At 42.9% G+C, this 286,419-nt stretch overlaps 7 protein-coding genes across 8 annotated transcripts; 4 read left to right on the top strand and 3 right to left on the bottom strand.

Annotated features, from left to right (window-relative positions):
• Window positions 1-76,337: 76,337 nt before the first annotated feature.
• C20H17orf67 (chromosome 20 C17orf67 homolog) lies at window positions 76,338-79,917 on the bottom strand. The gene is made up of 3 exons (XM_009983104.1): window positions 79,863-79,917; window positions 79,079-79,179; window positions 76,338-76,454 (listed from the first exon to the last, which is right to left on the bottom strand). Exons 1-3 carry the CDS (start codon window positions 79,915-79,917, stop codon window positions 76,338-76,340), a joined length of 273 nt encoding a protein of 90 aa, XP_009981406.1.
• A 2,578-nt stretch (window positions 79,918-82,495) lies between these two features.
• DGKE (diacylglycerol kinase epsilon) lies at window positions 82,496-92,215 on the top strand. Its single transcript, XM_086624086.1, has 11 exons — window positions 82,496-82,953; window positions 84,650-84,809; window positions 85,328-85,447; window positions 86,367-86,510; window positions 88,714-88,871; window positions 89,182-89,233; window positions 89,383-89,496; window positions 89,996-90,067; window positions 90,584-90,711; window positions 91,593-91,704; window positions 92,020-92,215. The coding sequence occupies exons 1-11, from the start codon at window positions 82,496-82,498 to the stop codon at window positions 92,209-92,211; spliced, it is 1,710 nt and encodes a 569-aa protein (XP_086480212.1). The 3' UTR covers window positions 92,212-92,215.
• A 9,337-nt stretch (window positions 92,216-101,552) lies between these two features.
• Window positions 101,553-107,551, top strand: LOC104369979 (meteorin-like protein). Its single transcript, XM_086624147.1, has 4 exons — window positions 101,553-101,659; window positions 102,635-103,044; window positions 104,675-104,734; window positions 107,235-107,551. Exons 1-4 carry the CDS (start codon window positions 101,553-101,555, stop codon window positions 107,549-107,551), a joined length of 894 nt encoding a protein of 297 aa, XP_086480273.1.
• A 9,678-nt stretch (window positions 107,552-117,229) lies between these two features.
• On the bottom strand, window positions 117,230-125,048 carry TRIM25 (tripartite motif containing 25). The gene is made up of 9 exons (XM_086623977.1): window positions 124,434-125,048; window positions 123,179-123,274; window positions 121,448-121,681; window positions 120,790-120,940; window positions 120,092-120,175; window positions 119,628-119,693; window positions 118,916-118,942; window positions 118,457-118,552; window positions 117,230-117,944 (listed from the first exon to the last, which is right to left on the bottom strand). The coding sequence occupies exons 1-9, from the start codon at window positions 125,046-125,048 to the stop codon at window positions 117,418-117,420; spliced, it is 1,896 nt and encodes a 631-aa protein (XP_086480103.1). The 3' UTR covers window positions 117,230-117,417.
• A 5,410-nt stretch (window positions 125,049-130,458) lies between these two features.
• Window positions 130,459-136,533, bottom strand: COIL (coilin). Its single transcript, XM_086623978.1, has 7 exons — window positions 136,283-136,533; window positions 134,469-135,672; window positions 134,050-134,136; window positions 132,936-132,983; window positions 132,306-132,381; window positions 131,487-131,575; window positions 130,459-130,966 (listed from the first exon to the last, which is right to left on the bottom strand). The coding sequence occupies exons 1-7, from the start codon at window positions 136,531-136,533 to the stop codon at window positions 130,877-130,879; spliced, it is 1,845 nt and encodes a 614-aa protein (XP_086480104.1). The 3' UTR covers window positions 130,459-130,876.
• Window positions 136,534-136,689: 156 nt separating this feature from the next.
• Window positions 136,690-148,186, top strand: SCPEP1 (serine carboxypeptidase 1). The gene is made up of 13 exons (XM_086624108.1): window positions 136,690-136,741; window positions 138,163-138,308; window positions 138,960-139,049; window positions 139,962-140,117; window positions 140,613-140,687; window positions 140,855-140,927; window positions 141,934-141,971; window positions 142,155-142,283; window positions 143,754-143,838; window positions 144,660-144,773; window positions 145,450-145,587; window positions 147,117-147,280; window positions 147,403-148,186. Exons 1-13 carry the CDS (start codon window positions 136,690-136,692, stop codon window positions 147,466-147,468), a joined length of 1,326 nt encoding a protein of 441 aa, XP_086480234.1. The 3' UTR covers window positions 147,469-148,186.
• Window positions 148,187-156,626: 8,440 nt separating this feature from the next.
• RAB11FIP4 (RAB11 family interacting protein 4) lies at window positions 156,627-275,675 on the top strand. 2 transcript variants are annotated; one of them, XM_086624012.1, is made up of 15 exons: window positions 156,627-156,770; window positions 198,589-198,676; window positions 207,604-207,692; window positions 262,233-262,456; window positions 266,036-266,227; window positions 267,753-267,887; window positions 269,389-269,424; window positions 270,334-270,433; window positions 270,839-270,942; window positions 271,501-271,641; window positions 272,165-272,246; window positions 272,513-272,650; window positions 273,159-273,317; window positions 273,650-273,793; window positions 275,559-275,675. In XM_086624012.1, exons 1-15 carry the CDS (start codon window positions 156,627-156,629, stop codon window positions 275,673-275,675), a joined length of 1,893 nt encoding a protein of 630 aa, XP_086480138.1. The 2 variants fall into 2 exon arrangements, with proteins under 2 accessions (XP_086480138.1, XP_086480139.1); XM_086624013.1 differs by lacking the exons at window positions 156,627-156,770; window positions 198,589-198,676; window positions 207,604-207,692; window positions 266,036-266,227 and having other exon boundaries at window positions 262,402-262,456.
• Window positions 275,676-286,419: the final 10,744 nt, after the last annotated feature.

Below are 286,419 nucleotides of genomic sequence, written 5' to 3'. Positions count from 1 at the left end.
GCACCGTTTTAATATACTATTAAAAGGTCAGTATTATACGTGAAATAATCAGCGTCTACTGTATTTTTAAGACTATTACCCTGATCGTTGCTAATGTATCTTTTTTTTTTTTTTTTTTTTTTTTTTTTTTTTAGTATTTATATTCCGGAGAGAAGTTGCTTCGCTTTGGCGAAGTAGGTTTTTTGTTGTTTTGTTGTTTGTTTTTGTTTGTGTTTTTTTTTTTTAATAAAAGGATTAAAAAATACAAACCAAACTTTTTGATAAGAAAACGTTTTAAAGCTATTTTCCATTATTCGGAAAGCGTGTGTGTGAGTTCTTTTCTTTTTCCTTACGGACTTTAGATTTAAAATAAAAATGAATAAACGCCTAGAGCACAATGTTATTGTAAATAGAGAGAACGGTTTGAATGACTTAATCCTATGTAAATGAAGAGTATCTCCTATTTATTCTTTATATCCTTGTAGTAAAAGTGCAGTGCAGAATTAAAGTCAACCACTAAAACATGAGCCGTTTGGATTCTGTTTGGTTTTTGGTTTGGCCACCTTCGGGGAGGCTTTCTTCTCTCTCCTCCTCGTTCTCCACGCTCAGCGGGACGTTTCGTGGTGGCAGGGGGAGGTGGGAACCTGCTCACGGCTCTTTTGGAAGGGAATCTTTGGCACCTACGCGCCAGGAGTGCGCGGGGGGGTCCCCGCCGAGCCGCTCACCCGCTGCCGCGCAGGCACGGCGCGCTCGCTGGCAGCTGGTGCGGGATTTTTTTTAACCGCTTGACATTTCATTTACAACGGGACACGTGTCTTTCACACCTACCATTGTGGTGGGACACTGCTGAAACTTGACCCTTGGGCTTCGGGGCTTTTCAGCGCAGACACGTTATTAGCCTGATCCTATGACAGCCTCGCACACCCTCCCCGCCCGGCCGCAGGCGCCCCTCGCAGCCCGGTTAACTCTTTGGGCTCCCGCCAGCCCCGGCTGAGCTCCGGGCCCCGCCGGCCTCCCTTCCCCGGGCGGGGCAGGGAGCGCCGGGCTCCCCCGCGCCCGCACGCCGCGCAGCAGCCCGGCTCGCCCCGGGAGGTGCCCGGCGTCCTGCCCCCGCCGGCTCCCCGGGCCGCCTTCCGCGGGGCCCGCGGCGCCGCTCCGCCCGCTCCCCCCTGCCGCCGGCTCCAGAGCCTGCGGGGCTCCGCTCCAGCCCCCGCGCTCCGCTGTCAGCTCCGGGGACCGGGCGCCAGCGGTGGGGAACGTCCCCGGGCCGCGCCGTGCTCCGCGGGGCGCGTAACTGTCCCGCGGCTCCGTAAGGACCCGTCGCAATTAACGAAGTATTTGACTTTTCCGCGCTCGGAAAACCCGACGGTTAGCATCTCATAGATAGCGACTGCAAAACCCAAAACTCTCCACGTGTTCCTCACAGACTCCCTGACAGTGCAGAAAGCCTTTTCCTTATTTATCTTGGAATCAAAAAACTTTTTTTTTTTTTTCGAACTCTGAGGGAATCTATGCTAATTATTTTAAAGCCATGCGTCTTCCATTGACACAACCCAGCCCTGCCGTCTCTAACGTTTAGTTCGCGTATCTCCGAATGCATATTCATTCCCTCTCTCACTCTTTCGGGGCGTTTTACCACCCGTCTCTTTGCTTCTAATTTCAGTAGTTTGGAAAAAAAAAAAATCAGATCTTGGGACATTTAGGGTATTCATTAACCTAGTGAAGAGGAACAGAGGCATTATTACTCACATAGAAGGCACCCTGCCCCCATGTCTATCTAAGGGTTCATTGTAAAAGGATTAAAAGTTAAAGACCTTCATCTTATGATTCTTTCATTTAATCTTCGTGGCGCCTGAAAGACATGCTGGATGGATGATCACATTTAAAATATTCCTAATGTCGGCTACCTTAGGACTCCAGGCAGGGCAAACAAACGTAATTTATTTCTAGAAGAAAGGGGATATTGAGATGTTTAAGTTTATGAACCACCATTACCATGTATATTTGTTAGGTTCTGACAAATACCCAAATAACATTAAAATCAGCCATTCATCACATATGAATTTATGCAAAACCTTCTATGCCTGGGGCCAATATTTTTTTAGACAGAGTTTCACTTGCAAAAAAAAAAAAAAGTTTATTTAAAAAAAAAAAAAAGCCAAAAGCAAGAGTTTTTCATGACTGGTAAACACGAGAATTATGTGAACAGAAACTATTTCTTGCTGGGATGGCAGCCAGGGACTCGGGAATGTCAACAAAAGTTCTCCGAAGGTTGAAAATGTCACTGGATTACAATACAAGGTCCTTTGCCCCATTAGCAAACTTTACTAAAGTAATATTCCCACTACTTAGCGAGAGGGCTCATCCAGTGATTTATCTGTCTGTGATCCGAGCAATGGGGCAAACAGAGGCTTCATCTGGAAACCACCTTGGACTGTTTGCTTAAAGATGTTAAATTTTTATGTGTGCAGAGATGTGTGTGTATTTGTGGGTGTTATGGGAGTGTAAAATAAGTGTGTTGTTAATACAGCCTAAATATTTGTCACCATATCTGCCTTGCTTTTAATCTGACGGTCATCGTAATCAGTAAGACATATGTACATACATGGTTTCTCAACTAATAACGCCGTTACTAATAAATTTACAAGAATATTTGGGGTTTTAAAAAAATCAATTTTCACCATCCACAAGGCCTGTGATTCTTTTTTTTTTTTTTTAATAAATAACTAAATTTTGTCAGCTGGTAAGCAAAAATAAACTAGTAGTTTTCACTGTTGTTTCTGGTCAGGTTCACTTTCTGGTCCTCCTGCCCTAGTGTTGAAATGTTTGGCTTGTAGTGGAAGTGTTTCAAGCCAAACAAATAAAATATCTTTCTGATGAATGTTTCTGTGCAAATCTTTTTAATATTAGATTTTGTAATATGTTTTTAAAGCAAAATTGAATTATGGCTCTTTTAAATTGAAATCAATTCATAACACAGCCAATTTTTGTTTGCTGATCTTTGTAGTGGCATCATAAGACCTCACAGAGACCACTGCAGGGAAGAAATAAGAAGGGAAAGGTTGAAAGCTTGCTTTTAGTTGCTCTTTGGTTTCTTCTTTTGCAATTTGAGTGTCTTAAAGCATAATACTGGGAATTTAAATTCATTTCTACCTCCACCATAGACTGCGTAACCCCAGCTGAGTCCTTTAACCTGTGTGCTACAGTTCCTCACGAGCGGTACAGGACTTTCTCTTCTTTGTCAGGATAGTTAGTCTTTATCCAGAATAATTTGTTCTCTCACACCATGTGTTTATTGAAAATCTAGTAAAGTTAAGGCCCAATGTTCAAGGGGGTTCCTTGATGGAATTGGCTTTAGCATCCAAGCCATTATTTTTGCCAGTGCAGAATGGTATCTTATGTAGTATTCGCAAATGCTTTATAATTCTTTTTATCAGGAAAAAGCATGCGGCTTTTAATGAAAGCTGTGATGTTGTAGGCTGATTTAAAAGTGTAAGAGTAACACAATTGATAAAAGGATAAAAAAAGTAGACCGGAGTAAGTTGTCCAAACATTTGTGTAATAAGCTCACTCAAAATTAGTCCAGATGGTGTGAAGAAAAAGAACCAACTAGGAAAACTTTGTTACGCATATCATTAAAGTGTGGTGTCCTCAAGTGCGTACTTAACTGAAAAAATATATTTGATTCATTTTATCCTTTTCAAAATACCACCACAAAGATAAATTCTTGAGATTGCATGAGTGCATGATGGAGTCATCACAAAAATAACCACAGCTAGAAATTAGAGCAGTAGTGTTCGTATAAATACTGGACAATTTTTTCCTCTTCCATAGTTTTAATAGAGAAATAATCTTAATTTAGTAACATCAACAGCTGTTAAAAAAATTCCTAGCAGTTCACCTTACTTGGGTTGTGTTATATAAATGTAATCTGCACCATGTTGGCTGGATCTTGGATCCATTAAAAAGAAGATATTCCAGCTCGGAGACTTGCCAGGAATCTTCATTGAAAGTTGAAATAAATATAATGACGTCATCATATAATATAACATCATAGCTTTCAAGGTGAGCCAAACCAAAGGCATGTTGGCAGAGGAATGCTGCCACCTGGTAGATCCATGCTAGGAATAGATACGATACTCTCATCCAGCGGGGAGGAGAATAGCCACACTCTTCCTGGAGTGCCCACAAGGATCCTGCAGTCTTTCTGTGCGTGCAAGTCCTCCGGGAGCCTCGCTACACGCGAGAGCTGCAGAATCTGTGTCAATGCTCTCTTTTAAGAGAGCAGCTACAGCAAATTTGAAGCGACCCTTTCATTCCCTCTTCCTTGCTCCCAGACCAAGGAAGAAGCGCCAATGGTTAAAAAGGAAAGGAATGAATACATTCACTTGAAACAACTGTTGGAATCGTGCAGAGGGGAACAGAAATATTCAGCAATCAACATTAAAGACTCTAAATCCTTCAAGGTGTTATTGCAGGATCAGCAGCTTCCAGCTCTCTTGCGGGAAGGCTGAGTACCAACGCATTAAGTCTCCTGCAGCTGGTTCTCTGTGGGGCAAAGCAGCTGCTCTGTGGGATGTGCTTTGTAAAGAGTCAGAGGGAAAAGGTACTGGAAGAGAAATCTACATGGGTATAACTTCACAGTGAGTCACTTTGCTGAACTGGAGGACAGGAGCTGCAGAGATGGTGCAATTTAGCCTCTAACTCTTGAGGTGAATAGTTTAGATGGCAACCAGCTGAGAACAGATGCTCTGGGGGGGTCACTGGTTGTACCTTCTGCCCTCTCCAGGGGTGTATTTATGCCGCCCTGAAGCATGGTTCTGAGTCAACACTCAAGACCAGACGGACCAGTGTGTGCACTTAGGTCCGATCAGCCTGCAGATATCCTGGGAAGCTTCACAGCGTTCCCTGTGAGGGCCACTGGCAGCGTGCGGGTGCTCCTACGCAAGAGCGACCACCAAGCTGAAGGCAGCAGTATTGACTGAAGGTGCACAGATCTTAGCACCGACTGGGCTGGAGCCTGCTCTTCACCTAGGACAGACATTCCCCAGGACTCAAGTCTCTCCCTTAGAGAATCCAAGAGTACTAGCTGCATCAGATAATCATAACAGCCTTTGAAAATAGGTTTCACACTCCCCCTTCATTTTTTTTTTTCCCTCATGAGAGGGGGAGTGGCAAGACTTCCATCACAAAGAACGTTACTCAGAACCAGAACAGATCTTAAGGCACAACACTAAAAACCTGTATGCAATGGAGAAGGACTGGGTGGCTCGGGGGATTGGTAATGGTATAAAGAGCTTTTCACCACTAGGCTTCTGGCTTCAATCCAGAGGTAGTAACTGAAAGCCACAGTCATCTGATGCCTGCACAGTGGGCTGTGTAGAATGAGTTGTTGGTCTCTGCATAGATCCTACCAAGCAGGATCCAGATCACAAAGCCACCACCAGAACTGACATGCTTGCAAGGATTGTCAATCGAAAGAGCAAAACGAAACAAGAATGAAGATGTTTGCTCTAAGTTTGTGATTTGGTAGCAATAAGGGTATACTGTTGTTGGGAGTTTTTTGTTTGTTTTTTGGGGGAAGGGTTAATACAGGAGAGTATAACCAGTATAGTCCCTTGTATAGATACAACGCTAATAGTATTTCCTTCTGGCACAGTAATATCTTTATATTTGACCTACACCTGGCAACCTATTACCTGGCTTGGACGCAAAACCATGGTCTGGAGGAAGCTGCAGCGAATGCAAGGACCACACTCTGCTGTATTTGTCAGAAGTGTGGTGGACTGTGCAGTGCAGGGCAAAGTTAAGCAAATTCATCTCACACCTACCAGTCCAAATACACGCTGCTTGCTGGGCTGGTCTGCTTTAGTTAAGGCAGTGCAGCTTTCCAGGGCTCAGGTTAGAGGTGACCCTTTCATAGGACCCCAAAGATGCAGCTCTGAACACGCATTTCTCTGAACAAAGGACGGAGCAGGCTGTGAATCGGAATATGCTTGCCAAGCTGCTGTGTTGTACCTGTACAATAAAACCATCCAGCACCTTTTCTCACCAATAAATAAGCTGATTTTAACTTCAAGTATTAGGAAAAAGAAGTACATAAACTACTACATATATATAGAAGGGCCAGTGTAAACATCACTCCTCTGTTTCAAAACGAACCTTCTGGTATTCCAAGCACTTCATAATATTGTCTGTGAGTGAAAAACGGACAGAAGATAATTCTCCTTCACTCCTCCTCCTAGTTTGCTTTGGACATTTAGAGATACTACATATCTAGTCAGTTTTATTTTGCCCTTTGCATAGATTTGTTCTTCCAAGGGCACTCAATTTCTTTCATACAGAAAAAAAATACTTAAAAATACTACATAAATATTATTGTAAATATGCGTAAATTAGCAGAGGGACTTTACAGGTTGGTAAGACAAGCTGAAATGCTAACTTTTAAAATTGAGTGGACTTCCAAAGACTTCATCATGTCCTTTTAGAATAAGTGGATAAACTTTTGTTTTGTAGGTAGTACTTGCACAATAAATGAGGTCATCGACTTGAACCTTGAAGGTCTTGTAAATAAGCCTCGCTGTCTTAGTTATAATCAAGCCCTAAATTAAGTCTCAGTAGTACATTAGAAATCTTTATCGTGGCCTTAGAAACACTTAGGTGTCTCTCCTCTGTCTTGCTGTATCCGCTCGTAGGCTATTGTTTTCAGAAGGATGTGAAGAGACCCTTTTCTCCGAGTAGTATACCGGATCTGGATCTTATGTTGCGTGTATACACAGTGGAGTATTCTGTTAGCTGGAAAGTCTAATAAAGTTCACTAAGAACTACATGAAGAAGGCATTAAGGCTGGACCACCGGGTCAGGGATAGTTATGCTGTACTTAAGCTGTCTTCAAAAGTGCAGAGCATTCTGGTCCGAGCCAACAAAATCGTAAGGACATTCTCAACCTAGGCTTCTTGAGCACCTCCACAGAAGGACTGCTCACCTGACTGGAGTAAAACATGTACGTAGGTTCTGCCTAGGATCAGGCCAAACTGCTCAGCACCCTGTATCGGAGTCCCGAGGGAACGGAGAGCAGCCTGGGTGTTCAGGGGAGGGCTGTTTTACCTAACCAGGAACAGCTGAGTGTTGTGGTTTGTATAAACTGTTTGCCATGTATGTGTGGCATGTGGCAGTAAATGAAACACTTACTTTAAAACTTATTGAAGTTCTTTCAGCAAAATATTAATGTGGGGTTGGATTTTATGCGTTGTTTCAAATGAAGCAGAGATTTATACACCTTATTATCCTAATTTTTTTCCAGACACTGCCCTGAGTATCTCTCGTATCTTATGGGAAATTAAATATCAGAGTTTTTAAAGAGATCACTTTAAATTTCCCATCTATGGTACGAACAAAAAAAATGAGTAAGTCTAATGAAGTGGCATGTAGTCAAATGTTCAGACTGTAATCATCCACAAAATATTTAAAGCAATCTGAATGAAACTTTTCAGACAGCCAGACCAGGTTCCTCTTACTTCTAAGCTTCTGAAAGATGCCAACAGACTTTAAGGTTAACATTTTCAGGCCTGGGTGCCTAAAATTAGGCATCTTTTTTAACAATCTGACACCTATTGGGGGAAAAAAACCCTATGGTTTGAATTTTGGATGCAGAAATTCCCAGCTCCCAGTAGGAGACAATGATAATATGCCACGCAGTGAAAAAACAGACGATGTCGCCTTACCGCCTAAGTTTGTACTGTGAATTTCATAATTGGCTACAGTAAGATTTATTTTCCCCAAAAAGAGCTAATAGATGCACATTAAAAAACAGTGTTATTTAGGTACACAACTTTCCAGAAAATCCCATTTCCAAATCTGCTCACTTTGAACTCATGAGAAAAAGAACTTGCAGTTTCTCACAGGCGAGAGAAATCCTGAAGCAAAATAACTAGATTGTAAACTCTATCTTCTGCCAGGGTGGGTTTGTAGGGAAAAGAGGAGGATGGGGGAGGTAGACCTAAGGCAGTGTTACCCTCTCTTTGCTTTTTTCCCTCCTCTTGCCTCCCACCAATGCAGTTGATGCTGTCACATGCTGAAGGAGCGGCTGAGTCCTCTCCCTCCTTCATTTCAGTTGTCCATCAGCCTCTGCAGATGTAGCAGATAAACATATTGACTTCAATACAGTTATTTTATGCTCATCGAGGATCTTAATCTGCTTCTAAAATAAATGAAATCTTTTCAGAAGGCTCTTTTGCTGTTTCTTGTTGCCTGAGATCTTTCTGCCTTTGGCATAGTAATTAGCCGTCAGTGAAGTTTCTCTTCGTCTGTTATCATATGAAAGTGGCCATAATATTCTGATTAAAATATTTTTTGACCAAATAGTAGATGTTTTATGAAGTTGCATGTTTTCTTTTGCAAGTTTAGCTTTGTGGAATTTCTTTAGCTTTCTATAAAAACAAAGCAAAACATGGGCTTTTTTATCACCTCTTTTTTCTTCTGTAAAATAAATGGATTCTAAAGCTATACTGCCCACTCTTGAGGAGCTCATGAGAAAATTCCAGTATAGCCTTTGCAACTTTGCTAGAGTTAAGATGAAAGTCTGCAATTAAAAGGACTCCTTTGGTCACTTCATAGTGTAAAGCAGAAGTGTTGAGGGGCAGAGCATAAGTTATTTCGCTGTTAGGTGGAATATCTGGGATAATAATCCCTGTCAGCACCTTGCAGGGTCTTTAGTGTCTGTGCAGAGACTGCTACTGCTTGCCCTGAAGAAAGCTGTTAGCTGGCAGTGGTAAGAGGCTTCTGTTTTCTGTGCAGACTTGCCTTCAGAAAAGAATACAACGTATATTTTACAAGTGTGCTAGATATCTTCTTATGTTCAAGTTTGGGACAGCTACTACTGCGACCTCTGGTGACCCACTCTGCTGCTCACTGGAAACAATAATTTGAACACTGAGGGGAAATTGCAATATTTATAATATATTAAGCCATGGAACATGTGAAACCTGGTTTCCTGTGGATTTATGTCTTGAAAGTGAATTTCTGGAGCTCATTTGCCAAATGTATCAGGAGCCAAACCTGGACTGCACTAACCTGACCTTCCCATTTCTGGGGAGTGTTGTCTTGCCTGTGCGCTCCAAGCCAGGTGACATCAACTTTGAATAAGCTGAGCAGTGCTCTGAGAGACGAGACCTGAATCCTGGTCTGTCCATCTGTCCCACTGGGTTGGTTCCTTGATTTTTTACAACAGCTGAGTTTATGGTTCAGCTTATCTTAGTAGCGGGAGCTACTAGATCTCTCTTCCCACCATAGCTTTTGGGTTTTGTTATTTAATATTCATAACTGAGAGAGCATACAGACACATAGACAGCACAGTCCAATACACCTAATTTCCTTTGAAAACAAAAATATTAAAAAAAATCATTGTGGCACTGAATAGTAGATCTGAATCCCCTGAATCCATGAGTAGCTCTACTGCAAGTATTAAATAGCCCTATTGCAAAATCATCCCCAAATCTTCTCCTGCCTCAGATGCTCTTGAGCATAATTTCTGCTATGGCACTTGCAATGTGTGAGTCAAATATATTATTTATTTCAAAGGATTTTGCTGCCTTTTAGCCTTACTGAGCAATTCTATAGTTTATTCTGTAACCCTTGTCCCTCTTCTTAGTATTTTGGATCCGTTTCATTGTACTGCAAATGAAACTAGATTGAAGGTCTCTGAGAAAATGTCCCTGTTTCTATATTTCTGCTGTAAATTGCTCAGAATAGTTTGGGTTCTGTTAAAACAGTAAATGCTCCTGGCCCTACTTGTGCAAATTCTCTTGCTGAGGTCAATAGATTTATCTACTTATATAGCTGAGAAAAATATTTCAGCAGTTTTTCTGGGGCAAAAACAGTGACTCAGTGGCAGTGTAACATTTTACAAATTCACATCAGCTGAAAAATGTGGCCACTTTCCAGCTTTGTAAACATTAAATAATTTTTTTAATTAAAATATTTTGTTCTGATATTTTCAGAGTAATACCTATTGATTTTTTTTTTTCATTTTGAAAGTCCTCATCCAATTGTTACAAAAATCCATTCCTTTTAACCTATGTAAGCCAAAATCCCATCTCAATCAAAATTACACTCTTTAAGATTGACAGTGCATTTTGTGTAATTCTGAGCCAGTATTTCTTACTTTTCAGCTCACCAAAAATTTTGAAAATATGTTATTTTTGGTGAGCTTAAAAAATATATTTAAATTATTCACCAGAGCTGCAAGGAATGGAAAAATTAGATTGTCTCACAGCTCAAATCTGATGCCAGATCCATAGCTGCAGTAAATCAGCGTAGCTTTGTTGGTGCCAGGCAAGCTATTCAGTTTTATGCAAGCAAGGAATCCAGCACCATTTCAGTATTTGGTACAGTGGGACCGTGTAGATGGACTCTTCAGGTAAATATGGCTTGTAGGTGAGATCCTTGAGAGGAAAGACTCGTAAGGCAAAAATATTATCTGACTTATCTATAGCATTAACATGTGATGCCTGTGTTTTCAGTACTAAGTATAAATTCTGTGTGCGTGGCCATGTATTACGTGAATTTACTTCTATACTCCTTCACTAGGAATATTAAAAGTTGCATGACTTCCAAGTCTTTCTATGTGCTCTTGATTAGCATTCCACCAGGATCACTAACCTATTAGAGTGTCTGTCACTATTGGTGGAAAAGAGCCTTTTATTTCCTTCTCAAATGATTTTGCTTTTCTTCAATGGTGTCCATAGCAACACATACTGGTAGTGATGAGTCCCTGATTCTGTTGCAGGCTTTCCACAGCAGTGTCTTGCCAGTAACAACAGTTGACCCGACATTGTAAGGCTGCTCAGAGGCACGTAGCCACGCTGGTTCTCCTGATGAATGGGATGTATCTTGCCCTACGTGGCAGGTCAGTTCTGGTACCTGACATGGCTGATTTCTAATCAGACTTCTGTTATTCTGAACACAATTAGGGGAATCTAACTTCGGAATGTCCTTTGACTGAAAGTTGTTTTCTGAATGTGGATGTGCATACATGTGTTCCTGTAAATGTGTGTAACTATTTCTAAGGGTATGAGTTTGCCGTTCCAGGCTGAAAGTTAGCTCTAATAGCAAACAGTCTGTGGAAGGGATCATCCAGAATGGAGCCAGGGGACAAGAAAAGACATTTGTCCCTTAATCTTCTCAATCTTCCCTGCCTCTTTTTAGCCTTTTTGTCTAGGTGAGACAATTCAAGGAAACGAGTAATCTGCAATATGGACTATCTGTGCTGCGGACTTTAAATTAGAACCAACAATGTAACTTCAAACTCAAATAAGAATGACTTCATTACCTAGACTGAAGCTGGCAAGGAAGACAAAACGCTCTGCTGTGTGGTCTCCTGTGCCTTAACCTAATATTCAGAACTAACAGGAACAAGTCTTGGACTTAGTAAGAGTTGGCTTTATATCACAATGTGCATAGAGCAGGGACCAGATCCAGTAACCTTTCTTCATGCAAGTAATTCTTGCTCACATATGTAATCAATGGGATGATTTGCTTAGGTAAAGAATCTCTGCATGTGTAAAAGTGGAAAGGACTTGGACAAAATTCTGCAGTTTTTCTTTCTCTGACTCATACTTGTCTCTGGATTTGCTTTGTGTGTGTATTGGCACTGTGGTTGCCTCCAAGCCCCAAGTACATATCTGCAGTTCTTCATGTTGTATTTTGAATGCCAAATAGACATCCTGAATTTCTCATGCACCCATTGAAGAATCTCCGTTTTGGAAGCGAGAAGTCTTGACCAAATGCCTATTGCATTAAATGAAAATGATTCGTGCTGTCTGCGATAGCCCTGCCATCTTCATTTGTGCTAGTAGTGTGTCATTTCTGGATTTCAATGTCATTTCTTCCAGGGCCAGCTTCACCCTCACGTCTTGGTGCAGGGGTCCCATCTGAGCTGGGGCCAAGCACAATGAATGTTATGTTAACAGATGGACGAAGCTGCAGTCAATAGACCATGGCTGAGTGTGAGTGCTGAGAGCAGAACTCACAGGTGGGAATGGCCAAATGTCTGTCTGTACTGTGGTTAGGGGGACATACCATTGCTAATTCTGCTGTGGGCTGACTTAACTGAAAAAAGAAATTCTTCCTTCACCACATAAGGAGAGGTTTTGGCCTGTTGGAATTGCCTGGGTGGTGCAAAGGAAGGTGGGGTGTAGAGAGACATTCTAATTAAGTCTCTATCCCCTTTTGTTCATATCTTTTTAGGAAAGCCCCCGTGGAATAGACCAAAATAAGCTCCTACCCCTAGCTGAATAGGTTGTCAGGGTGCAGAACTATATTCTGCAGACTTATGCATGTGTAAGGGGTGTGTAACATTTTTGTCTGAATGGAGCCCTATGTTCTCATAATTTATAGTAAGTAATCTTATTTGCAAAGCATGCCCTTACAGTTTTAAAAAACAAGTTAATTGACTTGCATAAAAATCAAACATGTCAAAGTTTTCCATCTCGACACAAACACCACATTGAGCAGCACATTGCTACAATAGCCATGATGCAGTCTGGGCTACCTATTGAGATATTTCATAAACCAAAATGGAATCTTAAAAAGTTTGTCAGTTTTGCATACCTGAGTTGCTGAATTTAGGAGTCCATTACTCGACTAATTATACAATGTTTTATTTTTTTCCTTGTGTAAATAAACAAACTTGTGTCTGAATTTTGGCAAGGGGCACTAGAAGCCAATTAGAAGGTGTTCCCAATGTATTACAGTATTACAAACAAGATGCCTTTTCTTAGAAAGGCGAACACACCGTGTTTCTTTTAATGAGTGTGAAAATATACCAGTTGCTTAATCACTAGCAACTTATAAGCATAAGTGAGTCCTTTCTGAGGAATGAAAAACATAGCTTAGTTTCTTTACTAACAGATGACATTTTAACTTAAAGCTCCAGTTTTTGTCTGGAAGGGCTAAAACCTCTGAATTATTTGAGAGAGAAATAAGAGGCAGAGGGGAAGTATAAGAGAGCAGGCAGGATTTTCTTACCTGAGCAGACTTCATCCCACCTTGTTTGAGTGGTGAGGATAGTGTGTCCCCCACGCTTGGTGTCTGCAATGCCACCTGAGATACTGTGTCATTTCTAGGACAGCTCATTCACTCAGTCTCGCCGCACTTTAGCACTAAATGGGATCCAAAATCAAAGCACTCTTAAGTCATGGACGTACAGTTACTTAAGGGTAGGTTATTTATGCTTTCTGCATGTTGTAGGTATGGGTTGGAGCACAACAGCATCCCTGGAAGAGCAAGCCCCAGGAAGCATGGTGACTCAGCTGTGGTTTCTTCCCATGACCCTCGTCTGGGTAAAAACCAGGGGTGCAGCCTTAACCTACTTTGAAAGGGTAAAGCTTCCTCTTATGCAGTCTAGACAAATCACAATATGCAGGCTCATTCTGAAGCAATAAAAATATTAAACTGGTAAGAGACTGGATAGAGCAAATAGCTCCATATAAAGATCCTTTATCCTTGTTTTTCTTGAAATGTTTGTCTAGAAACGTAAAGATCACTGGATTTATGGCTTGTTCAGCAAGCTCCAGATCAGATGGTGTTGCGTTCAGAGCAGTGAATCTGTCAGCTTTCGTATCACTCCACTGCAACCAGCGGAGTGGTGCAAATTCCGCACGACACATCCCTAGCTGCTAGTCACTGGGATTATGGCAGGAGTATGTTACTTGTCAGCAGATAGAAGGGTGGAAGAATCTGGCCCATCGCGATTTTTAATCCTTCTCATAAAAATAAAATAAGCCTTGGGAAAGCTCTCCAATGTTATTTAAAAATAGAAGAATGAGTGTTAGTGGTTTTATATGGATTACATAAATTACTAGTTTATTAGAAAAAGGGATAATTTTAAAAAGAGAGAATTTCCCTCGAAGGGAACGTTTAACTTCTTTGGGTTACTTTATAGATATTTTATTTTACATTTAAAAATAACTGAATCTTTTAAAGGAGACATTTTCATTTTTTGTCAAATAATGCTTTTCCTGCTTCAGTGCTACCCAGGCACTTGTGAGCCAGCCTCCACGCTGCTCAGCACTACGGCACGTGCTTGTGAAGCCATGGCTCAGCCAGTTACTGTGCGGAGCTTTGGTCGTAGGCTGTGCACGTACTCTCAGCTCACAGCAAAGGTAAAGTTCACTAACTGGAAAACCCAACACAGGAGATTTAATCCAGCAACACTGCCCAGCTTTAGTTATGTCAGGTCCACAAGTTAGATTCCTAAATTCAGTGTTGCTACTTCCAGCAGAGCACAGTTAACAGCCTGCTTACCACCAAACTTATTTGCTTTAAATCAGGGTCAAAATTTTCACACAGGCTTTATAACAACATAGCAAAAGCAGTTCAGGAGTCCGTGAAAGTTAAATGAGTGCAAATTGCCCACGTAAATACACAGCCCAGCCCTTCAGAGATGCAGGGAGAAAGGGCCAGCAATCCTGCCTGGAGTGGACTCTCCACCTGGACATGTGTGCGCTGTCCCTTTGCAGACGAAGTGGTGGGAAGGTGCTGAGGACGAGAAGGCTGTGGCTGATGAACCCCTTGTGTGCTAAGCAGTTTAGTGCAGATGTTGATCAAAAGCAAGTTCTGCCCCCTGCTCCATACGAGGAGGGGACTGGGAAGGGGCTGTGACTAGTCTACCTGATTGTCTCCCACAGCTAGTCCTAGAGAGGTGCTGCTGGGACACAGCCCCTTGCTTCCTTCCTTCCATCCACTCACAATTTTGATGAAAAAGAGGAAGAGAACATAGAAAATTGCCTCTTTTGCTGTGAGTTTTAATGGAAAGATGGTCTTTTCAAAAAACAATTGCTTTTTTTTTCTTTTAGTAATGCACCTGAAAATGTTCAGGTTCAGATTCTGAAAATATTGTGAGGCTCTGATTGGGTGGCGAACTTTCTGTTAAAACCAGGAAAAAAATCAGGTTTACTTGTAAAAATTCTTTGGTTTTCAGTACCCAAAAGTGGAGGGGAAGAACTTTGTTCAAAACTAAAACATTTCAGCTTTCTGTCACTGAAAACCAAAGAGTTGTCATTGAATTTTTTGTGGTGAAAGCAATAGTTTCTAATCTAGTCCTGGGATTTTCCAGGACATTTAGGGAAGAGTAGGCTGTGCTCTGGATGGGGACACAGAGCTCAGTTCTCAGCTTTGTCAAAGGCTTTTGAAAAGCTGCATGTTGTAATTGGGTATGTCTACATGCCCTGATAGAGGTGGCCCTGGGCTCTGCTAGAGTCAGTTCTGTCTGGTTTGGTAGAAAATAAAAGCCAGTTAACAAAGTGGCGGTGTAAAACCACTTCACATAAGTTCAACTCCCTGTCATTGCTGTCCCCTCCTCAGAGAAACCCGGCCACCCGCTCGTGTTCAGCTCAGTAGGGCATTTCTCCTCCTTTCCTTCCTCCCTTCCCTTTTTCCCTTCCCATTCACACCTGAGTCGCCATTTTTCTGCTACCCCCATGCTCCCAAGGCTGATGGCAGGTGGTTGGGCAGCACAGCCCTGCCAAGGCTGCCCCGCACCAGCCTTGCTCTTGGTGCAGGAGGCTCAAGATCCCAGGTGTCCAAAGTGCCCGGTGAATTATCATACTTGAGAAGGCATGGTGGTACCACTTGCCCACAGATGGTCTCCAGGCTGTCTACAAGGCAGCCATGTGGTCAGAAGATAGCCAGATCCTTAGAGCTGCTCTCATAGTCATACATTGACTGCTTTTCTGTCTCAGTTTTTCTTCAGATTTTTATAAGCCTTTTACTTTACTAGGAAAGATCCTCAACTGTTGTAAATTTGGCAGGCATCCACCAAAGAGAGAGCTGCTCTACCAATTTACACCAGCTGAAGAGCTTGGCCCCAAAGTATGCTTGAAAAAAAAAAAGTAAGCTTGGTGTAGGAATCCTTTTGTTAATAAAATGAGCAAATTTTGTGTTTACAGCATTTTTTAAAGTTCTGTTAAAAATAAATTCCTGAAGTCCTGAATAAATAAATAGTTGTACAGAAGAGTCCTCTGTAGCCACGAAGTTGCCAAAAATTATCAGTAATCCTCAGTCAGATGGAATGTACAGTTGGCAAGGGGATGGCAGGAAAAAGTCTTCACCAGTTCTGCCTCATATTCCCATACAATGGGAGATGCCAAGTTTTTCCATTAGCGTCTGTGATGCAGTTGAAGATGAGAGTGTTTGTCATTAAGGAGACCTTGTTTCAGTTAAATAACCAGTGAACGGCTCAGTTCAGTTGTGTATTTTTCCATCACTAGATGTCGATTTCACACGAGCTGCTTTATTTTGTTAATGAAATTGGACCCTTATTTCTTCTCCCTCTGCATTTCACTCAATTTAGGTCAAAACATAGAATATGCAAATGAAGCCACACACGTCCAGCCCACTAGTGATGTGGCTTTAAAGTCCTGAATAAAAATAAAAATTATTTACAGACTAGTCTGGGGCAATATATGCCTGGAAAACTGACATCCAGGATCCTGGCAGCTGACGTACGTATTTATTTAGGCTTTGACACTACTAGGATTTATAGTTTGAGGAGGGGGGTTGTTTTTTTGGAAAGTGACTAGTGATTTTAAGGGCCTTTATTCTGAGTGACGAAATTCAGACAAATGAAACTGGCACGTGCTCCCTGCTGTCTGAAACGCTGCTTTATTTAAGCCCTATGTAGTAAAGCTCCAAGCTCTGAGGAACCCCCAATCACTTGTCAATTCTGTATTTCTTGGTCCCTGGGCACAATGCGTGTAAGTGGATAATGAGCCAAGAGCTGTTTTTATTTAAAACTGTGGAATTCCCACTTGGTTCAACAGGAATTACACCTGTTCAACCAACAGCAAACTTTGGCTCAGGAACTGAAATCTAAAGATGCTGCTGCATCAGAGCAGTCACACCATGCAATCACAGCCTCGCCACACAGTTTTATTTCAGAAGTATTTTGCCTACACCACAAAGATGAAATAACAAATTAGTAAGAAAATGGGAATCTGCCCAATCTGAGGTTCTACAGTCTGTTTGATTGGATCCAGCTCTAATAAATATACCTACTAAATGTCCCATCGTTAGATTTATGTGATTGCATTGTTCTACGCCAACAGAAAAGTTATAAACACTTTGCTGCTTAGAAAAAACATCTGCTGAAAAGTTTAGTAGCTTAATTGCAAACTTTAAGTGTGTAGAAACGTTTAATAGTCAGAAGAGTAGAGCTGTAGTTACAGGAGTGACGGTGTCTGCGTAACACTTGCCTCTTTTCAGTTAGCCCTGAAGGTAGATGTCTGAGAACAGAAAAGTTAAGAGAGACTGAAAAGATTTGCCATCATTGCCATGATTGAGCTCCATTCATACTCAATTTTTCAGTGTTTTCCTGACCATCAAAACATAAAGGCAAAGTCTGAACTATTTAAGGACTAATACAGCTGCAGATTAAATTAATATCTACATTACAGGAGCTACTTACTGTGACTGTCAAAAGTTAGTTTTACCCCAGAGAGAAGGTACAAAGGAAACAATGGAGGGTCTTCTGTGTGAAACTCTGAAATCAGATACTAACAGCCACGCAGAGCTGTGCAGATGAAATACAATCTAACCTTTTCATGTTTAGACTAAAGCACTTTCATTTAAGGTTATACTTAACGGAACAGCTTTAAACCAGCCACAAAGAAGTGACCTGGCATGTTTTGACTATAATAAGCACTGATTCCATGCCTATAAATTTTATAGGTGAATCAATTATATTTGTTCTTTATAGGATTAAAGAAAACGTTCCATTTCAAATGGAATTTTTTTTATTCTCATGACAGAGAGGAATTGAAGAGGAAAAAAAGAAAAATGAGTGAGTGATGCTATTAAGAAAATGCCAGAGTATTTTCTCCTAGAAGAAAAGCTGTCTAGATAGAATATCTCAGCCTGTGGAAAGTTCCACAGACACTGTGAAAATATTTCTTATTTCCCATGAAGCGAGAAAAGGACCAGCTGTGGTCTTTCCCTTCCCAGAACAGTTAGGAGATGACACTCAGATCTCATTGCAGATGGGCCTATGCCACCAGACTCAGCTCTGAACAGGAAGGCACACGTTTTTCTGGCAGTAACAGTAGACTGGGCTTTGGGGAGAGCTCAGTTAATTTTCATCTCTGCTGCAGGCTTCCCTGGGCAACTCACCTTTCATCTGACAGTATGAAATGTTCAGGCCTGGTACTGTGTTTTTATAGAGTGCCTGGTCAAACAGCACTTCCAGTCTTTAGTGTGGCTGGTTGAACACAAATCCTAATTATCTCTAACTGGTGTCTATTCCATGTCTATGAAATGCAGTGTTCTCAAAGCTTTTAGGCTGTCGAGTGGTAGAGGTGCAAAATCGAGTAGTAAGGAAATGATACAGCCCCAAAAATCTTTGGTCTTGTGGTTCTCTATTTGGTGACTGAAGTTGAATGCAGATCACGAAGTACTTCTCAAATCAGCTCTCATGCGACCATTATAAAGCAGACGTATTTCTAGATGCTTGCAGACAGTTCACTAAGATATCGAAGGCTGTTGTTTGTTAGAGCCCATCTGTCACCAAGCAAGGAATAGAATCCAGGCCAGAAGCTTTTCCCATTGAGCCACATCTCATTCTGGTGTGAAAACATCCACTCCACTATGCTGAAGTGAGATTATGAAGTAGCTTGTGACAAATATCAACAACACAAACCAGAACTTTTCATAGTCTCCACAACTCAGACGAACTGGTGTACTGCAGTAGTCTTTATTTACAAGTGCTCCAAGTAAGGTGCCAGTCCAGAAGTGCTAAAGATTACATCATACGTAAGGATTGAAATCATATCCTTGGTTTATTCAAAAGCAACTAGGACACAATTTATGTCCTAAAGTTTGGGGCATATGTTACAATGTATGTTCCTATGTATCCACACAAAATTTTGCTTCAAGTCAGTAAAATCTAATGCGTGACCCAAACAAAACCAGCACACTGAGCAATAAATTTTCAGCCACAGGCAGTAAAATACTGGTATGGGTGCACACCTCTGAAAGCTCTACTGAGAGCTTAGAAACCTTTGGCTTTAGCCTGTAGGATGCGGTGTGAGGTGCTAACAAACATTTTCATAGTGAAAATAACCTTGAGCAACAAAGTGTGCACTCACACCCTAGTGACAGAGCAATGTCTACCAGTGTGGAGGTGGGAACCGTCCCGGTTCCTTCTGCCATTAGCAGCACCCAGGGCAGTGTGTGCCCGTGACTGCACACACATCTCTGCAGTTGCACAGTCCCTGTTTTCAATCCCTGTGCTGCAAAGCAGTACCAGTTCAGAGGATGGCAAAACATCCTTGTCCAGACCAGCTCACCCCACCTGTGAGGGATCCTCCAAATCACTCATCTAGAAACAAGAGGAAAAAGGAGCCCTTGACTACTCCTTTGCAGTTCCTGAAGACCAAGCCCTGGGGCAAACGTAGTCATTTTGAGTACTGGATTGCAGTAGCTGATCAAGGTGAACTAATTTATGGCACTTGGCTTTATAGTTCTAGATTAATTATATTTTTTTCCCCTCCCAATTACCCTAAGTACCTGACAAAACAGTGCGCAAGCAAATTTCCATGAACGAGGGGCCTGTGAGCATCTTCTTTTGAAGGATACATAGGAAGTTTTACATCAGAAACAGTAAAACATTCTTGAAGCTTCTACAAGCTGCTGCTAATTACTTTTCCACTGCATGCAGCTATTTGGGGTATGTTTTGAAGCAGATAAGATTTTTTAAACTCTCTTCTGGTCTAAAAATCTATGAAAAAATACTGATCTCTCTTTGCTTCCTTTGTTGGAAACATAGTATAGTGTAGACATTTTTGTAAGCATTGTCAAAATAGCAGATATCAGGAGAGTTAGGAACCCATGAGTAGCTGGCAATGCTGAACTTCTTTACAATCAAAACTATATATATAAAAGTGTATCTTGTGTCTGGTATCTGCGTAAGCATGGATATTCAGTTCAAAAAAGCAGATACGTATGTACTAAAATCCCATTTAGACAGTGAAATTTTGTAAACACATAACTTTTAAGACCTGTTGATGCAACAAGCATATATTTAAAGATGCCCTTCAGAGATTTCCTGAACTCAGACTGTAAACTGTGGTAAGGTAGTTCTGACCATCATTAACAGTCTAATATGATGAGTCATAATGTAACATTTCCCTGACTGATTTGTTTTTTATTTTTAGAATAGTAGCATTTATATAACGGTCTTGGTAGAGATTTAGGGTACAAAAAACCCCTAACTGAGGCTACAGCTATTAACCTCATGCGTTGTGTTTATAAAGCCACTTTAATACGGTGCTGTATAAAGTATGTGTAAAAAGAAAAATCCATTACAACCAAGGGGATTTTCAATTAAGTATTAGCCTGGTAAGAGGGTTAACAAGGTTGGTGCTTTTTTTCCCCTTCCTTTCTTTTTTTTTTTAAATCAAGGCACAACTTAGTATAAGCAGTTAATGTGCAGTTTTGGTGCCACAGATTAAATTGTGCAGGCAAAAGTACTGCAGGGTTTTTGTAAAGACATATATTCAGTTCATTGATACATATAAATAAGATTATACCCTTTCCCCTGTATTTGCATTAGCCAAGACAAGTATTAGACATCATAATACAGAATGGTTATTCAGAGTTCACTAATTATGGCTTCATATCTTTAAATGAGATTATAATATGGCCAGCTCTGGATCCTGGTACAGCCTGACTGAGTTATGCTGTGACACTTGGAGGCAGCAGAAAAATAGCTTGGAAAAAAAGTTCACTAAATATTTCCATATCAAGTTGGTAAGAGCGCGTGTGTGCAGGCCAGGAGAGAAAACGGCTCTTAACGTCCTGGCTATAAACGGTTGCTCCAGAGCCAGGGTTTCTGGTGCTGTCAGTCGGCAGTGCAGGTGCTGAAGGTAAATAACAGCAGACTGCATTCAACTTGAGAGTGAGGAATCGAGGGTGGTTGCCTCCCAAACATTCCCATGCTGCTCCAGTGTATAGTGGAGTTCGCCCCTACTAGAATGGTTTTGAGGACTAGACCAAAGATTTCGCATTCAACTGAAGACGTGGCCATGCAGTTTTTATATTTGCTCTGGACTTCAGTAGACCCTTCCCAGTTCTGTGCTGGCCAGGGAGGCCTTCAGATGTTTGGGCAGACAAAGCTCCATGAAAAAGAGAATGCAGGCTGGGCTGAATTTTTATTTTGTATATGACTTTTAGGGGGATGATATCTGCATATTGTCTGTTTTTCTTAAGAGCCTGTCGAGTCTCTGCTGCTCTTCCTCTCTTGTGCCCTTTCCAGCCTTTGAACACAGTCGCATCTCTGGCTTGGGGGTGGCAAAGGGAGCCGAGCGTTGCAATGGAAGTGGCCGAGTTTTCTTCCTCTTCCCTACTGAGCTACAGCCGAGCATGCTTAACATCATGTGTAAATCACAAATAACATCACAGAATTAAGTGTAACTGCAATAAGATACAGAAGAAGAGAAAAAGGCACTCTGTACTCCCTGCTGTCAACTGCTCTAGTATTGCTCTGAGCTTTTTCTACTAACCATTGCCCCACAGCTGGCTGCGTTTCAGCGATGAATGAAGCCACCCTTGTCTCCGACATGTCTGTTTTGTTTAAATTCTGCAGAACTCTTCAGAATCTTCTGGGATGAAAGGCGCTGTATAAGTGCAAGATTGTTGTTTTTATTTGGATTTGGAAATAGCCTTTCTGAAAATAGTAACTAGTAGATTAAATGCCAAACCAGGATGAGGCAATACCGCTTTGTACCCAGAGAGGATTATTAGAAATATTTCTTTAGAATGATACCCAGAATGCGAATTACTCAACTTGCCAGGTTACTTATGAAACACAAAAAGTTACAGAAGCGCTTATGTAACATTGTTTTTCCAGAAAAATAGGTGGTGATTTTTCTCAGCAGTTCCATCTGCTAAATGGACTAACATCTTGCAAAACCCCCTCACTGCTTTTCCTCCCAGAACTTCTGTAAGTGGACACATACAAAAGCATATCCATGCGTAACAAAGAGCGATCTCAGATGTTTTAAGTAGGCAATCGGATACAAGAACAAGCTTGGACTATTTGATGGGTCAGAAAGGTCAGTTTGTTTTTAACTTCTCTGCATATAAATCATCTATGAAAAAGTTTATTTTGCAAATGTCTTGAGCAGTACAAACAAGCAATACAAAGTTCAGTGATTTGGAGGTGGGGGGGCAAGTTGGCCAAAAAGGTTTCTTGACGACATGCGTGGCTTGTTACATCAGAGCTCCATTACACCACTGCAACAGCAAGCCCAACTAGCCCCTTTCTGCACAGCAGCGATGTGCAGAGGTTCCATGTCAATGCGGAGTGACTCGCAATGTTCACCTCTCCTGGGTACAGCAGCATTTACAGATTAGCAACTGCTCCCCTGCTTTTGAAAAGACTGGCTGGAATGGTTAATATTTGGGGCTGAATTCTTCTAGAAATATAATTATTATTTAACACAGATGGAAAAATGCTTCGTCAACTCAGAGTGTTCATTTCTAGGCAAGTACATGGGAGGTCTCTAGTGATACATAGTTATGTTGTGCCCACTATTTCGGCTGCCTAATCACATATTCAGTTTTGGGTACTGAGCTGAGAGAGATCTCTTTCAGAGGGTGTATAATTTACCTCTTCAAAACAATGCTTCTTGATGCTTATTTTTTATAGTATTTTAAAACTTACTAGAGAACAACAACAACAACAAAGAAACCCTCCTCCTTGGCTCCCCAGTAAAGCTTCGAGTGGGTGTTTATGTCACTCCTTTAATGGGCATTTGTATTTTATGCCTTATTTTAAAAATGCATTTACGGATTTCCTTCTATTTAAATTTTATGGGTGAATTTACTGCTCATGAAAGTGAGTGATTAATAACACTGGCTCGAGTCCGAGGTAGTGGGGTAGGCATTATGCAAACTTCCCTGCGTGGCTCTGCCAGGGCATCTCAGTCGTGACCCATTTTACCCTGGAGAGCAGGCTGGCCAGTCCTGTGATAGTTGTGGCACATGGCGTGACTTTTTCATCACGTGCTGCCAAGCAAGCCGCCAAGGAAGAATTTTCCTCTGGAGTGTCAGTGGCTGGCATGGTTCTGTTATTTCTGCTGCTGACATACATGGTGCTGTACTAGCACCAGTAACAGGAGAACCTGACTGGGAGCTTTGCACTTGGCTCCCATGAAAACAGAGAGTAGCCTAACCTTCCTGTCACTTGGAGAGGGTCTGAAATTTCAGTACCTGAATATCTTCAAGGATGTGAATAATCTTATACCTTTAAGAGGAGAGTCATCTTCTTAAAGTCAAGCATGTGCTGAAGTCATTTGTTGCCTATGAAAGTCAAAAACCAGCAGAAGCAGTAAAAGAGGGGAGATAAGCATGTCAAAGACTTGAAATCAAGTCATTAGAAACTAGAAATCAGTGTATCACTAATATATCTATATTAAAGCATACCTTAGAAATGCAATTAATAAATAAGATTCGCTTGTTAGTCCTTACCTGCTATTCCTGAGAATCCCCTATTTTCCATGTGTTCAGAACAACTCAGAGCAAACACTAGGCAATTTATGACAATGTGACCTGAAGCAATTATAGGAATAGCTCAATTTCAAAAAGCTTGTAATGCCCAGAGTATTTCCCAGTGACTCCTTCCCAGTCCTGAAATGCACGTTGACTTTCATGGCTGTAATACAATTCTGAGCTGATACTGTGGCATCTTCGGAAATCTCGCCAGTACCAACAACGTGAAGTTATACCAGCTCTGGAAGGTAAAGATCTGAGCTTTACTCAGTACGATTTTTGAAACCATGCTCTTGAATACCACTTGTTCTTTGACATCTTCTGTCTCACAGAAATCCCCATCTCTTTTATTCATCTGGAAAGGAATCTTATCTTTGCGATGACTGTCACAATAGAGCATTTCTAGAAAGCAGAATTCCCTGCGACAGCTGTTCCAGTCTTTCTCTTCCTATTTTTAGACAACGGACACATCCCTCAGCTGATAACCATCTCAAGTAGCACTATTGGTTAAACTTAAATTTTCAGTAGGCAGAGTTTAGCCTCAACTCTGTAAACATTTCTTTCAAATATGCTTTTAACTGTGATAGTCTTCAGCATTTTTTATTTATATGTTTGTTACCTTTTTTGTAAAATGGGCCTTTCACCACATACTTTCTATTAGCAGTGCTGGCAGCTCTTTTAATATTTAGTGTTTCTACATAAAGGTTTGGCTTTGGGATTTGCATGAAAACATTAGAATAGTAATTTTCAGTGCTTATATTTAAAAATATATCTCTCACTACTGTGGTTATAAAGTTTGGCCACGTTTCTTAGGACAAGAAGGCAAACAGAGGTCAATAAATATTTACAAACTGTTGTGGGAGTTTTATTTTTTTCTAAAAAGACATTATAATTCTGAGTCTGCTACATCATTTCTTCAAACACTTTGTAATGTTGTAATAGATATAAATTACCATCAGGAGGCAAAAAGGGCTTTGGACAGAATGAAAGGATGCTACAGTCATATGAAGAGAAATTAACTGCAGTATATAAATAATGCCTGTGCTGCTTGACCAGAATCAGCCAAGCCTCACACAACTCATCTGATAATGCTATTGTTGCTTTATTTTTTTCTCCCAGAGAGAGTTCTGGTAGTCCAGAAAAGTCTAATGAACGGTCTGATGAAAAGTCTAATGAATAATGAGAGTCAATGGAGATTTAAAGTAATGCTGGTTGATACTGTAGGGTTAGACCAATACAGGATGGTTGCTGAGACATTTTTAGACAACAGAAGTTGATCTAATAAAATGGGAACAATTGACAGGTGTTCCCTGGACACCAGAATCGGTGCAGGACAGCAGTAGGTTGCACGTGGAATAGGCTTCTGCAGGCTGATAATCCATAATGGGATTTGAAGCACGGACCACACCTACACTCTTAAAACGGAGTGAGGGTACTAAATAGAGACTCTTGTATTGCAAAGCTTCATATGGACCAACGGTACCCTCTGGGATGTACTTATTGCATTATTTTCAATGTAGATTTTAGGCCACTTCATAGAAAAGTGGCTATTTACATGTGGAAAATGCAGCAATGTCTTCCTAACCACAAACAGGATTTCCAGTGAACAGCTAATGTTAGGTAAAGTGGGCATCTTCAGTAAACAGCAATGTGGTTACTGGGAGTGCATATTTTATAAATATATATATATTGCACCCACATTTTCTTTCCCCTTTTAAAAATTTAGCCTTAAAATCCCAGGTTACCAGACAGAATCTTTATTTTTAGGACCTTATATAAATGACTTTTATATTCTGCTCGGAATATCACTATCTCACAATAATTAAACTATAATCCACTTTATTACACATTGTCTTTAATGTATTCATACCATGTGCTGCAAGACAATTGTTATGGGAATTGCTTGTGAAGAATGTTCCACTAGGCAAATGAAATGCCCGTTTAATATCTTAAGGAAAAGTCTGATTAAGTAAAAAAACTGACTGGTCATGTAACAGGTTTTGTTTCCTGGTGAAAATTATGCTGAATTGCTAGGGGTTTTTATAATCACTTGTTGCAGAACTCCATAAAGAACCTTCCATCACTCTTCTTCCTAGCTTTCACTGATGTAAATCCAATCTAAAACCTGGTAAACGAGGAAGAATCTTCCTGAAATAATTTAACATTTGCTTCTTGGGAAAGTGTAAAGAGTGACCATCAGATAGGACTTTGCAGAGAAAATATTTACCTGCAATGGCATTGATGTCTCAGTAACTGTGAAGAGCATTCTCCAATGAATAGTCAATGTTTGGCTTAAACTCAAGTGGCCCAACAGCTAATTCAAGTTGGCACGTTTTGTTGACCTGCAGACCTAATTATTTACACTCTCCAGGTATTGTGACCTTTAAGAAGCGCATTTCAGACTGAAGTAAATGGATCTATGCCAATTTACACCAGCTGTGGAACCAGTCTTAGCTTTACACCCTGTTCTTAAACATTCTGAGTGAAAACCAAAGTACAAGAATTCATGGAATTTAAGTAATTTCTGGATATGCTTCTGGATCCATATCCAATCCTTTCCATCATTACGAGCTTCAGAAGATGTTTTCAAAATAACGGCTTATGCCTTCTGAAAGGCAGTCATTGCTGTTTCAGTAATTCCTATCTACATAAAACATTGTTTGTTGAGACCTAGTCCTCTGCTGGCTAATACTAGTGAAAATCAGGAGGAATGTCACCCACCTGGCTACAAAAAACTGAGAATCTTTGCTAAAGACCTGACCTAAGGAAGGAAGGAGGAGGGCATAGGAATATAGCAGCACAGAACAAGTAAACTACAAAGCCAGAAATAGCACTTACGTTTTCAAACATTGTCTTAGTACCCTGTCCACTGGACTACGCAGGTGTAATTAGGAGGCTGAATTAAGCTGTAAATTAAATCCATGGGAACGCAGCATAGAAGAGCTAGCCAGAATATCAGGAACAAAACTTTGTTGTTGGAATTTGAAGGGCTCTTTAGCCAAGTTCACAGAGCGCTTCTGGAGTCCTTTGCGTGTAGAGCACTTAACTGTGAAGCTGGCTCCAACCTCTAGATACTAACAGACATTTCATTTTTATCCCTTGAGCAATAGTACACCTACAGTGAAAAACTCTGGAGAAATATATGGGTATTAGCGCAAAGAACTGCAGCTGTCCAACACATATTAACTGGAAGTATTAGAAAGTACTGCATTGGCGAACTTGCTCCAGAAAGTCATCAAATTCTGGTCATGAGAATTTCATCCATTTTCTTACAGGTAATCACAGTGGGGCAGATGACAGCATTACAAATCCACTTCTTTAAAAAATGGAACCAAATTTCTAGAGTGCCCACATATTGCTACGATGATGAGGATATCTAAATACACCTAAGGACGTCAGTTCGAACTGTGCGATTTTAACGCATAGAACAGGGCACACCACAGAGTGACCTACCATCAGAGGGAAGATTTCAGGGGTTCCTGACTCAGTGTGTGACATGGGTGCTTTGAAAAAAGCAATGACTAGCTCTAACTGCAACTGTCATGTTATTTTTCCATAGAAAAATACCAGTATATCAAAACAGATTTTGAATTTTAATTCAACATTCTGATATTTAGGAAGGCATTTTGGATCAGAATTGGAGAAGGACAAAGAGTGAAGGAAACTGTTCCTTTCGCCCATTTTTGAAATAGTAAGGTGATAGCTGGGACAGTTACTTGGAACGTGAGATAACTGGCTTCTGATCCCTCTGATTCAGAGATTTAAAGCTTATCCAGCAGCTTTACACTAATTGTTACTCTGGAATTGTTAGGGTTTTGTTTTCTTCTCTGATTTTTGCACATGAAAATTCAGAGGGACTTATTTTTGTTGTGCAAGAAATGCTTAAGAGTAGGTGCTAATGTTTAACAATTCCTACAAAATACAGTTCTTATTTTCTAGCCTGGATTTCTCTCTGAAGCTCTTCACATAGCTGTCAAGAATAGTCTCTGCACTCTTCCATCCAAGTTTCAGCTTTCAGTATGTGTAAGCCAGAGAACCCAAAGTGTATGCATTGAGATTTCTTAGCAAACACTAAAGTAACTTAGTTACACTATACAGAAAAGACTAGAAAAGATAAAAAACATTATTTCAAAGTCATATTTTTATCTATTGGCTTTAAACTTACAACCATATGTATAAGGAATTGGGTGTGCCAATCCCATTAACAATAATGGGAGCAGGGGGCTTAATTCTCCACATACTATGCTGAAAATGTGCCCCCTTAAGAATACTGCGTGTATAATTGATTTGGGCTATTTGTTTGAACTTGCCAAATGGATTTCTTTAATATTTGCAGCTAGTTTTGAAAGCGCTCCCATCCTCAACCAGACACACATGTTATTAAAGGATTTGATTTGACATTTAACAATTTTGTATATTAATATTCCTCTCTTTTTCTTAAATCGACATAATCCTCCTAAATCCTAGCATCAACAGTCATTACACCAAAAGAACAAGATGTTGCTGGTGTCGCTGCGTTCTAATATTGAATTTTGTATGAGCTTGGCTGATCTGGACAGATTTATATTCTGCTATTTCCTGAACTGTAAGCAGGACCTCGCAGGTTCAGCTCTTTGAAAACATTCACATGAGCAATCTCACTTCATTACTTTGAAGGAAATAGATTCAGTGGCATCTGCTAGAGTGGCGATATTCTGTGACACAAATACCTTTATGCCCTCAATCCTGGCTAAATAAGACTCAACCCTGGGTACCAAGAGACTGGTACATGACGGAGATCTGATCTCAGATATAGTAAGGATTCATGTTACTTTGAGCTACTCTGGATTTCAGCTGTTTCAGGTGAGAAAGACAGCAAGAAGCTTAGTCTCAATTGATGTAATGATTGATCGTTCTTCCCATAGCGAATGTGAGTTGCAAACCAAAGAGTTCAAGACTTTTTCCCCAGCTTTTCCTAGGACTTTTTAAATTATACATCTTCATTCTATCTCACAACACTAAAGTGCTTTTCACGTCATCTCATTCTGTGATCACAAGCTATAAACTATGTTTTACCATCCTGCCGTAGACTGAGGATTGCATCACTCAATGGATAATTCCATTGCAACGAATTGGATTACTCAGAAAATTTACCCTGTAGCTTCAGATCTGGGTGCAATGGAGTAACTTCCTTATTCCAGTAGGTGGAGTGAAGAATGAATGTTGGGTCTAATTTTAGAGTCACTAGCCAAAACAACAAGGTCAGCATAGTAGGAAGATGTTGTAAGTTGCTGCTGGTGTAAACCAGCAGTAAGTTTCTACCCCAAAGGACCAAGAGGAAGTAATGAAAGAATAGTGACTCAAAGGTGTGTCTCTGAGTCACGGATGCCCTGGGGATTATCTTCAAGACAGTGCGATTAACACTCAACCCCTCGTTTGAGGCTGTGTCTAAAGGTACGATATGCCCTACCTGATGAAGATTGATCTAAGCGTTCTGAGGCATAATTGCTGTTGTGTAGAGTAAAGTGGATGCTAATCCTGAGTCCAAATGTTGAATATAGTAGTGCAAGTCAGTCAGCCTTTAGCTGAGGAATATTTTGAGATATGAGAATACCTGAAACTTTCTGTGGAATTTGACTCTTTCTTTCTTAGTTTTGTTTTTTTTTTTTTTTTTAAACTCTTGTCGGACACACTTCAAACCCAGTTTGAGGAGCTGAAATAAGTTAATTTAGGTACCGTTGAACATAACTTCATCCCCCAAGGAGTGAATGAAGAACTATGTTTAGCACCATCCCTATATCTGAAGTGTTTCTTTCCAGTGTGTCTAGCCTTCTGTTGACATTACAGTGTTTTCTAGGCCTGATTGCATCTTTCCAGGCTGTATCTATGACAAATGGGAGAGAACAGCTGATGTTCTAGAGAGAGGTCTCTCTTCCCATTCCCTCCCTTGGTCTTACTGCACCTAACCAAATACCCTGCACTGAGCACCTCAGGGAGCTCTTTCTGACCCCTTTTGCCCTTAGCTGGTAGTTCAGACTTGAGACATTTGGGACCTTCTAAAGCTTGTTCATTCTTTTTATTTATTTATTTATTTTTTAAACATGCCATACTACTCCTTACATTTCTGTTATGATTCATGGAAAGACCTTGAGTCTATGATTCACGTATTTTAAAAATCATCAGTGTTATGACCTCTATTTCCTAATATTATGACAGAAGTTGTGATCTCAGTTGTGTTTTGTAGTTTCCTCCTGTTAAAATGTCGTTAGAGAAGTTGTGGTTGAGGTTGTTATGTGAAAAAGGACTGTCACAGTTAAGATGACTAAGTGTAGCTTATTTACTGGACTCAGCAGGACTGAGAAGGGCTGCATTAGCAGCCCAGGCATTAGTTTTTCTAAGACTTCCTAGGACAAGCAATGCAAATCTCAGTAGCATCTCCTTAACCTTTTCTGCTTCCAAAGCAAATGAATTAAGTATCAGAATGAAATGGGATGAGAGCTTAGTCTTCTCTAACTGATTAAGAACATGCTGTACTTTTAAAAAAAGAGAGATTTTTTAGTCAAAATATTGTGTTCTTGCTGATAGTGTTGGGAACTAGCCGTTAGTGTTGGAGCCTCACAGATCCCTAAAAGAATGGGTGGCAATCTGGCCCTTAAATATTACCCCTGTTGTAACACAGCTGACTTACCCGTGGTGTAAGGGGTGGTACGGTGCAGCTGGCAGTGCTTGCCTCCATCCTTCTCCACCTTCACGGCACAGTTACCTAACCCATTTTCTGCCCTCTGCATCTACAGCTCAACAGAAAAGTTACATTAGCAACTTGAGGAGTAAGCCAGATAATGGCTCCAGTGTTGTGCTTATGTAGGTCCCTGCACCTGCTTTTATCGGTTGCCACTGGCACAGTCACTGCTAGGGAGAAAATGGATTTCCCCTGAAAGCTAGTTCTCCTGACGCCAAAACATTTTTGTGACACTGCTGGTACGTGAAAGAGCAATATGCAGCAAATGGTATTTGTACATTGCTGAAGAGATCATTTGGGGTTCCTGTACTATAAATGTCGAAGAGACAGTACTTCTTGGGAGGTGACATTCAGTGATATTGTCATATTCCATTCCACCCTCTCCAGGTTGAGATGCAGTATTGCAGTCTTGAAGGAAATTATTTCCCCTCTATGGTCTTAAAACTTTTCATCTGGCTTGCATGTTTTGCTTACAAAAAGCTTGAATTAGGCAGAAAAAGAAAGAACTCAGAATAAAGGGAGCTTGTACGGGAAAAGAATATCTCTCTCGTATTTATTTGAGCTGAGCTTAATTACTCTGTTAACAACCTGTCCTTGGCAGCAGCACTCCAGACCTGTCCCAGCTCCTGGGGGGAGCAGGAACTCGCCCACCCAAGCCCACCTCACCTGGTGCATTTGCTGCGCAGGCCTGCAGCACCGCGTCCAGCCCGGACCTGGCTCCAGGAGCAGGAGCTGTGCACAGACAGCGGGGTCCAGCCCGCACACATCTGCCTCCTCCCTCCCTGCAGGGCTGCTCCTGCTGTCCCGCCACCCGATGCAACGCACGGTCTCGCGCAGGGAGGGGCAGACACCTTGCGTGGACCACTGTGAGAGAGGCTGCCAGGGTCAGGCCCACTGCGTGAAAAGGGAGTGAGTGGAGCAGCAATGTCAATGTTTGTATTTTTGATCAATGTGGCTATTTTAAGATTTTCATGTCCCTAAAAACAGGACATAGCCCTTTATTTTATGTCAACAGTCTGCGGCTTAGCTCTGTTAGCTCCACTGAGTTCTGTGCAGGTTCCATAAATATGAATCATACAGTGCACTTATAAAAAAAAAATAAAAGGAGAGGTGATTTATGCTTATTTATTCTGTATAGCTACAAACATCTGTGCAGAAAATAAATACGGACACTGAAGAAAAAAAAACACTTCACCCTTTTCCCTTCCTCTCCGTTATTTTTAAACCTTACAAAGGCAGGCCATGTGGTCAACATCTGGAATGTATGTGGGAATTATTCAAATGAGCCTTAGTGGTAGTCGCCTTGTGCCAGCCTCCTGAAGTGGCAAGGAGGAGTGACAGCTCGCCAGGGCCGTGTCCATGCTACACTGTTGCACACCACATCCACATTCCAGTCATCTTCTTGTTGCTGGGTTTGCCACTGGTGTCCTACAGGCCTGGTGGAACGTTAACTCTATCTATTTCATATCAAGTATATTTTGCACGTCTACAGTGAGGTGGCCCACTACAGAGACAGAAGCCCAGCTTGTTTCTGCAGCCCCCCAGGCAGTGCCTGGGAGGCCACAGCACCGGAGGGGAATTGCCATCAGATAAAGTCTGTGTCCCTTATGCTTGGACTGGTAGCTTCTCCTCAGACTCTGCTTGCCAGAAGTGCACATCACAGGCTGCAGCTTGCCTTTCACTGGAACAGCTGAGTTTGTAACACCCTGCCACGCTCTAGCTGGCTTTGCTGAACTTGAATAAAGGCAGTAGAAAAATGTTACTTGGGTAAAATATATTTATTTGCTGCTTTCAAGCCTTTTAGCTGGAAGTCCGTCATCAAGAGACTTCATCCTACATGGGTAGGGACTATGTTGAGTATGAAGTAGTTTTGGGTTTGTTTTTTTCCCCCGTTACTATGAGCTAAGAGTCAGTGTCCATACTTCTGGAAGGCTTTGGCAAAATCTTCATCTCTCTCTTCTTTGCTACTATGAAAAGAATTCCGGAAAAGAATTCCAGAAAATTTCACTGCAATGAAACAGATGCTTCTCTCTCCTGACAAATCTTGTTCCTTTTCTTCCCAAGTAGCCAGGCATCTTATAATTAGAAGCTGGATCGTGAATGCCTTACTCACATCAGCAGCTCATTACATCAGTCATCCCACTTACGCCCGCGCTAGGCTAACACTCTCCCTATTAACTTCAGTGGGAATAAGCGCGTGTGAGTAACCGACCGTCCCGAGCTAAGTTTGGCAAGCCCCTCCTAAACATGTGGCAATTTGTTCTGTCAGATAAACAGTGACCGAAGCGACTGTGGTTTCATCAGCTGAGCTTATCGGGTTGGAAAGAGATGCGTTAGGACGGTACTCGTCATCCTCGCCGCCTTCAGCTTTCCAGGCAGCGGGCGCAGAGCCGGGCGCGCTCGGCAGAGGCGCGCAGCCGCGCTGGCGCTCCGGGCTTGGCTCCCAACCACAGCCGCACTTCGGGGAGAGAAAAAAAAAAAAAAACCAAACAAAAAACAAACCGCCATCCCTCGCAGAATGAGGTTTTTCAGCAGCTCTACTGGCTTCTCTCCTCGGAGCAGTTTGAAACTTTTTGACAGCTTAGCAGCTCAGCGGCGCGATTTTCACCCAGCCCCAGCAGCGGGCGGGGCAGCGCGGGGAGCGGGCTGGGCCGCGCCGCCGCTCCGGCACCTCGGGGCGGCCCCGGCCCGGCCCGGCCCGGCCCGGCCCGCCGCAGCGATGCCCGCGGCCGAGCCGAGCCGGGCGCAGCCGCACGGCTTCCCGGGCCGCCGGGCCGGGGCCCTCTAGCGGCGGCGGGGCCGCGGCGGCGGCCGCCGTGTCGCGCCGCGGGCCGGGGCTCGGCCTCGCCCGCAGGCACGACGAGGAGCCAAAGCTTTCCGTGGTGCAAAGCGGCGTTACGCCGTTGGCTTTACTGCTAATTGACTCCAGCTGAGGATCTGGCCCAGCTTGTTCAAACAAATTAAAAACGATGCAAATCAGCCACAAGTACTTGATGATTTCACTGTGCTAAGGGGAATACAACTATTTGGCACCGGGTGTGCTGTCAATGGGAGGATTGCGAAGTATTTTGCAAGCGCAGCACTTTCTAAGTGCAAAATGGCTCACTTATGTTAGGGCTGATCAAAAATATTTTGTCAAAACTGTTTTTCAGTGGAAAACTGAATTTCAAAAAAAAATACCCCATCTTTTTCACAATGGAGATCTGCTTCTGCAGAAGAAATACGTTTCCCTCAAGAACAACTCAGCCAAAATTTTAAACTTCTACTTACAGGCTCCTAGTTTCTGTTGAAATTATTCCTGTTTTGGTTTTTAAAATAAAAAGGTTGCATTTCTGCAGCAGAGGAGGAGTCATTTTCCATACAGGTCTATGAATTAACTCTCATAAAACCCCAGCCAGCAACACAAGCATAGTTTTCTTTTTATGGATGAGAAGCTGAGAAGCAAAGAGGTTAAGTGATTTGGCTCCAATCCCTACAGGCACCATTAAAAGCTCCTGGCTCCCAGTTCTGTGCTCAGAAAGTTAGATCGCATGACATATCTTTGTGAGGCAGTTAAATGCTTTCAGACTCCCTTGGATTTCAACGAGAGAATCAGTCAGTCTGCTGAGAACAAAAAGAATGATAGAGTAGTCTTGCCTCAACTCACACAGTGAGTCCTCAGCAGAATTAGAGCTGGGACTTTTGACTCTTAGTTCTTTGCGTTACGTGTCGCACAACGTGGCTCGCCATACGGAAAGCTCGTGCTTTCTTCTGGCCCATCTGGGAAAATCTAATGTCTTAAGAGGGAACAGCAGTGTCTGTTCCATGGACAATGGTATTTGCCCTGGATTTGAAATTTAGTTGATAACCATGATTGAAAATTGGAACTGTTGAGTCTTACTAAGTGGTTAATATTACAATATCACACTATCAGCCCCAAAATGGTGATGGTCAGCCACAGGGAAGAAATCAGAAGAATAAGTAGGCTGACAAGGTGACTGAAGGTTCAGTTATTTCTTGTTTAGAGCCCATGAGCTGAAGCTCCTAAGCTGTATTTCCAGTTTTGGTACTTTCAGAATGACTGAAAATTGTTAAATCATAGCATTTCCTTGTAACTCAGTTTTGATATATGCTTATAAGGTGTCTCCAAACCTTGTGAGAGAGCAAGGTCTTACTAAAAGGTATGGTATTTAGCTGAGGAGAAACTTAGGTGGACCACACTGAGGTTTTTACTGTATTCTCCAAAATTACAAGAGGCAAGATTACCTCCCACCTGTGCTCTAAATGTGCACGTTTAACTCCTGAAGCCTAAAGATAGGTTCCCACTGTAGTTAGGCATCATAATTTGAATTGACTTGTTTTTTAGTGATTTTCATTAACACATCTCTTCTCAGATATTTTGAAAACTGAATCACTTTGTATATTGACTGAGTGTCTCACTGTGAGCAGTCAAGATGGAAAATGTTACTAAGATTCTTCTGTACACTGGAAAACACAGTGTTTGTTGCTGGGTGGTACAGATCTTTCCACTCAAGCGGCTGTGTGTGTTAATAATTTTACATTGAAGCTTTATTATTGTCATTAACAATTTCTTTCTTTTAGAACTCGTTATCCCTTCCCTTGACATTTTTCTTTTACTCTGGACCAGTATCTTGATGAACCATGTTGAGGAATTAGACCATACTGTATGGTATTGCAGTTGCATTACCAGGCTGTAATACTACTATATTTTATCACTTCACCAGTCAAGTAAATTGTAAAGTGTCTAGAGTACGTGATTTTTCTACAAATAGCTGGTGTAGTGATCTCACTGTCAAATTCGACTCGCAGGATTATCGTTTTCAGGAGAGTTCCCAGTTTGGCAGGAGCTGCGCAGGAAACACTGCATCCAGTTCAGACGCTACTGACCAGAGCATACCTTTTATAACAGGAGCCAGTATAAAAAAGCCATTTTTCTTTTCCTTTTTCAAAAGACTGCTTTAAAAATACAGCTCAAAAATGTTAGTGATTCACTTTTAATTCAGAATAAATGGTTTAAAGAGTCCTTACATCCTAAATACCAATACTTTTTCATGAGCAACTTGAGATATTTTTTTTTACTGTTCCTTAGCCAGTTGTGGAGTTGATAAATATTGCTAATTATTCTAAATTTTAGGGAGAAAAAAAAGAAAACATACTTTTTTCCCCACATAAAATGTCTAATCCTATTTTTCTTTGAGCTCTAATTTCTGTTTTTCCCCCCACAAAAAAATGACAAATGTTCTGTATCAGGCCCCTACGGGCACTAACAAGCCTTAGTTGCCCCAACCAGCCTCACCTGGAGCCTCCCCAACTCCCCTGCCCACGTGGGTCCAGGAGCTCTATTTAAGCTCAGCTCTGGGCTCTGGGCTCTTGTTTGATCCATGCTGTTGAAGTGCTTGCCTGCAGCTCCATTGTGGCTCTGTTTGGCTGCGGCTCCCAGTGGTCTGGTCCTTGCTGTGTGGAGTTTTTCCTGCTTGGACTTGCCTTATTGCCATGGACTTGCCTGGCGATCATGGGATGATGTCTGACCCTGGTTACCCTCACCAGAGCTGATCCTGACTTGGCTTCTCAGCTTGACCTCATCACTAGGGACTCCCCTGATGTGGACACTTGGCTGAAGCTGGATGCCACCTTGGGCCTGCCCTGCTCACCTTGCTCAGGTACTGTGGGACAGGGCTGTGGCTGGCAAGGTCACAGCCCTGCCAGCCTTGTTAGTGCTTCCAGCCCCACATCCCTCAGGGAGCAGCCAGCCCAGTTATTTCAAACACTTGGACGCTGGACAAGTGTTCATTTGGCTGTTTTACTGTATGCTTCCTTTTCCTTGATAGTGGGCAGATAGAGGTCTTGTTCTTTTCCTCCACTGTCTGAAATATAGATGTTTTGAATGTTTGAAATCAAATCTATATAAATAGGACATGTAAAGAGACACAGAGAGAAGTTACTTATGCAGTAGCCTGATTGCAAAGCTAGAAGTGAAACTCAGTTCCTGCACCAGTGATCCCCTACCCACTGAACCAAGTTTAAAACTTTTTTAAGGCATGCTCACCTCCTTTGGAAAAGAGAACTTTTAGTAATTCTGTTTTTGTGCCACTCCTCTACTCTGTTATTGGGTAGATAGGCAAATTGGCTCCTTATGATTCCTGGCATTTCTACTGTTTTTAATCACAGTCTTTGTGTTGGTACCATCTACTTTGCCCCTCATATGAGAGACTTGTGTGTTTTATTGTATTGAAATTACTTTTATTATCAAGTCAATTCACATTTGGTAATTTCCAGTTAGAATTTTTCTACTTTCCAATTCAGACAGCAAGCAAGTGAATGTACTGATCTGGATACACCTGTAGATAAACCTGGGACTGGTACCTAACCATCCACTTAGTGAAGTTTAGGCATTGTAATATGTAACATACACATTGTATAACAATTCCTGGAAAAGTCTGTGTCATTGCATTCATTAAGTCTTAAAAATTAACATCATCGGCCAAGAAGCATAGTTTTTCTGCCTCAGACTAAGGAAATACAGGCACTTTGAGTTACAGCAGTGTGAAGTGATGAGTTGGTAGCTGCTAGGGGAAAGTAACATATCATGTAGTGGTGTCCATCACTGAAATACTCTGCAAACATCAGTCCTCATAATCCCTCTTTCAAAGACATGTGGAGGCAGAATTAGTTTAAAATAGACTATGCTGTGATTTGTCCAAGAGCCTGTATCACTGGCAGATGAAACACGAACCCAGGCTTTATCAGTCCTGTTACTGTGCACCCAGTTCCCCCTCTGGTATGGTAGCTTTGTCCTGGCCAGGTGCTGCCACCTTGAGCTGGTAACCTCCATACTGGGAGGAATTGGGAAGAGGCCTGATATTGATGAGACCTAAATTGTGAACTGGTGACCTAGATTGTTTCCATTCTTGGACATATGATTTCTTCAGTCTCTGAGCAAATGGGCCTTGCCATCTCACACCAACACAAATGGAAGGAAAACAATATTCAGTGTGTTTGAAGGAGAGGACAATGAGGAGCACTGCCCCAAAAATCTTGTTTCAAAAGTTTTTGATGGAGTTGGAGTTCTAGAGTCAGGAAAAGGCAATTCATCTAGGGGTTTGATTTCCTTTTTTTTCCAGCATGCTTTATCATAATTTGTTATTGCTGAGCTCTAAAAAGGAGTTGTGTGAGTGGCCAAAACGTTTTCTGGTGAAAACCACTGAAATTCTCTGTAACTTGAGTAGTGTCGCATTGATTGGCATGGCCAGGGCATGGTATCTCTGGAATTCAGTGGAGTTCCACTTGCATCAAAAGCAATTTTGGTCAAAGATGCGCTCTGATTTGTGTTTAAGGTGCCTGGCAACATGGTAATGAGCAGCTTTACAAATAACTCTGTGTTATTATCTTTATGTCTTGGTAGTAGTATTGTTATTTTTATGGTACTGTAATGTTTATTATGGCTATTTTATGGTGTAATTTGATTAGTGTGTTACCCTAATGTCACATAGAAAAGGGGAGGGCATTCCTGTCATACTTCTGAACACTACCCCCTCTGTTTTCATCTGAGGAACCCAAAGCCCTTTGGCGATCATTAATTGTCCCACACCATATAAGTAAACTCAAGCACAGAGAACTTAAATGATTCCCCCAAGCCCACACAACAAGTCAGTGGCAAAGCTTGAGAGTTGGACCTCAGAGGGCCCTGACTCCCTGACGTCTGTGTTAACCACTAGAAAACATTCCCATCACAGTAGCAGCAGGTATAATAGAAATGAAGATTGCCATTTTGGAGGGTTTTTTAGGTCAGTTGTAATGAGAACACTCAATGTTTTATAAACCCTTTAGGTTTCCTGTTTAGGACTTGATCAAACCATAAACTGCTCGTTTAAATAAGCTCCAAAAACAAAAAGTACTAGAAAGCTGAGGAATAAGAAGACGACATCCAACGGCAAACTTAGATTTATTGCTCATTTGCTTTCCTTCCTGGGATGATGCTGTGTACTTAGATTAAATATGCAGAGCCAAATTTATCCCTGGGGTGTAATTTTTTTGGACTCTGATTGACACCAGGGTGAATTTGGCACATTTACACTCAAAATTAATATGGGTTTTACGAATATTTGGAACGGCGTCAAAATGTTGTGGGTTAAATTCTGTTCTCAGTTCCACCAGTGCTAACCCAGGTTAACACCGTTCTGATCTCGCACTGGATTTACAGCAATGTAATTCCACTGGCCCAGCGTTCAGCTGGTGTGAATTAGTTTATCTGCACTGGAATGCAGGCAGCTCAGCTGCTTTACACCAGCTAAGAATCTGACCCATATTTAAATAGAATTACTCCTAAAATACACAATGGTAAATGCAATGTGAATGAGGGCCACTGTGGCCCTAACTTGCACTGGGGAAGCACAGCTGAAGGTGGTTCTGCAGCTATGCTGTGCAAGGACACAAACTAGTGTCACAAACCTGAACCTGACCTCCGTTTGGTCTTCTGATGCTTTATAAGTTTTAAAATAACACTGCAGTGTTACACATGCTGCGTGTGTGTAAATCATCCCAAACTGCTGCAAATCATCGTCCGTTCTCTTGTTTCAAAGCAGAGATTGGGAAGTGCTTGGTGATATTTGGGCTCAGTTCAGATATTCCAAAGCTTGGATGGATGGATTGTTTTGATTCTTTCTTTGAACTCCTTTCCCACCCCTGCTAAAAGAAACAGACAGATCGACTCGGCTAAGCGACAGACAAGTTGGAGACAATGCGCCACTGCCCTCCCCAGTACCACCCCCCACATGCCAAATTTGCAGACATCTGCTAGCTGGAGCACAGCTCTGCGGTCATAAAGAAGTGCTGGTATTCATGTGATGTACTGCCTTCAGCATTCACAAACGACTGAAATTAACCTCTGTTCTATGGGCCTTAACTCGCTTTACGACTGGGGGTCTTTTGTTTTATACCACTATACAGAGGTGCCTTTGCCATGCTAAAGATTTAACTAAATTATAATGAATGATCCTCACCAGCACTGCGCCCCTAATTAGAACAAGTTGCACAGACATATTGTCTCCTTGATTTCCTCTGTTACATTTCTCTCACTCTCTTTCTCTGCCTGAGACACATGGGTCCCATTAAACATTTTAGCATTTAATGTGGTTCCCTTAAATGACTTCTCAAGTTTTCAAGTTCCATTTAGAATTGTATGTTACTCTCCTGACTGTGGTTTTGATTTTGTTATGTTTCATGCATTTAGCCAAAGCAAGTGCTCTTCTCCCCCCTCTAGTGGGAAGTAGCTTGTGTCCGTGGAAGCATGTGTGTGTAAGTACAGCATAGCATCTATATTGTAGTCGTTCAGAGAAATCTCTACATTTGTTTAAAATAAGGAGATGGGAAAACAGCTCCTAATGATTGATGTTTGCAAGCGTGGTTGTTGTGTGATGGCTTTTCAGTGCAGTACAGTTGATTTGTTAATGAAAACAGAGCATCTGCTAAAGTTAGTTTATTATCATTATATTTCTATCAGCATCTCTTCGTGTTTCTGTAATACATAGAGCTTCTTACTAATCTTAAGATATCTCCAGCCTAAATAGAAACAATTAACAAAAAGCTTTTATAACATGTGGTTGTATGCATGATGTATGTTGTCCCCATTACATATGCCTATTGTGCAGATGGAGTGCTGAAGGACAGAGATTTTCTTGTTGATCACATTGTCTGTAGTGCACTTCCTCAGTAACTGCTTCAATGAGAATACCAAATTGTCCTTTCCAAGAGTATCAAGTCAAGTTCAAGGTCTGGACCCTAATCCTCAAGGTATTTTTGTGGTCTGGGCCCAAGGTGTCTCGTAAAGCTTGTCTCTGCTTGTCTTAAAGCTTGTCTGTACCACTGTAGTTATCCCATTTCAGATCTATGCCTGGATAATTATTTTGGAATAAGAATGCATTATTTCCCCCACTCTTTCCCCATTTAGCTTATGCTCCTCTGAAAATGGTATGTACCTATTCACAGGAAAAGGGCATTCTTATTCCAAAATAAGCATCTCTTTCTAAATAGCATCATAACAGTGAAGAATATTATAATAGTGTAATTTAGAAATATAATTATAAAAGGTAGGTTTTATTTAAGAGAAAAGGACTTTCCACAGGCATAAAGAATATCTGTTACAAAAGTGAGCAGCGAACATGGATTTTGGGGTCCTAGTTGCAGAAGTGGCATCATATTGAGGACATGTATCTTTAAAGCTGCTGACTTTCTCAGTACCAGACTGACACTTGTTGCTGTCAGGATACTGTTAGGATTGTGAATCCCGAAGCTTATTCCTTCCTGTTAAAGGCATTAATACCCTGGTTCTGATACCATTGTCTCAGTATTTTAATGGTGGATTTTGACATGCCGTAACAAAAACATACGACATAATTTCAATGACAGCATCTTGCTTCTTAGATCCCTCAGATGTGAAATCAGCTAAGATTTAATTATGGCGACTTCCCAACATTACTCGTTCTTTAGATAATTCTTAAAAGTTTCCGTGATGTATTGGCTTCCAGGTTTAAGCCACAAGAAGCTTGAAATTTATCTCTGGAGCTGAGATTTAGGTTTCATTAACAGTTAAGCCTTCGTCTGGAGTGCTGATGTGTTCTGCAATGGGTAACTTGGCTTGTTAGTAACATTAGCAGATTTGTGAGTCCTCAAACATGTCCATGGATAATTGTGTTTCAACCTTGTGTTCTTTATTATAATCCACTGTCTGATAATGGGTGACAGGGTAGATAAGGAAATGTGCCAGTAGGATTTCATTCAGCCTTGTACATTCTACCCGCAGCTGCTGTTTCCTCCAAGGTGATGGCTGACTTGGCATTTTTTGCTTTAGAACAGAGAAAGCCACGATTGATGGCAGGCTGTTTAATGTGTTTCTTACCAGCCACTCATGGAGACTTTGAGATTACTGTAAAGAGATATCACAGGTCTAGGAGCTGCTTTCTGGAATCATTCTTCTTGCAGTAGTGCAAATGGACAGCTTTTGTTTCTATCACAGCAATGATCACAGTTTAAATTAAATAGAGCTCTTTGATATTTTTTTGACAGAGCAATTTTCTGTTGATAAATGCAGTGTCACTAAAATTGAAATGTTTCTCCAGGGAGGGTATCAATTTTGGCAAAATTTTCCATGGGAAAGTTAAAAAGAAGCATCTTGGCTTTGTTGAGAGGAATTTTATGAAGTTAAAGTATTTTGATTTGACTTCAAAATTGTAATTAATGTTTAGATTTTCATTTTTATACTCAGATTGCAAAGATAGCTACTTAGTAACAAGTAATTGTATTAGTATACTTCACTGGTTCTACACAATCAATTAATAAAAATATTTAATTTTAAATCTCGGAAAGTCTTAGAAATCATGATTTGTTGGGAAAATCTGACATTTCAATTTAGAATGAAAACAAATTTTTAATATTTTAAATTTCCTATTAGAAATTCTTGTTTCTAACTAGTTTCTGTATTAAATGCAGGCATTAATTTCTCTAGTTGATCTTTTATTTCTTCATAGCTCTGTAGCCTTCTGAAAAACACTTCGATTGCATGAGAGCTGTTCCCTAGAAAAGATTGTTGTGACAAGTATTTGCCTTTGTAAACTAGAGTAGCATTTCTTCGTCTTTCACAGAAAGTCCTATTGGACTTCTCTCACAATACTGATCATTTCACTTATATTAAAACCTTATTATAAGTGCTTTTACTGTTTCTGCAATATATTATAATCGGAACACTGCTGTTGAGGTAGAGATTAATTTTATTTTATGAATTTAAAAAAAAGGTGGCAGAGAAGCTAAGATCCAGACTAAGACTCTTATGCTGCTTTGGCTCCAAGTGACTTGCTCCATCATAGGCCTCCTGTATGATCTTGAGTGAGGAATCAACAGCATTATTTTCCCTGACTGCTTTGTGACAAGCTTCTAGCAGCAGCTGTGTGCCTCTCAGAACTATGGCCTGTACTGAAAAATCCTGACTCATGTAATTTAAAGGGTTAAAAATCAAGGAGGCAAACCACCACCAACAAAATGCCATGCCTTTGATTTAATAAAGAGATAATCCTCTTTCTATTAGCTACGATAATAGTGACTCACCAGTAGTAAATGAAGGAATATACACAGAATGACATCATGTGAACAGCACAGTGTCTGTCGGACTTAAGATGAAGAGGATTATTCCAATATATCAGTTCTGAGCCTAAAACTGGCAAGGATGGATCTAGAGTAAAATTTAACATGAGAAATGTTTATTGAAGCACTAACATGAGAAAGGAATTATATAACTGAAGTTATTAAAAACAATAAGCTCCTATTTCAAAAGCTTTAATTTTGGTAGAATAATATACACCCAGATTGACATAAGGCTGTAATTCTATTGAGTCATTCCAATGACATCATGAACCACAAGAGGGGATGTGCTGTGGTTTATCGATGTCTGCAAACCACACCCCATCCCCTGGATGGAATTAGAGCCTTCATCTGACACTGGAAACCAGAATCTCAGCTGGTTCTTAATGCAGTGGCAACTGCCCTGAAATGAGGAGAGTTAGTCTGGACTGATGCTGGTGTAAAGAAAGAGGAGTTAAAGCACTGATTGCTCACAGTTCCGAATTTCCAAGCCTTCAGCTTCTAGATGGCCCATTGATGTGCTTTATCACAGCAACAGTTTCCAACTCCTTTATATGGATCAGAGCTTATTTAAAACAAATCCTAAACTGTAGCAAATTAACATTTTGGTAATAAGGTTTTAATCTGATTTTTACAGACAAGGGACTTGCTTTAAGTTGATTTTGTGGGTCTGGATTGTCCCTAATCACCACAAAGATTGCTTTGCTCCCATGAAGTGAGAGCTGGGGAATGGCTGCAAGTAGCCACTTTGCTTAACTTTAGGACTAAAATGGTAGCTTGACTGTACTGTGAGCAGGAGAGGTTCCTCTAGAGAATGATTCAGAGCAAAAGTTGAGTAAAATGCAGATGACATGTTCAGGCTATGCAGTCGCATATTGGGAATGGGTGATACAACCAGCCCCTCAGTGCCCCTGATGCAGCCTTGGAAAGGTTTCTCTGTAGGTCTGGTGGCCCCATCTGAAGGTGCAGCTGTGTAGGATGCACACCTGAATCCGGTCCCACAAAATACTTCTGAAAAATCTTGCAGCCCACCTATTTTTCTGTCAGAAAGTGCAGATAACCCCACTTGTGTGTTGTGTAGATAACTGGGCTATACCAGCGAAGTTTTACTCATACTAGGCTTGGATTTAACATTTTACTATAACAAGTAAGGAAATGCAATTTAGATCTAACAGGCGAAAGCCTGCTTCTATTGCTATTCTTATGTTCAGATACTAAATCCTGAATATCTATTTCTGGTAAACTGGATTCCAGTGTCAAGCAGAAGAATAACTCGGAGGTCAATGAGATGCACAGTGGTGCCACTAAAGACGGATCCAATGAGTGTTGCTTGTGCTGATGTCAACAGCAGTGCTGGGGGGAAGGAATCTGCCCTGCTCCATTACTCAGAGGGTGCTGACAGAGTATCTTTTATGAGGAGTTTGAAATATTCTGGAATTTGCTTCTTACCCTAGTCCAAAGGAGCCCAGATTTGATGACTCTTCAGGCATGTCGCAAAAGGCATCCGTTTGTCAGATATCTGGAGAAAGTGAGAATATGCCTCTGTACATCTGCCTTATGAGGGGGTCCATGAAAAGCTGGGGAGCTGTTGTCTATTTTGTCTATGCTGAGGCACCGGGGCGGACACCTTCCTTATCTGAAAACTAAGCAGAAAATATATACAGACTTGATCAGGGAAACCAGACAATAGAGAATTCTACCTACAGTTTGGAGGTTGCAACAATTCCTTATGCTTTGGAAAGACAGAATTGTTTATAAAAGGACTGTCGCAGTTTCTGACACTCCTTAGCAGGTCTGTATTTTCCCTTTATTTCTCTTGTCTTGCCCATCCGCTTCTCCTCATTGAAGGGTAAATGTAGAGATATTTCGTTATCATTCACTGAGCTGATTTCTTGGTTTTGATGTTGGTCTTTGATAACATAAGTTTCTAAACGTCTGATTAAATGTACTCCACTCTACTGCTGCAAATTGTGTTAGAAATGCAACTACTAGATGAACTGGCATCAGTGAAAGGTGGATAAATAAATGAATTGAGAAGACAACATTTTGGAAGAGAGCTCTAAAACTTCTAAGTAGGGTCATTTTTCTAATTATAGGATGGTGAGGCTGAAGACTCCAAGTGCCCAGGCAAAGGATTGAAAAAAAGTATCCAACTGAATAAATAAATCTCTTAAAGAAAAAGATAGTTGTCTGCCAAGAAACTTAATATGAAATGTTGAGAGTGCAGTTCTGAAAAAGATTTAATTGGAGATATACTCCTAAGAATATGTAAATAGTCTTTCAGTTTCTTAACTAAAAGGAGAAACAGATGCCAACTCTAAGATCTGAGATCAAATATGAAATGTACTAAGGCCTCTAAATGTTCACTTTAAAGGTATATAGTTAGATTCTTATCTTGCTAAAAGGTTGGCCAATACTTTTCCAGTGGAAGGTATAAACTCTTCAGGTATATTTTATAGGGAATGGTTCAATTGTATGCTTTAAATGCAGTAAAATTCAAATATCCAGATTTTAAAATGTAATTTTAAATTTTGGTTGGCCTTAAGACAGAACAGTGATATGTCAGTTTTGACTTGCCAGTGCTTTGGTACTCATTAGTTTGCACCTACTGATTAGGGATCCAGTATCTATTTAGTGTTTGGGTATCCTGATAGTAAACATTTCAGTGATGGCGTGTGGACTTGACTGTGATGTCAGTTAGATCCATGAATTTGAGCTAAAATAAGTAAATTCATTTAAGGCCTCACTAGTCAATAGAATCTTAGTCCTTGTACATGAAGGACAACACTTCCATGGGATTGGAGGTCAGTCATTAAATTGCAGATATTTTTGCCCTCCCTGACTTCGGTAGGGACCATCAAGCAAAACACTGAATCATGGAGCAGAAATTAATGTTGACAGAAGGGATGGCTCAGACGCTGCCTGACATTGCAATTTTTCATTTTCATGAGGACATTAGATAATTCAACAAAAATTAGTATACTCCACTATGCCTTCATCATTGGCCAACAGACTAAGACCCAGGAGTTTATTTTGTTTGTCTGGGGCAACAGCTATGACTCCAGTTCTGCCAAAAGCCAAGACATAAAATGATTGTGACATTTCTGATCCAGTAGGAATTTGTAAGTACCAGAAAACTCAAGCAACTTTCACTCCACAAGTCACAGATTCAGGTAGAAGGCATGGTCTTGGGCTGATTTTTGTTCAATTTTGATTACTGCAATAAATCTGAAATTAAACCGAGCTTTCCAGCACTGAGTTTCCAATGATGCCAGGCTAGATTTATGGTTCTGGGAACAAACCATACAGTTTTGCAGGGATTGTGGTGTTGCCATAGAATCATAGACCTAAAGAGCCTAGTCCAGTCCCTCTGCCTGCTCTGAAACAGAATGAACTCTACCTAAATCCTTTCTGTCAGGTGCTTGTCCAGCTCATTTTGGAGACCAGTATTGGTGATTCTCCCTAGATGTTCTTAGAAAATGAAAATAACATAGGCCACCTCCTTTGCATCCAGATGCACCTCAATGGCAGTCAGTGTTGTGGCCCATGCATGATGAAACCAGATCTTACTTGCATTAAATGTTTCCATTTCACTGTTCAAAAACATTTCAGTGAAACAGTCTGTACAAAAAGATGGGGAGTGGGAAATGGTTGAAATGAGTCCATTTTCGTTATAGTAGGAAAAAAATCTTGTTTTAAAGCTTAGAAAAATCAGTACTTTCTATTTTTTCCAAAGAAATCTCCTACTGTCAGGAAATTGTGAGAAAATGTGAAATTCCCAAAGTTGAAGTTTTCCAAGCCTTCCCAGGAGAAGGTCAGTGCAGTGCTAAAACAGAATTTTGTACCGTTTCCCTCCCTACCCCTGTTCTCTTGGACATGCTTCTCACCCATGCTTGAAAGCTGCTTTAGACAGACAAGGAAAGAAATGGCAAGTGAAGGTCATTGTCCATGAAGCCAACAGGAAACCTTTCCATTGCTTTCTGTACACTCTGGAGCGGATCCAAACAGAAAATCAGAGAAGGATACAGGGTGCCTAATTCTGCTGGGTTCTTCTGTGTGGCCTTCTGTTGTCCCCAAATACAGGCTGCAGCCTTGCCGGAAAGCACTCCTGCCTCCACTCACTGTCCTCCACTAAACTTCTGTGAATCCACACCGTAATCCCAGCGTGCTGCTCCACTGCTGTACTGTCCTTTTTGGAATTGACGACAAATGTTTAGCCTGGCCAGGATAATGTCTGGGAGGGATTTTTACTTTTGTGGGGACAGTAGCACTGACTGCTGTGCGGGCTGCGACGGGGCCAGCACAGACGGGTTGGCACCTCTGCAGAAGCTGAAAGCATCACCTTTGCCTTTGCTGTCTGCCTCAGCGCTCAGATCTCCCACACGGTCCTGGAATGCGCCTCTTGTCTGCTACTCGGCTGGCTGGGGAAGTTTTGAAAAGGTTTAATTTAGCTCTCATTTGAGTCCCTTTGCGCTGCCAAAAAATCTGAACTTTGGTTCCAAGCAGAGCTTAGGAATTCTAGTTCCCAGGAGAAAAGAGGAGGGGAGGACAGGGGAGAAGTTGCACATTTTAAAGGAGAGAGAAAGAGATGATACCAGATAATTAATTTTTTTTTTCCCTTTTAAAGGGACAGTTGTTTTGTGTTCTTAGCTGCTTCATGCTGCAGCATGGCAGAGTGACCAGCTCCAGAATTTGGGGTAACAGCGACACTCTGTGGCCACCAGTACCCACCCAGGGCTTTCCTGGAGCCCTGTGGCTTTTGTAGTAGGTGACAATTCTGACTTGTACCTGTTTCACATGTACAGATGTGTAGGGCCAGCCTGTGCTCTGAGGATCACCGGCATGGTCCTGTGTGTTGCTCACAACAGACTCTGCTTCATGGCATCGCCAAGGTGAGAGAGCTCCTGCTGTGTCCTAAGTGGGGGACGAAGGTTTCCCAAGTTATTGCAAAGTGCCGGAGTATCTCCATTATGCTACAGTCTTGCACCTCGGGAAGAGTATGGCAGGCCAGCTAGCCTGCCTGCATGTGATGTGGAAATCACAGAGCAGGAAAAGGTGGGATGCCCAAGGCTCAGGTAGGCAGCAAGGGACTGAGGAGAAGGCCAGGAGAGTGAGTCTCATGCACTGTGCCACAACACCTGTGAGCATGTTTACATATGTGCAGCTGTGAACAATATCTGACCTACATAACTGTATAGGTGCAGAGCAGAATCCAATTTATTGCTTCATGGACAAACCAGGGACCACTGTCTTGTCTGGTGTAAATCACTGTTACTCAGCTGAAATCAACACAGTGTTGGTAAATCTTGTGTTATTGTAAGTCTTGCAATATTTGGTATATTGCCTAGAGCCCTATGTCCTGTCTTGTGTGGATGCACAAGAATCTCAGCTTTCATTTTGAAAAGTCCTTGTACTTGTGGGGAAAAGCTTAATAATGTGACCCAAGCACTCCATAAGGACTTAAATGTCTGGAGGCAAATGGAAAAAAAGAAGGTGAAGCAAAAAAAAAGGGGGAAAATCCGATATGAGTTCTCTGCTACACTACCAAACTTTCAAAATAGCCTCATTATTCTGAAGATCCTGGTGGCTGCTCTACTAGTTGGATCGAAATGAAATCATACTATTTGCAGTGTGTTAGGATTTGATCTAAATATCCCTAATACAATAGGGTAGGTATGGAAATAATTCTTCTTTCTTGAAAGAGAAGGACATATATTAAAAGCTGCATATGCCATTTCTACTAATCTTCTCTTTGTAGTCTGTTTTCTTCTTTTTCAGTGATGTTAGTATATCCAACTGCCTACGTAAAACAGCAGCTTTGATCTTCACTAGCTCAGATAGTGTCAACCTTTGTGAATTTATAGCTATTAAGAGTTTTTGGTGCCATCTCAACAATTAGACAAACAAGACACTTCATGTGTGCATGTGAAGGAGCAGTTACACAAAGTAGCAGTCAGAGGGACCACATTTGCAGGAAGATATTTCTTTCCTGTCTGGTTATGGCATCTATGACAGGCAGTTTAACAACCAGCTGTCAGGGAGAAAACTCTGAGACTCCTCAGAAGATCAGCAATGGGACATTTCCAATGATCTTGTTGACCTCAGATGTCAAACATAATCGGGTTAACACACCAAGCAGTGAGCTGCACAGAGCTGTCAGCTTATTCCAAAACTAACCCCCAAAGGGTGCAATTCTGCAGCCTACTCACCAGTCCGTGGGACTCCTCATACAGGAGAGGGCTGCAGGAACGGCCCCTAGGAAGTAAAAACTGGAGTATTTCTCCAAAAACAGTTCTGTATGCAAATATTACTGGTCATTGGTTTACTAATAGCTGCTGACTATTATGATGGAAAGAGCAAGAATAAAGGCATTTGTGTCTAGGAAGAAGAGGTTTCACTGTGAAGGTTATTAATGCGCTGTGGCAAGGGATACTGATGGCCAAAGACTGTCAAGTTTTCAAGCTGACTACAGCACAGAATGTGAAGATGGCTGGAGATGTCAAAATATTGTAGGGAGTTGGGGACCTAAACACCAGGCACATCTGAATGGTAGTTAAATAATACAAAAATCCCAACTTGCCCTGTGGAGGTGTTGAATATGATGAAGTCCTCTACCACCATGAAACATAGAAGGCAAGAATCCAATTCACGGTTGATTCTTGGAACTATACTTCAAACTTTTGTACTATAAACTATATAATATAAACTATACTATTACAAAATTTCAATTTTATACTTTAGCTGAGAGTTGTATCCCCTGCTACTGACCATTTCCAGACGTGAGAGACCTGTTTTTGAAAGTGATATAAGCTCAGACTTGGTAAAAGCCTGACATATACTGCAGGAAGGTGAACTGCCACAGTAATCTGCTGGATGAAAAAGAGGACAGCAAAAATCGGGGAAGTGAAACAGGGTGGGTGTGTGGGATAACCAGCTGGGGAAACACACTGACTGTTTCAGCCTAAAATTGAACTACCCTTGTAACTGAAAGATCTTCAGTCAATTTGGAAAGCAGGAAACCTCAGCCTGAGTCTGTTCTTATTACAACACCACAAATAATTACTTTGGAGACTTGTAGTGAAATAAGGCTGAGGTAATTAAGATGAGAATTGGACCCTCTTAATGGTTAATGAAGAGCCTCAAAGTTTCAAAGAAGCAGGCAAAAATATATTTCCATGTCACTCTTCATTGGAAGTTTTTTGAATGCTTCACAAATAGTACTTGAGATTCACAATAATTATTTTACGGGTTACCAGAATAAGGTGTAAGGAGATTAAACAATTTGTCTAGATTGACAGTGTGAGTGAAAGCAGGAACAAAAGCATGGATACGTCCTGCTTTCCTTTGCCATGCATTGACCAAAGTGCTGCCCAACACTGTGAAAATCTGTTATTTGTGGATGCAGCCTCCCATATGGTTGGGAGACTGGTGCTATTTCTGCATATATCCTATGCATAAAGTTGGTTATAAATTTCATTTTCCAGGATTATATTAAGATTGGCAAATACTCCATAAGAGGCCTGGAATAGTTGTATTGGTAAACTAAGCTATTGCATGTCAGCAGCAGTTCTCAACAACATACAGTGCCCCTCCATATATATGACCTCAAATAATGTTTTATAAAGAGGAGATGAGGAAAAGAGCTAAGAAGGGAGGTTCAAAGGCATCACAGTTGTAGTTCTATGTGGCCCAGATGCTGCAAAAACACCACTCACGTTTCATGCTTCATTAACTTCATTTCTAGGTTGATCCATGTTTGCACAGAATGTTTTAAACCTATCCACACTGATCCCGTGCATTTGCCGCACTCCCTGCAGCTGAGGGCCAGTTGATGCCACTCCAGTAGCAGTTCTGTGAGCCACAGGATATGAGCTGGCCGGGGGTACGTGCACATGGGTATGGACAAGGCACAGAGGTGCGACTTCTCTGATGCCTTATTCGTGATAGATCCATTTCTGCAAAGTCATTGTAAATCACTGTCATTCTGATCTGGCCTGATTTCCCATTTCATTTACACTGCTGTGAATGTACTGACTTCAAGTGCTGTCACACCTGATTAAAGCTAGGTGGGTAAAAAAGAATTGGGTTCAAGTGTAGCTAATACATCTTAAATTCATGCTGTGGGTCAGATCTTGAGCTTATGTATTTCAGCAAGGATGTTATTCTGTATCTGCTGAAGACATAGCTTCTGGTTTTTGATTAGCAGAAAATAGCTTCTAAAAAGCCTGGGAATATAATATGCTGGGAATTCTTCACAGACTGTTTTTCCATTAGAACTGGCTGCCAGCCTACTTATGAGACTGTCTGACATCAGGTATATCTTTCCTAGGAAGTCTCCATTATCTGATACTGGTATTATTTTGTGCCAATGATTGAATTGAACTATTAAACCATTCTAATGTAAAAGCCATGGACAGAGAATATCCTCTAATTCAACTGGCTGAAAACACTTCTTTTTGTTTTAACCAAATCAACTCAAAAATTGAAACAAAATTTTGATGGTCAAGAAACTGTAGTTCAAAACAGCTCACAAGTTACATGAGAGAGAGCCGATCTGGTCAGACAGCTGTCTGAGACAGTGGAAGTAAATACTGATCTCATTCACACTGATCTAAACTTAGAGTTATAAGATAAAAGTCATAGGAACCACTTCCATCAGCTCCAGGCCGAGATCATAATCACCAGCTATCTAACAGCAGCATTTGGCTATGGTTTCAAATTAAATCTTAGATCTCTAAGAAAGCACCTTGTCCAACTTCAGCAGGGACTTCAGCAGCAAGGAGAGTTTGGGGATTTTTTTTGGTCGCTGAGTAGAGTTGAGGAGAGAATGATGAGGTGTTACGCTGAGACACCTCAAAGAAACTGATTTTTGGAAATCCTCAAACTACCAGGCTGTTCTCAGGGCTGGCTCAAGTTAGGCAACCCAGAACAGGCATGCAAAATCACTAGTCCCTTTTAAAGAACATCAGTCTTTGTCTGTCTAGCAGACATATTGGGAAATCAGACTAATGTAGAAATATTAGCTGTGAAAAGCCTTGAAAGTTCTACAAATCTAAAAAAGGTACTTATTAGTGCCTGTAAAATCTGTGTGTATAGTGCAGGATTTCTTCCCCTGAGCAGTAGAACATGCTGTACTGTAGCTATCATCCCCGTGAAACTGCTAATGATGCTGTATTTATGAATAGTCATTAGAAAAAGCTAACTGTCTGCAGTTTTGGTACTCCGCCAGCCTGCCCACTTGCTCTTATTCTAACAGAACTGATGCTGACTGTGATGTGTTGCTTTTGAGGATGAATTAAGGCAGAGAAGGAAATATTTCTGATAATGATGCAAACTGAGAATGGCTTGGTTTGGTTTAGAAGAACTGTGCTCTAGGTTGTTTGGGAACCAGCCCAACTCGGTTTGAGCCGCTCACGCAGATCAGTTTACACGCATTGCTCTCAGTTTTATCTCCTAACAGAACTAATTAACATCAGTGAGATAATTTATTAATATTTGACTTCACTTTGCAGTTAGAGGCCATGTAAATAGGAGTTCCCCAGAAACATGTTAAGAATGGCTGTAACACATTGATACAACCGCATTGTACTTTCAGCTTGATTCTAGGAACATGTAAAAAGGTACTGGTAATCCACCACTGGGAACTGAATACACTGTGATACATTTATTCAGGAGTTGGAATTTTTTTCATTTCTGTCTCATTTAACCTCCTCCTACTAGTCCCACCCATGACTCTCATCCTGGGATTCTGATGAGGACTGTAAAAATTCCTGTGTTGGCTTTGAGAGGCAGATTTATTCTATCCATCTATGATGATAGTAACAGTTACTAAAATCTAATGAAATGGGTGTCGTTATGATGTCAGGAGGATCAGAGCCAAAGGTGGTTTTCTGAACGGAGGCTCTGCATGAATGTCCCCAGACTGCCCAGCAGTCAAGGAGATTATATTCTCAACTGTTAAAGCTGTTTACACATACCAACCAGCACTGACTGCCTCTTTGTGGCAAGTTGTTTACATGAATTTATTTTGGGAAAATTCCATTAGACGGGACCAAGATTTCTTCATAAATCATTGAATTTAGCTTGTGTACTGATAAAATCTGGTTAATCATTTATTCTTCTGAGCAGCTCTTAGTTATGAGTGTTCATTATTTGTAAGGAGCAACTTAGATGGGTAATAGAAAAATAATGGATCGCCTATGGCTGTTTTCAGTGGTGGATATTTTACTCTGCTGGGAAAAGGTGTATTAGAAAATGACCATCCTTACCAACTCATAAAACAAAGGACTCATTAACTGGAATCACAGACCTAATGTATGCTCTGAATTTTGCTAATTTAGCCAGCAAAAATCTCCCAGTGAGACACTGAAACAGCTTTGAAAATGGTCCTGCAGATCTGTTTGCTATAGTCTGTGTTGCTGTGTCCCCTGCAGCAGTAGGGGTCTGGCTTGAGATAGTGCTGCTTCTGCAATGCTCAGTTCTTCCTGAATCAAAGGAGAATCGATGCTGTCAGACTGGCCTGCAGCGTCCTAATTTCACGCACTAACAGAGAGTGAGTTTTCACAAAAGTACCATTTCCCAAATCATGGCAGGTATGTATAGAATTTGAGAGGACACAATTTCTTAGTTTTGAACAGAAACTTATTCTTACTTTGAACTAGCATATGTCCTAGGTGAACATACAAAATGTCTGAAAAAATTTTGATACTCTTAGAATTCTATAATTTACAAAACATATTTCTGCTGATTTGTGACTTCTTTACTAGCATTTTTTGCAATACATTCATATAATAATATATCATCACTATAAAAAGAAGCATTTAAAAAAGGCCCAAAAAGCAAAAGTAGGATCTAGACGCCAGTTTTAATACAAACTGTGGCATGTTCAGACCCAGGCTTTTGGTCGCTGCATTTCAGGCAAATGGACCAAGGTTAGATTCTTTGTCAGTACAACTGGAATAACTTTTTTTATCGGTAACTGTCTGCATCAGTTTACGCTAACATGGAATTTGACACCTTGCCACCAAATGGAAGGTGGCTTTTCATCCTCTAAATTCACACAGACATATTAATCCAGCACTGAGGTTTGGCATAATCTCTAGTTTTATATAGCACATTTCTTCTCCAAGTGCCTCACAAATATCATTCAAACACAGCCATGTCTGGGAGGGAAGTTAGAAACGTTCCACAATGCTCACCAAAGAAGGCAACTTAACGCCTCCTTTTATTAAAAATAACATTAATTCAGAGAACCACAGTTTCAATTGTGTTGGAAATATTCAGTCACTCAGACTAAACGGCATGAAGCTCAGTTAATGAGGTGTTTAGCTGCCTCTTCCAGAATCTGTACCTCTGCTTCAGGCAGTCTCTGTGTCTCTTGGATGATTCTAGGTCTTTACCTTGAATTAATAATTTGCATGTAAGAGGTGGTCTTCGGAAGACTGCTTATTGTAACTTCCAGTTCCCATAAAGACAAACTGGTTATGTCTCGTGCAAATAAGGCTGTTCCCACTGAAGTTAAAGGATAGTAAATGGTTGGCAGTAATGTCAAGGATAAGTGGTTTTTTTAATGGAAGAAATATTTCTGATATTTGACATGTTTGGTGATGTTGAATTTCTTGTTCCACAAGGTTTTATCTTCACTTTCACCAGGAAACGTAATGTGCAAGTTATTGTGTCTGCTTGTATGCCTAAGTTCTAAAAGCAGGTCCTTCTGAATAAGTTCTCTGTCTGTATGCAGATAACTCGGAGGAAGATTCAGGCTGTCCTCTCAAGATAGAGGAAGAAACACAAAATCCTGCCTTCTAGACAACAGGAAAAGACTAGGGTGACACAGGTGGTTCATAAGTTAGTCTCTGGATTAATTCAGTCAAATAAAAAGGATTTAAAGGTTGGTAAGACAGACTGGCAGAACTGGGTTCTGGATGTTGGTTGCCTGTGCAGGCAAGGGAGAAGTGCAAGAACAACCATCGTGCTCCCATAAGCTTCCTCCTTACACGTTATGTTGTGGATGCTGATTTCAGGGCTGCTGTTTGCCTTTGCAGGGGCAGTGGCATCAGTGGATATTAAGTGGAAAGCGAGTTCCACATGTGCAGGTCCAGGTGGAGGCATTCTCTTTGCTGGACTGCAAGCTGCCACACTGCTGATGTTCAGGAGAGCTTCCCTTCATAAGCCACAGCTTTATTTTCCAGCTGGGTTCCCAAAGGACACTCTCAGCAACCTTTCCCTGAGAAATGCACAGAATCAGCCTACCTCTCAGCCAGCTCAGCCCTAAACTCTGCTTGTTTGGCCCAACCAATTTCAGGAGCTCACCAGCCACATCTAAGCATTTGAGCCTCCCTGGAAGAACAGATGTGGCTGAGGCCAAGAACTTGCGTGCGAATTGGGCCCCAAGAGAGTACACTTCCCTCTTTACTTTCACTTAGCACAATGTGGGAAGTTCTTGAGTAGCAACAAACTTCAGGCCAAGCAGTTACTCTTTTTTTTTTCTTCTTCTTTTTATTGATTGTTTGCTTTTAAAAAAACAGATTGGGAAATCCAGTGATCATGAAAGTCCTGGATGGATCCAGATGTAGTGTGGGCAGGATTTGCGTGAGTGCCTCCACAGACCTCTGCCAATGCACTTTTGTCCTGGCCAATTTCTTCTCTTCTATTCCAAACCCTGGCCTCTCCAATGCAGACACTACCAAGTCAGGAAGAACTGAGACATATTATTAGGTGGTTTTGAGCTGTGGATACTTGCCTACAGAAAATGCTATGCTTGCTTTCTCCCTCAGACCAGACACAGTGCTTATGCTAAGCTTCCAGAGGCAGAAAGTGAAACAAGACTAAATTTGACAAATATGGAAAGGAAATGGTGAAGAAGGGCCACATTCACGCAACCACTCGGCAAAATATGCCCTGTGGTGAGGGCCCTGCCGTGGGAGTTCCAGGGGATGTTGTGCTTTCTGGAGCATTATGCAGTGAGGTGGCTCCAGTCTGTCTTGGGGATAGGATTCCCCTTGCTGGCTGAATGTGGGGAGATCTATCTTTATTTAGATCGCTGTGCTATGCCTATCTCCATGGTGTCTGAGCCCATCCCTGGCTAAGGGTAGAACCTGCAAGTCTTCCTGCTTCCAAAGAGTAAAGAGGACCATTGCGCTGTCCCCTAGCCCAGAGCTGGTAGGTTGAGGAGATCTTGGCTGTTCTTGCCCCTGATGATTCATGTGCACACATGCTGGGGTTTGCAATGTCCAAGTGCTAGACAAGGTCTGAGAGGCAGCATATCTAGTGACCATGGCACTGGACCAGAGGTCCAGAGAACTTGATTTCTGCCTGGCTCTGCCAGATTTTCTGTGCAACTTTGGGAAAACTACTTGGCATGTCTGTTGCTCTTCAGCTTCTTTGCCTTTTACATGACCCTCAGGGTAGGGCACTATCATATAATTACAACACAGTAGCCTCCTCCGGTGCAAGCAAGTGATGAAGCATTAAAGATCATGTCCTTCAAGCTGGAAAATCTCCTACTGAAATGAGTAAATGAAGAAACAGAGGGCTTTGATGTTTCACTTGATAGATAGCAACTTTTAACTGATTAACATTGCAAGAGTAGGGAGGACTTAACTTCTTTAAAAAAAAAGTAATGATAAGTAATTAAAGGAAAGCTATCTATCAAACAAAATATAGAACTCACAGAAAACAGTTTCCCCTATGGCTAAAGGCACGGGCTATAAAATAGAAAATTTTTTTCCCTTCGCAAATCATTTAAACATAAGTAAGAAATCAGTAGCTCCCTCTTCAGAAGCACCCTAAGGAATAAAAATGCAGTGAATCATGGGTATTTTATTACTAGTCTGTGTGTCTATCTCATGGCAAGCATCAATGGCTTGCCTTACACAGAGTGCCCAAGGGGATAGAAGAATGCAGGGAATAGCTTACTAGTTTCTGTGTCTGTCTAGTGGCAGAAATCCATGTTTTCTTACAGAAGACACTGCGGTAATGCATGGGCAGCATTTCAGCGTGTGTGCCTGGCTTTCTGGTGGCAAAGCATAAAGTGGGATTGAAACGTTGCCACTCACGAGGTGCCTGCTGTGCCAGCGAGGCACGGTTCTTGGGCTCAGCCCCTTGCAGTAGAGGCATAAACTTTTGCCATGCAGGTTTGTAAGGGTAGCCAAGGACAAGCATTAGGAGATGAAGAATGACAGGGGGAGAATGAGTTTAGTAACAGAAGCAGATACTGATACAGGAGTTTATCCTGCCATGTGGAGGGGGAACAGAGGTAGAAAGAATCGTCTCAGGTGGTGGCTGACGCTCTGGTTAGGATGGGAGTGCAAACACATTAGTACCTCTCACTGGTTTCAAAGAAAGCTCCTTTTGTGTGAATCTTGACAACAGTGCAAACCAGGGAGGTCCCAATATTTGACTCCCGGAGTAGTCTGAAGTTCACAAACAAGAATAGGGGGTCAGGGAGGGCCAAAGCCAGCCAGTCATAGAGGAAAAAAATTTTTATCCGTATTGCTGAGTGATTTCTGTTCTAGGGCTGACCTCTCAAAGTGTTTTTATTTTATCTGCGTACTTTTTAGAGAGGGACTGTCTACCAGACCACGAGCATCATCCAGTCATCTCTCCATAGAGCCCAAAAGATCCATCTGAACTTTAATACTTCTTATAGAAAGTCAGTCATCAACACCAGAGACCACAAGGAAGAGTAAAGATACACAGGATAACTTTAAACAAGCTGATGGGGACAGAGAGCAGTGTAGCTGCACTCAGAATGGGATAATTTACCCTACTAAAAAGCTGGATAAATTGGCCTAATTAATTTGTACTAACTCTGCCTTTCCACCACTAGAGTCGTGTTACCATGTGAGCTAGGTGGTTTTAAAACAGTTCTCATGGCTCTGCTTAACGTCGCAGCGTGGCACACAGACATACGCCAAGTCTTGATTTAAAGACTGTAAGTAACAGGAATCTTGTTCATCCCTAGATAAGATACTACAGTGATTAACTACCCTCATTGTTAAAATTGTGCATGTTATTTGTTAGTGTAGACGCAGTCTCTAATGTTGACATTCTGATCTTAAAGGGAAAGGGTTTCTAAAGACCATGACTGGTGCCCTTAAACCTCTGGGCTGCTTCTGAAGATCGCTTTTTTCTGATAACAGTGCTCCAAGATCTAGGCAAGAATAGTTATTTTCTCCTTAGTTTGGTTCACGCTTCTTTTCATCATTTCCTTATAGCAAAACATTATTTAAAAAACAAGCCATAGAAAATTTTGTTTCTCTAGTGATTTATTTTATTTTCGCGGTGTCTGGAGACATGATGTACTCTCATCCTTTCAGAGTGGTTATTAGAGTTTGGCCTGGCTGTTTCTTGTGGAAAATCATAAAAATATTTGGTGAGCAAAAGAGAGATGCTAAGTGCTTTGGTGGTCTGATCACGGAGGGTATTTAGAAAGACTGCGTGTTTTGTTTTGAATGAAATGACTAGCTGTATCCTTAACTGATGGCAGAGACACAGCAAATTGCAGCAGAGTTCTGTATTTTTCTTTAAATCATTCTTTTAATTTAGAATGTTTGAATGTTTTGTGTGAAACTCCTAACTGGTATGTTTTCAGTTTAAACTACTTCTGGTGTTTTGGTGAAGGTAAATAAGCATCCTGACAAGGCAACCCTTGGAGCAGGCCAGTAGCCAAGGCCAGCTGAAATTTAGTAAGACAGAGGGTGAATAATTTCCAGTGCCACAGAAAATTGGGAGACATGGATAGTGAGTCTGAGTCAAAGGAAAGGAAATCAACCTCAGCAGGCTTTGGATCAGGTGAGTAAGAGAAGAAGTGGCCAGCTGAGAGAGGACAGCTTCCCAGAGGAAATTGTTAATGCTTCAGAAGTAATTGCTTGAGAGGGAAAAAAAAGATGTAATCAAGCCTTATTAGCACCAGAAATATCCTTTTCCCGATGTCATAATAAACATTTAGCTTCTAGGCAATTAGAGGTACCACTTCAGTGAAAATATGCTTCTGTAATTCAGTTTTAAGAAGAAAAACAAATTTTGCTAGATTTTTTGGTGCTTTTCATCTAGGCTATTTTTGAAAGAAAAACAGTTTAGAACTCTTTCCGAAATACATTGAAATCAATAAATGTGAAAGAACAAACTTGGGAAGAGCTATCACTGAAACTAGTATAAGATAACTGAAGCTTAAAATATTCAGTTGCTCCATATCAAACTAACACCTACAAAATTAAAAACAGGAATCAACAGATTATCAGAAAATCTAAATAATTTCCTTAAAATTGCTGATAAACTATACAAATCCTAAACAAAAATTGAAGAAAATGGTAAAAAAAAAATAACGTTCACGATAAACCCTCTGGGACATGGCTACTTTCATAAGGACATATGGATAGCAGCTTTATAAATAGTCCTAAGTCACTTGTGGACCAGGCATGGAATTACTATTACCAGCTTTGGTATTGCTGTCGTTATTGCAGTGACCTAAAATAACGTTGCGCTGTTTCTTGGACAACCTGTAGTAGTCCTTGAATCTCAACACATCCTCATTTATTCTAATTCTATGATTTTTGCAAAGATATTGTCTACATTGTAGTCAGGTGGCTAAAGAGCTCAGTTCTTCCCTTCGACCTTTTGTTGCAGGCTCTCAGCTGATTCAGGGAGGCATTGGCCTACGATTTCATGAATCTTTCCATAAAGTGACATGCAAGGAATTGCTTAGGGAAGCTGAAATTCCAGGTTAGAAGCTCAGACCTTCAAGTATCTGCCAGTTTTATCCCAGAAAGATGATGTTGTAGGGAAAGTAGAAAACTTGCAACAGGCAGTGAATATTTTGTCCATATTCTGTATTAGTCAAAATTCTGTATCAACCTCTTTTCACTACAGTCCACACTTGTTATCTCTAACTAATGTATATGCAGAAACATACACATTTTGATTTGCCACTTCATTTAACTCCTCTGTGCTAAGAAAAATAGTCATATTTATTTCAGAACACTGTAAAGCTTTTTTCTGCAATGTCTGCTTTCTGATTCCAGGAGAACACTGTCATGTGAAAGAACCTATTCAAAATCCATTGCATTCCCGTCCTTTTAATTTATGCAGTCAGATTTATACTCTAACTTCACATATCAGTTCTTGTCTGCTCTTGAGTTCATTTGCTTTTCTAGCAGACAGAGCTGCTGAAGTGGCTGCATACATACCAGCCTTCTTACACTGGAATGATATTGTCCCTAGGTGGGTTTCCTTATAATTGCCACAGATCCTCCTAAAAATTCTGGCAGAGCACGGAGCACATCACAAGTTCAGCAAATGTGAGACGATCAGATGATAAAAGCCTGTTTGTGCTGCTCTTACTCAGTAGGAGTAATAGCTGATTCTTTACATGCCCAAAATGAAATTAAGGGGGCTGCTCAAAGAGGTTGTGGTTACACGGTCACTTTAATCTGGCATAAATCTGGCTGCTGCTGAAAGGGATTGTTCCAGTCCTCTCCCCTCTCTTCCTCTGCACCCAGTCACTTTTTTTCACCCATTCTTGCCTGGCACCAGTGCTTATATGGCTGTGCAACAAGCTGGACCATAGAAGTGATCCAGCTGAGTATCAACTCAATTAGTTGTATGCTTTTTAAAAAATTAGGTTTTTAGGAAGAGGGAATGGAGGAACTGCTTTTTCAGTAGCAGCCCAAAAGGCCATTGAATGATGGCCTGATGAGACTAGCAGCATGCAGCCCACACAAATTAAACTAGGCTAGGCTGTGAACTTCTTGCATTCCTTGGTAACTCCTCTGCTCCTTTCTCGTAAGCGCCTTCCCATTTCTCAGTAGCCACTGAACACTTACAGTTTTCAGGCACTCTTTGTCCTGGGAATCCTCTGCCCATTTCTTCAGCAGCAAACAGAGTTATCTGTGTTCCCTTCTTTTTCAGTTTGTAATTTCCACAATCCCCTAGCAGTCCTACTCCCAGCATCTCAAATTAATTCACATTTCTTGTTTGTTCTCATTTTTTTTTCCTTTTTACCACAATGTGCATGCCATCCTAAACTTTTCCAGAGACTGGTCAACCAAAGAAAAACAAGGTATTTTTCCAAATTATCTAAACAATGAACATTTCAGTTCTGAGACACAGCCCAAAGATCATTTCCCAATTCAGTGAAATATTGTCTTAGTTCTGCTGGGCTTACTTAGGGGCAACACGCAGTATACAGTTGAGTTATCCCAACAGAAAGTAGTGCTTCAGTTGTGGCTCCTGGGTTTCCTCCTTTCCAAAAGAAGCAATCCGTGTTAGCATTGTACTTGGCTCCGACTGCGTTCCCCTCCTTGCCGCCTGGCTGCCTTGGTGTGCGAGGGGTGCCAAACCAAAATTCCTCAGCTCCCCTTCCCAGCCCACCCGTTCCCCACCCGTCTGTGTGGGAATGGGGAGGGCCACTGCTGGGACCTGCCACACCAGCAGCCAAGGTAAGAGAAGAAAGGGAAAACTTCCTCTCCAAAACTCCACCACAAGAGAAAAATTCTCATACCCACTGCTCAGACTGAGCAGGTTCAAACCCATGGCAACAATAACTTTTGTAGCATCAGTGACTTTCTCTTTAATTCGGTGTAAAAATGCACAAGACTTGAGACCAGAGCATGCTGACAAAGGGAAGCATCAAACCCAGTAGCAGAACACAAAAAAATTAGGCTCATCCTGGAAAGACACAAATCTTCCAGGTCAATGTTTTGCATTTGTTCATCCTTGTTTCACTTTTACCAGAGCTGATGGCAATTATTGCTGGTTAGATGTACCTTCTGCATTCATTTGTCTGGTGCAAAACAGCATAACAAACTCCACAGGTTTCAGCCTTCTCTGTGCCATGAATTCCAAGAAATCTAAAATCTCATTAGCAAAAAGCAGTCTTTAGGGGCAAGCGAGATATCTACGCGCTAGAATTTGGGAATGAAGATATTACACTAATCTATTTCAAGGTGAAGCATCTCTTTTGGTGCCTGCAGTTGTGAGCTGGCTCTGATTGACTGTTTCTAGGACAGTCCTACGTGCCTGCTTTCAGATGCCATCAGCTTCCACTGCCTGAAATAAAATAAATTCCTCAAAACAGTACAGAATAAAAAGTGGCCAGTTTCAGATCCCTCTACCACTGTTTTGATCATAATGGATGAGAGTTTGTTTTGTCAAGAGTCTGTTTTAGCACTTGCTAGCAGTTAATATCACTGGATTCCACAAACCAGCTCATTCAGTATGGGTAGCAGAATTTGGGTGTAAACTGTTACACAGATTTGTTATCTTTTTTCCCCTGCCACAGTGGAGGCCACTATGCATTAATATCCATAAAGTCAGGGATCTGTCCAGTTTGTAATAAATGAGTGTCTGGCCATTCAACTTAAAATCCTCCTTTGGAGAAAAAAATATCCTGAAGTGAGTTTTTATTTTCAGATGAAACCTCCAAAATCAGCTTGTTAGGACTTGCCATGGGTAGTACTATCATTCTACTAAAGTCTGATCTGATGGGAAGTACTTGCACTATTAGGATAAGACTGAAGGTGACAGCAAGGTGTACAGCTTTACTGTAACTGTGCTCTGAGATAAATCATACACACAGTTTAACAAAAGAGTCTATGAAACAAACTGGAGATTCTTGCAGAGAATTATCTTCATGGTTTTAATTAAAACATGGGGGAAAGACACAGCTTTTTTATCTTACAAAATTTTAGAAAAAATGTGTTCTTTCTTGCTTTTTTTGTATTTTTTGGTAGTTTGAAACAATTTATTATTCTCTGAACTGCTCTAGACTTTTATATTCCCTCCCTGCTCTTGGAGATAATTTCTATTTCTTTGTCTCAAAAAATGATTATTTTTGTATCATCTCCAGACAGGTCACAGGAGGTACTTTGCACACTGGATATGTTACACATCTGGTTTGTATCCCCCTCCACTGAGCCACTTCACATCCCAGAATGCAGTATTTCTGTATTGTTGCCATATATCAAAACACAAAGACGCACAGACAGTGGAGCTAAGTGGACACAGCTACAGGAGACAATTAAAAATTCAATTCATTTGAAATAGCCACTTTTCTTTTAAGTGCAGTTCCCAATTCTTGAAGTAGAAGCAATATCGAACTGAAGAACTATGCAACACAATGAAAACTTCTCCACTAAGCAAAAAAGGCCGAGAAACTCAGTATTCTGGGTTTTCTTTGCAACAGCCTTTTGGCATTTGTATATAATCCTGAGAGACTTACTTTAGAGATGGAAATAAGAAATTTCTATTTAGACAGAATTTGTGGCAGTCTCTCATTATTCATAATATGGACTAAATCAGAGATTGCTATACTAGTTGTTTTTTTATGTCACTTCTGAGGTGCCCATGGACCATAGTTCAGGTGCTTCAACAGAGAGGATAACGTAGATGACCAAGGGACAAGTGCAATGAGAAGGCAGGCCCTCATCCTGACTGTCCTCATCAGTCTGGCATCCACTGCCTCTTCTCTGCCAATTCATCTAATTTCCTCTTATGACACAGGAATCTTTCTTGGTTGGCACAGGACAATAGCTCTGGAAGCAATTTGAAAGGACTGTGCCAACAATAATCCCTTGAGCCACCGCCACTGTGGGCCAAGAGCTCCGAGCATGGGAGAAAGATGAGAGTATGTACTTTATGCTGCCTTGGGCTTCTCTGAGTCTGGCACAGTCTCACTGTGAAAGTGTTTTGGCCCATAAGCAGATTTGGTTTGGCCTGTTATCAGCAACAGAAACTTTCTTTGGGTTCATTTGTAAATTTGAACTAATCTTTACTCATATCCGTTCAGTGATTCAGACTAGTGCGTGACACAAGCGTGATGCGATGACCTGACACGGTTCCGAAGCAAGCAGGCTATGCCGGTGGACAGTCGGACAGACGGACTGACAGCCAAGCAGACAGCTGTGCTGGGCAGCCCCAAAGCAAGCAGGTTGATGAGTGACTGGAGCATGCAGCTCCTGGGCATTGCAATGTCCCTGTGAAACTGCAATGTCACAAGGGAATCGGGCATGCCAAAGATGGTATTACAGCTCTCCTTGAAAGCTCTGCTTCTATGAGCACTTGGATGTGAAATAAAAGGCCTTTTGGGTGTCAGACCTGAGCCTTGTAAAGGTGTGACAGCAGCGGGAGCTGGCTTGGGCAGCGCAGAGATGAAACGTGCTGGGAAGAGGTGCAGTGGCAATTGCCCATTGTCTCCATCCTTCCGTCCATCCCCTCAAACATACGTGCCCACCTGCACCCACACACACCCAGTTTCACTCTGATTTGTCCCTCGATTGAATTAAGCTGAAGGATCAAAGAGCAAAGCTGGGACACTGTTTTCACATGGAGCACAGGCAGGGTCTCTCTGCTCCCAGAAACCAGCCCGGTGTTTGTCCCTGTTGGCCTCACCTGATTCAATCAAAATGCAGCCAAAGGTCTTCTGTTTCCAGCCCCAGCTCCTTCCCATCACATCCCCCTCAGCTTTCTTCCCACATGGGCTCCTTCCAACTTTGCCCCATGTTCTCCAAAATGCCAGAAAGTGTAACTCCTTTTTTTTTTTTTTCCCTCTTGGAGTTGGCATTAAAGCTGGAAGCAAAGACATTTCTGTCTGGTCAGAGGTGGGAAATATCTGTTCCAAATGCATTTGAAATAGGCACATCAAACTTTATGACATTCCTTTTAGAATAGTAGATTGTTTTCCTTATGTAAACTTTGGTGGAGCAATTTTCCATGTCCGCGTACATGCAGACTGCCTTGTTCCTGGGTTTGGGGAGACTGGGTCTCCATTAACTTGAGCTTCTGTTTTTGGAAGCATTGCATCTTCAATCTTAGCTTAACATTCTATTGAAAATGTGGCTCTTAATAAATAATAATATAAAGTTATAAAGCTTTTCAGTTAAATGTAAAGTCTTAGTGCTAATTTAAGCAGAATTAAGATGCTTTCTTTACTGGTTTGCTCAGAGCGTGCAGTCCATTATTCCACCCTAAAAATTTTAGGACAGTTGCGGTGATGTATTTATAGTTCCTAAGTACCCCAGCCTAATAACAATCAATTTGAGCAATGGCATGCATTGTTCATGTGATAGCAAAGGAGATCAGAGGGTGAGGTTTGTAGGTAGTAAAATCTGGTCATGAGGCAAACGAGGTGAACAATGTCTGAATGCTAATGTTATGGTAAATGCTGATCTCCCTGATTTTCAGTAACCACTACAATTGCTTGCAACACCTAATCAGCCCTGTCACCACATGGGTGAACCCAGTCATTGCAGTACAAAGTTAGTAAGTTTGTCTACATAATATCTAGCAACGTTATATGGGGAGATGTTTGTCCACTGCTTGCCATAGCAGGACTTGAGTTTTAACAGGGAACATGAGGCACTTCTGTAACTGAATTCCAAAAATAAAAGGACATTACCAAAAAGTGCATAAGCTAACAAATACCTAGCATCTTTTGTAGTCCTTCTCCACTGATAATGCTCTGTAACGACCTCTTACAGGATAGAGAGAGAGCAGAAGAGTAAAGTTGAAAATAAATGACACACGTGTGGGCTTAAATGGGAGCAACAGTTAAGGAAAGTATTTTCTTGTCTTGTTTAATTTAAGGAGTCATGTTCTAAAAAAGCACGTTTTGGTATTTCTGTTGTCCCTGTGCTTCTCTCTCTGTGCTGGTGATTTACTGGGTGTATCCCAGAGCTGTAATCCATGTCTCCTTCTGCTTAGAGGGAATCGTTTTGGGCACATGTGTGTCCTGCTGCTGACAGCCTGGAGCCACAGGTGCTGTTCACTTCAGACCTGCCCTTGAGAGAGTGTGGTTTCAACAGCAAAGCTGTTGATGCATATGGAGCAGAACTAAAAGCTTGGGAATAAATTAACTAGGTGGCTTGAACATTTGTCATCCCTGGTAAATAGGAAATAGATGAGCAACTGAAATGATGGAAGTAGGCTCCCACTACCCCTTGGCAGCAATGAATTTCAGACCATGCAGGATGATTCCTCTTCAAAGCAGAACTGAAGATGCGTCAGCAGTCTGCGTAAATAATGCTGCAGCCCTTGGTAAGCCTAGTCAGTATATCACCCGTGCTAGAACCATGCCTCCTTGGGATGGATCCTAGCCAAAGTTAAAGCAATGCCCTCTGTTCTGTGCACTGTTTGAAATCTACTGCCAGACTTTTGTTTGAGGGAAACTTCTGTTTCTTTCTTGGGTGGGATGAAACTCTGTGAGTACCTTTGAGGTGAGTCACCTCTAGGTGCAGCTGGAATGATTAGTACACAGGATGGCCTGTTGCAGAGCTAAACGAGACAACCACAATATACACCCTTAGACACATTAGTAGTATTGGGTAAGAAAGCTTTAACCTCCTTGGGCAGTTTAACCACAGCTACGGAATTTACCAAGTGGAGGAGGCTGTGCAGCTGATAAAAACACCCTAACCTGCAAGGAAGTATCTCTTGTTCACTAAAGCTGTTGAGGAGGAAAGAGAGCTGAGATAGTCCAATTCACACTTAAAGCTTAGGGTGAGAAAAGGATGTTTCTAACTCCAGAGGTCATAATCTATTGCATCTATGAGCTATTCTTTACTCAGATTGAACTGGAAAGCTGTAACTGATACAATCACGCATAAGGAGTTCTGTAGACATGCACAAAAAAAACCAAATAAATTGGCTTACTATCAGCTGGAGAGATTTTGACTCTATTTTTGTGATTGTTCACTTTGCTGAAACTCATTGCATTGAAGTGCCTCTTAAGAAATACTTTTAGCCCTAAAGCTATATTAATATTTAAAATGTTTTCCTCCAGCAGTGCAACAGCTGTGCGATGTGAAATAGAAGACATTTTTCTCTCTTTCCCTGGTCAGCTCTTAAACATCAAATGGTAAACAGAGAAGGTAAAAAAAGAAGTTTTGTTTCTGTTGTGGCTCTTATCTAAAATACCAAATATTAACACCTCACCTCCACCAAACCTCCTCCAGGGCTATAGATTTGATGTTAGAAAACCTTTGTATATCACTGAAATGCCCTTGAATATTGAGGACTTAAAAATGAGAAAAAAACATTCCTGAAAACCTTAATTTCTGCAGCTGGAATGCTGAAATGCAATTCAGATCCATCCACTGTTGAAACATAAGCTTAATTTCTATAATTTAGAGTACATTAAAATATCTGTAAATATATAGATATATAAAAATAAATATAGATAGACACAAATCTACTATGTTTATTTGTTTTGCTTTTGCTTTGAAATCAAATTTGTTGCCTGTGAGCCTAAAATTGTGGTTTTCACAATTGGAAAATGAATATATGTACATGCATTGTTGGCAGGACTGAGTGAAAGCAAGCTAGGGTCTACCATGGTGTCCCATGCTGCCTCTTGCCCTCAGACTTTAACCTGGCCCTTAGAATTGCCAATAAATGTCAGAATTTGAAAGAACAAGGTATGTCACGTGTCTTGGAACTGCTCCACTTCTAAAGACGCAGGCAGAATCTGTTGTACACGATTCATATTTCGAGCTTTTCTTTGTATCCATGGAGGCTGGAACTATGTTTTCTAAATGAAAGATGAGATTCCGATTTCTTCAAGTGACTCGGGAAATGACCAGTAGCAGTTCAACATTCATCCATCCCAGACAGTATTCTTAATATCAGCCTGTTGGTCCCTTCTGTGTTAGCAAGAAAATAGGTGTATTTAGAAGTTACCAAAATTGTATTTGGTAACAACAGAAAAAAAAAACACGTTTGAGTACCATGTACCATAGCGACATCACTCCTGGGGAAGGCTGGAATTCACTGGATGATTTCCATGGGCAAGATTTACTCATATTTCACAGAATGAGGCCCTGAATATTTATTTTTAACTATATTTTAAAATTATTTCTTTTTCAGGCTCAAGGCCTTCGATTATTGTGAATCATGGCATTTGACTTGTGCACTCTGAGAGTTTCCTTTACAGTGACCTATTTGAAACACAATTCATACAATAATACAGTATAGCTATAGTGTAAAATAGCAGCAGTAGATAATACAGAATAGCACAGTGAGGACAGTGTACAAAGCAAATACAGAAACAAATCAAATCCAGGGGGGCACAGTATTGCTGTGAACAATTTCCTGTAAATACAGTTGTTGGCCTCAGGTCTAGCTGGTGTGTGAACAAGAGTATGTCTCCTTATAGTCTTTGTTTGCTGTGTAGAAATCTGTTCTTATTTAACCTTAAATACATCTCAGTTGCCTCCAAGAAGAATTTGCTTTGTGAACGTAACATTTCAAAAGATTATTTTTTCTTAAGTCATTGCAGTTTCGTTTTTAGAAATGCGAGGAATCTAACACATCCTACTCTGAGTGGGATTCTTTGATGGGTTGGGATGCTGCATGAATGATAAATATATCTGCAGACTCAGAGTAAATATTCAATAGCCTGCAACTAACGTATAAAAGAGTAAATTTTATACAAGTTGGCCACAGACACCTTGTCATTTTCCAGTAAATTAAAGAGTCTTCCATTGGACCTATAAATTTATCATACTAGTATACTTCCGTGACTATAGAAACAGCCTGACCCTGTTTTAATGGAGTGTTCCATTCCCTACAGATAACAAGGGTCCAGTGCTGTTCCTGTGTGTACCATGGCACCAATAAATTGAGCACAAACCGCTTTTTGCAGCTCTTCCTGTGGCTGCTGCTCAGTGTTAGTCTTTCTGTTTCACTGGGTTTTTTTCCCAGAACCTTGATCAGAGTCTTTGCCAGGGGAAAAAAAGTGCTCTGCTAATTACTTATAGGCTTATAAGCCATGTTTTGATAACAGAAGCATAGTGGTAGGATGGAAATCTTTCTCCCATTATGAATCACATGGCAGGCCACCAGTATTGCCCAATGTCCCCAGTTGCTTCGCAGCACAAGTTGATCCAAAGTAATGGAGTTGGAGGCTGTGCTATTAGCCTGGATTAACTTCAGACTCCAGATTTGTGTGTGTCTGAGGTGAGATTATGACCTTCTTTGCTTAAAATCCTGTGGTTTTACATACCTCACCCCTCCTCATGACACTCTGAATGCCAGATCTTGCCCATGATTGCAAAGCGTCTCCTGGGGGAATGGATTGATGCTGTGCTCTGCAAGGAAGGGAGACTTCTTGCATGGTGCTGAGCTTATGAAACAACCCTTGAGTGGTGCAAAGAGCAGGTGGGAGCGAGCTGGGACAAGGAGGGAGAGCTCTGTTCTTATGCCAGACTGGGTGAGGACAAACCATGTGTTGTAAAGGGTCTGCCACATCCTAGGCAAGATCTGCTTGTACAGGAAATTGTTGCTATTGCTCCGTGGTTGGAGGGTGAAGATTCTCCCTCCCAAATGGTCCGTGAGCACCTGCCTAGCTCTCTGGTTAGCTATGGACAAACATGATGCAAGTGAAATTCAGAACCTCATAAACATTGGATGCCGTTCAACTTCAGGAGTAAAATGTTCAAAGTGTCATGAACACAGCTGTCTCAGCATAAAAATAGACATTTTTGTGCTACACAATTGTTGGTTTGCATAATTACTGAGGAACAGATTTTGAAAAGCTCAGTTAAATTTTTTGTAGGCTTCAGGTCCCTCCATAATCAATGAAAAGAAATGGACACTATTAAAATGTCTATTTTGAGAATCTACTCTAAGATTAAAGGAATCATGACCTATAAAGAGTTGATAAATCTCATCTTTTTTATTATTAGTTTAAGAATGCTTTATTTACAGTTGATCCATTCCTATTACTGCTAAGACTTGCTTTTATATTTGGCTTTTTTTTTCTGTGCAGGTATGCAGCAAACCCTGTTTATTTTAATCCCCCATGACTGATCACACCTCGGATCCCTGTGAGGCAGGTGAGCTCTCTTATAGTCATCTTATGGACATTGCTTGGCCCATTGTCTCCCAACCAGAGAGGGGCAAACCCATCATTCTGCAGGGCATAGTTTAAGCTGTGCCTCTAGCTGATTGATAGAGGCTGTGATAACACTCAGAGTAGTCAAGCTTTGTCTGTTAGGCCTGGTTTTGGCCAAAAGTAAGACTGGCCCACCAAAACGTGAGCAATCTGCTGGTTGAACTGGGTAAATAGAACTATATATCTTAAATAATTAGGATAGGCTCTTATTCTGCAAATAATTATGTGTATGAATAATTTTGCTCATCTACTTGGAGTTTAGTACTGATGTTGGAACTAATCCTATACAGTGTATAGGAACTATATAGAAGTACATCCTGATTGCATTATGTGGAATATTGCACTCTGTTGGTGTCTGGACAGTAGAAGTGCTGTGGATCTGATAATCCAGGTGTTTTGTGAACTGGATTCTAGTCTCGGTTTTATAGGCGCATTTGAGTCACACGAAAAGAGTTCAAGAGCAAATCTCTAAGCCACTTACATTCTGAACATTTGGAGCGTTTTGCTGAATTCATTTTTTGAAGCCACACAATAGTTGCTCTTTATTCTGAAAAATTCAAAATGAAACAATATTCTGCCCCACCTTGTCTTTGGTCTAAGGTCACCTATATTTAAGGTTGGCTCACTCAGGTATGTAAAATTATGTATATGATGCTTGTGTTATATACACTGTGCAAAAAAGACAGATGCCTAAGTGGATCTTTAGATCCAAATCCCCCCAAATTTGGAAAAAAATTGTACTTAACTGATCATCACTTACTGAAATATCCTGAAAAAAAAAAACACAGGAAGTACCAAGATGAGCTTGAGATTTGGAATAATACTAGTGCTCCAAGCTTTTGGTTTCGTGTTGAGCCCGCACTGGGCTGGACATGCCTGTTTGAAAGAATAAGGATAGCTGTATTAGCTCGTAGTTCATTGAACTTTTTCTGCTTTTTATTGTTTTTCATTTTAGTACACATCTTTACCCCCAGACCTGAAAAAGGATTAAAATGCCAGAAAGGAGACAGATCGCTCAGCATTTCTAATCACATACCAGAAATCTCAAGACACATAGTTCTCACAAGATTTTCTACTCTTTGTAGACCATAAAAGGCTCAGATAAACTTCTAAAGTCCCCTCTGATCTCTTTAGTCATGAAAAAATAAGTTTTTACTGAGAATCTAAGCTAGATTCCTACTGCAGTGATCACATTCAATCAATCCAATTTCACTGCACCAGTTCAGAAGTTATTTATGCGTTCATTCATTCACTAAGACGGAGTAACAGAAGTCTTCATTAAAGACAAAATTCTGACATTCAAAACAAGGCTGTAACTATTGCAAAAAAAAAGACCCAAAGTACTGCAGGGAAACATTTCCATACATGTTATTTAATTTCAGACTGTTATAGGTATCTGCTTTGTCTCTCTTTCATGTTCACTTTTCAGAAATACTCCAGAGAAGCAGCACTGTCGTCATGAATAGAAGAGTATGCTCAACTGTTTAGCCTCCATGAGAAGCAGACAAATATTGTATCATCTAAACTGCAAACTGGTAAGTTTAATTTTGCATTGTCTGTTACCTTCACCGCTGTGAAAGTGAATTTCAAATAAAGCAAACGATGGACTTGGGTTTAGTGACGTTTCTGGAAATTCCAGTATTAGTAAAAAAGTACTTTTAGTGCACGTTCTCCTTTAAGTACTTTAAATATAAGTACTTTAAAATAAGTACTTTAGTGGACGAAAGGTAAGGCAGTCTGATAGAAATAGCCAGTTAGTCGAACTGCCAAATTGCTTAGTAGCAGTAGTGTAACTACTTCATATAGTATTTACCTGGCTGTGATAAAATCTTTCAGTCTTGACCTTGCGAAAGAAGTTGATGCTTTCAAAAATCGCAGCCTTTGTCTCTTTTCCCCGAGTTGTTGCATATTTGAATTAAAGTTGATATTATTCATCTACTCTTTATAGAGGAGTACTACATTTCAGGCCCAGTACCCATTCCAGTCTGCCTTTTCAGCACAGGTTTGTACAGCAGCTAACACATAGTCCCCCAAGCTGCTAAAGATAATGAATATAGTAAGATAATGTCACGCTGTGAAGAGTGATGCTTTTACCAGTTAGCCTGCAGGTTACATTTTGGGGTTACTGAAGACAGATCAAGTGGGACCTACTCTGAGAGGGAAGAGCTTCTGCAAACATACAAAATCCTTTCTTAGGATCTGTGTTTGAATGACAGACAATAAAATGTCACAAGCCACTACAATGTGCTGTGTAGAAACTTTCAGCCATTTCTTTCTATGGCATAACTGAGTGCACCCACATAACCAGGCAGGCACCGCACTAACATCTGCATTCACAGCAATCTTGGATCCAAAGGGGGAAAAAAATCAGCCATTTGCTAAAAGTAGCTGTTTTTTTTTTTTCACAGTTTAGAGGTGACTTTTTATTTCAATCATTTGAGCTGAACATTTTAAGAAAACAAGTGAAAAACAAGGGGAGGAGAAAGAGTAATACAGTATTTTGAGTCAAACGGCCATTGAGGGCTGTGATGCTTTTTATATGCAGAAACAGTGGCATCTAGTGGGCAGCTTTTCAGATGAGAAAAGGCAAAGTTAGCCGACGTGGAATATAAAACAAGTCAGCAATTAAAGCTAATGATACGTTCATCTCTTTCATAGACAAAAGATTTCCCCACGTCTGTTCTAATCATTTTCTGTAAAAGCATTTGGAAATCAAATATTTTGCCAGCTTTCCCATCTTCAGGATACAACTTTCAGAACACGTCCTTCCTATTTGCATTATATTAAGCCCTCTCATGGCTTTCACATGCAAATTCTAATTACTTAATGTCCTATAGATTATCATAAATCTTCACCCAGTAGGAAAGCTAATGGTTTGCATGCATGTATAAAAGTCTAGCATTTTTCTCTGAGATTTTACAGATGGACAAAAATGAAACTCAAACTCGTCCTTGAACACACTTGATCTAGTTCAACTTTAGATGATTTCAAGCACAACATGGCTTTGAAGGAAAGATCTGTGTAAAGGAAGAGAATAAAACCACAGTAGAGCAGCCACACTGCAGGACTCTGGAAAAACCTTAATGACATAATTTCTATAGCTCTAACCAAGCATGATGTTTTTGCAGTGTTAACCTTTTATGCTAATTATGTACAAGTTTTTTCACTGCAAAGTCATAATAAATGCTTGAGTTAGTTTATTTATACCTGACCCTAAGATCTTATTCTTTTATTAGTCCACTGGATTACATGTAAAACTGTATATTCTGTGGACATACAGAAGTGTACAGGAAGGTGGATGAGGGGTTGCTGTGTCTGTGGCAATAGTCTAAAGTGGTCACACTCATGACTGCAGTGTTTGCCAGTACTGAGCAAACCTCTGAAAGTCTCCTGTGCTGTGATGGCCTCCTCCTCTTTGACTGTCTCTCAGGTAGGTTGAAGGGTGTTTCTCTGTTTAATTTGTATGAATGGAGGACTCGGCTTCTTAAATCCAGCTCCTATGCTGAATGTCTTAAAAAGAAATATCTGGGGTATGTTCTTCATGATCATAGGATTACAGAGGCACTGATAGGCTACAGTCTAGGTTTTTCTTCTTTACCCTCATAATTTTCTGTTCCCTCTCTTTTTCTTTACACTTTTTTCTCCCTTTATTCTTTATGTTTCAAACTTTCTTGTATGATATCTGCTGTTTTTCTTGTCTTGATGGAGCAGGAGGTACTTCAATGGTCAGTTCTACCACAGAAAAGAAGAGCAGCTACTTTTAAGAAAGAGTTTATTTTTGTAAAGAAGCTTAAATGCTGGAATTCTAGAAACACTGGTAACGGTTTTGAATTGAATCTGAGCGCAAACATGGACTGGCTCTTTTGCCCGTTGGCTAGGTGAACATGTGGGCTATAAAGACTATTAACACTATTTCAAATTTTTTTCTTTTATGAAGTGGGAGAAAGCATGGAACAGACACCTGGACATACTCCACCTTTCTCCTTGTAAATTAGACATAATACCTTTCTTTGGAGATGCCTATATGAGATCCTTCAACCTTAATGTGGAAAAGCAAACTTGAAAAAAAATAAACCATCTCTATTCCACATGTTTGCATTAAGATTAGCTCAGTGTTACTGAGGTAGATCCAGAAGCTACTATTTAACCTTACTACTTATCTAACTCATGGCTGAATATAACTAAATAGGAGTTCTTTTATTTCAAAGAAGTACTTAAATCAACTTTCACTGGGTAAAACTTGGCAATTGGAATCAGCATGAATTTTTCACTGCACAAGAGAAAACAGAGTCAGGATTTCACTTAATGACTTTAACTTCAATGGAGATATGGAAATTGAGATCTATGTATTGAGCGTATTATGAATGAAGCACACAATAGCAGCCTGATTATACTTTTTTACACTCCTAGATTTAATCTATGATTTCATCTTGACAGTAGGGGAAAGCAAGCCTTTGATGCTTTGAGATTTAAATTATTTCCTTGGAGTCATCTAGGAGAGCTCTTTTACTGGAAGGAAAGTATAGGGGAATGTTACCTATTTCAGCTTACCAAGTGCTTTGTTGCAGCAGTAATTACCTTTTGTATGTTCATAAAATTGTTTTTTATTTTGTTACCAGTCCTCAGGCTCTTAGTGTGACTGCAGAGAGGAACTCTGAAAGTTACTTTCGTCTGTTCATAACTGATTCTATTGCCATTACAGATTGCAACAGTCACCTAAGAGCCATCAAGACATTTTTCATGTTGTTTTGCAGATATTGTAAGTTCTCCATCTGTCTGTATAAGTTGTTCTAGACCAAGGCATAAGTTACAAAGGCACACAGGCAGAAAAGGGATGGCTGGGTACGTGTGCCTGTCCTGGCAGACTTATAAAAGAAAGGGAAAAGTTGTGTAGAGAAACTACAAAATTATTAGACTACAACATAGTGCTTCCCAGCTGCTGATCCTAGAAAGTTCTCTCACAATATTGAGAATCACTTCCAGTAATTTATGTTAGCATATAGTTTGGGTATAGTAAGGTAACAAAATAATCTGAAAATGGATTTGAATCAAGCTTTTATTATGAAACAATACATGAAATGCTCATCAGGCAATTAAACATAGGTTAGTGTTGCATAAATGTTGTATCTTCCTACAATATTGTTATTTAACCTACAAAACTGTAATTAAGGATTCCACCAAAGTTCAGAAAGCTGGCCTTGTCTTCATGTTTATATTCTCCAATTTTCTATGGACCTCTCCCTCTTAGTTCCTTTTGCTTCAGACAGCCTAAAGTTGTACCCTTAAAAAGCATACTCTAGGATAAATCAGTGATTTACTCTTGCCCGTACCTCAGAAACTGGTGGAAGCCCTTGATTTATTTATTCATGTATGCAGTCATTACTGGTAGAAAATATATGGTGGTCTATAACATATCTAGCCATTTGTAGTTGGAAGTTGTGCTGTATCACTAGGAGTGCACTGTGTTGCAAAGAGGTTCAGCTCTACAGTGAGCATGTAGCCAATGCAGGAATAATCTTGTCCTCCTCAACACAATCATAGTATATATCCTCTTCAGTGCTCATGAAGAGATCTGCAGGGGAAAAAAAAAAAAAATACAAAGGGCTTCAAATCATTTAAGCACTTTTTTTTAACATTAATTCTTCACAACAGCCTGTGAGCAGGATAGAAGTGAGCCAGCTGTGTCTCAGCTGGAAGATTTTTTGAAAACTGCCAACTTACCTCCTAGGGCTAAGGTTTGGGAATTTTATGTTTTTGGTTTCAAATAAGTTTCAGACCTTTGGCTTATTGTGGATTAACACAGCTCCATTGAAGTCTACCTCAACATCCAGATTTTCAAAAGTATTTAGATATATACAGGTACAAATAGCAGAATTTTAAGCAGACGAACTTTCTGCCTTTTGAAACAGATCAGCCCTGACAGACACCATCTCTGTATTCTACTGCTTAAATGCTTTTGAAAGTATGGAGCTAATCTGCAACTTCTATGTTAAAAAATTAACTGTGAGTGATATAACATCACTGTTATGGTGATGATTCAAATTTATCCCAGTTGACAAATTTCATGTTTGTTTAAAGAATGTAAGTAGGAAGGCTTTTCATGTCATAAAAATAGACGGATGTGGGTATATGTTCCTTTTTTGACACCACTAACAGCTATTGGCTAATTGGAAGAGTTTATGATTAATACTTATGTTTTACAATCCTATACGTTCCTTACCTCAAAACATCACATTTTTTAATGTAGTGATAAATTGATATAGCTGCATGTAAAACACATATTACAAACCTAATATGCATGAAGTACTATTGGGATGTGTAATTTTGTCACCGACTGACTTGTGAGCTGTGCCTGGTTTGTGAGCTGTGCTCTGGAGTGTATTTTCCCGTTGAACTCTCTGATGCGTATGATAAACATTTCCGATAAAGCAAATGATGCTGTCTATTACACTGATGCTGAAAATCATAAACAGAACTAATAATTCCTGCAAGCTTTGTGAAAATGTTCTATGTTAATGTTTACTAGCATGTGTACTAAATAGTGAATTCCATTTAAAAAATCAGCAGCTAGCAAATTATTACAGCTGAGTACTGCAGAAGCGGCTCAACTCCTAGCAGGTCAGATTGCATCTTAAATATCTCAAGGACGACAACTATGAGTTTAATCCTGCCATAGTCCTACTGAGAGCTAAGTGGACAAGTACAAGACTTAAATAGAGGAGTAGGAAAAGGAGCACAAGCATGCAGGAAAGAAACAGGAGCAATCTGAAGCAACATTTAAGAAGAATGTTGTGCAGTCACCAATTTATATCCATATAGCAGAGAAATGTGTAACCAAATGTTTTATGTTAATGAAATATTATGTTAATGAACAGAGCTACAGTGACACAGTGGGTGCCTAGGACACTTAGTTTCCCTGCCTGTGCTCTGTTGCCAGATAATTTTCAGCACAAGATACTTTCTCCAGCCATTGTTTATTCTCTTCTCTTCCAGTTTGTGGCTCTGCCTTTTATGATGAAGAAAGAAATATGCGCTGTAAAAGAAACATATATACCGATTGCAGGGTAGGCAAAACCATTAGACTGGATGCACTAAATCCCTGTTGCAGTGTGGGAAGCAATGTGGATTCAGCCAGTGTTCAAGGAACTGTTCTTCTGATCTCTGCTCCAAGCGCTGGAGGTAAAGCATATACTCCTATTCAAAGAAAAGAAAAAGTAATTTAATTATGTAATCACTCAACTGTTAATGTCAGGCCAATGAACCAGGAGAATTTTACAGCTTATATAAGAGCAACAATTTCACCTCCATCAGGAATAAAACTTACTTTTAAAAAGTTAGTCACAGTGCATGTGGGTTTATAAGCTTTCTGAACCCTAGATACATTTTTTTCCAATTATACCCCCATTACTTTGCACAGTAGGCATTGTAGGAATGGAATCTGTCGCGTAAACCGTTTGCACTGGCCAACTACTCCTGCTGTCATCCAGCTCTCTGGTCTTTGTGCTGACCAGAGGGTTGGTACGCTGGGTGCCAGCAGGAAGCATTAGTATCCTGCCTTTTACTGTGCTTTCTGTCCTCACAGCACAGGGAGGCTCGGCTCCCGTCCCGGGGTGAGGCTGCATTATCAACGTGCAGAGAACAGGACTACATGACTGAGAAGATGCCGCGTGATAAAAAGCAGGGTCTCAGTCAAAGTAAGATTAAAACATATTGATGATGTAAATGACGTTTTTTAAACAATCGAAGATGGCAGATCTCGCTGCCTGCAACTGGCTTTTTGACTGAAACAGCGCTGTGGAAATCAAACGGTGTCACAAAGAATTGCAAATCAAATTCCCCAGCTCAGCATGATCTGGCCTAGTACAAACAGCTTTTGCTTAAAATAAATGAATAGAGGTGGGTTCATCCCAGCATTCATTTCACTCTGCTACAAAGAATCCATACAAAATCAGTTTTTCTCCTTGAGCTGGTGTGCAGGGATACAGCAGCCATGCACAAGGGAAAATCTCCATGTTCCACATGGCAGGGGAGAATAGCTTTTTTTATCAGGAGATATTTTCTTTTCTACTGAAAACCTTGACATTTAGTGAGAAAAACAAATACTCTTATGTTTGGGTTTTCTTACAGAAAGCCAGCATTGCTGTAAGGAAAAAAAAAACATCAAAGAACAACAAAGAAATAAAAAGAAAATTGGAATTTCCAAACAAGTGTTTGCTGCTAATCGTGGTAGGATGGAAAGTGTCAATGACAGCAGCAGAGGTTAGTAAACAAACACTTCTCTAGCCCTAGCTCCTGTTACACCCCACCTAGAATCATTGAATATCTCGAGTTGGAAGGGACCCGTAAGGATCATCGAGTCCAGCTCCCTGCTCCCTGTAGGACTACCTAAAAGTGCACCATATGACTAAGAGTGTTGTGTGTGTGCATGTAACTTCCTGTAATGTATGATTTAGCTCAATCCGACTTCTCTACAGTTTTATTTATTTTGTATTTGAGATGTTGTATTTACATCACATATTATATAATCATGGTAGTATATTAAGCCTAAGCATAGATGGGAACTGTCTTCCCATTAATTTTCAAAAACTACAAAGCTCATTGAACAACAGCGTAGAAATCAAGCCAATGCTGAACGTTGTGGGCAGCAGTGAAGCCCGTGCCTTCTGGTTTTGGGCTCTGTTGTGCAGTCATCACTGTACAAGATTGTTAACGAGCACGGTGCAGCACTCTTGTGACAGCTTTGGTCTGTTGTGGCCGTCACACTTGACGAAGAAGGGTGTACGCGGGGAGCAGTGTGTGCCCAGCCACCCAGGACAGCCGGGTGGATTCTCTTTGGCTGCTATACAATAACCACTGGAAAGGGAAAAACCACGAGCTGTCTCCACAAGCCTGGCGCGCACCGAGCTCGATCCTGCAAGGTACGTAGCACTCCGCGTGTCCTACAGAATTTGGAAGTGTTCAGCACCTTTCAGCCTGAGCCTCCTGTGTTGGTCATACATGCGCCGTGTATTGTGTGCTTTCTAGCTTCTGCGGGTTTTGCCTCTTCAGAACCATGTAATTTTAGCACAGTTTATTTACTTTGGAAAGAAATAGGCAGTAATTTTAAAATACCTAAGTACCTCTTGAAGTGTAGAATTATATGTCACATCTTGTCAAAGGAAGTAAAACAGAAGGCTCTTTAAATCTTTTTCTTTTGTTGGAATATTGTTTAAAAATAACTGAAGGTACATATTGCATGCAAAAACAATGCTGCTGCTGCATTAAGCTAGCAATTAAAAACTTCTGGAATATTGTAACAAACTGTCTTATCTGTAGCATTTGTAAATAAGTGAATGAAAAGTAAGTGATTTTTTAAAAGCTAGTTCAGAACTACCTCAATCTCCACGCTGACCACTGACACCTACATCTCCTTTCTGCCTTGAGTGCAGAATGTACTGTAAGCAGAAGACGTTTCCTGTTATTTAGTTTTTCAGGAACAACCTGATGAAATCCACATTTTTATAAATGAAAAGCCACTTTCTTCTCAATAATTTAATCGACATTTTTGAACCATGATAAATAATTTCCACGTTCTGCAAGTATACATTTCCTGAGCAATATTCAGCGCTTACAGAATGCGACTTAACAGTGATTGAAAGAATGTAAAGGGTTTTTTTACTATTTCACGAAAGAACTCAGCTGCCTAAAAGGGTGATATTCATAATGTATTGCTTGGAGTTAAATCTATAGAAATTTAATACTAAGCACAAATGTTTCATGGGGTTGGCTTTGGGGTTTTTTTTAGTTAATGTAATTTAAAAATAAATACAATAATTCACCCTCATTGGCTCATCAGGGAAGCCAGCTTTCCGTGGTCTGTCTTCACGACGAGTTCTCAGAATCTGTTTGGCATCTTTTTCAGTCAAAATTGGTGAAGCGTCTAAAGACAGAAAAGCAGAAATTAGTCTTGAAATTACTAAAAAGTTAATATTTTATCTGTCTGTTGTAAAATGAAATGTCTCCAAATCTGATTTTTGTTTATATACAAAGTGTTCTTTCATTACAGCCCCTTCCCAGGGGATATTGCATTCCAGGAGATATAAGTGGAATTTTAAACCATTTTTATACTTGTACTTTCTATAGTTCTACCACTATGAAGCAAACCCTACATATATTCATGTTACTTTATAAGATGATAAAATATAACAGCACGATCTAAACACTGACATTTCTTCCAATTATTTGTTCTTTTCTTTGTTGCTTTACTTTTTAGGATTATTTTTCAAAGTAATGAGTTAGACTTTTGTTGCAAAGGAGAGATCGCATTGAACATTAGCTTGCAGGACCTTGGTAAAATAATAGTTAAAATAGTAAGCTTGTAAAATTAAACTTTTTGATTTTATGATAAATGAGTACAATGTGGTAATGCAGAGAGTAAAATATCTAATACAATAGCATGATCATTAAAAATCAAATCAGTAAAGCCTGCAATATAAAAATAACAGTTAAATATTAAAAATGCAATATGAAGATAATAAAATACAAGGCTGAAGGGCTAATACTATTATAATATGCTCTGCAGCTCTACATACATGTGCAAGTTTGTTTTGTATAAACTCCTACCTGTGAAAGTGGTCATCAGGACCAAAAAGAAGACAAACACAAGTAACCTCTTCATTTTGATACTGCTTTCTCTCAGTCTGTCCCAAAATGAGTAACGCTGACTGAGGCATTAGCCTATTTGAAGTAGCTACGTCAGTCACAAATGTTTGTTTATGCTTTAGCTGATTTGAGTGATAGTATGATTTTGAAGACATCTGGCATGAAGTTTTGAATATGGCTATTATCTGCTCACACATTCTCAGCATAACTCTGTTCCTGAGGGAAAGAAAATAAAGGACCTTTTTTCCACTTCAGGCTTCAGAGTTACACTGGTTATTTTAAATTTGTGGAAACAAAACACATGACCTTACATTTAGCATAGCAAGCAATGGTTTTGGGTGCCTCAGATAAATGATTGTTTTAAAGGAAACAATTGCCCATTCCTGAACGTTAATCTCAAAGGCAGCCGCAAAAATTGTCTCTAACTTTAGTCCAGCACAGAAGAACATGTTAATGTGGTTTAACTCTAGCAAAGCCAAGTTATCACTGCCGAAAAACACATCAGAGAGATTTTTATCAAATTAATAGAACCATACAAATGAAAACTCACATAATTCTTCTTTTCAGGACAAGTTAGTAAGAAACAGGATTATAAATGTCTTATTAATAAACATAGCATGAAGAAAGAATGTAGGTTTAACAAACGTCATTGCAAAGAGCCAGTTCCTGCCTTGAGAAATGTGACCATCCAGACCTCTCCTGAGCAGCACTGTGCTGGACGTATGGCACCAGCATCACCAATTTGTAGAAAAAGAAATGTGCCCCTTTGAATGTAGCATATGAAATAGGTAGTCAGAGTCACGAGGGACGCGAGTAGTTAGTGCTTCCCTTGCGAGGGAAAGGTGCAGCACATCCTGCACCACTGGGATTCACCGGGGATTTGCCAGCCTGGCTCCGAGCAGCCCTTCTCTTTGTGCCTTTTTGTTTCCTAGAGAAGTGGTGTTTATCCTGCCTGTGCTACCATGTCAGCACAGGCCAGCCGGTTTCAGTGGAACCTGGCAGAGAGCCGTGGGTCTCAAAAACATTAAGATGCAGAAAGGTTCAAGAAATCAAACAGCAGGTCAGAGAGAGACTCTGCGAATGGCCCCTCAGACGGACACCTTCAGGGTGTCCTTAACTTTGGAAAACACCGGTGAGACACGTCTCCCTAGCTAGCCAGGCTGGATTAGCTCAGCTGCTTGCACAATTATTTATGGATTTATAAAAATCTAACAGAATCGTGGGCTAAAACGGAGAGTGCTGTAGGTGTGAGGGCTTGGCCAGAGTCAAAGCAGATGATGGAAATGAAGCAGTTCAGGGGCTGGGATGTTCCGTGGTTCTGACATCCCGTTACAGGACTTCTCTTGCAAACCTGAGTCTTGTCAAGCTGTGGAGCGTTGGCATTTTTCAGCATGTTCTAAGATACCGACAACCTAAAATGCAAGAAACGTTATGTATACTGTGTGGATTTATGTGCTTGTTCAAGATACTGCTTTGAAAGTGCAAAACCCTGTAGTTTCTAGTAGCACCAACTATTTATTTTTAGAGCTGCTACAGGGAAAACAGTGTAACCTGTAAGGACAGAATGATAGGACAAGGGGCAATGGCTTTAAACTGAAAGAGGGCAGGTTTAGATTAGATATAAGGAAGAAATTTTTCACCCTGAGGGTGGTGAGGCACTGGAACAAGTTGCCCAGAGAAGTCGTGGATGCCCCATCCCTGGCAGTGTTCAAGGCCAGGTTGGATGAGGCTTTGGGCCACCTGGTGTAGTGGCGGGTGTCCCTGCCCATGGCAGGGGGGTTGGAATTGGATGATCTCTGAGGTCCCTTCCAACCCAAACCATTCTGTGATTCTACGAAATTGTCGGGAGAAGGAAGCATTTACGGTTGGAGTAACAAAGGAGCAAACAGTGCGATGATTGAGCCCGAGGCCAGCCCAGCGCAGCGAGCTCCCATCCCGCTGGAGCTGGATTGGGGCCGCTGTCGCGGCTGTCGGAAGCCTCTGGCGATAAACCCGGAGTCGCGAGAAATGGGCGACAATCCCGCCCCCCGTTTCCGGGCGGCGCCCGTCTCCCGGCAACCGCCCGCCGCCGCTTCCGCTTCCGCCGCCCCGCGCATCCCCGGCGGCCGCCGCTCGCCTCCTCCCGCGGTGCGGCGGCCCCTCGGCCCAGCGCGGGCGGCAGCGGGGAGCCGCCGCCAGGAGCCCCGGCCGCGCGGCGGAGGAGGCAGCGGGCGCGGGGAGAGGGCGGCGGCGGCCCCCAGCGGGGCAGCGGAGCGGGGCGAGGGTCCCGGTCCCCCGCCCCGGCAGAGGGGCCCGAGTGGCGTTCGGGGCAGCGGGAGCCGAGCGGCGGCTGCCTCCTGGCGCCCGGGGGGAGCGGGCGAGGGAAGGGCCGGGCCGGGCGCCGGCCTTGCGTTAGGCCCGGGCGGGCGCTGACATCCGTCCGCTGGGTGGTCGGTCGGATGCGGGGCAAACACGTGCTTAGCTCTAATAAGGGATTAAAAGATGTTTCTCGAAGCTGAGCGTTGGCTTCTCGAACTAGGGGGCCGTTGGCCCGCTCGCCCCGCCGTCTGCCCGCTGGTGTGAAGGGTCAGGCCGGTGAGACCGAGCTGCCAGGGATGGAAGGGACGGAGAGCGGGAGCAGCACTTCTTCCTCGGTCCTCGCAGACTGGAGCTTGGTGTTCTGGACTCTGTGCGCCATCATCCTGCCGGTGCTGATCACCGTGTGGTGCAGCTTCCAGCGGTCCCGGCGGCAGGTGTTGATCCGGGACATCTTCCGCAAGAGCAAGCATGACTGGCACTACACGGACCTCTTCGGGCAGCCGTCCTACTGCTGTGTCTGCGCTCAGCACATCCTCCAGGGCGCTTTCTGCAACTGCTGCGGGCTGCGAGTCAGCGAAGGATGCCTCAAAAAGGCTGACCAGCTTTTCCTCTGCAAGGAAATTATGATGCGGAGCAACGGTGGAGCCCACAGCTCTATGCCACACCACTGGATCCGAGGCAACGTCCCGCTCTGCAGCTGCTGTATGATTTGCAAGCAACAGTGCGGCACACAGCCCAAGCTCTGTGACTACAGGTACTGCAAGAGAATTTGGCTTTGTGTGAGAAAGTATGATGCCATATCAGTGTTGTATTTTCCGCAGGGTTATTGGAACACATTACCTGAAGGATATCCTGCAATAGTCAGATATGGAACTGTTAAAAAAAAAAAACAACTTCAAAGAACTTAAAGTGGATGCTTGTGGGTAATTTGAGTCATAGGTTGAGAGTATGGCATTGCATGTCACGTCCACGTGTTCCTGCTCACGTTACTCCAGCATGATGTGCGAGCTGCTGTGTAGTTACACGTAAAACGCTCTCCACGTCCAGGAGAGTTTATAGTTTAGGGGATGACCTTAAGAAGATTCTAATGCACTTGTCATTTGTACAGTGATGGTCTGAGCCATTTGGGTGGCACAGCTCACAATTCAGAGCACCAAAATGTGTGTGTATCTCTGTAAAATTGGCATCTGCTCAGTGTGACTAGAACAGACAACCATCCTATAGCTGGCTTATATTGTTCGTTGTTGAGGATGCTCGAAAAAAGCTAATGGGAAATTTTAAAAGCTGCTGTAATATAATTAAGTTTGTGGGTAAAAGTGATAAAAAATTTTAAGGAATTAAATTCAAGGAATGGGCTTGCACTGTTGTCAGTAAGGCTGCTTGCAAAGTTGTCGGCATGATACGTAGTAGCATGTTACGCCAAAACACAGTGCTTGTGGTCCAGGTCCTGGGTGCAGTGTGTTACTTTAGCCTTCTCAAAGGAAATCGCCTTTCCAGCATATATTTCTGCCAGCTTTTGCTTTGCTTCTATGTGATACTGTCAAGTTGCTTGGTGAGAAAGCAAAATTACAGGGTAAATGAACATACTACCAGAAACAAAACCTTGAGAGAAAGAATGCATAGGAGATGAGGGAAGGAGAGGATTTTGGAGGCACAGAGGGAAGGAAGAAGAGAAAAAGACGAAAGTCACAGTGCAGAGCAAGTGACATTGCTACTCTAGTTGTGTGCTGGATTAGTCAGAAGGACTCCAAAAATAGCTTTCACAGCTGCTTAAACCAAGGCTTTGGATGTAGCAAACGAGGATTAGCATTCTGCAGAGGCTGGCAGTGGATTTTGCAGTATTTCCTCTTGTTCTGGTCTGTTTTCCAGGACAGCTTTTAGAATAGGTCAAAAAGCTGAGCAGGTTTGCGTCACAAAATCCCACCAGCCTTGTACAGTACTGTGTAACATTTCAGGTTTCAGACTCAAAGGGGTATTATCAATCTTAAGAAATGTATTAATTAATATTCTTAGTAACACTTTATTCAATTAAACTCTAGTGTTTTGTCTGTACTCTTTAAGGATGGATAAGAGTTGAGATTTGCTTACAAGCTTTCAGTGTCACTGTTCATATTGCAGACAATGCAAGAGGATATTTATAGCACCTGGTTCTGCCATTAAAAAGAATGGAATTAATTTAAAACTGCTGAGGTTTTTTTCCCCCAGAATTCACATACTTTTCTGGACTTGCAAGCGCATGACCAAGTTAGTAATTTTCTGTCACCAATACATAGTGATGTAAACTTCTAGGGAATGCATGGTTATCTCTGCAACGTGCTTTAAATATTACTTATAAGATGCATGTAAACATAAGTACTTTTCAGAAAATTAGTCTATCTAAAATAAATGAGGAAAATCAATGTTCCTGTTGTTTGAGGATTGGTTTCATGGTTTTTTGGTCTTTTTTCCAGATGTGTGTGGTGTCAGTACACTGTACATGATGAATGCATGATGGATTGTTTGAAGATTGAGGAGTGTACATTTGGAGAATTCAGAGACTTAATTATTCCACCGTACTACTTGTCTACAATCAACCAGATGCGTAAAGACAAAAGAACCAATTATGAAAAGGTAATTGTCTACTGCTTCTTGGGTTTAGAATGTATTTTTAAAAAGCTAAAAAAGACCCCACACATTAAAACTTGGACTCAGTACTTTGTCACGTTAATAACTATCACATAAACATTTCAACGTATATGAAGTACTTGCAGAGTACTTATTATATGTTAATTAACTTGCAGAGTTAATTTGGACGTGTTTGTCAGTAATATGGCAGCTGAAGCAAGAGCAGACATTTGGATTTTGTTACACCAAAACAACACTGAGATTTGGGTACCTTGTTTCCTTGAATGTTTTGTGATTTTTCTGCTTCTGTGTTCATAACATTGTAGTATTTGTTGTCCTAGGCACTGTAGAACAGAAATCTTCAACATTTGTGTGTCAGAACTATTTGTTTCTGTTTTGACTGCTTCAGACTAACTGGTAACTTCCTCATTTCCACCCTTACAGGGGACAGGTTTTGGAGCAAGGCTTTAAACATTTCAGACATGCAGGATTTGTGTGACTGACTGACTTTTACGCTTTTGCAGGTAGTACCTTACTGCAGAAAACACTGGATGCCAGTAATCATACTGGCTAACACTCGTAGTGGAAACAACATGGGTGAAACTTTACTAGGAGAATTTAAAATTCTGCTGAACCCCGTTCAGGTATTTACAGTGAAAAACCACTATAATAAAATAAAAGTCTACATGAGAATAAACATCACTTTGCTTCCACAATGCAGTAGGATCTTGTGGAAGATCAGTAAAGGAAACAAATTTATGCAGTTTCTTCTTTTAGAAAGAATGGCTTTATAGAGAGAGACCAAAAGTGCAGAGGCTCCTTCCACCTCCCAGTTTGTTATGGTTTTACTACTGGTCTGATCTGCGATTTATAGTAACACATGAAGTAATTCTGTTAATGACAAATATCTGGCTCTTTAAACTGTGCAGTTTTTAGAAAATGAAGTATGTAGATCTTAATTTGAAGCCTGTCTTTGTTTAAATCCTCACTTTACTTGTGAAAATGTCAGTGTTTACAGTTGCTGCTTTGTGCTATCGCTTTCCCCTTAAAATCCACTGGGATGGCACAGGATGTTGACATAAGGTGGTTAGTTGTTCCTTGGATTTCCTGGCTGCACCTTAATACTTTTCCTTTGAAGTTCAAAACCCAGCCTTAGAATACTGCCTAATAGAAATCAGTATGTGTTTGTTTTAAATGCATCCCAATGAGGCTTTAAAGAATAAACCTCTTTGTATGCTGAGTATTTAAAATAACTTTATCTGAAGTTCTTTCAACTTTACAGAATTCAGCATAATGCCTCCAGATACAGACGTTTCTTAGGACTCTGTCATCTCGGTTTATCAGAGGCATTTATTCCTAGTAAAGGAGCTGAAGCTCTATTGTGAATTTGAGAAACCAAATCCTGCTCATAAAAGTCAAGACAGCTCATTTTCTGATGTAACATTTTAAATGCAGAATCTTAGTCTTGCATTAGAATGAACTTCCTGAAGTTGTTTATGTGTGAGGCAAATCCTGAGTCATGTTCTGTGAACTTACGGAACGCCGTATTTTCCGTTCTTCTAGGTTTTTGATCTAAGCAAAATTGCACCTGCTAAAGCACTCCAACTTTGTACCTTGCTGCCTTGCAACGCTGTCAGGGTTCTTGTCTGTGGTGGGGATGGCACAGTAGGCTGGGTCCTGGATGCAATTGATGAAATGAAGATAAAGGTATTGTGTTTTAATTTAAAAGATGTCTTACGGTGAAGCGAGTTTGGGAGCTGCTAAAGTGCTACCTAATGTCTTACCTGCATTTATTGTTTTCACCTGCCTGAATAAGCCTGCAGAGAAATATTTGCAGAATTGTTCATATTGCAGGAGGTGGGGAATGCAGCTTGTTATGAGTCCCTGTAGTTCAGGAAAAGCATAAAAGCTTTAGATTTTAAATTATATTTAAAGTCATTATTTTCTGTAAAACAAGAAAAGAACAAGGTGCAGATTATTTTATGCGTTGTTCTTTCCTCTTCCTCTAAACAGATTTATTTTATTGTAAATGGTGTTGCTAATAATGGCTAATGTGCTCAATCTTTTTTAATAACCTCATAATTTTGCTGGCTACACTGGTTATATTGCTAGTGCACAAATAAGTGCAGTAATTTGCTCTGCTCCTTATCATAGATTCTAAAGAATCTCTCAGTCTGCAGCCTCACCTATTAACAGCAAGTAGAGAAGGAAAAAATAAGCTGTATGTTTATTGTTGATTTGAAATGGAAGATATTCCATTTACAGGGTGCTACTAAGAACTCCTGAGAAAATTAAGAACAAAGAATGATTACTAGGGCTTTAGTGCTTTACCTAATTAACGTTTTCTCTAGTTATGAAAGGAAGAAAGTTACTCTTCTTATATCAGTGTCTTCCCCCCACCCCTCCACCGCAACTTTCTTGTTAATACATGAAATGTTGTAGTTGAAGGCTATTATTACAACTTCATGCATAGTCAAACTGAGCTTCTTTGAAAATATTTATGTACTGATAAAGTAGAAATGCAGTAAAGTGTAACTGGAAAGGTTAATGAATATGAGTGTGTTGTGGTTTAACCCCAGCTGGCAACTAAGCACCACACAGCTGCTCGCTCACTCCCCCCAAGGGGATGAGAAAAGGAATAAAAGCGAGAAAACTCCTGGGTTGAGATAAAGACAGTTTCATAGGTAAAGGAAAAGCTGCGTGTGCAAGCAAAGCAAAACAAGGAATTCATTCACCACTTCCCATCGGCGGGCAGGTGTTCAGCCATCTCCAGGGAAGCAGGGCTCCATCATGAAGACAAACGCCATCGCTCTGAACATGCTCCTTTCTTCTTCCCTCAGCTTTACATGCTGAGCATGACATCATATGGTATGGAATATCCCTTTGCTCAGTTGAGGTCAGCTGTCCCAGCTGTCTCCCCTCCCAACTCCTTGTTTACCACCAGTGGTGGGGTGGTGAGAGAAGCATAAGAGGCCTTGACTCTATGTAAGCACTGCTCCACAGTCACGAAAACATCTCTGTGTTATCAACAGTTTTCAGCATAAATCCAAAACATAGCCCGGTAATAGCTACTATGAAGAAAATTAACTCTAAACCAGCCAAAACCAGCACAGAGTATACAGTTACTTGGTCTTGGACACTTGATATATTGTCCCTCAGAGCCAATATAGTTGATGAAAACTGGGTGGTTTGTTCTTTCCAAGTATTCAAATCGAGTCAGTAGAGTTACATAAATACTGTTGAGATTATCAGCAAAGCCTTTTTATTATCAGCAGTAGGTTATTTGCTCCCTTCGTTTATCTTGACTCTCAAATACAGGTTGCCTGACTGATACCTCTTCTTGACGAAGTAGTAACCATAATGCTACTTATTGCAAGTAATGTGAATTTCTGTCCATGGCTGGATACTCTAGTTGTGTGTGTGCATCTGTTGTTTCAACCTTGTAAGAGCATTTTGGTGTCTTGTTACGGCGTACAGCCTTGCTGTTATGTCTCTCTCCGTGTTCGTATCACTTCCCAGAGGTGTGTGCTGTAATAGGAATTTCCCATGGCTGCAGCAAGTCAGCAGCATGTAATCAGGACATCGGATGAGAAGTTCAGGCTTCCACTTCTAGATCCAAAGCATCATTCTTTTGAAGGAATACTCTGTTCAGTATTAATAATGCATTATTTCCATATTGTATTTTTATTCTCCTTTTCTTCTCACAACGGTTTAACATTTCCTTTCTTTGCATTATCTCTAGGATAAGTATTTAAATGTGCTGTACTAATGCTGCCAGCTCTATTGCTCTGAACTATGTAACAAGCTGCTGTTAAGATGAATGATATTTGTCTAACCTGAACATTTGGGGATGAAAGGGAGAAAATGAGTGCTGAAGCAGGAGCTAATGTGCAGTGTTTCTGTATCCTAGGGGCAAGAACGTTATATTCCACAAGTTGCAATTTTACCTCTGGGAACAGGTAATGACCTGTCTAATACACTGGGCTGGGGTGCAGGTTATGCTGGAGAAGTCCCTGTAGAACAAATCTTACGAAACGTCATGGAGGCAGATGGAATCAAACTAGACAGGTGAGTAACAATGAAAAGATACATCTATAGAACCAAATACTGCTGTAGCTCTACTGATACCCAGTTGCAGCAGTATATGTAAAGAAACACAAGTATTGGTACTGCAAAACCAAGGGAACTGCAAAACAACTGAGGTCCAAAACTAGTCTTTATTCGGTCGTTCTACGAGGCTTATCTTTTTCTTAGTTTAACTAAATTTGAATCTTTTGACTTGATTCCAGTGTAGATATGAGACTCCGAACTACAGTTTTGATACTAAGTGAGAACAGTCTGTCTGTCATGGGTCTAAGTAACGGCTGTTGTTTTTCAGATGGAAGGTACAAGTAACAAACAAAGGATACTACAACTTAAGGAAACCAAAGGTATCATTTGCAAGTATAAATATGGATTCTGTGGAATACCTGTATGTTTATACTTACTTTTTGGGTTACCTACTTATTACTAAACACTGTGAGTTTTAAATCCTAATAATGATATTTAATAAGACCATAACTGAAGTTCTGTCTTGCAGGTATTCACAATGAACAACTACTTTTCTATAGGACCTGATGCTCTCATGGCTTTAAATTTTCATGCTCATCGTGAGAAGACTCCCTCCCTGTTTTCCAGCAGAATTATTAATAAGGTGTGTTTGGTAAAGTGACATTTTCTCCTTGTAGTTGTGAACTTGACTTGAGGCTTTTTTTTTGCTTTACATTGCTTTACTCCTTTACTTCCTTTCACGCTGTTTTAAGAGCTTGAACTCATTTTCCTTGGGAAGGGAATTCCACAGGTAAAACATGTTTCCAGCCTAATCACAAGTGTTCTGCCTTGCCTCTCCTTGCTTGCTTACAGAATATGCTGTTTGTTCAATTTTTGTTTAGAATGTCTCATTTGCTCTGAAACTTTATGGATTAAGGACATTGCCTATTTCCTTTTAAAGTGGAAAGCAAGCTTCTTGTGCGAGTTGTAGCCTATCTCATGAAGAAAGCTTAGTTGAAAGATGTGCAAAGATGTTAACATATTAATTTTAGATAAGGTTTGCAAAACCGTAACTATACATGAATATTTCAAATAGTCTTCATATGTGTTGTTTTTTTTCTAACAGTGTTTTCTGTTCTCCCTGTTAATTGTTTGGTTTATAGGCTGTTTATTTTTTTTATGGAACCAAAGACTGCTTAGTACAAGAATGTAAAGATCTTAACAAAAAGGTTGAGGTAAGTTGTTTAACTTGCTTATTCTCTGGACAATCAGTAGAGTGTAAAAACTTACCTTGTGATAGAAAAGAGGAAAAGCTGTTTACATCTATATGGTATTTGTATAAGGATGGCTCTGGACTTGGAGTATTTTCAATGTTCCTTTTGCTGTCTGCAGCTTACTTCATGGAATTCATATCTTTGAGCTTACTGAAAATTCCTAGATTTTTTTCTGGCTTTGACTCAATTCTATGAGTTCAAGTACTGATATTCAGATAAAATTTGCCTTAGCACCAGAGACTTACATAAGTGAGGGTTCCTTTTTGTTTTCTCTATTAACAGAAATTTATTACAGCTTAGGATATCTTGTGAGAACAGAAGTCCTTTTTTTAAAGTATGAAAAGAAAACACATTCTATTTGTACAGGGCCAGTTTTTCTTCAAGTGAAAGCTTATTAAATGCGTAAGGAGAACAACTAGCTTATGTTGAAGTACTGAATTTGATCCACAGTAATTAACTTCTGTTTGTCTTTTAAAGCTAGAGTTGGATGGTGAGAGAATCGAGTTGCCCAATTTAGAAGGCATCATTGTCCTGAATATTGGATATTGGGGAGGTGGCTGTAGGCTCTGGGAAGGAATGGGTGATGAACCTTATCCCTTGGCAAGGTACACAGTGCATATTTTTCTTCTTTTTCCTTTAACAGTTCTATAATGTAAGCAATTCCCTCCAGTAGGCTGTGCTTATGTAGCCAGCCTTGTCTGAAAGTCAGAAAGATTCTTTGTGACAGTAGGCTATCTCAGATTTTTATTTTCCTCATGTTAGAGACTTGAACCAAGTACATCCCACACATCAGGTTTTTTTAAGATCTTCTCAAAATATCTGAGATGATTAAGCAATAGCATTGAAGAGGCTATTAAAAATAAAGGTAGCCTTCAAAAAGTAGAAGATATGTCAATTTCAGAATATAAAAGAACATGTCTTAATAGAGGTTAAAATATAAAATAATAACAAAGGAAGGCAAAAAGTTGACTCCTATGCTTGAGTAAGATGGCTGGAGCAATATTAAAGAGGAGAATAGGTGAGTACATCAGTTATTTCTTCTTGTGACTTCCTTCTTCAAAAGCCATGTATATAAATATCGTTCTGTTACAAGGCTTATGATCCTGGATAATATTTTGGGCAAGATCTTTACCAAAATTTAAAAAATTAAGGCATTAAAAGATTTTCCTGTAGATTAATAACTGAAAAGACAGAAAACTGTACAAATTTATAAAAGAGAAATCCACTGTAGACCTTAAATATGCACTATGAGTCTTGGGAAGTCATATATCCGTAACTTCCAGAAGCTAGCTAGGGTGCACCAGCTGGCGTATCGCTCCGTACTCGTGTTTTCGTGTGGCTTCCCTTGCCATTCAGTGTGATTTGTTGTCCAGCACAAATAGATAGTTTCAACATATTTGTAGAGTAACATTTGTCTGCAATATTTGCACAGGTGTTCTAGAGCTCATGAGCATCACTCTAAAGAGTCTCCCTTCTTAATTCATAGACATGATGATGGACTTCTGGAAGTTGTTGGCGTTCATGGTTCTTTCCACTGTGCACAGATTCAGGTGAAACTCGCGAATCCTGTTCGCCTAGGGCAGGCGCATACAGTGAGGGTAAGTGGTGTTTGGAACCTATTTCCCTAATATTTTTTTTTGTAACACACAGTATAGAATTTCAAGCACTCAACTGTCTGATCTGAAGTTGCAGTTTGTGGTTGAGGTAGATGTTTCTCTTAGTAGAAATTAATTATGTCCTAATTCACAGTCCTCTGTTGCGGTAGTTGATGGCCTACGAGTGCAACTGATGATATACTAGGTTTCTCTCTGGCCAGGCTGAAAACGTGCAGCATCAGTGTGTTGTAGTTGTGAAAAGTATCTTCAGAGCTGCTTTCAACTGCCATGATTGTGTGTTCTTCTATTTACCACTAGCTGATCTTGAAGAGCTCAAAGATGCCGATGCAGGTGGATGGAGAGCCGTGGGCTCAGGGGCCCTGCACTGTTACCATAACTCATAAGACACATGCACTGATGTTGTATCACTCGGGTGAACAAACAGATGATGAAGCTTCCAGCATGTCTGAGCAAGACCACGTGAGAGAACAGACGGATGAAGATGTATAGATTTTGTGGAATTTCACGTAATACAGTGATGAACTTCAGCTCGTTAAAAACACCAAGAACACCTAATCTAGACTAAGGTTTATACCGAAAGGTTCATGCTTGCAAATGAGCTAGAGCTGAGGAATAAGCCATGCTTTCATGTTCATGAAAACTTTCACAGCTGAATTACCACAACTCTTTTGCCTTTTAGATTGGTGGTGTTGCCCAGCCTTTCTAGCCGGAGGAGTTGGTTACTCTAACGGCCGGAAACAGACACATGCTGCAGCCCTTCCTTGCTGTGGAATCACATCTTCTGCACATACACAGTATAGTATGCAAAAGGTTTGATACCCTTGGATAGGGGAACAGCTGTAAATTTGTCCTGCTTCCGCCTGCCCTCTTCCCCAGAACAGTTCCAGAACAGAAAAACAGGACAAGTCGGATGTGGGCTGATTTTCTGACAACAGCCTGCTCCTGGCTGGGAGCAGGACAAATACTTTCCACTGCACCTGCTGGTGCAGTGCGTATCTCGTAGGCTTGGCTGGGAGAGCAGAGGGTCTGGGGGCTGTTGGGAGGGTGGGTAGCAAGAAAGATGCTTTTGGACCAAAGGTTTCTGGAAATGTTCTGTTAGTGAATGACCTTTTTCAGTGGCTTTGTAAGCCATAGATGGAGTACTCCTGAGGTTGTGAGAACCCAGGATACAACTTCAAAGTAACTGTATCGTGACTTGCACTGAATGATCCTGTGACTGACTCTGCTTCAGTTCAGTGAGAGACTAATTCTAGCTTTTGTAAATACAAACATCTTAGTTCTTGAGGAGGCTTTTTGGAGGAAAACTTGGACGAAGGAACTGTCTTTTTTAGCTGTTTACAGGAGGGTTTTAAAGAAATAACGATGATTGGCAAATGTGTGGTTTTTTAAAGGCCTGTTAAAGATCTTGCTTCATAATCACCTGAAAATGATAATAGCCAGTCAGTCTGTTAACTGTTTAAGTGTGGAGATGGAGAGCTAAGTTTCCAGAGGCTAACAAGTCCTGGCATTCATGTGTATAATTTGATTGGGGGGAAAAAAAGCATGGAAGCATTTGTTTTCTGACTGGCTCTTAGGGCGTCAGAGATACCTTGTTGAACCTGAGACTTCATTTCCCATATGAATATAGGGCTAGAAAAAGATTGGTGGTGGTAAAGGTTGAGAATATATACAACAGTACACGGAAACTGTCTGTTTGGCATATCTGAAGCTTCTCAGGTTAAAAGCTTCTCAGGTGAAAACATCTTCATGGTTAACAAATAAAAATCTGCTTCCTTTTTTCCTTTTCTGCTGTAGGTATTTTAAGCCTGCAGCAGGTGAGAGCTATGAGTTGAGGTTTAAAATTTGTCACTAAGTAATTCCATGAAGTCCAGTAGAGTGACGGAAGGTGATCTTCCAATTAGGAAGAGAATTTATGCTGAATGTATCATGCATAAGCCAGGATCGTGAGAGAAGTTGAGAGCCTTGGTCTGAATTTTGAACATTGCTGCTTTGTCAGAACCGCCCCAATCTTTTTTTCCCCCTCCTCCTTTTTTTCTTTACGCTAACTGAAAGCGATAGCATTGGGTAAAGTAGGCTATGTTTCTAGGTTTTGTAAAATGAAACTGTTTTTCAACAATCTGTACAATGACATTTGCATTAACGGTGAATGAACTATTTATATTTTAAAATAATTTATTGAAACCTTGGCAAAGTCAGTATTTTTAAAACCTTAAATTGTAATCCTCTTTGGAGAGCATTTTTAACTTCATGGTATTCATTGTAGAATGTGTATGTACTACATCTTAAATACTACTGATTATCAGTGAATTTATAGCTGCCTGAAAATGTGATTAGAGTGTAATGAACTGTAAAGCAGAAGCCATTTGTAAATTCCATATTCATTATCCTTATACGTCTCATCTTAATTATTTTATTGTATGTAAATATAGAGAACAAATTAATAGTTAAATCTATGTAAAAAATGTTTAAAATACCCAAAAGTATACTATGTTAGATAATTCCACTACTCTTTGGGTTTTTTTTGTTATGAGGTTCAATTTGTATTAACTCCAAAAATCTTAGTAGTTAAGTTACTAATTTTTTTTTTAAATAACTTGTAACCATCAGCATTCTAGAAATAGTTAAGCTCTATGCTATGGTTCTTATATCCAACTGTTGTTTACAAACAAATGACAAGTCCGGAAAAGCAGGGTATGTACTACGAAAGGCATTATCTTCTCACAAGAAATGACACCACTGGCTACTTGATCTAAACTGTTCATAATACAGTTTAAAGAGTTACCTGAAATTCATCAGGTGATTATTCAAATTGGTTTATAGCCTAAGAACCTTTAACTGTTCAAAAACTTCACTCTTTGAACCCGACATCTAGAGGAAAAAAAAAAAAAATGATACCAAGACTTTGAAAGTCTCCCTTTTTTACAGTAGGTGAGCTGGCTGCTCCACTTGGGCTTTTCTGAGTGGGCACCAGTGATGTTGTGCTGTGTTTGTGCAGGCAAGATCCTCCCACTTAACTGCTGCCTGCTGGGAGTCCAGTCCTGAACGTGTGAAATCCTCTTTGGGAAATGTAAATCCATCGTTCTTTTTAGAGAAGCAAAGGAGAATTAGAAGTGCAAGTGGCATCTAACGGGGTGCTTGTTTGGGACAACCTCTGGTAAATGGTCTCATTTGTATTGGACAGATCATCTTTCTTGCATGTGGAAGTGAAGAAGTTTGTGTTTCACAAATTGACTGTTAGAGATTGCAGCAAATGATAGGTAGCAAACGTAGCTGTTGTAAGCATGGGGCAGCCTCTTGTAAAACTGAATTTATGGTATGGAGAATATTCTGTAAGGTTGGAGTGTCCAGCTCCCAGTCAGACATGGGAATTGTAACCGTATGTAGCTGTCACCTGCATGACAAAAAAAAGTTCTTAAACATACAGTGTTAGCACTAACATCTGCTGGGAAGTCTTGCTGTTTCCAACGTGTCCTTTGATTTCAATGTATCCTCCTTTCCAGGATGTCGTAAATCCAGTTAAAGCCTATTTTGAGTTACTTTAATGGAACTGGTTTTAGTCCAACTGCAGACAGATTCTAGTGCTAACATAAATGAACTTTTCCAATTTGTAATATAGCTGTAGCCGCTTAATGTTTTCGTGTTTGTGTTGTGACTGTAAAGCTGTTACATGCTTTTTTAATGTTGTAGGTGCTTAAAGCACCAGTAGAAATAGCTATTCTGTACAAAAAACAGATTGGGAACCTGAAAATACTGCAGTGCATCCTCTGTCCGGAAGAGGGTACTCTGCAGATGGAGTGTGGAGCACAGGGTAAGGGAAAACTGAGGAATTTTCCCTTACCCTGTGAATGGTTAACATTGGAAAAATAGTGAAAGCAATGTTTCAAAAAGACAAATAATGAATAGTTTCATCTGGCAGTCTTCATACAGTATACCTGTGTGTAAAACGTACAGGGTGAATAATAACATCAATTGTCAAGCACTCAAAAGTGAGTTCACAAAGTTTATTTTTAAGTTTTATTGCTGCATACACTAGCTTAACGGAAGCTCGATCTGATTCCGAGAACTTTCTTTGCTGTAGGTTCTAAATCCCGTGACATGCAATACAAAAAATTTAAACTTGTATGGAGAACCATTTTGTGTGTCAGCTTCCTGCCTTGCTCAAACCTGCCTGGCAAGGATATGTGCGTGTATTTTCATGTGCATACAACTTCTTGTCATAGGTTTTGTTTTACTTCGTGTTTTCACTGCAGCAATTCATAACGGGGTTAAACTGTTTCAAATGCCACCTGCATTTTGGATCTTTCTTGACGTCTGGACTTTTTAAAAGGGTGTCTGAAGTCCAAACTTGCATTCTTTATCTTCAGAAACAGCTAAGGTGAATGAGATTCACTTTTTTTTTTTTTCTAAGTATGTCTGTTGTTCCTGGTGTTTAAAGCAGGTTCTGGTAGCATTTGGAGCACACTTTTAACAGCACTTTGGAATTACTGCAGTTATTAAAGAACATAGTCTTGTGTTTTCTTTCTACTGCAATCGTGGTATTTCTGTTTCAAATTAATTTGGAATTATGTTCAAATTTGAACATTTTTCTCAGCTAGCACTGTTATGAATTGCATTTCATGTTCATAAAGCAAAGACTGTATAGCATAATTTATGTATTTGATACTCTTTTTTTTTATATGTGTTAACTTTTGATGTTGCCCCTTCATAGGGGTTTGTGGGGTTTTTTTCCAGGTCTTGCTTTTCTTAGGCACTAAATAACTTGAAACACCATTTACTTTAGTTAGAAGCTTCAAGTACTTGCTTTTGGAAAACAGACTGGCATTTCTCCTGTTTGCAAAAGAAAATGCTACCACATTTGAACACACTTGGGGAAAGTCCTCTTGTTGGGGCAATGCTTATAGCAAGAGTAAGTTAAAAGTTTCTTCTGTATAACTTCAGCTGATTCAGATTGAAGACTTATTCCCCCGTACATTTTGTCTTGATAGTGTTTACAACTACTCAGTAAGTACTTTCCCTCAGTCATTTAATTACTCATTTTATGCTTACTTTTAGCTAAAAAAGTCAGTTGGGACAGCTCTGCTGAAATCAGGACAGTGAGCTTCTCTTCTAACCACTTTATCCTTCGTGGCTTCTAGCTTGTCAGAAAAGAAAATTGGAATGGCTTCATATAGCTTATTCTTGGCCCAGAAACCCACCTGTTTGGCTTTTTCAGTCATCATCACCATACCCGGAAGATATCAGAAGGGACTCCAAATGTATAATGTTCCCAGTACTCCTCACCTATTTTGAAAGTACAATTTTTGCTCTTTGCTGCTGGGGAGGAACCTCCCCATTCTCCACAGGTTCTGAGAACTGGTAGTTAAAGGTTCTGATTTTCGTTTGGCCAGTTCCCTTTGGGTTCTGCATTACGTTGCACTGACTCACAGCTTTTATAGTGTACGTCGTTGTATCTCACTGGTTAAAAAAAGAACTTAAAGCACTGTACCTTAGCTGTGAACAGCATGATGGTATCAATGTTGTAATACTTACTCTTTGTTTACTTGGCAACAACTGCTTTTTGGTAGAGCACCACTGTAGCCTAGTTAGTTAATCTATGGGTAAGAGTAGGACACTTAGAAATCTTTGCATGTGTTCTAACTGAAAATCCTTTTGTGTTCTGTATTTCACACCGACTACTAGTAGTTTTCATCCTTTTGGAAAAGAAAAAAGATTTGTCTCTTCAGTTAGGAGTAAACTAGGATATCTTCAGATTTAAAAATACTAGTAGCAAAACCGATCCTGTTGAATGTGAACCGCTTACCTAAAAATGCTCTGACTTTTTTTCTGAGAGATGATAGCTGCTTCCTGAACGCAGGAATGAGACAACAGAGACCACGTGTTCATTTAGCAATTAGGTGTATTGAGGGAATTTACATTTTCTGTATTTCAGCTTTGTTTAGGCCACAGTTCTAAAAGCACGTCATGATCAATATTTCTTTATCTCATGAAGAGTGCTGAATACCCAGTTCAGGTTTTGGGCATCTCAGGGAGAGACTTGTAGCTGGAGTAAAGCCACATGCCTTGACTAAACCTAGTGCTGTTATGCTGATTTACCTTTGCTGAGGATCCGGCCCTTTGCTGCTCAAAGTATGAATGTATTCAAAATTTTCCTTCATTTCCTGTTAATACTGCCCTGTTTACTGTGCTGTATACCCTTATTGCTGTATGTAATCCATTGTTTGCATTGTTTCATTTGCAACCTGCTTGTAGATTTCAGCATAAAAATAATTTTCGTTTTAAAGAGTAAGTGGGAACTTACATTGTGAGTTTATTGCATTTTGTATCTTAAAAGTTTACATCCCTCAAAAGCCATTTTGTCTGCCACTAACTGTTGTAATCCTTAGAGTACCTCCAGCCATGTTCTCTTTCTAGAATTTTTATAGTTGAACAGAATGGATTTTTATTTTTGTAGCTTGTAACTTCAATATGTATAGTAGTTATTTCTATTTAGTAATTAGTGATCAGAATACTGTAAAAATGTTACTTTTAAGAGCTGTAACTTTAAATTAGTAATAACTACTTACAAGAAAATACCAGCATGTTAACAATTTAAAAAAAAAAATATTCTTTAGCTTGGAAATAACTGTGATGCTGTGAAATGGGATTTGTATTGAATGTGTTTACGCTTATATTCTGAAGTTGCACTAAGTAGGGAAAAAATGAGCTTAAAATGCAAGTAATAGATCAAAAAGTAGAATTTATAACATCTTGGGGGGTTTTCAACTGAGAAATACTGAATCCCAAATGTCACTTTTTTTTTTGGTTTTCCCACAGAATGGTAAGGTAGGAGTGATCCGTGTACTCTTGAGAAACAGTTGTTTCCTTATTGTGCAGTCTGAAATATGTAGGATTTAGTGCCCAAACGTAAGCAAAAGCCATCTGTACCATTCCTGCCTCTCTTCTCAGAAAACAAAAACTCAGAGCAAACCCAAATGCTCACAGCTGTAAAATATGAGATCTTGCAAAGGAATAACCAGCCAACATAATATAGAACCTCCAATATAAATGTTTAAAGTAAAAATTTGTTAATTTTTTTTCTTGACATCAAGTGATGCTTTCAATTACATAAAACCATCATAAAAGCTGGGAAGGGCATTCTTTGTTTGCTGTGTAGGCACAGGAAGTGTGATTGTGGAACATCTTATAAAAGTCTCTGCTTTGTTTGTATCCTCGCTGACTTCATCCAATATTTCTGAAGTGGGTGATAATACCGTTGCCCCCTGTAACCGTGGTGTTTGCTCAGATCATTACATGTGAGTGACGTGTGTTTGAGTACTTGGGCCAGGTTCTGTCTGTGAGAAGCTGCAACTTCAGTCAAGTCACAGAATTCCACCCGGTCCTGTGGTGGTACTCCACATTAACTCAAGTGAAACTGAAGAAAACTTTTGTCTTCAGTCAGGTGTAGCATGGCCTATCTCATGTGACTTAAGCTCCCAGAAGGCTCTTTTGAGAAACATCTGCTCCATATTCTTCATAGAAGCTTGTAAATATGGATTTTTCACAGCACTGACCTGTCACTGAATTTCCTAATGCATCTTTTTGTTGTCTTGTTATTTGTACTGTATCTCTCTGTAGATTAAAGTGTGTGGATTAAAGTATAAAATTCATTTTTTTCCTGTTCCTCACTATACATAAAAGCAAATGTGAGCCTTCAACTCTGTAACACCCTAGTGATGACAATAACTGCCTGGCTTTTAGAGGGCTCTGGTAGCATCACCTTGGTCATTTTGCAAATGGAGTTATATTTTGTTGAACACTGCAGCCATGCTTCTGCCTTAGGTCCCTGCTGCAAAGTCCAAGCGTTTCAAACCTCAGATACATGGAAGTATTTCTGGACAACATGGTGATGTCATTCAGAGGTAAAACTAGTACTGTTTGGTGGCCTCCAGAGATGTCTCAGCAGCTGCTCGCCCACTTTTGGTTCATCCTTCTCCTCAAGGTATTCACCCTTGGGGAAAAACTAAGTTTGTATTGCTCCATAATAGATGTGTTTAAGATGATTTAAAACCCCCAGGCTTCAATAGTAAGATGAAATGTCTGCATTGGTCCTTCTCACCAATGTTGTCAGTGATTTGAGATCTGAAAACAGAGCACGCTATTTACTCTAAGGGAGGAAATAGGCCTACAAATTCCTTGCCTGTAAAGAGCAATTTCTAAATAAGAGTTTTAATGGGAGATGTTTTGGTGTTATATGGTGTTAATATATTAAGCTGGAGGTGGGAGGGCTGCTGAGCACCAGTCGGCAAAATACACCCAGAGCTTTCTACAGAAAGGGGAAATGCTGCTGCTGGAAGGTGTTCAGGGATCAAGTGGCTCAATGCTTTCTCCTGATGGCAGCAGATGGGTTAGTTTGGGCTTTTGGAAGTGAATAAATCCTCCTGTGGGGCCACTTTATCATAGTGTCAGTTCACTCCCCAAGTCCTCTCCTCTGTTCCCCAATCTCATTTGCACAAAAGAGGGAACAGGCTCTGGCCTCTTAGCTCCTGTATTATGCCACAGTCAAACCTTTTGAAGATTACTTGGGTGTTGTTTTCTATTCAGGATAGGGCCAGAGCGTAGATATTCAGCAGGTTTTTCCTTAAGTGGGTAAGACAATGGTTTCACAGAGCTTTGAGGATCGCTAGCACTAATGTTAATACAAGATCTAGGTTTAATGCATTTTAAATGTTTTTAGAACTGTTGGAGTGAACTCTGCACAGCACCAGCTTGAGCCAGACTTCAGTGTAAAGTTGGTCAGAAGTCACACTGCAGGTACGTGTGGGGAAGAACACGGGATCTTAGTGCAAGTCACGATTCAGATTCTATTTCTGTCTTTTGATACTGAAAGGAAAAATGTAAAGTGTTTGGTGAATGAAAAGTGAAGTGGTTGTGTGGGGGGCCAGTTAATATTCAAGGAGTCTAGCGTTAGATACTTGAGGGCTAAAACTCTGATTTCAGCATACCTCCTCTAGCAAATATATTTTCCTCCTAAGGAAAAGCCCTGATGGCAGAGTGATGCAAACTCTGCCTCTCTGTCCTTGTGCATCTGTAGGCCATGTGAGAACACGCTGCTAACCGCAGGGTAACAGATGGCCGGAGGGTCCCGGTGACCACGGCCGCTGTCGCGCCGAGGGGGGAACAATGCCGTGCGGATCTCCGCATGTGCCACCCAGCAGCGCCGAGGGCCATTGTCCCCCGCCTGCTGCGAAATCCTGATTCCACGCTTAAGAGCTGCAGAAAGGAGCCTCGCTCTCTCAGACCTGCAAAAGAGCAGCTCCCCATGTCGTTCATTGAAAATATGGAAAGGGCAATGCATATAGAAATCTAATTATTGGCAGGCACAGCCTGGCTTTTAGCATGATAATCGCAGGCCCTTGTGCTTTCTGGTGCACCGACCCCTGAAAGGTAATCGTGAAAGCCGAAGTTAGAACTATTGAATTTCCATCAATCATTCAATGTTTGCTTTGATTATGTTGACACGATTTTTGTTTGTTCCTAAACCGCAATGAGAAACTGTTATTAATCACTTTTAAATGTTTTAAAGACAAAAGAGGGCGGCCTGCCCCTCGTGATGTAGAAAGCGGCAAGAACCGGGATGGCCAAGTGTCACCGCCGTCCCCCCGCCTGCTCTGCGCGATTCTTCTCTCGGTGGCACCGCCGAGGCCCGCGCCGGAGCGGGGACCCGCCGCTGCGAGGAGAGAGACCGGGGGGGGGATCGGCGGGCGGACCCCCCCGGCACCCCCCGCCTCCCGCCCGCGCTTACAGCCCGGCCCGCGGCGGCGGCTCGGCCCGGGGGTGCCGGCGGGCCCGGCATGGCGGCGGCGCGGGGCCGGCGCTGCGTCCTGGCCGTCCTGCGGCTGCTGCTGCTGGCGGGCGGGCCGCGGCCCAGCGCCGCCGACTACTGCAGCTGGAGGGGCAGGTAGGCGGGCGGCGGCCGCGGGCCCCGCGCCGGGCCCGTCCCGTTAAGCGGGCGCGGGGGGCGCGGGCCCGTCCCGTTAAGCGTGCGCGGGGGGCGCAGCCCCGTCTCGGCGCGCAGGGGGCTGCGGGGCCGGCGGCTCCTCGGGGTCTGCCCCGCTGCGCACGGACAGGGACCGGCGGGTGGCGGCGGGCGGGGGTGGCAGCTCTGCCTTGCTGGCGGCTTTATTTCGGCAGCTTTGACGGGAAAACGCACCCTAAAGCTTTCTCCAAAGTTATATCCTTTGCGCGGCGTTTTGTTGCCTTTTCCGTTTAACTTACTCTGCTCTTACGGATTGGATTCTCGTGAGGTCAGCAGAAGTAACTTTTCTGAGAGCAGTGAAGTTGCACGAGCTTGAGCAAGAGCTCAGAAGCAGGGTCAGCACTGCTTGCTTTAATTCGAAACATTTTCTTGATGAATTCTTATCGGAAATGTTAAAAATAATTTTAGAAATTCAGGCTTTTAAGTCGATTTTTCAGACGTAACATCATCAGTCAGTACTCGTTGTGCATCTCCTTCTGCAAGCCAGCATCTCTCACCCCTACCCATCTACAGGTGGGATTTTCCAGAGAGCTGAGCATTGGCTGGTCCTATTGCACGGGAAGTTTTTGCTGCTCTTTAGCAGGGAGAAGTTTCCCTCTGACGTTCTTCTGGATGCTGCAAGCATCCAAGCATAGATTTGCAGATAGGTTCTTTTCCGTGCAGCCTGGTGCAGCACCAGGTGTGAGCAATCCCCCTCCCCATGGCACTACAGCTGTGGTCAGAGGGGAGGGAGGGAGGGCAGCCCAGCTGGAGGAAGTTAATTAAGGAGTCATTAGGATAGGGTCAGAGTTGGGAGTAGGATCTGTCTCTGGGTAGCCAGTGTGGCAGTGACTGCTGGGCTGTTCTGCCTGTGCCATGGGTATCGTTAGTGATGGACTGTTGGTATTGTCTTGGCAGCGGTTTGAGCTGGGAGCCCCGTTCCCGTGCAGTGGAGCAGGTCCATCTGCGCTGCACCGAGGGCTCCCTGGAATGGATGTACCCAGCACGAGCCCTGCGTGTCGTTCTGGAGCCCAACCTCTCCAGTGTCCGGCACACCACTGTCTGCATCAAGCCCGCCAGTGACTTCCAGGGTGCCAGCATCTATGTGGAACGTGCTGGGCAGCTGCACCTGGTGGTAAGTGAGGCAGAAGGGGCTCAACTCCATCAGGTGTCTTGCTTCAGTGCCCACACTCCGCAACGAGTGGCCCTCTTCCTGCAGGCCAGCCCGCAGAGGGACATCAGCCGCCGGACGGCCAGCTTCCAGTACGAGCTGCTGAGCAACCAGAGCGCTGCTGGCCCTGACTTCAAAAAGATGGCACTGGTTGAAGGTAAGAGCAGGACCAGCCTCGGGGCTCCACTGTTGGGGCAGATCCAAGGTGGCATCTGATATCCATGGACCTTGCCAGTGTCTCCCTAGTGATGGAAGCTGTTTGGGGCTGAGGGCTTTGTCATTGTAATGGAGATCCTTCTGCCAGCTCACAGACTCTTTGGCTGGTGCAGTATGTTTTCAGATTTCCACTGTGAGGAGCATCCTGTAGGCTCTGGAGGGAACACTGCAATGTAAAGAGAAACTGTCTCTCCATTAGCAGCCAGCTTGGTCCTGGACGTACTCCATGTGATCATTGGTGTCCCCATTCCCTGGCAGTTCCATTACTGAGAACACCTGAGTGGGTTTGAGGAACCTAAACACCATGTTCAGAAGAGATTTAAAATCACCAGGAACCCAAGGCCTCAGGACGGTCAATGGAAATTAAAATGATCTTTTGAAAATGGGATTAGCTATCTAAATTGTTTGAAACTTCATTTACCTTGCTTTCCTGTTCTTAAGCCAACATAATCCTGCACCTAATAGCACGTATCCACACACACACACACACACATCTATGTATCCAGGGAGCACTGAGGTTAAAGAGGACTCTTTTCCATCCCAGTTCTGAAAAATCAGGACCCACCTACTGCTGCCATCATATCCCTGCTGCCCCAATAAAGAATATCCCTGGCAAACCTCCTGCTAAAAAGGAGAGTATTCAAGCCATGTTGCAATGACAAGAAGCTTAAAACAGAAATGTTACATAAAAAGAACAACCACAGCACTTTTGGGTTGTCCTCTCCTCTTAGTTAACCTGTCCAAGGTACTGCTTTGCTGTTTGCTGGAGCTACGTGGCATTAACTTGGGGAACGTGCTGTTTTAGGGTGTGCTTAATAGGATCACTGGCCTGACTGCCCCGTACTTAAGATGGGAGTTTTCGATAACAGGCGGGTGTTTACCAACTGTGGGGATAACAAATTACATTTATATGGGAACAAACACTGCTTGATTCAATGGATCCTACAGCCTGGTGTTAGACTCATGAAGGCTTCAGTTGGGGTGTTTTCTTTTATTGCTAATATATTGCATAACTTATGCTGCTACCCCATATTTAGAATAAAATTCAACAACATCCATGCTGGATTATTGATGTTTCAGTGGGAAATACTGGAGTGTTCCCTGCCTGTGGAGCTGCACATTTGTTTGATGCCGTCGTAGCTCCCAGCACGCATGTAGATGCCTGTCTTTATACTTGTCTTTTGTAATCCAGAAGTAACACAGGAGGATTTTTCCCTCTTTCTGTCAAAACAGAACCAAATTTGAAAAGGTTTGAGAAATGACGGAGGGTGTGTATGTGCCAGGTGCTGTGTTTTCTGCTGTATTTTTTGCAGGCTTCATCAGTTGATGAAGGGATTATACGCTATCAGGATGCTGTCGGGCCCTGTTGTTGCTCAATGACTCTTACAAATCTTCTGTGCTTACTCCCTTGCTTTGGTTGTGTTTGCATAACAAGAATTTTTGTTTGCATCTGATCGTAATGCTCTTTGAGCTAGTAGGTCTGCCTCATTTCCTCTTGTAATTCATCAGTCCTTTAGCAATAATACATGGTATGGTATTATAAGTAACTAACTGTTCTTTCTTTTTTCTAGCTATGTGCCGGCCTTGTGACAATGTGGAACTTCTTATGGCCATTTGCAGCAGTGATTTTGGTAAGCTGACTGAAGGGAAGTCATTCTGCCTTTAATTATGCATTGATTATTTGGATTTGTTTGCTGCTTTTCTTAAAATAACAGCGTGACTGTGCTCTCTGATCTGAGAAAGAAACTAGCTATGTGAAAAAGAATTTGAATGGGGGAAAAAAATGAAACCTAGAAGGGAGAAGCTTTCTTTCAAGGTCTTCATTTTCTGCAGGCAGAAAGATTACGGTATAAAACTGAGCTGAAAGTAATTCTCACAAATGTGCTGCTGGCTCTCACACGTAACAGTCATATGCATGTAGACACACATACACACAGGTTATACATGCCTGGTATGTTCCTTTTTATTCCCTTCATCTGTGTGTGGGGTTTTTTTTTCCAATAATGAATATGCTCCCTCTCTTCCCTCACAATTTGCGCACTTTCTAGTTTTTTTTCCAGAGAGGTAGTGAGTCGTTCGTAGCTTCGCTAAGGATTTCAGGTGATTTAAACTTCCTTCAGTGACATACAGGTTAGGTTTCGTGCCTTATAAGAAAACAGAGCAGTTAATATTCCATAAGTTGAGAAATAATAAGAAATACTGATTCAGTCATACATTAAATGCTTCTTCCTTTTTCTCTACTTAATAATGCAATGTTTTTTCTTTTTCTCTCAATCATGATTTGTTCATTTTATTCCCATAGTTTTGTACATGAGAATTTATACCTCTTTGATTATGTCCGATAGCCAAAGCTGTAGAGCTGCCTTTCCACATGGCCACAATTATATTGCTGTAAATGTACCTATGTAAAGAGATAAAACTATGAACTATATTTACCTCTATTCGATATTTAAAACGCCAGATGACGGCTTTCCTACTAGGGGTTGCCATACTTCAAGGCTACTGATAAAATCACACACCAACATTGTTGTGCTAGTACAAAAAGAGCGTAGAGCATGCTTCCCTTAGAGAGCTCCTTAGCTGGTAATCTTTCTTCTTCTAAATTAATTGCTGCAATCCAGCCCATTGTTTCTACTTGATGAAGTTATCCGTTCCCATGCGAGGTGTTCTCCCTCTGCACTGCCTGGAACACCAGAGACTGACAGATGTGGAGGCCCAGGGCACACAATGGGGCACTTACACTTACAGCAGCAACAGACCAGAAGAAATAGCCCTTTGAACTGACTCTATTTATGGCCTGACTTCCTTGCCCTAAGCTCACAAATCGCTATCATCAACTTTTTTGATTAGACAAAATAGCTGCTAATGAAAGTGTAAATGACACTGGGAGTGAATAGGGGCTTTATAGTTATTCTAAAGATGGAGGTCTTCAGTCACCAGACCCTGAGCAGCACAGGAGCAACTTGGAGCACCAGGAACAAGTGCATTATAGCTTGTCAATAGACTTGACTGCATCTAATTTAAAATGATCACACAAAAAGGGAGACGGAGAGCAGAGACATCTGTTACACAAAATTCTGGCTTCGTTTGGAAATTGAATTAGATGAAGTTCTCAGAAACTTCAGAAATAAGCTTTTTTTGCCTCTTGGGTTGTTGAATTCTTTGTACGTGAATGGAAGAGTTTTGTGGCAGAAGCGTGGTGATGTTCCCGTTGCATTGGTAACCTCTCATTTGCTCAAGAGCTGTTGGCTCAAATGGCGACATGTTTCTTTCTGAGCCTTCTCTGGGTATGGGATTGAAATTTATTTAGTTAATAGAAGAATAATTGATTGATGTGAAAAATGAGGGTGGTGAGAATGAGAGACATGGCTTCAGGTCAGCCAACACCTGTCAGATGGGATGTTTCATTTTCTGCACGGTTGATGCAAAGGATGCTTTCAGTCAGAAACCTTATTATGCTTTTGTTCCCAGAAAATAGCTAAGATCAGGAGAAGGAGGTATGTGTATGCTAGGTGATTTTTAAATAAGGCTTCAAATAAAGCCACTTGAAGAGTTCTACATGTTGCTCATCAACTCCCAAAGTGTCTTTTGATGGATGAATGCCATTTTCTTTTGAAGGGGAAACAAATTCTCGAACCTTTAGATGAAAACCTTTATCAAGCTCCTATTTTTTCTAATCAAATCATATTCTAATTCTTCTTGGATCAACCTCCGTTACTGCTGTCAAAAGAAAAACTTCAGAGTCCCCTGGAGACAGGAAAGAGGTGGTCTGTCACAGTCATTGTCTTGGAACATAGACTGAAAAACATTAATCCCTGAGCTGACCTCTTTCATGTGCTTTATTTTATCCTTTACTGCTGCTTTGCATTATCAAGCAGGTTACATGCTTTTCCTCAGATGTAGCTGATTTGAGTAGTCCTAAAGCATGTTTCCAAGCACATAGCACTGTTTGTGTAGGAATCCTCTGGGTAAAGGATGCAATATAACCTCAGAAATGTGTCCATCTGGAGGTGGCAGGCGTCCAAACCACACAACAAATGTATTTCTCCAATTACTTAATTCAGTGAGCTCCTAGTACCTGAACTACGTACCTGCTGCTCCATAACCAACTCCTGTCTTCTTCACATCTAGTGGTGAAAGGATCTATCCGAAATGTTTCCCACGATTCAGAGAACCACATGTCACAGGTTGATGTCAGCGTCCAGAAAGTCTACAGACAGAAAAACCGAATTTTCCAGCAGGATGAAGCAAGTGGTGAATGGCGAGGCCTGATACGAACCCTGCTGCAGTGCAAGGTGAAGAAGGGAGGTGGAGATTTCCTTTTCACTGGAAATGAACATTTTGGCGAAGCTTGGTTGGGCTGTGCTCCTCGGTTTAAAGATTTCATGTTTGTTTACCGGGCTGCCAGAGAAAGAGGAGCCAACCCATGTGAGTTTCAGCTCAACTGACAGGAATGACACTGGAGTTGAGAGGTGAAAAATTTCAGCCCAGTTTTTGGATGCTGAGTCTGGAGTAGAGTTAAAACCAAGGACTAAAGCTAACAACTTCACCAAAACTGGGGCCTGGAGAGTTTCCCGAAGACAATGGCTCTGTGAGCCCTGTAAACTCTGACTTCTAATCCGTGTTCTCATTAGTTGCATTAGTTTGTCCTTCTTCATATCTTCTTTGCCTCACAAAATAACTCTAAATTCTGAAAAGGTTGTCTTTTTCTGTGATTAGAAAGCATCTTGTGCTCAGCATTACAAAATTCTCTCTAACGTCTTTTGCTCTGTGTACATACTGTGTGCTTTTTCTCTCCTCCCCCATCTCGACTTGATTTCCCTTCTAAATGGCTCCTTTTTTTTTTTTGTATGAATGCTAACTATAGTCTTAGCCATAGTTACTAAACCTTCAGGCAACTGGCAGGTTTGCCAGACTTTTTGCCTTCTGTATGTTAGCAGAGAGATTAACTAACCCTCTGGGACAAAATCACAGCTGATGGAATTCTGCGGCGCTCTGCTGAGTTCTGCGCAGTTGACAGCATCTGATTTTGCTCCCCATGCAAACAGGCCAGTGACGGATGCTGCACTTCAGCTAATATGAACGTTAACACTGTGTCACTACCAGATGGGAAATGCATTGAAATAATCACAAGGTTTGGTTGTAGCGTTGTCTGCATGAGAGTGTGATATTTGGTGTTGGTAGCACTGGGCTCACAACGAGCTCTGGGTACTGTTTAGTGCACAACAGGGCAGACCCGAGCAAACTGGCTGTTGGAAAGTGTTGGAGGATGTACAGCAATATCCAAGTACTTGGGCTTGGAGAGCTGGAGATCAATGCTACGTTTGATTTTTTAAGTGGAGTACTCTTCTTTGGTTCGTGTTTGCACTGTGAATATGAGATAAAATGTGTTCTTTTAGTATAGATCAGAGGTTCTGCATTTCTTGTTGTTTGTATATTTGTATACATCAAACCTGTGTGGGTTTTTGTCTTTTAATGGAGCCTTAGCCATTTCTTAGAGCATTAGTGTCATAATTAATATTTGCTTTCATAGAGCATCATCCTCTTGAAATGATGTGTTCTTTTTAAAGCAAAGTAGTAGTTTAGTGACTGAGTGGTTGAAAAACTAAAATAACTTAATGTGAAGTGAAATAAAACCATGTGTGATCTGGTGATTTAATCCCCAGCGCTGTGGACTGGTCAGCCTTGCAATGAGCAACCTGAAATCCTTGCAATCAGTGCCAGTAATGAAGAGCTTATTAGAGATAATGGATGTTGGGTATATTAATTCTGTTTGACTGTAATCTCCCTTTATTGCATAGAATTGAGATAACTATCATGATACCAGTAACTAGTAGAGGTACCCGAGTGTTTCCAAGTGGTAGGATAGAAAGCTTTTTTGGAGAAAATATTTTCATTTTCATTTCTTTCAGATTTTAAACAAATATTCTGACTTTTTTGGGGAAAACATGTAATGTATAGAGTGCCCACACTTGAAAAAAGTTCTGCTGTGCTAAAATCAGTAATGCTACTGCTGTTTATGTTTGGTCCAAGTGTCTTCCAACATCGAGACTGAGGATGTTTAGATACAGACATGAGTCACTGGGGAAAAGCAGCTAGTGTTTCCGTTGGGATAAGATGGAAAATTTGAATCAGTGGAAGAGCAGTGAAGTAGTTGAAGAGTAACATAAGATCAGTTCATACACTCTTCAATTTCAGCGACTTTATTAGTGTGACAAGCTGGACAGCCATTATCACAGCAAGGACCCGTGGTTACCTCAGGGCATTTTAATTTCGTCTCCTGGTGTTTTAAGCTCTGTCAGCCTAGGGTGATATTGCTGGTTTCCAAGTACTTCATTTCGAGGGCAGTAAGCAATGTTTCTTCCCAGGATCTTGCCTCACATAGTTTCTAACTGAACCGTAGAGTCCGTCCTTTAGCCACAGTAAAATAAAAGCTAAAGGGGAATAATATTCCTTATGCTGGCCATGTCAGTTGATGTATAATAGGAGCCAGCAGTTACATTTATGTGCTCATTTTAATCTTCTCAGACAACAAGAGGTTGAACAGAGAGAAAACATTATGGAAGCAGTTTGTAATGCCCACTGCTTTGTTGTGTATATCACTGAATGTATCCCGAGTTCATCCACGCTGCTTTATTTCTCCCCTTGCAAAAGAGCAGGCAGAGACCAATTATATTGAGGGCATGAAGCACTGAAACCAGCAGAAATGAAGCCAATTTATAAAGATAGAAAGGTAGACTGAGAGAGAGAGAGGTGAAGAACAGCAAAAAAGAGTTTAAGCTACAGCTGACCGTAATTCTTGCTTAATGGTTAGAGTCAGCATCTTCCATAAAGCAGCAGTCTTCCATGTAAGATCTGCTCTGTTGCTTGTTCTCTCCATAGATGATAAAACCTTTCAAGAGAGTCCTAGACATCCTAAAGGAGATGTAATCAGTACCGTTGCCGAGATCTATTACAGGAAGTTCCACATCCCAGGAGTTTGTCATTCTATGTTTAAGAACCATATAGAATAGAAAGCATCTTTTGTGGCAGTAAACAAACTCTTCATTCAATTGTTTCTCAGAAATTCTGTGGATTTTCCTCCTTTCAAGATGGATAAATAGGGCCAGGCAGCCTTATAAAAGCACAGTGATTCATGTATTCAGATACCTAAAAACAACATGAGGATGCCAAAAGCATCTTCACGTTCATCTTCATGTTTTTTTTCAGTCTTTGGGTATTAATTTCTCCAACTCTGCATACAGGAAAATTGAGTCAGAAGGGGTTAAATGCTATCAGTGTTTAACATACGGAGAGTTGAGGCAATGAGACAATTCTTGGTGGAATTTGGATGCCAGCTCTCACTAGTGCCAACTTTAAGATTTGAGCTAGACCTAGTATGGGAAAGGGGAGACCTAGGTTATAGTCAAAACACATTTGTGAACAACTGCAAGCAAGCAAGTGATCTTCAGTATCAAAGAATTTGGGTTGAATTTAACCCAATGAATTATCTTTACTGAGGAAAGCATGTTGAACATTTTTCCCTTTGGCACTGCAAGCTGAAGTCCTTCGGCCTCTTCCAGGAAGGAAGTGAAGTCCTTTCCATAATCCTTCTGATGTGTGACATTTCATAAAGCAGCAGGGCTCCTTATGCACTTCAGCATTTGTTCTTTGCTGGACTTGTGCCTGATGTGTAGATAGAGAATCAAAAGAGGGACAGGACGTTTCCCCTGTTCATTGAAAGACAAAAGAGCCACAAGAATCTCTAATGAGTCTTTAAATGTCTGGACCAACACCATGAAGTAGAGGCTTGTGAATAGACACTGCGGGTTAAGTCGTCTTGACAGATTTGAATGAGGTTTTGCCTGCTTACACCAGAGTGGATTTGGCCCTTTTTGAATGCGGCTGGTCGTTTCCTCATGTCTGTCTTGCCTTTTCTGTGCACTTTCAAATGCACTGTATTTTCAACACACCATTCCGTAGGAAATTAATTACATGAATACAGGCTTATTCCCTTTGTTAGAGGTTTGACTCACTCACTTGCTTTCTCCAATTCTATTATTACTTTTAAGCTAAACATTTCAATATTTTTCTCTGAAGTGTAAGCTCAACTTGTGACTCAAACAAAAGAATAAGAACACTGTATAACAAAGTAGGATGATAAGTCTTCTGTCACAGTATGAAATCGTGGAATTGTGGCTTTCAGAGACCTTGAGAGTTCTAGGGAGAAGGCAGAGGAGCTGCGTGCCAAAGTCAAAATCAGGGGGTTTTGCTGAGCTTCGCTGCTGACTCAAGTACCTAATACCTTCTGCTGTCAGTGAGAGAGTCCATGTTTTAACAATTCTTGTAGGAGCTCATTCTGCACTGAGATTTGTGTGCTTAATTTCAACATGCGAAGAGGAATATTTTTTTTTCTGTCCTTGACCAAGAGTCTATCTTTTCTTGCTTTTAGTGGTCTCAGTCTCATTCTGTTGGAGTCTAGCAAGGCTTTCAAAAATAGTCATGGAGAATCAGAGTTAAGAATATTTATGTTTTTTCTAAATGCTTTTCTTAATTTCAAAGTGATGAGTTTTCATTTCAGTATGCCACAGTGATAATTTAGAGATATGTGATTCATGCTCCTGGAATTAGTACAGCTGTACTTAACGTATTTTAAATTTTGTCTCGGGGTATAATCCTAGTAACGTTTGAGAAAGCCATTGCTCTATCTTCAGGCAAATAATCTCTCACCAGTTAAAAGAATAATCTCGCTGTCATCCATAGATGAGTACCTGAAATGAATCGGGGCCAGCAGGGAGTAGAGGGGTTCCAGGTCTGCTGTCAGACCAATCGTTACAGCGTGCCACAGAGCAGCAGCCCTCTGCCCTGTGAACTTGAGAAGTTGCAGTGAAATTGCCATGTCCTTACCTGTTACAGTGCCAAGGTTAAGCAGAGCCAACCTGCCTGAGTTTCATGCAAAACGAATCCTTGACATGAATCCTAGGAGATTTATGTTTGCCAGAGTTATATTCCTAAATCCAAAAGAGAAACTGTTACACTTCATTGAAAAGTGTTGCTGATAATTTGATAGAAAACTTTGGTTTTGACTTTGTAGTGGAACCATACACTAATTACCTTGTTGCAGTCAGGAGAATAAAAATAGGATTTACAGGATCAGGATTCTAAGGGTCAACATTCCTTTACAGACGTATGTGGAAACTCTCTCTAAACTGGGGGAAAAAAAACTAACCCTAAAGCAAAAAAAACCCTTTCTTTCTCCACCAAGGACTACTTGATTTTTACAGTGGAATGTAGGTGCTGTAAAAAGTACAAATTCTTTTCTTGGATTAAGAAAAACATTAAGAGTTTAATACAAACACAAAATACAACTAACTTGCCTCCTTAAAGTTCTGTTGAGCTAATCATGAGCAAGTCTTGATCCTAAATGGTATTTGCACCTAATTTATCTGCCTCTTTTCAATTAGCTTTTGTTATTTTAATGGTGGCTCCTCCCACTCTCCCTTAGTGCTTTGGCCGGACTCACATAATTGCCTATATTTTATGTAAATGGAATTGTTACACTGTAAAATGATATACAAATGTGTCTACCACACAAAGTCCAATAAATGGTGTGAATAAACCCATTATTTTCAATGTAACGGCATCTGATAGCAGCCTGGGAAACACAGGGCTGACAGATGTGAGCCCATGACAAGGCCTGGAAAAAAACTGAATGAGGAGCACTCTGACAGACCACAATTAACTGACTTTTGAAATAACTCCTTTTTTTCCACAGTTCTACTTGGCTGAGCAAGATTCACAAATTGCTGTCTTGAACTTTTTAATGGGACAAAATAGCTGCCAATGAAAGTCTAAATGACATGAACTTTGAATAGGAGTCATACAATGACCACACCATGACATGCTTTTAACTGACATATTGATTATTTGAGAAGTAGCAGCCACTCATTTGGGAACGAATTGGGAAGGGGGGAAGAGATGGGAGGGAGTCAGAGAACTGGGTATAGAAACACAGGCTGTTAAACACTAGCCAAATACAATCTTATTTTCAGAAAAGAAACAAGTATTAGGAAAAATCCTGATAAATGTTTTCACATATGTTCCCAGAGAACATTTTGGAGTTCAAGTCTGTTGTTCGTTTCACTGTAAAAAAGCCATCACAAAGCTAAATCAAGAGGAAATTACATTAGCAAGTAAGAAAATAGACCTTGTATGAGTAATGAGCTTGCTGACTTCACTGGGGTTTCAGGACCTGTTCAAGACCGAGGCTGGAGTCACAGTCAAGTTTATGCAGGCTCAAAGTACCTTCGTCTGTCTTTGGAAACTGAGCCCAAACTCTGGCAGACCTAACTGACCTCTTCATCCCAGAGACAGCATGGGACAAGTAAGTGTAGTGAAGATGGGTATTTTTTTCCCTAGTTTTTGTACTACCTGCCACTACTGATCAAGCAATATTGTTGTCTGACTCTCTGGGAACCCTTTGGAGTTTATTCCCCAAAAACGTCATCAGCCTAACTCACTTGGAGAACTGTAAGTGGAAAAGTCAATCTGTAACTGGTTTTGTGGGTGCCTTTGTTTTAGGTAATTTTTACAAGTCTATTGAGCCACCGCAGCTGCTCCCTGTTGAGCTGCCTGGGGCGGCAGCAGCTTGCAAACCACAAACTCTTTAGTTTGATTTCACTGAGTAATATTAGGAATCATCACCCATTGCTGCTTCTAGATGTAACTTGAGCTGGCAGATGCTGGACATCACCTAAGGCTTTTTTAAGCCATCCCATTGCACATAACAAGTCCTTAGTCATTCATTTTCCTCCAGCTGATGACCATGCTTTCATTTACCTGAAAAGGTCTTTGGTTTCCTTTACTGGATAGGATATTCCACTCATCCTCGGCTAGGATGCAGCATCACTGGTAAAGGGTGCATAGCTCAGGTGAAGGAGATCGTTTAGGACGGCACTTGACAGTCCAGAGGATAGTACAGCCTCTGCAGCTCTCCTCCTTTTCTCTCTTCCCCAGTTCTCGTATAACTCAGCGAGTTATGCAGTAAAAGAACGGTTATTTGTACACCGTAGCATCTTTATTTCTGCCTTCCTTACTGCTTGCTTCAGCTTTGAGCACAGAACAAAACATAGAAGTTAGGGTTTACCGTGAATATTTATTGAATTCAAAATATCACTTTTCATTCACTTTACTGCTGAAAAGATCAATAGTCCACTTCTAAAACAGTTATAGGCACAGAAATAAAACAGATAGCATAAAATCTGTGTCTGTTGCCCTGACAAGAATGTCTAGCTGACACATCTATATGAAATAACATATAGTCTACATACTGAAGTACATGGCTGATATCAGTACAATCAACAGATTTATAATTACATAAGCATTTATTTTTGTAACTGCATTATTTTACTGATCTGTTTAATTAAGAAAAGATTAAATTTAAACAGATGAGTATATTTTCAATGGGCAAGCGTTTCTCCATTTACTTTCACTTGTACATTAATAGGCAAATCATTCCACATCCTCATGGGTTCATTAAGACCAGAATTAGTTCTTTTTCTAGACTGGATGAGTTGGGTCCTTTATAGTATTAAAAAGAGAATTATAATTAACAAACATGCTTGTATCTACGTTTTGTTTAAAACCAGTCCAGCTTTGATCGTTATTGGATGAGTAAAAACACTTTGGTCATGTCGAAGAGGCTTTTGAACTGTTAATTATCATGCTGTAACTAATATTTTTTTCTAATGTTATTTTAGCCCAATGTTTTGGTATATCCAAGCTATCTGAAGCTAAGCAAAATAACAGTTTTCAGAAGTGTAGCAATTCAGTTACGCGTTTTTCATTTCATTCCAAATTAACAGAAACTCATTCCATCATTTTTGGTCACTCACAGCAGAAAAGGAAATGAACAAAAAAGAATCAGGGATACAGCAGCAGGCTTGTTTCACTGCCCGTGGTAATGCAGAACACCTTATGTGTCACATACTGTTGGTCATACACCGATGTCACATTTAAAGAATCCAGCCTTGTCCAATGTGACAGAGTAAGAGCTGTTTGCTTTGCTTGAGTGTCGCTCCAGGCTATGGCTAAAGAAGCCCGTAGACTTAGAGGTTCATACTGACACCCCTTTAATGTCAAGAAGCAAGCAACAGAAAAAGTGGACTTTCTCCACTGCACAAACCACTGGAGCACTTTTCCCCCTAGGAACAAGGGGACAGAGCACACTCCCTCAGCACCCTGCTGAGCGGGTCTGCAGCCCTGTGGCACAGCCAGGCAGCTGAAGGGACAGGATTTCTCAGAGGAAACTGCTCTTGTCCCTCAAAGCTGAAAAACTGGAAGTGCAGAAAAGAGTTTTGAATTCCTTGTTGGCTCCCAGCAGAACACATCCTCCTTCTGTGCCTTTTCAGAGAATCACAGAATGGTTTGGGTTGGAAGGGACCTTAAAGATCATCTGGTTCCAACCCCCCTGCCATGGGCAGGGACACACTTTTGAAGTGTTCTGCTTAGTTTGGTAGTTTTAGTGCTGACTGTCCTTTGGAAAGTTGAGACCCTTGAGTATAGTACAACTGCTCCAAAGACAGTCATGGCACTTTTAGGTCCACCATTGATTCCATAGCCGCTTCTGGCCAAAGAAACAGAAGCCTTACCCGATTTATGCTATCCTTGACAAAGTACTAAAGAGTTTATAAACCAAGTGAAAATAGAGACACCAAGCCCGAACTCCTGCAAGCCTCTCTCCAAAGCACTTTGTTTAATGTGAAACAGTGACAGAGGTTCCTCTGAGCCTCCTAACAATTTCCTTTTAAACTGCCAGGAGCAGCTTTGTATTTTATTTCACCAAATCCCATAAGGGGGAGTTTTACAAACCAAAGTCCAGGAAGTCTGTCTTGTGAGCTTCCCTGTTCTTCATGGACTACTACAAGAAAGAAGAGCTAACATGGTGAGTCCAGCAGCATCAACAAGATACAGGCCCAATACTATGAGATCCGAATACCTTGATTGCCTACTGATTGTTTTAAAGTTGTAAGTGAAAAATGCAGAAGTACAGGTTCCTCTGTACAGGGCAAGGACTTCTGAAGACATACCACAACCCAAAGCAAAGAACACCAGGAGAATTAAAAATCCATTCCAGTGGAAATGAAAATAGATTCTCCTCTGTGCTAATTCCCTGTATGTTTCAAAAGGCTCACCTGTCTGCCTGCAGGCTTCATGCAGAGAGGAAACAGCATTTTCTAGGTACTGTGTGCACTATCTTGAGACGCCTCAAATCGGAGTCCCAATAATGTGCAGGAAATCGAGTTTCTACTACCTGAACAACTAAAGAAACACACCAGCAGAGAATATCCCACCTCACAAAGAGGAAAAGCTTTATGACAGGAGACCTTGCTTTAAGTGAACAGCACGTTTATGCTCCCTATGCAAGGCAAAAATGCACTCCCTGAACAACTCAGCACATACTAAAGGAAAAAAAAAAACAAAAACCCTTGAAGAGCCTTCAATGTGAAGATGTGAAGTGTGTTCTGGGTCAGAATATGAGACAGAATGCTTCATCCCACAAAATATATTATTACAGGATGCACGCTACTGCTCTGTAGGGTGTCTTCCTGAAGACTCTCTGGTGTATTCCCAGTCTCTGAGTCTATGTCATTTATTTCCTGGTGACTCAGACATCATTTCTTATCCATCAACTCTAAAAGTCTCTGCCTTTCCATTCTGATGAGATTTGTCATATTGGCTTTTATAACTTAGTGTCATAAAACCTGAACTGACTGATTTTAATAGTTCTTTCTGTAACATCTCATGGAGTCATACACTGAGACTATTGCAGATTCTGACTACGGACAACAGTCTATGTACAGAGAAAAAGGCAACACTGAGACCTACCTCAAAGCCTGGAACCTGAATTCATCAAGGAATTCTTCCTGTTTCTTTCTCAAAGAGATTATTGCTACCTGTGAAACACATTTAGACCTGAAAATTAATTCTGGGGATCCTTTACAGCAAACCACAGAAGCCACAGTGGCTACTGAAAACATTTAACAATTGATTGTATCATAACTTTGCTTTTAGAACGACTATCAAGGTCTTTGAAAAACCTTCCATTATAGTTTTTACTATCATGAGCATTTTACTAAATCACTATCTAAAGGCTTTAGCAATTCAGACCAAAGAATCAGCAGATATCCCAAACCGCTTAAAAGAGCTAATAAATTTTGTCTCAAACAATCTTTGAGACTTCCTAGACTAAGACATACAGAGATGATTTGCTGCATGACTGATTATTTGCATGTAAGTACCTAGACAAAGTAAACTAAGATACAAGACCTTACTGTTACACTTGGCAGAGAGAGAGAACAGTGCCACTGGAAAACAACCAGAAGGCAGGGTACAAGGCTTCAGTAAACTGGGCTTTGAATTTATAGATCAAGTTATGCTTCTCCCCAACAGCCATGAAAATCACAAACCCTCCCTCGCAGTGGAGCAGCACACCGATCTTAGTAGCCTTCACGTTGGGTAAGCGCTTTTCAACATCATTATGCCAGGATGATATTTTGGAATTAAACCACTCAATACACCAAGAACTGCTGTTCCTCCCCAGGCGACTCTCTGGCCCCTGCCGGTCCATGCTGCCATAGCAGATGCCAATGCCACAGAAGTTGTTCTGTTGCAGTTCCACTTCCCAGTAGTGGATGCCTCTCTTGAAGCACTGGAACCCCAGCACTTGGTAACAATCGGTGAAGCGCTGAGGGTGGTCGTTATAATTCATGGGGGTGTCTGAGACAGACATCCTGGTGTATCTGTCAGACACAATCACTTTATTATGAGCCGTGTTGTAATCCAGCGTGATGTTAGCAGCATCTGCAAAGACATGAATCATTTGAAGGTACCAAAGACCAAAGCACTTTTATTTATGCCGTCCTGCCTAGGCACTTGTTCCTACGCGTGTTTATCTCCCTGCTCCACTCTCCTCCACAGGGCAAGCAACTCTTAGGTCTGCTGAGTTCAACTGCAGCTCTGTTACCCAGCAGGCAAACGGAGGGCAAGTTTCCTTCCTTCCTGCATCCCCATGGGATTCCTTCACACCCAAATATATGCTGGCAGAAGGGAATTGCTGATCTGGCAGTGAAAGGTATGCCATACTGTATACCATCTGGTATAGCATCTTAAGCAAACCATCATGGGCTCACATAAAAGCCTACAATTCATTTCACAGAAAATCCTGTGTTTTACATCATATTTCTGGGCTACCCTAACAGTCATTTTGTTTGGGCGAGAGTCATTACTGAGAAAACTTTGTTTACTTTCGTAAAGATACATGAATACCAAAGCAGAAGGTTCATCTTTAAGTAGTGTAATGTTGGATGTCTTACACTGCAAAAGCTCCTCTCTGGATTTCTTCAGAAAGCTGTCAAGAAGCTCTTTAGTTGAAGCAGCAGCTGCAGCATTTAGTGTTCCTGGGGTTGGTGCTGTGTTGACAGAAGAAAAGAGAGTTAGGTCAGTTGGGAAGAAACTCCGTGTGCTTAACAGAGTCACAGACACCCTCAGGGTGCAATGGGCTTCTCGAGGTTCTCTGTTTGGCCTCCTGCTCCAAGCAGAGTTAACTTCAATATTAGCTCAGGTTGCTCACAGTCTTCTCAAGTTTTGAAAATCCCTTGTTGTCTCTGGGCAATCTCTTTCAGTGCTTGATCACTCTCATAGGGACCAGTAAGAACCTTCTCAGAGCAAGAGTTGAACTTTTGCTTAATACACCGCCACTAGTGACCATCTACTTAGCTTTTTAAGACCAGTCAATGTAAATTAGAATAAGTATGCTGAAAGTTTGGACTCACCGACTTTAACAGGTTTCTTTTTCTCCTCTGGAAGGGGAAAAAAGGGAAAAAAAAGAAAAAAGTGAACTGAGTTCTACTGAGACTGAAAAGCCCTTGATAGACTGTGCCAGCTGCAACACTGTCATCATGGACCTTCTGAAGCTGCAGCAGGAGATAAAGCTGACAGTCCAGCATGCTAAAGCCATGTACAGATACACCCATACTAAAAAGCTACACATGAAGCACAACATAGTATTTGCCTTCTATTTCACAACATCATAAGCCTGGAAGGAGCTTCATCTCTACTCCAGGACACAGAGTGTTAGGGCAAGTAGTAATAAGCCTGTTCCCATGAGGCACATAGACTATTTTTTTTTTTTACAACAGATCTAGTGCAGCAAAAGGAGCTAGAAGTTCATTCAACTCCAGCAATCCAAAACAGACCCTGTTGAGTGCTCAGCACCCAGGACTTGTGAACAGAAAGGACCATGTGTCAAGAACTCAGTGGAAGCAACAATAGTTTCTTAACACTTGGACTTATCCAAAGAGAGAACATGGAAGATCTTCCAGACAGGCTAGAATGCCACACTAACACCAGTATCCGGACAAAACAACACGGAAAGGCCCCAGTATAACCTGCCATAAAGACTGTCTCCATCACCTCAGCCTTGAATTGTAAGCGAGACATGGCCAGCAAAATGTTTGAGTAAGGCTGCCATTAATCACCACTTACTGGTATCTTTCTCCACCTGCAGAACGGTTTGAGTCTGGGGAAGGGTTTTCTCTTTGTGGGTTTGATCTTGTGAGGCAAAGAAAAAAACAACAGACCATAAGCAGGATTCAATACATACAAATCCATCAAACAAACCAACAAACGTTTAGTACAAGTGAAAAAAACCCTGCAGGAACCAGAGGGTGGGGAGGCTCTGCTTAGCTTTAGAGCCTGCTCTGACACCACTACAGGTGCACGCGTGCACTGAGGCTAATGTACCGCCACATCTGGGCAGGCTGCTGCTTTACAGCTCACACAGCATCCGTCACTAAATAGCCCCAACACCCTCCCTTTCCCACGCCAAAGTGCTCACTACAGGTAACGACTGCACCAATGCTAGAGCAAACAGCTCTTGGGTAGCTGCTGGCTTTCTTATTTAATGGTAAAACCACAGTTGGGAGAGGATGATGTTCTTTAGTACTTACGTGGTCCTGGAGGCTTTTTTCCAGCCAAGGTTCTGTTTGGAGAAGCTGCTGGAGGAGCCATAGTTTTCCCAAGTGTTGGTTTTGCTGCAATGGTGATATTTTACATTATGGTTTGTATTGCCAGGAACACAACTGCATGAACAAGGACATTTTTCAATCTTATTTTTCAGTCATGTGACTAGAACTTAAGTTATAGTTGGCAGAGATGGAAGCTGCATGGAGGATATCCAAAAGATACTTGTGCTTAACCCAGTAAGTAGGGCTTTGTTCTACAACACGTAAACAATCAGCACCTTTATAGTTGGGTAACCATAGTCCTATCACTCAAAAGCGTTTTATGTCTCCCCTCAAATCCACATCCTACCTGCATCCAACCCTGCTATATATTAACCATAAATTACTGTAAGGAATAAAGGCTGAGCTGTGCCAGAGGGCACAGTATCACGATACTCTTCAGCTTATCCAAATACAGATAAAAGTAAAGAGCCACTGGGACACTTTCTCTCCTTGTTTATCCCAGACTGTAGCATTTTGGTTTGGAAACAGAGGACCACAGAAGCTGGAAGACAATTTATATTAACTAACTGTATTTACTGCACTTTTTTTTTTTTTAGTCATATTTGGATTGGAGGGGGAAGATGCCTTATTTGAACTCAAAGACAAGGCAGAAAATGCCAGTTCTCCCAGTGATACAGTACCTTCTACTTTTTTCTCCTGAGTCACAGAAAGTTTCACAATGTCTTTAAGGTTAACAGCAGACTGGTAAGTGGAAAGCATCAAGTTTTGGTCCATTTCAATTACAGGAACAAAAGCATCTTTTGTTGACATTCGTTGCAGTGCTGCTGCTCTCTGAAATGAGAAACAGATCTCATGCAGACCACCTTGTGTAGCAGACATAGAAAAATACAACCAAGTTACTTTAAATGGAATGGGTTTTGTGCATTCATCTCAAATTCAAAGGAGCAAAGGCTACAGTCAGACACGACCCACGGCAAAATTTCAGCAGCAACCCATATGCATTAATTCTTAACTGATATCTGAAGCAATGAGAAAGATTTACTAGACAGTGTCACAGCATGGAGCTGCAACACCTCTTGGAGATGAATTCTCTCACTCACTGTCCCCTCTGCTTGTGGCAGAGGCTGAGTTGGGGGGGGTTACCAGACACCACTTCATTTCAGCACTCTTTCATTGATATTTGTGTACTTATCAGTACATCCTGGTACAGCAGGTTGTCACACACGACTGCATCGTTTCACTGAAAGTGTCTGGAGAGCAGGACTACCACAGCAGAGTTTTGTGATTCGGCATTCTAGAAACACAAAGAATTGGATTTGCATCTAAAGGACATATTACCTTCAAAAACAGGATGTCATCAGCTTCAGTCAGTGCCATCTCAATCTGATCTCTGAGAGACTGAATTTCTTTCTTCTTGCTTCCCAGAACACCATAAATATAATCAAACTTACTGCAAACTCTTTTTTCTTCATCTGCAATTACTTTTAAGGTCTGATTTTCTCTTTCTTCAATTAAACCTTTAATTTCTGAAAACTCATTTTTGATCAAATCTCTCTTTCTGGAAGCTATTTCCTGGAGCAGACAAGAGCAGACAGACACTAGTTTCAAAAGTACAGTTTGTGGACAAAGTACTGCTTACTACTACTACAAGCCTTTGAGGAACATGTAGGCTTCTATTACTCAAAACAGGCAATAGGAAAGCAATGTATTTCTATGTAGTTTGGACAGAAAACTCGTTTATTTCCAAAAAATCAGGCCAGTTGTCAGTCTCCAGACCCTGTTGTGGGGCCAGCCATGCGATCTAGTGGTTACCAGCACGGGGACAGGGCTGTGCCACTGCGAGCTCGGACACTGCACACGGCTGTAGCTGTTTCTGCCTCCGAGATGTAGCATCTCTGGTTAATACAAAGAAATTCCTGATCCTCCAAGAGATGTTCCAGAGGAGCACAGAAGTGCTACCCCGGGGGCTTTTCAGTTTCTTGGTCTCTACCGTTGTCATGGTTTTAACCTGGCTGGTGGCCAAACACCACGCAGCCGTTTGCTCAGCCTCCCCTGCCCCAGTGGGAAGGGGGAAAGAGTCAGAGGAGTACAGGTGAGGAGACTTGTGGGTTGAGATAAGAACAATTTAATAATTTAAATTAAATAAAAATTATAATAGTGATAATAATAATAGAATACAGAAACGACTGATGCGTAGTACAATTGCTCACCACCCGCTGACCAACGCCCAGCCCGTCCCCAGCTAGCGATCCCAGAGGAGAGAAATCCTGAAATTGCAGTCCCGGAAGACAGAAAGTGAGCTTCCCAGCCAGCCCTCATCTATATACTCAGCGTGGCGTTGCGTGACATAGAATATCTCATTGGCCAGTTTGGGTCTGTTGCTCCAGCCATGCTCCCTCCCAGCTTTTTGTGCACCTGCACACTAGCAAAGCATGGGAAATTGAAAAGTCCTTGATTTCATAGCAACAACTGAAAACATCAGTGTGTTATCAACATTCTTCTCATACCAAATCCCATACTAAATCCAAAACACAGCGTTATTCGAGCTACTAAGAAGAAAATTAACTCTACCCCAGCTGAAACCAGGACAACCACTTGGTTCAGAAAGGATGGTACAAGTGAGACATTCGATCCAGCTGTCAGCACAAATGGCAATTCCGATCGTCAGCTAAGAGCAAGGATTAGTTGTAGTGATTTATGGGGAAGAGACATCCCAACTTTCTGCACGGGTGCAGCCATTACAGCTCACTAATCCTTTAGCTCGGGCTGCACAGATACGCACTTTCTGGTGCAACAGGAAAGGATGGGTTTGAGCCCTGTTATGGTCCAGGTGTGTCAGCACAGGCGGGTATAAAGCCCTTGTGTGGTGATTGGGTTAGTCCCATCTCCCATGGAGCCGCCTGGCTCTGCCAAAACGCCTCTTTTCTGTTCCTTCCCAATAACATCTTCTCTTGCCAACGCAATCTCCATTCGCCACAGCCATTGTCACAAGAGCACCAGCATCCACAACACGCAGTGGCCAGCATATAGCAAGCAACCTGACAGCATTTTGAACAGTTACCCACTTACAGCAGCTTGGCTTTGGTTTGTTTTCACAGTGTTCATCGCTCGAGCAGCTCTCTCACTCTGATTGTGCAGCTCCATCAGTCTCTTCTTCAGCACCGACTGCAACAGAAGAGATCAAGAAGTACTTCAGAGAAGCAATTGCCATGTCTGCTCTCAGTTGGGTCATGCTTACTGGAGTAAGAATCGTATTTACAGAAAGTTTTAAATAATTCCTGTAAGCATTTAGTACTATTGATTTAAAACTTGCTGCCCCTTAAACCTGAACAGGATGTAAAAGCACTGGACGTGTGGCTTGTGGACACTCCTCCCTGCCACTCCACCTCTCCCAACGCTCCACCTCACCTCTTCTCTCCTCTCATGCACGCTGCTGACTCACTCTTTTGATAAAGACTGAGAAAAGAAACTGCTTTCATCAGCTTGTAGTTCCCAGTGCAAAGAACAAATTCTACGTTAGCTCTCAGGTTGGACTTTGTGCACTAAGTTAACGCTACTGTTCACCCCTCTTGTTTTGAGAATTTTATTGCCTGGATGTGTTACCTGTTCCTTTAGTTCAAGATGCTGCTAAGCTAAATCAGGGAGGACGTGGTAGGGTAAGCAGTATATGTATTTGCCGAACAGATGAGAGTTTGGCCACCTAAACTTTTCAAGTGTGCTTTACTCATCAACCCTCTGATTTTCAGCTGTGCTGGAAGATATGAAGGCCAAATTTCCTTCTCTTCCACTCTATTGAGAACCTGCTTCTGGCTTTTATCTACATGCTAGAGCTCTCCCCAGGCTACCTTCATGGTTCTTTGCTTCATAAGAACATACAGAGAGCAATGTCTGTCTGCAGTCCCTCGGTCACTCTGCGGCAAGGCCACACAGCAAACCCCGTGTCCTGAGCAGCAGAGGAGGCTCAGAGTTGGGGGTGACACCCACACAGTTGGGCAGCATCACCGCTCAGCCCAGCTCAAGACAGGAACTGGCAATCAACCCTGTGACAGCACCGTCCCAGATCCTCAGAGCACCATCTTGGAGAGAGGAGGAAAACACAAGGAACGACTCAGAAGACGCGCTCAAGTGTGCACTGGAGGGCAGGTCACAGTTTGCCAAGGCCAGGCATGAGACTTACAGTTCAGGTCTTGGTCCAGCCTCCCCCTGGCACTTCATAGCCTGCGACCCCAGCACCCAGGGACCCACCAGGCCCCGGGGGAGCAAAGGGGAGCTCCGGGATGCCCCTCGGAGGGTGCTCCAGCCCTCGCCTGCCCGTGTCGCTCACCTCGGCGTTGACTTTGGCCGGCTGCAGGGGGCTGGTGTGACACAGCTTGTGCCCGAGGAGGCAGAGGGAGCAGATGCAGCTGCCGTGCTGGCTGCAGAAGAACTCGAAGAGCTTGTTGTGCTTCGGGCACTTGCGCTGCTGGAGGTCGCGCAGGGGCGGGCAGAGCTGGTGGTCGCGGAAGGCGGGGCTGTCCTGGTGCGGCCGCAGGTGCTGCAGGCAGAAGGAGGCGGTGCAGGTCAGGCAGGTCTGCGCGGCGGGGGCCTGCAGGCAGCTGTCGCAGTACACGGGGGGCACCTCCGCCCCGCACCCCGCCAACGCCGCCGCCTCCTCCTCTTCGGCCCCGGGCCCGGGGCAACCCTGGAGCTGCTCCACCACCCGGCACAGCACCGTGTTCTTCTGCAGCTGCGGGCGGCCCTCGAAGGTGGCCCGGCACTGCGGGCAGCTGAAGTTCTCCGACAGCCCGGCCCAGGAGAGCTCCAGGCAGGAGGCGCAGAAGTTGTGCCCGCAGGGCACCGTCACGGGGCTGCTGAAGAGGCACAGGCAGATGGAGCAGGTCAGTTCCTCCTCCAGCCCCGCCAGGACCGGCTCCGACGACGACCGGGCCAGCGCCGCCATCGCCGCGGCTGCCGCTGCCCCGAGACGCCAGAAACGAAACTGGGGCCGCGGCTTTCCGGGAATCTACGCGCCCCGTCCCCGCCCCGGCGGGAGGGGCGGCAGCCCCGGGACCCGCCCGCCCCGGTGCGCTCCGGGCTCTGCCCCGCGGGGGGGACCCGCGGCGGGACCCTCGGGCACGGCCGCCCTGTGCCCCGGGGCACGAGCCGGGAGCGGGTCCAGGCGCGGGGGCGGCTGCCGTGCCTCGGCATCCGCTGTGACAGCACCTGAGGTGCCCGGGGGGGTGGTGGGCAGTGCCCGCAAGGGAGCGTTCCTACTGAGCGGTGCTGCGCGTCCTGCCGGGGATGGGACCAAAGAGCCGCTGTCGATGTTGAATTTTTTTTTTTTATTTTTCTGTAGGTGAACGAGGCGCTTCTGCCTGGGCTCATCTGGGCTCAGCCACCGTCATCTTCCGAAGGCTCAGCACCTCCGCTGTGTGCTCTGCAGCACTCACCTGGTGTCTACTGATGCAGACGAGGTATGCAAACGTAAAGGGTCAATACACACCCTCCCAATTGTAGCTTTTACTTCTGGAGCAGAACACATTATCTTTAGAGTTCGGATGAGTAATTTAAGTTCTCCATAGTCAAAGAGGGCTTGGAATTCTGTTTTGAGTAAGCCTGACCACTCCTGTTGTCTAAAAACCGATAATGTTTAACATTAAAAATTACTGAAGAATTTTACCATTTAAATAGCTACTGAAGTTACTACTCTCTTCACTTCCTTGCAATTACTTGAGAACTTCTTCATCTGGTTCTGAACTAAATATACCCCTTTGCCCAGGTATTGCGGATACGAAGTGCCACTCAGGCTCTGAGCAGGAAGTTAGAAGCACAGCAGAACAAATTGTTCCTGTGTACCTGTGGCTGAGCAAACATCAAGACGGTTTCACTTTTTTGGATTTAATATTCAAAGTGGTTTAAGTAGGTACAATTTTCCCATCAAAATTACAAATAGCTCCAAATTGCTAAAAAGCTGACACCTACTTGATGTATTTTTGCAAGGTCTGTGGTCACAGCAGCAAACTTTTCATTCTACAAGATCTGTTCAGCAGCTTCTGGCTGCCAGCCTCTAGCTGCAAGTGCTCATCGTGTCTGTAGGCCTACAGCTTGCTGTGCATGTGTGACTGTAGCTTGCCAGCTCAAACACATCCTCACGTTTTGAGTCATGAGACTAGAATTTGTTAAAAAATTGTAACAGAATTTTTAAATAAATGTATAATGCTAAATTGCATAGAGGAGGATGGCAAGGAGCCCCCATGACTGGCAGCTGGGGCTCCTCCAGCAAAGCGGCTTGCAAGAGACCCCAAAACTCTAGAGACAGAAAATGAGCAAAAAAGGATTGTTCAGAGCATCACCAGCTCCCTCCGGGGTTCGCATGCACGTTCTGTCTTATTCCGCATTTCTTACCCATTTAGCGCCCAAGCCCTGCCCTGGCTCCCCAGGTATGAGGAACCTTGTGTGTGGCTGCATCAGGAGAAGGTGTGGATGTGACGGGAAGGGCGGTCAGCCGGCTCCGTCAGACTGCATTTACTTAAATTGGTTTAAACTGTGCATTGAAACAGTAGTTTCACCCAAACTTGATAACAATGGGTGAAGAAAACTCAAGATTTTATCTTCAAAACATCCTCTCTCTGGGGTGTTTGCTTTCAGTGATCTGTCGTGAATGTGAGATTTAGATCATGTAAAGAGTCGCTGTCAAAGGAATTAGCAAAGCGATTTTAATAACAGAGTTTGATGGCAAGGTCACTCTATTGCTTGGAAGAAACAGACAAAGGAAAATAGTTACATACGTGTTAAAATGATTCACAGAGAGACCGGAGACACAAAGGGTAAGAAAGACCCTCCTGTTGAATCACAAGGTTCAGAGTGGACCCCTTGCTTTCTAGACTCCTTATGGAGCCTAAGTGTGGCTAGGTCCAATTTAGTCTCAGACTTGGTCAATGGTTTATGTTAATGAAAGACAAGGAGTGAGGGGGACCCTCCCGTTGAGTCACGACTGGACCCTGTTGCTTTCTAAACTCTTTCTCAGAGAGGAATTTAGGTGCAGCTGGATCTAGACTTAGTCCCAGACTTAGTCAATGGTTTATGTCTAAAGGATTATATATGCAAGGTTTATAATCCTTTCATTAGCATCAATTCAGCATGCAATCAGAGTTACCAAGGTAAAATTAAAGTTACCATACAAGGTTAGCCACAATATCAGTCACTTACCAAAGATTTACCATTGGTAGAAGGTCTCTCTCTTCCTCGAGGAGCAACCTTGATAGGTTTCCCGGCTCAAGGGGACATCACCACCATGCAGCCACGCTGCCTAGCAGGGAGAGCTCAAGAAGGCTCACTTGGGCTGTTATATTTATGGGATAAACTGCTTGGCTCGTAGTCAAATCACATGCAATGGAAAGGAGTGCACGATACTCCTCTAACCCACAATTTACTTTATTCCTTGATAAGTGAGTCTTGGAAAAGCCACCTGCTATTCATGCATTAATCGCCATGATTGGTGTTCCAAGTTCACATGCACCAACGCTCACAGTGTCACTCTGCTCCTTTGTGGGTTTTCAGAGAACATATTGAGACTAGAAGGGGTCTTGGCTACAGCTCAGGCCTTTACATGCTTTGGAGCCTGCACCAAACCGCTGCTAGTTTGGTGAAGGGGTCAAGTGCATCCGTCACGCTCCACCCTGTGACTACAGTCAATCCACTTTGTCGACTCATAGCGTGGTAGTACGGATACCTCTTGCCTCTATGTCATAAATACGTGGTGTACTGCAGATGAGTGGTAAGAGTCCAATATTTGATAAGCTGGTTAGTTTAAGTGTCACATTTAATGTTGCATGTATACCATTTCAATAATCAATAATCTTTTAAACGATGTGAAATCTAATTGTAGTGAATTACTCATTGTTCTCCTTTGTTGGCATCTATCAGTGGATGATCTGTAAACCTCATAAAACCTACCCTGAGAGGTGTCCAAGAGGAACGTGCTGGGTCACAGCCCGCTGTGACCCCAGAGAGCCCACAGGGTCTCACTCAGGGTCACTATTTATAGGATCTCGAGATGATTGACTTTGGTCAGTACTCTTTATTTTTTGTTTGGCCACAACTTGTGTTGGGTGATTCTGGTGTCTCAGCAAATGTACAAATCCAGTGTTTTCCAGGCTGTACAGTTCTGATACCTACCAGATCGGGCTACGATCCAGGCAGCAGGAGTTTCGGGTACGGTCAGAGAGTGCCCGATTGTCCCTACTCACTGCACTTGTAACCAATACAAGAACACAATGTTGGCTTATCCTGTGTCCTGGTTTCCCTAGGATAGAATCAAAGAATCAGTTTTCTGTTCAGAAAAGCTACGTTTCTAAAGTGAGCTGCATTTGTAAGAAGACTGCAGCACCCGGTGAGAACAAAGTTGGTAAGACTCTTTGTTTTAGTTTGTAGCCAGCCCTGGTATGTTGCTATCCATAGTGATAAGGACTTTTTTTTCAGCTCGTTTTTACTAAGGACTCAGATGTCAAAGAACCTGAGAGGTGCATGGCCAGGGTGATTGACACCTAAATTGGCAGATGGGTATTCCATACCATGTGATGCCATGCTTGCTATGAACTGGAAAGTTTGTAGGGGACAGGCTCTCTTCCTCGATGGCTGCTGTCCCGGAGGGTCTCATCTGTCATTCTGCTCCCAAGGCCTGCTCTCTCTCCTCTGGGATTGCAGTTTCAGGATTTTCCTTCTCTGGGATCACTGGCTGGATGTTATTCAAGGGGTGGTGAGCAATTGTACAGTACACCGCTTGCTGTATATATATATTATTATTCTTTTTCATTTTTTTTATTTCAATTGTTAAATAGTTCTTATCTCAATCCATGGGTCTTCCTTCCCTTTCCTGATTCCCCTCCTCGAGTGGGGAGGGGGTCACTGGGAAACAGAACAGCTGGCTGCTGTTTAGCCCTAGATAGAGCCTGAGTGTGGGCACCCTGAGATCACAAAGTGGCCTGTGGGGCTGCAGCACCACATTCCACCCTGCGACTAAAGTCAATCGTTCCTCCACAGTGGTGGTGTGCTCACCTCTTGCCTCTGTGCCTGTAAGTAGGTCGTGCTGCGTTTTGGTTACAATTTGAGGGACTTTTTGTGTTAGTTTAACCTTTGTAACTATTGGAGAATATACATCTTGCTTTATCAAATGTGGTTAGACTGTTTTATGTACGTGGGAAGTCCTTGTAATAGTGATACTTGTTTAGTCATCTTCCAAAATCTGATATATAGGATAATATTTAACAATAAACATCACAACAAGAGCCAACAGAACAACAATGGGGTGTAGCATCAGGTTCCAGTTGCTGTTGCAGACCACCCAGTTTCCCAGCTATTTGTCACAGCCAGAGGAACTCCGTATCCATTTAATTTGCAGCCAAAATGCACTGCAGGCAATGGAACAAGAGGTGAATCCTGCTCTAAAATGCTGTGAAATACTTGCATTTAGCTTTTGCAATTTTATAGAATTCAAAATTAATGATTTCCTTTAGAAAAAAAAAATATTCTTTCCATTAATATCAACTGTCTCAGCACAACTGTGCTAGAGTGTCTTTGTCCAGTTTGCAAGAATATCCACGCATGAATCCAACTGTCCATTTCTGTAAAAAACAAATTTTAACCCAAAATAATGGAAAATAATGAGAACTGCAATACACAAATTGGTTTTACTCATCCTTCACAAACAAGACATTTTCATAGGGATAATGCAAAGGTGTGCAGTACTTTTATGTAATCATGCACTAGTCAGAGTAATAAATTATAACTAAACTAAACCTATAACTAAATCAGGATGTACAGTTTTTTCAGGTGTTTGTTTGTAGCTAGAGGTTGGGTTTTTTTTTTCCATGTCTTCTGTTTAAGAGTCAGCTACCTGGGACAGGGATTATCTTAAATTGTAAGACTTGCCAAGATGCACGTACTACATGGGTAGGAGGTGCCACCTCGATGCTATTAATTAGCAGAGATGTCAGGGAGCCACATTGCCACCACCTGGTGACCCCTCCTGCTATTAGGAAAGAAAGAAAAAAGGCAGCACAGAAACTTCAGCACTTAAAGGGCAAAAGGGTTTGCTTTAGAACAAACAAAAAGGGTTTTCAGAGCCTACGCAGATTAACACACTGGGACACAATTTTGCCAGGGATTCATGCTATATTCCACTCGCTTTAGGCAAAGTTGACAGTTACCAGTACTACTTATCTGCCTCTCAAAATTACAGAAGCTTAAAATCCACAAGCTTTTCTTGACATGTTCAGGTGAACCCTGTAAATAACTGCAAGGTCATGGCATTTGTATCATGGTCTGCAGCTGTAGAGGAAGAGACATGCACTTCAATATTTATATTCCATTTTAAAATGTTTTTTTAATTATCCTTACAGCAAGCTGCCTCTGTATGGCAGTTATATGGCTCTAGCCAAACACAGACATGTAAATGGAGTTACTGACAGTACAAGGTCATATTTTATCTCTTTGATCAAACCATTTCAGTTCTGCAGGTCACAGCAGTAGGATGTAAAAATTGTTATTAAGCTTCTGCTAAAAAAAGCCCAAAACCACAGATCTATATTAAAGACTCCTATAATAAACAAAGTATTCCTGTATTACATAAAAACATATACTACGGAAAAAGTGTTTGTTTTTCTTTTGGCATAGTTTCTTTTTAAAACCATTTATTGAAAATATCCACCAGTGCATCTGCTGCCCTCAGAACTAGAAGGCAGCATTTCACAAAACAAGTCCATACAACTATTTACATTTGTTCACATCTTAGACTGTTCCATTTTCAACGCTGGATCCGTTAACTGGAGGCTCAACAATCAGTCTTGGCTCTATCAGCGCATCCCAACTTTCAGTTATCTGAAAACAAAACACAGACAATATTCAGCATGTACAAGCTACACAGGCAGATGCCATTTGCATAATTTACGTTATGCTTTATCGAGACTTGAACAGCACTACTGAGCAACGATCACAGATCCTTCCTGTGATTCCTCAACCTTCTTAACGACTCTCAACCTGCCTGCCATGCTGGGTAAGGAAAGATGCAGGTAAGAACAGCACACGGAATAGATAACCTTGTAAAGACTGTTACTCTATCCAGACATTATACTGTCTATTTTATTAGCCAAAACAAAATGCTACACAGTTTGATGACTGGTTTTGAATCTAAGTTAACTGAATAACATGCAAGAAGTGATTCTTATCTTGTAATCATGCACATTCTTGCTAGAAAGGAACAATTATTTTTGCTTTCATTTATTTTAATCAGATGCATTACTACAAAGGGAATCTCACTGAGATGAATGGAGTCATAAAGCAGGGCTTCTATCAGCTATGTACAACTTGTAACGGGCTTCAAAACAGGACACCCACATACCTTTGTATCGTGAGAAACAGCGTACTCTATCAGTTCTGCTCCATCTGCAGACTGGTAAACCAGATCGAATTTCCCTGGCTCTTTAGCAACTTAAAAAACAAACAAACAACTCCATTAACTATAAACAAAAGAGATTAAATGTTTACCATATTTAGAAAGCTAGTAAAAAACAGGGTTTTTTTTGAGTTGAGTGTTTAGGATCATAATAGTAACAAAAAATCTGAGGTAGAACTGAATACTACACATCAAAGTTAAGGTAATTATCTAATATAACTACATGTGTGAAAAAGTTAATGAACAATATGGTGCCTAAATTTGACAAAAACGCTCATCTGATGATGATTCATTAATGCTGCCTTAAATGGCAACTGCAGTGTACAGAGACATTCATAGTTTGAGGTCTGAAGTGCACTTTGTCATTGCAGGGACTCAGTTCCACTTCCACTGAAGACAGTGGCTTCACCGGTGTCACAAAGAATGGCATGATGATCTAAAGTTTTCTCTGTAATTCCATATAATTTAATTCTTTCAGGAGATGAAACCACAGTAGAGATGAGTTACTGACGACTCATACTGACTGGACAAATTTCATTTTGTAAATACCTATTTACCATCTGCAACACAACTAGCAAGTGTTAGAACTTCTCCATTCAAACCATCTCCCCAAATAGACTTTTTGGGGAGGGCGTTAGGAGAAGAAGGGTGTGTGGAGAAGGAACTTAAATTAGAAATATTCCTGAAACATGAAGCATGCCTCAGACTAGCTGTTTTCAAAGTGATGCACATGACAACAAGCATTTGGTGTCTCAGGGTACCTACGTTGTCCTGCTGATGACGAAAGGATCTCAAGCTCGATCTGTTTTTTATCAGCATTCCAACTGATTATTTTCCCCTCCTTCATAAAGCAACAAGAAAAGAATCAGGTAAGATATACTTCAGCACTGGATAACTATTCCATACTTACAACCACTGTGGTGCTTGACCAAAGTGTTAAAGCTCAGCAATCTGCAGTTACTGTCATCAATAAACCCAAGTTATTCATTGTCACTGTCCTCGTAGTTTAAGTCAGTACTTACCCAGAAACAAATTATTTGAAATAGCTACGAAATTTTACTTGCACCAGTTTCAATAATTTGCCTTGACTTTAAACAGCAGTGGACTTGAATACAGCCACATTTTTCTACTTGAAGGTTTGCAGGTTTTTTTGTCATCTCTAAAATATTAATGATCATTAATAATGCTTGTGGGGTTTTTTTTAGTAACTGCTACACCTTTCAAATTTTCAATCAGTTTTGGGTTCTAGAGTTTTCATTTTTACTGCTGCATCAGGAATAGCCTGCAGAGTCAAGTGAATGAGAAGAAAAATACTGCACAATCTCAAAATATTTAGGCCTTACCTCACCTATAATAGTTTTGTGAGTGAATTAAGGGAGGAAAAAAACCCAGTACCTTATAGTCTGAAACTTCAGGACTGTAATTTTCAGTTAGTTCCAAGCGCTGTTGAAAGAAATACAAATAACAAATGATAACTCTTCCTGATCCTTGATGATGCCACCTACACCAAGGCAGTTTCTTCAGCAAGAGGAAGGTGCAAGAACCAAGTCTCCCACTCCTGGATCCTGATGTATCACAGTCCCAGGCAGTCTTCCAGGACTCTCTGCTCCAAAGGATTTACATTCAGATCAGGGAGATGGATCCCAGTCTCCTCAACTTCAGTGATTTCATTTCATTTACTTTTTTTGTTTTGCAGTGGAGTGTAATTATTTGTATAGCAAGATTTGCAATAATATTGTAGAAACGGTACAGAGAGAAATGACAACATAGAGAATTTTTTTTTCTTTCTGTAGCATCTAATTTTAATGCTGATTTTCCTTGCATTTTGGAAAGAGAGAGGTAACACGCTTCCTTATGGCATTCTTATTTAAACATAAACCTTGAAAACATGCAAACATGCCCACGGTAGAGAGATTTTATGAAGGTGCAACTAGAAAATTCTGTTATTTGTGAACTGACTTGTGTGCTAGCTAAGAGAGTCACTGTACAAATGTACCTGGAAATTCACACTGAAATTACAGCAGAGAAAACATTTGTTTGTGTTATACAAATATAGGAAGTCTAAAGAAACACATTAGCTTATGCACATGCTCCAAACCTTTGTAGAAATCAAAGTCAGACCTTACAACAATTAGAGCCAACAACAGAAACCATAACAGTTTCTGTTGTATGGGAAACTCTTAGGTTAGAAAGACAGGAAGAGAGGAGAGAACACTTTCAGAGATGCCTACAAACATTAGACACAAGACATTTTAGGTGCTGTGTTAGAAGTTAAACTGTGCTTAAGTTTAGAACAAAATTTTTAAAAAAGAGTAAGTAGGATGAAGACCACTTCCTAACTCTTATACTTATTGAGATAACAGTCCCAGAACAGTGTAAGATTAAGTTCTTCGGAGTAAGCTGTTAGTTGTCAGGGCTATGCTATCTGTAGCATATCCTGCAAAACTTACAGTAGCCCAAATGGAATAATTTTAGCCTGCTAACATTCAGTATTTCACAAGTTCTTTACCTTAAAGGCAATTCTTTCTCCCACTTGTGGTGGGGCAGCTAGAAGAGGTAACACACTATAGTCTCTCTTGGGGACCTCCACGGGATTCTGTGAAACAAACAGTAAACCCATTAGTTTAATTACTATATTCATAAAAACAGAAAACAATGTTTATGCTGTATGGATTGTGAGAAGTTCTGAGAAGAGTAAGGTATGTATCCAAGTGCTTTGTTTTGAGATATATAATACAATCACTTGAATAATGTTTCACAAACACTTCCTCAGGCTGCTAAATGGAGATACAAGTATCAGATTTATTAAGTTAAGATCAGCCTTTAGCCTATTAATCTTTTCCTGCTTTTCTGAATTACTCTCATCCTATACGTTTTTTGTATAAAGCTGCAAGAGAAAGATGACCTATGACTGCGTAAGTCACTCACCTGGACGAGAACAGAAGTGTTTGTCGCAGCTTCGTTTAACTGCCTCTGTTTCTGGCTTTCACTGCTGTAGTTATAGAAGAAGCCAGGGTTTGCTCCTCTCCCACGGCCTTGGCCACTCATCATCCCACGAAACCCACGGCCCCTAGGTCCTCTCCAGAAGTTATCCTCTCCTGTTCCGCGCCCCCTTCCACGGCCTGGGCTGGCAAGTGGTCCTTGAATACTGGTTGGCAACTGCTTAGTACAGTTTCTTACTATGGAATTAGTCAGTCCAGCATTTGCTGCAGGTTTTTTAATAACAAGCGTTTCTGAATCTGAACTATCAGACTCTGAAGAGGAGGAGGTCTTTGCTTTGGGACCTTTGGTGGTACTGGTTTTTACAGCTGCCACACTGTTAGGCAGTGACTTTTCCTTTCCAGTATTGTCTTGTGCAGTTGCCACTTTCTCATCCTCTGTACTTGAGTCAGAATCTGAACTAGAGGACTGGGATTTTTTAGCATTTTTACTAATTGCAGTCTTAGTAGAATTTTCAGCGTTAGATTTTACAGTCACTTTATTAGAAACAACAGTTCTCACATCAGAATTTGCAGCAGCCTGGGATTTGTCTTTGGGAAGTGTCACCGCTACAGGTTTATGGGAAGATTTTTTTTGCTTTACATTTAATTTACTGCTGTCACTGTCAGGCGACGTGCTGGAGGAATCTGAAGATCCTGCTCTCTTTTTTCTGGACTTTGTTGTGATTTTTTTGGTGTTATTTTTACCAGAATTTACAGACAAGCTCTCATTTGCCTGTTCTAAAGCCATTTTTGCTGCCACAGCCTTTGTCTGCTTTTCATCCTTCTTTTTTATTGCCAACTGTTTCTCCCTCTCTGTTTTTTTAAGCTTTTTAGATTGGTCAGTAGAGCTCTCTTCCTTACCTTCTGTGAGTCTATTTTGTCCACTAACTTCTTCCTTTCTTTTTCGTTTCTTGTACCTTTTTTGAGAGTCCCGAATATCTACAGAGGCCTCTTCCCTACTAGAGGAATACTCAGGATTATGTTTATTCTTATTCTTTTTCTTTTCCCTTTTATGCCTGTCTTCTTCATATCTAGAGAATTCTTCCTCGTGCTGCTTTTGTCTACGCCTTTTTTTGTCTTCTTTTGGTGTATAAGAGAAGCCATCATCTGTCTCTTCAGAATCATCTGCAACTACCTCTTCCAATTTTACTCTGTCAAAAAAAAAAAAAAAACAACACACAAAAGCCCCTCTTCAGCATAATTAGCACCTTTTTCCTCCATGTTATCAGCCGAGGTGGGGTTGTCTTTTGGGAGTTGCAGTGCTGCACCTGCTAACGGGATAGTGGGAGAGCAATCCTAAGGCAAGGCTCACACCTGCGGGCACAGCTGCTGCAACATCTTTTTAAAAACGCCCTCTCGGGCGGCGCAGGTGCTGCGGGCGGGCCGCGGGAGCACCGGGCGATGGATGGATGGATGGAGGCAGCGCTCCCTTTCCATCCTTGAGGTTCCCCACCCCACGGCTCCATCCAGCCCTTCAGACCTCCCGGGGTTTCTTAGGCGCCGCAGGCTTTGCGGGACGGTGCCCGCGAGCACGCGGCGCCCGCTCCATCCCCCGCGGAGAGCCGCTGGGCTACAGGTAGCCGCGGGAAGGGCCCGAGGGAGCCCCTCCGGTCCCCCGGGGAGGGCCCCGCCAGGCCCCATGCGCCGCGGCGGGGGGCCCCCCCCCAGCCCACCCCGGTGCCGCACAGCCCGAAGGCCCCGGGGAGCCCCTCTCCTGCCGGCGGCCGAGCCCGGGCCCCGTCGCGGCCGCCCCCGCCGTACCGGAGCGAGTCGTTGTCCCGCACGAGGCGGGCGCTCTCGGCGGGCGGCAGCAGCGCTCCCTCCAGGAAGAGGCTGAGGCGGGCCCGGCGGCTGAAGCCGAACCGGTGGCGGATGAGGCTGACGAGGTCGGTGACGAGGCGCACCCGGCCAGGCTCCAGCAGCAGCCAGCACAGCGCGCAGCCCGGGCTGCCCGGCGGCGGGTAGTCGAACAGCAGCCGCAGCCGCACCGGGCCGCCACCGGCCGCCGCCATCTTGGAGGAGGAGGAGGCGGTGAGAGGGCGCGATGGTGCGGCGCGTGGGACAAAAAGGCGGGCAGCGCGCGAGCCTCGGCCGCGCCCCCTGAGGGCGGGGCGGGCCGGTCCCCGCGCACGTGACAGCGCGGCGGCGGGCGCGGAGCTGGCGGCGGGATGGGGCCGCTCCGCGCCGCGACCGGGCTGTGGCTGCTCGTGTTGGCAGCAGGTACGGGGCGACGGGACGGGACGGGGGGCTCGGCTCGGCTCCGCTCCGCCTTGCCCCTCGGCCGTGCCGCGGGCAGTTCCGGAGCGGTGGCCTCCGGCCACAGCACGTCCCGCGGCCACCGCCAGGAAGGGCTCGGGCTGAGCTGCGAGAGGTTTTCGAGCCTCGTCGCGGCCGTCACCGCCGCCCCGGGGGTGGTAGCCGGGCGCCGGCGCTTCGGGGAGTCCGGTGCGAGCCCCGGCGGGAGCGGGTCGAGCGCGGGGATGGGCCGGGGCTGTCGCCGTGTCTCTGCCGGGTCTCCGGTGACCTTGGGAGTCACCTCCCTCCCCGAGTGACTGGGGTCTGTGCTCCCCGCAGCCCCAGGGAACCCTTTTGGAGCAGGAACGTGGAAATTCGGGTCCCAGTTGACCTGCATGGGTAAACTGGGTGGGAGAGGTTCCCGCAAACGGGAGCAGCGCTTCTCGTCGCTGCTGTACCCTGAGCTGTCATCTGTCCTTCCTGATGAAGACCCCCAGACGCTGTTCCGTTCCTTGGCAGCGAGGGGTGATGGAGAAGCCGCGTAAGCCGGCGTGCCCGTAAGCGCGAGGTTGCACCACCGCTGGCTGGTGCGGGCTGGCAGGAGCACAGGTCTGCGGCCGCAGCGTTTCGCCTCCCAGACCCTTTGGGTCAGGGGCTGCAAGGAGCAAACCAGCCAGATCGAGGTGTCACCCCTACGGTGGTGGTCAAGAAAGTGTGATGTTGTCCACGCTGATACAACCTGTTCAACTCAGCGTCCCATGGATCAGCACAGACTGGGCACTGGCTTGGAAAAGTCTTATTGCTGCTTCTCCAGTGCACTGCTGCCTTCTGTCATGATGGAGATGATTAAGGGATGTAGTTTCAAAGGTCTGTTTCTGGCAAAGTGTCTATGTCCTAGACGGAAAACAGACTGACTGCTTAAGTTGACAAGATTCTACTGATTCAGTTGAGTTTTGGATTAGATCTTGGGTTTGTTTAGAAGTGACCCCTCTGTCTCTTCAAAGTGTTCGGTCTGTGAAGGAGCCCTGGTGCCCCTGAGGCTTGCGTGAATTATTCCATGTGTAGTGAGTCTGTGCTTTCAGCCCAGGCCTTCAAAAGACTTGAAATGTTTTCCTGATAGAAAAAATTATCCTAGTTATTGGGCTGCTATTTCAGCAGCCACTGTAATGTCAAGCTCTGATAAGTAAACGCTTAATTACACATTCAACTTCATTCATTGATGATAACTCAGCTATATATGTGGGTGTAAATATAGGCAGGTTTCTTATAGTAATTTCTTTTTAAATGGAAACACTTCTAATTACCACACCCAAGATTGAAATGTAATGTGTTGGAACAAATCTGGTGGAAAGCCCAAAGCTAAGCCTTTTTACCTAGCTGATTTTTATTTTTATTCCCCCCCCAAGGTGTAGTTCTGAGGCAATCCCAAGAGCCCAAAGAGCTATGGGGGTATGTGCAAGTCCGAAGTAAGGCCCACATGTTCTGGTGGCTCTACTATGCAAATAACCCAACCAAAGACTTCACAGAATTACCTCTCGTCTTGTGGCTTCAGGTGAGGTTTGGTGAAGGACAAATTATAACTTTCCATCTGTGTCTGATTCAGTCTGATGGGTATCTTTCAGCTCTACACAAATAGGATTAAAAATTGTCCAAAACAAGTAAGAGAGACTTTGATTGTTCAGAGATTGGTCCCATTCAATCACGGTTTGCTGAAAAGTAGTGGTGTGTGCTCCACATTCACCTCCAGCAGTATGTTTCAGAAGTTAATGTTGAATATAATCACTTGGCGACTTGGTCTTCTCCCTCCTGGGTTATTTCTTGAGAGTGAAATGCACACACTGTACATGCTGATAAAGTTAATGACTTGTAAACCTCTGTAGATAGATAACTTTTGCATTTGGTATTAAGGGAATAAGGGGAAGGGTTTTCAAACTGCACTCACATAACCTGCAACTCGTTAGGTGCTTTCACAAGTGTCTTATTGCTTCTCTGTTTCAGTTCTTGCTTTCAGAACTAGCATGTGTACACATAATGAAAGACAATGAGGAAGAGAGTTGCCTTTACAAATTAACGTGTAGCGCAAAAGCTATTTTTTAAAAACTTACAATCTGTCATTCTGCTTACTGGGTTGCTTTTATTTTACTTCTGTCAAATCTATACCATGCTGCCTTTTAACTTGTTTGGCATTGGTATTTCCCCACAGGGAGGTCCAGGAGCTTCAGGCTGTGGATTTGGGAACTTTGAAGAGATTGGTCCGTTAGACAAAGAAATGAAACCAAGAAATACAACCTGGGTATAGTAGAGTGTTCGCCTTGTAATTACCAATTGCAAATGTTTGTTGCTTGTGTAAGCTGACGATTGCTATGCAAAATACACAGAACAGTTTTCATTTAAAGTTCAATAGAACTATAACATTTCATCTTAAAATAGTGGGGTTAATAAATAGGCTTATAGGAATGTCCTTGTTAAGAACTGAAGAATAGATGTATTAATTTGATATGATATAATGTGTCTGGGCTTCCATGAATTTGTGAATTGCAGATGCCTGGGAAACTGAGAACAAGGAAATTCTAGAAAGATGTTACTGTAGATAATAGCTTCATTGTGTACAGCCACAGAGGTTTTTCTAGGTGGCTGGCAACATAAACCAATGACTCCTAATTACAAGTCCAGTATGGCCTTCAAGGGAAAAGAAATTACAACTGCCTATGAGAGTGGAAGTTTATTCGATGAAATGTATTTGTGCTCAGAGCTACCGATAGTCTAACTACTCTGGAGTTCCTTGGATCGTACGGGTGATCTGCCCTTGGATCACTGGGATTTTTTAGGTGCTTTTCTTGTTGCAGATTGCAAACTGAAAGACCTTATGTTGTACCTGTCTTTGTGAGCCTTACTGCTTTGAGCCGTGTTAGCTGTGTGCTGATCTATTGATTTTATTTGTACACTTGTAGCTATACAACTATAGCATTTGCTATAGCAATTCCACAAAAGCCCAGCAACCCAAAAGAAAACCCCTCTTATTTTACATTCTGACAGACAAGTCTCACCTGTACCATTCTCTCTTTTGGACTTGCACCTAATTTTTCTGAAAGTTCTTTCAGGGCCAGAGATTCAGTGGCTCAGTTAAACATTTGAGCTGTCAAAACTAAGGTTTGCGCTGGTGGTGAACTGAGGTTTCATACAAACCTTCTTTCTGCTTGTACAGTTGCAGGCAGCCAGTATCTTGTTTGTGGATAATCCTGTGGGCACTGGATTCAGTTATGTGGATGATTGTAGCTTGTTTGCCCAAAACCTTACCACAGTAGTTTCTGATATGATGGTTTTTCTTGGAGAATTCTTCTCATGTAGAACAGAATTCCAGGTAAGTGAATTGAACTCTTGCTTAGAATCATATTTGTCTTTGCTTTTAAACAGATCTCGAAAAGAATTAGTGAACAGCTTTCCAGATGGGCAGTGTTTGCTACTAGGTAGCATGCATTTGTTGGGACAGTGCAGATATAACCACTGCCTCTTATTTACCACAATTCAGAAGTGGTATCTTGAATTTGGTTAGAAATCTTGGCTAGTTAGATAAGCAACGAGGTGGATTATTGTCTGTTGTGCTATCCAAGAAGCATATAGGGTCACTGCTGTTTCTAGTTCCAAAATACTGAAGTGCCTGCTTCAAAGCTTCCCTCACTAGTTACACCAGGATATTACAGAAATATTATCTGCAGCTTAGAATCAGAAGAATATCCAGCGTTTGGTAGTGAGAGGTGAAGAGCCAGTGCCTGGGTTCTGTAGAATGTGGGAGACCGTTGGAGGTACCTTCTAGCCTCTGTCCAACAGGTTCATTGTGTGGCTTCTCTCTCTCCAGACCATCCCATTCTACATATTTTCTGAATCTTACGGAGGTAAAATGGCTGCTGGCATTGCTTTAGAGCTGCATAAGGTAAGTAGTTGAAGGATATAGTTCACTTTTCACTTTAAAACATGATGTTCTACAAAAACTTATTTTTTCACTTAAAGAAAACTGGTTCTAGAGTCATGAATATCTAACTAAAAGTTGATTTTTTTTTTGTGTGTGTGGTTTGTTTCTTTTTTCTCTTATTCACCAAGGCTGTTCAAAAAGGGACCATAAAATGCAACTTTATGGGGACTGCCCTTGGAGACTCATGGATTTCTCCTTTGGGTACGTTTAAAAACCTCAGACTGAGTGATTTCTTGTTGTTTTGTTGTGTTTTTTTTATCATTCCACGGGTATGTAAAAAATGCCAGTTCTGCCAATTAAATCTCTAGTGAGTCTGGTAAATCAAGAAGTAAGACTTCAACGTTGCAAGCTGTGATTGAAAAATCTACCTTTAGAACGTATTTAGATTCTGAAAAGTCAGGAGCACAAAGTCAGCGAGGAGCATACTTGCGTTTGAAGTGAGGTGGTGGTGAAATGTCTCTACACATCTCTACAGCCTCTTATGGCCACCATATAATTCACAGGGTTGCAGCTGAGGTTTTCTCTTTCTATTCACAAGAAGATCTTGTGCTGAGGAACTGATGTGCTCAGAGACCTGGAAGAAATAGATGTCTGGTAGAGGACAAAAAAAAACAAATTAAAGGACGGTCCTTTAATTTGGTTTTTGTCCTCTACCAAATGAGATTTGCAAGGGCAGGCTCCACAGATTCTCTGTAGCATGCGACAATACCAAGCAAACTCCCGTCTGTCATAGGATCAGCTGATCCTTGAGACCTTATAAACAAACTTGTTATAAAACAGATTTGTTTCATAACTAGATTCCCGCCCCCCCCCCTCCCCCCCCCGCCCGCCGGAACTTTTGCAAACAGATGAGTTTAGACAATGTGCATTCACTTGTCAGATCTCTCCCCATGTTCTTTCTAGCAATGTGCTGCCGTGTTGGGGTATGAACATTTTGGTAAGAACACGTCTGTTGCTTTAAATAAATTTCGCTGAGTAACGTTTAGGGAGTTAATGATGTTGTGGTGCTTTTATTGGTTCTCAGGATTTGTAAAGAACCTGCTCTGTGGTACATAACCTTTGAGCCAAACTGACCTGGCAGTACCTTTTTACTGATTAATTCATCTCCAAATATTTTTGTCATAATCATTCTTGCTACAATAAAGGAAAAGTAAAGGAAAACATATGTCAAAAACTTAGATGTTTGAAATCTGTTCTCTTTCTTTAGACTCCGTGCTGTCTTGGGGGCCCTACCTTTACAGCACTGTAAGTACCTTCTTGAACTCTTGGTCCTCATCTGATTACTTGTACTGCCATATAGTATAAATGGATGTTGATTTTTAAGGTTAGCTCTTAGCTGGAATAAAACCTAAAATACATGGAGACTGTTAGCGAGAAATGAATGTGAAATTATAGTTAAAGCTGTCCTCCTTTGTGTTTGTCTTCCAGTCTCTCCTTGATGATAATGGTCTAGCAGAGGTGACTGCTGTTGCCAAAGAAATAATGGATGCAATAAATAAAAATCAATATGGGCTTGCCACTGAGCTCTGGGGCAAGGCTGAAAGCATCATTGAAGAGGTGAGATATTCTCTGACCAGCATTAATAACTAACTGGTGCCTGGGGAGACACACAATTTTAGGTTATTCTTTCTATGAGCGCGGGGTTGGTATGAATCCTTCAGCCCCCTGCCCAGTCATCTTTGCCAGTATGTTTTAGCCCAGTGCCGATGTGAAAGAGCTGTTTGTTTGCCATGCATCACTGTGTGATTGTAAGAGGCAGTGGGCAGGGCATTCCAGTATTGCATCAGGGTTTCAACCTGGTACATCACTGAAACAGACGCTTAATTTTTAGTGTGCAACTAATCCCATTGATTTCTATAGAACCCAATTTCAACTTAAATGAGCTATGTCTCCTTGAAAGCTTTGTTTTGAATATTGAAAGCTGCATCCAGCAAGACACAAATTTCAAGTTAAGCATAGATCTCTATTTAGAGAACTACAATAGGTGCACAGAATGGAAAGGAACCTCAAGTTATGTCCTGTTAGTGTGGGTTACTGCATCTTGTTACTTAGTAAGTTCCAGCTTAAAAAATAAGTAAAGTTTTGGTCTTGTTTTTCCTGTTGAAGGGTTACTCCAAAATCTCATTCTTTCTTGTGTTTTTGTTTTAGTACAAGTAAGGCTCTGGATTCCTCAAACTGAAGGACTAATCTGGAGCTGCTTCCTTTTCTTGCTCTTTTTTTGGTTTTGTTTTCTAACTGACAGTGCCGTGCACATAGTTGGTTTCACTTCTTACTGTTTAGAAGGAACTTGTGGTTCCCATTTTGCTTTTTAAGTCTGCCTGTCTTCTCCTCCCAGTTGTGATGTCGCTGGCAGGGTGCAGGCACTTCAGTTCTTCTGGGGTTGCTGTTGTGAGCTGACTTCTGACCAATCCATCAAAACTTTAAAAATTCAAAAATTGAATAAAGCAGGGTTTCAAGAATCTTGAGTAACTTCTCTAATGGCAACATTGATCACGCTTGTCCTTTGGATGCAGTCTGCTTTCTGCATCACAGCTGCCATTCTACAATTCTTGGACATGTCCAGATGTCAGCAGTTCCAAAAGAGGAATCACCATGTTCTTGAGGAAGCATTTTAGATCTTGAAGAGTTGCGGGCTGGGAGGATGAGCAAGAGGCAGCATCAGGCTAGACTCAGCAGAAGAGATCATCTGACATTGCAGCTCTCTATAACGAGTAATGAGAACCTGCAGTCATTTGCAGGGTGTAAGGCTTCCTGTAGCTTCACATCCGTTTCAGAGCAGTAAGTAGCATCTCTGGCACAACCCATGTGTGAACAATACAGACTTGAGAAAACTCTTCCTCGCTTCTCAAAGCAAATATAGAACGAAAGTTTTTCCGTAAGTATCTTCCTGACGTGTAGGTAAAGTGGCTGGTCATGGGGTCCTTTATTTAGTATTTATTTATCTCTTTTTTTTCAGAAGAGAGTCTGTTCTTCATATCTGAGAAATGTTTTTGTTACAGTGTTACTGAAATTATCTTGTGTTTTCAGAACACAGACAATGTGAACTTTTATAACATCATGACTAAGGAGGTTCCAGAAATGAAATCAAATGAACAAGAAAATCTTCATCTCAGTAAGTTGTATTTAAGTACTCAAGATTCTGAGACCCTATGTTTGCATTTGCTTACCTTCTACTCTGATAGTGGGAACAGCCTCAATTTAGCACATCCTTAAAATGAGGCCTTCAGATCCAAAGGATATTGATATTCTTCTGAGCTGAACTTGTTTGCTCTTGCATAAGTAGGGATGAGTAGGAATGTGGAACAACCCTTCTATAGATTACACCTCCGCCTATGCATCCTGCACAAATTACACCAAGGACGTAGTCAGTATAATTGCGACTTAGTTTTACGACCTTTGAGTTACTTCCTCTTAATGTCTTTCATTTCTGTCTTCAAGCTAGGACACAAAAATGTCTCATCAATATAAATAGTCTGATTAGACTCATTTGTTCCATGATGTTTATGCATCAATGTGAAAATCGAATGTATAGAGTTTCTTTGAAGCTCTTTATCTCTTTTTATTAGCTTCAGCAGGGAAGGCAAATCAGGCAATTAACTCCCAAAAGTAAAGCATTGCAGCTCAAAAATAACAGGTCTGTTGAGGGGAAGAAATTGTTGCTGTACCAAGTGGCCAAAGCAGAACCTGGTCCCCTGAAAAAGTGCTGTGTTAGCCAAAAGTAGATCTGGATGGTTGGGTTCTTCCCATGTTATCGCCTGACCTAAATAAGGGTTGACTCCAGTGGTTTCTAGTAAAAGTAAGCAAATGTCTCTCTGTGGTGTTGCATTTTCATTAGAAAAGGGTTTGTTGGCCATGACTGTAACACTGAAAATCATTATCTACGCAGAATGTCTTAAATGTGCCACTAAGGAAAGCATGTGCTCTCTTTTTCAGTACGACTTTACCAACGCCACGTCAAAAATATGCATAAGAACAGCCTAAATGAATTGATGAACGGTCCCATCAGAAAGAAGCTAAAAATTATTCCTGACTGTGTGAAATGGGGAGGTACTTTCTTGTCTGCTAGTGCGGATCTAATGAGTGCATTATCGCCCTTTACAGCATTGCAGTCCGTAGGGAGATACTTCACTGTAGTAAGCAGCCACATTACATTGTCGTTATCCTTGGGCCTAAGAGGAGGACTTATTCTCAGAAATGAGCATGTAATGGGGCAGGCCCACGGCAGCAGATGTGGTTCTGGTTCTGATTCTGCTGCTTGTATCTATCTTTAGCCAAGCAGCTGAAAATACAGGGGGAGGAAGAATATCTTCTGTGTCTCAGAAGCTGGTTTCTGTATTTCATGCTATCTTGCTGAAATTCCTGTCATTTTTTTTTTTTTTTTCTGCCTGAAATCTGGCATCATGTAATGCTGCATGGTGTGGAGGGGAGAGTGTAAAAGGGAAAGGAAGGCTTAAAGGACTGATGCCAGCACCCTGTATGTGTATCATAGGAGGCAGAAGCTACAATGCTGCGTGTGAGCTCCAGTGCGAGCATGGCTGCTTTCTGGCTGTCTATTTCCTTAGACTGGTAAATCACTGGCTGCCACTTTGGGCTGGGACTGGTCTTTATGCTTTTTATGCAGTCATGAACTGCATTTTAGAACCTTTAGCCAGCTGCTTCTATCCCAGCTTGGGGATGACATTCTTCATCAGTTAAAATTTGTCTTCTTCCTGGTTCCAACCAGGTCAGTCCAGAGATGTGTTTGAGAACATGGCTGAGGACTTCATGAAACCTGTCGTTGATATTGTTGATCAGCTTTTGGCAGCCGGCGTCAATGTTACGGTCTATAATGGGCAGCTGGATCTCATTGTTGACACCATGGGTAAGGGACTTCTTGACTGAGGTTGGGAACAGAACATGTAATGAGTAGAACGTGAAGTTGCCAATAATCTTGATACCTGGATCTCTCCAGTCTTCTGCACAAATCTCCTATCTAACTGGCAACGCTTAAATGTTACAGCCACAAATGAGCAGCTCTTAGTATGTTATGTTTACATGCCTCTGAGAGGCAATTCCTTTACGTTCATTATACTGTTGTGAAATGGATCTGCAATATGAATAATTGGTTGTTTCAGTGAAGCCCGTAAGTAGATAGGTAGTGAATCACTTAATTCTTCTGGATAGACACATGTATGTATGTACACTCATTCATAAATGAAGAATGAGGATAAGTGAATAAATACATGGAGATTATCCTCTCTTCCTTTGCTGTGCCTTGAAGATCCTGTTCTTTGGGACAAAGCCCATATCTTGCTACAGATTTGTGCGCAATACAGGTCAGCCTTCATCAAGTGGCCTGCAGCAGAGAGCATGGTGCCAGGTGAGATGGAACAAGGGTGTTAGTAATTAATTAGGGAGGATGCAGTTGAAGAGGGATCACACCTGCTGCTCAGTAACATGTGTAGGTACCTGCACGTCTTGGCTGCTCAAGGGCTTGCTTTGTCCCTTGCTGCTGCAAGATGCAGCCTTGATCAAGTGGCAGTTGGGAGCCAGGCCAAGTGTTGCTGAAATGCCTTGTGCTGTGAGACTGCTGTCCACTCTTCTGTTCACCTCTTCTTATTGATTCAAATAATCTGCAGTCACGCACTGTGCAAACATCTTCCTGTGTGGTAAAGGGCTTTATCCTTTGTCTGTTTCTGCCCACTTAAATATCAGATGCCCTTCATGAACAACATACCAATCAGTGTATCAGGAAACAGAGTATTTGGGATGTGAAAACAGATTAGCAGTTAGCGGTGCTCTAATTTATCATATTTTGAGCTAAAATTGAGCTGCACTTAATATGTAAATTCTTCCAGTAGTGAAGAAGTAGGCAAAAGCTTTGTCCCCCTTGGTGTCCTGGAATTGGTCTTTTTGCTGTCTTGACCTCCAATTTCCCTAGCAGGCACCTGAAAACAGAAAGCCTTTCCAGACTCTTCTTGATGAGTGACTGGAGCAAACAGAGAAGCAGTGTCTCTTGTGGTTTCCAAGAGGGGCACTTGATGTGGCTGATACTTCTCCATGGCAGGACATTCAGGGTGTTTGAGGAGTAAAGCAAAATATGTCAGAATTGCTAGGGCTGAAGAGCCTCTAAGAGGCACATGTTCAGCTTATGCAACCATAAGTCCATTCAGTACATCTTCACTGTTTGCTTTTTGCCTCCTCCCTCCCTTGGTTTGTTTCAGCTGGTCCTGAACACAGCCTTGGTCATTTTCCTAGGCATAGCAAAGTTGGTTTTAGAACCTGAGCACACAGAGACTTCTTGCTGATTCTGCTGCATTGGTATTTAGTGCAGCGGGCATCCAGCTGTGCTAGGACTCCCATGTTTCTGTGCCAGTGTCAGTAAGCAAGCATATCTCTTGTTTCTAACAGGCCAGGAGGCATGGATCCGGAAACTGAAATGGCCTAATTTGGACCAGTTCAACCAGCAAAGGTGGAAGGCGCTCTATGTGTCTCCAGAATCCACCGAGACAGCTGCTTTCCACAAGGCCTATGAGAACTTTGCTTTCTTCTGGATTCTTAAAGCTGGGCACATGGTAAATAATAGACTTCTTGGGGTGGGATGCACCATTATCAGCAAGAAAACTGAAGCTGCGTATATGCTTACATCTGCTTCCTTATATCAGCTGCTTACCATGCGCTCTCATCTCTGTGCTAGGTACCCTCTGATCAAGGAGAGATGGCACTGAAAATGGTCAGGATGGTGACCCAACAACAGCACTAGGGAAGGGGAGGCCAGCTGGTATGGCTTCCTGCCGAACGTCAGTGCTCTTGCAGAATGTGAGTCCAGAATAATAAGCCACAGGAGGAACGATGGCCGTTTGGGGACACAGTCACTCTGGTCTTGCTGATAATGTGCGCAAGCCCTTACGGAAGGGCATTTTTTTCCTTGAATGAGTTGTTGCTTTTGAATTTGTAAGCTGTGATTTGCTGCCTTAACACTGTTCATAATGACTCTTCCAGAGGGAAGTCCGCTGTCATAAACAACTAGCTCAACTAGCTCTGAGCCTTTGCCTTGGAAGGATTTTGTGCTTTTGTAAAAGGCTGCCCTTCCCTGAATGCTTTCTTGTCTGTTCACACACTAAGACTAAAACTGATTTGAGTCCTGATAGATTTGCTGTTTGTTCCTCTCGGGAGAGCTAACCTGGTTCATGAGGCTGTGGAATGTTCGTTCCTTCCTTTGTCCTCAGGCCTCTGCTTGAGTCGCCTGGCTGGATTACAAGCTGAAGACATGGAGATGCCAGGATAGAAGACCTGCCCTAGAGGAATTACAGTCCATCTCATCTTCCTGAGGTGCCTGAGTTAGGATCAAGATTCTTCAGGCTCCCTGTGCTATGGGGAGAGAAAAACATCCCCCTCAGAGGAAGATTTGACCTTTTTCATCTGACCATTTGTTTCTTGTGTCATTCTCTTTAGTGACCGTTACCCAAACTTTGCCTTTAGCATTAACGCCTAAAGCAGAGGCAGCAGGAAAGATAATAGTGTTTAAAAGAAGGATATACAAGCTAGAACCAATATCTTGATCCATATTTTTCTACAGCTTTTTCTAAGTCTTGCAGAGACTTAATTATTTTGAAACAACACTTTTTTTTTTTTTATCTAGTACGCAGTCAAGAGGAGACTTGGTCAGACATCGTTTGACTTCTGCTATGGAGCACAAAGTGACTGTTGTTTATTGGTGTGTTGATAGGAGGCACAACTTGTTCCAGCTGTCAGAATCTTAAATAAATAGCAATCCCTCAATTACTCCAGCAACGAAACTGTCTCAATTACTCCAGCAACGAAACTGTCATGAAATGTCTGATAGCGTTGGCTTAGCAAGGGCTGAGGCATAATGCTATGTAAACACATGCAATCACTCAGCAGCTGGAGTATTGGCACCTAATAATTGCTCTCCTTTGTGTTCTCTTCTTGAATTGTATTCTGAGAATTTTAGCAATGCAAACCCAGATGATTTTTTTTAAAATGCATTTTTCAATAAATGCAATAAGTCTAATCTAATTTCTCTCTCTTGGGCATCACATGGTTTTCACAGTTTGAAAATCACATCTTTTCTGGTTTGTCTTTTCAGTGTAAAGCCCTTGCCAATGGAGCAGATGCAGTCACACTTGAGAGGGAAGGGAACAGAACTGTGTTCTCCCCCATGACTGCATTGCATGGTGCACTGGGGACTGCAGCCCCTCCCATCCTTTCTACAAAATGCACTCCTCCAGAGCATGAAGGGCAAGCCAGAATGGCTAGGCAGGATCAAACCAGCAGTTGTTTTTATTCTCTTTCTGGTTGAACACTAGATGAACAAGAATAAGAGGAGGGTCTTAAGAGGTGTGTAAATATGCGTATCTGCATTCTTATATTTTAAAATAACTTGCCAAGCAAATAAGTATGCCTGAGCCTGGGAAGTTTGAGTTGGCTTCTAGTCCTGAATCCTGTTATATACAATACTTAGCATTATGCCTAAACAATTAATACTATAGGGCTTGACAGAGGAAAAGAATTGGAAAGGTGGTATCTCCAGAAAGCAGCATTTGCTGCTGTTCTTAGGCTTCTTTTTCAAATGGGACATTCATTCACATTGCCTAGAGCTTGTGCTCAGTGATAGGCCTGAGACATCTGTTCCTCGTCCTGCTTTGTTTTAGCTTCTGCAGGTTTTTTTTGTTGGCAAAGAGATGGCTTATGAGAAAAAAAAGATTGTTTCAAGAAGGCTGGTGGTAATGATTTGTTGCTTTTAGGGGCTATGCCAAATCCAGACATATTAGAATAAAAATAATTGCCCATGGAGACAGGCTTTTAAACAGTGTCCATTTAAATGCAAACAACAAAAAAGCAGCAATCCTTTAATATCAAAGAAGATTCCTTCCTTTTATTTCACCAAAGGCTTTGTAACTGGTGCGTCACAGCTCTAGATCATCACAGGGGTAGGTCACCTGTCCAGCAGATGCTGTAAGAAATTGGTTGCTTTGAAAGGAGTTCAAGTCCTGCTGTGTATCTGATTAGCAGTGACATACTTTGTCCATTTTGATTTCATGCAGAATGTTATTTCCAGATAAGGGCTGTCACTTGGCAAATCGATTAGAATGAATCATTCTAAATACTGGTAAGATTTTTTTACAGATGCTGGACCAGTCAAAAGAAAACAGCCTAACGTTTGTATCTCATCCTCTGCAGCTGCAGGCTTTGATTGCATAGGTAGCCTGAGAGCCACTGACTTATTTTGCTCACCATCAGTTGAGGATAATTTTGATAGAAGCAAATCCAACTGTGTTAAAAATCAGTAATTCAGCGCTGCTTCTTCAGCATTAACAATTTTGGCTTCTATAACTCTCTACCTTTTCTAAGCCAGAGAAAGAAACTGAAAGTTATCCACTATGTGATAAACAGGTGTTTTTGTCTTTTCTCTTTGTCTTTTGCTGGATCTGGGAGGGATAATGGGGAAGGGTCACTTGATGCATCACTGTGCCTTAAACCAGTGTGTAGCAGTGCATCATGGTCACTGGTACACAGAGGATACGGGACAGGTGGACCTTTGGTCTCACTTTTCCAGCTGTCCTTATGCAGTAGAGGTTGAGACTGTTGTGGACAGATGAACACAGGAGATTATCTGCCCCGTTTGCCACCATAGGGGTATCTGTGCAGGCACAATATTTGTCTCTAATGTAACTAATGTGGCATGGAATGTTTTAGTCGTAGGAAGAACGAATCACATAAGCTATTTCTAAAGGGAATTTGGCACATAGCGCTCATCGATTTTATGTCTTTAAAGTTTGAGGCTTAACGGTGGGCATGGAGCTGTGTGTTGATTTATCTTTTTTTCAGAAGGTGAGCATTTTGAAGTGTTGTAACATCTGCTTATCTCGAGATTCAAAGCCACAACAAAAGAAGAACATCTGTGTACTGAAGCTAGATGAAAATCTTGGAGCACTTCTTCATTGTCATGTTATGTCTATTATCCTGTAAACATTCTACTGTATGGCAGCACAATTTGTGTGTGTCACTTCTGAACTCTGGGGTACGTTCATGTTTTTCTGGAACGGATTCAGGAAAGGAGTTGTAATTTTTCTGACCCACAGACAATGATGAAGTAATAGTAAGAATTTGAGTAGAACACAATTCACCCTTGCAAGGTTTGAACAAATAAGGCCAGAGTGACTGTACGGCAGGGAGGCAAAAAAATCATACTTTTGCTGAAGCTGATTCAAATCCAGGAGCTCATTTCTGTTCTTCCCTAATTTTTATCCTAAGTCTCAGTACCAAAATTTATAGGTAGATACTGTGATGAATAGGGCTGTATCAGTTTTAAAATGCTGTGAATCATCTAAGCATAAGAGACAGCTGGAATAATTCCATCTGCAAGCTGTAGTCAGTAGATTTGATACTGCCTACCACAATCATTTTTGAAGGCAATTATAAAGGCTGCTAGAACCACCCCAGTTAAGCTGCTTCTCTAATTGCTTCTCTGTTCCTAAAATGTCCTTTTCAGGACTGTTTCTCTACAAGCAAGCTGGTTGTAGTCTTGAAACAGTCAGACTGTGCTTATCACCATTAGCCTCATAGCCAATTTGGTCCATCGATGGTCACAGTAGTAATGATGCTGCAACTACATTCTTTTGCATAAATGTTTTTGTTCTATCCTTTATCTTCCATTAGTCAGCCAACTTGGACTCAGCTCACACAATCTGTTTCAAGACAAAACAAGTAATCACTGTTTGGCTTTAGCATCAGTGTGGTATATCATGTTCTAATTTTATTATTCTGTCCCAGATCTTGTTGCTAAATACAGCAATATCTGGGAATTACACTCCTGTGATCAGCTATAATAAAATTGCAGATACAACATACTTATTCAGATGTTGTGTAGTCCATCTTGGATAGGACAAAATAAGCAAAATTTTAGGAACTTTATTTGAAGCACTACGGGACAACTTACTGAACGGTTCATATACTGTGTTATGGGCGAGTTAGCTTAAAGAAAATACACTTTAACAGCTGCTAGATGATTTGCTAGATGATTTTTTATTTTTTTTTTTAATAAACTGGGAAGGAAGTCTTTCCCTTCAAGAGTCTGGGGCTTAGATTAGCTCTTAATGTTGTTTGCTTGTTAGAACCAGAGAGGAATCTTTCCATTTCTCTCCACAGCTCTTTTTGGGGACAGGACTTGAAAATAACTTGACTGTAGCTACTACACTAGTTCTCCTTTTCACATGGTTGTCTTGGAGTCTTAAACATTTAATTGTACCCAGAATCTCCAGTGAAGGAGTGCAGATCCCTCTTCCTGAAGCACTGAGGGACAGAAATGACCTAGTGGCCTGGCAGCTGTCAGATGCTTTCTAGGATCGTAATGCTTTCAGGAGGTTGCCAGATGCCATTGTATGTTATAATCTGAGGCAAATGTAAGTCTACCCAACTGCTTAGAGTTCTTCCAAGAAAAGCTGAGGGGTCCTGTCCTTTCCCTAAGAGAAGGCAGCAGGGAGGCTTCTGGAATGTACCAGAAAGAGAGGTTTGGTTCCAGGGCATTTGAAGGACTGTGGGACTTCTTGGAACAGGAAGAAGGCTTGCTTTACCCCATGCTATTCGTTCACTTCTGTTTGCCCTATGCAAAGTGGAAGCGATGGCTTTGCTTGGCTGGTGACAAAAGTGCAGTGAAATGGCTGGCCACTTGGTGGAGGAAGGAGACCTTCAAATACCATGGCAACATGCTGGCGTTAGAGAGGCCGTCCCTGGAAATACCTGCTCAGCACTTGGAAACATGAGTTTGATTTTATGACTTCATAGTGGAAATAGTGAACTGGTACAGAGGAATATTTAATTTTAGCAATAACTTCATGAGAACAGATATTTTGGTCTTTGTGAGCACAACCCTAATTACAACAAGGCTTTATAGTCACAAATACCAGCTACGTTAGCCTGCTTTAACCAGAATGTACCATTCAATATTGTGATTTGTACTTAGGCGTGCTCCTTTTCAAATGGTGTATTCCCTGCCTATCCTTAAAACTTTTTGATCAATGTCTCTGAGGGTAGTATGTGTGTTGTAAGAAGAAACAAATACAGTATTGGTGTGTTTGCTGAGGTAAGTGCCGTTAGCTGCCTAGCTAGGCTCATCTAGCAGAGTTATGTACATACCTAATTCATAATGTGGTAAGAGTGCTGCTGAAATCGAGCAAGAGCTTTCATGCTATGTAAAATTAAACCCTAAAGCTTTTACAAGGTGAGGTCCTTTGGCAACTAGAAAAGTTCCAAGGAAGAGCCTTGCTTGTTGAAACACTTCCCCCAAATTTGTAAGTTGTTTGTTGTTGTTGTTTAACTTTTTAGACTAGAAAAAAAGATTAGAGAAAATGGCAGTAAAAAAAAAATCAAGTGTCTTGCTTCTGTGCCATACCTAATTAAGCTAGACTGAGTAAACACTAGTACCTCTTAAGTAATATTTTTAAGTTTTCAGGCAGGGCAAGAGTATTAATAAGCTAGTTCTTGCTGCTTGTTACCTGTTCTTTGTGACACTTACAATCAAAGAGAATATCCTGCTGATGAAACACATCTGTTACAGTGCTAATCAGAGCTACAGTAGTCAATGGGAAACAGAATTTGATTCAAAATACAGTAAGACTATGAGAAGCCAAACATTCAGTGAGGGTTACGTTATGTATACTATAAAGAGAAATTGTGCTGTGAAGCTGTTCTGAGAGGCTGGGCCTCAAGATGTTGCTATTATACGCTGGAACACAACCAGAATTGTAGATGAGGTCATCAGCCTTGGGCAATGCAGTCCTTAGCTGCTGTTTCTGACACCAGATTACAATTGCTGTGTAAGTGGAAGTGACATTGATGGAAAAGCAGCTGATTGTAAAGAAATCCTGCAAATGGCAGCCATGGCCTGTGGTATTCAATGAAATGTTTCCTCTTGAACTGTTTATTCTTAACAGGCAAATATGGCAGCACCACCACTAGCCCTATTTGAAGTTCAGAAAACTAAATTTGCAGCATGTAAAATATTTATTCCTCATAGCACGTAAGTTAAATGAAGAAGTTACCAAACATCTCTGATTAAACAAGTATTTTGATCTAACAGTAAGGACAAACAGCCCACTGGTACTAGCAGATATGTTTTACCTAGAACTGGAGAAGCAGAGATCAGCAAGGAGTAATGCCAGCTACATCCACTGGCAATAAAAACTGACCTCCTCCTTGATTCAGCCTTACAAACTGTACCTTGCCAGTGCAGTTGCCCACCAAGTGTGTGGCACATGTTCAGCTCAGTGTCCTGACTTTAGCACACTTAGGGCACCCCCAGCTTTCCGATCCTGGACCTTTACTGACAGCATCTTGCATCTCCGTTCTCCCTGTGTTCAGTGCTGTCAAATCGTCTTCCAGCTGTCAGATCTTTGCATATTCAGCTGTCTACAATGACAGCTTCTACAGCCTCTTCAGCTCTCCTATCAGCATGATTCCTGGCGCTCCAAGCTGTCTGTAGCAGTTCTCAGACTTCAGCACTAACTCCCCAAACTGTAGTGTCTATACCTGGTGTGGTTTTTTTCTCTTCCCACCCCACCCCCTCTTACAAATTAATGCAAGAATGACACAGATTTTAATGCTGCCAGTTTTGGTGTAAATCCATGTTGCCACATAGTTTGTGTATCTAGACCAAGGTCCTTCTTCCTCCAGCAGAAGATAAAGGAGAAACAGTGGAAATTAACTGGATTTAACAAGACAGAGTGTGACCCCTCTGAGGTGTGGGAGTTCCTCCTCTGGTCATGGCAAACAGGAATAAGTATTCCTTTTTTTTTTTTTTTTTTCACAATACTTAGTGTGACTCCAGTTCCTTGTCGGAGATGGTACGGCTGCCCACCTGCACACAGAGGTGAGTCAGATGGTGCAAGGAGGCACTGTGAGGCAATGTCAGCAAACAAGGTGGGACAATGACACAGATGTGCTCTGAAGCTTTGAAGAGGCTGAACTCCACTTCAGAGCAGTTAGACTAACGTTAGCTGATTCCACGTAGGTGTGCTTTCCACCACTCTGAGGGGTACCAGCTCACAGATTTTTTAATACTTTGAATAGGTGCCTGAGGGGTGTGCTGAGCTCAATCCCCACATAACCTGAAGATGAGTTCAGGGGTCCTGAGATAAAAGCTAAACGTCCATACATCTTAAGAATACTGCTCTAACTAGACAACTTCAGAGAAGTTTGCTGATCAAATATTTTGCTTCCCTTTTTCAGTTCTCCTCACCTCTCTTCATAAATTCTTTGCTTCCCAAGGGTCATATCTGATCTCTGCACTTTGATTTATTTTTTTTCCAGTCTGGAAAGACCCTTTTGTACATCAGTAAGGGAACAGGAGAACTCTTCTGTATTTGTTGTAAAACTAAAGGAAGATCAAAGTCGCAGAGGCTCTGGAACCAGCACCTTATCTCCGTGTCAGAGAGTGTGGGAGCTGTATTGCTAGTGTCACTGTGTTGTTGATTGACAGCTGACTTGCAGCCTTCAGGGCTGTCAAGTCAGCCTCTTCCAAACCCTGAATTTGCACATAAAAGGGATGAGACTCGATCAAAGAAACAAAACTTCCTGAGGAGAACACTCCTATTGGTTTCTAGAAAAGCGGTTAATTTGGCTAGTGTGCTCTAATCACAGGCTTTTCTGGGTTCCTAAGGGCTGTATGGACCTCACTTACTGCAAGGAGCAAATGAATGGGTACTGTCTCAGTTCAAAACCTGCTGCACTTTCATGGTCATTTTAGATGGACAGCTTTATCAATCACCTACAGAACGTCACTCAGTGATGGATAGTCACTTGTGCTCAGCAACCATAGCAGGAAAGAAGTCCTGGCAGAGGCAGTAAGCTACCTGAGCCTGACTCAGCCAGTGCTCCTTCCTCCCCAAGATGCTGCCCCGTCATTCCTGGTCTGTGGCACAATGCAGGAACCAGAAACATTCCTGGTCTTCCCTTGGGCAGCTCATGGCTGTGAGCTGAAAAAGCAGACCAAAAATCTCTGAGAAAGAAAAGGGAGTGGGCAGAGAGATCAAATTAAAATCTAGACACGGAGCACATCAGTTGCAGAAGTCTTTAATGAGGAATCCTGCAAAGGCAGGGACATCCCTTTATTACTAGCTGCGTCCCATGGCAGCGTGGGAGCAGTGTCCTAAGGCAAACCCAGCCACGAGGAGTGTCCGCCTGGCTCCGCGTGGGCATCCGAGTGCAATGGAGCACGGGACGCTCCGCTCGTCCTCCTGTTCCTTGGCCGCCCCTTGGCTCTCTGCACGCTGCTCTGCTGCTCCAGCCTGTGCCTCTTCACACCTGGATTAATGGCTTTTTCCCAGGAGAAATTGTAGTGCGACTGGTGTTTTATTGACCGTGGTGGGGAGGAGGACTGAGGTCTGGGATTGCGAATGAGCCTGACAGCCCGGAGCGGAACGCAGGGTGCGGGGACTGATGTCCCCCGCTGCTGCAGGGGAGCGCGCCCTCCTCATCCTGCCTCCCTCGCTCCCCCTGCCCCATTCCCTCCTCCCCGTGGCGGTTCTCCTTCCCGGGGAAACTCCCCACGGCTGCTGCCCTCGCACCGTCCCCGTCTCCCACCGCGGCTACCGGCCCCTCGCGCGCCGCTTCCCGCCCGGCGCCGGCGGCGCCTCTCGCCGCACCGCGGCGCCCCCTGGCGGCGGCCCCGCCCCGCCGAGCGCGGTTCCCACCGCCGCCTCCCTCTCCCTCCCCATCCTCCGGCTCTGCCCTATTGTTCTCCCTTCCCTCGCTCCCTCCCTCCGCTCTCCTCCATCCCTCCCTCCTCCTCCTCCTCGCCGTCCCCCCCGCCCCGCTCCCCGGCGCTGATGTCACGCACCCACTGAAGGCGCGGGCGATCATGGCTGCTGCGGCCGCGGCCGTGCCGCCGGCCTCCAGCTAATGCCCGCGATGGAGCCGGCGAGCCTGCTGCGGTTCCTGCGGAAGCTCAAGGAGGTTTTCGACGTGTGCGATGAGGATGCGGACGGCTTCATCCGGGTGGAGCACTTCGTCGCCCTGGGGCTGCAGTTCGGCCAAGGGGATGAGGTGAGTGGGGCGACCCCCGGTCCCACCCGGCCCGGCCCGCTGCCCCGGTTCTCGGCAGCCGCGCAGCTTTCACCTGCTGCTCCCGCTGTTCCTGGACCACCCAGACCCCCCAGGCACCCACCTTCCCTCATCGCGGTCCGGCTTCCCCCCGCCCGTCAGGCAGCCCCCAACTCCGCCCCTAAGGATGGCCCAAAACCTCTCCCCTCGCCCCTCGGGGGGTCCCAGATTCTCCCCCAGCGGCCTGGAGCCCCCATCCCTCAGGGCCACCCAGTCGCCTTTCCCCTTTCCCGCAGAGTCCTCCCCAAAGACAGCCCAGATCCCTCCTTCTCTCAGGGGGTCCTGGAGCCTCCTCCTTCCCTTAGGGCGACCCAGCCCCCCCGGGCTGACCTGTCCCCCCGTCCCAGTGCTGGGGGTGCTGGGAGGTGGCTGTGCCTTTCGGGGAGGTGTGTTTATTCTGGTGACATGGGTTTTCTCCACCCTGGCTGAGCTGCGTCCTCCCCGGGGTACCAGGCTCTGTGGGCACTGGGATCAGAGCCCCGGGCTGAGGGGCTGCCCGGGGGCAGGTGAGGTGCAGCAGGGTCTGAACAGTCGGGGACCACCAGCCCGGGTGCACCCGACAACCGCCAGGCGATCTGTTGGAAGTGAGGACCCCATCCAGCCCTCCAGTGACACAGCGTAAATCTGGAGTCGCGCCACTGGTCTCAGTGGAGCGGTTACGTCAGTGGGACCACTGGAAATCCATGACATCGGTGTAAATGAGAGTGGGATTCAGGCCGGTATCTGTGAGGGTAATGACATGCATCTGGTTGGAAACAGTTCCCTTAAGTGATTGAATCAAGGGCTGCAGCTCCAGTGAAATTAACCAGCAAGAAACACTCCCCTTTCCTTAGGAGAACTCTCAGGATCGGGACTAGGGTAGAACTCAGAAAACCAGTATCAGGCAACCTTTTAAAGTACAATAAAACAAATTAATGTGAGGAGCCAGTAAAACGGCAGTGTATTAAGGGATGCCAAAGAGGCAGCAAAACCAGAGTGAATTCTCAGTAACTGTTGGAGCAAATTACTTATTTTTGGCTTACCTCTGGTAATGAAACACAGCTTGTGAGTGAAATTAGAAGACCAGGAGACAGAAGGCTTATGGCTTGCAGATAGTCATAGGTCTGTTAAACATTTTCTTAATGAGAAGCTGAAGTTTCTTGTTTTAACCAGCAAAATAAGAGAAATGAGTAATAGTAGAGCACTTTATTGATTTCTGGTTTTGTCTCCTGGTAAGTTGTATCATTTTATTGAAACTAAAAGAAGTATTTTAAAATCCTTACTGCCAGATACACAGCATCAGAATTGCTTTTTGTGCTACTGCATTTCTTTGGAGGCAGATCTGTGATGCTGTCTTGCAGCAGTGAGGAAGACTGGTCAAATTCCACTGGCTGTTTTGCAGCAGGATGGCATTGATCATAACAATCCTTTTTGGTCTTGGAAATCTCTAAGGTGGTGAGAGGGGAGCAGGTTCTGTAAGATGCGAAGGAAGACTCAGGTGGTGATCTCATAAGCTTAGAGTGAATTGGAGTATATTAGTTGGAAAATATTTAAATGGAATGGAAAGGAAGAGATAACTGGAAATCTCAACAAAGGCAGCAGTAGAAAAGTACTAGTGCTAGTAGTATCTAGGTTTCAGGATGGGCTGGCTTACTGGGCAGGCACAAGAGAGATTACCACTGATGAGAAATGCATCCTTTGTATTTTGTTCGGTTGTAACTGTCAGTGTTTGAAAACGATAATTGCAAAACTGGGACAGAGAAGTCTTATCTGTGTATCTATCAAGGTTATAACATAACTTGTTCCAGTTTGCTTTTCTGGGTCTGTTGTAGTCATTGGCTAGCAGTCCTTTGACTTCAAAGGAACATGTGTCAGCTGAGTAAATGGGATTTGTAAATCACCAAAAGAGGCTTTCTAGGGAAAAACAATCAATTTTCCAAGTGCAGATTTACTGTAGAACAACCACTGTAGGTGAGCTAGTCTGGTTTTAAGTCTTGTTAAAAATGAACTTTATGTGTGATGAATCGTAGTTGATGTTTGGAGACTGTGAGAATCTACTCTCCTATATAGCACAGTGCTTTCAACCTTGCGTCTGCAGGAACCTCATAAGCTCTGTGTGGAAATGCAGCTCATGAAATTAAACTGATTAGACACTGCTAGAGAGCAGTTCCCTTTAACACATTAGAATGTATTTATTATCATTGAAAATTAATTATACATTTGTACATGCCACATTTCTTGGGACTGATCCACCTCAGCTGCTTTTACATTCAAAAGAAATCTTTCCATTGGCATCAGTGAAAGATTGATTTGCCCTCATGTGTAAGTTGTTTGCTCCTTCTATTTACATAATTCTTCTGGCCACAGGAAGGATCCTGTTTTGTAGCATTGTGGCCTGAATAATTCTGACTCTTACCAACAGTAGCCTTGGGTCACGTTTATGAAACAAGAGAGTATCTGCCCCTTCAGTTTTGCCAAGGTGATACACAGAGCTTTCCACCTCCTTGGAGCCACCACTCTCCAAAGTTTGGAGTCTACAAATTCTTAATACTAACTTCAGTAGGGCTCATGGCTTGCACTGTGTAGGGCACTTAGCCTTTTCTGGTTTTCTTTCCATTTCCTTTTTCTTTCTTCTTTGTGTGTGTTTGTTTGTGTGCATATGCGTGTAGTCAACATGCTGAAATTTATCATTCCTGAAAGATAACAACTCTCTGAAAACTGCCCCAAGGCAAAATGTTGCAGCAAGGCAGCAGTTTTCTGTTCAAGCAAAGCAGCCCTTACCTGCACAGTCAAAATAATAAACTTTAACATTTCTGATTAGCTTTTTTACTGTTTTATTTTTTAGTGGGCTTTTGAGGCCTCTGCTTCTGATAGCATGATGCATTTTTTTCTTCTTTAAGACCACGCCATCACTACAGTACCTCATCCCATTGCCTTTCCCATGCACACTGAAATCCTCCTCTTGCCACGCGGTCGTTGAGAGTCTGCTGCAGCAGAATAGCGATTGCCGCAGAGCAGCTGTTTCGGTAAGGTGTTTTGGCCGTGGAAGCACTTCTAGCAAGTTTGCTTGCAAACTTTTGCTTTGCCCTGCAAAGCAATGTGGTTCAACTAGAAGAAGAAATGGCTTTGCCATGTTAATTTAGCAGAGCCAGGAACAGCATCATGTCTCCAAATTCCTCTGTGGTGCCTGAATTAACAGCAGACCAGGCTATTGGGCACTGCTTGCCTGTACAAATAGTTGTGGAACTTACACTTTTAAGCAGTTTGGCAATCTGACTGTAGGCATTTAACTGAGTTGTCTAAATTAATCTTCCTCCATGGTCATTGGTGAGCAATTGAACACTCAGAGGGTGTAACAGGACCCAAGGATGAAATAAATCTTTTGGAGGTTCTTCTTTATCTCCGCTGACAACAGAAACTCCTAGCTGAGACTCTGATTCAGTGCTCAAAAATAGCAGGCTTGGGCCTTGCTTTCCTGTTGAATGGTCTGTTTGCCGGTTGTGGAGAAATCTGAAGGAAGACGTGAAGGGCTGTTTCCAAAACGGCTTGACTGGATGGCGTGTACTCCCTAGCTGAAGAAACACTTCACGTAACATTGAAAAATGCCAAGAGTCGCTCGCCATCTGCTTCTCTTTCACTGGGAAGATAGTTGCAATAGCAGCCGAGTGTCTAGGAGCATTGTGAGTGACATGTTCAGCAAGCCCCAGTTCTGGCAGTGGATTGTGTGAATGTGTGTTTCAGGATAGTGCCAGTTGATGTTTCATTATGCCAGGTTCTATTTAAACTCTACACTCAGTTTTCAGCAAGAAGTGAAACATGCTGAACATGTTGACAACTTCTTTTTGGGATGCGTAGTCAACTTTTGGAGATGTGCAAACCATACAGGTGCTTCGACAGTTATCTTCGTTGTGGTAAGATCAAAGATCAACAGATGCTCCTCAACTTGAAGCAGTGTCACATCTGAGAGGGAACTTGAACAGCTAATAAAATATATAGGCCAATATAAATTATTCTCGTGAGTGGACAGTAATATACTTAAAGTCAATGGTTTACTAGTGGCGTAGAACGGAAGTAGCTGAAAACAAATTCATGTATTTCATGTGAACAAATGAAACTTTCTGGACAAAAGAAAGTATTGAAATAGGGAGATGTTTGTTGCTAATTTTAGTCGCTTCCATTCATCCCCATTGTGGGCTGAAATTAAAGACGACAGCCTCAAGTGCTGCCCAGGTAGCAGATTGTGGCTGCTGGCTGAGTTCAACGACAGTCCTGATGCTCCATTTTGAATTGCTTTCAGATGTCTCCCAGGGACACCTGATGGAGTCATGCTCTAAACACAGCCCTTCTATTGTAACCACTCCATAACTAGCTTGTCCTGTAAAGAGCAGGAGTATAATTTCACTGCATGACAACATGGAGTCTCTCTGAATGGTCTGGGTGTATTTCGGGCTCCTAGACATGGTGGTGCAGTTCAGAGTCGCACCCAGAAATTAAGGGCGTCACTGCAAATTTACATCAATGTGCATGATGACAGACACTAGCTCGTACCTTCTTGATAACGTGCAGTATGCTCTGGACTTACCTGCAGCCATGTGAAAAAGAGACTTTGGCACTGAGACATTGAAAGAAAAGTATTAGGGTGTTACCAAGCGATACTATCGTTCTAATAACAGAGGCAGAGGAGATTTATGACTTCTTGCTTCTCTGCTTTTCCTGGAAATAAGCATTGAAAGAAAAAATATTTGCCTAGATATAACGAGTATGCAAAGAGCACTCCTGTGTGATAGCGTTCTCTAGGTAACAGCAAGGCTGCCACACATTTAGCCTCCATAAAACTGTATTTGCAAATGACCCAGATATTTTGTATAATTTACTCTGACTTGGAAAAAACGCAGTTCTGAAATGGCACAGTGGGGTACTTAGTTTGTGGATTAGTCAAGGTACAGTCGCTGTAGCCTTCCTAATTCAGCATAAACTAGCGGTGAATTTGTTTGCCTTTTGGTACATCCTGAAACTAAGCATGTTCTAAACAGCTGACATAAAGCGAGCTTAGTACTTAATGTTAATCAAACATTTTCTGAAGCACTGTTACGGAGAGAAGCTGTAGGTTTGCTGTGCACTCGTGAGTTTAATGCGTTACGTAATATGTTTGCATTTCTAAGGTTGCACATATAGTTGAGAATTGATCGTTGCCGTGTTTTGCAGTACAAGTCAGTGATCTGCAATATTAAGTTCTTAATGCCTAAAAGAAAGGCAAACAATTTTGAGAGCAATTTTTGATATGTAAACGACTGTGTTTTATAACTACCTCAGTGTTTGCATTTAGTATGGCTACAGTGATACTGTGTCGTCTTATAATTGAATGCAAAAGTAAAAAAGTTAGCATATGGATCAAGCATAGAAGACAGTACTGCATCTTTTGTGTATAGTATGGAAGGTGACATATGTAACTGGTGAAGTTAAAACATTCAGCTGCTTAGCAAGACCAGATATTTTCTATGTAAATTTTTCTCCCTCTCCCCCCCTTCATGCCTGCTTCCATCCATGCTGTTAAGTAGTAAAATTGGTATTCTTCATCTGTGACACGTCTGCATGTTCTCCAGAAATTTACTCTTGCAGATCCTAGGGAGGATTTCAGATTTTGAGCACGTACTGATTTTATTTCTCTAATATGATTAAGCTTTGAAAGTGACTTATACAAAATTGCTGCAAGGGAGGATAAGTCTTGGAGGGGGAACAAGCCGCTGCCATGTAGTGTTTGTGGGGGTGATCCCACAGAATTTTTCTTGGTTTCTAAATTGCATTGTTACCTGCAATTTAGCACAATTGACTCATGCTCGGCAGCAGTGCTTTCATAGCAACAAAGTGGAAAAAAAATCAATTGCCTTATAATGTTTAGATAAGTAAATGCGATTGGTTTTATTCTCTGTGTAGTTGACAATATTGTTTTGTATTAATTTTATCTGATTTTAATGTTAATATTCACAAACGTTTTTAAATCTCCAATTTGATTTTTGAATGCGACTGTCTGGTGAAGAGCTAGAGATGAAGTTCTAACAGTTCTTAAAACATGCAGTGTTTCGGGAGCCACACGTGATCTCAGACCTAGATACTCGCATAGGCTGCTGAATAAATACCCAGCCGCGCGCTGAAGGTAGCTAAGTCAGCGCAGGGTGTGATTAAGGACGTGGATGATAAAAGGAAGCGTCAGACACAATCACTAATGCTGTAACATGTGATTTTACGTAAACAAGGCGCTGTGTAATACATCTTGGTTCCTTTTTACTCAAGATGTAATTGAAGGGCCTCACTTGGAGAGAACGCAAGTGTTTCTGTAGAACTCCGAATGCGGTTTTCGCATTTTGTGTGCAGTTAAACCCAAAAATAGTAGGGCTTCTTTCTAAGCCTTGCATCCAGGTCAGTTCTGCAGTATGTCAGCCTCGGAGTGAGTGAAGTCTGGGGTCAAAATACTGCAAGGCAGACAGGATGGGTGCTTAGGGCACAGACCTGGAAAAATTACAATGTACTCTTCAGGTTTTAAAGCTGCTTTGACAATTTAGTTTGCATATAGTGTTATGGTTTTAGAGGGTCAAGTGAAAAGCTTAGAAATGGTAAAGACTTTTCTCCGTTAGGTTTCCTGAAATTAGAAGGAAGGGTACTGAAATTGTCTGTTCTGGAGTGGAGAGGCTGTTGGCCTGGTGGAATGAGGGGTGTCAACCAAACCAATTCTTCCTCTAGAGTGGTGTCAGTTTTAAAATTATCTATGTTTCAATGCTCAAATACTGTCTTCTCAAGTGTTCCATAACATCACACATAGACCTGCATTGTCCAACTTCTTTTTTTCTCCCTCTCAGTTCAGGGCTGCTCTTTGGAGAACAGAGCTGTTCCCTGGTGCCCCACAGCAGGCTGTGTCACACTGGCCTCCAGCAGGGAAGCAGGGTCATGGTACAGCACTCCTGCAAGCAGTCCTTGGACAGGATGCTTGCAAAGAGCCCTTTTGTATAGGGGATCTTCAGCCTGTGGCAGTGTTTTGTGATGTCCCAAACTGGGGCACGTTTCTGGTACACCTGCTGCAAATTTGCTGATAAACCATGCTTCACGCTTTCCCCTATGTGTGGGTCATTCTGGACATCCTCAGTGCCTGGTTTATTATGAGGATTTGCAATGAGACAGTGAAGACATTCTGGTGGTGTTCCATCATCTCCTGATGAACTGACCCTCCCCAGTGGAATACAGATGGCTTTTGAAACATGGGAAGTTCTTTTCCAATGACACTTCTGTTGTTATGATAAAAAAACACAAACAAATGTGCAGATACAAACAACTTTGTCCATATGTTTGCATGGTATTAATAGATTTGAGAAACTGTCCCAAAATATTGATGATTTCACTGTTTTTTAGCAAGCGACTATATGATCAGTTGAACATATTTTACCCAATTAAACCATATGATTAAGATACAGTGGCTAATAGCAATTCAGAAAGTGAAGTGCCACAGAGATGTCAACACAGAGATCATTTGTAATTGTTGGCACTTACCCATTTTTCCCTGTGCAGTAGTATAATTCTGTCACCCTAAAGTAGTATGAAATCCTCCAGTAATGGCACTAAGGCCACCATTCTCAGTGTTGTTGGCTATTGGGAACAGTAGAAAGCTGTAGGACTCCCATTAGAAGAATTTTGTTGCAGGAGTCTCTTGTATGCTGGATTGGTGTGATGTTGTGTCAAAATACAATAGAGTCTGCTCGGAAGACGGTTAAAGGCAGCCATGGAAGGCTTCTAGGGATGCTCCTAGGCATGCGGGGTGCTAATGAAAGGAAAAGGGATATAGAAAGAGGGAGATTCTGCTGTTCTTATTGGGACTGCAAGCAGCATCAGTGAGAACAGGTTTGGCATTTTGACCCAAGGAATCCTGATCCCATTGCATTCAGCGGTGTGACCATTGTGTGTTGTAAGGGAATAAGGACTGACCATATGATTTGCAGCCTTGTAGGCAAGACTAGCTCTGCTGCTGTTTCTCTTGCTGGTTCTTTATTTAGTTTTGATGTTCATCATGCAACAGACCAAACACTAGCTTGTGGCCAGTGGTGTGGAACAGATCCCCTTTGCATGCAGCTTGGAGAAGATGGGAGCCTATAGACATCCTGTCTAGGTGTTCCAGCTGCTTTCATTCAGGTCTTAAGAATATTTTGCTCTTGAGGGCCCTGGTTCACTTGCTGGGTTGGTTGGCCAACATGGCAGCTTTGTGTTCAGTGATGCATCTGGGCATGTAACGTGGCCATAAGCTGACAGACTTCTCAAGCTGGGATGGCCTCAGGTGTTGGCTGCTGAACTGTGGGGGTCATGAGAGCAGACGTGTTGAGATGAGAGCAAAGCCGTCGAGTATCACATAGAAACGTATTTCATGGGAGTGTAATGTTTACACAGTACTCTTTCAGGCTCCATAGCAGCTGCTGTATAACCTCGTGCTTTCTTTTGGATCCATGCACCACCAGGTCCAGTTGTGCCTGGGCAAAGAGTGCCAATTAAATAGACTGGTTCTGCCCACAGGTGAGCTGTGCTCAGTGGGTGGAGGGACAGCCCTGAGCAGCAACTTTGAGATAGGACCCTCAACTTCAGAGGCTGATTGAAGCACTGTACGGAGCGAGGGTATTGATTTGGGGATTCAGTCTGAGGCACGTGTGTAATAACAGTTGGATCAGGAGCTCAACTGTTCTTCAGGTGTGTGCACAGCAACGTTAAGTAAATATAGATGTTACCATGATGCAGTAAATTAACATTTGTTAGTGGAGTCAGCAGCTTGGATAGCTTTGTAGAACGGAAGGAAAAGTGTTTTGCATTTGTTGTTCGAGAGCAATCTCGGGGAAAAACAGTGCCAAAGAACTACTGTACTGGCCTACTGATTTCATCGAGGGAGCCTAATGCCGCGGGGAGGGCTAAAGATAACACGTTGATGAAAGTGCTCTGAAGCAGCATGTTTGCCTTGGTCTAAAAAGAACTGCAATGTGAATAATGTTTCTCCATTTCTGAGTGGGTATCTTCAGGATTTTTTTCCATCAGGTGATCCATTCTCGTGATGAAAAAACATTGTAGAATAAGCTGTTCCAAATCAGAGTGTCCTAACTCTGCCACAGGCATACCCTACAGAGATTGGCAACTCACTTCAAACCTGTGTGTTCCCTCCTGCTGTCAGACGTATTTGACAACAGACATATCTGTTGACAACATAAAATTGTTATGGTTGGATGTGGACAATTAATTATGCGTTTATTCAGTGCTGAGAAACTCCGAAGTGTTGCCTCATTTGGAGTGTGTCAGCATCTCAGCAATACAGAACAGTGTAACAGTGTCTCAGTTGAAGTTGATGTTTTCTTCCCCTTTTCTTTTGGCAAGTAACGTATAGACCTCGAGTCTGGTTTTTGTGTGAAGAGTGGAAAAAAATAATCCTACAATTTCAGCTGAGTTTGGCAAATTATTTTTGCCTTAAAAAAGCAGGAATGCAATTAACTTCACCTTTGGGGTTTTTTTAAAGTGTGATATCGTGATTGTTTCCATTTGAAGCTAGCTTTTTATTGACAAAACTTAAATTGAAATATTTGGCAAACAACAAGTGAAAATGCTCCAAAACATAAGATTTTGCTCAACACAAAGCATTTTTTTCTGTTTTCTTCTGAGAAACATGAACAAGAAAAAAAAATGGTTTAATTTCTTTACTTGGCGAGAAAGCTGAAAAATCAATTATTTAGCAAGTTATGTATCGAGCAAGTGCAGAGACTTTGTGGATGTAGGAGGAAGAGAAAATATGCTTTCAGTACATCTCTCCTCTGCCTAATTGGAGTTATGTTCAGCTTGCAGTTATCCAGAGCTGTGGGGAAAATAAAGCAATAGGTAAAGCAAAACCATGGATAATGCCAAGCGGTGTAAGAGACTAGAAGAATGAATTCTTTAGGAAAAGAAAATCAGTGAGTTTGTGCAGGAAGCAGGACCAGGTTTAAAGGGTGGTACAAGAGAACATAGGGTTTTGGCTTATGAGTATTTGTTTCTTTGGCTATTGGTTTTCACAGCTTGTGATCAGAGTTGCCTGATCATTCCCTGGTCTTGAGCAAATGAAGTCTGACTTCATTTACCTCAGCCAGACATCAGCGAAACTTGGGAATTTTAGCCTCCGGTGCGAAGAGTGAATTGTGTGTTTCATTCCTCAGTTCCCTTTGGGATTGTTTGAAAATAAAGAATTGAGGATTGTTTTGAGACACATCTTCAGAGGTGCTTTGATAATGTCAGTTTTGCTTTTCTTACCGAGCCATTACAAGGCATGGAATTTTCCGCTGAGGAAAACCGCGTCTTGCCTTCTCACCGGGGAATTGCATGCCCTTTGCCAAATGCAAGCTCTTCTGCACAGTTTACTTGCATTTACTGGAAAGTGCTGTGATATTTGCTCCCAATCAGACAGTCCAATGAGTCTTGTTTAGAGAATGAAATTGGTTTGAACAGTCTGCTCTTGACAGCTATCATTTGGGAAAGTCTAAATTTGGAGGTGAATAAATTTATAACTGCCAGTGCTACTTTGGGCTTGACGGATCGCTATCTTTATCAGTAATCTACCACCTCACTACTGTCCTAGGAGTCACCTTGCCAGGTGAATCTACTGGTAATTGAGAGGATTTCTGAAGATCTGTCAGGCAGATTGGAAGCTTTGCCTCTAACCAAGCTCATGATGTCTTTCCAATGGACGAAAAGTTTGTTCTGTGCAGTGAATTCGGCATAGGCCAAGTTGCTGTCCTGGTGTGAATGCTGGCAGGTGCAGATCATTTATTTCTTGATTTAGGTAGTCACCCAGGTAACCTCAGGAAAAGGCAAAATACTCACAAACTACTTTCATTTTGCCAAAGGTACAAGGTACAGATTGCTTTTTCTCTGTACGTAGGCCCATGTGATTTCTCTTGCTGTATTTTTCTTGTGAACCTGGTATGAGTACTGTGAACTACATTTCTTTCCCCAGCAACAGTTTTCTTTCCCCCATGGGATTATAAATACGTTTTCAGAAACGTGACAATCCTTGTGTGTGGAAGCATTCTCCTGGTACTTCTGGCTTTTGCTCGATGCGGATGAACCATGCTGCTCCCTGAGCAGGTGGTGCTGCTGGTAGAGGTTGGTGGTCTTCTGTATCAGCTGTTCCTTTGGGGTGGACACTGAATATTCTGTGCATTGGCACATGATGGGCCAAATTTCTGCCCTCAGTCTGCTGCCTGGGGCCACAGTATGGTATGAGGAGGTGGAGGGCACCATGCAGCAGCGATATTTAATGCATGAGAATCAATGATGCCTCAAGGGGACGCATCATGAACGGACTGTAATCACCACTGCCATTCCACAGCATCACAGCTCTGTCTTGGGGCCATTTTTTGCTGGAGACTTATCTGAAGTAATGCATGATGTTCTGGCCTCACTAGGTTATTCTCCCAGTTTATTCTTTCCTCTTTCAGGGACAGCTTCAGTTTCGGGCTTGTCATTTCTTGTGCTTTCTGGTGGGTGGCTCCTGTTTAAATGATGGTGGCCAGTTAGCTCTAGCTGTGCTACAGCAAATTAGCACCTGTTTGGAAGGGAATAGAGCTTTGGAGGAGTTGGTGTAAGTGGTTACAAACACAAATGATTTACACAACATTTCAGGTGAAAACCTCGCTTGATTGAGTTGGTGGAATAACGCGGCTATAAATTACCTTTGGATTTGTTGCAGTTGGCTGCTGCAGTGGCTCTTCAGCAATATGTTCTGTTCAGTGACACTTCTCCCTAATTCAGTGCTGCAAAATGCCATGGCTTGCATTTTGTAGATGTTGCACTATTCTGTAGCACTGATTCCCTGGATTTACAGTACAGGGTGAAGAGAGTAGGAGTGTAGACTCAACTCTCATAGCAAGAAATTGCCAGTGTCTCTATTTTGGGGAAGAAGTGTGAAGAGACACAATTCAAATACCTTTTTTACTGGAGGAAGGGTTGTCATGGATAACAGCTGTGAAACATTGGGTCTGATTTTTTCCCCCTTCTCTTTCACTTTGTTCTGTGATGAGATAAGAGAATCACATCCATCTTCCAGACTTCTGTATGGTACAGGATGGCTGAAGCGACACTTGCATTCACTGTCATTGGCTTCATCAGAGACGGTTCCCGAGCCCACAAGGGCACCAAGAAGAGCATCCTCTAGAGCATCTTCTGCAGAGACAAAGATGCAGAACTGGCCTTTTATTTGGGGTTTTTTGTATGAAGAAGTGAGACTCCAGTAGGGTGTTCTCAGAGTCCTTTGAAGGTGCCTGTGTGACCTGTGACATTGGTACCTCTCTTTCCCTTTTCGCACTGTATAACTACTTAAGAGCTCACAGTGTTTTAGGAGATTGTGTCATTCACTGAATAGCAGGTGTGCCAGTCACAGAAGGTATTTCTGTAATTAACCAAATACCATTTCATCTTTAATTTCTCTTTTTTCCTGTATTTTCTCTCCCACTCTTGCTTCTGATAGAAACTTACCCATTTCACAATCAGTCTGTTAGTCACTATGCCTGCTTAATTTGGGTGAACCTGCTGTCAGTAATCTCATTGTGTGCCATCATCAACACCAACCTGTGGTTTCTCTAAAGGAATTGGGCAGAAGGATCCCACTGGGGAAGTGGAAGAAGGATGTTCTCTTCAAACGAATAGATTGCAAACAGATGGACAGCAGTGAATGAATACAAAGGAAATCCAGGTGAAATGCACAAGGCTGTGAAACAGGTTATCAGTGTTTACACTGTTTGCATATGTATGTGTATGTATCTCAATACCCACGTGCAAGAACTGATTTCTAGGGGTAAACTGCCAGCCTGGAATGGAAATTGATTTTAAGACCCAAAGTGTGTGCTCAGTGCACACTGTAATTAGACTGTGATGGCAATTTCAGCACAGGACTGAACTTTAACTAACCTTTCAAAAACTCATTCTTCCTTCAGGAGCTCATGGGACTATTTATGATATCAGTGAGGAACTTGGGGAATGTCGTAGGCTGTCAGATGGGGAGGAAAGGTGAAGCTATCAAAAGATTAAATTTTGATGGCATTTTAAATGTAAAGCCCCAAACTGTATTTGATGCTTCTCTAATTCTGCTGCAAATCAGTGACTTCAAAAAGCACATTTGAAAATGTGATTTTCTTTCCCAAGTATAGGAGAAGCTTATCAAAATTTTTCCTTGGCCCTGGGAGAAGACTCAGGAGTCGCTAGACCCAATAACACATTGTTCTCAACAGAGCAATTTTCCCCACTGCCAGAACTGGCTGTTGTACTTTCTGTTATTAATGAGGGAGTTATTGTTCCCTTTAGGTGGGGTTTCCGTCATATTTGCTGCTTGGCACTTCAGAGATTCTTATTAAAGAGCTGATGTGATTCTTGTGAAGATTTTGTGACGTCTTTGTTAAATGGGTCACTACATGACAGATAACACAAGCAATACCTGCATCATTTCTTGGGACCAGCAAGGAAGGCAGGCGTAGTGCCGTGCTGAGCTGTGTCACCCACTGCTTGAACGAAACACCACACACAATTTTAAGAGTCACCTTTGTTCAACTAACATTACCAAAATAAAAAAGACTTTTTTTTTTTTTGTGCCGGATTAATAGATTTAGGTCACAGGCTGTAGATGAGTGTGACTCAGCTGTGTGAATAAATCATTTTGCTTGATTGTGGGATGAATTTACACTTTCAAAGCTTTTAATAGGTAATGAATATTCAGGCTCTGCCACATATTAGGAGATCTAAAATGATGGCTTAGATTCCTACAGCCTTGGCTCTCACTCAGCAACTGCTGTTACAAAAGAGTGTCTTGGAGTGGTAGATAGCAGTGCTGCTCTGATCCCTCTTTCTTTTCCTCTTTGCTGTTGCTGATAGGAATGCAACAGTGCTATACACTAACTGGTCGCTCTAGAAGACAGGTTTTATCGTGCTGTATTTAATGCTCAGAGCATGTTGTCCTCTCAGCACTATTTGTAGACATCAAATGGAGTTGCACAAGTGTCAGAGCAGGGGATCTGAAATCTCAGTGGCTTGCAGGCAATTACTTGCCCCAGCCCTGTAGGCAGAGAGGCAGCACCAGACTATTTTTCTCTAAAGGTAAAATGCTCAGCAATCCTGAAACTCAATTCTCTTAAATGTCTTGTTCAGCATACCCAAAATCGCAGATGGCTCCCGAGAAACTCAGTGAACTCAGGATTTTGTCTCCTCTTGAGTATAGTCTTCCTGTATATGAGTTGGGTTATGGGCTCTTCAGGGTGAGGTTCTGCGTTTGTACAGCCTGGGGTGGACAGTACTCTAGAAGCTCTTGGCACAAACACAGGGCAAATAATAAACAATAAGCCCACGTTGTTTCGGGGGAAACTGTCTCCTGCAGACCGTTTTTTTGCTTTCTTGCAAAAGAGATGATCTCAGATTTTGATCAATTGCAACGTGGTCCCCCAGTCCTGAAATCTGTGCCATAACAAGTATTTAGTGGAACATTCATCAGCTAAGCTCATGCCAAAGAAAACAGCTCCCTTGGGTTCTTATGATACAGGCTTTGACATGGTAAAAACCTGTATCAGTGAGAGTCATGACATTGATTTGCACGGTAGAGCCCAGCTCATGCAGGAAGCGGTCAAGAAACACATCAGGCTTTCCTGGACTCTTTTGAGTGACTCAGCATCCTGTAATAATTCCTAATTTTTTACTTTCTGAAATACTATTCACAAGAGTAGTGGGAAGGGAGATAAAGATGCTGGTGTGCAAAGTTACCCGAATTAAAAATAGCCTACCACATAGCTGTGAAGTGTTTTAAGTTTGATGTTTTTGTTTGCAAAGAGATTTCTTGCCAAAGCCCTCTGTGGAATTAGTTTGAAAATCTGAGTTCAAGGTAGCTGGATAAGAAAGGATTTGGCAGCGCTGTGAAAATCTTTGATCAAAAAGGGTCTATACAGCATCTCAGCAGAGTCCTCCTTGGCACAGCCTTTCACTGCCTTCCATGTGTCAAGACTGAATTGTAGCTCGTGATGAAGTTGAAGAGGTCACAGGGCTGATGTGGAATATGTCTGCCTTAGGTGTAACATGTGTTAACCTGCCACAGCAGCTTTGTATATGGCGAGCTCCAGATATGCTGCTGATGATCAACACTTCCTAGAGTGGGGAAGAATGAGAAACACATTTGTTATGAAAGCTGAGTTGATGATCCACGTGCAACCAGGAGCTTCTGATGTTTCACTGGTTTTACAGTGCTGCAGTTCCAGAGTTCGTGATGCCGACATGCTTGATAAGGAGCTCCCTTACTTGTGCTGAAAACCTGTCAATACAAAGAAGCAGCAAAAAAAAATAGGTGTTAGGTTTCTAAAGGCAGGGGAAGATCTCTTCAGCAGCAGTGTTGTTGCAAGGAAGGCCGGTACAGTCTGCACAACTGCTCCTCCTCTGTGTAAGTATAGTCAGGCACTGATGGATGGCCCGATCGTGTGGCAGAATTTGTACCATTGATAAAGGCAATGAATGAGAGGGAAAAACATAGGCTTCCGTCGTGCCAAGCACTATAGGTTTGTGCTCAGATCCCAGAGATGTTAGTAGGGTCTGGGCCTGTGAAGGTAAAAGCATTGATGGTTTCTGTTGAACAGGAATGGAGTTGGATAAAAGGTTCAAGTTGAATGCATATAGCAGTGATTTGTTGAACTTAAGCCTTGGTATTTTTCCCCTCAAGAAGTCCCGTATGATTGGGGGCATCCATTTTAACAGGATTCTCTGGAAAATAATCTGAAAGCAGAAGGGATGTAAAATTTGACTGATTTCTGAGATTTTAACCGTGCTATAGAATTCCACAGAAAAACGTATTTCATTATTAAATCTACAAGCAGAGCAGAAATCTGGCATTTCCATTCACTACCACAGGGTTTTTCCAGGAAGGAGGTTAATTTATTGTTTGATTCTGTTTTACTGTCCGTTAGGAGAGCTAAGCAGTGGAAGAAGCTGCTGAGAGTAGCTGTAAAATTTTTAAGATATTTAGGACTAAGCTAGACACCTGTCGGGAATGCTGAGATATTATTAAATCAGTCTTCCCAAGCTATAGCATAATATTCCTCATGAACCAAGGGCTACTTCTCCATGAAATAACTCTAAGGGAATAAGGCTAGGAAACAGAAAATGGATAACCAGAAACTTGTATTGACAGACAAAGGATTTGAACCTGCAAAATTTTGAACTGGCATGTTAAATACATGCTTGGCTATACATGTAAGTAACCTTGACTGCAGTGGGACTGTTTGTGGCCTGTTTCAGAAAACTGTCCTGTTGGGCAGCTGGGAATAGGTAGGAACACCCCGCGAGCATGTTTCTTCCGTAGAAGCACACGCTCTGTGGTTATGCTGAGTTGGGGCTAAACTGCTCAGCATTCCTGCAAGGGAAGATTGTGACTAGCAGAACAGGGCTGGGAAGGAAATCAGCTCACTGATCAAGATGTTCCAAAGTGTATCTTCAAGGCAGGTCTAAGTCAACACTTTGAGATAATGTTGTCAGACTAAATGATAATACAAAATATTCTGACAACCTGCTTGGTCTGGAAACAAGCACTGTCTGTTCCTTTGCAGTGATTTCCGATTAAACTGGCGGCTCTAGTTGCCAACAGCCCAATGCCTAGCCAGTGTGACTCAACCATTGACTCTTCTTGTTTGGCATAAAACATTTAAATATTTAAATTAAATAAATTCAAGTGAAATATAGGAGTCATCTTTTTATCTTTATATCTGCCATATAGCTTTATTAAGGATTTCTGAGAGCCACTTTAATCACAGACAGCAGTGAGGAAGCTTACATATACATGCCACAAAATAAAATATGTAAGAGAAGAGTTTTGATAGTTACCCTTCATCTACAGTTTGCAATTTTATCTGACCTTTTAAAATAACCCAGGTGCAGAAAAGGTGCTTGAATTCATCACTCCTAAGATGAGCTTTATATATACTTCCTGGTTTCCTGAGAGCTCTGCTCTTTGCAGTAAAGAGCAATCAGGTTAATCAAAATAACTGAGAAAAAGGAAAATATATGCAGGAAATTCTCTGCTGCCTCACCCAAGTATACAGATTGTGTGAACTACTTTCGAAGTAAAGTCTTTCAGACTTTAAGGGCAGAGACCTAAGACGCCGAGCAATCTTTCTGGTGTCTGGCAACTCTTCACACGCTTAGGGAAAAGCACATGCTAAACACGTTGCAGATATTTTCCTTCATGTTTTGTTTCCTTCTTGTCTGTTTTCTGTTCATGTGTTGGTCTCTTCTTTTTCTTTACCTATAGCCCTACTTTGAGGCCCTTGGCAGGATTTATGTTCTGTCTGTCTTGCAGTGACAGCAGTCTTTCCAGTGGCTGTGGTCGTACACCTTTCTGCCCTTAAATCTTTCGTAGCTAGTGTAGGTTTGGAACTCTACTTTGTAAAGTTCTTGTTTTCTGTGGGATTTCAGAGGGAGCTCAGACCCTGAAGTTCAAAAGTATGAATAGCTTTGTTTATCCAGACCTGAAAAAACACTTCCACCGTCTAGACAGCATCCTCGAATTGAGGCCTTACCTGCATGTTGGATAATCTGTGCATTGGGAACCAAAGGACATTAAATTCCATCAAGCCGAGCTACAGTAGGAGGATTAACAATAAAATAAACAGATTCCTATTCACTACATGAAGGTCTGTCAATGTATTTTGACAGTTTGTTGCAGTGATGCATTAGTCAGCAAAGCTGTGTTACGTGAAAGTGTCATATCTGTATCTGGCAGGAAATTGGCCAAATTACCTGTAACTCTCATAATTCTTGCTGATTTTAAATAGCTTTTTCTTATCTGCATTTTCATAGAATCATGGAATGGTTTGAGTTGGAAGGGACCTTAAAGATCATCTAGTTCCAACTCCCGTTTTCCCCATCCCATCTTCTTCCTAAATCAAAGATGAGGTGTTGTCAGAAGCTAGAGCATGAGACATGACATCTCATTTTCTCCTGTTACAAAAGGTCTGAAGGTACATTGCTGAAGTGGACATAAGTTACTTTTCCATTTCACTGTCTGGTCTGAGTGCTCGTGAACAGAGCTTGACCAATTGCCTGGGAACCAGCCTATAACGTCAGAAAAAGGTGGTGTGGTCATCTGCTACAGTCTTCCCTATTGGTCTTTATGAGTATGTTGCCAAAGAGAGAACACCCAACCAGTATGTGGAGTTAGACCATATCCTACACCGCAGTTCAGGGTTAGGTACGTGTTTGCTTTCCGATGAAAGATGGAGCATGTATGAATGTGGCCGAGCATGACACAATCTCATCCATCAGCACGTGTAGATCAGGTGGTGAGGTTTAAATGTGCCTGAGTGTTGGCTTGCTCTGCATGGGCTTCTCTGAATGCTTGAAAATTCTGCTAGTCTTTTGAGGTGGCCAGTAGGAAATTTCCTGATGCAAATGGAAAGAACAATGAAATTGCAGAACCTTGCATCATTTTGCACCTTTGTGGAGCTTCACTGAGTTTAACAGGGCTCCTTGTGTCCACAAAGGATGGCCAGATCAGAGCCTAACTTACTTGCTGCAAGTACCTTGAAGGGGAGGGGAAGAGGATCAGCCGTGTATTTAGAAAAGCATCCTTTACCAAGGGCCATAGTGGTTAGAGCAGAGCTAAAAATAGGTACAAAGAAAGTTAATAAGCCTCAGAATCATTGAGATAGAGTGGAAGAGAGTAAGGTACCTTTCCTGGTGTCTGTTCAGTATCTTTAAAATTGACTTGGATTTTAAAATTATGGAACAGGCTCAGCAAACAATTAGACCTGACACTTTCAGATTAGCTAAAGGGCACTCAGCAGACATGCTAACGGAAGAGTTGTAGGGAATGCAGAAGGAAGAAGGATGGAAATACCGTCTCAAAGGGTATCAGCAGATTTCTCTGTAGTACTGAACGCAAAAGACTAACGAGCAGTGGCTGAACACACATGCGACCACTGTGTCTATTGTAGATGTCTTTCTGCAGTGTTCACTTTTTGCTGCCAATTACAATTGTGATTTGTAACCTCTACCAACTGCTTAAACACAGATCTGCTTGTTCCTGCTTTAATTTTTGCTCAGGAAGAACAAAACCACTCCTAGCTCAAGTCTGCATCTTTACGGAAAGAATAGGTATGTCTGTGGCAGTGAAGGGAGATGCAATTCTGATTGTACACAAGATTCACAGTTTTGCCTGAACTGGGCTCAGCCAAACCTGGACCAAAATGCCCGTGAGCTCTGAATTAAACTTTTAAATGCAAACTGAGCATTTGTTTAGATCTTTTCAGCATCTTTGTCCTTGCGGTAAGATTTTACTGATCTTTTCAAACAAAAACAAAGATGTTTCATCTTAGACTGACTGTCTTTGTTCTTTGCTGCTGAAAATCCCAAAAGCTTCATATTTTGTTTTTTATTGGCATAAAAGAGATAACAATGGAGAATCGGTCTGTACTCTGACACTCTTGAAAACACTGGGAACATGAACAAAAGAAAACAGAGGCTTTAGTGACCTCGTGGAAAACCACCTGGAAAAATTTAGAATTTCTCTTTGCATGTTATTAGATGACTGAACTCTGTTTAGGATTTTTATTCCCTTAGATTGAAGGACACTTCAAGGGTCTAACTCTTTTCTCCATTACTCTAACATTGGTGTAACTGAGCTTTAATGGAATTCTGCTTGATGCCACTCTGAGATTGGAATATGGCCTGTAATGGTTCTGTTAGAGCAAAAGGAGCTGTACCAGTTTATGCTCAAAACTCAGGAGCCCTGTTCCCAAAGCAGTTATGTAACAATTATAAAGAAGAAACAAGGAGGTGCTTAATAGATGCTGTTTTAAATATGATCCCTGTTCGTGCTCAGCTTCAGTGGCCCGTGCTTAAAGTCTTTTCCCTCATTCCAAATCTTTACTGGTGAGTTATTTGCACAAGATTTGCTGCTGCCTTTTTTCTGCTGTCAGAATTTGAACTTGCTGTGTGCTAGGTGGTGATTTCTTTGACGTATTTCCTTTCTTCTTTTGGCAGGTCCTGAGTTTGTTCCATTCTCTTTATGAAGTGAAGTGAAAAATGCTAAGCAGAATTTGCAGTGCCTTTCTTTTTTATATAATCAGTACTTTATCTTGACATTGTCTACTGTGTAAATTTTGTCCTTTTGAAGAAGAGGAGTAGTTGATGTATGGTAGCTTTCTCACTCCACTGGCTGTAGATACCTATCTGCTTAGTAATTGGTACTAACACAAGTTTATTTCTGGGGTGGGGAAGTGGAACCAGTATTACAATTCGCTGACAGTATCTGATAAATTGTTCTGTTCAATAGTAATGCGAAGTGTGATGTTTTATTGCTACCACCTGATCCTCTGAATATTCTGTTCTCCTTGGGTTCTTAACGCTTCACCCTTTGCTATTTGCTCTGAATGGGCCATGAGCTTGCGATATCCTGTGCCTCTGCTTCCCTGTCTTATTTCCAAAAGCTGTAAAGGGTGAAATCCACATCAGTGCTGAGCCAATATACAGGGCACAGAGCTTGCACCAGACAGTCCAGATGCTGCCTGTGGATGTGGGTCTAATGCTTTGGGTAAGTATGGGGCATTAATCTGCCATGCAGTGTGGTACTCTAGACAGCCACTGCTGAGCATGCAGTGAGATCCAAGCCCACAGGGACTTTTCAGGAGCCTGTGAAATGACAGCACAGATCCAATCAGCTGCAAGGGCAGAGATAGTGTTTGCTATAGCGTATAAGCCAAGTTATGTTTATTTTATGTCATGGTAAGATGAAATTAAACCAAATTGTGTAATGCCAACATTTCTGACTGCATGATTTGAAGCTTCTGTATGTGTTTGAACGTGTTTCCTTGTGAATGGAGAATAGCAGAGACCTGTGAATCTGAGTGGACCATCCACATACTGTGTATCAGGAGAAGCACAGTGCAGTTTACCCTGCACAGTCTGCCCCTGTCCTAAGTTGAATAATGTGTAAGTGCCATTCACAGAGCAGGACACTCAGGGCTGCAGCACTAACCATGGTCTAAGGCTATAGGATAACAACTGATTTTCCATACAAATCAATGACAGTAATATTGAAGGACTGAGACTAAGGTAAAAACAGCGAAAGCCCTTCCCAGGTTTGAACTGAGAGCACAGCTTTGTCATGTGTTGTTTGGGAGAAAGAAGAGCCTCCAAACCATTTCACTCATGCAGTGCTCTTGCTAGAGAAGAGCAAGTTAATTGTACATCTGACGCAGCAGGAGCCTTTCATTGTCTTTCAGATGAGATGACAACTGATAATTATGTGAGAGCTACAGGCTCTCTGTCCTCCATTACTCCAGCATAGCTCTGAATGCTTTCACTAGGGGGAAAATAACAGAAGGAGTCTGAGAAAAAGTTATGATTATAGGGAAGGAAGTAAAATTTGGTTTTGTTATTGCTCGATCTTATCCTAACCTAGGCAACTGTTAAACCTTGCATGTGATATAATTGCACACAGTGTTGGGAGTGGTGGTGTTATGTTTCAGGTCTTACTCTAGTGGGTGGCTGGAGGAGATCTGCACATCTAGCCACACTTCTCTCTGTGTTTTTTGCTCCGTCAAGACATACTCGGTTTGCAAGGGCAGGACTTGGGGTACAGTACATCTATGCCAGCTTTAGTGGTAACTCATGCCTAATCTACTCTCACTACATTTGCCCATCTGTCAGCAGTAACCTGAAGTCAGTGTCAGTGATGAAATACAAGGTAGTTGAAAGTGTTAGATGAAATCTGGGTGTTATGTCTACTTGCAAATTGTTCCCAGGTACTGTATAAACTCAGCTCTGTGACTCAGTATAAAATGTGCTGCATATGCTGGGACCATTAATCTACATAGACCAATTACATTGCTTTCATCACTTTTCTTAGTACTTTACGGGAAGCCAGTTGATGCTGCACCAGTTGCTTTAAGAATTAGAATATACTGTAGTTAAATGAGAATGGGAGTGGGAAGGGGGGAAGACCAGTATTTCTTCCAACATACCATAAACTTGTGACAGGACCCTGTGACTCAAATCTGAGCCCTGGGATAACAGTTCAGCAGAGAAGGAAAGCTTGCACACAAGAATATGATTTTACATTGGCTTCCTCAGAGTCGTTCTGCAGAAGGAGAGGGCAACAGGTGAGTGTGATTTTTTTGTAAAGAAAAAATTTATTTTATAAGAGACCTCTAGCTAAACAGGCTGGAGACTAGATTGCTGTTACTGAATTAGCAGCTACGTATATTTGACTTAGTGTCAGGGCGATGTCCTACATTATTTCATTGACAGCTAGCTTTGTCTTGTGTCAGAGCTCTCTTTTGGCTGATTCGTGACAATTTCTGACCTGTCATCAGACTGAAAAAATCCCTTCTTGCGTGTCTTACATATGCATTTAGGACACGTTAAGTTTCCACCAAGACTTAGGGAGTGCAGGGTTGCTAACAGAGCAGGACTGGAACCAAATGTTCCTTGGGCATTATGAGCTGCTGCCCAATTTGTCAGCCAGGCCAAAGAAACATTTTCTTCCTCATCCCTCTCTCTTTTTCCCTGCACTGGTTATTTATAGAATCTCTGCATGTTGGTTGTGAGAGCTGTGTTGCAGTAGATGAGTACCGTCCAAATAGGTTCAAAACAGCCAGGCTTAGTGTTTCTAATGGGTTTTATACTACACTGCATAAGACATTTATTTGTTTTCATATGTCTGTGTTATATGCTAGCTACCTACTGAACTGTTTCCAGTGCCTGAAGTGGAATAGCATTTTATTTTTTAGTAATGGGATTCCTTCACATAGGACCTATTGTAAGAATAGATCTAGGAACAAGGAAGTATTTGCTTGACTTCTTAGAAGTTCTTGGAGTGCTGTAATTGCTGCAAATACTTACTTTAATGTATACAAACCTACGTATGTACATAGATTTGGATTCAGTGCTGTACTGTCTAAGCATCTTAGCTGGTGTGTCCTTACTCCTGGAAGTTTGAGGAGTGGACATGCAATGAAACTAATGCGCTGTCTGTCCATGGTGAAAACACTGACTCTGTGGCAGAGTTGGTAATTTAACCCAGGTCCTCTGAAAGCTGAGCTACTCTTTCAAGAACTGAGACTTGTTTTGTATGGAAGGAGGTGCTGGGATGAATTTGTGTGTGTGCACCATCCAGACCATTTGAGCACAGAATTAGCCTTACTAATTACTTGTCCTCCTTCCTTAATTGAGTATTTACTTAACATTTGACCGCCTTTAATGTACTCAAACAGTCTGAGTTGGCTTTCCCTAGGAGTTCAATCTGCAGCTCTTTATTCAGGCAAAATTCCCTTTATACCAGTTATGCTCACTCTGGAGCAGGGCCAGCAGCTTCTAGCCAGGCTAAACCATGGCCTTTTAGACAAGGAATAGATTTTTTTCCGTCCTTGCCATTAAATGTTTTATATGCACTTTGAGGGTTTTGCTTCAGTGAGGACAACAGGATCATCCTGGAGAAAAAAAAAAAAAGTATTTCTGTAAATGACAGGTTTGTTGTTAAGTTCGGTAGGGACTAGAGAAAAACACATCAGGAATTGTACAGAAAACTCTTACTCTGTGGAGATATTTTTCCAGTGTCACAGATTGAAAAAGCTTGGAGCACCCGGCTGTATGGGTGCCGGCTTGATGTTGACAGAGGCAGTGCGAGTGCAGATGAGGTCTGACTGCACTTTGTATTTCCATGTCTTTTAGGAAGAGAAATCCCTCTCCCCTTCCCACTTTAATTTCCCACCTCTTTGCTCTTAAAGCTTGAGTCTCACCTTGCTGTCATTATGGACTTGAGTGATTCTTCTTGTCTCTTTTGAAAAAAGTTGCTGGTGTTGCTGTGGTTTTGAATGATAAAGAATGAAGACCCTGGGGCAGCAAATGCCTCAGCTATGTTTGCAAACTTCCACAGATGAGCAGTCAGTGTATGCAGCTTAAACTCCCATGAAAGGACAACAGGAAGAGAGAGAGATTTTTTGGTAATAGCATCATATTATACTCTTCTCTGAGCAGATAATTTATTCAAGGAGTGACAGATTGTCTAGCCTGGCTGAGGCACTGGCCTGCGACTCGGATCTAGCTGTGGTTGCTACAGATTCCCTTTGCTGTCAATATGTAGTGTATCCAAGCATAAAATGAGCCGTCAGACCACATCTTAGAGGAGCTGTGTTAGGTTTGAATGGCCAGGATGAGAAACCTTGGAAGGCTATTGCGTGCACCCGACGCACGGGTGCTCTTAAGGCTTAGGTCTGCAATGCTTTAGTTTAGCATGCTGTATTAGCACTAAATTTATATCTGTATTATATGGCCAGTAAGATATTAACAGCCCACGTAGCAAGTGTCTTTTGGAGAAAGTGTAGGCTTTCCTGTTTGAATCAGCTGAGTAATTGATCCTGGAATACAGGCACAGGAAAATGCTTGAAAACCGAATAAGAAAGGCTAGAGCTTACTCTGAAAGGTCAACTATATTAGAATGTAAAATTTACATAGAGAGCTACTGCTGGATGGAAGTGTCCTAGAAACAGAATATCCCATGTTATAGGGCAAGTATTTTCCAGTGCCAAGAGAAACAACAGAAAATCATGAATAGAGAAGCAGTTTTTCAGGAGTCTGAGACTGAAAAAGTGCATCTACAGTTTGCAGCTTCTTCCTGATACACAGCAAAACTGGCAGTGCTCCATAAAGCTGCTGATCTCTGTCAAATCCCTTGGTAAGTCTCACTTCTCCTGCTGAGTGCTGCTGCTTGTGAGAACCTTGACCAAGGGTGAAAAGGGCTTGCTGTTAATTGGCTTATCCTCACCGTTGATCCAGCACACTGGCCAGAAGGTACTCAGGTCTATGGAAGGGCTCCCATTCACTTCTTTGAGCTTTGGCCCTGTGCCACAACTGGCCTGCGCAGGATTGCACTTGCTTGGTGAGGATCTCATAACCCATAGCAGGTTTGGCTGTCTTCCTCTGGTGCTGACGCTGAAGACTCTGGTGAGGTGGGCAGCACTTGCTTAGTTCCCATCCCATGGCATCCTCCCCAGCAAGCAGACCTACAGTGAGCCTTTGGTTTTGTGCAGCTTTAGGCTGAGTTTTGTTGGTGGAAGATTTTCAGAGTAGAACTCTGCAGCTCCCCTTAAGCTCAGCACTTGCCATTCATTTTCCCAAGTTCTTTGTTCACACGCAATCCGTAAAATTGATAGTAACAAGGACACAAACGTTACCTTCTCATATTTCTTCCATTTGTACAAATGTTATCTTTTGTTTCTTTGGCACGAAGATTGACCTCTGGCTGGTGCTGATGCTACCGTTCAGTGGTGCACCAGTCAATGGCTCTAGGATGATAGACAGTCCAAAACCAAGAGTGCACCAGGCAAAAACATACTGAGACCAGCAAGTATGAAGGTTCAAAACAGGTGCCTATTTGTAATTCTCAACACTTCACTTTTGTACTGGTCCTGCCTAATGAGGCTTTGACAGACCTAGCTGTAAAGAGATTTGTTTTGGACCAATGAAGGTGGACTGCTGGATGGTGGCCACTGGAAAGTGATATCCATCTGGAGAAGATTAGAGTCCAGGTATGAGACAAGTTTGATTTAAGTCCCACATGATCACGATGCCTTCCAGCATCTCTCAAATAAGGGGCTAAGTGTTGTTTGCCAAGGTTTAGAAGTTTATTGCAAAAGCACTTTTCAGAGTTAAATACATCCCTGTGGTTTTGATGATTTATTGATTTTATGGCCATTAAGTTCTTCTAGAATGAGTTCCATTGTAGAATATAGTACTAGTGGTTCCTGCATTGAGTCCATTGCTTCTAACTTTGTTTAAGGTCAGGTTTAGTATGGTGCTAAGGGAGCTGTTTCCCCCTCTTATCTACTTCCCTCCCCTTATTAACCCTGTCTGGTGTGATGTGAACTTTTAATGATGTGATGGCTCTATGGCTGCCTCTCTGCCTCTATACTTTCCTCACGGCTTCCCTACCTGGGCAGCACTTGGTCATTTAATAAAAATGCATCAATCTTTATTTGTGGGAAATAAAAACTCACACCTAGAAAGAGCAGTAAGGCTGAGCTGTCATCAGGTGCAACATTTCATTGTGACTCAACTTAGATACGTGTGCTTGAATGGTAATTGTCCTGTTCTAGATCATCTTTCATCCAGGCTGCTCCCAGAACACCATGAAGCGTCTCCAGGACCACTTCCACACTCCCCACGTTGGGCAGGCTGTGCAGCTCCAGCCCACCGCAGTTATGCAGAGAACTGCAGAGAACCGTCCTGGTGGGAGACGCTGTGCAATTTGTTCAGGACATTGTGTTTATCTCTGGTCCCTCCAAGAGTCAGTGCTGGCAGGATGCCCACCTCTGTGATATCTGTACACCTGGCCTGCAAGGTTGTTATTCCTACTCGTACAAAAAGCGCGTGGATCCTGTCCAGACCACCACAATTAAGAGATGTGGCAGCTGCTGCCTGTTCCGCAGTCTGCGGGCGAGGTGCTGCAGCGGGGGCAGGAGTGCCTCCCTCCGTTACTGAGGCACCAGCTTATTTTTCCTTTGGTGTTTCCCCTTATGTATTGACTAAGCTGCAGCCCTGAAGTTCCTCTCCTCCCGGAGTCAGAGTCTTCACAGAGAGATTTTAAGAAAATATGTACAGAAAGGCACCCAGTCCATGGCAACATCAGGCAGAATCAGTCCATCAGCCCTCTCTGTGGGGAGCCCTCATATGCCAGGCCACGACTAGCAGTGTCAGATAAGACACTGCCATTGCTATGCAGATGTAAAAGTGTCCGGCTGTTTCACTCAAGATGGTTACAAACCATGAAACTACGTACTCTACTGCATGGTGAGGAAACCGACTACACACTGCCCAGTGAGTGTTCCTCAGGTGTTCTCAGAAGGCTCCTTTTTTTCTTTCAGGCTCTCAAGGTCCCACCTTGTGTTTCATACATCTACCTTTGCTACAGGGCTTTGCTGAGGCTTATCACTGAAGGGTAAATTACACATTTGTTCTGTAGCAAGTATCTTCTGAGCCCTTGCAGATAACACACATCTGAAACTGTGCCCCTGGCAATGCGGGAGGAGTAACAGGTGGTTTCTTGTGGCTGGTACGTGTCTAGCTATTGCAGTGGACTGGTTTCTCAGATCCAACACTGCAGTGAAATGCAGTTGGGTGAGAGCCTTGCAGTATAAATCTTTTGTGATTTCTGCGTTCTCTTACCTCTTGATTGTAACTCCTACAAGACATCTTTATGTTGGAGGAAAATAGATACAAGCACAGTTTTGGCAGGTTGAGAGAAGGCAGCAGCAGCAGAATCTCTGAGTATTTGAGAGAAATTGCACCGTGGAAGGTCTGGCAAGTACACAGTAATCACTTTTTGGCTATTTAGGGATTTCACAGGGGATCAATGAATTGTCAAGAGCGTTTAAACTATGAAGCGAAGAAGAGCCTGTGAACTGAAAGGCCAAGAAGAGGGTGCAAGTGTCTACTCTGATTTCTGGGTTAGAAATAATGTTTTACTGTATGTGTTTTACCTGGAATTGGGGTGAGGTATGGTGAAAAGGATAAACTACTCCACTCTCCTCTTGTATAGATGCCTCAAAGCAGAACTGCACATAGCCTGATTGGCAGTGGGTAAGAGATGTTCTACACCAGAGATAATAATCTGAGCTCCAGTGACCAATTCTTACCTTATTTCTGGAGGTCTGTCTCAGGAGCAGCTCTCCTGATTCACTGCAAACAGTGCCTATTCTGTTTTACAATAAAAGGGTTAGTTGGTTTTGTTTTCCAAGCAATTAATTTTCACTGTCTGGGACTCTGTGGCAATGTATTGTCACAATACCTACATATATTGGCTGGAAAAATAAAAACTACTATTTTTTGGTCAGGCTGTTTGGTTTGATTTTAGTGTGGAGAAAAAGGAATTCACATACTGATACACAAAGCATCAACAAGTATGAAAAATAAATCAACATATGCCACTGAGAGATGATAAATATATACACATTGACAAGAAAACACAAGCTACATCCCTACTAACAGCTGGTTGAAAAAGGCAGCAGTAGAAATGAGCAAGACCAAAACAGTAACTTCTTAAAAGGCTTTAGGAGGAAACAGTTTCACACAACAGGAACAGCCCTGTGGACTTCTGTGCTGTGCATACAGGCATGAACAGTCAGTCCCACATGCAGGCGGGCAGAAATGTCTCTCTAATGACTATTACCTTAATTGACAGCTGGACTGGAAACATTGACCTGCTTACCTGAGCCTATGAGATGTGATTTTTCATCTGATGGAAGTGATCACAGAACTGCTTTTACCTTTCCTGGTGCAGACCAAAGGGTAGTGCGAGCACAGGGCTAGTGAGTACCAGCTGAATCTCAGGCTGGTGAAGTGCTGTGTTGTTACTTTTTGTTATTTGTTCTCTTGTGGGGCTTGGTCCCTTGTGTACAAGAGGAAAGTTAGATGGGGAGTGGGATGGTGTCTCTGTTCAGCTAAAAAGCGAGGTGCTGTAGTCAGCTGATGTCCTCTGTGGGGCAATCCCAGGGACAGCACACCTGGTACACACTGGCCAAGGTGCACAGCACATTGACAGGGGCACACATGCACACAAATACCGATTCCAAATGCAGTGATGCTGCAGTCCAGCTCATATTTCTGCTCAGGAGAGTAGGGATTTTCCATTAGCCAAATCTCTGTTTCAAAATCTGCCATTCCTGCTTAGTCCCTGGGCCAGCACTCTTTACAGTCCATCTGGTTCTGGGTAAGAAGGTAAAATCACATTCCAGCAGAGAAAATTACCTTTGCGTCAGATATTATCTTTTCAATAGTGCGTACAGTGAGCCGAGAATTGGGTCCAGTCCCTCACTGAGATCTCACGATACCAACACTAATTGCTAACAGTTGAATTGGGCACACTTCTAAAACACAAAAGTACCATTCCATCGTAACTGTGAACTTTTATTTCCTTTCTCTTTGTATTAGGCTTTGGATCTTTCTTGCTTTCAGCTTTCTAACCATTAAGAAGTACTAATATGAGCCGGGCTGTGATGGCTAATAAGGATGCAGAGTATAGGAAGTACTGTAACATGAAGCACCCTTGTACAGCTTCTAAGGCTGGAGAGAGCGTGCATTTTTCTATGCACACAGGCTTTGTGTTTCATCTGTCCCTTTCTACACAAAAATGCTGGCTAATTATCATTCCTTCTTATGTCTTTCCCAGTGTAGATCAAAGAGTAATGTGGATTTCTAGTGTGATTTTATACACTGAAAATTTCCTCCTTTGCAGTTTGAATGATGCATTTCTGTACGGGGGAATTACTCATGATGTGGGAACGGGAGGTACAAGGGGGCTCTGGGCTATCGCGTTCCCTGGAGCTGGCACAACAACAAGGCACAAGCTGGCACAACAAGGCACAGGGGAATTAGAAAATATTACCACTGCTGGCTGTGTGAGTGCTGCAGTCAGGAATCTGCCTGCTTGTGTGAGCTGATGCAGCAAGGACTCCCTCCTTCCCTCAGCCCCTGGCAGCGTTGCTCTTGGAGAGGTTCATTGCTCTCCTCTCTCAGCACTAGCAGTCCTGACTCTGCCACTGCTGTCACAGCCTGCTTATCTGTGCTTCCCTTGTCTTGACGTCAGAGGAATCAGCTGCTGTTCAAACCTGTCAACCTCATTTCAGAGTTGGTAATTATCCTGCTATAACGAGTGGTACTTACCACACATTTCCTCCTCTGTTTCTTTGGGGAAGGACGTTATCTCCCCGCTACACTTTTCTGAAAGGTTAAGCATCTTTCTCTTTAACTAAGTGGAAGATTGCTCCTTTAATCATACCTTTCTGCCTGATGTTTGTCATCTTAACTAATGTGTGTCTTCCTGTGCTGGATTCATCCAGTACTCATTCCTCCCAGGATTTATGTCAAAGCATTAATTTGCCATGAAATTTCTTTCATTCAGTTTAATTTCAGGACTGCTGCTCAGGTGTTTGCATTTGAGATCAGATCTCAAGACCTACATTTCATCCTCTGCATCTGTGAGCATGCCAAAAGCTGACCACATTCCCTTTTAACAGCTGGGTTCAAACCTGATTTCAGGAGACCAGGCTGAGAGAGCTGAGGATGCCCATGCTGTGCTGCCCTGGGCGCGTCTCTGGCTGGCTCTCAGACCACAATCTAAATTGTTTTTGAAAGTAGGTGTTGTGTGTGAAACACAGTGCTGGGTTCTGGTTGCGTATTGTTTGGTTAGTTTGATGCATTAAGGAAAGAAAGTAACAATGAAAACACAGTCAAGAGACGTGACAGTCTAAGTGCAATACTTGCTTTGTATCTCTGAGGCTAGAAATTCAACTCGTACGGATATTGCTGACAAAACTGGGTGATATCACATCTCAGGAGTCTGCCATTGCATTTAGCTGTGTTTCTGACAGTGAATCAGAGAACAAATGGAGTGCCATCATATGGCTGGCAGAAAAGTGCCTTGTTCTGATTTTGCACGAGCCGTGCAGTCTGGAGTCACTGCCTGGATTTCAGCACAAGCCTGGAGCACACTTGTAACAGCGGCACTCGCTTTAGGCACTGGTTTGGTGAACTTTCTGCAGCTTCTGTTTGACTTGGGGCACTGTGTTTTCACTGGAATAGGAGATGTCTGAGCTGCATGCTGTGACCTACCTACCAGTCATGGTTCAGACTGACTTTTTTCTCCCCACCCCCTCCAGCCTCTTCCTGCTGGTCTTTGGTATTTTGTTTGTTCTTTGCATATGATAACACCTCGATTAAAATGTGACTGCAGATGTGTCAGCAAGGAAGGCGCTGAGAAAGCGTTGGCTGATGAGCCGGCACTGTGTGCCCCAGCTCTCTCCCCAGTTTTACTTCAAAAAATGATAATTATTCCTGGCATAGATCCCATTTGGCTGATGTCTCACAACTGGAAGCCATGAAAACCATTATTCTGTGTAAGTTCCCTTTATGTGTTGACGAGAATGATCACACACACCACAAGCTGCAGAGAGGAAGAATATTTTCTCTGAAAATGGATCTGTGTTGCATCACTTGTAGATAAGCCTGACATTACCCAAACATTTTCCTCCTTGTTGTTTAAAGGCAAAGCATGCTGCACCCACATGACCAATTACCTACTGCATCTCCTGAGATCTGACTATTCTCTGCTATATTTGACTTATGCTAATGAACAAGACGATAATGGGCTGTGCTTCATTTCAGCTCCTCGCAGCTTTTGCTAACAGCCTTGTTTTCCAGGAAGCCTTGCTTTCAGTGCTGGTGGAAGTGGAGGAGAAGGTGTTAATGCAGCCCTGCTTATTTTAGCAAGTGAGTGAATCAGTGGTTTTAGGAAAATTGTTCAACTTGTTAACCCATTGTTTCCAGAGCAACACAAAAAAAATCACTGTGGAGTCAACAGATGGCTCTGGCATATTTTTAGCCTTGCTCTCTGTTCCCATGGCATTCCAGACTGCGTGGGATTCCCCATAGACTATTGTAAGATTGGTGGGCTCAGACAAATGTCTTGTTTTGCAACACAGCATCAGAGGGAAGGAGGGAAATGGAATCCTGTTCAAATCAGCTCTAAGTAACTTTAAATGAAAGAATGATGGATGGTGGGGGGAGTCTCTAGAGGGATGTTGATCTTGTGATTCTGATGCTTGCTCATTGTCAGCTGCTACATTACATTAGGAGGGACAAAGTAAATGAGAAATACTGTTCTAGTGGTATTGTCTGTATAAGCAATTGATGCACTGAAAGGTGTAGATTGCTGATGAAAATCTCACCAGGATTTTGGTGATCCCTGGCTTGCAGATAGGATAGGGGAAAGTAGTTTCTGTAGCTGTGAATGGTCTCTTTGGGATGTGTACTCTGAGGAAGTTCACAAAATCCTAATTCCAGGCAATGATCCTTTCTCAGGTGTGGTCAGATTCAGAGCTATTTCCATGCACTCTGTTTTAAAGTTTACTGGTGATTCTCTCTGGTCATAAAATGTTTTGTTCTGTGTGAAGAGAGGTTTACCCAGTGAGGTATATGGTGTAAGAGAAGGGATTCCTTAGGTGTAGTAACTTCTGGGTCTCAGCTATGTTTAGAAATCCTAACTGTAAAGATGTTAAGTACAAAATCTGGGTATGTGGCGTTACAAGAATTGTATTTGTTGTTATCCCAAATTAGGTTTGTGTCATCATACGTATTAAAGACAGCAAGTGATTTCTCAATAGAGAACAGAAGTCATAGCATCGATTGTCCTGGCACTGCCTGGTTTTCTGTTGCACACACACATTCATTGAGGTTCATGGAGTATTATGTTCTCTTAATAGTTTATTTGCATATTAGAATGTTTTAAACAAATCCATCCCTAATGTGTTCTCTCTGTGCAGTACCATATGGCTCAATCTTTTACTCTCAGAAGATAACAAAATGCTATTTGACAAAATAAGAAAACAACATGATGATAAGGGTCTGCCCAGTGGGGCAAGTTTCACTGCAACACAGTAGGGTTTAGAAATGCCTGTGTTGTATCAGGCCTAATCATTACTGTATCTGGTTCCATGTAGAGTCAAGCAGATACATTAAGAGGTGACAGACACTGGTCCGTAATATTGAGAATTAGAAGGCAGGCTATAGTGGGCAAGTGAGACAGGCTGAAAAACCCAACAACCTACAGGATGGACCAGCTTGGTGCAGATTTCATTGCTGTCTCCGGTATCATCACCTTTATGGTGCCCTTTTAATGTGGTTTAAGTATTGCCATAGCCATTTTAAAGAAGGGGAAGCCAAAGCGGATGGAGTCATTTGCTGGTAACAGCATGCTACTTGTAAACTTACAGCTCTGACCCTCCTGCCATAGTCCCATGGACACTGGATACTGTCTTTTTTCCCCAGCAGCTTGGATCTTCCAGTCTAGATAGTTAAACCGTCATGACCTGCAGGTACATGAATCCCATAGCTCCTGCCCTCATCACTCTCCTGAGCTGAGAAGAGGCAGTTAATGGCGCTAGTCTCCTGTTCCTCCCTTCTGGAAACTGCTCCAAAGCTTCTCCGCCAGGCACGGGCAGGTGCAGCTCAGCAGATGCGGAGCGCGTGCTGTCCTTGCATTTCTGAAGGACAGCAGCAGACTTCCTGTGCGTGTGCTGCGGATCTGCAGTGCTCCATCGTTCCTGTTCCAGTAGTTCAACTGCATTCTCCATCTGTCGCCCACCTGAGTCAACGTAATGCTTGCGCAGGGCATTAATAACACATGAACACGAGGAGCTTCCCTTTTGCCTTTGAACGTGCTCAACCACCTGCAGTGCCCCCGAAACCACCTCTTTCTTGCTGTGGCTTCATAATTCACTAATACATTTCACACGCTCAGCAAAATGCCACATCATGGATGTTTTCTTCATCTGGGTAACTGGTGGATATTTTTCTCCAATTGGACCGAGACCATGCACCCAGTTAATATTTGGAATAAGATGCAATTCCATGTGTTGGTGCTAAACCCAGAAAAGCCAGTGAATGGAGCCATTAGTAGGTGATGGATTTGACAGATTTAGGAATTTGCTCAAAGTCAAGGCCAAGACTATTCAACAAATTTGCTTACGTCATTTAGGATACAGTCTCAAAATCTGCCTTCTAGTTGGTAGAGCAGGTGTCCCCAGTTAAAGCAGAAACTGAAATAATCATTTCTGTTTACAGAAAACTTAAAGACAAGCCGACTTTCAGGCTTGAAGCCTGTTGATAAAGTACCATGGGGCAATGACTGATGCTTGAAATCAAAATTCAAAGCAAATTCAAAGTCAATGTTTCCAGCAGTGATATATGTTCCTGCATGTGTTGGGATCAGGCAGCAGCTGATGGAAATTCATGATGCTGTTCGCAGTGGTACGAATTATTTACAATACACAGTCTGCTAGAACCGAATGGTGAGGGCAGGCTGTTTGCTGGACCCGTGATTTCTAAATGCTGGTCTTCCACGCCTTACACACGTGACGAAGGCCATGGTCCTTCATTTGTTTTATGGTCAGGTTGAGGGAGAACATCAGGTCATGTAGTGTGATATCCTGAAACAGTGACAGCACAGCTTTTAACCCACTTCCTCTAGGCTAGGTAAATCTTCCAAGTATATCTTGTTGTCTTCTCAAAAGGCCTCAGATGAGGGAGTCCAGTTCTTTTTTGTAGTTCCAGATTGGTTCTGTTTCATAGTTCTCATGGGTAAACCACCCAAAATTGTGCCTCGTTTTTAATTTCACTTTGTTCGATTTTAATTTGCAGCTAATGATTCTTTATGTCTTTCCTCTGCTAGACTAGAGAGTCCTTTAGAACCTGCAATTTCCTGTTTGCAGTCTTTATACCTAGTAACAAATCACCACTCGGTCTCCCTTTTGCCAAATTAAACAGCGAAGACTGACTTTGGTTGCGTGTGGTGTTTCCACAGCACTTGAACATTATGTCAGTTTTCTGCAACCTGTCTGCGTTTTCAGCATCTCTTATGAAAGAGGATACTACAACTGTGTTACTGCTAATTTCTCCAATGCAATGTAAAATAACGTCCCTCATCTTCCTCTTCTCAGAATTGCCAGAATATCATAGAGAAGCCTCGTTCTTCTTCCCTGGATCTATAAATCGCAGCTCATCAAAAGACAGTCCTCCTCTCTGTAGATGTGTTACTCCTTTTCCTTCTCTTTTGTATTCCTTTCTGTTTCGTGACCTTGCTGGGTGATGCTTAAAACTCATTCTGTCTGTATGAGCTTCACTTACAAAGCTGTCCAGAGGAGTGTGAGATTGTCTTCGTTGTTGTTATTTATCAGCCTGTCATCTGCAAATTTCATCATCATGGATTTATATTTACTCCCACTCTGTGAATGCAAACACCAAGTGGCTTCAGGGAAGGAACGATGCTACCAAATCCCAATAGAGACGCTGGCATCCCACACTAATGGATCTCCTGAGCACTCCTGCACCTCTCGGTTATGGCAGGTTGTTTTTAGTAGTAGCCCTTTAGAGGGAACTAATTAATAGCTAGATTGATCATTTAGGAGGCTTATGTAAGCAAGGAAACAGCAAAGCCTCTATCTAGTGTTGTCTGTAATGCGGCAAAATGAGAAATTGCTGGTGTCTAGATGGCTGCGGCCAGCTGCAGAGTGAAGTAGTGGAGGACCAGGACATGCCGAGCAAAGGGAAAGCAGGCTGGGGAAGAGGAAGATGGCAGTTTTTGACTGAGCCACAGCAACAAGAGTCCCTCTTGCTTTGTTACTCAAGGCCCTAGATTGGGACAGGGGACGAAACAAACAGCCCTGTGCAACAGTGAGGGTGCCTTACTGAAGAGCTCTAACTTTCCGGACCACATGGATGCTAAAAAGGCCTGAACCCAGGGACTGGCTAAAGAGCTGGGGGTGGATCTCAGCACACATGGTGGCCGCATTGCCTGGCACTGCTCAGCTGGCACGAGTCCTGCCTCTGCATTTTGCACTGTGAAGGTGTAAACTTACGCCCCTTTCTCAGATGCAGAAAAGGCCGGTCTGTTAAATTCAGAGTGAGTGCAGTTCTGCTGCTCCCTGTATAAACCATGTGGGAACCTCTCTAATTCCACCCTGCAGCATTTACATTTTTAATCTCCTTATGCTGTTTTTTGAGGTTTCTCAGAGACACTCCTGCTTCAGGAGATCCTGCCCAAATGTCGCTGCTGTGGCACAGCCTGACCTTTCTTGCAAGTGCTGGTCTTGCCATTCTCACAGCTCCCAGGTGTTCCCTGCTCACGCTTCAGGGTGAGACGTGCTCACAGGCTCCTGCAGTATGAAGGCGAACTGCTGAGACAAGTTGTTTATTTCAAATAGCATCTTCTGGCTGTGACTTGGATCCTGCTGTAAGATTTCAGTGGATGGAGCCAGTATGGGGTCCCTCAGAACTCAATTACATCTAAATCTAACAAGTTTTCTTTATGTTAACAAAATCCCTTCTGTGCTGGTCAGTTTGTGAAGAAAATTAAGCGAGGTCAGTAGAGGTCTGAGTTTCTTCTTGCCTGGAAATGGAAGCAGGATTCAGTTCCAGTCAGAAGATCTTTGCTGGAAAAAATGCCTAGCTGTTTTGGCAGCATCAGTATGAGAGCTGGCCAGGAGTCCTGAGAGGGTTCCTTGGCTGGGAGGTGCCCCTGTATTGAACTCAATTGCAAGAAAAGATCAGTTTCAATAAATCTCTTCTGAGGTTTGTCAGTGACCTGTCCTCTTCCTCCACTCCCTCTGCTATAAAAATCCTTTCCCTTCTTCTCTGAACAGTCATTCAGATGCCCAGTCATGTAGGGTGTGTGGTCATGCTCTGAGGTGCTGCGAGTCCTGGGACAGCAGGCGTGCTCAGAGATGCTGGGAAGGGAATTAGTTTGAGCAAAAGCTAAGAAACATTTCCTTTGCCTCTAGATAGAGCAGCAGATTGCAGTGACTTCACTCTCCTACACACCTTGGTATGTGCTTGTGACTGGCTCCTTGTGTCGAGCAGTGGCTGAGTTAGTCACAGGTTCCTGTTTTGTATCCTTGGCAGGATGGTCGGTGCTTTCGTTTAGATGTGAATTTTATCCGAGGCACTCCGGATTTCCTTTCTACAGTGAAGGCTGAGTCTGTCCCCATATCTGGTACTCATGTGTGGACATAGGAGATACGAGGGGACCTTTCACACCTCCACTGAAGCAGAGCTGGGAAATGGAAAGTTCTGTTCTGCAGTAAATTTAAAGCTGCCCCAACATAGTTAGGCATGCCTCTAGCTAACGCAGCGAGCAACTTTGGGCTGAAGGAACTGAGGAAATGTATTTCCCAGTTGCTGAGTGACTAGATGGAGTTCAAAGGAAAAATGCCCTCCTTCCCTTGTCATTTTTAGGACACTTTGAATTCAGTACAAACACCAGGTCTTCTGAAAACTTTAGACTTCAGGCTTGTGTGGTGGGGCACCACCTGAAAGCCCTGTTGAAAGAAGTGGGCAAAGGACAGCACAGCTGACTGGATCTGCGGGCACAAAAATAGCCCAGTGTGTACTGGATTTAAAACCCTTGCAGGTAAATTTCTGAGCAACCTCTGGGCTGACTGTGGGTTTCTGTCTTGACTTCGCTGACACCAGGATTTCACCTCTGCTCTCCTGTGTCTGGACTCAGCTGTGCCATCGATTCTGGCAGCCCACAGATGGTTCTGCAGCAGCCTAGGTCTCTTAGTTTTTAGCCTTTTGACTCAGTTTCTGCTCTCACTTCTTTCCTGGGTAGGGTTTAGTATGGCAGATTTCCTACTGACACTCTGTTTGCTATGTTCAGCCTCTGTATAGAGCTGGGTTGTAAATCATTTGCTCACAGCCTTAGAGCTGAGAAACCAGCCCTTCTTGCTTCCTGACCTGCGCCAGCCTGCGCACTTACAAAGTGTGTGCCACAAAGCCTCAGCCCTTCACCTCCACGTTGCATCCAGAACTTACATGTTGAACCAGAGGCTCGCTGGTGGAAGAATATTCTGCCTGACTTTATTGTCCACTGCTTTGCGCTGCTAATTCCTGCTCATTAATATGCATCTCTGCCTTGGTCAGTTTTTATTTCAAAATTCTTTCTTCACACTGAACCTTGTCTCTTTATTTTTATTGTAGAGATACTTTAAAGTCTTCCTAGCCTACTTTTATGTGTCAAAAAGCAGCAGGAGACAAGCATCTCTTTGCAGCGCAGTCAGTCTAGCTGGGAATCCCAACAGAAAGAAGGCAAATGCTTTGGCTGAAGTGACCTGTTATTACAATGGAGAAGTATGTTTGCATTGAACGGATAATCACCCATTCATCCAAGCAAGTTAAACAATAGGGACAGAGGGTTTGGTTTTCTGCGATTGTTTCCCAAAGCAAAAATGATTTATGTCTTCTCTCTGAGACTATCGGGTGTCTACTGAAGGGTTCATTAGAGAGACCCTTGCAGCTGCCAAAAGCACAGGCTAGATTATTGAGCCTGCAGCTAATTTTTTCTGTCCTTGTCCTCTTCCTACAATGAAGAACTAGTTTGCAATCCAGACCTTGTTTGTGCTGTCTCACACGGAGGAGGACTGCTCTGTGCAGCAATGCTGACAAAAGTGTCCCCAGCCCAAAACACTGTCTCCAGCTCATCGTGATGGCTTAGGATGTTAAACTCTGAAGCACATGGTACATTCCCTATGCTGCCTGTAGGTATCACAACAATTACATGGTCGTTTCAGCACTGAATTTTGGCAGCAGTTGGTTTTGAAGCCCTGTGTCCCTTGCAATGGGATCAGCAGAGAAGGCAGAGCCTAGCACCGCCTAGAGACACAGGAGGCTCAGGAGTCTGTGCCCAGGACTGGCACAGCTGGCATATTGCACGTGTGCAAAAACGGGCTGCATTGCCCATTCCGTTAACGGGCTGAAAGGCTGCTGCTCCCTCGTTTGCTAGCAGACTACCCTAGCTGCAAGCCCAGGGGGTTGCTGACTGCAAAAAAGGCTTCGATGTCATGCAGCCTGGCAGTTAGGCTGGCAAGCCCTTCACGTTTCCTGAGGCTATAAATAAACATTACAACTTCTGATTAATTGCTGGGAGTCACCCCTTTCTGAGAAGGAGGAGGATAGGACATGATTTCTCTACAAAGTGAAGCAGAAGGATGATTGACACAGTATAGACAGCAGAGGAGATTTAGAGATAGCTGTGATGGCATAGTTTATTTGGCCACTGCTTGAAACTGAGGTTAATTTTAAGTAATGCCTTCAGTCTGGAATTAACCAGGAAGAACTTCTGGCCTTATCCCAGAAAGCTACAGGTAAAAACGCATGATCAAGTGCACTACAGGCTTGAAACTCTATACAAATATGCAGGGATTTGTGTACAATACATGTGTGTATATTAATACACAAACTCTATGCAAGTATCCACCTAAATGTAGTCCTACTTGATCCAAATCCTTGCAGCTCCTGACCTGTGCTGGGAGCTGTATTGATTAGCACTGGCTGAAAATGTGAGCACTAGTGGCATAAATTCTATCAGGCTGTTCTGTAAATTCTTCATCATCTCCTGCACTAATGTCAGTTATTTGTGTTATAAAATCTAATTGAAAACCTGCAAAATTAGATTTAGGGGAAACTGGAGACTGAAGCACTTTTCTCAGGTGATAATTTCATTTACTGTTAAGACATTGCTTAGACCTAAATGCGAACATGTTCTGTGTTCCTTCCTAAGACACACTCAGGCATATAACATCTTATTTAATTGGATTTAAAAAATGTAATTGTATATCACTGAGCAACTGGTAGACTAAAATCATGGGGTCAACTTTGAGAAATAAACTTAATGTGCCAGATTCACTGGGAATACCCAGTGACACTACTGTGTTATAGCACAATATTCAATAGCATAGAGGCTTCCCAGCTGGCTGCAGGAATCTGTACATTAAAACCTAAAACACAATTTTTTGCCTCTTAGCAAGAGACCTACAGGAAATAGAATTCTCTAAAGCAACCCTGCAAGCATCCGAAATAGTATTTTAATTCCATTGCAATGATGGGAGCTTGCCATTTGTCAGAGAGAGTTACAGGCTGATCTTGTAACTTAGCAGGCTGGTGTCAGATCAGATTTTGTTGCTGTATCCATGAAGGGACTGATGCTCAGCCAGTGGCTGCACCAAGGTCTTCATCAAAGCCTCTGGAGTCAGGCTGAGTTACATCCCCTGATACCTCTGCCACGTATTTAAGCTACTGCAGTGGTCAGGAGGATTTTCAAGTGGAAAATCTCACTGCTCCCAGCATCAGTGGCCTGTTTGATTATGCTCTTTTGAATGCACCCAAAAGTAGGTTGAAAAAAGGAATTTCTGCCATCGCTTCATCTTTCTGTAACATCTATGTTGTTTGTGAAGGTGAGCAAGGATAACACTGACCCAGCTTTCCCGTATCAAGTGTGTGTCTATTTAATTGGTTTCAGTAAGGATTTCCAGCTGGTCTTATATGTGTTAAACACACACTACAGTTTCTGGTGATGTTTTGGAAACAGAAACATGTCTTTGCTGCTATAAGTTAGTGGGGCTACAGTAATCACTTGTGATACCAGGTGTAGGAATTTGATTGTGAGCTGCACAATAGCTGACAGGGTTCCACTGACTGGCTGGGAGGACTTGAGTTGTGAAGCCTTGTGCAATAAGAAAGTTTTAAGAAGATTTCTAACTTGTCATGGGCTCTGAAGTCATCATACATCTCCTTATTTGCCCTGCCTACATGAGCTGATTTTTTTTTTTTCTAAGAAAAGGAGAGGGGAAAGGAATCAATGTAAGGATCAAATTGTTCCTTTCTCATTCAACATAGAATTTTGCATGTCAGTAAAAATTTTGTTGTTTTCTCATCCAGATTTGCTTGTTCTAAATGAGAACTTTGGCTGATCATGGCATTTATTGGCACAGAGGGAGTTTATAAGCACTGAGAGAATCTGAAGGAAGAAGTGTCATGCGTACACATCAGTGCATTATCTGCAGGGCTTTAAGAAACTGCTAGGGTTTTGCTAGCGCATTAGGGAAAAAAAAAAAAACCACACCAGAAAATCGAGAAACTGGGTCATCTGGATTCATTTGCTGGATATCTTTCCAGCTGGGCTTTTGTTACTGCTCAGACTGACATATCTGAGCTCACATTGTAGTCACCAGGAGCATCCTACGTCCTGCTGTCCTCCTACGCTCAACTTGTTTATACTCCAGGGTGTCTGGAGGGCCAAGATGAAGGTCAGAGTTGTGCTGCAGCTGACTGTGAGTTTGCTTCTGAGCAGCAAGAGGCTGTCTCTGCCTCAGTGAGGGTACTTGCTAGGTACAACAGGCAAAGGCACAGGGACCTGAGGGGACTTGCACAATGTCACACAGTGTATTTATCACAGAGAACAGCCAGCTGGGGTGTCCCAGCACTGTGCCCACCTCCCTGGACTGTTCTGCCTCTCTCCTTGCTCTTCTTCAGCTACTTGTTTCTTTATTCTAAGAGGAATATACTATTCCTTTACTCTAAACAGCACAACACACAACAGCCTCTCCTATCCAGACAGCTTTTCTCCCTCTTTCCCAAAACCCTTGTGAAAAATCTGCCAGACCTTCTTTGGGGCAAATGCCAATTTGGTGGCTGTGTTTAAATTCAGTGTAATCTCATTTTATGGTGAGTAGTCATCAGAAGGGCTAAACTGTGAAGCTGAGATTATAAGCAGTAAGTCCATTGCTTGTTTGCATAGTGTACTGAACAAAACCGTTCTCTATTTTGTCACGTGAATCTTTTTGTGCTGTTAATATAGTTCTATTTTCCTATACAAAACTTGTATTCTCTGCTGTGGCAAGGAAGTTTTGTCCAATGAGTGTCCAATGAGTTTTCCCTTCTACGGTCTGGATTCTTCAGGGAATGAGACTACTATGGGTTCTGTACATCTTTATCTGTCCTTTCTCCTTCCCCAATAACTTTTGATAAGAGGAATGGAGATCACTAAGGTTTTAAGTTCCTATGAGCTGCACACACAGCAAGGGCTCCTAGGAAAGGAGATTCTGTTAGCACCCTGCTCTAAGATGAGAGGCTAAGTCACAGATTCATCCCTTATTAAGTTCTTGAGATCACACAGGAGAGTGTTAATGTGTCCCAGCTGCAGAAGTTTTGGTCAGAGCACCAGATAATCCAACTATAAAACATGATGTCTACTTGCAGAATGATTTGTTGGCTGATTCAAGTGAACATTACAGGTATTCTTCCACTTGAGGTCTTCCACAGAAGATATAGACCAACTGAGCAACTGATGATGCACCAAGCTCAACACATATTTTATGATCTCTTCTTTTAGGTGGAAAAACTGGCAAAGTACTTGGACCCAAATGATTTGGGAAGAATCAATTTTAAGGACTTCTGTCATGGAGTTTTTGCTATCAAAGGTATGTGCATATTTCTTAAAAATAATCCACTTCAGTTCCGCTGATGTTTCTCTGGTTGCAGAAAATGTAATAATCAAAGATATTGCCTCTTTTGGCTGTGGTTATTTGTAGTGACAGTAGGGCAACTCTGGGAACAGAGCCAGTGTATTTTTCCTTTTTGTGCATCTCGTGTCAGTGGTGAACAATGTTAGAGTTCCTATATCTACAGGCACTTGTGTATTGGTTTACTGTTAGTTTTTCAGAATTAATGTGATATGGTTTAAAGACAAACATAGCAGAAGAAAGTGTAGCTTTGTGGTTATCAGGCAGTGCCAAAGTCTGATGCGTCATCTGGTTCTGCTGTTGATTCACCTAAGGAAGTTAGAGAGCCCTTGGGCTTTAGTTTCTCTACTAGGAAATTTAAGACTATTATACTCTTCATGAGGTATTGGCAAGGTATAGTTAATTCATGATTTCAAGGTACCTGGGGACATATATTGGAATGAAAAGGGTTAATTACAGGTTGGCCATGCAAGCCCTGCAGATAGAGACCAGGTGGATCAAGCCATCTCCTTTGCAAGGAAACACAGTCCTTGACAAAAGATACGGACGTTATTATGCTTTATAGCTTCGCCAAAGGACAGTGGAGCAAACACTGAAGAGGGACTTTAGCCATTTTGCTGCTCATTAGTCTTCTAGCTTCCCATAGCAAAATAATCCAGTCTGTCCTTTTCCAGACACATAGTATGTCCTTAGTAAAGTGCCAGAGTGCTGTCACAGCCCAGAGGCTTCACTTCAGAGACCGGGTGAATGTCACAGTGATTGTAGAGTGATTCCAGGAGAAGCCTCTGGGGAGGCTGCTACGATGAGATTATTAGGAAACCATAATGATGCAAGAATGTAACACCACAGCAATTTTAATTAAAGTTTATGGCAGCCAAGGACAGTGTATAATTATGTAAAATTATAGTGAGAAGCTGCTCTCAGCCCATGTTCATGGAGACACCTTCCAAGGTGACACTGATGTGTTTGAAGGTGATAGAAAGCCCAGAAGGAAAGTTTATGTGTAAGTGTATAGACACTGAAGTCTGTACTAGAGGTTTTTCTTGTCCAGGAAATGCTGTAGCAAACTGGGTTCTAGGTTAGATGAGGCACAAGCTCTGTAAATCGTCTGGTAGTCCTCTGTAATTTGCAGTCTAAAGATATGCACAAATTCACAAAATATGATCAGGAAGGGATAGATGTTATCAAGAAGAACATCTCTTCTGTAATAACTGTGCCCTTATCCACAGTGGGCAGCACCCTCAGTGAAGGAGTGGGCAGCTACATTTCTTTTACTGTGAGGGACAGCGTGTGCATATTGACAGTTATCGGAGAGTGATGATGCCTTGGGAGTTTTCATCCTTGTTCACCTTCTGGGAACTGATTCATGTGTTCATATCTTAAGATCTAGTCCTGCAAAGACGTGACTTGATCAAACTCACTGGAATACCTTATGCTCCAAGTTTATGAATAGCTTTAAGCCCTTACGTAGAGCATATTATAGGTAGGGTCCAAATCATATGCTTGATGGGTATTAGTATGTATATGTAAACAGGTACAGAGAAATCATCCAAGTCTGCAGCATCACCTGGAGCTCTCTTAGCACGTCATTAGCATTGTCAGCACTTCCACAGTGTCAGTGCCAGGCGTGTGTAATCGCAGGAGCAGTTGTATCTGTTTCTGATAAGACGTTGTTATGCATGCTTTCACAGCATCTCTTCAGAAAAGCTGGTTCTGGTGCTCACCTCACAGCATGGAAGTTTTACTGGTCTTTAGCTACCAGCCATGCTTTTCTTAAAAATGAAGTTGGTCGTATTCAAGTTTGGAAAAGGTGTGTCTACCTTTCAGAATGGAAGGCCTCCACCATGTTGTCACCTCTCACTTTTCAGTGCAGCCACATCCCAGGGGTAGCAGCAGGCTTGTTATCGAACAAAAGCAATTTGTCTTGGCAGCAACAGATTATAAATATGACTCTTTGACATCTCAGCCTATTGTGATTGCTCGAGGCAATCAGATTAATAGAGCAAAATGAGATCCTACTATAAATCTAGTGTTTTTTTTCAGTAATGGTGTGCGAAGCTGGTGTTATTCTTAGCACTGAAAGCCAAATGTTTAAATTAAAGCTTTACTATCCTAATGCCTTGTGTATTTCTTATTTATGAGACTTGAAATTAATTTGTCTCATAGATGCTTGCCTTTATAGTATGCTGAAGAAGTTTTTTTCTGCATAGAGGTGATACAGTGTCAAGGTTTTTTTGGGAGTTCAATGCCTTGAATTTCTTTGAAGCATCAACAACAGATTCAAATCTCAGTGGTAAAGAATTGACCTCTGATGAGGCTGATTTGAGCATTTCAGATCCAGGTATGGATCTTAGCGAAAAGCTAAATGTTGGAACCTGAAAAAAATCCTAAGCGTCAGTGTTCAATGTCTGCTCTGTAACTGGTTGGTAGCAGCTCTTGCTGCAAGGAAAAACCCCAAACCCTGGACCTAAAATCTGCAGCTTGGCCTCTCTCCTCCATAAACCAGAGCATTATTCACTCTTGCATGGTACAAATGAAAAGTGTTGTGTTCCTTTACAAGTGGACATCAAGCCTTTCCTCATCCTTAGTGCTTCTGAGTTGGATAAACCCCACGACATGAGTCATTTACCTCCACAGCAGCTGCTGAGACTATCAGGTGGAAAAGACAATTAATCTTCCGCTGCTGAGTAGCAGGAACTGTGGGGAAAGATGTCCTGAGGAGTCTCACTAACAGCAGGGACCTTTGGAAGTGACGGAGAGGACTTTTTCAAGTGGAGGTATCTATGCTAGAGGGGAGAAGTGTGTTGGAGGATCTCATTCCCACTGTGTCTCTGGGTGGAATACTGGGCAGGCAGGATGCTTTCTGTTTATGGAGAGCTTTGTTTCTCTTTGCTTGTCCTTTGTGGATTAAAGGACTTTGCCTCAGCATCTGTGCTGAGCCCCTGCTGTCTAGGCTGCTTTCCCCATGCAATTAGGCTCTGCCAGAGCCAGGGACAGGCTTGCCATCAAATTTAAAGCCTTGCAGCAATTTCATTGGAATGCCAGACTGTGAAGGTTTTACTTCTGCTGAAGCTGCCCTTTCTATCTGCTCACTGCATGGCTTTATTTCTAATAACTGCATCAGTCTGGAAAGCAATTGTCATGAAATAACACCTGTGCCCTCTTACCTGGCAGCTGTGTCAAAGCGAGTATAGTCTAAGAAGTGGCACTGCTTAGAGACTTTGAGAGCAGCCAGAACATCACTCACAGGCTGAATTCCTATTGATTTCAGCAGGGTCAGTGTGGGATCCGTTACTGTTTGCTCAGTGGAGTCAATGACTGTTTTTGCTGTACTGAATTTATTGTACTGATCCAGTAAATATTTTCTGCCACTTCTAATACTTAAAGGCTTGAGTGGAACTGTTATTTCTAATGTGCTGTGCAGGCTGGTAGGTTCCACAGTCAGATGTGTTTGCAGGACCAGGCTCTTGGTATGTTTAGCAGGCTCTAATTAAGTCTGACCTGTTCCTTCTATTTTAAGATTTCTGTTGTCTGTCCAATAGTCTCTCTGCTTTGATATTCCACTTAAAAAAAAACCCAAACCCTGACAAATAAAGGGTGAGCTCCCCCTACTGACCTTGGTGTTGCAGTTCACAGAGATGAGAGTATACAGCACGAATACAAGTTAATGCAGAATTAAAAGACTAATGTATTCTGACTTTAGAGCTTATTTTAACCATGAAAACAACACTGACCACTGTGTACTAATTGGAGGGTAATGGCTTTCGTAATGAGAGAGACTGAGCCGCCTTAGTACAGAGCATTTCTGCAATAATGAATCTTTGTGCTTTAGCAGAATCACTGTTTTTTCAGATGAAATTGTACAACCTGTTTTTCTCCTGGAGCAAGAGTGTCTTTTTGTCATCCTGTAGCAGTTTTAAGGACATTATGTTATGGTCTGTTACAATATTTGAAAATGGAGAGTTGAAGGAGCTACTTCGTATTCATTAACGATGTGGAAAAAGCGCAGTTACGAATTTATATGCTTCCCCATCTGCAGCAATAGCAACCTTTGAATCTTCAAAATAGTAACACAAACCATCATGTGCCTTCAAAAATCCATCTCTGTGCTTCCCTGGATCTTTAGGCATCTAATTACTGCAGTTGGCTGGACAGCTTCTAGAAGCAGTCTTTATGTGAGCAGAGAAAATTTAAAAAGTAGATCTGTTTCTCTGTGAGTTCCTAGCCCTTTTGCTGAAAATGCCACGAATGCAGATTTGCCCAAAGCTTTAAAGAAATACTCAAAAAGGGAAGCTGGCTATTGTGGTAGCTCAGACTGTGACAGATTATCTGGACTGGGAAAGAATAGGAAAATAATATAGTATGAAATTTCATGAGTTTTTTTCAAAATAAAGTTTTCCAAAGCAGACTATTTCTAGCCACTTGTTTCACTATTATTATTATTGTTATTATTATTATTACTATTACTGTTATCTTTTATACTTTCATTCAGATGCTCTAAACATATTTCTGAAGATGATTTGACTAATCTATCCATTCTTTTAAGAATAACTTACTGACAGGAATGGTACTTGGAGTGGCTCTAGGGAGAAGGACTGTCACATAAATGTGAAGAGCTGAGTTCTCCTGTTGTAAATTACTCTGTAGCTGTTTAATGAACTGAAGTTGGTTACTCTTAAAAGTACTCGGTTTTCTAAGACTCAACTAAATTTTACTAAATACAGCCTGAAACCATAAATGAATCTAATACACCATTAAAGATCCAAGGGTAGATGAAGTAAAAAGCTATTGCTCTTAGGAAAAATGCCAAGAAGCAACTACATTCAATTAAGTAACCAGATTTGATTTCCTATAGTATTAATATTGGTTAATTGCCTGATGCAGTATGGGTTAAATCTCTTTCTTGGAGCATTTGCAGGAAATCTCTTTGTTGTAATTGTGTTTATTTGTGGCCAGAATGTCTGTTTGCAAATTGTATGTTTGTTAGGCTGTGAAAACCAATTTTTTTTAAAATGAAACTGAAGGTAAATTTGTACAATTATTGAGAAGTCAAGTCTGGCATCCTGAGTGAACTGAAAAAGTTAAAGGTTCATGCCTTCCCCTTCGGTGACTTGTAAAACACTTTCATCATTTTTGCTTAGGACTAAAGATGATCCCGTCCTGCCCCTGGACAGCTGGCACTGTGTTTTGAAAGTTCACTAGTCTTAGCCAGGTATTTTGAAGAAAGGAAAAAGCTTACCTGGCTGTTTTCACAGAAAGAAAGGATAAATGACCTAGTGGGTTTGGTGCTACTTAGAATTCTTGTTCTGCAGCAGACCTCTGACCAGGGACAGGTCGCTTGCAATTTTACTTCACTTTGCTCTGCAAAGTGCAAATAATTCCAAGCTATTACGCTACTCCCTAACCCGGTGCTGGCCAAATGAGCTGTGTTTGCTTATGCATTTCTAATATTAGGATAATTTTTAATTCGGATAATAACCAGACTAGAGAGTGACTCAGTGCTTTGTTAAACAAGAACTGATACACATCTATGTGTCAAAGTCTTCTGAGTGGCACAGAGAAGCTGCCTCATGCTGGCTCATCAAGTGTCTTTAGCCAGAGAAGGAAAATTCCACAGCTTCTGGCCACTCTCATTTTATGATCTGCTAGTTACGTTTTTCCTCCAGATACAAGATTATTCCTGATCGGTGTCACCCTGCACAGTGATTTATATAATGCACAGCCCTTTAGCAAAGTGTTCCTCCATAGAGGACATCCTTTTGCTGAGCTGCAGCAGTAAACACACAAGGACTTTAAACTATTCCTGGCTTAGCTCTTTGCCTCTATCCACTGTCTAACTATAATTGCAGTGCAGCTAAGTCTCCTTGTCAAGTGCTGCCCAAAAATGTAGATGAGGAGATTTTCCCAACTGTAGTGAGGGAGAGAGAACATCGAGCACATTAATATCTTATGATACAAGTAGGCATCCAAATGAAATATCTTTAATCAGCCATGTAAGTAGCTTTCAGTTTTACCATTTGCTGGAAAATGAAGTTAGAGCAATAATGGGACATCTGAGTGCAGGAGGTTCTTAAAGTAGCCAGGAAGTATTCCTTCACTTATTTGCAATGGGTTATTTATGGACAGATTCTAGCCTTGGGTGCATACTGCTGCACAGCTTGAAATATCCAGCATGGCAGTTCTGCAAGCATAGGCAAGGAACAGCGGTTCTCAAGAGTGGTACTGGTAGCAGAGAGCACCATGTGTGCCAGACTAGACTGCTCCCTGTACAAATTGTTATCCAGTGCCTTAATATTTCTGTATTCAGATTTGCCAGAGTAAAGCTTGATTTTTTTCATTATTTTCTGTCTGGACTGTGACACACTAATTTATCTCACTGGCATTTCCCAGGCTGCAAGCCAAAATATATTCTGGTAATAAGAAGACATATGCACAATATTTGAGACACTCCAGTGTCCTCTCTCTATATTATGCCCCTTGTGTAAACCTGTTGGAGTACTTGGAAAATTCAAATTATCATTTAGATAAGGGAAGCGAAAGGTGAGATACATTAGCACTGTTGCAGAAAAACACCAAGTAAGAAAGCTGGTGCATTTCCCGATGGTGTGCCAAAACCCACCTTCCTGGTGATAAGGGATGGCCCAAAGAAAAGACCAGCACCACAGTCCTCCAGTGTTAAGAGATTCTGATTTGTGTCTTGACAGGGAAAAAAAGCAACAGATAATTTATTCTTTTAACATAGTTCTTAACAAGAATAAAACCAGTGGCATGATCTTAAGATTCTTGAAGCCAGTGGGCATCTTTCCATTGATTTGATGGATGTTGGAACAGGTTCAGATGTCTGCAAGGTAGCAATGATGTGTTTTAGTAATCTCAGATGAAAATGGCCTCTCAGCGTTTCCTTCTCCCCTTTTTTACAGAGTATAATAACATGCAAATCTTCCTAGCAGGATGAAGAAATCCAAGCTGTCATGCCAGCTTGCATGCTAAGCAAACCTTTCCCACAGTGAACACTGGTTGCTGCACACTCAAACATCTTCCCACCAAAAAGTCACTTTTGCAGAAGGGAATAGTCTCAGATGAACCTACACCCTGAATCTGTCAGTGCCAATGGAAACTTGGCCTGTGACTTCAATAAAAGCAAGATTTGGCTTTGTTTGCCATTTTAAACTACTCAGCTAAGTAAACAAATTGGATTAAATGCCTGGTGATGTTCTGGAAATGGGTCAAATGCTTGATCAGCTTCTGTGGTTCTGGATCAGGACATAAAAGCCTGTGCCAGGTGGCTGTCATGAAGAAGTGGTGAGGGCTGCCCCAAGTAGGCGAGCTACGAAGCAGACAGTGCTTTTCTCCCCAGTGTTTTTACTGAATAAATTATGGCCTTGAATTTAAATGATCGAGGGCATCATGAAGGGGTCTGCCTTAATGGACAAGGAAAACGAAAGATTGTGATCAAGAATAACCTTAGGTAAGACCTGAACAGCGAAGAGGGACACGGAAGACCTTGCAGCTAAACTCTAGATTCTAGACCCTGGAGGTCTGGGAGCTATTTGTGACTCTAGCTCTAATAGACCAGTTAGGCCTCCAAAAGGAGGCAAGGCAGAAAGGTTTCTGGCTCCCCTTCTTTTGGTCAGTTAAATCCTCCTTGGAAAACCCACCTTTGTACCAGCCTTAGTGACTTTTCCCCACCAAAGAAAAAAGTTGGGGGAGGTGATAACTTCTCATCTAAGAGGTTTAAATGAAGATTGACTACATATTGATCCCCCCTGTTAGGCGTCCTCCTTCTTGTCACCTTTTCTGTTAAGTGTCCATTTCCTTTGTAAGGGACTCCTCAGTAACCACAAGGTATCTACACCCCTACAGATGTTATTCCTTTATTTTAAAATCAAGAGAGAAGATAAGCTAACAGCAGAAACCTGTGCAGTTCACACTTTCTTACACTACTCTGTTTCCTCTGGCTCACCTGCCTCATGGGTGGGTATCAGTGTGCAATGTCACAGCCAAACGTGTTGCATTAGGGATGGGATGGAAGAGAGAAATACTGCTGGATAATTGCAGCTTCCAAGTAGGATAGCGTACAACACATGCTGAGAAGGTTTCACACAGTTTAGGCCCAACGCTGTGAACTGGTAATTCTGAAATAACCTGGCCTGATATTACTGCCTTCTGCAGCTCAACATGCCAAGTGCAGTCATTGGTAACTAATGGGGAATGAGGCGTTTGGTGATTTCAGTGTTTCTATATTTGTCGCAGGTTTTCGATGAGAGAAGGACTGGGGAAAACACAGACATTGATTTTTCCAGCTGTTAATGTGGTTGTTAACAAAAGCAAACAAGGAAGCTGAAAAACTCTGGTTGCAGTGCGTAGATACTTGCTTGCCAAACATCGTATGCTCTGCAGCAGAGCTAATTTTTAAGGGGGATTTATGACATTTAGGTATTGCCCCTCTGTCACTGAGACCAGAGAAAATTAGAAGCAGCTCCACTGACACTAATGTGCAGTGGACACTGGCTCATGCCAAGCCTGCAAATCCAGTGTTTGATTTCAGAGTTTTGGGTTGGTCAGGGGTGAGTTTCTATCCCGCAGGACAGTTTACTATACCAAGCAATATTCAGCTTTCATTTTCATTGCAGTGTAGTGTATCTGTGCTGAGAGTCAGCATTAGTGTAATTGCATTTAATTAAGTGCCACATGCTGAATGTGTGCTGTGCAGCACTCTGGAGGCAGAGCTTTGTTACAGCTATTCAAACACATTCCAGAGCTACCTTTCAAGGTTTTGTGCCTACAGATCAGCTAAAAACCTGTGTTTCTTCCTCCATTTTCCATGCAATCTCTGGGAAAGTAAACTCTCAGCCTGACCATTTGCGCTTGTTTCTGTTTGCCAGGCTGTGAAGAGTTACTAAAAGATGTCCTGTCTCCTGAAAACTCCGGGCCTCGACACTACGAGCCACAGTATGTTGACTACTATTACCAGGTAAGAGAAGCACTAATTCTGTCTCGTGTTAGTGGACTGAGGAAGCCTCTGGAGTGATGTGTAGTTGGGTCATTGTCAAGGCTATTGTTTTACTTGGCCTATTGACTCTTCCTTCCTAGATTCATGCCTGTTAGCAAGCCTTCCGTACTGGTTTAAGCTGCATTCAGCACAGGAAGGCTGTCAGCTGGTGTGAAAGTATTTAGGATTTGGATAGTGTTACTCTTAGGAGCCTCAGTGTTTGCGTGGCTGTGAGGGGAGACGTTGCATACAAGCTCGCTGGCACCACACTGATCTGTATCTAATTAAATCAGTCAAACTTTGTAGGTGAACAAGTCCTCAGAGACCTTCGGCAGATAATAAACGGGGACTCAACAGCTGTTAGGAAGGAGAAACAATACACCTTTGGTAACCTCGATAGTATTTTGGCTGGTGGGTGTAGCATGTTTTCAGACCATTAACGGTCTACATCTGTACCCTTAATTTGACAGTGTGTGCGCAGTCTAACAAGCAGGATGTTAAGTTTCCTTTCAGCATCTATTTGTCTCTTCTTCATTTTACTTTGGTTTTAATCACCCCCACCCATGTAAATTCTTAAGATTAAAGGTACAGTTGGCATAGTACATTCAGATAAGGATTGCACGTCAATGGTGTTATGAGACTGCAAGTGATCCTGAAATCAGTAGGGAAAGCATTTTACTTTCCCAAGTGATGAAGTGTGAGAACAATACTCATGTATTGAGGAAAGACATGTGATAAGCATGCTGGTGTTACAACAATTCTTTCTGTTACACAAAATGTTTTCCACTGTTCATACAGAAAGTAGAGAGACATTTCCTTCACTTCAGTGCAGATGATGTCTGTCACAAGATGGAAGGAGCCCTCCATGACTGCAAACAGGAGGGCAGAATTTGGTCATAAACTTTCATAATAAAGAAAAGTTGTCTGGGCTTATTGATTCTTTTTGCTTGATGAAAATGACAGGCTGGTTTCAGTACCTGGGCTGTGGCTGGCTGACACAACCATCACTCTGCTTGTTTATAAAACCCATTTTTTTTGGTAACTGGTGACACAGATACCTGCCATGCTGTTGCTTGGTTACCTTAATAGATATCATAAACCAAACTCCCTGTTTTGCAATAGATGATAGAGGCTATAAAATGGAAAGCAGGCTCTCTGCAAACGCTAGATGTTCCCCTATTGCTATGCAGACATTGCAGGCTGGTTCTGACACTCTTTGAAGGCAGGCAACATGATCGTTGGGTCTTTATTCCTCGGGGATTTCACATCTGCTGTCACCCAAAGATGTGCTGTGGAGAGTGCTTGAAGACAAACTGTGAGTTGGCTGCAAACTGCACCACTCCTGCCACCTATCCCCCAGGAGAGCCTAAAGGTGAGAGTTGCAGCTGCTAATCCTGATAGCAGCTGATGAGTTTCCCGTTTGAGTTCTAGGTTTGTACCTCTGGGAGAGCTGATCACTCCTGGGTAGGACTTCTGCTGTCCACCAGCCATCCTGTATGGTCCCTGCAGTGGACAGCACCATTGCAGTAGAGTCCAGCAGCTGTGTTTGCCCGCTTTAATTGGGCCAATGCAGTATTTGTGCAGCCTCTGAGCAGAACCAGGTTCTTCCCTACCTGCCCACAGGGCAGATGAGCTATCGTGATGGGGAAGGGACAGGCAACAGTGCACATTGTTGTACACCCCATGGTTATCCCACAGCAACTCTGCACAGCTGCCCTCCAGAGGGGATCGTTTCATCTACAATCTCCAGGTGTTTCAGGTGCAGTTTAGAAACTGTTCGCTAGATGTCAGTTAAAGACTGGGAAAAGGCTGTGAACAGGCTCTGCACTTGCTTTAAGGATCCTCTGCTATGGTAGAAATCTGATGAAACAGAGAGCTGAGGCCCAGGTGGATTTGAGATTATCACCATGGACGAGATTTGTTCCCCGTTCCCAAGGAAGCACGAACTGAAAACATGTGAGCTCTACTTGCATCTCCCACGCCTTATTGAGTGTGAATTCCTGGTGATGTACTCAAGTTTATGGGCAGCTCCCAATGGCACAAATGGTAGATGCCTGCCTAATCTCATTTTCATCCCAGTATACCCTTTGCATGTCTGTCTAATTCTCAGGTGCAGTCAAATTCTCAGGCAGCAGAAGGATACATCTGCTGTGATGGCACAAATAGATCTTTTAAAAGGAAATGCATCTCTCTTATTCTGCCCAAGGGGTTGTACTTTCACAAAGGCAGGTACTGAGCTGGTTCATTTTTATGCTGTCTCTGTGTTCACAATGTGATTTGAGAGGAAGAGGAGATTTATCCTTGTCACATGTTATTTCCTCTCTCCCCTTCTTTCACTTTTCTGTCCCTCTCGACTGCCCACTCCCTATATTGTAGTGTTCTGAAGCCCAAAGACAGAAACCTGAAGAGGTGAAGGTAATGCCAAGAAAGTGGGATGAAGTGGCAGGAGCCACAGTAAGGTGCTGAACTGATCCAGCTGTTTATGTATGTTGAGTCAAATGAAGAGGAAACTGCCAAGTCTTTAATTGCAACCAACTGGATGCAATTAATTTAAATTGATACATAAAATCCCCTGATACCAGCAGCTTGGGCCATTTCATTTGACATTTTCTAAATGGTCGGCTTTTACTTTGTTTTTCTCCAGTGTAAACAAGAACAAAAGTTGACAAGCTTTTAATGTGTAAAAACTTTGTCCAAAAAGGAGAAAAAAATCCTATTGTATATGCAATTTAAAATGCAAAGACCATTTCATGGAAGGTTTCTAATAGCCTATAGTGAGACGCTGTTTCAGTGATATTTCGGGTAAATTGAGAGCTCTTCCTTTGAGCTCCAGTCTGTTAAGGTGTGATACGCAGAAAGCAAAGAGCAGCACTTGGTTACTACAGGACTCTCAGATCAGTGGGAAATCTCCCACTGACTTCCATCAGCATCAGTTCAGACTGCAAAGAGTGTGTTAGCACATACAGAGAAAGCTGGTCCCAAGAAACTTGGGAGGATGGGATTGCAGTTGGGAGTTAGCAGTTGTAGAGCCCCTCAGCTCCAGGACCTACGAATAAACCTGCCCCCTCTGTGTATGAATTCAGAGTCTGTTGATTTGCTTGAAGTCTTTATTATGCTACATTTGAGGCACTGCTTCAGTCAAGTGCTGCTTATTAGTGTAACTTTGGTCTCTTACAGCCTTTAAAGAGAAAATAGAAATGCTCTGAATTTGCCAGAAGCCAATTTATCGATCCTGAATTCCTTTCACAGTGTTTGCTGCTGTGGCCTCAACTCTTGGCTTCAGTTTGAAGGGAGACAAAAGGCTCCCTAGTCCAGTAGGGACTTTGTGGCAAGCATCTGGTAGCACTTCAGAGCCTTTGGATAGCCTTTTGGAGATGGTACCAACAGAAAGTCCACAGCTGAGTTATGTGTGTGAAAACCCAGACCCAGATTCAGCCAGCTCAAACAAAGCAAAGTGCCTGTGTCTAGCATTTCCGAATGGCTGGCTCTGGGCCTTCCTGGGCACCTAGCCAGCTGGGAGCACTAGCCACAGGACTCAGAGGGAATTAGGCTGGCTGCATCTGCAGCTCCCTGGCCAAGATTTGCATTGCAGGCTGAGAAGCAGTGACCTGGGTCTAGGTGCCCTTCTGTCTGAGCATCTAAGTTTGGGGAAAAGGGAATCAGCAACAGGAGCTGGATTTTTCAGCTCTTCACCTGGCATATTTTGGCTGTTCGGATTTGAAGGGAGCCTGAATTTAGATCACCCAGATAGATGACAGGAGAGGAGGCTGAATGACAGATCTTCGAGCCTCTCACCACCACGTAGCAGGGTACCTATTTGAGTAGCTGCTTATAAAGGGACAATGTGTTTTTTTACGTGTGAGTGATTGTCGTTTCATCTGAAGTCAATGCCCAAATGCCAGACATGGAAGCCCAGTGGAAGAGTGTGTCGTAAGATATAAAAATAGCAGGGCCCTTGTTTTAAATGAGGCTGTTTATTTCTTATTAATTGTTGCTGTATTGAGTTGTTGCTTTCACGTCTAAATAAGAGAGTGAATCTGCCTCTTAACAAGGTTCAGGATGATTGCTGCATGTCAAAGTATGAGCTTCTTTTTCAGTCCTGTGTGTGTTTGCCTGCCTGCCAAGTGATTAATTACACTGTATGAACAGCAGAAAAATTGTTGAAACATGACAAATAAATTGTGTTTGCCTCTGCGATGGAGCTGAGACTACTAGCTGATCTGCTGCTTTGAAAATATTTTCAGTAGCAATTAGAAGTCCCCCACTGGCTTCCGAAGAAAGGTTTTTCGCCTCTAGCTGCTTGAGGATATCTGCTATCACCTGTGTCAGAACAGAGAGGGTCTTTCTGCACTGGAAAAAGACTGTGATCCAAATGGGTCATTTTCATTAGGCTGTAGAAGAACGTAGCAGTTTGAGACACAGCTGGGCTGAGGAAGGGTGAAGGACTATTTGCACGGGTCTCCTTTGTCAGCCTGGAATTGCAGTTCTGATTCTGCTGTCTCTTGCTATTTACTGCAGCAAAGCTCAGGCAAGCACTGAATATTTTATTGAACTCAGACTTGCAGTTCTCTTCTTGTTGTTCCCATCTTAAATAAAGCTCTCCTTTTTTTTTTTTTCCGCTGAGGACATCCCTTTCACCAGGCATGCCAGCAGTTGCAGCAATGTTAGTTTGCCAGTGAACAAATCTCCCTGGGTCACTTCAGTAGGGAGGAGCAAGCAGAGATACCAAATCTTACCTGAGCCCAAGAAACAACTGCCCCATCACCTCTAGTTTCCCAGAAGCCTGTTCTGGAAAGTACTAACCTCATACTACACGTTAGTGCAGATCTTTAGTACAAATAGCACCATGCATCCTGCAGAGCTCGACTGCTGCTGTATCTTTGGTGCAGACCTGGCAGGGCTGAGCCCCTAACAAACGTCTTCCCACGTAGTTTGCTCTGGGTCTGTGCACCCGTGCTGTACTGAGCTCACTTTTCCTTCTGGAAGCTGAAGCAAAGTTTGAGTGAAGGATGTCACATCCAGTGGGGAAACTTCGGAGTCTGTAACCAGAATTTTTCATATTTTTCATCTCATATATGCTGTGTTTTGAAGCAGTGGCTCCACCTTGACCATCAAGTTGCTAGTGTTCTTGGGCAAAATGACTGACCTCATTTGTCAAGAGGGTTTTCTTGATACTATTTTTCCTAACATTTTTTTCTGTTTCTTGTCAGCCTCTAGTTTTCTCCATCACCTATGCCCTCTCTGTCATTCTCGGCTCCCATCGTGTTTTCAGCCCTGCAGATGCTCAGTGTCTGCCTCGCATATGAAGACTTCCCTCCCTGTGTTTGAGACTCCTGGGGCTGTTCATGCTACACAGCAATCAGCACAGTGCATGTTTGCAAATTGCTTCCTTTACCAAGGTGCTGGTGGGCTCTTCTGTCCTGCTGTCGCTGTGGGACTCGCTCTGTGATTACGAGCAGCTCATCCTAATGTCTTTCCCCAAGAGGCTGAAAGAGAGGCTGCATCTTCATTCCTGCAGTAGTCAAAACCTGGGACATCCATGTCCCCCAGTGCTTCAGCTGAGGAATGTTCTGGCTTGAGCCTCTCTCTTGGGTATGCCAAGGGAAGCAGAAGGTTCCCTGGAATCCCTGGTCTAATCCAGAAGTCTGATTTCTATTTGGTGCTTCTAAATCTATCTGCCAAATTCTCCTTCCCCTCAGGTTCTGCTGCATCCCCTGGGAAATGGGCCTTTTGGGAGGCCTAGGGATTGATCCCAGCCCCTGCTGAAATCGGTGGAAAGATTTCTCAGAGCCTGGTAGGAATTAGGTCAACACCTTGGGTTTTTCCTGAGGTGGTTGTTGCCTGGATCCCTCACTGGAGAGGCAGGAAAGAAAACCTTGATAAAGCACAGCCAGGCAGTTACAGAGAGAAAAAAGTCCATGTTCCTCGGTAGGACTAGGCAGGATTATACACGGGCAACACACTGTCTGCACCGATGAGAAGTTTATTCTGACCTCTAAGGGCAACACTCTCAGCAATTCATTTTTTCCTATTTTTTTTTCTAAGCATCAGAAAGCAACATTAACTAGAACTGCTGAGAAACCCCCAGTGAACAATTACCAAGAGCAATGAAGAGCACAGCGTGCCCCCATTTGGGATTAATTTACATGGAAATTGCCTGCTTTCACCTGGCAATATTCGGAATTACATTTTTTAATGTTTGTGCATACATGCAAAAAGAAGTGTCCTTGGTATAAAACACCTGCATAAAAATAACCTACCTCTCTGGCTGCTCAAGCTGATTAGGAAATGCTGCCCTGAATAACTGCTGTATGGAGAATAAGTAGTTTTGCACCCAGGGCAGGATAGGCATTTTCCAATAAAATAAATGCTGACTCTTCCAAAAACAGCCATGAAGGAGGTGGAGGAGTATTTTCTTTTTCAAAACCAGTTTGAATTTTTGATTTGGTGGAACATCACACGTTGTCATTTTTAAAGGGGAAATTACTTTTTCCCTGGCTTGTTTTTGCTCGATTGTTGTATAAAACACACATAAAATAATACAAAAGAAGTGAAACACTCTGGCCCAGTCAAAAAAATATTTCTTCCCTTTCTCCAAATGTGTTTTGGATTTTCTTTTGAGAAAAATCTGAGGGTTTGACATTCTCATTCTGAGCTGGGCCAAGAAAATATTTTGAAATCTAAGAGCTCCCAGTCTGGGAGAAATGTTTTCCCACCCAGTTCTTGCCACAACACCCCAGTAGATGGGCTTTGCTCCCTCCAAATGCAATCTTACTGTCTGAGACCAGTTGGAGACTGCCCAGGGCAGGGGGATGACATGATAGAGATGTTGCTTGAGCTTCCATAGTCCTCAGAATTGTGTGTCTCAGTGCCGTAGTGTTTATTCTGATTGTGCCATTTTTGGGGGATTGGAAAGCTGGGCTGAACTTGTGTGTATCAGGGTTTTTTTTCACAAATTCTGCCGGTTAGGTGGTTCAAATTTTAAGCATCTGCTCTTGCAGTTGAACTACTGACCTCCTGAAATAGAAGCTTAAATCCATGAGGGACCAAACATTATTCACTTCCCACAGGGACTTGTCTGAGTCAAAATTTACTATTTCTTAGGGCTATATTTGGCTGAGTGGTTTGAAACTGGTGAAAGTGTGACTGCCTGGTTTGGCCATCCTTGCCGTGAGTCGGTGACGGAGATGAAGTTCTAACTGTAGTGCCCTTCCCAGGCATCTACAGGAAAGCCATCTTGTGCACTTATGTTTGTTGTTATCTATGGCTCTTTTCTGAGTATTTATTTCTGTTCTGTGGCCCAGGTGGGGTTTTGTATAGCATACAAAAGCTTTACCATTTGAAAGCCTGTCACCTGTCTCTTTGACAGAACCTCTGTTTAATAGACATTTCCTGTCTCATCTCTTTTCTTTCTGAGGCATTATCTTCAAGCTTTTAATCTGCAGATTTTCTGATTGAGCAAAGTTTTGGGGGTGGTTTTTCTGGAATTGTCAGTTGTCATGGCAAAATATTCCTCCTATCCTTGTCTCTCCATGGATAAATCAATTTAGACTGTGGCTCAGTCCTTTGGTACAGGCTATGAAGTGACTGAAAGCTATAAGTTGTTCTCTTTCTATCGAGGAAGTCATATCCCTATGGATTTAATCCTTCAGGTAAGCATGGCTTTGTGGTTTAGTCCTGTTTGCCTTCTGTTTGCTGTACTGAAAATCTGTCCGCCTTCATTTGTGGTGTGTCTTGAATACAGCATTATTAACAACATAGCAAAAGAAATATTATGACAGCACTCAGTGTGTGCTGTCCTCCTGTGAAGGAAATACGACTGCTCGGTCAGAGGGTGATGAACGAGTGCTGACTCCAATACATGGCCTTTGGGGAATGCCAAAATATCTATAACAAAGGTGGCCATGTCGGAGGCAGTGCATGTAACGTTTGGTGGGCTTCTTGACACTTGTGTGACGAGATGAGGATATCTTTGCCCTCTGGTTCGTAAACTTGAAACTTTTTCTTTATTTGTTTGCTTTTATTTTTTTATTTCCTATTGTGCTTCATATCTTTTCTCCTTGCTGCTCAGGGAAATTTGTGCTGCGTTTATGGAAGATTTTGGGACATGGAGTGTTCTTTGAATATTTTCAGTGGAAGGCTGTGAAATCGAAATATAGGAATTTTTTTTTTTAATAAAAAGTAGGTTTAAGTAGGTTTATCCTTTTTTTTTTTCATCAGAAGATAGTTCTGTGTAGACCTGTAAAAGCTGGTCGATAAAGTCAAGATTCCAGGTTATTATGAAACTGTAGAAAGTCAACCACAGAGATTTTCTAGCTAAACAAAACCAGCAAAATCTCTCATTGCACAAGCAAACAAAAAGGATTTGACTGTTTCTTTTCTTGCCTTTTAGCCTCTCTGACCAAACTGAGAGCATTGTATATTCTTGGAGGCAGCTTCTCTCCTTTTGCAAAACAAGAGCTGCATATACTGCTAGGAATTTTCCCACTTACATAAAAAAATTCCTCCGTAGGTGAAATCTTACAGGAATCATTTCTGTCACACAGCTGCCGCTATACCACCCACAATACTTAAGGGTTCAAATATGTGATTTCAGTAGCCTCAAGAATTGCCACCAAAATGACCCAGGCAGTTCATGAGATTGCCCAACGCTTTTCTTAGTTATGAAAGCTTTAGGACACCTTCCCTGCTTTCTTCTTCTCACATTTGACACCCAGCCCTTGCAATGTCCAAAATCCCCACAAAAACACATGGAATTTGGCCTACCCATTCGAGTGTCTCCCCCCACCAAGTTCTCCTGGCAGCACTGAGACCTGCCTCCCACTGAGGGAGACTACGGCAGCGAGGTGCCGCCCGGGCATCCTGTGGCACTGCCCTCTATTAGAGGCAGTGGAACTGATAAAATTAAACCGTCGTACTCAGCTGCACTCACAGAGCTAAAAATTAGATCTTGATTATCTTGTCTATTTTTAGAAGCTGGAGAAGAATCAAAATGTAATTTATTATTTTTATACATGCTACAGTGGAGAGTGTATTCGTCTGGGTGGAGGCAGGCTTTTCCAGTACTGTCACACATCTGGGCTGCGATAAGCAAGTTGTAACTGAACAGGACAAAAAAGTAGGCCAGCCTACAAGAGAGTATCTAGGAATTACTCCTGAGGGATTTGTGCTACACTGCCTCTAGCAGCTGAAACAACAGCATGAAATTGTGATTAAAAATTAAAGAGAGATATGGGCTATTTGACCTTCTTTTAATCAGGGACACGGAGGCTCTGTCTAGAATAAGGATGCAGAGAAACGCAGCTTCTGTTGAGCGACTGCATGCCAAGGAGAGGCTGCTGAGGTTCACCCTGAGCTCGGTGGAACAGAGAGGTCACTGCTTGCCGTTCAGCCGGTTTCGGAGCAGTGCCACCAGGTACGGGGACGGCCGGCTGCCGCATGAGGCTTGGAAGTGGAATGAAACAGTCCTTGCTCCAAGAGCTATGGTCTAAACAGATGAGAAATAGGAAAGAAACTCAACTGTTACGTTTTCTAAGGTTACAGAAATCCAGGCAAGATTAATTAGGCCCCTGCGAGGCCATGTTAATTAGAATTTTGGCTGTTTGGCTCACCTTTTTACCCAGACTGTTGTTGTCATTACCCAGTTGACTGTAGTATCAGTTGGGGAACAGCCATGAGAGAGAGTAGCCTGTTTAGGTGGATGTGGACTCTGCATCCTAGGCTTGTTTTGGTATTTGGCATTGTGATAAGCCGCTAGCAAGGTTCAGTTGGAATAATAATGTACCCATGACAATGTTGATACAGAGTTGACACAAATGCTGATGAGCGTTTTGAGCTGACAGTGTGAACCTGGCAGCCTAGTCTCAAACCACCATGACTAGGAAGTGTTTGGAAAGGAAATGCATAAAGTAGACACAGTAAAGTGAAAAAGGCATATCAAAAAGGGTGATTCCTTGGAGCTTTTCCCAGCCTGAGTAAATAGGACTATGATAACAAACAATTTGGCTTTGCAAGAGACTTTGGTTTGTTCTTAGCCGTGGAGCCCAAAAGCCTGGAAGGAGAAATCCCTCGTGTGAATCCTGTGTGTTTGTTGCCTTGCTACATAAGTCTCTGGTCACTTGGCATATTGGTTGGGACAACAGCTTTCTCACTATGTGTTTGTACGACATAGGGCCAAAGCAGGAAAATGACTGGAGGAGGGAAAGTTTGCAGACTCTACACCCTTTGATAGATACATCCTGAATACGTAAATATGGAGTAAATATATTGCGGAGCTTTGTCCAGCCATTTTTATAGAATAGTGCAATACTTAGGTAAACTTTCTTGCCCATAGTAGAAATTTACTCATAACATCTCATTTTAAATGGGGGAATGTTTCAACTTATACATACTGAATATGCTACCACCTTTTGTTGCTCCAATGAGTTTTTTGTTAATGTGTCCTTGAAGGCTAATGTCATTGAGGAAGATTAGAGCATGTGTCTTTCATCAGGAGATGGACCATATGGTTACAGTGGCCTAAGGCACCCTCATGGAAAAGTCTAGTGCATGGGAGATGGGAATCTATTCAGACTGGGAAGGGGTGTTTAGGAACCACTAAGAACTGTTGGTCAGATTCTTAGATGGTGAAAATCAACTTAAGAGCATGAAAGAAACAAGGCTGTGTTCCTGCTGAGCGGTTTTTTTTCCCCACTGTGTAAGCTTTTAAGACTGTTAACAGTGTGAACATTTTTTATTTATATGCCTCCTTTCAGCTCTTACAGCTTCGCCTTCACCAGGGTCCTCTTTTGTCTTTTTAAAGTTTCAGAATTTAAAATGGTTTGTCATATCTAGATCTTTAAAAGGAGCTCTCTGCCATAAATCTCTACATTTTAGACTAGTGTATTTCTCAAAATCTTTGCTCCACTGGTTTCTTATTGCACTCCTCAGAATGTTTCATACAACAATTTCATCAGCTGTTTTCTGTAGGAATTTCTACTGCCATTTGGCCTACTGGCTCAAAATTATGGCAGTGTTTTCAACTGCATTTTCTCTTGGTGCCTTGTACAAGACAGCTCATATCACGAGTGATCCAAGACTGAACGAAGGACTGATGTCCTACTTTCCCTTCGCCCGTGCACAGTGCAGAGCAGCCTCTGAGCAGAGTTTGTGTGCAAAACTGAGCTCTGCCCACTGAGAAGATGCGTGTGCAGTGACAGCTTATCCAAAACGTATACGTAGGACTGCAATGAAGAATGAAGGAAAAAGGGAGCAGGAGGTGAATTCTCAAAAATCAGAGGAAAGCAAATTTAAGGCCACAAAAAGGAAGTTAAAGGTTGGGAGATTACAGGAAAACCAATTGGGAGAAGTCTGAATTATAATTAGGATAGTTTGCCTTGTTCACCTGCTACTTATGTAGAATTGGATATTCTGTAAATGTTTAACATTATCTCATGTTCCCCAGTTGCACCGTACAACCTCTAGGCCAAATCCAGAAATCCTAATGGAATTGTAAGTATTTACTGTCGTTAATTTCTGTCAGTAAACTTGGAGGAAGAATTTGGTCTGACACATGTGAACCCTGTGGCTAAAGTGAAAAATGTCTTCTTTGGGTTTTATTTTGTTGTTTTGTTTTTTTTTTTTTAATCTGTGATGATAACAAAATAGAAACCAAGGTAAGATTCATAAGTTGCTGTTAACCCTGTGGAAAAGTAAGGAGGAAAACCTGAATAGCGAATGAAGTCAGTATTTCACTGCGTCTCCAGGATCTGATTTTTATGGAAATGAGTAATGCACAGTGCTTCGTGAAACTAATGGATAAATATTGCCTTTCATAAATATTTGTTTACCTCTGAACTCTTCAGCACCAGGACCAACAACCATCCCTTTATGAATCGCTCTTTGCAGGCTTTATCTAGCTGCAGGAGCTGCCATAGTTTTCTAATCTGGGAAGCTGGCAGTTCAGTGGAAGTGTAAATCACTGGGTTTATATTTCCACCATGTTTTGAATCTTCACTTAAAATCTTTCTATCTGTCTCATTGCAAAGCCAACAGTGAGATATTACAGGAGAATTATAAAAGGGAGTTTTGTGCAGAAAATTCCCAGTTTTCACCTGTTGCCCAGTACTATTCCTTGCCTATAAAGAAACTCTTGAGTAAGACTTCTCAGATTACTGCACCATGACAAAACTTTGCTATCAGGAGACATCCTGTGTCATGTCATGGTATTTGAATCAAAGGGGAAAGAGTTTGTACTCAGACACTGCAGAAGATGCCCTGCCAAAAGTGACTGATACCCTGCTGGTCTACAAAGAAAAGTTTTAGCAATGAAATGTACTGAATAACACTGACTCGTGTGCTTCATGAAGCAAAATGCTAGGGCCAGGGAAAGTCCTAGAGCACTTTCTCTGTGGTTATTGAAGATTACTGTTTTTTCCCCCATGAACAAAAGTGTCAGATGTTTCCTGACTGAGAGCCAGGGCATTACTTGCTGTGCTGCTGAGTGACATGCTTTTCCTCTAGCTTGTGTATAGTCTCATTAGATCAAAAACCTTTACAGGAAGAGACAGTCTCTCTTGATTGTATTTGTGTAGTGCCTGTCATGGGGCTCTTCCTTTGCCTCTCCCCTGGGAGGACAGGACCACTTAATTTTAGAAGGAAGAGACGGGAAAGGGGAGAAACCAGCCCTATTAGGAGCGTATTAACATTTACAGTACCAAATGTTCATATTTAGTTTGACTTAGATACTCACATTCTGTATAGACTCCCCTTAATGTGCAATGTCTTCTTGTGAAGGAACTGATACTCAAGAGATGAAGGACTCTCCTGAATCAGCTCCCAGGAGCTCAGACTGTGTTAGGACATCCTCCTTTATCTGCTCTCAGCTCACCTCTGTTAGCACAGCTCCTGGGACTGGCTTGCGCAGGTCCACTTGGGGAGGCACAACATCCCTTCCCCAGCTCCTGCTTTGCAGTAGGCTGGGGCTGCCTTCGCACTCCTGCTGCTTCCATAAAGAGCCAGTGGGTAACAAGGACCACATGGACCACACGCGTTTCTGTTTCCTGAGGTAATTCACCATCTGTAGCTGCTTCTTAGATGACGTGGGGTCCCAAAGCTTTTCCCCCCCGCTGACGACTCCTCACTGTCTCACAGCACCTCTTTTCTCGTGGCATCTAAACACTTCCATATTGAACGTGATTAATGAGAAGGGAGAGGTGAGTGTCAAGGGCAGGGATCAATGTTTAAGAGTAGTTCACTATTTTAATTTGACCAGATTATGGAAATAGAATTTGCAAGGTAACTGGAGGTCCTTTACTCCCTGCCGAAATGGTAGAGAAAGCCACGTCCCATTAGGACGGGGGTGGCCTTCCATGACTTGTTCTTTACAGGACACGGGGCACTGCAGGCCCCTAGCTGGGCTCTGCCTGCTGTCACGGGGTGTCTTGATTTTGTGGGGATGTTTCCAGCCTGCACTGCTAGTCTTGGTGCAGCTGCTGGAAGAGAATCTCCTTCATTGGCTTCGTTTCCTTTTAATATTGTATATTCAGAAGTGTCTGTGCAGCACCAGGGCCACTGACAATACTGCTGATTACTTCACATCACTATTTAATTAGGATGAAAGGCAAGGGACGAGCAATTGGAGATTTTACACTTGGGAAAGAAATTGATTTATGGAACAATCAGTCTGTTGGCTCCAGCAGGCTTTTCTTTAAAAAAGCAAGAAAAGTATTCTTGTCACTTTTGGGTTGATCTAAATCAAGGAGCTTGTGCAAAATTATTCTTCTCAGCCTGCAACTGCAGAGACCAAACAATGGGGCAGAAATTGATCCTCTGCTAAATTCTGAGCAGTACCTCGGGGAGGGAGGCAGGGAGCCCAGGCCCTCCACGAGGCTGGAGTTCGCAATGCCTTAGTGGGAAAAGCCTTGCCTGGGCTGTACCTTTTCAGTCACAGAGGACTGCTCTTGCTATAATAAGGAATTTCTGTTCTTTTGCCAACGTAGAATTGCCTGGGAATTAGAACAGAGCTTATTTATGGGATGTATGTACATGCTGCACTCCCCCATTCTTTGTATAAATGTGAGCATCACCCAAAAGCTGTAGAAAATCAATGTGATGGCGCCTCAGAAATGTCTTGATAGTGCTAATATTCTCACAACTTTGCTCACACTCATGAGTTTTATTGGACAGCTGTATGTTTCTCCTAAAGCTGGAAGTTTTCCCTGCAGCCTTCTGAAAAAATGTGATGTGATTTGAAGAAGGTATCTTGCCTGCTACAACAGATTTGCACCTGCTGTTCCCTGCTCCATGTCTAGGGCCCAGCATCATCCAGTCTAGCGTCATCACACCCAGCTTTTGCCAGGCTGCCAACAGCCCATATGCAAGGGCTGGCCTCTGCTGTCTGAAATGAAATGTCTTTCAGATCTTCCTCACAGTTAAGCTGAACCAGAGGTTATGTTTTTCCTGGTATGTCTGCATTTGTCGAGGAAAATTCTCTGTGGTTATATTTATACTCTTATCCATGAAGAGACTGTAATAGAAACAAAAGGCTTTTTTCTGTGACTCTTGGAGGCTGCTGCATCACTTGTTGCTTCAGAGTTCCTGGGGGGAACTAGAGGTTTGGTTCATCTGTAGCTGAGTTGCCTTCTCTTCCAATTTCTGTAGCTAGAAAGGGACATATTTCAGTGACCAGGATGGAGAGATTGATACAAATACTTGGCTAATGAACATTTGTCAGATAAGAAAAATTAATTCTAACTTCTCTGTTAATGAAAGGTGTACTTGGAGGGGCTCTGTATCACCAAACACAGGATCAGGAGAGAAAACAACTGAATTCATTCTCCTATTGCTGCAAACCTCCTATGATTTTGGGGCAGGGCAACTGAACCATACCCTCTATCATACCGTGTCATCCTCCCTATCAGTAAAATAAGGATAAAACTATTAGTTCTGGCTATTTGGATGGCAAGCTGGCTGGCAGAGCGCATTCCCCTGACTACATGTGCCAGCTGTGCTGAGCAAAATAGCCCCCTCCTCTTATCTGCTGACCAGCTCCCGGGAAACGTCTGTGTATTAACATGTTTTGCCCCACAGCCTGAGAACAGTAGCCACGTCCCTCAGCACACCAGTCCAAAAGGGCTTGACAGTTAAATAATTGCCGCTGCTGCCTGGCTTTTAAGAAATGAAGTGAAACTTAAAAGGGAGTTCTGCAAAGTTTGATAGCCCTTCCACTCCGCTGGCATCATTCACGGTGGGCGTTCAAGCTTCCAGCCTAATAGGGATTTGTGAGAAGGCATCAACTCAGAAAAAGTGTCAACAGCACCACAGGTCAGACAAGGACATATTATTATGCACCTTTGAAAACACAGCCAGACTTCACATCTCAGCCCAGCATGCAGCAATCATTAGTCACCCTGCATAATCCTCTTGACCTATTTTTTTTTCTTCCTTTCACAGTGGTCACATTTGAAAATACTGTCTAGAGCCGGTTGGGCTCATACAAAGTTGTTAATTGGGAGCTGCCTAGCTAAGGGGTAACACAGAGGCAAAGTTCAATGCCTGGGCTGCAATGGTGAGTATTCCCAGGGAGGTGATGGTCAGGAGGCCCGGGAGGCCTTGTGTCACCAATATGCACAGAGACTTAATTCCTGTTGCTTCCAGAGGGGTGGGCACCTGGTTGCTTTGGTTTGTCTGGAATTAAGGATTTGACAGGAACTGGCCTGGCAGAAGGGTTAGAATGTGAGAAGCACTAATGGCATTTACATACAGCAGGAGGGAAACACTGATTGGAACAACAGACCGGCCAGCCAGAGACTGCCTGGACATCTCTGTCCCACAGATCTGAGTGAGCATGGCCTTTGTGTTAGGGAATTTTTAAAGGGGTTGCCACCCTGGTTGCCTCTCCCTAAGGCTGGTGCAAAAGATGTGCAAAGCAGCATAGTTCACAGGCTCTGTGCACTGAGGCTGTCACCATCACCTTACAGCAGGCTGCTCTCAGTTATCCTGGAGGGACAAGTGTAGGGTGGCCCTTCACAGATGTGGAAACGATCTCCAGACTTGGAACAGAGGCTTGTTACTTCTGAGAGATTTATTCTGCATACCACCACGTATCTGTTAAATTTCTGGAGGTGGCAGCCACAGATATGTAGATGAAGGAATTAGCATAAAAACCATCTACAATACTTATTGCATTATTATACCATCAAAGTGCTTCACGGGCTCTAATGAATTCATCTCACAACTTCTCTGAAGTTAGGAAACTGTTATTCATCCCAAGTTTGAAGGAGATAAATTGAGCTATTCAGTGATAAGGCCCAGGGAGGTGGCAGAGTCAGACTGCTTTCCAGAAGAGCCAGGTGACTATGTACCACTGAGGTCACGGAAGATATCCATCACCAAGTGCAAGCCTGTACCTATGTCTCAGCTGGTGCACTGTCTGCTGGCCCAGCTTTTATATCTGAGCATATATAACATTCAGCAGTACTTTTGTGCATCTTTGATACTAAATTTGATACTAAGTTTCACGGGCTAATAATTTTCCAGAATGCTTTGCCTTGTTCCTCTGTTTCCAGAGCCTGCCCAAATGAAAGGCAGAGTGCAAAGCAGGGCTCCCTTGCCTCGACCAGGGAAAAGATCAAAGCTCTGGTTGCGATAGTGCTGAGGCATGTGCCTTTCTTGCTTACACTAGTTTATGAAGGTACTAGCCTAGCAAGATTAGTAGGTGTCAAATCTACTTCTGCTTTATAAAATAAACAGTCAAGGGCGGCGTTATAAGTTTGCTGCACCCTTGAACAAACAGGCATGTTCTAACTACTTAGGTCAGGCTGTAGAAGGAGCTAGTGTTGGAAATCTTGCCTCTCCCTATTGTATCAGCCTTCCTGCCTTTTCCAGGTGTCTCAGGGACCAGAAGTATATGTGCTGTTACCCTCCAGTCCTTGCAGGCATCTACAAAAGTTTGCAAGGCTTGATTTGGAGCTGATGACCATGAAGTGTGGTGCCTACACTGCCATACACAGGTGGCCAGAAATTGCTTCTCTACCACTATAAGGTTGCATGCTTGTGGTCAGGAGTGCTGCATTCAGTGTATTTGAGGGATGGTGCAGGTTGGATCTTCCTTGGTTCTTGCTCTTTGTGAAACTGTTTCCTTGTCTATTTTTGCCCTGCTGTGGCAGGACTGGGCTGTCAGTCTGCCCTGCGTATTTCTAGCTTCATTAAATCCCTGGGTACTGAGTGCTACAGTCTGTGCTCTTCTGCTGTTCATTTCTGTAGGGATTTAGGGCAGAAGGGCTTTATGCTGCCGTCATCATCTTGTAAGGAGCAAAGAAGAAATGCAGTGTACTCCCTAGATGCTAGGATAATCGTATCTTGACAGCATACTAATTAATCATCTCGTAGTCAGGTAATTATTTCCCATGTAGGTGTCTAATTACCATTTAGTAGCCCAGACTTCGACTGCAAATAACTAATATTTTCAAGCGAGGTAGTAGAGGAGCATAGTGGGCCATGACTCCTGGTGTAACTCCTCTGTCTTCCTTGAATTACTCCTGGGATTAATTTGGTCCGCCAGTTCTTTTAGTCTACTGAATCACACAGCAGCCCTAATTATTGCCATATTGGCAACAAGAAAAGAGCTCGACCAACTCCACTGCTCAGTGTAATGGACTTAGCTGCTGCACTACAGCTGTTAATGTGCTCAGAAGTGCATCCATATGTTGGCTCCCTGTGAGCTCTTACTAACCTAGCAGATTATAAGCTAACAAGCTTGAGCCATATTTTTAAGATCAATATACAAGAGATTTACTTGTAAGCCAAGGAAGACTGCAAAGATAAAAATTACGAACTGCAGTCAAAGCTTACTTAACATTCATACCTGGAGTATGTTTTCACCTCTACCTCCAGCTGGTGTACTTATGCTTTAGTTAGATTTCCCAGTGTTTGTGGTGTGCCTTGAGTGTGTGTGTGTGTGTGTGCGTGCGTGAGTCCCACTTCCATCCATCAAAAAACTCAGACTCATTCAAAAATGTTAACCACATTTGGAAGAGAGGCAGGAACCTCAATAATATTAAACTCTTATGTTTCATAAAAACAGGCTTTTGTATGGGTATAGTTAAAGCAAGACAGGCCTTCATTCGTGTGACTTGACCAGTGTAAAAACGATTTTATACGTCAACACTGTTCCCATAGGTGAAAGAAATCAATGTAGGCTGATACAAGGCACTTTCCCACTTGTGGAGCTACCTCTTGGTCTGGCAGCACTCTTCAGGTGGGTCTGTTTGGGTTGTTGTTAAACTATGTCCCATCATATCTGTATCTATGTTGTAAAACTAATCCTGAAGACACCAGAGTCCAGCTCAAACAGCACACATACACCTACCATGATGTTGGCCATAGACACACTGATGAGTTACTACCTCCCATTTTTTTAAAGCTATGTGACCCTAACAAAGAGGTAGCTTCATGTCTCAGTGTAGTCCAGACGAATTGTGGCAATTTTCTCATGCTTTTTAGTGCTCAGTTGTACCCAGCTGCTTCTATCTGTATTTGCTGTATTTACAGCTTCAGCTTTGCATCTCTATTCATGTGTCCAGACCATCAGACCTTTGCCCAGTCCAGCCTCAGGATGGCCTTGCAAACACTCTGAGGAGCGGGAGTGTGTTTGATTTTCCTTGGCTTGTTTTCTTTCCATTATCTGTCTTCATGGTGATAAAGACTGCTGTTGTTGACCTCAGAAGTGCACTGAGGTCTTTGCTGTGTGGAGGACACAAAAGGAGAAACGATGTGCAAGCTCTGCTCTCAATAGCTGGCCTCATGGAGCTTCTCACTAGAGAAGCCTAGAGGAGGGAAACAGAGACCACATAAATAGCAGGGACTCTCCAAGAACATGTGCTGAAAGAAAAGCAGCTAAAAATAGTCTCTAAGGCTAAATGTGAATCATCTGGAGACTAACTAGCAAAAGTTTCTTCAAGAAAATCCTGAAAGGAGGAAGCCACGTTTTCAGAAGCAATCATGCAAGCTGGAAGCAAATAAAGTATTCCCATGAAAAACTGCCACCTGCGACATGTGCTGTTGGGGAGACTTCATATCCTTCCCCAGGTCTGCGTTCTCCAGTTACACTGGGGCTCAATCTCATTCTTACTTACTGGTGCAGTTTTCAGTTAAGTCTCTCTCAGGATGGGATTTTTTTCAGGATTTTGATCATGTTTCAAGAACTGGAGCTCCAGCGAGTGGAATCGGGCATTGCAAGAACAAGCAGTCAATGTAATTTCTCTTTTCCTCCATGGTCAGGCAGTTCCCAGAAACATGTCAAGGTGGTAAAACTTTTTAAAAATAGGTTTTTTCCTTTGTATCCCTTCTCCCAGTGCAAGAGCTTATCCCCTGCTGTCTGCCCTCCGCCATTCATTCTTTTTTGCCAGCTATAATCTGCTGCTGTGGGTTACCAGAGCTATTCCCAATGCAACGCCTTTAATCCGAAATTGAAAAGTCTTTGTGATCTGAGGCCTCGGTGTCATGCGGGGAATATCTTGGATGCAGCAAGGGATCGAGGTGGCGTCTTAGCTACCAGTAATTAACGTGATCCGTTGTGGTTTGTTTAATTACCATTTATACGCGTCTCTGTATCTTCTCCTAGGAAGAAGCACCATTGGGAAACAAGACTGCTCGTAACCAGCTGTAGTGTTGCTGCAGCCCTGGGAGGAGCTGCAGTCCCGGCGGCGCGGCCCGGCCGGCCCCGCGCGGTCCCGCTCTTTTTTTTAATAGTGAGAATTTTCACATTTTCGTTTAATTCATTTCAAGAGTATCTGAATTTCTCTTTCATAGTTCCTACTTTCAGCCTGAGGCTGGTGAAAGACAGGGCAGCTATCCAGTAAAGCAATCTAGGAATATAACAGGAACTATATTTCATCAGAAATTGTTCTTTTCCATTCAGAAGAAGGATGGCTAATGCTTTTCTGCTAGCTGTTAACAATGCATTTAGTTTTTCCTGACGTGTTTAGAAGAATGCGACAAGAGCCCCAAGACATCTTCTAACAAAGAAACGTATCACTTGGTGTTTTTTCTGTGAACTGAGGCTTTTCTGGGTTACACATGTCAAAGCTAAGTAGTGGGTGTAACTTCCATTACCCGCCAGAGAGGAAACAGAAGGAAACAGTCTGATAAAATTGTAGTGTTTTATTAGGCAAATTTTCCCATGTAAGGCTAAAAGATTGCTGCCTGCTGAATTTATTCCAGACTTCAGGCCTGCATTTTAAAAAGCTTGAAGGGTAAACAGATAAGGAGTTAATTTACCTTCTCAGATTTAGACCTTCTGAAAGATTCATGGAAATTGTGAGTGGGAGAGATACATTTTTAATCATGCTCGGCTTATTTAATTGTAATCTTTGCCAGTCTTTGCTGTGGAGTGTGGAGCCCTTCCTTCTCAGTTCGCACTGTGCATCCCAGGCACATCCTAACTCTGTGCGAGAACACATCATGTGGACTTCATCCCCTGCCCTGTACCCCCCAGCGCCTGGGAGGAGGACCCTGAGCTGCAGCGGGCTCCATCACTGCTCCTGGTCGGGCTGTGGGGACGATCTGATGCCAGCCTTGGTGAGGAGCTGAACAAACCCGTCCTCCTGATCAGCCTGAAACTGCAGTCCTGCAGCGGGGCTTCCAGGGAAGCTCCAAATGGGAAGTCACTGAATTAAGAAGCTATACAGACTTACTATATTCCTAAACGTTATTGGGAGGGGGGCTACACCAGGCCCAACCATGCAGTAATTTGACCTGGAAGCAGAGTCTTGGCTGTTTGAGAGTGATGTGCCTTCAGCGTCTGTGTGTAAAGGACATGAACTGTCTCAGGTGTCTCTCTCCCTGGAGTGTCCGTACCTAGTGTTATTAACAGATTATTATCTTTTTTGCGGAGCTCTTCACGCTTAATCTTTTTTGGGCTGTGAATGATGAAGCTGATTGAAGGCTGCACACTCCAGGGCTCAATGCAAATGCAGTGCCAGGAGCAGGCAGAGGAGCAGTTTATTCTTTTCCTTCCAAAATGTGTTTCTAGGAGCGTAAAGAAGTGTGAAAACTCATATGGAAAACCGGAGTCATTTTCCCTTGGTACTTCCTTGACCTTACTGCCTCCTTTTGCTTCCCACTCTCCTTTACAACACTGTTACTTGAAATCAGGAACTGAGGCCCTACTGGGAAGGTATATTGACTGGTTTGCTTTAGCCACACTACATGTGTTCTTGTGCGAGGAGTTAATTTTAAGTTATTTACACGCACATAATGGTAACTGTAGGAAGAAAGAAGAGGATTAGAGTATATCCTACCTGAAAACTTGTAATCTTTTAAATGCTGGAGCCTTCCCACTTTGAGCAACCCTCATCAACAAAAGTAAGGGTTCATAAATTTCCATTGTTGCAAAAATCTGAATGTTAGAAGTTCATCTAGTTTATGATTAACTAATAGTAAAGGGCAGGAAATGTTTTTTTCTATACTATTAAAGATTGAAAGATATTGAAAAATGCTGCCTATCATAACTCAAGAAGTCATTTTCAGAAGTGTATGTGATCCATAGGAAAAAAACCCACCCAAAATATAAAAATAATCTGTCAGATCAGTCATACTGATAATTTTGAAATGCTTTCATCTGACTTCCATAATGTAAGTGTTTTTATTGTAGTCAACTTACCTGTAGAAACAAAGATTAGTGTCAAGGAAGCTGGAGTGCATTCAGGATTGGCTGTAACATAGGAGCAATGGAAAATGGGATTCTTAAATGCTTATTCGTCTCTTCTGGTTTTGCACAGGCTTCCATGAGCTCTGTGAACCTTTTCTGTCTTAACACCCACGAAGATACGGAGTAGCCATTACACAGTTAACACATTGCGAAAGGGACTGCAAATTCAAAAGGGTAAGAGCCCAAAATGACACCTATTGTACTGCCTTGAGAGGTAGCAGGGAGATGGTATTTTTTCAGATAAGCAGTTTGGCTTCTGCTGCACTGCAGGCTTCTGTTTTCCTTTCATCTGTCTATTTCTTGCTCTCTGCAGCTTCATACATCTTGTATTTTGGACTGCGAAATCTTTGGGATAGACCTTGTAATTTGTACCGGCATCTGGCATCATGAGACCTGTCTGTCTGGGATCTGTTGCTGTAATGCAAAATTTTATTCATGTTATGTTACTGCAGCAGCTGATTTTATGAATTCCCTGTGCTTCCAGATGTCGAGAATCTTGCAACTGCAGGTTATAAAATTTTGGCACAACAGTTTTTCAGAAATGACCGATTCCACTGCAGACTTCAACATCAACCCTGAAGGCAGACTTCAGTCCTGCCATGGTTTCTGTGATCTCCTCTCAGCAGCTCAAAGCAGGGGCTGAGATAGAAAATTTGCTTCAAGAGTAAGACAAACATAGAGAGCTTGTTACAATTCCAGATAGAAAACGTTTTGTTAATAAGCAATGTTTGAAACTGGTGAAAGCACTGCATGGAAGTTTCGCTTTACCTGAATCAAAGAAAATGATGCTGTTGGCAGCTCTGTGTGCTGCCCGTGGCTGTGCTGGAAGCTCCTGTTGGAAGGAGGATTTGATTAGGAATGCCTTAGGCAGGGTGATATCTGGAGGCTTTGGAGTCTGCCCCGGGTGTCTTGGCAACCATACACAGTCGAGAGCCCCATCAGCACAGACACACAGCGTGTCCCAGGTCTGGCTTCGCATCCCGCTTGTGCGAAGGCGAGAGGAAACTTGGCTGCTACCAAAACCAGCTTAGAGACCCTGCAATTCCCTATGGAGGCTTCCACAGCCGCTCTCAGTAAGTACAACTTTAAATTAAGGAATGATAAATTTTCTTCCCCCAGAAGGCTTCTTTTGTTGTGTGTTGTAGATCAGGGATGTGAATCAGGCTAAAAGCCACAGTTAAAATGTTCAGAAGTCTGCTTTCAGTTAGTGTGAAACTGCTCTAACTGGCGATTAACCGGATGGTATAAGATTGAAGATGAGTTTTAGAAAACATTACGGACTGGGAAAGCAGAGCCTGACCCTTCCCCCTTTGTCAGCTTTTTCTTTTCAGGAGCAAGCCGCTTGCATTGTGTGTGCAGTGCTACCCTACAGCAAAGCAGTCCGCGTGAGGGGGGGCCGGGACAGCCACCCCGGAGCCCTGCGGGCTCTGCAGATCTCTTCCTGCACTGCTGATGCAACAGGGTGTCCTGGCGATGCCGCAGGCTGTGAGCTCTTCCCACTCCTTGTGCACCAAAGACACATACTGCGATAAAGTGGTGTAGTTTTGAAGATGAGAACTTCAGCTCAGCTAGACTGTATTTTCTAAGATGTCTGTCTTCTCATGCAGAGCTACAGTGTGCAGTGAGCTCTTGTTCCCTCTGAGCTTTTCCGCTTTCAGAATTGTTCGTGTTTGCATTTGATGGAGTAAAAAGTGACTGTGGAAATTCAAGCCCTGCAGAGGGATCCCAAACCAGAGGAAAGGGCACGGTTATGGTTGTACATCTGGTTTAGAATAGAGGTGTCTGAATTCATCTCTAGCCTCTGTCACAGCTTTTCAGTGTGACCCCGGGAAAAGAGCTCATCTCCCTGTGCACCGAAGCTGCCGCTGTAAGAGAGCCCCTGCACAGCCCTTCTCTCCCTGGCACGTTGTACCTGCGGGGGCTGGACGTGGGGTGGGTGGGCATGACTGGCTGCTTCGGTGCTCACAACAACCTCTGCCCGTGCCTGCCGTGCAGACAGCCATCACTGCAGGTGCATCCGCGCTCCTCCTTCAAACCTTCCAGGGCAGAGGCGTGGGCAGTGGCGCATCCTGTGAAGAAGCGTATTCGCAGGCAGGACATGTTAGCATGGAGCCGAGGGGCTGGCAGGCGCAGTGGAGGGCTGGGCTGGCCGCGGTCCCTGCGGTGGCTAGCTGCGGTCTCGCCCGGGTGGTGGCATGGCTCCCTCCTCTGCAGTTCCTTCTCAGCTCAGTTGTCTAAAACTGTATCCTCAGGAAGGCGGCTCGCAGCAATGCAGAGGCTCGTGTGGCTTCTGTGCCGGGCGATGGCTCATGGGGCTGCCTGCGGGATGTGTGTATCTGCGTGTCGCTGGGCGAGGGGCAGGGACTGCTCTGTGCCACCCATCCTGACACGGCAGCACTTCTCAGCAGCCAATTCTGTGGGGATGAAGGAGATTAGTCACAGAGTACAGCGAGCGAAGAATTCAGACCTGCTCCTCAGGGAATAGTGAACGCTGCCATGGGAGGAAGGGAAGTCAGGACTCAATTTATCGATGCTCTTTGATCGGGCAATCGTACAAATGCTTTTTGTGGGGAAGACTGTGAGTTTAAAGGAACTTAGTTCAAAGGCTTTACACATCTGTGGTAACAGCTGATGGTCAGGCCAGATCCTTGTAGCTTCGGTTCCTTGTTGGAATGAATGTGCAGTTCAAGTAGGGGCTGTCGTACTTGAATGGCAGCCAGATGAGACTGCTGCACTTCGTCAGCTCTCCCGCTGTCCAGAACTGCTCACAGCAGGGTGTCTGCGGGAAGCCAGCTGTGGCTCAGTCTGTAACCTCCCTGGCTGAAAAGTGATGAGGATTTGGCTGGCCCAGCTCTTCTCCACTTGCAGTATCATTTGGGAGATAGCAGACCAGAATCTTGCCATCTAAATTAGCAGAGCTCACTGAAGTCAGCGCTGGGACGGTGCATCCTGGCTAAGAGTCTGGCCTGTCACTGGTTAAGAGAGAATATAACAGCTGTGGGAAGTAAGAGAAATGTCCCTTTGCTCCCTTGTGAAGAGGGTGGTTCAAGTGGCATGTGAGGAGCTCCATGTGTGTGGTGTACTATTGGTTAGACGGATTGGGCTTTCCAGGGCCTCCTGCCTTGGAGAGGCACTGTGTCTGTGCACTCCATGGCAGTATCCATGTGGATATTCTTGATTACTCCCTTGCAGCCCCTTGTGATGATGTCAAGAGTATAATATTGCTTAGTTTTGAGTTGCCGGGCCTGTTCCCAGAGACCCCCAGAGAACTGCTACGTGTCACCCGAGTAACCTGTGCACATGAGCCGTGCTCTGCCTGGCTCAGAGGTGCCAGTTGCCTCTGAAATGTGCTTGTGCCGTGACTGGGAAAGAGGCAGAATAGATCACATCCTTATCATGTCTTGGCCCATTTCACTGTAATAGTTGTTTCTTCCAAGGCTGCTTTGGGACTCCTAACCCATTTTTCCCCCGTAGAGAAAAATGCGATATTTTAGTAACAGAAACCAGTGTGGGTATTACTTGTTCATTCGAGATCTTCACAAAATATGACGTTTCCTGTCTGTTTCCCTCGTTCATCTCAGTGTGTAAAACATGTTCCGCAAGGAGACTGCACAAGCATGGAGCAAGTCCCCTTTCATCTGCACCTCCCTCATCCCTCATGGACCGTGCTTGTGTGTGTTAAATAAAGCGTCAGCCTTGGTCAGCTCTAGCTTGGACTGGGCTGCTGGGTATTTAGGCCTCTCTGTCTCTCCCCTCTTTATCTTCCCCCTCCTTTCTTTCTGTTCCCTCTATTCTCCAGTAACAGTGCCACCTAATTAGGTCATGAATTGTTTCAAACTCAAAACCTTTCAGGAGGTTTTCTAGTAGCTGCTGGTTTTGTTACTCAAAGCCACTTGGTCTGCTTGCCCTGCTTTCCTGCTTTGTGCCTTTTTTAACTGCTCCCAACACTGAAATATTTCTTACTCACGTGGCTGCGGCAGTAGAAGACATGTTAACTCCATAACGAGCTGCTACTGACTCCTCAGGGAGCTCCCAGAGAAACATCTTACTCTCAGATAAATCTGCTTTTCTGCATTCCCTACTGTTTTATTAGTAGAGATATTTTCATGAGAGGAAGAGTCTCACATGAAGCCTTCTGCAGCTTCAGCTGCTGTTCCTCCCTGGAGCCGAGCACTGTCCCTTGCCTGCACAAGCTGTCGAGACACTTCTGGGTGAATGACACACACGTTGCTGGTTTCAGGGTGAGACTAGCTAAGCAAGGGGTCAGAGGCACGTGTCGAGACCTGGGAATATGGTCATATGGAACAGACCTAATCCAAGGTCTGGTTGGCCCCAAATTTTACTGTACCCAGACCTGAGGGTCTCATTTATCTACCATGAGGTGTTGTTTTTCCCTACAAACAAGTTCAGTTAAACCATAAGGAGTAATTCCCAAGGAGGTGCTGGTCAGTATAAGCAAGAATGGCCGAATTGGATTTTTTGTATCTGTATGGGAAACACCAGATACATCCAACTCAGTCTGCAGCCAGAAGTCTGTGAGGGGATGAGCTGGAACTAGGGGCAGACCTTGCAGTGGGTATTGGCAGGAGATTGCTACCTGTTTCCCTCCGAACAAAATACAAATTCTCTCCTGATCTCTAATCCTAGCTTGGAAACATACATGGTCCCACATTATTATTGTGAATTATGATACCTCTGAACATTTTTAATAGCTGTAAAAATATCCAGACCTTTTAAAAAATCAGATGAAAGAAAGGGTGATAATTCAGAATGATTAAGAAGATTTCAACTTTTCTTCAGGGTTAATTGAGAGCAAAGACTGCTGCCCCCACTCACTGCGCAGATTTCAATTAGGCTGATGGCAGAGCTGGTCATAGTGGCTGAATCCGGCCTGTAACAAATTAAGGGAAATCTTTCCTATTTCAATCATTGAACCTTATTAAATCAATTTCATACAATGTTTTAGTCATCGCCTTTCTTTTGTGCTGAACTAAAGCTGCTTTTTCATAGCCATCAGTGGCAGCAGAGTTTGCATGCTGGAAATAACAAGACTGGCTTTGCCTGGTCACGTGCTGCGTAAGAGACTGTCCAGAAATTCTCATTTTGGGATCTGCTATGTAAAAGAGGGGCAGGAGGTGCTTCCGTCTTCTTCACCAAGTAAAGTAGTGGTGCATCTAGGTGAGATGGTGATATGTAAATTCTTAGCCTTAGTAAATATTTCACCTGGGGATATTTTGTAACACTTTTCAAGGCGAAGATCACATATGGCTGTGGAGGGACCACCTTGGCTGGCTTTTTTCCTGTGACATTTTTCTATGTTGCTTGCTAAATGTGGCTTGCCAAAAGAGTGGAAGTATACTGGAAGATGAGAAATGAATGAGGGAGATAAGAAAGCTACATGTAAAGGAGATAAGAACCCAGGAGCAGTTTTTCACTGCAGTTAGGATGTCCAAGATCTGAGCAACACTCCTATCTCAAGAAATCTTGCGAGTTAAGTTATTCAGTAAACTTTCTGGATTAGCAGATAACGTCTTTTTTGTGGTGCGTTTTTGCTCATATTTGTATCTGAGGTCTGTTGTGCCACCTCTGATTTTTTAGAGATTCACTTCTCATTCCTTAATCAAGCACTTAAACCCAGTAGGAATTCGGAGGAAGTAGAAGAGTTTTGAGCTCAGCCTCTCTTGCTGTCTGGGGTTGGAATGGGTCAGCCTGCAAGAGCTCATTGAGATGTCCTTTTCGAGCAGGACGTCCTGTCAAGTTTACATGGAAATAACAAGCATCTTAGTCTTTTTTTTTTTTTTTTAAATTGGTTCATCTGCCTGCTGCCAGCAGCACGTCAGAAATCAGGGATCCAGGCTGACCTCCTGGAGGAAAACGCATGCTACCAGCGAAGCAGATCTCAGGTGTTTATAGAAGGAAGTGTCACATTACCAGCTGATTAAACAGGTCTGACAGAGCCTGAAGCGTAAGGCGCTGAGCCCAAAGTTGTAATCCAGTAACTGTCTTAAGAGCAGCCTGCATAGCCATGGGGGGAGTTCTCAGTGTCTGCAGCCTCAAAGGAGAGTCCCCTGGGTGTTGCACATTCCTCTGGGTTTCAGGTGGAGAAACTCAGTTGTTGCTGTTCCACATAAATTGCACTTTCCAGAAGGGCCTGAGGGGAGCATGGATCACACAGCTCACAGCATGCTCAGGTTATTAAAAAGGGGGATGTCTCTGGGGTACCTTTAGCTCCAGCTACACAAGCATCCTAACAAGCCCAGCAAACTGCAGCTGGGTAGTGAATTGGTGATCCCTCTCAACACGGGGCTGTGGAGCCAGGTGCCAAGAGGGACCCTGTGCTGCGACACCCATGGGGGCTGCTTCTCTTCTCGCCTGTCGTGTCTCTCACCTGGGTGCCTGGGCCAGTAGTTGCTGGTGCTGTTGCATGGGCATGGTCTCTTGGAGGGGCTGTGCCGTGTCTGCGTGAATGCCTTGAATATCTTAGGGCTTTAGAGTGGCATTAAATGTCTATGTTCAGTCAGCTGAAACCAATCTTCAGTCATGCTGGACGTCAGATAGGAGTGACTGATGATGCTGATCCACCCTTGGGCTGTCAGTGCTGCCTCTGCCTGCCCTGGGCTGGGCCACTGGGAAGGAAACAGAGAGCAGACACCCCACATCAGGGATAATTGACAGCAGGGAGCCTATATGGACACTGGAATTATTTCCTTAATTTTCTTTTGCCTAATTGTAAGATGTGTGATTGCCATAGGGGGACCACCTACTGTTACACCACGATTTGGCAAAGCCTTTGAACTTGTTTCTCTTGAGCTTTGGTCACCCAGATGTAAAATAGAAGCAATTAAAGCATGAGATAAGTGAAAAGGTATGGAAGACAGACATGCAAGGCCGGCCTGAGTGTCCCAAGAGCCTGCTCTGCGAAGAGGGTGGAAGAGAGGGAGGGCAGGTTTACCTCTCAAGTGAAGAGCACTTTACCACTGAGGCTTGCGTGAACTCTTAGACCTGACTTGGAGTTTCTATGTTGTTTGCAGTTGTCTGCAAGGCAGATATGAATGCAAATGCTCTGGCAGAGCTGCCACTCAGCCATGTTTCTGAAGGCATTTACTCCATACCTGTGGTTACTTACAAGTGCATGGAAATGCCAAAATGCAGAAAGAACATTTATTCTCTATGAGCTTGAAAGATAAAAATTACTCCTGCCAAGGAGGGGCTAGCAGCATTCAGAGAGTGGTAAGAGGAAAGTGGTCTGGTAGGACATGTTTTCTTTCTGCTCCCCATTAGGCTTGGTGGAAGGAGGGTACCAGAAGTTCCCAACCCTGTCTCCCAGCCTTGGGGAGACATTCAGCCTGCCTGGAGGAACCATTGCTCGTGTGGTCAGCACTGCCCCCAGGCAGGGCAGCAACAGCACCTAACAGCAAAAACAGTTCAAACCAACAGAGATGTTCATGAAGCATAGTTGGGACTCAACATGAGCGGAGATAACAAAATGAAGGTTTTCAGGGCTAATGCAAAATGTGTCTTTAAGGAAAGGAAGGTTTGCTACTGATGTCAGTGGCTTTTAGATCAGGATTTGGCAGAAGCACTGGTGCTCACTGGTTTATTGTGGGCTGCTTGTATCTGGTATCCAGCTTGCTTTAGCATATTTGGGTGTCAAAAAATCATTGCTTTTCCCAGGAGCAGCAGATGAAAAATTGGTTTCAGCCGAGGGGCCCTGCAATGTATTTTATTCAGGCCTTGGGGAGACTTTCAGTTTTGATGTTAACTACGATTTAATGCTAAAATGCTGATATCACTTGGGAAAGAAAGACAATTGGTCCAGTCAGCCGCTCTGTGCTGTGTGCTTGGGAGCCGGAGCGCTGCTGTCGCTCCAGATCCCTGCCCACGGCTTAGTCATTTGTCTGAGCAGCACCGAACAAAAACACAGATGTAGAAGGAGATGCCATGGCAGAAAATTAATCATGTGAAATACTCTTTCCCCATAGCCGCCCTTTGCTCAGGGGGGAGGGAAGGAGTGAAGCCAAATGTATGAGGAAAATATATCCTGGATGCAGATAATTTTAGCCCTGTGCAGCACCCATCCTAGCAAGGTGCTTCATCAGAGCCCTGGGGGTGGCATTGCAAGAATGGGGAAACGAGCATCCCAGTCCTAACTAATGTTTTTCTTGTCTGAGCTTGGAGGAGTTGCTTGGAAGTAGTTTTAGGACTACAGACCACCTAGGATGTATTCATGCTGTTGCCAAAGCCTTGAAGTGTTTCTTTGAGGTTTTATCACACAAATATGGAACAGAAGCAATAAAAGGGTAGGAAGTAGGTGTCTGAACACCTTTGAAAACCACATACTGCATTTCTCTGCAGTGAAATGGCAGTAGCTACTCTTTCTCTTCATGCAAGTATTATGAAATTACACCAATAGTATCCAAGCCACATTGCCGTGGAACATCCTCCCTTGTTCTCCTGTGATTACCTTGCAGCTCCAGGCAGCACCTCCAAAGGGCTCGTTACTAAGCAAAGCTTCTCCTGTGGCAGTTTGGGGAGATCAGTGCAGCTGTTTGTTCACAAAACAGCAGCACTGCAGGTGAGCAGCGCAGAGCCAGCTGTTGCAGGCTCCCTGTGTAGTAACCCTGGCTTTTCCCATGTCCTTTCTGGTGCTCTCTGTCTGGAAATGAGCTCCTATTGGGATAAACTTGTGATGTATAGAAACTATTGCTACAATCCCAGAAGAAACCACAAACACAGACATGAAACCCTGACTGCTTCCTTCCAGTTAAACACAAACAATAGGTCCATTTTACGTCAGCTGGCACTTGTCAAACGGTTATCACAGTTTATGTTTACCACAGTGTTCTTTTGAGAACCATTGAGATTGCATGTGTAACCTAGTGAAACAGCCACGACAATCAGATTCAAAATATTTGCATTCCTTACAGCATGGCAAGGTCGTTTCACCGTGTTGGGCTTCTGGAGGTGTTGGTGTAGCTGTGCTACAGGTATTGAGCTGGGAAGTGAGGGCACGGCAGAGACGGGAGGTGACGGGGACCCCGTGCACATGCTGATCCGTGCTGAGGAGGCTGGGGCGCGTAAAGCCACATCTTCCCTCCTTGCTGCTGCCCAGTTTTCCCTCTGAAAAATAACAACGAAAGACTTGACTTTGATACAGGCATTTGCATTGGCGATGTTTATAGTATAGAGCCAGGTTTTCTTGCTTAACTAAATCATGAATTAATCCATTCATTGCAATAGCAAAGCCCGATTCTGAGTTGATTTATTACACTATAGTAATTCCGAGTTAACTAAGCTGCAATCATTGAACAAGCCCAGTTATAAAAATATTCTTGGGTGCTGGGGGAGGAATAAGGCCAGGTGGATGGGCAGACGCACCTTGCAGGCAGTCGGAGCAGGGCGAGTGCTTGCAGACCTTGCTCTGAAATAGGAGCATGAGGCTGGAAAGGGCTTGTGGTCGGGTGTCTGCATGTTCAGACAAACGTTACCCTCACAGCTCGGGCACTGTGGTTTTGTGTCAAAGCGGGAAGTTTGTGAAAAAGTGCTGATGAAGGCCAAGCTAATATCCCGGTACAGACTAAAAATACATTGCATTTGTCATTGTGAACATTTGCACTTATTAATAGCAAATATTAAAAAAGCCTTCTGAGTCCATCTGTTACAGTTTCTGATTCAGATGCTGACGGTTCAGGGTATCTGGTAGATTTTGAACATCTCTGGGAAAGATTTTTTAGCTGATTTTAAATTGATGACAGAATTTTTCTGAAATTTGTTAAAAACACTTCACTTGTTCAGGTCAATAAGTCAGGACCAAATTCTCACTGTTACACCATTGTCTTGAGCAGTGGCTGAGGAGTACTGGGATCAGAACTGGATGCGAGTGATGAATCCAGCCTTTTATCAGCATGGTTAGGAATATAGCCAGACTTTTATCAGCATGGTTAGGAATATAGCCAGCCTTTATCAGTAAATCAAGGACTTGCAAAAAACACAGAGAGATCTCATATCAGGCAAATGATTAATAATACTCAGTTTTTGGAGAGCCACTTATGAAGGGGGATAGTAAGCAGATACAAAATTTATACGCTGGGAAATCTATACGCAAAAAGGCCCTTAGATTTTTCAAGCTGATCACAGGACATCACCGTTGTGGGACGTAAATCTAAATGACAGTGTGTGCATCTGGTTGTTAAACAATTATCTCTGTACGAGTGACAGTTTGGTATGGAACTGAAATTCCCTGGTAGCATGACACAGAGCCAAAGGGAATCTCTTCATGTGACCCATCCTTTGCAGTGAAGAGACAGGGCGCAGGCTGCCACTCTGGCTTTGAGGAGCCTGGTGCTGTATTAAAGCTGCCATCACTTGTGTTGTTCCAGGCAGCAAATGCATTTGAGGGTGAGCATCTCTTATCAGTAGTTCCCATGCTAGTGACTGGCTTCTCCTGTTGATTGACAGCTGTGATAATGAGGTTATTGTGAGGAGGCAATCAGTGCATAGAAATGTTTTTATGTCTTGTGGGCTGGGATCTTGGGCTTTTTGTGTCCCAAGAGGCTCTGTCTCTAGTTGGCTGGGCCAGAGCAAAGGGCAGAACATGAAATGACTGTACAAGAAAAATCCCTGTTGCTTTCTCATCTCCGCATTAGGTGGCTAGTTTGCCATAGCCCTTGTAGAGCTGTTTGCAGTAGTGTCAAGACAGAGTTTTCTAAGCCTTTTTATGTACCTTTGGAGTGAAAATACCTGGGGAGCAAGGCAAGTCCATTAGTCCCTATGAACAAGTAGTTGTTCATAGATGCTCCATTTCTAAGTAAATCTCCTTTGCTGCTCACTTGCTCAATGTTCACTGAACTATGTTGACTTGGCTCCTGGTTTTCGTGCAGCTGGCTTCTTGCAGCACAGTGCTGTGCCCCTAGGAAGCCTCAGATTTGGGTCTTGGCTGATATCAGAATAAAACCCTGAGAAAGGGATCTGATGACTGGGCAAGGGTGGCGTGGAGAAAAAGGCATAATTCTGGTTGCAAGGTTTAGCAGAAAAGTTTTATGAGTGTATTTTTTCACTTTTCTTCTCTGTTTTCGTCTTGCTGGAGGTGTGGAAGGTTGTTTTCACCACTTCCACCATGCAAAAATCTTGTTTTCTTTCTCTCTTGCCACTGATCCTCTCCTTATTATGCATCTGTGAATTGCAGAAAAACCCAAACCAGCAGTGGCTAGCAGCTCCAGTCTCTTTGGGATGAGATTAAAATCCACCAAAATTAAATGTCATGGAAAGTATTGAGTTGTCATTCTCTGGTGCTACAGAAAATTGACTTGCTGTATATTCCTGCTGTGGTGTAGAGCTGATGGAAATACCTGGCTTGCTAGATTTCAGTACGAATGCAAACGAGTGGTAAATAGGAACCACAAATCACAGAGGTAGAGGAATGTGCTAGGGATGGTCCAGGTTGGAAATCAGATTGTTTTGACGTCTGTACTCAGTTGTTAAGGCTAGAATGCAATTCGTGTTTCAACTGATAAGACTGTCCCTGTGTGACTTTTAAATTCAAATCTATATGTTTCTTACTGAGAAAGACTGTAGTATCTATATGTATCTATATGTTTCTTACTGAGAAAGACTGGACTTCTCTCTGTAGTATCCAGCCATGCCTCTGAAATGCTTTGTAGGCATTACTTACCAGAAGTAGCAGGAGTTTTCCATCCATATGTTAATATTTTTGTGGTTGCTATTTTTTAGCCATATCTAAGAATTAAAATTCTGTTTCTGGATAGAACTAATGATTAAGCCCATTCCTGACTTTCTGTGTAACCCAAGATCTTAAACCTGAAATTAATCCTGAACCAGGCATATACAAGTTTGCAGCAGCTGCAACTTAGAGGTGATTTTATTAACATTAGTTATTGAAACATGCTTAACCTGACAAGCCAACTCCTCTGCTCACAAATGTTGCAGTGTCTATCAGACAGAAGGAACTGAAAACATCTAGTTCCTTGTTTGGTGAAGCGAAGAGCCAGGAATCTGCCAAAAAGTGAAAGATAAGGAATGCAGCTGAGTGCCACAGTGTCACTGACGCGCAGAGTGACAGGAAATGGCCCAGTTCATGTCTGTCTTGTATCAGTGGTGACCTAGGGACTGTGAGGGGCTGGGGTGCTGAGGTCTGTCACACTGTGCTGTCACCGTGCAGCCACAGGTGACAGTGGAAGCTGGGAGCTCAGCTGGCATGGCACTGCAGGGCTCAGCGCTGGCACTGCGAGAGGCTGTAGATCACTGTAAGACAGCAGATTCCCTGAGCTCTGATGCAGGCACATCCAAGCCAACGTAATCTTGTGAAAATGTCAAATACAGCAAACGGTCCAGCTGCTGCACTTTGGAACCTTCTCGTCCCTCTGTCAAACAACTCCCTTCTTAGCCTTGATGGGGAGATCGTAGCTGCCAGTGCCAGGGGACTGAGTCAAGGCCACCTTGTTCTGTTGTGTTTTCCCTGCTGATGGCCGGCTCGTGGCATTGGTGGCATTTGGCTAGATGACAATCTGTTTAAGGAGCCCCACTTATAGATATGTGCTACATGGAGACGGCACTGGAGTGATAAGACAGAGAAGGTTAATGGCCTCAGCTGCAACTTTCCAAACAAATAAATCTTTGATGTGCAGTGTAATTTAGCTGATCTAAATCATATACAGTCTGGAGACTTGGGTTGTATCGGGACACTTATTTAAAAGACATTTGCTGTGGCACAGTTTGGTGTCTTTCAGGAATAACAAATGAGAAAGGCTTTCTTTTAGCTTCCGTGTCCCTCGTCTCCCAAAGTTTTGTTGTCTTTCCTAACAGTACGCCTACCTCATTCATCTGCTGAAAACCAGGGCTGGAGACAGGAGTTTCTAAGTGGGCAGAGCCAGGAGAATGCTTCTGGGGCCTTTTGTGAAAGAGACCGTGAAGTGCAGCAGAAAATAATGTCTATGTTGCATTAAAAAATCAACATTTTTATCAGAGAAGTTTTCTTTTGAGACAGAAAAGTGTCTAGTTTAGGACAGGAGAAGGAGGATCAAACATTCTCCAAGCTCTGATCCATCATCATATGTTGCATGGTCATGTTATCAGTCTAAACACTGTCCTGGATTCGCAAATCTCCGTAAGCACAGATGTGCTTTGGGCACAGTGGGCTCATTGTCCCAAGAAAAATCAAAGGGAGATCTTGAGTGATGTCGTATTATATAGATGTTGCTGCTAAAAGCAAATTCTCCCAGCAAGTAAGTGCAGATTGTTTCTGTTATTGATTGCCACAGTCTCTGCTTCATTGAGACCACATGGCCCACTTTGTTTTTGTAGCTGCCTTTTATTAAAACTGACAAAGAGGTATCAGCGTTTGAAAAGATGAGTCTTGAGAGTCCCCTGGGCAGTGTTTTCGTGCTGTAAAGTGATACTGGCACATTTGATCCACAGATGCTTTTAACACACTAGTAAAACAAAAGCCTTCCTTCCCAGGGTGGTCTTCTGCACTACAAAGCTTTCTGGTTTTGTCCATGCTTAATGGGCCAGACCCCAAGAAATGGAGAGAACCTCCAATTCCTCCTATTTTAAACTGTGCTCTCCAGATTTGGTCCTGTGTTGTAAACTGCAGAGAAAAATTCCTGTCTGTATAGTGTATTTTGCTACTTCATTGAAGGCTCATCATGTGTTACATATTCACCTGGGTTATCTGCATTGGTTTTCAGTATTCCTGAGACTGGCAATCGGAAAGCTCTCATCCTTGTTTCTGGTGACCAGCATTTACAGTTCCTACTCCTCTCCTGTTTTTGTAATACCTGACTTCATAAGGAGCCATTCAGAGCTCTATTTTAACACACAAACCGGAAGATTTTTGTTTTGACATTATATTTGAAGAGATGTAAAAAAAATTAGATCTGAGACATTTCGTATTAGGACCTATCATGAGTGGAAATGTTTGACCTTAATCTGTCTATGCAACAGCTCCTGATCTGTAAAATGGGAATACCATCTTCTCTCATTTTGAAGAGGCTTTATGAAGATGAATTAATCTTTGCAAAGCACTCAGATGTCAGAGTGATGAACACCACAGAAAAGCTTGGGGGAAAATAAAGAGTTCTATCTACAGAGTGGGCTGTTAGTAGTAGCCATAAATAAGACATGAAGCTACACTTTGATCAAAGAGACTAAAGCAGATATTGAGTAGTTGGCTGATAAACTGAGCACCATCCAGCCTGTGTCCTGAACAAATCCAGACCAGTGGGAAATAGTGTGTGATTAAAGAGATATGGTAATGCAAACAAGCAATGGGACCGAAGTGAAGTTGCACTTCATTGCTTTAGGATGATCTGTTCTGCAACCTTGCTATTAGCCATTTGAGAAATGATAGCCACTGGTGAGCATGAATTATTCTTGTCCTGGCCAGCTGGTTATTTTCCTCTTCCTTTTCCCTGCTAACAGGTTATATTATACAGAGTAGGGGCTAAAAGCTTAAAACCATGTCAGGAAAACATGCTCAGAGCTGAAATAACCAAAAGGTGTGTTCTTCAGCCAGCAGCCTGTCTTTTGCAGACCATGAGCAGTGGGATCCCACAGAGATGCACATCCGTCAGAGGGGCTGTCAGAACCCCCAGCTCCATGCACATCTCCCGGCTTGCCCAACTCCTGGCCAGTTGCTTCATCAGGTAGACCAGCCAGTAAAGCCTACTGTCACTGCAGCCACAGAGGAGCGGAGTTAATTTGCCACGGTGGAGACAGCTGAGGAAACACATTTGTGTCTTTTTGGTGCAAGGTGGAGCTGCTTTGCTCCACCTTGGTTTAAGCTCTGAGGTGGTTGAGGGTTGCTCACACTTTCCTTGCTGTCTTCTGTGCTCTTATGCGTCCATGCCCTCGGTCTGCACAATGCTCCTAGCCCATTTCTAAAGGACAGGCTATGTATTTTTCCACTTGAATTTGCTCATGTAACCTGTTGTTTTATTTTTTTATTGAGCATTTTGTCGAAGGCTAAATGGAATTAATTTTGTTCCTAGCATATTTTTGTACTGCTTTCCACAAAGATGCTTTAGTTGTGGATTCACAGATACTATTATGAGAAACCTTCAGAGTTTGATATGAAAAACCTAATGATACAGTTGCAGCGATGAACAAAAAATAAACTGCTTTTCAGAGGCGGGTGCGTATCCTGTTCCGTTATCTGGCTTTTGGATTCGCAGTTCTTGACTTAGTGTCCCTCAGCCATTTGGAGAGGAACATGGAAAATCTCCCCAAATGCAGCCTCGTTTAGCAACCAAAATGTAACCTACTGATGGCAAAGAGGTTGCAAATAGCTCATCTCTAGAGAGAGCGATCGGTAAGTCCCTTGAAATGTCTTTATGCTTTAATTGCGTGTAGTAGGGGTAGGTCCAACTTCATTACGGGCCCAAGGAATTGATGCTAATGGGCCCTCAGCCAGCCCCATCCTGCCTTCAGTGCTCTCATCTGCACAGAGACATTCTGTAGCGAGCCCTTCGCTTGACCTGTGCCGTTTGATCTGCCAGGCTGCCTGCTGTATTCCTGGGGGTAGTGTACAAGCAAGCACTCTGCTCTTATTAATGTTAATGGGGATCACAGGGGGAGCAGACCCCCATGGTGTAGAGTCTAAAGAGCTGCTTCCTTACTTGCTAAAATAAGCCTCTCTGCAGACGCCTGGGGGTCTTGTTTTTTGGGAGTGGGAGAAGGGGTTGAGCTGAGCCTGCTCCACTCAGAGCTGTGTTCCTGTGCAGCCGTAGTTTGGAGCTGACCTCCTCACCTCATCCAGGGATGCAGGGGTAGGGAGGGCAGGGAGGGAACTGCAGAAAGCCCTGAAAAGGCTCTGCCTGCTGTAAATGCAGCCTGCCACTTCCCTCCCTGCAGTCTTCAGCTCAGCAGCTCCACACTTTTACTGTGTTCATCCTGTCTTAGCCTTCTCCTGACTTGCCCTCCAAACAAGTCATGGGAACAAATTGTAGTCAGGACAGGGTTCATTCTGCACTCCATCGCCTTTTTCCTACCTCAAAGTCTCTCTTTGCCTATTCTGATTGTAAGATCTTCGGGGCAGGGACTATGTGCTCCCTGTGTTTCTGCAGAAACTATCTTAATTAGGGATCATTCTTGGTTTGTTCTGTCATAATAAAAGGGATTCATAATAATGCTGCAGTAATTCACACTAGTCTCATTGCATTTCCTTCAAAGGAGGCACTCCAAAATAAGATGAGAGTAGATGAAGATCAGACCAGCTGTAATTACTAGTCTGCGATATCTCATTTTGAAGCAGAGCAGTTACATGCAGTAGTAACTTGGCGGGATATTATTGTAGGGGAAAAACCACACAAAAGGTATTTTTACATAAGTATCTGTGCAAAATAGCCACCAATGTTCATCAGAGGGAGCATGATTAAAGGCCCTTGAAGCATGATTGGAGTTGCCAGTTTTCATGAGATAATTAAGATGCGGGTTTGGTATATACATTCTGGTGATCTCATTATCTTCATTATTAATTAGTCTCTGTTCTTCACATTTCAGCTCCAGTTTCTTGTCATTAGGGTGACTAGCCTGTGAGCAATGCGTTAGTGAGGTTCAGAGGAGGAATTCTGCCTCTGGAACAGCAGAGGAGGTGCCAGCCTTTGTTCAGAATTGCTCCAGAAGAAATGGCAGTGCTTTGTACAAGATCAGCAGGTTGCCCTGCCATAAACCCTCTCAACAACGTACACTGCCCAGCGTTTCCTGGCCAGGAGTCCCTGGTTTCGACGGGCACTCTGGCTGCTACTGGAAGTCAGCAGTGATTGCTGCTTAGGCACTCAGCTATGTATTTAGCAATCTTCCTCTGAGCACCCAAAAATGAATGTTTTGCCCAGCTTTCCTCTGGCATGCTTCTGCAAGCACCTTTTTCAGGACGCTTAGCATTATTCAGCTGTGAGATCTAGCAGTACCAAACATCTTTTTGGCAGTGTAACCATTTCTTTTCTTTCCTGTCGTAATGGGGATGAAAGTCTACTCTCCATTAACAGAAAGGTAGTTGTCCCTATCCCGACCTCCAACACTGGACAGGTCTCCAGTGCACATACTTTGCAAATACCTCTATGTTCAGGTGGGCATTGGAATTTAGGAAAAACAGGATGAATTAAGGTGGAAACTGAGTGTGAGGGCATGCCCTGCCATTTCCAGGGGCCAGCTTTTCTGGAACTAGAGAAGCATGTCTGCCATTGTACGGCTTTCTTTTGAAAAGCAGAAAATCTGCTATTGATGGAGTCAGAAAATACAATGCTCGTGAGGGTCTCAGTGTGCGGATCCTGCGCAAACTAAGCGTGAAGCCTGGAGCGTCTTTCAATGTCTGTGGTTATCTGAGCTATTACTAACCTGCACGGATTCCTCAGCTGCCTGAAATCATGACAAGAGAATAGACCTCCCATCTCAGATGGAAAACATGTATCATGCAACATCCCCTTCAGTGGCGCTGACTCATTTGAGTTGCAGCTGCCAGTCTTCCTAAGGGGAAGCTGCTATCCTGAGCGTTTCATGCAGATACGCAGCCCTTCCTCCTCACCCTCGCTGCTCTTGGGCATGAAGCAGTTAAAGGTCTGTGTCACTCCCAGTGTAGTTATTCCTCCAAGAGAAGGCAGTGATGGCCACCTGCCCTCCCTCGGCTGTGACAGTGCACTCTGCTTTTCCCTTTGTAGAAAACAAATCGTAAGTCATATTAAACAGAAAAATACCACTTTACCATGAAATACATAAAAAATAAGATTTTTGTCTCAATGTAGATCAAAGCCAGCCTGTTACACTCTCCGCTTATTCAGGCTTAGCTTTAATGAAGTGAGAAATGGACGTGTATTATAGCTATGGTTATTACTTTAAAAAAAGTTTTTATACAGTCATTCCTTAATAAGAAGTGATTGTCTAAAACCTGTACATTTTCTAAGACCTTTACTGAGAAACGCTTCTATCGATGAGACATTTATGCCTTCTCAATTATTACTGTGTAATAAATGGCAAAGCCATGGGTAGCACACTGAGTAATATGTTCAGCGGGTGTGCCGAACAGTTGTACTTATGTTCTGAACATCTCTATTATAATGTTAGTTTTAACTGTTGCTGCTTTATCTGTTAAACATTTCTTTTAACATTTTGTTCATCACAAGCTATTGAAAATATAGCTGTGTTGGCTAATTGTTCTGTAAGTACAAGGAACCGGTTCACAATATGCCATAATACTGCCTGATCGGTGTAACAATCACTTCTTACTTGCATCTTTCAGGAAACCGTTAAAAAACGTACTGTGCAAGTAATTATTTTATTTATGATTGTTAGTTATTCTGCAATGAACCCTTGACATCCAACTGTCTCTTTTAAAATGAATACTGAAAGGAAAAACAGTTTTTAGAAGTGTCCTATTTAATACAGTGAAGTTGTCTGTCCCCAGATCTGTCATGCAAAAATTGCTTTCTCGTTAATTTAGATTAATGACTAGCAGGAGGTCTAGGAGGTGTTTTCAATCCCTGTTATGCCATTGATTAGAGTTTCTGCTCAGCTTTCCAGGAGCGCTCCCGAACACGCAGGCTGCGGGGCCGCGCTGCCGCCGCAGGGAGCCCAGGGTCTGCTGGGTCCTGCACGTGTGTGGGGACCTGCCCTGCTGAGCCCGAGCGACATCCCTGGGCACAGGAGGACTGTAGTGTGTCTTGGCTGAAGGTGCACTTGGCCTTCCTCTGTTGCTGTTCCACTTTGTTACACGAAACCTAAGGCGTCCCTCACCCCTCCGATGCTTCTGTTCAGCAGAGGGAATTCTTTTCATTTTCTTTTGATGAACTGCGTGAAGGGCCAAGTTCAGTGGATTGCTTTAAGCATAAGAATTGAGGCTAGTGAATTTCTTTTTCTTTTCTCTTATTTTGCTTTTGGAACAACAATATTTTACACTTAGAAGTTGCTGGCTGTGGTGAACATGGGGGCAGGCTCAGGCAGAGCCTGGGACATGCGACGTTAAGCTGGTTAATGGGTTTGAGTGAGGTGTGAGCTGGTGGGCTTGTCACTGCCTGCTTTGGTCTTTTTTTCTTATAATTTCCTTATCCTCTGCTCCAAGCAGCTTCTCAGCCTCTCTCCTCTCTGGAAAACACTCTGTCTTTGGACACGGTAAAGTCCAAAAGATTTGAGGATAGAATTATAAAACACTTGAATTATCTTTCAATAACTCTGTGTATGAGCACTGCTACTAAAGTATGCCACAAACAGCTTTGTGTGACACTTCTGAAATACCCAAAGTTAACTTTAAAAATGGAGTTCAGAATATGGCCGGACCCAATGTCGGGGTGATGACTGAGGATTCTTTCCTTTTGCAAGTCTTCCAGTGCCATTACAGTAGGGAGGGAGGTGCTTGTCTGTTGGCTGCATCCTGCAGGACGGTGTTTCCTTCTGCGTGTAACACTCCAGTAAAAACGGTGACAGTCAGTGTGGGCAAAGTTTGGCTCCTGGACAGGAGGTTGAATACCACCCTCTGCCTTTGAGTCCTCTACTGCAAAGCAACAGAAACAGATTTTATTTCTTTATTTTTTTCTCTTGTGTTGCACAGACAGCACAGTAAATATAATTCTTACGAGGTATTGCGAAAATGGAAGTTACACAACTTCTAAGAAGTGAAGTGGATTTTAAATAACGAAGTCAGTGTGAGTGTTCTCAGCCCTTTTGTTTTGCTTTTCTTTATCTTGTAACTAAAGGGATTAAAATCAAGGACAAAACAGACATCACTTCCTAACAGATCTGTTTTGCTTTGTAGCACACTGAGGGTGTTTTAGAGTGGCACCACCACCACGGGGAGGCCATACATGTGTTTTATCATAGAATCATTTATGTTGGAAAAGACTTCTAAGATCATCAAGTCCAACAGTAAACTCACACTGCCAAGTCCACCACTAAAGCCTGTCCTTAAGCACCACATCTACACGTCTTTTAAAACCTCTAGGGATGGTGACTCCGTCACTTCCCTGGGCAGCCTGTTCCAGTATATGATAACCCTTCCAGTGTAGAAATTTTTCCTGGTATCTAATCTAAACCTCCCCGGCACAACTTGAGGCCATTTCCTGTTGTCACGCAGTTGTAGGAATGAAGGCACATCAGGCAGGCAAGGTCCCCAGTGAACCCTGATGTCTCCAGAGATGGTCCCAGTCCAGAGACCCGGCATCCCTACTGTCCTGGGGGGCCCTGTCCGACAGGGCAGCCCCTTCTCTTTACGAGGTGTCGGAAACCTGAGAGAGATGTCAGATGTGTTCCGTGCAGACTCACCACCCACAGGAAGGAGCTGGTCGCCCCAGACACCGGTGGGGAGAGGCGAATGGGTGCACCTGCCTGGGGTGGAGGTGATGCTTCACCCGCCCTTACCCAAATCCGCTCAGCGACCTCCTCCATCCCACTGCGCCGTTTCCAAACAGGTCTCTGGCCTCCCTGGGTTTGAGCACAGATATGTATATATTTATTTAGAATTACTCGGGTTTTCAGCCACCTTTTCTTTCTCAGGAAACCCCAAGCAGCTGCCTCTTTTTCCCAGTTGCTACAGTTGGTTCTGAGCAAAACTGTAGAATTACGACCGAAACCACCAGAAGGCTCAGAGAAACGTCACTCCCGCGAAGCACCGAACGTTTTTTCCCCGCAAACAACAAACCCCAAACCCAAATCGGGACTTCCCGTGCTTTGACATCACGGAACCCCGTTACCGAGCGCTTACCCCCCCCCCCCCACCTCGCTTCCCGCGCTCCCAGCGCGTCGCTTAGCAACGGCGGGGCGGGGCGAACCGCGAGCGCGCCCGCCAACTTGTTGCCCGCTCCCGCCCTCCGCCCGCCCTCTGCGGGTGGGGACGGCACCGTCCGCCCGGCGCAGAGCCAGGGACGGGAAGCCTGGGAGTAGGAGGCGGGAGTCAGCCGGTATCTTCGTGCGGGGTGAGGAGGAGGAAGTTTGCGCTGGTGTTGGGAATTTCCACGCCGCAGCCCCGGCGCGGGCTCCCGCTCTGCCCCTGGGGCAGAGCGGGAGCCCGCGCCGGGGCTGCGGCGTGAGAGAAGGGGGGGGAATCCATGAGGCCGTTCCGTTCCACCTGCTCCTCGCCGCCCATGCCGTGCCGCGGGCGTTGCGGTGCCCGGTGCAGCTCGGGATGGGGGGGGTGGTGGTGGTGGTGTAACGTGGAATTCCTCCGGACTCGCTGTCGGTGGTGGTCGAGGAGGGGGAAGAGGATTCTCTGCCGCGGTATCTGCGTTTTCGCCATTGCGTGAAATCCTGATTTTGAAATGCAGGCAATAAGGCAGGTAGAGCGAAAGCATGCTGCTTTTTTTTTTTTTTTTTTTTTGGTGTGTGTGTTGTTTTTTTTTTTCTGTTTGCCAAGGGAGAGGTTTTTTTTCCACTCCGCGGAAAGGTTGGACTTGCTGTGGAAGTCAGCAGGTCTTGCGAGAGCTCCGGCAATAGTCGGAAATACATTGGGAAAACGTAAACCCATATGTGGCTGTGTCTCGGCAGCCGTGCACGGTGAAATGGGGGTGTCGGGGAAGAAGGGGGATGTCTGCAGCACTCGAGTCCATCACCTGGAGATGCCCGAGTATCCAGGCTTTAAAAGCCTAATCCAGGAGGAAAGAGTCATTTTTAAGGGTGAATGCGAGCTAGGGGCTTGCTCTGTAATTATTTTCTGTAACGCTGGTGATGTGTTTGCACTGCTGTTACTTATTGTTGAATGTTTTTAATGCCCGACTGTGGTTCTGAATGAATTTGCTGGCTCTGGGATGCTGGTGACATAGCCAGGAAAAAATGATTTGCGGTCAGTGTGTGGCTGTCACGACAGCCTGTTCTGTAACTACAGGTCTCGTCTGTGCCCTTATGTGGGACCCGCGCTGCCCTAATGTGGTCAGTGAAGTGGTTCTGCCTCCGATGCACCGAACTGAGTAGCGTTGGGCCTGGGCAGTGTAAGAAAGTCAGTAGCAGAGATCTTCCTGGGAAGCTCTCCGCAGTGGGAATGTAGATGTTAACAGTTCTTGGTCTGGAGTCTCTGAAATGGAGACAGGCACTTGTGCTGTTCTGTTACACGCAGGTGACACGTGGCAGAGGTCCTGGGGCAGGCAAACGCCGTCCTCGCTCAGTGCTGTGCTAGTGCTGATTTTTGGGTGGCAGTTTGTTGTTGCTGCTTTGATAGGAGCAGTAATCTTCATTCGTTCTGGCAGATCTATGAGGTTAGTGGCTTTAGGGGCACAAGTTACAATTTACCTGTAAGAGACCTCATGTTATTTGTCTGATTTAACTACTTATGCTAAGGAGGAGGGACTGATGAGAGGACACTTCTGAAACAGGTTCAGAATAGGCTGCTTAAACATGAACTTTATGGTACCTATATTCAAGCTCTTATACCACTATAATTTGTGATTCTTTCGGTCTCTTTTAATATGCTGTCATAGCTGCTTGTGTTAAAGATAGTTTTACCAGTCAGATGGTGTGCTGAAGGTGGGGTTGTTCCCCAGTGATGGAACTGGATTGCCCTTCCCTAACCGTTTATTGCTTCTCAGTAAGAAGTGAAGTGTGAACTTGTTGGCAATGCGAGTGAGTTTCTGCCCGTGGCCCTTGTAACTTCTGGGGAGGGGGGCATAACATTGTGTCACCACCAGACACGTGCAGTAGTCTGGAGTATCATTTGCACAACTGGGTACAGGAGGAGACTGAGGAATTTCTAGTGGCTCTTTGGCATCATCCGCCCATATTGAGAGGAGCATGAGCTGTTCGCCTTGCTAGATGTGGTAGCCTTCAGGCAGTTTTAAAACCTCTTTTAATGGGCTGCTTTTAACTGTGTCTTTTGAAGAATTACTGCAAACAGCAGCAAGTCTCCCAGAAGCCGCCTGACGTACAGATGTTTCTCAGCTGTGGTTGCCTTGTCAAGGCTATTGCCACCACGGTGGTTGGGGGATCTTAGCCATGTGCAAAGGCTGCCAAGCAAAACGCTTTGTGTGCTGAATAGCAAGGGGAATGGAGTAGCTTTGCTTCAGTTATTGATTAACCAGTCCTGTTACATATGTTGAGCACACCTTGATCAGAGCTCTTCCAATCTTTTGAATACAGTGTCCTAGTGAAGTATTTTAAATGGTTGTAACACTAATCATGGGTTGTTGCTGAGTTAACCATTATCCAAAGTTTAATATGCTAAAATGCTCGCCGTGTTTGGGTAGTTGACCCCCCAAATTCTGAATTGCAATGTAATAATGTAATTCCTTTTGTTCTTTCCTGTAGTCGTTTAGGTTGATCCCTGCACGGAACGTAAGGCAGGCTCTGTAAGTGCTTCCTGACACCATAAAACAGTGCTTTGGGCACTGTGTTGTAGCTAATGCTGCTGGTTAGTAGTAGGAGTCTCTGGATATGGCTCTGCTTTGAATCTTGTTTCCAGTGTGCAAACTAACGTTATAAAGGATTTATAATTGGTCCCTGCTTTGTGTGGGTTCAAGGGTAGAAATATCTCCTGCCTACACATAGCTGTAAACTCTGAAATAAGCCTTGTTTTGTATTTTACCATATAAGTGAAAAAAGACAGTTTGCTGACTGTGCCAGAGTTTATGATCACCGAGTTCTTAATTTGTGTTTGTCCTGCATTAGGCACTGTGATTTGCTTGGCAGATTTAAAGAAATAATAAAGCGAAGCCCTTCTACAATTAAGTGCATTCACTTCATTGTAAGAAAAATAAAAGAGCAGGTACGTGAGAGAGCCTTTCTTTAAAAATAAATCTCTTTTATAAACACATAGGGAGACTTTAAAACAGTGCTTGCAAACTCTGCTGGATAAAGGCTGCAATTCCAGTTATTCCTGCAACAGAAACATCTTAACCTGTGGTTTACCCAGCCACCACCTGAAGAGCAGCCAAGGTCTGGGAGCTTTCTTCCTCCTCCTAAAGAAGAGCTCTTCAGAGCTACTTCAGTATTTCTTAAACATCAAGTAAATTAGTTTTTAGACTTGTCTGCATTCAGAGTGACCAGTGAGCTCTGGGAAGTGTTTCCGTATAAACGAGAGCAAAGCCACATCCTTAATGCTTTCCCTCTGCTTGCCAATGTAAACTACTCATCATCAAGCATGGCTGGATTTCTTACTGTGCTGGAGAAACTCGAGATGTTTCTCTACCTCTTGGGGTCTGAAATTGCTCCCATTCCCTAATCATTCCTCCCCTCCGGAGACTGCAGTGTAATCTAACCCGTGTGGGTGGGAAGACAGAAATATGTTTTGTGAGGCAAAAATCATATTTTCTTTGTTCTTCTTTAAATGGCTTTATTTTGTTGTATTTGCTGGAGGCCTGACTTGCAGTAGTATAGAAAAGAAATGCAAATGTGATAGTTTCTAAATTCTTTGGGGGAAGGGAGTTTGACAGGGCTCCTGTAAATGATTAGCTTTGACATAGGCAGAGTGGTTCCTGCCAGGGGCAGCTTCTTCCTGTTCTTCGTGCTGTTTGTGCCTAGGGGTGCTCCTGGAGGGACCAGAGTACCCTCCTCCTCGCCCAGCAATGATCTGGAACAGCACTAAGTCTGCTCAAGGAGCTCTTCACCCATGTGCCTGCATCACCCATGGGCAAGGATGATGCAAGATTTTTGCTATTTACTTAGCACCCAACTGGGTGACCTTGAGGCTCATCAAGGAAAACAAGTTAGTGTGTGAGCTCAGCTGCTTCCTGAGCAGCAAACACCAGTTGCAAAGAGCATCTTGTAACTTACAGACTTGGTTAATTAAGGAACTGAACTGAGAAGCAAGTGCTGGGCTATGCATTTAGGCTTGAAATCAAGACGTTTATTTGCAAGCAGCTTCCAGCTCTCAGCTCTCTTTGATGTTGTATAGGTGTTGCTTCAAAGTAACATAATCTGAGCTAAACTCTGACCTTTGGTCTTAAGGCTGGTCTATACTGGGGTGTCTTTGGAGTGCCTGTAACTACGAACTGCAGCTCTGCCTTTCTGGTGTGCAACGAGTGTTGTGACATCTGGCCTGCGGTTGGCTGTATGGTACCCAGGGCACAGTGATCTTCGTAATTTCATCACCAGCTGACCATGCCAACGTAGTGGTAAATGTTCCTGCCTGCGATACGCTAGTGCTACCCTCCCTGACCTCATTGCCCAAAGGGGCAGGTTTATCAGGGCAGTCCTGAGTGTCAGTCCCAGAAAATGATCCCTGGCAAGAGTTTGACGTTTTCTACCCTCCCTCCCTATTACTGCTGTTCTGACTTTAAAAATAGAAAGATATTGTCTCATCTCAAGGCAAAGGCTTCTCAAGAGGGTTAATTATGTCACATTTATTATGTGTCGTGCAGATCTTTGTAGGCAAATATCACGAATAATTTTTTTTTTCACATGTACACCAGCTTTTTTAAACGAGGGGCTGCTGCAGCACGCCTGTGCGTGCTGCGAAAGTGATGTTGAGTTGACCACAGCTCATTTCAACATAACAGCTGCCTGGCTGGGGTGCCCTGCCCTGGAAGAGGGGGTGACAGGCGGGTACCTGCTGCGGGCTGTCCGAGCAGTTTGCTGTACAGGAAGGGCCATGGTACCAGTCTGCAGAAGCCTGGCAGCTTGCACAGTTGAAAGCATTTCACACTAGAAATGCTACCAGACTTTTTCAGATAATATGGCCTCATTTCCACTCTTACCGGAGTGGACACCTTTGGAGTTTGTGTGTGATGTTTGTGACATCCTCATGGTATACCAGCATGGCGCCACTTAGAATCATAGAGTCGTCTAGTTGGAAGAGACCCTCAAGATCATCGAGTCCAGCCATTCACCCTGCACTGTCAGGGTCCCTAAACAGTGTTGCTCAACACCAAATCCACACGGTCTTTAAACACCTCCAGGGATGGGGACTCCACCGCCTCCCTGGGCAGCCTGTTCCAATACTTCACAACCCTCTCTGTAAAGAAATTTTTCCTGATATCCAACCTAAATTACCCCTGGTGCAACTTGAGGCCATTCCCTCTTGTCCTGTCATTCATAACATGGGAGAAGAGATCGACTTCACACATCTTTAGGTATGTAAAAGAGAATGGAAACTGTCTTGTAGGTCAGAGCTAAAAGTGCCCTGATCAGTGTTGGAACAAGGTGCCAAACAATTTGATGGTTTTTATTTTGAACTCTCTGGCCAATGTGCTGGCCCTGTCCATGCCAAAGGTGAAGGGAATGTACTCTTATTCCTAACGCTGCAGACTAGGATGTTTTCTCCTTCTGCAAAGGGATGCTCCCTGCTTTGAGCCTCCAGTGATGGCTGATCAGTGTATGATAGCCCAGTAGTGGGAAGCAGCCCAGGGAGTGATGGGATGCAACTTCCAAGTAATGGGAAAGAGCCCTTTTTTTTTTTTTCCCCACTTTCTCTGGAGGATCAAATTAGGAGTCTGCTAAAGTCTTTTAATGCTGAAACTTTCAGAGCATAAGCAATGACCTGTGAAAAGGAGCGCTTTCTAGACCCTGTGTATGATGAGGTCTGGCATGTCTATTATGGCCAATTAAAATGACAGGTAGCAGAGTGTAACTGCTCCTGACTCCTGCCGTTCCCGGGCTGGCTCCAGGCTGCACGCTGCCTTTCTCCTCTGCCTTGGAAAAGACCCGTCAGTTTGAACTTGCTATCCAGAGCACAAAGCAGCCTTTCAAAACCTCTGTGCCCTCTGCCCGTGTAGTTTCAGCTTCTGGGCTGTTCATGCTGAACTTGGTCTTTCAGTCAAAACCTGTTGTCCTTGAGCGCGCGATTGTATGACATATGGATGTTACCTTGCGGAGGAAATGGAGCCTGGCAGTGGGCTTGCCCTCTGTCTGGGAACTCTTCACCAGCTTTCCAGGGTGCTGTCGAGCACTTCATCTGAAGTTTGGATCTTAGGAATAAACTTGCCCTTCCAAGTCCTTTCCAACACCCACAGCAGCAGCGTGTGAAGCTTTGCCTTAAATCGAGCTTCAAATATTAGATTTGAGTAAGTAAACAGAGGAAGCTATTGCATGGAACAAATTGACTTGTGGACCTAAAATAGCTTCTTATTTGAACAGCTTCGTAAAATAACCACGCTCTGCGTGCTGATCTTGAACTCTGAGAGATTTTAAACTCCCAGCTATGTGGGGATACTTGGTGTTCTTCCATGCTGCAGCAGGAGATGGATGCAGTTTCAACGACTTCTTCCCTCCTCCCTCAACCTCCCTGGAGCCATGTCCCTGTGCATGGCAGCCCCGTCACAGTGCGTGGCAGGCACTGCTCGGCCGCAGGTGCGTGGGTGGGAGCCGGCAGTCATCGCTCAGCTTCCTGGTGGTGCAGAAGTGTGGTCTCACTTAGTGCTTCTCCATTTTCCTCTTACGTAGTTTCTCCTGTTTCCAGCCAGATTAAAGGGTGGATCAGCATCTCCTCACCTTTGCCTGACAACTGAAAAGGAAAGGAAATATGTTGGAGGTGAATCTGTGCTTTTCTAAAAGTTCATAGCCCACTTGGTGTAAATATGCAAATGTTTATGGAGGAGTGGCGTGTTTCTAAAACTCATTGGTGAGACATGCTTCACACCCTTCTTTCTTACCCAGTAATTAGGAGAATACTTGCTTTCCAATGCAGTGGCTGCTTAAATAAAGGTGAGAGCGCCTGGGTTTTCTCTGTGATGGATGTGCAACAGTAACTTTTCATCTGAAACTGCCAAGACTGGCACATCTCGACGTGGCACCTCTTCCCTTGCATTTGTGGTGAGGTGACTTTTCCTGCACTTTTGCTGGGAAGAAGCTGGGTGGGGAGGGTGCAGGAGCTCAGGCTTGGATCTGTCCCACAGCTAGCAGATTCGGCATGTTGGGTGGGTGCAGGTCGGGGGCATGGTCCTGGTGAGGGAAGTGCCATGGCTGACGTGCATGTGGCACTTCTTGTTTCTGGTCCAGCTCTTGCTAATCACATTGCCCAGTGGTGGGAGACTTGGATCCTCTTTTCTTCTCTGTCTCCTCTGGAATACTGGGAGGCTGTCTAAATGTCAGGAACGCTGGTGATAGGGCTGTGATAGGAGCGAATTTTAAGTAGGCTTGCTCTACAGCATGAATGTATTGATGTAGGCATGTCATGTAGCCTGTCTGTCAGCCAAGTCGCTAGCTTTCAGCTGCTTTGTGTGCATATTTTAGGGATTGCTTCCAACCTGGGAAAGCCCAGCCGGGTCACTGCAGGGCAAGGCAGAGCCGTATTCCCATACCCACCAAACGCTGGCGCCGCTTCCCTGCCCTGCAAAGATCAGAAGGAATCCATGGGGAATCGCTGTCTTTTGGCTCCTGCTTCTGTTTGGGGTGGCTGTGAGAGGCAGCCGGTTCCTCCTCAGCTGGCTTCGGTGCAGCCACACAATTGCCTCTTTCGAGGAAGGGAATTCGCTGGTTTCTGTGAAGTGGCCTTGGATCTTTGGGCAGCAGGTGCTTCTGTAGAGCAAATTGTTGCTGAATATTCAGCAGTTGCTGTACAAGTGTCTGGCCGACTGCCTGTGAAGCACTTGGAGTTATCTTGAGCATCCGATTAGATAAAATGCAAAGTACTTAACTGCTTTCAAGCTACCCGCAGCTATGTTGTGTTGGTGGTATTTTAACGTTCAAGTTTGTTTTCTTTTTTTTTATGAATCTTCCAAGATCATAAGCAGCAACTTCATCTCTTCTGACTCAGCCAGCAAAGAAAGGAACTGCCTTTTAGAGCAGAATGAGAAACAGTGATTCATATTCAGGTCATCAGAACCTCGTTCACTTAACTGGTTTCAGCTAATGGCATGTATACTGAAAACAAGTGACTCAGGGTAGAAGTGCCTCCTCATCTTTAACATACTGTTTAAACTCAAGTTAGCTCTTGTAAGGCTACCTGAATAGCACTTGTTCTTGCCAGCCTCTAATTTGGTACTTGAAGTACTGTAGATACCTAAACTATGAAGGAATAATTTGAGAGATTAAGCTGTGCAATCAGCCTTTTCTTTTTCTTTTCTCTTTTTTTTTAGCTGTTTAATTTCCTTAGGTGTGGTCTGTAAGCAGCTTGTGCTAGATGGCATCATTGAAGGTATCGTCCTGTGAGAAACTGATCACTGAACAATTACAGCTTCAAATATCTTATAGCTTTAGTCAGTAAGGTGTGGATGCCTGTATATTGTTTACTAGCGATGTGCCCCAATTCAGACTTCTTGTAGTAGCTTTCTTAACCTGTATTAGTTGTTTTAAAGGTGCATTGTCTGTTTTCTTCTACTGGTTATTTAGGCCACAGAAGGAAAACTTGTCGTTATATGTATAATTGTGATGCTTGCACTGAAGGCTGGTTTCACCGAAGGAGCTGAAGAGACACCTTGGTTGTGTCATCCAGGTCCCATGCTTTACAGGGTTTGTGTGCTGCACATCAGAGGTGTTCTTGTGCCAGGAAATACTTCGCTATTAGGGGTGTAGTGATTCCCCACCCCAAAGCTCTTAAAGCTTAATAGCTAAGTATCTAGTTCCTACCCACAGAAGACAGTCATGCGGGCTAGTTTCTGTATGTCTTACTGAAACAGTGATCTTCAGCACTGACTGTAGGTGGACCTTGAGCACTTAAAAGCATGAATGAGCAGCTGATGCAGCCGCTGGAGCTGAACCTCCCTGGCAGGATTGTTTGTTGTGCTGCTTGCTTTGAAAGGGCTGGGTGTATGTCCAAGCAGGGGTCTTCAGCGTATGATGTGGTTGCCAGGTACTCAGAAGAGCAGCTGAGACGTGCTTCCTAAACATCCGCCTTGTTTGCGCAGGTCTGTGGGGTAGGTGCCAGATTTGCAGAGAAGAGGGGAGCTGGCGGCCCAGGACATGGTGTGCTGCGTGGCATCCGCTTTCCACGCTGTGAGGAAGCACTGGAGGGCGAATGAGGGGAAGCTTCTCCAAGGAGCTTGGCTGGTCCATGTTCTTTGCTTCTCCGGTCCCCATGGGTCCCTGAGCTCCCAGCAGCTCGAGGGTGGGATCAGCAGAAGGGAGGACCAGCTTCCAGGAGGGGTTCCAACTCTTGCAGTGAAGCATTTCAGAAGCTGTAGAGCAGGTGTTCAGGCTTATGATGGGTCATTGCCCCTGAAAGCTCATTTCTTTTCTCCTTTTTTTTATTTCATGGGCTTAGAAATGAAAGTTCAGGAGCAGAACAATTACACTTCGAAACAGAATACATGGCACTGACCAGCATGGGTACAGTGCAGTCTGTGCTGTGGGTATAGGTGAGTACTCTAATCCAAGTAAATATGTGAAGGTTAGGTTGCCAGAAAGTGACAGGAAAGGAAAGTGGGCCCTTAGCCTTCATAGATGACACTGCACTTTTAATTGCTAATGGACTTCTTTTAAGGAGCATCTAGGCTGCTATTATTAGAAAAAGCAAATGTGTGGTGTTACCTACAGGGAACAAAAAGGGAGTCTTTCACGCTCTTCCTGACCTTTACTTTCTTGTGTTAATTTGTTTAATACCAGTGAGATTTTCCTCTGTAAAAACACTTAAGCAGAGATTTCTCCAAGACCTCTGAAAAAGACATGCTAATTGGGAGGTAGGGCTGTGCAAGAACTATTTCATCCTTTCCTCCCTTGATTTGCAACCCCCTACTTCAGGGATCCACTGTGTGTTCCGTGCCTCTCTCCTTCCCTCTTGGATCAGGCTTTTACCAGCTGGTGCAATTCCATAATGGCTGTCAGGGCTTTATTGCATTAAACTTTTTAAGAGAAATGAGAGCTCTTTGCCTGTGGGGCTTAGCATGCAGGAGGAAACTTTAGGGAAATGTTAGATAAACAAACGCTCCTGGATACTTCTGAAACATTTTAATTGCTCTGAACAATCTTTACTTTTTCAACACCTACTAAAAAGGTCTTATTGCTTGTGCTGTCTATTGGTAGATCTTAAGGTACTCTGCAACAAACAGCAGTGTCGTTATACCTGCGTACTTAGGAGGATGCAAGGTGCAGGTCAGAAGATGTGCTGAAGAACCTGGGGCTATAGCAGGGGCCAGAGCGCTCTCCATGGCTGGTGTCTGACCTGCCAAACCTCCAGCTCCCTGCGGATGCGGAGTGATGGCCGCGCTGAAGGTGCTATGGCTCAGAATGAGAAATTCGATTGCACGAGGCAGCGTGGCTTCAATAAATACTACGTGGCGTAGACCAAGAATAAATCCTTTTGGACATCTCTTGGAGTGGTACCTAGGGAAAGTTTCAGGCTTAATGAGGCTGACACGGGAAAGTGGGAGAAGGCATATACACGTGTGCTTATTATTGTATGCTGCTGAAGTGTCTTACTGCTATTACTTGTGTATCTGGAAGAGTTGTTGAAAGCTCAGCAAGAAAAGCATCCAGATAACTGCTCTGAGTATGTACCTAGAGATTCAAACACTGCAGGTAAAGCTGTCCTTTTGACTGTTCAGTAGTTAACCAGGTTGGAGCAGATGAGATAGTTTTGAATTTCTGAAACCTCCGCATGCTAGGAGTTTTCACAGTCATATAAATTGATATTTCAGGAAAAAATGGAAGGCGAGACCTGCATTTCTAGTGGCAGTTTTTGCAAATCTTAAAAAGTTGCATCATCTGACTGACTCTTCTCATGTTGAGGTGAAAAAGGCACTGAGAAGAATTGGTGTCATCAGCACAGAACATCACTAGTTCTGCAGAAGGGGATTTAAGCCTCCGTGGCTCTAGCGTAGGAGTATCCAGAGGCTACAGGGGTTGACTTGAAGCCACGGCGCTGCAAGCGGAGCCTCTGTAACAGCATCCCACCGAATGTGCTTGCCGGAAGGGAAGCTGGTGTTTGTGGAGGTACCAGGCTGCCAGTGCCTTGGGATTCCTGGGAGAGGGGCTGGGCAGGTGACAGTTGGGCCTAAATATGAGGTATATCCGTGAATGAAGTGCTTCATTATTTGTGCCGGTAAACTAAGCCTTAAATGTGTGACCATCTTAACTTGCTGGCAATAGTTCAAGGGTAGAGCTGCCTGTGGAGCTTGCAGGTGAGCTTTGGAGTGGAGCTGTGAGTCAGAGCGTTTGCAGGACTCACTCAGGAGTCATTTGTGTCACGCTGGGTGGGAATTGTCAAAGCAGTATTGTGTTGCTGTGTATCAAACAAAGGACAGAGTTAAAATCTTAGGCTTTATTTTTTCAATTAAGAGTTTTTATTTATCCCTCAGGGACAAGCAAACAGAAAACAGTTTGTCTTGGCTATTGTGAGTGTTCATGGGGCAAGAAGGGGAGGGAGGGGACGAACAGCAAGAGCGAAGTGTTGCAGTAATGAGAATGAAGTCTTATTTTAGTTGATAGTTAATCAAGACATGTGGTTCCAGGAAGCAGGAACAGATGGCTTCGGGGTTTTTTCTGCTCTCTTATATCTTTGATTGTCACCAAGACTTACCATAAATGTTTTAACACCTGCCAGCTCTTTTTTCACCTTATAGATTTTTGCCCATCCTTGAAGACAGAGTAAGCTGTTAGACTTATCTGGCTTGTTTTCAGTCGATAATATTAATACATGAAGTCACCGAGAATTGGTCCCATGATTATCTTCTTACAAAGGGTGCTGCTTTTTGTAATAAAAAAACTTTGAGGATATTTATTACTCCAAATGCATTTTGATAATGAAGTAGGGCAAAACTGGCTGCATTTTATACCCGGGTGTTGTGTCTCCCTCTCCTATAGAAGAGAGACACCTAGTCAGAGGCAGTATTTGAGCCCTTCTGGAAGGTGCACGCTACCCCAGGGACTTGCAGGAACTGGCCTTGCTAAAGCAGGTCAGGCTTCTTGGTTTATGGCTTTTGTTCAGTATCACTCTTGCTTACCAGGGCATCCAGAGAGTCAGTTTTGCTTCTCCTGTATCCTCTTAACTGCCTTGAAGGATGATCTGAATTGCCTCCCAATTCTTCTTTTGCCAGGGTGGTGAAATCCAGGACTGCGCCTACTTCGACAGCGAAAGCACCTACAGCGAGTCGGAGCTCTTTCCCGATGAGGACGCAATGACTCTAGCACAGCAAGAGGTTCACCATGAGTCTGACATGGACAGTGCCATTGAGAGTGCCCAGAGCTCAGAGGCCTCCGACGTGTGTCGGAGCGAGGAGAAGGATGGTGTGCTTGGCGGCCTGTTTCTGCCTGGTGACAAGTGAGTGGTGGTTTTGCCCCATGGCAGCCCTGTTTTGAGGCATGTGCAAAAGGACCAGGGAGGAAGGAGCCTTTGTGTGACTAATCCCTACTGTGAGAAGCTGGGAATCCCTGAAGGATTTAGAAACTTCATATCCATTTACAATATAAGGGAGATGGATGTCCACATCCTAAGTGGCTTAGACAGTCTCAGCCCTGGCTCCGTCTGGCATGTTCTGTGAGCGGTCATGGAACTTGCATGTTGTGTGTTGAAGTGAAGGTGTTGGGTCTTCCCAGAATGAATCACTGTATTGGGATCCCTCAAACTTAGGATCTTCTGTAATCCCATAACTTTTATATACTGGAATCAAGTACTTCCTGCAAAGCAGTGCAATATGGGGAATGCTGCTTTAGCCTTTTATATGTCTAGTTATCTGAAGATGTGGGCTCTGCAGATTTGCTTTGCAACTCCATGTACCAAGTTAATTGTGTGTTTCTAATTTTCCATGACCTTTAGTGCACAACAGTAGCTTGTGTTTAACCCAGGGTGTCCTAGCATGTGTGTGTGTAACCATAGTTTGCTGTTAACACGAGCGTCTCTGTAATCCAAACTTGGCTCTTCCCAGGTGTGTACCTGGAGGGTGTTGGTAAAAGCCAACTGGAGGAAAGGGGCCCAACTTGATTTAATCCTGCTTTCATATGACTTAATGCCATGTTACAGGACAGAGCTCAACTGGGCTTGCTTTGTAAGCCTCTGCCCTGTCTTTCCTATTTTTGACTTGTCATCTTGGTTTGTGCCTCTTGAGCTTCTTTCATGGCCCAGACTGTCCTCCTTCTCCCTTCTGCGCCTCCTTGGGTCTTCTCTGTGCAGCCTTGTTGATACCCTTTTCCTGAATTCTCAGCTAGCTGAGATCTGGCCTTCTTCCACTTGCCCAAGCAATCCCAGAGACTTTATCAAGACAATTCCAGTTTTCATCAGCTCTTACGAAACTTGTTTCCTTGCCTTGCCATTCCCAGTTCTTCAAAGCACCTTGACTGACTTTTACCCATACTGTGTTTGAAATGAGTTCTCTTTCCTCCCAGCTCTTTTGAAGGAAATGGCAAGGAGACATTGTGCATCCTGTACCCTCCTTCTGGGGGCGGGGCAGGAACTACTAATAGCTACTGTGCTGCTACTAATGGATCCTGACTTATCCTCTGAGACCTCCTCAGCTATGGAAAATCTATGGGAAAACACTTGGGAAGCTTCATGCTTTTGTGTTAAAAGACACAATAGAAACTTTTGCCTTGGCCAAACCATGATACATGCTTGTTGAAGAAGTGGGTGGGGTGTGTGTCAGGTGTGTCAACCCTCTATGAAGTCCAGCTCTGAAGAACAGGAAGTAGCTTTTAAAAAACAAAACCAACAGAAAACAACAAACACCACAAACCTGAAAGCTTCCGTCAAAAAGTGTTAGAATGGGAAAAAACAGTTGCTTTTAGCAAGACCCTTGAAAATGACAGTGCAATTCCTAGACAGTTTCCAGCCTGAGGCTGGTTATGAGTTCAGGATTTACCCTAAGTATGGAGTGTTTCAACCCAAGCAGTTTAAAGTTTGGGAAAAACTGGCTAAGTTTGAGGAACTTAGCCAGGTAGTGCATGAGAGATAAGGCTGCCAAGCTCCAGTCTGTTGGCAAGTGATGTTCTAGGAGAAGTGATTATGCTGGAGAGTGGATTTTATGGACAAGTATGTGTTATCATTCCGACTGAGGACTAGTCATTACCTCCAGCCCTGGTGGAAGTGTTGCGAGGAGCTGCTTCTTAAGCTGGCTTGGTGTAACGACGTTGAGATGAAAACAGCAGTTGCAGTTACACAGATCATAGTCACCCAAAAACTTACCAATACACAGCACATCTGTGGCACAGCAGCTTTTTATGAATAGATGTTAGTGTGATGTGTTGAGCTTCTCACTAGTCCATCTCCCAGCCAAAGAGCCTCGTTAGATAAGTTTGATCTATTTCTAGTATGAGTATTCCTATCTTCACCATCTTCATCCTTTAATGGTGTGCCAGGCTTGACTTGCCCTAATTTCTGTTAATGTAAATTAGATAAATGAATTGCAGGTTATAAATGGATCTCATCAAAACAGGAAAAACAAAAGAGCACACATCTGAAATGTTGGCAGGCTTCCTCTTCTACTAATTGCTTTTGGAGGGAAGGGATATGCAAATAATGCTTGCACCATGCCAAAGGAGCACTGTTGAATCCCTCGTTTACAGCTCACAAGTGTAGTATTACAGGAAGAGGAATCTCCCTGTCTCCAAAAGCGTGGGGCATGGTTAAGAGGCTCAAGGTAGACTCAAAAGAAGCCTAAGAGGCAATATTGTCGAACTGCTGGAGAACATCAACTGGGAGCTACTGTGCCATGGCTCAGCTGGTGGAACTGAAGATACAAGCGCTGTGCACTGAAGCAAAGGGAGTGAAAAACTTAACCCAGTCTGCGCAAAGCGTCAGCAGGTTGAATCAGTGCCTTGTCTGTGTTGCAGAAGGGCACTGGATTCTGCTTTGTCGGAAGAACAGTAATTAATATGGAGCAACTCCAGGGCTTCACAAGCGGAGCATCTGTTTCAGGCCTTAGATGTGCATTTTCTGTAGGGAGAAATTTGTTTCTAGGAACTTGTATGTGAATTTACTGACTTGTCTGTTTGAATGGCTGACTGAGGCGGGAGCTGAGCAACCCTGTGTAATACAACTGCCTCTGTAAGGTAGCACACTGCGTGGTAGGCTGGACTCTGGGCAGGAGAAGCACCGTCTGTGCACCCTCTGCAGCAAACTTGCTCTGTTGTACTAGATGTGCTCAAAACTGCTCTGCCAGCTGCTTTCCTATGGTGCCTGGCTCTGCTGATCTGTTTAGCTGTATACCCTCTCTCTCTGAGGTCACAGTCTTGCCATTCTCTACCTGTTTGGCATTATCTTAGGTACTTCTCTAGTAGTAAAACAGCCTTTTCTTATCATCCATATTTCTTTTGAAAGACGTGTTTTGTCACCATGGAAGGAAGGGCAGGAACCCAGCATCCGTTAGGTCACATCTGTAGCTTTAGTGACTCTCTGGCATGCAATGAGCTCAAGTTTGTTTCTGGCCACACAAAAGAGGGTGGCTGGAGTTCATGGGGTGTGGGAGAGGATTCATGGGTATTACTGGGAAACTTTGATTGTGGAATACTGCGACAGCCTCTGGTTTGTACGTGTTCCTCTCGCTATCCCATGCATTTTGGAGTTGTCTGCACTGTTCCTGCATTCAGAACAGAAGTCCCATAAGCAGCAGTCTTCACCACCACATGGAAATGATGACTGAGCATTGTCAAGGTGTGCTCTTTAAAGTGAAATGGTTTGTGTTGATCCAAACCCATCTCACAGGTAGCTTGTTCATAGATTCTCTTGCTCTTGTCTTTCAAGGCACTATGTCAAATGCACGAGGTGTGTTTAGCACTTCAGTTTTTTAGCACAAAGTAGGTGGGTTACAACTTCAAATGAGGGGACAAGCTGTTAAGGTGGAAGATTCAATGTGAGGTGAGAGGCTATTAAAGTCAGCCTTCGAGATGTTTTGACCTCTTGTTTCAGGTCAAGTCCCCACAACCCTTCTGCAGCATCTGACCTCTCAACTTATTCCACCGCCTCTCTGATCAGTAATGAAGAACAGTTTGAAGACTATGGGGAAGGAGATGATGTGGATTTTACTCCCAGTAGCCCATGCCCTGATGATGAGACCAGAACCAACGCCTACTCTGACCTTGGCTCATCTGTATCTTCCAGGTTGCTCCTTATTCATTAACAAACAATTTTGTTCTTCTCTGAGCATGGGTGACTGTCCCAGAGTTGACACTGGTTACATAGACTTGCCCTAAAAGCAAAACGTTATCGGTTCATTTTGTGCCTCTGACAGACTACGTTTAATAATGAGAGCTATAGCAAATACATTGTTTCTGATAACCTCTGTTGGGTTCTGTTGAAATAACTGGGCTGTTTTGCTTGTGGAGATTTCTTTCAGTCGCACACAGCAGATTTCACAGTTAGGGGCTAGTGTTGGAAGTTATTTGCTGCAAGCTGGAAACCAGTTTTGCGCTATGCACCAGCCCTGATGCAACGGAGAGAAGATCTGCAAGAGAGCTGTTTCTCGTTAGTCTTCTGATGCTACAAATCCTTAGCACTAACCTGTAAGGTGAAGTGCTGTGTAGGGACAGGGATTTGTTTGAAACAAGCGTCTATTTGACTTTGAATGTCTTGGAGAACATAAGCAAATAGCTGCTGTCTGTTAGGAGCTGGAAATGCCACTACAGTCCACCAGTTTCCTGAATGTGACCTCAGTCTCTGTAGCTTTTACGTCCTGTGACCAAGTCAGTTGCTGATTTTAAAATCCTTCCCCAAGCAAGGGAATGGGTGAGCAGGTTTGAGGAGGTGCTGAGCGTGAAGATGCTCTAGGATTTGTCTGCTTGGATCAATAGCACATGAAGGTCTTGTGCTTCATTGCTAACACAGGACAAACTCACTGCATCCCTCTGTTCCGCATGCAACCCCCACGTGCTACCCTCTGTTTCAAGCACTTCTGCAATCCAGCCTTGCCACCTATGTCATGCATGCAGAGCCAGCACCCTCCACTGCCCCTTCATGATGGTGGCTTGTGTCCTTCATCCCCTATTTCCTCAGGTTTATGCAGTCCTTTCCATTCTCATTCCTGGGACTCTGTGCACTTCATGCCATGATTGCTCTCTTTTATTTGAGTTTATTTTCTCTATCATGCCAAGAGCTACTTTTACCTACTCTTCAGACCTATGTCCACTTCTCCTTTCCTCCTCATTCTAGGGTTCCTTCCGTCCTACCATCTGAGGGGGGTCGTGTGACTACTTCTTACCAGAGTGCTCTGTTTTTCTTCTTCCTGTCTTTCTCTTGGAGAAAAGACTCTTCAGGTTGCATGGCAGGCTCTAATGGGAAGATCAGCAAGATGGGAGGGGGACATTGCTGAGGTGGAACATACTAATGTAGCTGCTTTTGCTACATGCATCGCATGGATTCTGTATACCTTGTGCTATTCTTCCAGTCACACAAACTGATTCTGTCCACTGACACCCAGAACACGTCCTCTGTAAAGCCTCAGCTCAGACAGGTAGACTTGCCCTAAGACTGGCACTCTTCATCATCATCTCTGTTAGATGAGCTGCAGTTAGAGGTGGTTCCCCAAGTCCCTTGTCTCTGATTTTCACACACAGACACACAGTGAAGAGGAAGATCTGTTATGAGTTGGTTACTACAGCCAGTAACATCTCTCCTTTCCTGCAAACAGTGCTGGCCAAACACCCCGAAAAATGAGGCATGTTTATAACAGCGAGTTACTGGATGTTTACTGCTCACAGTGCTGCAAAAAGATAAATCTACTCAACGATTTGGAAGCCAGGCTGAAAAACTTGAAAGCAAACAGGTAAGCAGCCTATTGCACTGCTTTTAGCAGTGCCTCCTTGAAATGGGACTAGCTAGTAGCAAGAGGAGAAGAGGAGCGATTCTGCTCCTTCCCTATGTCCCATTCTGTCTACACATGTGGTGTTCTTACAAAACAGTAAGAAATTCAGACCTTGACATCTAGCCTGAACCAAAATGCTGCTCTTCATTAGATAGTAAGTATTTTTCTGACTAAGGGTGCAGACAGTGTTAATAAACTAAAGTATTTTAGCCAATGAGCTCTTTGGTTGCAGAGTGAGAGTGATATTTCCAGGAATTTTTCCCAGGAAGTGAGATCTGCTGTGCTGCTTAGTGCAGATCTGTAGTTAGCTACTGTTTTCTCCAGGTGGGAAGGAGCGATCTGGCAGATCCTTAGCTAATGCATATAACCTTACATACACCTCTCCTAAAGCCATTGGTCAGCAGAGGTACTTCATTCCTGTGGGATTTTTTTTGTCCTCAAGGAAACTTAGAAAAATGATGAATCCTATGGCAGAAGTTACTTTTGGGGTTCTTTGCAATTTCAACTTTTTCCTTACGTTTCTGTATCTGCTACTCCATCCACTTCTAAACTGTGCTGAGCACTTGGGAAGAATCCAGTGCTTCCAACAGTCAGCTGGGGGTTTTGAAGGAAATTATTTGGTGGGCTTCTAGCTCCCCCTAGAAACTGAATGGAAATCCTGTCTGCATAATCCTTGGCACAGAGCACACTGCGCTGCTGCTGCTCCTAACCACTCAGCAGTTTGGTACTTGCTAGGAACAATGTTCCTGCCCTAGCAAGGAGTCTGCGAACACCCAGACCGTGACCGGCTGGGGCTTTGGTAATTTTTTGAGTGAGGCTGTATATACCTGCCTGAAAGAGAGCAACGCTCTAACGAAGAGCCGTGTGTCTGTGTGCACACAGAGATGCAACATCCTCTTATCAAGAGATGCAGCTGGATAGTTTGATTTTGTTCTAGTGCTGTTGTCTGGTCCTTCATTTAGATAATACCAGTCTCTGGCTGCAAAAGGGACCTGTAAAAATGGAAAGCATCTCGATTCCTGTGCTGAACTGGGAAGCGTTGTGGGGAAGGATAAACTAACTGTTTATAAAATGATCTAAAAACTGGGAATCCAGAATAAATGTCCATCACTAACTTAGTGTCCCTGTGTGGTGTTTCTAATGTTAGTTTCTCTCTGATTTACACTGACAAATCTCTGCTAAATATAACAATATTCACAAATTGACTTATTAATGATCACAGTAATTTGTGGCTCCACTCCTGTTCACGTAGTTGGTAACTGCAGCTTTTGATTAAGTTATCTAAGAATATTGTTCACAGAATCATTTTTTTACTTCACTGAAAAAGTCAATGTTATGTTTCATTGTGAAATTGCATTGTGCAATTTCATTGTGCAAAAAGCTGGAGTTTAAACTAAGATTGAATCCAACACTGATCAAGTATATGTTTAATTCCTATGTCATTCCTTCTGTATCCATATAGCCCTAACAGGAAAATATCAAGCACAGCTTTTGGAAGGTAAGAGCCTTCAACTTTTTTATTAATACATGTCAAATCAGCTGTAACAATTCCAGAAGTGGAGGTGGGAGGAGAGAGGAGGAATAAGTTTAGGAAAACAAAAATGTGCCAAGACAAGTTTTCAGAGGAAGGGGCCTGTATTTGGATGGGGATATTACAAAGTATAGAAGCCACTCCTAGTCTTGGAGCAGGCCCCTGAACTGGAAAGAGCTCTGTTAAGAACATAGATAGTTGGTTCCTTGTGTGCCAACTTTCTTCCTTTATACTGCTATTCCATCAGTCCAGCTATTGCATCTCTCACCCTCATAACGTGGGCGTTTTTGTTGTTGTTGTTGCTGAAATGAGAAGGAAAGCAAGAGCATTCCTTTAAAAAGGACATACAGAATCATGATTTTCCTTTGAATGAATGAACCAGCTCTGGGCTGGGGAGGGCTCTAAGTTTCAAGAATATTTTGTTTAATCTCCAGTGTTATGACACTATTCTGTAGTGGGAACTGCTTGAGATTTCTTTTTTCTGTTTTTTTTAAGAAATTCTTACTGTATGAAATTTTCTAGATTAACTGTACCAAGCAGTGCGCAGTGGTGACCATGTTTTAAATTTCTAATAAAGCAAGTACAACTCTACATAGTGTGAATAAGGCTAAGTAGTTTTTAAACTATGTTAATACTGGTGGCAGATCCTATCAAAAGCAAAAAAGAACTCACACCCTGGAACTAATGATCTTGCTCAGTATGACTTCATTTAGCTACCAGTCTCTTGTAAGACTTATGCTTAAACAGTTGTCACTGAAATGATTGCACAGGTTTTAGCATCAGATGTTCAAAATGGAAAGCCAGGCTATAAGCCAGTACCCAGACTTTCTCCTCCAATCCTCATCAGGCAAAATAATTATCCTTCTGATCTTTCAGACAACTCTTCCACAACAGTAACTTCAGCAGCAGTAATGGCAGCACAGAAGACCTGTTCAGAGACAGTATAGACTCCTGTGATAATGATATAACTGAAAAGGTGAGAAGATGTGTGCACTGTGATTAATGTACCCCACAAAATCCTGCTGGCGACATGCATCAATTGACAAAGCTCTCTTGCTCAGAGTTGCCAGTGATCTGAGGTAGCTCATTCAAAATGTCCTTGATGCTCCATTAATGTTAAGACTTTGCTTCACAAGAGCTGTGCAAGTACAGCTGTAGGCATTGTATTAGTGCTTCTTTACTGTGTATTTGCGTTGATCACCTTCAAGGAAGGTGCAGGGTCTAGGGAACTCGGGATTTCAGAGCTTAATTTTGCTGCTGGCTTTGCAGCGAAGCATGCCATCGTTAAAAAGGGTAGCATAGCTAAATGTCAATTGGTAACAGTGAGAGGATGTATGAAGAGAGATTCAAATTCTCAATTCTTTTCTACTTCCCCTTCCAGGTAACATACCTAGAAAAAAAGGTGACAGAACTGGAGAATGATAACCTGACAAATGGTGATCTGAAGAGCAAACTGAAACAAGAGAACACGCAGCTAGTTCACAGGTAATGAATCACGGAGCCAGTTCTCCTCATCACGTGAGAGCAGAGCTAGAACAAAGTTGTAGGGAAGGAATGTCTCTACCTGTAAAATATCACCAAGTCTTCTGCCTTGATGCTGACAGACAAGATAAGGCTTCATCTGAGAAGTCCAGGTGAAATAGGGCTGCCTTGCTGAATTTTCAGCAAGCAGAGGCCTTCCAAGAAAGTTTTAGTACAGAGACGTTACTGACTTGGACAGAGCAAGCTCTTCTGTTATAAGAGGTTACTGCTGAATTTTTTTTCTTGCATGTAGCAAGAGCAAAGACTGGCTCATAGTCCCAACTTCTTGAAATTGAGAATGAGAGAATAATAAATGAACTGATACTACTTAGTTCTATACTAGTTGGAAGACTATATACCAAGAGGGACACTGGTAGAGGTTAAATGCCAAGAGAGATGGTGAAGTAGAATGAAATAAAGGAGTGGGGAGGAAAGAGAGAGGCAATGAAGTTGCACGTGTTATTTTTTTTTTTTTTTAAGTACTTATGGAGCTATTACTGAAATGAGATCTGGTTTCCTTAGAGTTCATGAGCTAGAAGAACTACTGAAAGACCAAGAGACATCAGCAGAACAGACCTTGGAAGAAGAAATAAAGAGACATCGAGAAGCATATAGCAAGTACGAAAAAGAGAAAGGCACTGAAATTGAACTGCTAAATACAAGGTAACAAACATCTTAGTGCCACCCAGAACAGAGTACAAGTTCTGTTTTTCATTTCTACTTTGTGTGTAAACGTAGGCTGTTCACAACTAGACAGTGCACAGATGGTTACAGGTTAGTAGTTGAATGGAGTAGCTGTGCAGTTGCATGTCTAACACCCAAAAGCTTGGAGGATGCTTTACATTAATGCTTTAATCCACGTGGCCCATGTAGACAGCTTAGCTGGATGTTTGGCTTGGATTCAAGGAGGGAATTGTGACCAGCTGTAGCCAACACTTGTGTCTGTTTATTTCTTCCTACTTAGCTCTTTTTAGATGTTGTTAGGAGCACAAGAATCTGAGGGTTGTTATAGCGTTTTTGACCCTAAAAACAAACAAATAGAAAGCACCCAATAGCTCATGATAAAAAATGCTAAGATTAGAAAGATTTTTCTAGTTTGATCTTTCTATCGAGTCCAAGTGAAATGTCATTCTTGAAGAGGCATCTGCTGTAAGATTATTTTTTGTTGTTGTTGTTATTGACACAGGGTTCAACAACTGGAAGAAGAAAACGATGAGCTGAAAAGCACTGTCACACGACTGAAATCACAAACGGAGAGATTAGATGAGGTAACAAAACCCCTGAGTGCTTGAGCAATTTAACAGCAGCTCGATTTGTGTAAGTGCAAACTCATGTAGTGATTGACCCAGCTTCTTTAACTTGCCTTCCCTAAACAAGGATATTGATGGAGTTGGAACATTGGTCACCGTTAGTGGCAGGAATGCCCTGAGACACATGCCAGGTTATGACCAGCTGTGTCTATAGATTTGTATTGTCAAACTGAAGATGGCTCATACACTTGCAAGGTAGTTATGAAGTTCCCCTCTTATTCTAGGAAAGGCAACGCATGTCAGATAGGTTGGAAGACACTAGTCTGCGACTGAAGGATGAAATGGATTTGTACAAGAGAATGATGGACAAGCTGCGGCAGAACAGGCTGGAATTTAACAAGGAGAGGGAAGCCACGCAGGAGGTAGGTGTGAAGAGGGGTGTAAGTCCAGGCAATCACATCTCATCTGCATGGCAGCCCATCTGAAAAAGAATGGACAGACAGGATGAACACTGAAAATACAATGAATGTATTACTGGGTTGTGTTTCTATGGGAGGAGTACCCTATAGGGCGATGAGTGCTGCAAAAATACTTAATAAATGGCAATCCCTGACCCAAAGAGTTTAGAACTCTTTGAGAACTTGCAGCCTTGAATGTGTGCCCTAACATTTCTTTCACTAAGTTTGCAAGGAGAATTGTGCCTTTCGAACTTGAAGGTTAGACATCAGAGCAGCTTCCAGCTTTGAAGCAGTTTAAGTGACCTGTGCTTCCATAGAAGAGCAAGTGGCTGTATTGTAGGACCATCTGGCCTCAGCCAGGCTCACCCAGTGCTTTTGTCGGAGCACATTGGTGCAGGGCAGAGATGGTTGCTGCCAGAGAGGGCTGGTCTTGCAGGGACTGGAGAGACATGGCCTTCTTGCATGCCCACAGCTCATTGAAGACTTGCGGAAGGAACTGGAGCACTTGCAGCTTTACAAGCTGGAATGTGAGCGTCCTGGACGTGGGAGAAGCTCCTCATCCAGCGTGAGTGAATTCAACGCCAAAACCAGAGAGGTGGAAATGGAGCATGAAATAAAACGGCTGAAGCAGGTGAGCCGGGAGGGCCACTCGATCCATGTGAAACGTGCAGGACTGCTTTGAAAAATGCCTGAAGCTGCAACCCCTGGCACGCTGCCTTTGGGTTTTGTACGCCCCTTCCCACACAAGCGCAAGACCCACGTTGCACCTATCTAGGACTTCTTTGCACAGGAAATGCCTGTGTTCAGGCAGGGAGGACTTGTCACTGGTGATAAGAGAGTTGCTGTTAACTTGCAGCCTAACCATATGTTGTCCAAGCTAGCTGTGATTTTAAAAATTTATTTATTTTTTAATGAATCCTTATAGGAGGAACTTAAAAGCAATGTCTTTTCATCCTTAAATAGGAGAATCAGAAACTTCGTGACCAAAATGATGATCTTAATGGGCAGATCCTAAGTCTTAGTCTTTACGAAGCTAAAAATCTCTTTGCAACGCAAACAAAAGCCCAGTCACTGGCTGCTGAAATTGATTCTGCATCAAGGGATGAGGTAATACACTTTTAAAAAATCAAGTACTACATCCAAAAATATGAATTTTTCAATGTAATTAGTTGTCAAGGTTGAGCTATCTGAAGCTGAAAAATGAACAACAGTAAAATCTGCCGTATTAGGAGTTGGAGTGTTAGAAGATTGTCTTCAATCTAACAGTGTTTTTGGATGCTCCTTTTAATATAACTCTTCCATTTTTCTCTCTCAAAAAATTGGCATTATTAGAATCTCAGTGAACTGTTTTACAATGGATTTATTTTAACATCTTCTATCTTAGAGCATTGTGATATTATGACATAAATTTCATACAGAAATTACTATAGCTAGTTACTTAAATTTTTACTTTCTGTTCTAGATTTCTAAGTTACTTCAGTAACAAGCTCTCACTTAGATCTGAATTTGAGCTATACATTCCCTGTAGCAGAGCTGAATTCTTGGAGAAAGCAGGTCATGTGCAAGTAATAATCTGGTAATGCTTTGGAAGATATGACAGGAGACCCGTTTGTATGTGGGCTGAGTCAAGCTGGTACAGCTTCCTTTAAGCTCCAGGACAGATCGTGAGATCAGGGAAGAAGGGAAGTTAGTGATGAAGGAGATTAAAAGCAATTGTTCGCCTTTTATGCTGTATTTTTTCTGGACAGAAGAGTCCTGCAACAAACCTTCTTACCCAGTCTGTACTTGAATGACCCTGTTAGCCTTAGCTTCTGGGCATCCCTTGAAGTGAAGTCTATACTCGAGTTTGTTGCTGAACCAGAATACTGTGAAGAAAGACTGTTTAATTGTTGAACTCTAATTTGGGTAAAAACAAATTGGGCTTTTGCTATTGTTAAGATAAATCTTTATTTCTCCTTCTCAATCTCATGACTCTGGCTCATGCAATACCCAGCACTCCCCCTCTAAAGGAGGAAAGTTCCTTACAGCTGTGGCCCAGGCTTAGCAAACCTCACAGACCTGCATAAACTTTTCCCATTGTGCCATTTTTCCTCTATAATCAAAATGAAGGTAAGAAATTGCAGATTCGGGGTGAGACTTTTATGAAGGCTAATGGAAATGGACACTCAAATCACATTAGCTTTAGGAGGATCTGAGGCTCTGACACTCCTAGACAGCTTTGTCAGTTTGGCATTAAACATGTGGAGTATAAAAAGCAAACAGTCTTCATCTTTGAAGAGTTTGAGGGGCCTTTCACAGCTCAAAGGTCTAGTGAAATATGTCTTTGATATAGAACATAGAATATTCAGCGGGTTGTTCTTGAGGAGTAGGTAGCTGTGTTGTTTTGGGGTTTTTTAGTAGGGTTGATTTGGGTTTTTTTGAGAGAGAGCATGCACATGATACAGAGGCAAGCACATATAGTTCCCAAAACACTGAAATCCTTGTTCTGTTCAGCAGCCCTTTCATGCAAAGTGTGTTAGATTTCAGTAGATATGAAAAAATTGAGTATCATGAAGTTCTTGCACTGAGATGAGGAAGGTCATCCATGGTTTGGATGCAGGGTGGGTTGGTGTATTAGATGGGGAATTTTGTTTCAGATGACCTGCCAAAAGATTCCCGATTACGATAGTTCACCACCGTCCTTAATCGTAAAGATCTCTAACCTACAGATTGTTCCTAATAAAGATACAGGAGGAGCCAGAGGTAGAATACCTGTCACAAAAGGCAATTAGTGATCCTGAGAAGGTGCGAGTGTCTCAGCTGTCTGCATTTCGTGCTATTATGTACACTAGTGAGAATGTTTCAAGATTAACTTTGAAATGTTGTGTTTCAGCTCATGGAAGCCCTTAAAGAACAGGAAGAGATCAATTACAGATTGCGACAGTATATGGACAAGATCATATTGGCAATCCTAGACCACAACCCGTCTATCTTGGAAATAAAGAATTGAAGAGCAGATGAGAAGGAAAAGCAGCAACTGCCTGATATTTCTGCACATGCCACTGGATCTAAACAACACTCTGATACTGTAAATTAATCTATAAATATATATATACACTACGTGTGAGCGTGGGTGCGCGGGTGTGTTTATATGATGTTTGGTACACGGTTATTTGTCATTGAATTGGCTTGGTTAGACTTTTTCCATGCACTTTCAATACCTGTGATAAGATGGATACTGTATATTAATGTAATAACAATATAACTGGATCATGCTGTTTTAGATACTGGACAAAATGACTCTACCTCTAGTTGTAAAGGTAAAAAAGACAATGGAAACATATGGATGTGGCCCTAACTTTAGGAGCAAGAATTGTTCTTTCGTTCTTCCAGGAATTTGGGTACCACAAACCAATTAACATACCCAGGTTCAGTTCCTGACTGGTGCTGACTGTGTAATTTCCTATTTGATTTAGTTTTAGTGCTTAAACCACACATAGGATAACAAAAACAAACTTTGGGAAACAGGAAAGACACAAAGTAAAAGGGAAGAAGAGGAAGATATTGCAAAATTGTTGCTATTTGTGAAAAATCACCATCCACTTGTTTACCACTGTCAGCACAAAGTGCTTTTTATGTAAGATCACTTTGGAGCCTGCTTTGGGATGTTCTGAGCCAGCCTGCTCTGTAGTGTGTGTGCGCGCATGTGTATTTTTTTATGCCAGGGTCCCTGTAGCACTGAGGCTAAGAAGCTCTGCAAATCTGTTCCCCTATTTTCAGGGGTTTATCATGGGCCATTAAGATGAAGTCTGGGATCCTGCCCTTTCCGTTCTTCCTTAGTTTTAAAGATTTCACTGAAGGAACACATTCCAGCTCTCACAAAAAGAGAAACAGAACAGCAACAAAAAAATTGCGTGAAATAGCCCGCTTCAGAGGGAGGAGGAGCAGCCCTTGAAATGTTATGTTGAGTTGCTTTCCTGCCCCAGACACACTGCACTCCTTTGAGGCTGGCGTTTTGTGGGCAAGCTGTGGAGAGGACCGCTGGGTCCTGACATGGTGGTGGAGAGAAGTCTGATGTGGAGTGACTTTTACCTATAGGGCAGTAAAAAGAAAAAGGTCTTGCAGAAGTTGCCAATCCAGACTGAGCACACACACGCATATCTAGAACTCTCCCTAGGGGACACATTCTGGTTTAGATGAGCAGTTGTGCAGGTACTTAACTTTAAATGTGTCCTGTGACTGCTTGGATAGGACAGAACATAAGCTGTAAAGTTGAGTGTGTGCTTAAACGCTGCCTTAAATAGGGATGGACTTCAACATGTGCCTGCGTTCTCATGAGCTGGATCTGTGTACTGTAGGGCTGGGACCTTTTTAATTAATAATGTAGCTTATATAAGGAACTTACAGAGTTGTTTGGATAGTCGAATGCTAAAAAGATGATTTTATTCCATGCACTTTTTTTAAAGTAAAGATTTCACACTTTTGATTGGCACCAACTGGCACAGAAAAATAGGCCCAAGTATCTGGCTTTCCCAATGCATAGAGATGTTTCCTCTATTGAATACGCTCCCCGGACGAATGTTACAGTAGCAATGACTGTGCTTTTCTGTGTATTTCTTGCTGTTGGCAGTGTCTTGCACCTAGTATTCTCTTGATGTATCTTGGTGTGTATATGTGATGCATCTTTCCTGAATTTGAATACATCAAACGTGTTCAGTTATGGATGTAAATATACATATATTTTTCTGCAATCTCTGTGCTCTTGCCTTCAGTGATGTGTTACTGGAGTGTTGGGAGAGGGAGGGAGGTACTGAAATCGGGCTTTCTTGAAGGCAAGACAATAAAACCAGTTGTTTCTGTGTATCTACATTAGGCAGGTGTAAAATAACTGGAAAACAAAAGGGACCAAAGGAATAACTATGGGACACAACATTCCAGCGCACAGAGATGACTGTAGGACTTCAGTGCTCTGGGAGAAATGGTACAGCCTTGTTCAAACAGTGTTGTCTCAGGGCTGGTTTCCTGAGGCTTGGGTCATCTGGAGGAAGGGATTTTAAGACTACTCCTTTGCCACCTGAGGATGGTGTAAAATGTTCTGTGCTAAATTGCAGCAGCTGCTGTTTGTGGAGAAGCAGGTGGAACACCATGGACACCCCACACATGGAAACGAGCCTTTCCCACCTGCTGCTGGTTAGAGATGTGCCACCCAGAAGGTGGGAGAGGAACAGTTAATCCAGCTTGGTGCTACCTACAGCTCCCTGCCTCCAGGACTCTTCACCTGCACTTTAGTGATGGCATTTCCCTGTGGTGCTGTCTGTGGGTTGTGCCAAGGACTTTGCTCTTTTTATAGGCCATAGAGAACTGTTTCAAATCGTCAGGTGGCTGTTGCTGACCTGCTGTGACCAGCAGGGCTGGGTGAGCCAGCAGCCCTGCCACTGGAACTACTTGTGTTTGGTGAGTTACGCTTCTGTCCTGCTCTCATGCAGTGGATTTAAAGAAGAGTGAAGCTGTTGCAGGTCAGCCTGGTGATTGAATGTTTTCTCATAAATATTTTGAGGTAAACTGAACTGGACTTCAGAATTTCAGTAATCTAAAACCCGTTCCCGTTAGGGTCAAACATCAGCAGATGTTGAGGACTATTTCACTGAAAATGATGCTGAGCACTTGCGAAGCAGAGGGGCTGGCTTACTTCACTGAGACCACAGAGCCTGCGTACGTGAACAGAAGGCCACCTGAGAGAGAGAGACAAGTTTTCGTGCAGGTAACTGTATGTAAGAGGTGAATAGTCACTAATAGTGATAAATAATCACTAAATCTGTCTGAAGTCCTGAAAGCAGCACTCTAGCCAGGGCTACCTAGCATTGGATTTTGTCAAGACTTGCAGGCCATCTTGTTTAGCTCTGTACCCAGCTGCTTTAGCATTTAGAAGCTGTTCCTTCCTCTGGTATTTGCATTTGAAGAGTTGTCTTACCACCGTGTTGGTGGTGGTTGTAGCTTTGTTTTATTGCATAAAGCAGTTACACTTCTGCTGCTGTGATGCCCTCGGCATGGTACTGCTTTGTTTTATTGTTCAAACACAAATCCAGACCCTTGTTGTATTTGACAATGTGAGCTGGAGGTGGGAGAGGCATTTCACTGGCAGATATGTTTACCTCTAAGGTATCCACTTCTAAAAATGCTGATTAACGATTGCATTTTTAGACTGAGTAATTACAGTAACTACAGATAATAGACCAACTTGTCTTGCAATCCAAGCCTTGGAGAACTCTTCCAGAAAAGAAGTCATCATGTTTTATGACATGCAGGTAACTTGGTAATGAGGGATCACTTGATGGGTCACTGGGGCAGGGAGAAAAGCAATCTGATACCGACATTGAAGAGTGCATATGTTGATCAAGTGTCAGAGACAGTGGCAGAACAGAGAGGAGATGTGGGAGATAGGGAGGCACCGGTTTCAGTGTCTGTTCTCTGCTAAATGTCTTATTTCTTTACTGTGGGCTTCCTTTGTGCTCACAGGCTGGCTGGGAAGTGCAGTCTGCCCCTGTGTCAATGTTACTGTTAGTGGAACAATGGCTTCACTTCCCTGGGTAAATAACTTCACACACAGAAATGTGGTATCCTCTCGTTCTAGCAATACTCAAACACAGTAAATGTTCTTGTGTCAAAACTGTGCCTCTCATTTAACCCTTGGGAATGCAAACAAAATCCATGGTACTGTGTCTTGATCTGCTCCTTAGTTCGTTCTGCTGTAGATTCTGAAAAGCAAGTGCAGCAGTGCCAAGCTGTAACCATCCCATCTATTTTTAAGGAGTTTTTCATATGCAAATTTGTAGCAAGTCTTAGAAAAAAAAAAATACGCTTTTGCTGCTGACTTTCCTTCTATGGTCTTGAGAGATTCTGATGTTTCTTAACCAACCCTGTAGGGAGTTGAACACAGCGTCATTAATTCTCAAAGATACGTGTATCAACAAATATTTTGCTGTCTGAACAGAGCAATGCTCCATTTACCTCGGTAGAACTGCGTTATTCTCCAGAGAGCATCCTGGAGAGTGATGTATTTATGCTCCCTAATCTGGTTAGTAGTTGAAGGCTTGGAAGCCAGTAGATAAACATACGTTGTGGCCTGCTACATCAGGCACTGTTCAGCGATCTCTGCATCATAGTACTTAGGACATGTGATGGATCTAAGAACTAGAATTTACAAATAAGTGAATACTTTTTTTTCTTCTTTAATGGCAGTGAATATACAGTGGTTTTCTCTTAAAATAAATACTTTATGGTGTGGTCTGAGATTTTTTCCAAGGAAGGAAGGAAGTAGCAGCTGATCAAACACTTGCCAAATCAGTGGCTTGGCTTATATTGATTTGAGTGAAAACTCAAATTTTTGATTTGACTCAAACTTTAACTGAGCAGTTCCTGGACTAGTTGTGGTGTAAGTAGCAATGCTCATATTCTTATTATGTCATTTATTACTCAAGGAACATTGTCAAGAAGGCTAGACAGGTATGTCACACAGCTGATTTTAAAGGATATAGTTCAACAGTTGCTGGTGTTTTGTTCCTTTGCAGCATCCTCGTGTTTTTTTCTCAGTATTTTTCAATCCAAAATATTGATCCGAGGAGCAGTTTGCTGTTGAAGCATGTGGCATGTGTGAGTTTCTTACTTAATGAAACTCTGCATGTGGCTTTAGAGTTTGGTAAAGTTTGCAGTAGGTGTTTGGTCTGAGTCCTGTAATCCTGCATAATGTACTGGGAGTTGCTCTGATGTGCAACAGAGTTGTTTCTTTGTGGGATTTTCCCCCAATATATCTTCTGTTGACATTTACATCCTTGGTCTTGTCCCCAGCCACTGTACCCACTGCCAGAGTGTCTGTGTGCCTTGTGGCAGCCACTTTGAGTGAATGGGAGGGACAAACACAATATTCTTGGCTTCACTGTGGCTTTCGCTACTGAGACAAAGAATTGTAGAATTGTCTTTTAGCCCTTTTGCCAATCCTGTCCATGCCTTTTGTGTGGTCCTGAAGACAAGGCGCGTCCCATCTACATGACAAAACGTTATAGCTGATTCTCATGATATACAAGCATGTAGGGTGAAGAAGCCTGAAGTCCATCCGGGCACAGCAGCACGGGGACATTCCCATAAGTTTTGCCTTGATTCTGCATAGCTGTCCAGCTGCGTGCTGTACCTATACACTCTTTGCAAGGCACAGCCCTGCTACCTTATCCTGGCAAGCACACCTTATAGATCATGACAGCAGCCCGTTGAGATAGAAACATCTGCAGCCAGGGTCACTGTGTGGGAGTTCCTCACAGTGCAGAGCCAGCTGACAGTGCTACGTTGTGTTCCTTAAACTTTTTTTTTTTTTAAGCTTACTGGCTTAAGTCTTGTTCAACTGCAAGAGTAGTACCTATCCAAACATATGATTAGAGAGAGATTACTTTTTGCTTAAACCTATGTATATTAACAAACGTGGGCTTCGTTGGACACCTGCCCCTGGAATCTGTGTATCTTTTTTATGTAGGTGTTGTTAGCGGTGCGACTGTGACATCTGAGCTGTCAGCTTTCACATCGCTGTTCTCAGCAGAAGGAAATTCACCCTGGCAAAGCCCCGTAAAGCCAGTTGTGCCCTGGCGAAGGGCGCAGAGGTGACGGCTCTGGCAGACACATGCTCAGTACACGGATGGTAACGGGTGTGGGAGGGCTGCAGTTACTCTTCCACCCAGGCAGTTGGAGCAGTGATCTTACACTACCCAACATCAGCCCTATTTTATTTAATACTTTATCCATAACTAAATTATTCTGGCTTTGGAGAAAGGAAGTCAGAAGAGGAACCAAGAATTTCATATCGTGAACACTTTAGTATGCTACAAGGCAGTAAATGTTGCACTGACAGTAAGTTTAAATACAAAGATATTTTGAGAATTACTGTAAAATCAGTTGTGGGAGCCATTCGCGTTGCTTTGTTGCACAGACTGTACTTACATTTTTTGCATGATTACATATTTTAGTAATTGTGCCTTTTTCTTCTCTGTTGTGAGGATACATTTTATTTTCACATTTTTTCTCCTGGTTTGAGCACCTTTTACATACACTTTTCATTTAATCTTCATCTCTGGTTTTTGTGTAATGTACATGTGTATATATATAATAGATCAGATTTGTATTCATGTGCCTCTGAGATGTAAAAAATACTCATTTTGTACAGGTTTTTTTAGAAGCACTAGGTCATGGTCTAAATTATGTAGCAAATGGAATTTAACATAATTAGCAGTATTTTGTCTTCTTTTAGAAATGTTGTGTCAGATGCTGGTCTCTTTTGTAAGGCAATGTCACACACACTGCTCAGATTTATTGTTCTAGTATCGTTGTGAGACCGAATCTATCCACTTGATGGTTTCAGTTAATTCACAATAATAAAATACCTAACTAAATGTTACGGTCCTGACTTGGTGACTATAGTTTTTATTCACACTAAAGCAAATTTGCTTCTTTTTATACTTGAAATGGACATCAGACCAAAATATCGTTTGAACACGTTGCTCATTTCAGGTTAACTTCAGTTCTGGGATTATTTTTGTGGGAGTGGGTGAGTGATTTTCTTTGCCCATTGAAACGGAAAGAGAAATATCGTTACCAATTCATAGACTCTCCTTCTTAGAGAGGGTAAAATGCTTTGGCTTACTTCTTCTGTACCCTCTCTCGCTTCTGTGGCAGTTTTCCCTAAAGATGGACCCTGGATCTGCATGACTGGAGATCTTCCTCTTGCAGATGTGAGAAATAGCATCTCACTTTTTACATTTTGGCAGCTGCGGAATAAACTCCCTCCTTTGGGGTTTGTGGCACAGCTCTCTCCTGCAGCATTTACGAAGCTAAATAGACGCGTTGTGAGACTGGGCCATCTGTAACTCTGATAACCCAGGGATCTGGTCCTAGAAGTGCCCTTCCCTCCTACCATCCTCTTCTTGAGCTTGTGCTTTCATGTCTTGAGTGTTGACCCCCTCATCTGGTGAGATGCTTGAATTGTTCCCTCTCACGCTTTGCGGGTTATCAGTACCCCACTCACCAGCTGCTGGGCACAGTGAGACAATAAATTGTGGTAAATCACAAGAAAGAAATCATCAATATCACCTAAATCTCCCAAAACAAAAGGTTTTGATCTATAAAATAATATGTTCCATTCTCAAGGAGCAGAGTGTTTTTTAAGTGAATTTGGCACCTACTTGACAGATAAGAAAGCTGCCTTAGAAGCAAGGAGGTGTTTTTATTTTTTACTTCAAAGGCTGCTCGGTATGAAAATGAGCAAAGTCCACTTGCTCCATTGTTACTGAAAAAAACTGAAAAAAGCAGCCAGCAAAAGTGGCATATGACTATTTTTAATCTCATTCTGTAATTTACAACACAAGCGAAGTGATGTCAGTACTGTTGCAATGTGCCATTACACTATTTTCTCTGTATTTTCTTGAAACACTTTCTGGGGTCAATAAAGCTGTTCTTGCTAATGTGGGTCCTTTCAGGTAGCTGTTATGTACAATCAGATATGTAAATAAATTATTTGCTTTCCCTGCATGACTAAAAAGTTGTCTGTTGTGGGTGACTGATTCAATGTCCCTCCTTACCCCGGATCCCTGGCACATGCAGTGTGTACTCACCTCCATTTCTGTACTTCATTTAAAGGATTGCACAGTTCTGAGCTTGCCTGCCCAAATGCCAGCCTCATTAGCTTTGGCCAAGTTACACAAATGTCACTAGAGAATGAGTTTGTCTCAGTACGTGCCTTATCTGACAGCCACAACTATGTTAAATTTCCAAGAGCTTTGTGGGATAAGTAATGCCAGAGCTTCACGGGACCAACCCATTAATCTCTTCACCCACAGCGCTCCCTTTCTCAGTTGATGGGAGCTCCAGCTGTGAGCTGTTTGCAGGAGTTGGAGCCAGCTTTTTAATCTGACTTAAATACAATTATTTACTGACCCGTGTGGCTAACGAGCATGTGCTCTGACTCCCTTCCGGGCGAGTGGCGAGCTGCTGTGGGGAGGGCACAGCCTGGAGCCATGTCCTCGGGGTCTGGTGCTGCTGCACAGCCCGACCTTGCATGGCCAGTGCCAACCACCCCAGGGCACGGCCGGTGCTGACCACCCCAGGGCACGGCAGCACCGACCACCCCAGGGCATGGCCAGCGCTGACCACCCCAGTGCTGCCCACGGGCCACTGTGCAGAGGAGGCTCACGGTGAACTGCAGCCGAGAGCTTTCCCCCACTCAACGGTGCCTCGGGGAGCCCTGAGGGACAGCCCTGCTGTGGGTGGCCTGGCAGCAGTGTGCCCATTGCCCCCAGGAGCGGCTGCAGCTCCCGGTGTGCGGGACGAGCCCTCCGAGGAACGGGAAAGTGAAGTTTGCCCACCAGGGACCAGGGGGGTGGTAGAAACCTCAGGCAGCGGCTGGGAGCCGAGGCCCATGGCCGGCTAAGTTTATGGAGGCAGTGGGGACAAAAGGAGCCCCTCGGTGCCGCATGGGCTCGGGCTGGGACCCGCCACGGCGCCATCCCCGCAAAACAGGTGCTGCGTGAGGCGGGAAGGCGGAGGACATGACAGCGTCTGCACCATCCCCTCCAACAACACTCTAAGGTAATTTTTTTTTTTTTCTCCTGTTTGAGCTGCCAGACTTGCTGGCCTTTTCTCTGGTCCTTGTTTTAACTGCTGGAGTGAAAAAGTACCCTAAGTGACGAGCTGTTTAGGTTCAAGGCTGCTTTTTGCCAGAGTCTGTGTAGAGTGAGGGGAGTCGCCGCAGGGACCACCGTCCTTGGGGCCGGCATCTGTGGGCGCCCTTACCAAAAACAGGGGGTTGTTAGTTTGGGAAAATGCTACTGATGGAGATACTGCCACAGTCAGCCCACAGAGGGTGGGTGTTTCTTACTGGGAAAGATGGAGCCTTTCTGTGGTGTGTTGGGGAGACTCCTGAGGTGAAGCATCTCCTCGAGCAGCCTGTGCAGCTCGCTGCCCATCTTGCCGCCTGGTAGCGTGTCAGAGTGCGCCTGGAAACACTGGCAAAATCCACACTGGCATGGCCACAGGGTGCTCACAGTTTTGCACTCACATCAGTTGATGGCAAAGGATGTAAAGTGGAGGTGAAACAGGCCTGGGGTGAGTTTAAAATACAGAATCTGATGTGGTAAGTGCTCTGCCCCCAGCTGGGCTCAAAGCAAGAGGGGGAAAGGGAGAAAAGACTTCACTGATCAGTTCAAGCCTTGCAGGGCAAGTATTTCCTTTAAGAAGCATTTTGGTGATCTTCAAGTGATCATAGTGTGCAAACTGCTTTGATTTTTCTGTCAGTAGTTTCTAAACCTGGTATGCGTCTTTTATGATGTCGTCCCATGCAATTGCCAGGCAGCTTTTCTCCCAGCGGGTACAGACATTTGGGGAATCAGAGCAATGACAGTGCATGAACAATCCACGGAGCAATTTACCCGCATGTTATCTTCTCGGGCTTCCCCGTTCCCAGATTCCTCATGGCAATGAGATGTTGGATATTCAGGTTTATAACAGCAGGCTCAAAGAAAACTCCCCACTGTATATGTTAAACTACTTCACCAGAGAGACACGGAGCAGTTGTGTTCCCGAATCTCAGCAGCTGAGGCTAACATGCTGTACTACTGACCTACTTCCAGATCAATTACTCACTGGTAGGCAAGAAAGAGACACTGGGAAAGTAAATCAGCTGTTACCCTGGGGATAAGAATACCTCAACACTATGTATTATAAGGTCTGTAACAGTTTCTAACATATGATGCCGTTCTTACTGTGCTGAGGACAGCAGAGACCCTTGGGTCATTTTGCAACCAGGAATTAAAGCTCAGAACTCCCTGGGAGGTAATTGTTATCTTGCTTTTGTTTTGGGGAGAAAGGGAGGAAGAAAAGGGGATTTGAAGCCAGACAGAGGTTAAATGAGGCTGTAGCAGAGTAGGAAATAGATTGCAGGAGTTCTGACTCCTGAAAACTTGGATGATGGCAAGGAGAGCCATCAGATCAAGGAGAGCCAAGAGATGAAAAAGAGGAAACACATCTCATGTGAGCACCAAGTGAGTACACGGGCCAACTCCCGTAGTCTGGCAGCAGGCTCTGATCTCACGTTGTCTTGGCAGACGCGTTCTGTTCAGCAGGGCAGTCTCAAAGCTGTGACTTTGATGCTTTCCCTTGCTCTGTTTCTCCTCCTGATGGCCCATGTTACGATGTTTTGCTGGATCTCTGATGGCAGACAGGGGTCTGAGATGTGTCACTCCACTCTAAAGGTTTTTAGACCCACATCACACAGCAGGGACTCTCCTAGCTTGCATAACTCGGGGTAAGTTTTGTCCTTGGAGCCAGCTGCTTTTTGGATGCAAAAAAAGGGGCTAAAGTGTATGACTGGTAGATTGAAGATTGTCCCACATGTATAACCATAAATATTTGGGTTAATGGTGATTTTAAAACAACTTTGCAGTAATGTGTCAGCACGTCTTCTGACATAGTGCTTAAGCCCTTATTCCCTCACACTGAGATCTTTTTTGCCTTAGCTTGCTAACAGACAAGGTAGTTAATATTTCGGTGTGACGGCGTGTCGCATGAGGCCTACAACTACAGTACAGACTGTTTCCGAAAAGAAGGAGAGAAGAGCAGCTAACTGGGCTGTGGCACCAAACGAGGTAGATGGAACTCGACTGCTGAAAGGCAGTGCCTGCTCTTTCCCTGTTCTACTGTAACGCAAGCAAATCACAGGTTGT

This window comes from Tauraco erythrolophus, chromosome 20 (assembly GCF_009769465.1).
Source record: "Tauraco erythrolophus isolate bTauEry1 chromosome 20, bTauEry1.pri, whole genome shotgun sequence".
Classification (NCBI taxonomy): Eukaryota; Metazoa; Chordata; class Aves; order Musophagiformes; family Musophagidae; genus Tauraco; species Tauraco erythrolophus.
The sequence above is the reverse complement of the archived record's forward strand: the minus strand, read 5'-3'. Positions and strand labels throughout refer to the sequence as shown.

What these genes read in the sequence shown, in the direction of transcription:
- TRIM25 (XM_086623977.1), bottom strand. Translation starts at nt 125,048, where the DNA reads ATGGCGGCGCTGGCCCGGTCGTCGTCGGAGCCGGTCCTGGCGGGGCTG. An exon ending in CGGCCAAAGTCAACGCCGAG is followed by an intron (nt 123,275 to 124,433) that starts GTGAGCGACACG and finishes CTTCTGTTGCAG; the next exon opens with TCGGTGCTGAAGAAGAGACT. An exon ending in CAGAGAGGAGCTTTTGCAGT is followed by an intron (nt 117,945 to 118,456) that starts GTAAGACATCCA and finishes ATGTCTTTGCAG; the next exon opens with ATGCTGCTAACATCACGCTG.
- SCPEP1 (XM_086624108.1), top strand. Translation starts at nt 136,690, where the DNA reads ATGGGGCCGCTCCGCGCCGCGACCGGGCTGTGGCTGCTCGTGTTGGCA. An exon ending in GCTGCTCGTGTTGGCAGCAG is followed by an intron (nt 136,742 to 138,162) that starts GTACGGGGCGAC and finishes TCCCCCCCCAAG; the next exon opens with GTGTAGTTCTGAGGCAATCC. An exon ending in TGACTGTGTGAAATGGGGAG is followed by an intron (nt 144,774 to 145,449) that starts GTACTTTCTTGT and finishes GGTTCCAACCAG; the next exon opens with GTCAGTCCAGAGATGTGTTT.
- DGKE (XM_086624086.1), top strand. Translation starts at nt 82,496, where the DNA reads ATGGAAGGGACGGAGAGCGGGAGCAGCACTTCTTCCTCGGTCCTCGCA. An exon ending in TTGATGAAATGAAGATAAAG is followed by an intron (nt 86,511 to 88,713) that starts GTATTGTGTTTT and finishes TCTGTATCCTAG; the next exon opens with GGGCAAGAACGTTATATTCC. An exon ending in ACAACTTAAGGAAACCAAAG is followed by an intron (nt 89,234 to 89,382) that starts GTATCATTTGCA and finishes TCTGTCTTGCAG; the next exon opens with GTATTCACAATGAACAACTA.
- C20H17orf67 (XM_009983104.1), bottom strand. Translation starts at nt 79,917, where the DNA reads ATGAAGAGGTTACTTGTGTTTGTCTTCTTTTTGGTCCTGATGACCACT. An exon ending in CCTGATGACCACTTTCACAG is followed by an intron (nt 79,180 to 79,862) that starts GTAGGAGTTTAT and finishes TTCTGTCTTTAG; the next exon opens with ACGCTTCACCAATTTTGACT. An exon ending in TCCCTGATGAGCCAATGAGG is followed by an intron (nt 76,455 to 79,078) that starts GTGAATTATTGT and finishes TTCTTTGAATAG; the next exon opens with GAGTATATGCTTTACCTCCA.
- COIL (XM_086623978.1), bottom strand. Translation starts at nt 136,533, where the DNA reads ATGGCGGCGGCCGGTGGCGGCCCGGTGCGGCTGCGGCTGCTGTTCGAC. An exon ending in GAGAAAGAATTGCCTTTAAG is followed by an intron (nt 132,984 to 134,049) that starts GTAAAGAACTTG and finishes TTCTTTCAACAG; the next exon opens with CGCTTGGAACTAACTGAAAA. An exon ending in CTGTTTCTCACGATACAAAG is followed by an intron (nt 130,967 to 131,486) that starts GTATGTGGGTGT and finishes TTTTGTTTTCAG; the next exon opens with ATAACTGAAAGTTGGGATGC.
- RAB11FIP4 (XM_086624012.1), top strand. Translation starts at nt 156,627, where the DNA reads ATGCCCGCGATGGAGCCGGCGAGCCTGCTGCGGTTCCTGCGGAAGCTC. An exon ending in AGTTCGGCCAAGGGGATGAG is followed by an intron (nt 156,771 to 198,588) that starts GTGAGTGGGGCG and finishes CTCTTCTTTTAG; the next exon opens with GTGGAAAAACTGGCAAAGTA. An exon ending in ATTGAACTGCTAAATACAAG is followed by an intron (nt 271,642 to 272,164) that starts GTAACAAACATC and finishes TTATTGACACAG; the next exon opens with GGTTCAACAACTGGAAGAAG.
- LOC104369979 (XM_086624147.1), top strand. Translation starts at nt 101,553, where the DNA reads ATGGCGGCGGCGCGGGGCCGGCGCTGCGTCCTGGCCGTCCTGCGGCTG. An exon ending in AAAGATGGCACTGGTTGAAG is followed by an intron (nt 103,045 to 104,674) that starts GTAAGAGCAGGA and finishes TCTTTTTTCTAG; the next exon opens with CTATGTGCCGGCCTTGTGAC. An exon ending in CATTTGCAGCAGTGATTTTG is followed by an intron (nt 104,735 to 107,234) that starts GTAAGCTGACTG and finishes CTTCACATCTAG; the next exon opens with TGGTGAAAGGATCTATCCGA.